This window comes from Antennarius striatus, chromosome 18, assembly GCF_040054535.1.
Source record: "Antennarius striatus isolate MH-2024 chromosome 18, ASM4005453v1, whole genome shotgun sequence".
Taxonomy (NCBI): Eukaryota; Metazoa; Chordata; class Actinopteri; order Lophiiformes; family Antennariidae; genus Antennarius; species Antennarius striatus.
In genome coordinates this window covers 18809228-19089578 of record NC_090793.1, presented here as the reverse complement: position 1 = coordinate 19089578, position 280351 = coordinate 18809228, and the positions used below count along the sequence as shown (strand labels likewise).

General features: G+C 40.6%; 26 protein-coding genes, 2 long non-coding RNA genes and 5 other non-coding genes across 51 annotated transcripts in view; 12 read left to right on the top strand and 21 right to left on the bottom strand.

Moving 5' to 3' along the window:
• st6galnac3 (ST6 (alpha-N-acetyl-neuraminyl-2,3-beta-galactosyl-1,3)-N-acetylgalactosaminide alpha-2,6-sialyltransferase 3) overlaps positions 1 to 9919 on the bottom strand; it is a 46372-nt gene extending 36453 nt beyond the window's left edge. For both annotated transcript variants that reach the window (XR_011038838.1, XM_068340815.1), the window contains exon 1: positions 9613 to 9919. Coding sequence is in view for 1 of the 2 variants with exons in the window: in XM_068340815.1 (XP_068196916.1) it covers positions 9613 to 9756 (144 nt within the window). In the remaining variant the exon portion in view is untranslated. The remainder of the gene's footprint in view (positions 1 to 9612) is intronic.
• A 5221-nt stretch (positions 9920 to 15140) lies between these two features.
• On the bottom strand, positions 15141 to 20022 carry rabggtb (Rab geranylgeranyltransferase subunit beta). Its single transcript, XM_068340704.1, has 9 exons — positions 19963 to 20022; positions 19531 to 19638; positions 18654 to 18851; positions 18012 to 18117; positions 17791 to 17843; positions 17571 to 17681; positions 17364 to 17489; positions 16963 to 17112; positions 15141 to 16743 (listed from the first exon to the last, which is right to left on the bottom strand). The coding sequence occupies exons 1-9, from the start codon at positions 19963 to 19965 to the stop codon at positions 16603 to 16605; spliced, it is 996 nt and encodes a 331-aa protein (XP_068196805.1). The 5' UTR covers positions 19966 to 20022; the 3' UTR covers positions 15141 to 16602.
• A 391-nt stretch (positions 20023 to 20413) lies between these two features.
• On the bottom strand, positions 20414 to 27249 carry acadm (acyl-CoA dehydrogenase medium chain). The gene is made up of 12 exons (XM_068340396.1): positions 27125 to 27249; positions 25679 to 25787; positions 25231 to 25328; positions 24820 to 24889; positions 23937 to 24037; positions 23622 to 23702; positions 23390 to 23520; positions 23107 to 23215; positions 22737 to 22877; positions 21862 to 21957; positions 21461 to 21709; positions 20414 to 21385 (listed from the first exon to the last, which is right to left on the bottom strand). Exons 1-12 carry the CDS (start codon positions 27137 to 27139, stop codon positions 21314 to 21316), a joined length of 1272 nt encoding a protein of 423 aa, XP_068196497.1. The 5' UTR covers positions 27140 to 27249; the 3' UTR covers positions 20414 to 21313.
• Positions 27250 to 28716: 1467 nt separating this feature from the next.
• On the bottom strand, positions 28717 to 32067 carry rps8a (ribosomal protein S8a). The gene is made up of 6 exons (XM_068340563.1): positions 32020 to 32067; positions 31078 to 31184; positions 30716 to 30815; positions 30332 to 30507; positions 29473 to 29602; positions 28717 to 28871 (listed from the first exon to the last, which is right to left on the bottom strand). Exons 1-6 carry the CDS (start codon positions 32021 to 32023, stop codon positions 28762 to 28764), a joined length of 627 nt encoding a protein of 208 aa, XP_068196664.1. The 5' UTR covers positions 32024 to 32067; the 3' UTR covers positions 28717 to 28761.
• Positions 29686 to 29754, bottom strand: LOC137612912 (small nucleolar RNA SNORD38). Its single transcript, XR_011038893.1, has one exon. It is a non-coding gene; the product is annotated as a small nucleolar RNA SNORD38 (small nucleolar RNA).
• On the bottom strand, positions 30929 to 31036 carry LOC137612903 (small nucleolar RNA SNORD46). Its single transcript, XR_011038885.1, has one exon. It is a non-coding gene; the product is annotated as a small nucleolar RNA SNORD46 (small nucleolar RNA).
• Positions 32068 to 32714: 647 nt separating the features above from the next.
• hectd3 (HECT domain containing 3) lies at positions 32715 to 40087 on the bottom strand. Its single transcript, XM_068340373.1, has 20 exons — positions 40012 to 40087; positions 39223 to 39656; positions 38208 to 38461; positions 37961 to 38096; positions 37701 to 37822; positions 37322 to 37435; positions 37036 to 37118; positions 36755 to 36920; positions 36530 to 36611; positions 35699 to 35881; positions 35311 to 35363; positions 35021 to 35189; positions 34823 to 34936; positions 34647 to 34736; positions 34272 to 34478; positions 33574 to 33703; positions 33397 to 33471; positions 33233 to 33314; positions 33061 to 33132; positions 32715 to 32900 (listed from the first exon to the last, which is right to left on the bottom strand). Exons 2-20 carry the CDS (start codon positions 39571 to 39573, stop codon positions 32816 to 32818), a joined length of 2568 nt encoding a protein of 855 aa, XP_068196474.1. The 5' UTR covers positions 39574 to 39656; positions 40012 to 40087; the 3' UTR covers positions 32715 to 32815.
• A 750-nt stretch (positions 40088 to 40837) lies between these two features.
• best4 (bestrophin 4) lies at positions 40838 to 43504 on the bottom strand. The gene is made up of 9 exons (XM_068339875.1): positions 43037 to 43504; positions 42863 to 42963; positions 42559 to 42792; positions 42119 to 42273; positions 41884 to 41961; positions 41628 to 41780; positions 41460 to 41540; positions 41209 to 41363; positions 40838 to 41117 (listed from the first exon to the last, which is right to left on the bottom strand). The coding sequence occupies exons 1-9, from the start codon at positions 43186 to 43188 to the stop codon at positions 40838 to 40840; spliced, it is 1389 nt and encodes a 462-aa protein (XP_068195976.1). The 5' UTR covers positions 43189 to 43504.
• Positions 43505 to 46939: 3435 nt separating this feature from the next.
• si:ch211-106k21.5 (leucine-rich repeat-containing protein 26) lies at positions 46940 to 52223 on the bottom strand. Of its 4 annotated transcripts, XM_068341376.1 has the most exons (4): positions 51986 to 52222; positions 51339 to 51575; positions 48514 to 48686; positions 46940 to 48445 (listed from the first exon to the last, which is right to left on the bottom strand). In XM_068341376.1, exon 4 carries the CDS (start codon positions 48441 to 48443, stop codon positions 47217 to 47219), a length of 1227 nt encoding a protein of 408 aa, XP_068197477.1. In that variant the 5' UTR covers positions 48444 to 48445; positions 48514 to 48686; positions 51339 to 51575; positions 51986 to 52222; the 3' UTR covers positions 46940 to 47216. The 4 variants fall into 4 exon arrangements, with proteins under 4 accessions (XP_068197477.1, XP_068197476.1, XP_068197478.1 ...); XM_068341375.1 differs by lacking the exon at positions 51339 to 51575; XM_068341377.1 differs by lacking the exon at positions 51339 to 51575 and having other exon boundaries at positions 48514 to 48683.
• On the bottom strand, positions 50571 to 50642 carry trnae-uuc (transfer RNA glutamic acid (anticodon UUC)). The gene has a single exon. It is a non-coding gene; the product is annotated as a tRNA-Glu (tRNA).
• A 1067-nt stretch (positions 52224 to 53290) lies between the features above and the next one.
• LOC137612825 (zinc finger protein GLIS1) lies at positions 53291 to 84624 on the bottom strand. Of its 2 annotated transcripts, none has more exons than XM_068341550.1 (9): positions 84490 to 84624; positions 72652 to 73720; positions 70570 to 70731; positions 64745 to 64858; positions 62917 to 63043; positions 61824 to 61980; positions 55402 to 55508; positions 55219 to 55314; positions 53291 to 54961 (listed from the first exon to the last, which is right to left on the bottom strand). In XM_068341550.1, exons 2-9 carry the CDS (start codon positions 73519 to 73521, stop codon positions 54828 to 54830), a joined length of 1767 nt encoding a protein of 588 aa, XP_068197651.1. In that variant the 5' UTR covers positions 73522 to 73720; positions 84490 to 84624; the 3' UTR covers positions 53291 to 54827. The 2 variants fall into 2 exon arrangements, with proteins under 2 accessions (XP_068197651.1, XP_068197652.1); XM_068341551.1 differs by having other exon boundaries at positions 53291 to 54944.
• Positions 84625 to 88662: 4038 nt separating this feature from the next.
• On the top strand, positions 88663 to 94781 carry hnrnpc (heterogeneous nuclear ribonucleoprotein C). Of its 5 annotated transcripts, none has more exons than XM_068340364.1 (9): positions 88663 to 88791; positions 90023 to 90120; positions 90985 to 91244; positions 92140 to 92212; positions 92362 to 92412; positions 92661 to 92830; positions 93672 to 93785; positions 93938 to 94101; positions 94239 to 94781. In XM_068340364.1, the coding sequence occupies exons 2-9, from the start codon at positions 90116 to 90118 to the stop codon at positions 94338 to 94340; spliced, it is 939 nt and encodes a 312-aa protein (XP_068196465.1). In that variant the 5' UTR covers positions 88663 to 88791; positions 90023 to 90115; the 3' UTR covers positions 94341 to 94781. The 5 variants fall into 5 exon arrangements, with proteins under 5 accessions (XP_068196465.1, XP_068196464.1, XP_068196463.1 ...); XM_068340363.1 differs by having other exon boundaries at positions 93935 to 94101; XM_068340362.1 differs by having other exon boundaries at positions 92359 to 92412.
• Positions 94782 to 99468: 4687 nt separating this feature from the next.
• LOC137611743 (uncharacterized) lies at positions 99469 to 105214 on the bottom strand. The gene is made up of 8 exons (XM_068339821.1): positions 105149 to 105214; positions 104993 to 105069; positions 104368 to 104459; positions 103819 to 104028; positions 102461 to 102562; positions 101264 to 101405; positions 100612 to 100809; positions 99469 to 99976 (listed from the first exon to the last, which is right to left on the bottom strand). The coding sequence occupies exons 3-8, from the start codon at positions 104455 to 104457 to the stop codon at positions 99924 to 99926; spliced, it is 795 nt and encodes a 264-aa protein (XP_068195922.1). The 5' UTR covers positions 104458 to 104459; positions 104993 to 105069; positions 105149 to 105214; the 3' UTR covers positions 99469 to 99923.
• A 4539-nt stretch (positions 105215 to 109753) lies between these two features.
• LOC137611780 (myb-like protein X) lies at positions 109754 to 129172 on the bottom strand. The gene is made up of 44 exons (XM_068339874.1): positions 129112 to 129172; positions 127721 to 127773; positions 127546 to 127572; positions 127184 to 127408; positions 126764 to 126817; positions 125453 to 125512; positions 125279 to 125308; positions 125127 to 125192; positions 124608 to 124682; positions 123795 to 123899; positions 123400 to 123453; positions 123252 to 123317; positions 123051 to 123113; positions 122887 to 122952; positions 122674 to 122745; positions 122532 to 122585; positions 122369 to 122440; positions 121821 to 121877; positions 121428 to 121499; positions 121277 to 121336; positions 121059 to 121115; positions 120696 to 120764; positions 120076 to 120126; positions 119915 to 119986; positions 119375 to 119434; positions 119212 to 119286; positions 119070 to 119135; positions 118934 to 119002; positions 118763 to 118828; positions 118075 to 118143; positions 117844 to 117906; positions 117696 to 117755; positions 117321 to 117392; positions 117137 to 117199; positions 116743 to 116805; positions 116611 to 116667; positions 116100 to 116171; positions 115937 to 115990; positions 115542 to 115607; positions 115010 to 115087; positions 114458 to 114497; positions 114064 to 114115; positions 113559 to 113973; positions 109754 to 112904 (listed from the first exon to the last, which is right to left on the bottom strand). Exons 1-44 carry the CDS (start codon positions 129170 to 129172, stop codon positions 111297 to 111299), a joined length of 4809 nt encoding a protein of 1602 aa, XP_068195975.1. The 3' UTR covers positions 109754 to 111296.
• A 1890-nt stretch (positions 129173 to 131062) lies between these two features.
• apol1 (apolipoprotein L, 1) lies at positions 131063 to 141931 on the bottom strand. 4 transcript variants are annotated; one of them, XM_068340033.1, is made up of 31 exons: positions 141638 to 141931; positions 141463 to 141513; positions 140140 to 140211; positions 139946 to 140008; positions 139738 to 139806; positions 139487 to 139558; positions 139319 to 139390; positions 139171 to 139233; positions 138955 to 139014; positions 138791 to 138859; positions 138638 to 138709; positions 138466 to 138534; positions 138329 to 138388; positions 137925 to 137990; positions 137734 to 137808; positions 137546 to 137590; positions 137146 to 137211; positions 136982 to 137035; positions 136835 to 136900; positions 136589 to 136654; positions 136289 to 136366; positions 136154 to 136213; positions 135652 to 135717; positions 134589 to 134645; positions 134367 to 134456; positions 134189 to 134239; positions 133798 to 133845; positions 133186 to 133263; positions 133024 to 133063; positions 132631 to 132682; positions 131063 to 132420 (listed from the first exon to the last, which is right to left on the bottom strand). In XM_068340033.1, the coding sequence occupies exons 1-31, from the start codon at positions 141638 to 141640 to the stop codon at positions 131460 to 131462; spliced, it is 2814 nt and encodes a 937-aa protein (XP_068196134.1). In that variant the 5' UTR covers positions 141641 to 141931; the 3' UTR covers positions 131063 to 131459. The 4 variants fall into 4 exon arrangements, with proteins under 4 accessions (XP_068196134.1, XP_068196136.1, XP_068196135.1 ...); XM_068340035.1 differs by lacking the exon at positions 136982 to 137035; XM_068340034.1 differs by lacking the exon at positions 141463 to 141513.
• Positions 141837 to 146023, top strand: LOC137611890 (uncharacterized). Its single transcript, XR_011038799.1, has 3 exons — positions 141837 to 141972; positions 145319 to 145388; positions 145724 to 146023. It is a non-coding gene; the product is annotated as an uncharacterized lncRNA (long non-coding RNA).
• On the bottom strand, positions 142945 to 166958 carry tep1 (telomerase-associated protein 1). 2 transcript variants are annotated; one of them, XM_068340032.1, is made up of 56 exons: positions 166794 to 166953; positions 165218 to 165709; positions 164861 to 165064; positions 164536 to 164685; positions 164061 to 164225; positions 163830 to 163967; positions 163416 to 163487; positions 163079 to 163203; positions 162577 to 162734; positions 162226 to 162335; positions 162026 to 162104; positions 161399 to 161591; positions 160861 to 161125; positions 160601 to 160753; positions 160434 to 160502; positions 159544 to 159665; positions 159385 to 159450; positions 158817 to 158960; positions 158407 to 158698; positions 157877 to 157998; positions 157202 to 157315; positions 156412 to 156529; positions 155761 to 155949; positions 155452 to 155639; positions 155189 to 155327; positions 154795 to 154974; positions 154257 to 154349; positions 153514 to 153649; positions 153210 to 153369; positions 152782 to 152915; positions 152606 to 152694; positions 152183 to 152297; positions 151942 to 151968; positions 151656 to 151866; positions 151393 to 151513; positions 150740 to 150864; positions 150565 to 150664; positions 149954 to 150109; positions 149305 to 149517; positions 149035 to 149091; positions 148764 to 148899; positions 148132 to 148383; positions 147908 to 148059; positions 147651 to 147758; positions 147458 to 147562; positions 147192 to 147321; positions 147004 to 147089; positions 146698 to 146824; positions 146274 to 146404; positions 146046 to 146167; positions 145193 to 145336; positions 144706 to 144805; positions 144322 to 144433; positions 144158 to 144240; positions 143963 to 144067; positions 142945 to 143496 (listed from the first exon to the last, which is right to left on the bottom strand). In XM_068340032.1, exons 1-56 carry the CDS (start codon positions 166815 to 166817, stop codon positions 143377 to 143379), a joined length of 7821 nt encoding a protein of 2606 aa, XP_068196133.1. In that variant the 5' UTR covers positions 166818 to 166953; the 3' UTR covers positions 142945 to 143376. The 2 variants fall into 2 exon arrangements, 1 of the variants encoding a protein (XP_068196133.1); XR_011038798.1 differs by lacking the exons at positions 142945 to 143496; positions 144706 to 144805 and having other exon boundaries at positions 144013 to 144067; positions 166794 to 166958.
• A 284-nt stretch (positions 166959 to 167242) lies between these two features.
• zgc:66427 (uncharacterized protein LOC406256 homolog) lies at positions 167243 to 173693 on the top strand. The gene is made up of 5 exons (XM_068341525.1): positions 167243 to 168023; positions 168933 to 169028; positions 169131 to 169236; positions 170094 to 170195; positions 171302 to 173693. Exons 1-4 carry the CDS (start codon positions 167498 to 167500, stop codon positions 170149 to 170151), a joined length of 786 nt encoding a protein of 261 aa, XP_068197626.1. The 5' UTR covers positions 167243 to 167497; the 3' UTR covers positions 170152 to 170195; positions 171302 to 173693.
• A 610-nt stretch (positions 173694 to 174303) lies between these two features.
• On the top strand, positions 174304 to 179199 carry si:ch211-284o19.8 (protein lifeguard 1). Of its 2 annotated transcripts, none has more exons than XM_068341245.1 (6): positions 174304 to 174457; positions 175792 to 176089; positions 176883 to 177083; positions 177701 to 177829; positions 178167 to 178310; positions 178898 to 179199. In XM_068341245.1, exons 2-6 carry the CDS (start codon positions 175793 to 175795, stop codon positions 179030 to 179032), a joined length of 906 nt encoding a protein of 301 aa, XP_068197346.1. In that variant the 5' UTR covers positions 174304 to 174457; position 175792; the 3' UTR covers positions 179033 to 179199. The 2 variants fall into 2 exon arrangements, with proteins under 2 accessions (XP_068197346.1, XP_068197347.1); XM_068341246.1 differs by lacking the exon at positions 174304 to 174457 and adding an exon at positions 176212 to 176306 and having other exon boundaries at positions 175950 to 176089.
• A 20-nt stretch (positions 179200 to 179219) lies between these two features.
• parp2 (poly (ADP-ribose) polymerase 2) lies at positions 179220 to 185862 on the bottom strand. The gene is made up of 17 exons (XM_068341238.1): positions 185632 to 185862; positions 184642 to 184851; positions 184257 to 184412; positions 184057 to 184127; positions 183496 to 183546; positions 183300 to 183396; positions 183115 to 183190; positions 182926 to 183028; positions 182676 to 182829; positions 182356 to 182494; positions 182218 to 182281; positions 181981 to 182115; positions 181587 to 181714; positions 181301 to 181400; positions 181045 to 181143; positions 180588 to 180712; positions 179220 to 180059 (listed from the first exon to the last, which is right to left on the bottom strand). The coding sequence occupies exons 1-17, from the start codon at positions 185705 to 185707 to the stop codon at positions 179900 to 179902; spliced, it is 1944 nt and encodes a 647-aa protein (XP_068197339.1). The 5' UTR covers positions 185708 to 185862; the 3' UTR covers positions 179220 to 179899.
• A 163-nt stretch (positions 185863 to 186025) lies between these two features.
• Positions 186026 to 190104, top strand: mettl17 (methyltransferase like 17). Of its 3 annotated transcripts, none has more exons than XM_068341240.1 (14): positions 186026 to 186236; positions 186807 to 186948; positions 187052 to 187201; positions 187283 to 187370; positions 187521 to 187602; positions 187757 to 187830; positions 187906 to 188000; positions 188095 to 188165; positions 188419 to 188526; positions 188641 to 188709; positions 188789 to 188839; positions 188935 to 189027; positions 189312 to 189508; positions 189884 to 190104. In XM_068341240.1, the coding sequence occupies exons 1-14, from the start codon at positions 186168 to 186170 to the stop codon at positions 189972 to 189974; spliced, it is 1380 nt and encodes a 459-aa protein (XP_068197341.1). In that variant the 5' UTR covers positions 186026 to 186167; the 3' UTR covers positions 189975 to 190104. The 3 variants fall into 3 exon arrangements, with proteins under 3 accessions (XP_068197341.1, XP_068197340.1, XP_068197343.1); XM_068341239.1 differs by having other exon boundaries at positions 189312 to 189504; positions 189884 to 190018; XM_068341242.1 differs by having other exon boundaries at positions 186132 to 186262; positions 189312 to 189504; positions 189884 to 190018.
• A 619-nt stretch (positions 190105 to 190723) lies between these two features.
• On the bottom strand, positions 190724 to 193022 carry sdr39u1 (short chain dehydrogenase/reductase family 39U, member 1). Its single transcript, XM_068341244.1, has 6 exons — positions 192888 to 193022; positions 192506 to 192612; positions 192236 to 192318; positions 191789 to 191910; positions 191530 to 191682; positions 190724 to 191151 (listed from the first exon to the last, which is right to left on the bottom strand). The coding sequence occupies exons 1-6, from the start codon at positions 192901 to 192903 to the stop codon at positions 190724 to 190726; spliced, it is 909 nt and encodes a 302-aa protein (XP_068197345.1). The 5' UTR covers positions 192904 to 193022.
• A 1297-nt stretch (positions 193023 to 194319) lies between these two features.
• On the top strand, positions 194320 to 195543 carry LOC137612626 (uncharacterized). Its single transcript, XR_011038856.1, has 3 exons — positions 194320 to 194421; positions 195197 to 195231; positions 195375 to 195543. It is a non-coding gene; the product is annotated as an uncharacterized lncRNA (long non-coding RNA).
• A 456-nt stretch (positions 195544 to 195999) lies between these two features.
• Positions 196000 to 200895, bottom strand: ltb4r2b (leukotriene B4 receptor 2b). The gene is made up of 5 exons (XM_068341243.1): positions 200779 to 200895; positions 198412 to 199003; positions 197735 to 197935; positions 197594 to 197637; positions 196000 to 197215 (listed from the first exon to the last, which is right to left on the bottom strand). The coding sequence occupies exons 2-5, from the start codon at positions 198982 to 198984 to the stop codon at positions 196933 to 196935; spliced, it is 1101 nt and encodes a 366-aa protein (XP_068197344.1). The 5' UTR covers positions 198985 to 199003; positions 200779 to 200895; the 3' UTR covers positions 196000 to 196932.
• Positions 200896 to 204556: 3661 nt separating this feature from the next.
• On the bottom strand, positions 204557 to 204628 carry trnae-uuc (transfer RNA glutamic acid (anticodon UUC)). Its single transcript has one exon. It is a non-coding gene; the product is annotated as a tRNA-Glu (tRNA).
• Positions 204629 to 205654: 1026 nt separating this feature from the next.
• Positions 205655 to 205728, bottom strand: trnat-agu (transfer RNA threonine (anticodon AGU)). The gene has a single exon. It is a non-coding gene; the product is annotated as a tRNA-Thr (tRNA).
• A 1673-nt stretch (positions 205729 to 207401) lies between these two features.
• On the top strand, positions 207402 to 220775 carry nfatc4 (nuclear factor of activated T cells 4). 2 transcript variants are annotated; one of them, XM_068341237.1, is made up of 13 exons: positions 207402 to 208146; positions 212584 to 212735; positions 213783 to 214310; positions 215039 to 215214; positions 215947 to 216109; positions 216262 to 216362; positions 217126 to 217227; positions 217443 to 217630; positions 217735 to 217875; positions 218145 to 218200; positions 218301 to 218427; positions 218983 to 219687; positions 220492 to 220775. In XM_068341237.1, the coding sequence occupies exons 1-13, from the start codon at positions 207948 to 207950 to the stop codon at positions 220560 to 220562; spliced, it is 2709 nt and encodes a 902-aa protein (XP_068197338.1). In that variant the 5' UTR covers positions 207402 to 207947; the 3' UTR covers positions 220563 to 220775. The 2 variants fall into 2 exon arrangements, with proteins under 2 accessions (XP_068197338.1, XP_068197337.1); XM_068341236.1 differs by having other exon boundaries at positions 207404 to 208146; positions 212578 to 212735.
• Positions 220776 to 226876: 6101 nt separating this feature from the next.
• Positions 226877 to 233545, bottom strand: myadmb (myeloid associated differentiation marker b). Its single transcript, XM_068341399.1, has 2 exons — positions 233387 to 233545; positions 226877 to 229449 (listed from the first exon to the last, which is right to left on the bottom strand). Exon 2 carries the CDS (start codon positions 229357 to 229359, stop codon positions 228478 to 228480), a length of 882 nt encoding a protein of 293 aa, XP_068197500.1. The 5' UTR covers positions 229360 to 229449; positions 233387 to 233545; the 3' UTR covers positions 226877 to 228477.
• Positions 233546 to 234911: 1366 nt separating this feature from the next.
• pex19 (peroxisomal biogenesis factor 19) lies at positions 234912 to 240042 on the top strand. Its single transcript, XM_068340527.1, has 8 exons — positions 234912 to 235060; positions 236561 to 236649; positions 236889 to 237051; positions 237136 to 237221; positions 237730 to 237903; positions 237978 to 238148; positions 238465 to 238509; positions 238636 to 240042. The coding sequence occupies exons 1-8, from the start codon at positions 235000 to 235002 to the stop codon at positions 238720 to 238722; spliced, it is 876 nt and encodes a 291-aa protein (XP_068196628.1). The 5' UTR covers positions 234912 to 234999; the 3' UTR covers positions 238723 to 240042.
• A 485-nt stretch (positions 240043 to 240527) lies between these two features.
• copa (COPI coat complex subunit alpha) lies at positions 240528 to 252770 on the top strand. Its single transcript, XM_068340584.1, has 30 exons — positions 240528 to 240716; positions 241070 to 241183; positions 241275 to 241348; positions 241930 to 242010; positions 242145 to 242221; positions 242495 to 242604; positions 244093 to 244202; positions 244292 to 244391; positions 244553 to 244771; positions 244932 to 245082; positions 245202 to 245268; positions 245366 to 245441; positions 245647 to 245729; positions 246238 to 246463; positions 246778 to 246916; positions 247073 to 247235; positions 247366 to 247512; positions 247612 to 247801; positions 247882 to 247977; positions 248261 to 248349; positions 248546 to 248669; positions 248770 to 248859; positions 248959 to 249062; positions 249198 to 249344; positions 249493 to 249633; positions 249725 to 249907; positions 250926 to 251036; positions 251148 to 251309; positions 252029 to 252223; positions 252388 to 252770. The coding sequence occupies exons 1-30, from the start codon at positions 240677 to 240679 to the stop codon at positions 252445 to 252447; spliced, it is 3669 nt and encodes a 1222-aa protein (XP_068196685.1). The 5' UTR covers positions 240528 to 240676; the 3' UTR covers positions 252448 to 252770.
• Positions 252771 to 253121: 351 nt separating this feature from the next.
• Positions 253122 to 262572, top strand: ncstn (nicastrin). Its single transcript, XM_068340520.1, has 17 exons — positions 253122 to 253224; positions 254587 to 254688; positions 255108 to 255231; positions 255624 to 255745; positions 256636 to 256781; positions 257558 to 257702; positions 257901 to 258013; positions 258330 to 258482; positions 258601 to 258705; positions 259177 to 259254; positions 259471 to 259640; positions 259717 to 259819; positions 259980 to 260078; positions 260230 to 260317; positions 260477 to 260640; positions 260797 to 261009; positions 261358 to 262572. The coding sequence occupies exons 1-17, from the start codon at positions 253167 to 253169 to the stop codon at positions 261478 to 261480; spliced, it is 2106 nt and encodes a 701-aa protein (XP_068196621.1). The 5' UTR covers positions 253122 to 253166; the 3' UTR covers positions 261481 to 262572.
• Positions 262573 to 271040: 8468 nt separating this feature from the next.
• On the top strand, positions 271041 to 276598 carry LOC137612167 (vang-like protein 2). Its single transcript, XM_068340556.1, has 7 exons — positions 271041 to 271370; positions 271508 to 271631; positions 272106 to 272713; positions 273210 to 273343; positions 273491 to 273626; positions 273734 to 273977; positions 274450 to 276598. Exons 1-7 carry the CDS (start codon positions 271300 to 271302, stop codon positions 274708 to 274710), a joined length of 1578 nt encoding a protein of 525 aa, XP_068196657.1. The 5' UTR covers positions 271041 to 271299; the 3' UTR covers positions 274711 to 276598.
• Positions 276599 to 278725: 2127 nt separating this feature from the next.
• Positions 278726 to 280351, top strand: part of nectin4b (nectin cell adhesion molecule 4b) — a 12973-nt gene continuing 11347 nt past the window's right edge. For both annotated transcript variants that reach the window (XM_068339910.1, XM_068339911.1), the window contains exon 1: positions 278726 to 279068. In XM_068339910.1, the coding sequence (XP_068196011.1) occupies positions 279017 to 279068 (52 nt within the window). In that variant the 5' untranslated portion in view covers positions 278726 to 279016. The remainder of the gene's footprint in view (positions 279069 to 280351) is intronic.

Here is a 280351-nt window from a genome sequence, read left to right as displayed (position 1 = left end):
AAAATCATCTGCATGTGCATGAGGGTCACCGGGGGGCAAGAAGAAGAAAAAGCTTCATTAAAACCTCAGATGGAGATAATATTTATCTCTCTCTTATTCCTACATCCACCAGTCCACATTCCATACTGGAAAATGGAATATCCATCATCCATTCATCTATGATCCATCCATCCATATAGACTTTTTTTCCTTGCACTGGGGGAGTTAAAAACTTTTGTTCTGACGACAGTGTTGAGTAAAAGGCATTTTCTAGAGAATATTTAATGTTCGTTCGGGCTTTTATTTTCTAAAGTAGGACGTTTGCGCTGACTGTGCAGAATGACGCACAAAGTGCAGCGTCTGACGCTGGCAGACTGTTTCCACATTCAGCTGCTGAAGTAAAGCAACGGAGCGTTTTAAGTATTGATGAAATTCCAACAGTTCACTCTCACTTCCATGGAAACTCGTAAAACATGAAATCGCTGAAGCTGTTTTACCAGCAAAGCAGCGGCGGAAATAGTGGAAAATGCTCTTAAAATACATTCACTTGCTCTCGTAACAATATTTTAGATATGCCTGCCTGCATTGATTTCTAAGGAATTCATGTGTACATATGAACTCGCTCCATGTACAATGATGTAACATCCTGATGCTGATACACACTCCCTCCTTTGTGTCATCCTCATCAGCTGTGATAAATGAAAAGAAAATCCTTCAAACCAGGTCAAATGAACGCTAATCTGTTCTGCTGGCATGATACTGCTTCATTATGTTAGAAAACATTATAATCTTCATCCTGTCACCCCCCCCCCCCCCCCCAAAATAAATTTAAAAAAATTATTGTTTTAGTGTGGAGGAGATGACAATAGAAAGAAAGTTTTCCATCCTGGTCTCAATCAGCAGAATTAAACACAAGTTTATTTGTGTTAAATTGAACATAATCCACATAATTCAGGATTAATGATTCTAGAATAATTTATCTCTCTCTGCATTCTGCAAACTTTGGGATTCAGGAAAGTCAATGGCAAATGTTTATTGGAACTGTACCTGTCACTAATAAATCACCGTTTATTCATATTCCGCTGTAAGGATTGTGTGGATTAAATACACATTAATGTGTTTTTAATCCTAATAGCACTCAACAATGCTCTCTAGCTGGTCAGTGCTCTTTATTTAATGCGATGACATGTTGGCCTTTTTGTTCCACAGATTTCATACAAAGGATTTCCCTCATCTGAAATTATCTCAGTATGACGCCTTAAATATTTATAATCCTCTAATAATGTTATTTTCATGCTAAGACGCTGCTCACAAGCAGCTCGGCACACAATGAGACACACAGAACATCACATCGCCTCATTTCAACACGGAACCAGTGGTTATTGTCTGTGGTACAGAGGTGCATTGTGGGTAATTTCCATTAAAACCTCCAAAAAGGAAGTCCTGACTTTAGGACATGATCACACTTCTGCATAACTTTTGCCTGTTATTGACACGACAGTTTAGCAGGTTGTGCTACTGCTAGTAAAAATACGTCAACCTTTAAACTTTTATTTTTATGTGATAAACATCTTGATAAGTTGAGTTCTGTGTGTCCATTGTAATTAGAACAAACATCATTTCCTAAGGACCTAATTGGAGCAGCTTATCCAAAGTTTGTCCCTGATTTTACAAGTGATTTTATTCCTTATTTCACATTTTGGCTGTTTTAGTTGTCATTTAACTGGATTATCATGACTCTGTAATGTTTTAGTTTAGCATCTTCTGTCTCAATCTATTCAATACAACCTGGTTTGTGAAGAAGTCACTGTATTTTGAAGAGGCTTTATTAAAGTTAATATTAGCGGTGACGCTAATTTTCTTTCATCAAACTGAGGATATCTTCACATTTTGAATTATGGAAAAAACACAAAGTTTGAAGAAGTTAGCTCGGAATCAAAATCCTTCTGTTCTTTTTCAATATTCTCATTTTTTAATGGTAAAAACAAACAACCATGATTGATTACTAAATATAGGAAGTATTATTGATTAGGCCCTCATCACACACACACACACACACTGAAATGTCCCACCAGAGTTGTATGGTTGTGTTTCATTCAAATAATTTGCTATATTTTTGTTCAACAGCTTACATGAGGATTTTGAAATTTGTTAAATCTAATTAACAATTAATCAAACAATTTTTTTTTTAAAAACAAACCAGGATAACCTGAGCCCAGAGACAAGGACAGCCAGGCCATAAAGATCTACGAGCGCCATGTTTTAGAACACCTGCTCCGCTCACTTGACTTTTACGGGCAAACAGAGGCTAACATACCAACTGGACGTTCTATTGTTCTATTTCCAGTGGCATTCAGCCCACAGAAAATGACTTCTCCCACTCACTTTTGGTATTGGAGAATTATCCTACTGTTAGGTCTGAGTTTTAACGCGTCGGCTCTGCCGGTCACAGATGGCCGGGAGCAGAGGAAGCCAACCTGCCTGCCAAAGACGGAGCTCACGAATGGTGGTGAACCCGCTGCGAGCCATTCTCCACAGATGGCCCAGCTTTCTGTCAGCGTGGCAGACACTCAATTTGCAAGACAAACTTAAGTGCAAATGCAGTTAAACGCATCGGAAAAATGAATGATGCTGCAGAGCACAAAGGATTCTCCGTGTGTCTTTGTGTTTGAAGGGCAAAGTCAGAGGGGAACCTGACTGTCGAGGAAACAAGAAGAAAAAAAACATCGGATGAAATCCATTTCGCTTTGCGGGATTACTGACATTTAGCAGCGTGAAAACTCCGTATTATTCCTGCACAACACCATAATAGAACCTGATCACACACAGCCTGACTGCTCACACACAGACATTTGAATGCATGTATATTTAAGACTAATGCAAAAAGGGATGACGCCGCGTCGTCCACAGGAAGAGAGGAAACTGCCCCCCGTTTTCCTCCTCCAGTTGTCCAAACACACCCGGCCTCTGCACACATTCTGCTGAAGGTGTCGTTTGTGAAGGAAACGTTCCCTCAAGATCACCGAAGACAGAAAGACGAAGCACACACTCCATTACAAAGTGGATTATCAGTGAGCAAAAAGGTCTTCTCAGGCCTCAGAAGGACGACGACTGATTTGTTGAGGTCACAAACGGAACGGCCGTCAAGGTTTGAGACATCCTTTAGAAATCTGCCCTAATTCCCCCCCCCCCCCCCTGCGTTAAAAAAGTAATTTAAGAAAATGTATTTGCTCTGTTGGGAAAAAAAGATATTTTACTTTATTTTTTGTACTGTGTTGTACTGCCTGTTGTACTGCCTGTGTTGTACTGCCTGCGTTGTACTGCCTGTGTTGTACTGCCTGATGTACTGCCTGTTGTCCTAGCTGAGGGGAGAGAAAATGTGCAACAATAAAGTGTGCAACAACAACAACAACAACAACAACAACAACAACAAGGAAAGTATTCCTGCTGTTGCCCTTAAGGTCGATAAGAACACAGAATCAGAGTGTGGGAGGACGAACAATCACAAAGCCCCCAGGAGCTCAAACAAACGTGTCAGGTTGTCCACCGGTAGGACAGCAGGCGGTGGAGCAGCACTGTTTCAAACACGAGAGCCAACGGGCGATTATGTTTCATAAAAATAAAAAATCAAGGGCACTTTATTTACTGCCCACACAGACAACCTCTTCAGGGAGCCAATCAGTCCCACTGCCTGACACCCGTATCTGGGGCCGGGGCCCCCACTGGGGTTAATAACAGGGCCACTGAAACCTCTGATTAGCTGGATTGGTCAAGAGCCCTCAAGCTCCTACTAAACACATCAGCAGATTCACGGCAGAACCTGGAACCCAACGCTACAAGAAACAAGAGGGAAAATAAACTCAAATAAACCCGAACAAATCGAGGCAGTAAGTCAGGCTATAAGAAGCTGGAGTGGGAGGGATGGGTGTGGCGAGCAGCACGCGGGATGACCACGCTAATGCAATTACAGGGACTTTCTACTCGCTCAGAGGCTCAAGGGCGAGCAACGCCGACTCAGCCGTTACTCAGGGAAACAACCTGATTCTGCCACCTCACCGTTTGAGAAAAAAAAAAAAGAAACCACGTGTAGGATTACAGAGGAGCAGATCTAGGATGAGGACGGCCTGCATCACGCTAAGCTGAGACCTGTTCAGTATGTAGGACAACAACTCATGTGTCGTTTCTGACCGAAGACTGATTGAAATTAATTCTCCGATACAGGATTACACTCGCCCCTTCCCACGGATAGAAGGTCAGGTACAAACAAACAGCGAAATGGGATTCAGCGTGTTACATTAGGGCTGCATCCCAATCCGCGGAGAGTACAACTCCAAGTCCAACATGGTCCGTGTGGACTTGACTCTTCTGGAGCTCTAGATCAACTCGGCGCCAACAGAAGGTTTGGCTTGGCCAATAAAACAACACACAAGATGGGTTTTACTAAATGTAACCCAGAAAATGGTACGAGACGCTCAGATTAATCCGACCGGACAGGATTCCTGTTATTCTGTTGACTAGTTCATGGTAGGATGTTAAGAGAGATGTCTAAATACCCCAAAAAAAGCATCTTCAGATATTTAATTTTCTATAAGTTAAAGAAAAATGTTGAAATTTGAAAGATTCTGTTTATTATAAATAAGATAATGATCTCATAACTGTTTAACTTGATGGGATAAATCATGTAATTTTCTAAATAGCAATACCAAATAGCATATGGATGTGAGGATTAGCTGATTGGGATTATTACAAACTGATAACCTGAGTTTGGATGTTTTGATCGCCAGAAGTTTAAAGCTTCTATGATCGATTATAGTAGTGAAAACTATCAGTTTAACACCACGCATTTGATTTGTTTCAGTGTAAAATATGTATTAAAAGTTTGACAATTTCTACGGTTTTTTAAATATATTTATTAGCTCATCGCACATACCTGTTTATATTGTATATTTCTGTTTATTGTGTATTTTACTGCTTTATGTGCGTTCAATTGCCCCTTGGGGAAAAATTAAGTTTTCTGAATTGAATTGAATTGAATTGAAATGAAATTAATTGAATTGAACTGAATTGAATTAAATCGCTTCACGCTGGAACTCGACACCACCTGACCAACAACGATCGTTTGTCTCCGACTCAGTTTCTCCTGAAGGCCTTCAGTCAAGTCCAAGGACGCCTCCGACTGAGAGGAGTGACAGGACTCCAGTGTTAATCCTGAGGTGGAGGGTGACCCTCTAATCCCTGAACGACTCCTGGATGCTGTGGTGAAGGTGGATTAGACAGGTGTTAAACACAAACACTGCGCTCAACTGATTATCTGAAAATCAGCCTCCCTGAGACCAAAGCAGATAAACACTGGAGAGGAACCAGAGACGAACGCTGCTGAGGGGGAAGTCTAAAGCAGCACAAGATGTTCTGAGTCCATGAAGAGGCTCGGGATTATTCAAGTCTAGAAATGATTTATGAAATATTCGGTCTAAGAGGAGACGGACGGTACGAGGACAGATTTAAATCCTTTATCAAACATGCAGGGCCTTAAGTTCAGTATCCACACATGGAGACAAGTGGATTTTCTTACCCACAAGCAGGTTTTCAGTGTTAAATTACATAAAAGATAAAGCAGTCTGGGTTGATCAAATTTGGTAAAACACAACTTAAAAGATATATAATTTGTCTGATTTGTGATTTTAAATGTTTGTTTGTTTTCCCTGGAAAGAGTACTGGAGACTCTAACAACCAATCAATGATGGAAAAAGGGAAAAACAAGCATCAATATTTGGTCCCAAACTTTATCCGATAGTTGAATTTTAAAAAACTTTTCCTGCATTACATTTAAAATACGTTATCGATCGTGTTTGTGGATCTTCTGTCAGGGAGGAAAACTGCAGTGGAATAAATTCTTCTTCTCTGAATGTTTTAGTTTTCTCCATGTTCTGGTCTCACAGGGCTGCTTTGTGAATGCCTGTCCCGTAATGTAATGATTGGGGGGGGGGGGTCATGGTCCACTGATTCTTTGTGAGTCCAAGTTGGAGTTAAAACGGAACAAGACACACACAAAACAGAGCTGCAGCACCTGAACAACCCAAAAGAGATGCAGTCAAGTCAGCGTCAGATGTAGAGACGACGCCTCGTGTGAGGGAGGATCAGGCCGATGTCGCCGTGGCAACCGCTGCTGCATCCTGGATCTGGATGGAGGGCGTCGCCCTGGGTTACCACGGTGAATAGGCTAACCGTCGCACTAGCCGCTTTCAAAAGTGTGAATGCTGCGTGTCCATGTGTGTGTGTGTGTGTGTGTGTGTGTGTGTGTGTGTGTGTGTGTGTGTGTGTGTGTGTGTGTGTGTGTGTGTGTGTTAAAAATGTGTTTGAACAACAGATGTAGGTTACATTACCATCATAAAGACGCCTCACGCTAAAATACCATCCAGTTGGCTGAAAGGGATTTTAGAGAAACAAACTTTCATGAAAAGAGTTCAGCTCAAGTCGAACTTTTTGTTCTAATAGAAATAACTAATATAATAATATTAATGATGCCACAGTAACCTCCATACCCTTCACAAGTTAAATCAAAATCAAACTGAAGCCCCTTTGAAATCCAACCATATTTTGGTGATCAATTTTAAAAGTTTGCAGCAATTATAATTCCACAGTTCTTTCCATGAAATGTGAGACAAATCAGGGATATTTCTGAATCTCTTTGAATATAAGACTAACTACATATTTAAACCCACAGATTACTATGAACAACATTTTTCTAACTTGGTGCAGGACGTCCACCAGCTTAAACACAGACTAACGTAATCCCTGTCGGCGAACACACACCATCAAACTTCTTATTCGACATTGAACACGCCGACATGTTGACGATGAAACGACACGAGAGTCTCTAATCTGTGATGAGCACAGACTATCACCACAGTCATATAAGGAGAGGGTTTAAATTAGGTTTAGCATTAAAAACAGACATGGACACACGTTCAAAAACAGACAGTGTGATGACCTCAATGCTGGGAAACTCAATTTATACTCATTTTATTAAATAGAGAGATTATTTAGCATAAGAAATGTCTCAATCTACTTCTAATGTAATGTAAATCTCTTGTAATGGCGTTGTGCCTGCTCATCCTGAGGCGTTAGGATGATGAACGTCTGCACGCCTTCAACTCCAACAAAGTTCTTCATGGATGAATTCCCTCCCTCTAAGTCACACACACACACACACACACACACACACACACACACACACGGGAAGCCGTGAACGTCACAGCTTCTTCTGCAGGCCACTCTAAACAATGAGAAACACGAACTAGCAGAAGACGGCGGATCACATGACTCCCGGGGGCACGAACCATGAACCAGGGGATAGCAGGTTAAAACTGTACGTCCTCTGGTGCACTTGAACACAATTTACCAAACACACAACGCGCATCCTGTCTAAACACGTAGCTTCATGCAGTGAGAAAAACCAAATATCATCAGGATGTCCTCATAAATAAAGTTTAAATAAAAGAGAGTCTTTATTCAGAGCACATTTAGAAAACAGAGCGGTCGTTTCACTCCTTAAAGAGTAAGTGGTGTCACATGAGATACACAAAACCTCTGCCAAGTTATTTTGGACTTGACTGTTTGGATGAGTAGAAGAACACACTGCTGCCCTAACTCACATGCTAAAAAAAAATCATTTAAACACGGCCAGATCCAGATCCTGATCCAGATCAACCAAATGTAATCATGTCTGGGTCAGGATTGGGGTCATTTTGTGGTAAAATTTTTATCATCACAGACCATCAAATCAAACATGACCTCCTCAGTTGGGGTAATAATCCCAATCTGACAAAGTTGAAGGACAAACTTGGAAGCGTTGAGAATTTTAATCATTTCTAAGCAAGAAAAAAAACATTTTTGATGAGGATCAACTGATTCAATCCAACCGGAGAATTCTGACCACAGACTAAAGTGAGACGAACTTCTTTAAAGAGAAAGACAAAACAGAATCCGATGTTTGATTCTCTTCTGTTATTCAAGTAAAATTTTTATCATTATTAATTATTGACTCATAGAATATTTGCTATTCATCAGTGGGCTCCAGTTCACTCATCTGTGTGTTTACTTATTAAACTAAATTCAGTTTGAAAAGCATTAATGAGGAGTGAATGAATAAAGGAACCCCTGTGAGGCGCTTTGAGCGTCGAGAATACAGTGATCCATAAATCACATTCATTTTTATTATTTTCATCCTCATCCTCCAAACATCTGATGTTTCATCCGCTGCTATTAAAGCAGAATATTTGTGACGCTTCGCTCAAACGGACAAAATGATTTATTCCGCTGTCAAGTTTTCACATTTTATTTCTGACACCAACTAGATCAGCATTTTCAGTTTTCAGACAGTACTTATTTAACCACATTTTTAAAAAAAATAAATATATTTATAAGAAACAAATGTATTAACTTAACGAACTAGAGCCTCCTAATAAATTGCAAATATTCCAAGTTAATGAAAAAAAATCTATCATTCGACATGTTCATCATCTTATTTTCAAATTTTCTGAGAAATTATTATTTTAAGGCCATCCTGATGGTAAGTGAGACGAGCTACACCCTGGACGAGTCGCCAGTTCATCACAGGGTCAAATATGAAGATACACAACCACATACAAACAACAACAATATAAACAACAACACCAACAATGTAAACACAGCGATCAATCATCCAATCCTTTAAATCTTTTCATTTCGTGCCGACAGGGTTGGTTTTCACTTTTTAATTCACTGTATTGACAAAACAATTTGTCGATCAATTGGGAAACTAACCGATGAATCCGTCATGATTTAGCTGCAGCCTCTTTATAAAGAGCAAACACACCTCGGCTGCTCCTCACATCGAAGAAAACATTCAGGTTGGTTTTATTTCATGATGTTTTTCACAGAGGAGCAGCTGAAGAAAGTCAACCGGACAAACACAACCTGAACTTAAACTTAAAAAAGCTTCATTTACTTCTCAAATATAAGATTTTACTTATTTGCAGACTGAAAACTGAACATTACTGAACGTTTCACTCACAGCGGGGGATGAACTGATGGCAAAGCACACAGAGAGAACCCACACAGACACAGAGAAGGGTAAAAAGAAGAAGAAGAAGAATCACTTTCATCTCTCAGGGGCCACAGGTCCAACTGTAGACTATGCTGAGGGCCCCACTGGTTTCACTTTCAACAGATGGCACCCTGGGGTGTCACTGTCACACCCCCTCACCTGGAAACACCTGAACCTGCCCTGAGTGACGTGGACGCAGCTGGACGACCTGCGTGTCCCCAGCTGTTTGTCCACAAACACACACACACACACACACACACACACACACACACACACACACACACACACACACACACGACCAGGGCCCGGATCTCCCTTCACGTCCATCCCCAAAAACAACAGATGAACAGAACCAGAACCAGAACCGGAGGAGGCTGCTCTCCCCCTCCCCGCGCAGCATCATCGACCCCACGCCCCCCCCCCCCCCCGTGTTTATTATCCCACGTCCTTTTCTAAGACGCACACAGACGGAAGAACACCCACGTCATCCGGCTCCTCGGCGTGTTTTCTCCCCCCCGTGTGTGAGTGAGAACACCGCCACTTACCTTCCACATCCAGGCCATCCTTATTCCCACGCAGACAATGGTGGGGCCCCGCTTGTGTGTGTGTGTGCGTGTGTGTGTGTGTGTGTTTTCGATCACCCGTGGAAAAGCGTTCACGCCGCGCGTTTTGCGGACACTTTGATTCATGTGCGCGTTAAACGCGGAGACGCGGATGCGGGAGGATCACGCACGGGAGTCGGCTCCATTATTGCCGGACTGTACCGCTATTCGCCTCCTCTCCTTCTTTCCCATGGAGCTGCTGGGACCAGGAGCGACGCTGCGACGCTATTGGCCAGCGCAGACGCAGAGCCCCGCCCCCCGCCTGCGTCACGTGACCGCTGGTTTCCTGACTGGTTTTCTAAATGAGCAGGACTGGAAGGGCACAATGTGAAGTCATTATTCAAAGGTTTTATTATTAAAGGAGCTGAAAAATAAATTATTAACATGAATCCAGCAGCAGAAACTTTTTTTATATGTGAAATTGCAAAAATAAATAAATAAATAATCCATGCATTTTCTATAATCTGGCACACTGTGCTCACACTGAACATGGAGTATTTACACACAAAAAAATGATGTAAAGGTGCAAGAAAACATAAATGGCATCACAAAAATTAAAGAATATTCACTCAGACTGAAATATTTCAACTCAGGTGTGATGTTGTGAAGCAAAACCTGTCAATATTGAGATTCCCTACAAATATGGACGTTATTAGGATGATCATAGTCTGTGACACACAGTTTCTCAAATATGACATGTTACTTATTTGCAGACTGAAATAAGTAACATCCCATTTTCAGTTTTTTTTTTATCTTCTGGCACAACACGGAATCAAGAATCACTTAAATTGTCATTGTCAAATCCAACAATAAAATTGGGTGATGTCCTTCAGTGCAGATACAGTTAAAAAAAAAAAAAGAATAGATATGAGACCGATAAGAAAAAAAATAGATTAAAAAAAGTCTCAGTTCTGCATCTGAAGGAGAGTAAATATTCATTTGAACATTTGAAGCTCACATCTTATTTACAACACAGAGATGTACCCATATAATGTGGATTGGGTGACCAGCACAGGCACCGCTGTGAAAGTACACATGGAGCTGGTCGGACTTGGTAACATGAATGACTGGGCTTTTGTCATTTTCCTCCATGCAAATAAAATGGAAATATTCTCACCAGAAAAGACCATTCCTGGTGATTGTTTTTGTTTTGTATATATATTCAAATGTGTTTTGGAATCCAGGGAATGGGGTGAAACTCTGGAGTGAAGTCTTACTCTACTATCATTTTAAATTTGCAAAGTTTCTCCTGTATTTATGGGGTTTAAAGTTTATTAATTTCACTTCCAAATGTAAAACTGTCATGTCAAACAGTCTGTGGAGGATCAACAACTCAGAGGACTGAATGGTTTCTGCTGTGGAGAGTTAAGCACCAACTTTAGGTTCAAAGATGGAACAGGATGAGCTCTAACATGAGCAAACTGTACAACTGCACCGCCCCACATGGGGGGGTGTCAATGCAGCAGCCATGCTTCTGAGGGTTCGTCTTTAAATAAGCCTGCAGGAACAGCAGGATCTCCTGGGCTCCACAGGTGAACTGGTGGGTCTGGAATGTGTCTGTTTCTGTCACGTTAACCATCTGAAGCTGTCATGTGGAATCATGACGGATCTTTATAACCGATTTCTGATATTTTATCGAGACAAATTGAAAAGAATTATTAGTTGTGATGCAAAATAACATAAATGGAATGTTTCTGTCACCTTAACAGCTATACCACAGCCCTCAGTGAACTGATCAATTGCCTCCATCTATGAAAAAAACAAAACCAAACTAGAAAGGTGTTCACTGCTGTGTAATTCTGAGCTCAAAACACTGAATTTATTTGCGGTTATCTTCCACCAAAGCAGATAGAACAAATATTCTGAGATAGCAGCTGCTCATCATGACTGCTGACATCCTCCAAGCAGAGGAGCAAAATTGAAAATGTGTTGTCTTATTTTTATTAACCTTACTAAAAAAAAAAGAGAGAGAGAGAAAAATGACTCAAATTTGCATGAAAGAGGTTTTATATACTGTAGGTGTAGTGGGAAGGATTTATGTTGGGATTAGATTATACGTTCCTCTGTTCAAAGAGTGATTAGATTACATGTTCTTTTATTTAACGATTGCTTTAATAATTAACATATTTGCCCACATGTTCACCCTTCTGATCTCCACCTCCTTACACCCATGGCTGATGGTTAACATGGTTACTTGACACCCCCTTCTTGAAACTTTAGGAGCTTGGTGGGTCAGAATCCATCATCGGACTCCCCCACCACCACACGACAGTAATGACTTTCTGCACACACACACACACACACACACAAGCCCCCGTGCTGAGAACCACAGGACACCGGTCCGCCTCACTACGTTTGATTAGCTGTCAGAACATTGATTAAACCTCTCACCAGGTGTGAAGCAGGTCTTCTCGGCTGATCAATACGTCCTTTGGGGTTATCTCCAACTTTCTTTGACACTCCTCTATAAAAATATACTTTTTTAAAAAGAGCATAAAAAAAATCTGCCTCAAACTTTTCATCACAGATTAAATTCTTGGGTTTTATTTTCAGAATTCTGGAATTAAAGTGGGCATAATGTGGAATAATTTTTTCCACTTCCAGTAATGGAAGTGGAACATTTAAATGAATACATTTCTGTATTGTGTCAAGTTTCTTTGATTGGATGTTTAACAGCTGCCGAAATAAAACCAATAACATTATTACCGGTAATTATTAGTCAGAAATTGTGGTGGGATAGAACAGACTTAGTTGTGATAAAGCGGCAGATCAATATATTTTTATAATATGGATCAGAGTTAAATTGAAAACAAAGGGGATGTTGTGCCCTGGGATCATCTTCTGGTTAGTTTCATCATCCATAAACTAACACAGAAACTACTGGTAGTTCATGAAACCCGGTAGAAATAAAGAATCTGTTAACTTTAGGATCTCCAGAAAGCATCTAGGCTACTTTTCCATATCGCTAATTTCTTCTTCTCTATAATCCAGAAAGTCTACTGGATGAAATATGAGAAATCTGCAGTTTTCTCTTCTGTGTGTCCACAAGCTGCAGGATGGAATGTGTTGTTTGTCTTTAATAGTGCAAGATGGAGCCAACAAAAACATTTTAGCATGCCTTGAAAAGCAAGAATAAACTGAAATAAATGTGCAGTATTTTCCACACTATAATATGCACTTACAAGCCTTTCATTTTCTGTAACTAAATATATAGCGGCATGGAGAACTGATGCTGTTCAATATGCATTTCCAGGTCCAGGTCCTAATCTGGGTCTGTGAGATTAAATCTGTTTTTAGGATGGTAATAAACGGTATATAAGGTCACAGTATGATGATGATGACAATGATGAAGGAGAGACGCGACACAGCGTCGATATGAAGATGATGTCATACATATATTTTAATGGATTTCATGTGTGCCAAAAGTGTGTGTTCACGTTTATTTGCATAAATGTCTGATAATGAACACAGTAGGTGTCCCAGGTGGGGGGCTGGGGGGAGGTTATTGGCTGCTTAATGACCTACTGGATCAGAGTACAGCCGCGTCATCACCCTGACATGACCTCCACTGATGTGGCCCCTGAGACCCCTGCAGCTCTCACTCATCGCTTTACCTTTGGAGGCGTTTCTCTGACAACAAGCAGCTGGGCGAGGAAGTTGAGCGCCAATTTACGGTGCGGACCTTTTAATAACATTTCCATTTTTCAGGATCTCATAAATCATCTTTTACATTTACATACAACCGCGGCGGTTTAATTAAAGTTTTATCGAGTGATTGTCTGCTGCGCCGCATTTGGCTTCAGCAGCATTTGGCCGAAGCCCCGTGGGGCCGGTCTAATCCCTGCGATTTGGTGCAGACAGATAATGAGAAGGTGACAGGACTGAGAAGAAAAAAAGAGAGAGGGAGGGAAAGTTGACTCTCTTCTTTTCTAACAACCAGACTGAGAGGTGAGATCTGTGATCCGTCCGTCTGTCCCTCGGCTTCCTCTCCTCGCCGTCTGCATCAACACTTTCTTTTTCTTTCTCTCTCACCGTCTGTCCTTCTCATCGTCTCTCTCTTCCTCACTAATGAGAGCTGGTGGGGGTTTCTCAGTCACCTAACAAGCAGTAGAATTTGTCTCGGGCCCGTGTACCGAAGGCCCCACTGCTCTCTGGCCCCCACCCCCACCCCCACCCCACCGATGACATGAACAGACAAACAAATAGAAAGAAGCCACAGGGCGTCCGTTGTGATTTTTGCAGGTCCAAAATGCAAAATGTATGAAACAGGAAGAGGAGCAGAGGACCGACCAGGAGGGACAGAGGCTCATTTCCCCGGAATCGGATTTGCCTTTTGTTTTGCTTGTTAGCGTGGAATAGTGAACGGGTTCAGGCCCCGCGGCCGATGGATCACAACCATTTTGTAAAAGATAGGAAAACCTGACTTAAAGAGAAGAATTACTACAAGTAAACAACGTTAAAAAAAGGCAGCAAAAGAAAACAAAAGCAAAAAAATGGGGAATTACAAAAACAGAAAGAGTATAAAGAGATGATCACAAACAGATAATCCGACAAATGTAGTAAAACAACAAGAAAATTGAAGAGAAAAGGATATAAAATGTTCAAATTGAATAGAAAGGGACATAAAATGGTCATAAATGGGTAAATAAGATGCAAAGACGTGACTAAATGATATAAAACTGCTATAAATAGATGCAAACAGCGATAAGAACACCTGGACAAAGGGGCCACAAAGGGGCCACAAAGGGGCCCCGAACCTGTGCCACATGCACCATCACTATTTATTGTATATCAAACTGTGTTGATCCATAAATGCATATTAAAATGAAGCATCTTCATCGGGATGAAGTAATTAATGATCCACATCCTGCTGAGTCGTGATCATTAATCTGACACGTTCTGAAAGCAGGAGTCACAGATGGATCCGGGTGGAGCTTCTCCACAGGTCGTTTGCTGTGGGGGGGGCGGGGGTTACATTTATTACATGAAGGATTGCCTGTCTGTAATTACCCAGGTGGAGGATCCAGCTTCACATTGGTACAACCTGCCTCCACCATGACACAACAGATGTGACGCTGGATCAGTGCTGGAGCCTCTGGGATGGATCGGTGTGAAGGTTTTTCCAGTGACTCACTGACGTTCACATGAATTCCATCTCGCTGCATCGACTTTATGAGACAGTGACTCCAGAGACTTAAACCTGCTATTAAATGTTTACCCCCGTCACATCAGTGACAGCCCATAATCTGCATAATAACACATCAGTACCTTTTGAGTTCTGAACGGTCAGGCTGCCATCTAGTGCCGTCGACTCACACCACAGATCTCTCTACAGGAGAAATAATGCATGGATGTCAATGTTTTATTTGTAAAATAAAATCAGCTACAAAAATGTTAAAAATGAACTTTAGTGACATCACTGGACTGCATAAAAAAAAAACTAGGAAAACTTTTTATTTTAAAGGTTTTTTCTTTACAAATGAAGCCATAATCCATAATTTAGACACATTTTATAGGTAATACAGGTATGTCAACAACAATCACCAAGTCATTAAGTGTGAATAATGTGACTGTATTTCTATTTGGCTGAAGCCAATCTTCAAATATTAACATTATTGCTAAAGATAAAATGTAATATTTATCTTCTACAAAACATCTATGTGACTTTTTGCTGTAGTTAGCATTTTTATTTTATTTGTTGGTTCGGGTTAAAAACGTGTCTAATCACCACATCATCCCCGGGTCCATGTGAACGTTTGACCCAAACCCCTTCAGGTCGTCCTCAGACGTCGTGTTGATTTGATGAACGTACAGATGAGCGGAAATTTAAAAGAAAAGCTTCAGTTTAAATTCAGCTATAAGGAAGGATTTATTATAAGCACAGAGATAATTATATAATATATACTGTACACACATAAATACGCAACATGTGCATTAGACCAGCCCACACAAAACAAAGATGGCCGGTTTAAGGGTTAGTTAGCATCTCGAGTTGTTTTTAAGATTTAAATAGTAAGGATCATAATCCAAAGAGAGAACTGTGACTTAATCCCAGTAGAGGCTTTAGTTTGAGATCAATTCCTTTATCAGAACCAGGAGATTCGACGTGGAATTAATTTGTGACAAAGCTGGAGAGTTCAGCTAAACAGCAGAGAAAATTTGAATCACTAAGGGAGAGTGAAATGTGATCACGATGGGCTCCACTTGACAGAAAACCAAATTTATTATGAAAAAAAAAAATTGAGAACCATAAAAATATAAGACTAGATATTTTTCAAGACGTCACAGTGATTCAGTCCAAAGCTGAAGAACGAAGCTGGACTGAGTCAGAGGGATTTAAATAAATGGTGGAGCAGAGACGGTGGATCAGACCTTAAAGACATCACAGACGACGCTGGAATTCTTAACATCCTCCTGTCTCCTGTCTCACGCAGAACACTTAAAAGTCTGACTGAATTAACTTTTACTTTATGTCAGCCGGAGGTGTGAAAAGTGCAGAACACACAAAAATAAAATGGTCGTGTCGACAGAACAAATGACTGAATGCAAACAGACCAAACTGGATCGTGACTGTTTCGCTTTTAATTCTTCTGCTGCGCGCTTAAATGTGCAAATCTTTTCAGAGCACCTCTACAGAGCACCTTTCAGAGTTCCCTTACTTACAGTGACATGTGTTGACGGAATGTTGATGACTTCTAGGTTTAAATATTAACGCTTCCACTTCAAACCTCTTTGCCGAGATGTTCTGTAGCACCGACACAAACAGAAGTGAGTTAAATTGAAAGATCGGCTCAGAGGAGCGAAGCCTGAACTCTCGTTGACTCTTGTGAGCGGAAACCAAAGCCTGCGCTTGAAATGTGCGTGTGATCCTCCTGGTGCTCCCATAATCCAGCTGTGGAGGCCGAGGGTGTGGCTGAGCGTCGGGGGGGAGGGCTAGCTGAGAAGTTCTGGGCGCAGGTGGATCCTCTGCAGGACGTCCTCCGGCATGCACAGGACGGGGTTCACCGGTTTGACCTGCTCGTCTCCCAGCAGAGAGAGGCCCGCCACCCCGAACAGAGTGTGGAAAGGATCCACCTGCAGAGAAGAGAGGGAGTGGGAGGATCGATGAGATCCACAGAGATATTCCACCGACATCTGAGGTTCTATTCTATTCTTGACCACACATTTCAAGAACTTCAGAATTCCTGTGTTCCTACTGTAAGAACACCTCCATGCATGCATCTACATAGAGCCAGATAAAGTGACAATGGAGATGAGGAGCACGCAGGGAGCTGCTTTAGTTCGTTGGCTCACCATGTCTCCCGGTCTGTCAGCAAATCCTCCGGTCTCCTCATCTTGACAGGCCAGGATGAACGCTCGTAGTTTGGCTTTGTCGATCCAGTGGATCTTACCGATGATTTTCAACGACGCCAAAACCCACCACGAGTAGCAAACATCTGGAAGCTACGTGAGACAAAAGAGGCAAGTAAATGTCACAAATACATCTACATCAACCAGTTTAGCACGACCTTATCAAAAAAACCTCACAGCCGATGGATTCTGTAGCTCTTAATTATTAAAGCTAAAACTAAAGGTGGTACTATCCCATAATGGCAGAAAACTAACCCACATCAAGGACAGTCCTAGTCGATTCATGTCTAAACTACGTAGTGGAAATGTGGCTCGTTTTGGAACCAGTCTGGAAAGAAACCGACCTTCTCCGGCCGTCCGTTGAGGCCCCCAGAGGGCAGCTGTCGCTCACAGAGCCACCAGCCCAGCAGGTCAGCGTTCACCTGGTGCAGCTGGCCGGTCAGAGACAGGAAGCCCGTGCAGCAGTAAATCTGGGGCAACAAAAAAAAGCTGGCTTCACAGACCTGTCTTAAACCTTGTCTGAAATGATTTTGTCTCATTAACGGACTCACCTGACCAGCGTGAGACTCTGAACCGGGTCTGCAGCCAAAACCTCCGTCAAAGTTCATGCAGGACAAGACGAATTCTACAGCTTTGTCGACATTTATTGCGTCCATCTTGCCCTTGATAGGAGACGACAGATGTTCATCTTCAAATTTTACATCATTAATCATGAAGAGTTACAAAACAGAGTGGAGGAAGGTACTGAAGAAGAAGAGTACATGTACATACCAGTAATGCAAGTGTAGCAACCGCACAAAATGAAAATCTAGTGTCTATTTCTCCTGTAATGACAAAGAACTGTAAAATTAGTATGTTTCATTAAAGAAATACAGATAACTTTAATATTTGAACAAAATCTAGTTCAAACAGATTGTAAAATTTTAGCTACCTTCCTTGAATGACAGTTACTCATGTATTTGTTCAAATGTGTCAGCACTCGTCCTGCTCACCCCATTTGTCCCCTGCAAACGATCCATCCTCCTGCTGCAGGCCTTTAATGTAGGAAACAACTCTGTCCACATCGATGGCGTCCACATCGTCATACAAGCACAGGATCTGAGGAACACGTGAGAAAACACAGGAATACAGCCATTAATGATAGGAATGATAGAACACAACTGAAAAAAACAAAACATTTGGAAACAAGGAAACATTTTGCAGCATAAAATGAATAAATATGACAAGGTGAGAGCAATAAATCTTGTTCTACTATCAAAGTTACGTGGATTCGTTAGAGCTTAATTCATAATTGTGTTCATCAAAAATTGAAGCCATTAAATCAACAATGTCTGGTAAGCGTATTTCTTAACAATTAGCCAACAGGCCAATATTACAATGTAGCTCAATAGAGGCACAAACACAAAATCGAATGACATTAGCCAGTGTTTTTGCTTCTGTCTGACATTACAGAAGAATTTCCTATCATACCATCAGAACACACAGACATCAAATCCTCCTCAGGACTCTAAAAGCAAATTCAAATCTATACTCTGACCCACAGGCAGGCATTACAAATGATCAACACAGGAATAACCCGTCTGTTACTGATGACTTCACACATGTGGGTCTGTTTCAATCTACGCTACTGTCACCTGGACGGCGCTGAGGGTGTAGAGCAGGTGTGGGTCGTGTCCGATGCTGGCGCTGATGCCTCCACACTCGTGCTGGCAGGCTTTGATGAACTCTATGACCTCCTGCTGGTTCATCCGTGACAGCTGCTCCATCAGGTCCATCACCGTGAGCCCCCAGTAGATGCCGCTCATCCTCAGGTATTCAGACAGCGTGTACTCCTAAAAGACAACAGCAGAACAGAACTGATAAACCAACAGAGAAGGATTCATTTTTGTTGATTCATTAAGAGAATACATGTTGATGGACAAGATTTATGGATGTTATTTTTAGAATTAGTTTATAAAATATTGTTTAAAAAAATTCCTGAACTTTATAAAATGAGCAAAGATCAGTTTGTGAAATATGGTACAATCACTGTTATTAAAAATAAAAACCTTTTCTGTTTACATAAAATGTAGACTTCTTTTCTCCATAATGTGAAATACAATTGGATGAATGTGGGAACCTCCACCAAATAGTGCGAAATGTGAACTAAAAATGAAATACAGGAACTTTCAAATGCTCAGACTTTAACACAAATAAAACAATGTTATTGTATTCAATTCAGTTTTTTTGGTTTTTCTATGACATAAACTTTTTTTCTATGAAGAGGAGAACAAAATAAGGGATAGATGAATTGTTTTGAGTGTTTTGTCCTCTGCTGTACTCTGGATGAAAAGAGATTTCACTCGTCTCCACTCCAGAGAGCTCCAACTCTGACAGCTCTGACAGTTAACTTTATCCACAAATTGGGGAAATCTACATGTTTTATTAAATCTAGCCCATAATGTAGCATAACCCAGACATGTGCAGCTCAGCACTACAAACATTAGAGTCCATGGCAGCGGCTCCACTCACATAGTCGTCCTTCCTGGAGCCGTAGGCAGCGATATAATCCGCATGTTTGTCCAGCAGCAGCGTGTCGGGCGCGTCAGGCTTGATGATCACATCCTTCACTTGGGTCCCCTGGGGGTCAACACAAGGATAATGAAGGGCCACACATTTCACTGCACTTGTTCCAACAGCGTGACCCTAATAAGTATCACTGAGCAACACGTTTGTCTCAATAAACATTTATAACAGGAGACAAGTTTACACTTCATTCCATCCGACCCGACTGCTAACACTGATGCTAGCTACACTGAGTCCCGTTTGTCTGGATGTTTTCACGGATTACCGGAGAAAAAGGACTAGATTTACACGCAGTAGAGCTACGTGGACATGTCCAATCATTTTTTGTCAGAAAAAAATACTGATTAAATGGAATAATCAAAAAGTTTCATGGATTACCATTCTGCTAGTTATAGCATCATCAGAGTTCTTCTTCGTTGTATATTTTTTCGTCCACTTCCGCCGTTTCTTCTTTGGTACCTTTAAGCGGCTTGTGTGTTTTTTTTCTGTGATAGCGCCATCTGTAGTCTCGGATGGTGTACTGCATCCTGTCGTGTCTGGACGCTCCACGTCTGTTCGCGTTGTCACGTCTAAAGATGGATGTGCATGAAAATGCCAATAGTTCAACAGTGGTGATATTTAAAAAAATAAAAATTATTTGATAATGAAAAATAGGGTTGGCACAGAAAAAATTAAATGTTTCATGTGTTTTTAACGTTGTGTTAGTGATATTAAACCGATTGAAATGCAGGCTCATTGGGTCTAGCACGAAGCTAAAAGCTATTTTTTTAAATTACTCAACCCCCCCACTCCTCCATCTCTGAACACACACACACACACATACACACACTAATCTTCCCAACCTTTTAAAGGTTGCATTTATTAAATTTCAAGGCAAAACAGACAATATTTCTATGAAATTCCACAAACAAACAAAAAAAACCCACCAGTTCTGGACTGAACAGAATAATTTATTATGTAGTAATTTGCAAATGAGCTTCAGAAAAGAAAGCCTTCTCCCATAGACGAATAAATCACACGTTTTTCTGTTGCAACCAAATCACAGACTGCCTATTAACTTTATTTTCTGTTGACAATATAGTTGCTCCTTGTTGGATGTTTTGGTAGTATTGCACAGATAAAATTACAAAAAAATAAACCCAAGCCTGGTTAATGCTGAATAAACGGTTACTTCCTAACGTCCCGTCTTTAACATCATATCTAAATTACTGAAAAGCAGTGGACTTTGTTTCAAGCTACTCTAATACCCATCCTGTAGAGCCTCAATCCTGGCTCAGCTCATCCAATTACGAAATAATGCTTGGTTCTGGAAAACCATTCAAAAATCCGGAAAGGGGCTGGCTGTGGGTTTTAACATCGTCTGAAGTATCAACGCCTTTAACGTTGTGTATTCATATCAACATTGATAGAACTTAAAAACAGGCTGCAGATGTGAACACTAAAATAAACTTCAAAACATTCAACTGTAATTATTAACAGCAAAATATGTGAGATTTTAATTCACAAACAGTGAATGTAAATTACTCCATTTTATCTGTCTGGACTTGTGGTCTTGAAAGAAGAACTGAGAGTTTACATTCAAATAATGGAGTCTGAGGTCTTGAACCATGACCACCTGTTTGCCAACTATGAAAGAGCAAAGCAGGATGAAACAACTGATTATGAAGGAGAAACATTTACGGCTAGAGCCTTTTAAAACACCACGTAAGTGAAGTCTCAAGCCAGGCACTCATTTCTTGAATCTTTGCAGATGTTCTCTGGCAATAATGAGTCTCTGGATCTGAGCCGTGCCCTCGTAGATCTGCAAAAAGAGTCACAAAATTAGGTTTTGTCAAGCAGCGCCGCTAACGGTGAGTAGGTGTGCGTTGTCACTCACCTGGTAGATCTTGGCATCCCTCATCAGCTTCTCTACTGGGTAGTCACTGTTGAAGCCATTGCCTCCAAAGACCTGCACCGCATCAGAAGCCACCTGATTCGCGATGTCGCCGGCGAAGGCCTTGGCGATGGAGGCATAGAAGGTGTTTCTGCGTCCCTGATCCACCTCCCAGGCAGAGCGCTGGTATGCCATCCGGGCCAGCTCCACCTTCATTGTCATCTCAGCCAGAAGGAAGGCTATAGCCTGGTGCTGAGAAGCGGGAGGAGAGAGAAAGGAGGTCGATTTAGCTGTTTGACATTTCATGTAAGTACCTGATTATTTGCATTTAATAACATTCTAAAATAAATGACTACAATCTACAGGCGTCCCTGTTGCTGAAGATAAAAAAAGTAGGCACCAACCTCAGCAATCACTTTGCCAAAAGTCTTCCTCTCCAGTGCATAATTGGTAGCTTCATCCAGTGCCCTCTGAGCCAGGCCTGTTGCTCCTGCTGCCACCTGCATTACATTAAGTAGATCTTTGAAAGTCTTTTTCAAACACAAATCTTCAGTCCTCTTAAATATGAATCCATTGGAATCTTGTTAGCATGTGGAACAGTGACTTTCATGTCTTTACAAATCCATACAAGCATTCTTGACTCTTGCTGAGGTGGTTAAGTGTTTTGTCATGAAAAAAACAACAACTAAAAACTAAAAACATGTCAACCTTCTACCTGGCCACCAGAGGACGCTGCATGTTCGAAATTACCGGCAATTGAGCTGTTATTTCTAGTTCAGATAGTCTTCATTAATCCCTTGAGAAAACTGCCTCAGGGAAATGAAGATATTTTTTATTTCTTTTAACAATTCTGAATGTGTACTTTGTTAATAGTAGTATTTGGTGTTCTGTATTTAGTTTTCTGTTATAATCAGGTTTTTTATGAAAGTGTAATCTGTTTGGAATGTGTATGGACAAAAGAGTATTTATGACAGAAATGCCAGCTTTTCTCAAAATCTCATGATCTAATATTGACACACACTTTAAAATGTATGATCTGTCTGTAATAAAAATAAATTCAAATTGAATAAAAAATCGTTTTGTTTCTAAATGAGAAAAGGAGTTTTTGAGGCTTGGAGATGTAAGAAAATATTGATCCACTTGAATATCACAATATTATTTGTTCTACATTACACATTAAAATAAAATGTTTAAACCGTCACCTGTGCCCCATTAGTGGATCATCTCTATGGTTACCAGAAACATTCACTGTTGGTATTCTAGACATTCAGCTGCTTACAGGTGGCCTTGTGTTGTCGAAGGCACCCATGGCGATCTTGAACCCGGCTCCCTCTGCGATCAACACGTTCTCCTTCGGGATCCTCACATCTTCAAAGGTGATGCCTCTGGTGTCAGAGCACCTCTGGCCCATGTTCAGCTCCTGCACGCATCAAACAAACACCAGGACACGTCACACAATCTGATTGTTGTCATGCAAACAAAAATTACAATCATCAAATAATAAATGTGAACACACATTTTTTTTCCATGTAGTTGTATGCGCTTATATTCAGGTGCGCTCGGTAACTGTGTGTGGAGCAGCTTCTTTGAAAGCAACATTTCTTTCTCTCTACTGAAATACAGAAAACAGAAATTCAGCCTTCTTTTACCTTCCTCCCTGGTTGAACCCCTGGAGTGTCAGCGTCCACAATGAAGCCTGTAAACGCTTTGCCGGCTGGACATTTAGGATCGGGGTTTGTACGCGCTAGAAGGAAGTACCTGGAAACAGGAAAGGTAGATCAACATGCTGCAGCCTTCAGGGCACACAAGCGTTTGTGGTCCCCTATTCGAAAAACTACATTTAAGAGCCCTAAAGTACATACACACATACTGTACATGTCCCAGGTATGCCATAAAACACCTGTGAAACTACAAATGGAGCATATATCTCACCAGTTAGCTTTCCCACCATTGGTGATCCACATCTTCTGCCCATTAACGACATACTCATCGCCCATCTTCACAGCGCGGGTCTTGATTCCAGCGACGTCAGAGCCGGCGCCTGGCTCGGTGACGCAGTAAGCCTGAAGGAGACAGCAGGAGGGTCAGACTCAATCTGAACCGATGGACGAGAATCACTGTCACTGTTACCAGCACTGTCTCAGTCCACTGCGTTAATACTCACACACATGAGAGGCTCCTCGGTCATCCTCCCCAGGTATTTCCTCTTCTGTTCATCGCTGCCAGCCAAAATAACAGGCATTTGCTGTGTGGGAAAACACAATGACAATTGATTCTACCTGAGCTACAACCACTGCTGAAAATCAATGTCTTGAAGCCAAAAAAGAGAAACTTTCTCATAATGTTGATGGTAGAAACTTCTGTGTTCCCGTATCAGCAGTGCTCTTAAGCACCATGTTGCAAAGTGGCCGAAAGCTCACTGGCCCCCGATGATACGACAAGAGGAAAGGGTTAATGTGGTTGAGAGGTAAGCACTTACTCCCAGAGAGTTCGCCTCGATGGCCGTCTGTACCCCCGTGCAGCCGTAAGCCAACTCCTCCGTGATGAGACAGTTGTCAAAAATGGTCAAACCCATTCCACCTTAATAGAAGAAAACACATTCACATGACAGCGGCTCTCATTGGGCTTTCAAATGAAAGATAGCAGAGCTGCCCGACAACAACACAAAAATAATCAAACAACACACATTATATTTACATATATTGCAGTGTATAAAAGCACACGTTACAAATTATACATAATTTGTAATGTTTGTAATTAGTGTTTCATTGTGTCAGTGATTCATTACTTGCCCATAATAAACTTTGCCTCTAAATTAATTAATGAAAAATGTTGCAGGAAATGACCAAAAATGGTGAAATCAAAAAAACGCAAGACGGAAAGTGAGTGCACAAAATATCAGACATTGTAGAAAAATTAATATTTCTTTATTGACGAAATATTCATTGCTGGCTATACAACCATAGCCAGCTACTTCATTAAACAATTCCTCCATAAAGCCACAAAAATAATGTAAAAGGAAAAGACAGAAGAGATCATAAACGTGAGTGTGTCCAGCAACACAGTTGTGTGTGTTAAATCACCAAGTGTTAAATCTCCAAGTGTCATGTATAGTTCGTGCTTTTGATTTTTCCTCGATTGCGTGTGACAGGAGCGAAGACACCACAGACACTGCACCGCTGTTCAGGTGACGAAAACATTTGCATAACGGAGGAGCTCAATGATCTCATGGGGTCCAAAGGACACAACAGCGGCATGAAAAAGACGTGGAGGACGGTATAAAAAGGGTAAGTTTCCTCTGATATGATGCAGCATGTGCGTGTATGTGTAAGTGTGTGTGATCAAAGAAGAAAATGACGTACCATAATCTTGTGGGATGTGACTGTTCATCAGACCAAGCTCCCATGCTTTCTTGATGATGGGAAGAGGATACTGAAAAATGACAGACATTTAAGTGTTAGAAATAATTAAATAGAATGAATAGAAATAATGTCCTTTCAACTACAGTCAGACAAAAATGTACATGTCAAAGTCTGTCTCCTTGCTTGTTTCTTTGTCATTGTTTTAATACCAGTGATATTATCAGAACTTAATTTTAATTTTGCTTTGACAGGTAACATCTTTTGTTGCTCAACCTGAAAAGTCAGAAATATCAGTGCTGGGAAAATGGCAGACAGGAAATACTGTCAGACAGAAATAGCAAAAAATAATAATAAATTTTGTTATGCAGCGTATACTGTATATGTATATCGAAAATTTTGAGTTATACTTACTTCCCCACTCTTGTCGAATGCGGGGGCAGCAGGAACGATCTCTTCTCTTGAAAACTTCCTTGCCAGCTGTTGGAACTCCTTTTGTTGTTCAGTCAGCTCTGCGAGTCAAAGAAACAAGGACAAATGTGAGGTGAACTCAGGTCCTGTTCTGTGTACAGCTGAATCCTAAAGGTTCTCAAAATCCAATCCAGAATCGTGTTGGTCCTTCCCAAATCTTTCTAAAAAATCTTCTCAAGGAAAAGAATGTTAAGTAAAGATAAATGGAGGACTTTACCCTTGCCAGACTTTAGAAGATACTCAGGTAAATTAGTCTGACTTCACATTTGGAATATTTTTATACAGAATTAAATCTATAAACTATTGACTCCCATAATTTACAGTGATTTGCACACATGTAGCCACAGGACTGGTGTTTCAACACATTCATCATCACAGATATGCTATTTACCAAACGAGTAGCCGAAGGATGGCGACTGGCTGCTGTGTGATGCTGCGCTGGCTGCAGCGGTACTAGAACTCTGCAAACGGATCCCAGAGCGCACACTGGCTTTGAGCACCTGTGTGTGGAGAGAAGAGATAAGAACAACACAAGTGATTAGTTTATAAATACACACCGTCAGTCACTCCAAAGAAAGGCATTCTCTTTCGATCCTGAAAAAGATATTCTTCTGCTATTGTTACCTATCATGAGCATCACAAAACACAGCTTAAATAGTCACACCTGTCTGGAGTGTAACAGTACGTCTGATCAAAGTTTGCCAGGGTTATGTACGTTCATAGTCATTTGTATAGTAATAACTTTCTTGATTATTGCTTCATAATGTATGTATTGATTCTAGAATTTTTTTTTTACCTACACACCTATAATAAGGGCACAACATCTCTGTTTCTAGGAAAGACATTTAACAAAGCTGAAGTTAACCTTCAACAGGGTGTCTGCAGACAGTTTCTATGACAGTTTGAATGATAATGCATTACAATTTAATCTTTCAGCCATTACTGCCTCCCACAGTATAAATTGCACACTTAAAGGCTCCTCGTGTGTGTGTGTGTGTGTGTGTGTGTGTGTGTGTGTGTGTGTGTGTGTGTGTGTGTGTGTGTGTGTGTGTGTGTGTGTGTTGTTTCAGGGGCCTGTACACATATAAATATGCATGTTTAATAGATAGCAAGAGTGAAAAAGATCCTTTCCCCAAGGGGATTATTAAAGTGCATTTCTTCTTCTACAGTATAGCTTATTTCTGATCCAGGTTGCCCTTGTATCAAGAACAAGTTCCTCAAGGACATGTGCCCCTTGTTATAATACTATAATACTGTCCTGATTGTGGACAGAGAGGACAAATGGTCTGAGGGACAACTTAAATGTCAAATTGGAACTGCAAATCCGAAATAAACAGAGGTAGAGTCCACGAAACCACTTCTCAGGGAAACTGAGCACAATGCTAACGCCTCACATTCCTTATACAGAAGCCCAGTCACAAATGTGACACTAATAATTATTCGCAATATAATTATGGTCAAGTCAAGTAACGTTTAGAAGTACTCGCTTCTATTATTATTATTCGGCAAAATAATTTTTTTTTAAAAAGGGGTTAAAAAAGAAATGGTTAGAAAATAATCTCTTTTTTTTTTTGTAAACGAATTAACAGTATTTGTATTCAGATGACGTCATTCTTCCCTAACTAAAATTTATATTTTTGGTGCTATTTTGTGTCAAACCCATTACGAAACGCTCAGTCGAGAGCTAAACAGGAACGTCAAGCTTTTGTTGGACTAGCCAGTGATGCTAGCAATGTTTTACCTTACGTTACCTGAACATTGGCTAATTTAGCGTAATGGACTTTAATGAAATCTAACATTTTTTCACTAAATGTAATGTAAATTTAAAGGCACTCACCCTACTGAACAGCATTGTTGTGACCTGTCTACTGAACACTGTATATCAGCGACACATTAACAAGTTACCAACACCGCACTCTCTCTTACGTAAAGGCCCACACTGGCAGCCAATCACAAAACAGATATCCATCACGTGTTCAAGCGCGGCGCGCTGGAGACGACTTTTGCCCCACTTCCTTGTTGACACGAGCTTTGGGTCGCTTGACCTGCTCTAGTATATGCCAGGCAAAATAATAATAATAATAATAATAATAATAATAATAATAGTAATAATAATAGATTAGAAATAAAATAAAATCAAAAGTGGTCTTGATGGCATTACTTAAAGTGGATTTTTTAAAAATTCAGATTTTTATTCATACACAGTAGTCTTGCTTGGAACAATACTGTTTTCTCTAAAGTTGAAAATTCAAGTGTTTATAGACATCAAATGCTGTTACTGACTTATCAATACAGTTGGGTTTTGATATGTGGGTTTCCGTGGGTAAATTTAATATTTGTTTCACGAATTGATTTAGTCTACCAATCCATATGATGGTGCCAGGGACTCTTGTGTGGGGTTTGTGTGTAGTCCACCTCAACCAGTCAGATCAGCATGAAATATTTTTTGGAACATTTAAAGACATGCTAAGTCAAGGACTTGAGTTTCTTGTTCTTGAGCATTGTTACCAACACCAAGGGACAGGCTCCAGGGTTAGAAACAAGTTTTTGAGTATCTATTTAACCAAACAGGAAATCTTTTGGTACAGTCCTTCATGGATGTACGTGTTTTTTCTGCTTAACATTTATTTCAGATAAAAAAATTCTTCAAAAAACAATTTAACGGACTGGAGTTTCTCTGGTATGGAGTACTATTCACATACGAAACAAATTATTAGTATCCTCAGAAAAACAAAAACTCATCACATTCGAAAAAATATTGAAACTACGAATAGCTAATTTTTCACTGAAAATGATGTAATAAAACCAGGCATTGGTTTTGTAATTTGGTTCAAAAGAATCCTAAAATCAAATGCGTTGGCGATTCATCCGGGGTGTTCCCTGCCCATAGCCAGCGGGGAAGGGCAACACAGGTTACCCACAAAGTGGGGGAAAAAACAATGGAGAAAATGGAGATGGACGTTTGCAAGACTTTAGGCTGGAATAGGGTATTGAAGGTAGGCCATTAGACATGACTACATCCTTCTGACTGCAAACGTGACCAAAAACAGCTCCACTTTGAACATTTAGATGTGAAGGAATTCCACTCGGACCTTTTAGGTAAAGCACATGAAAAGCTACATGTGATGGTCGTCACTGTCAGGAAGTGTAGCCAACAAGCTAGTATTTTTTTTGCCAAGTTGTTTAAAATACGAGTTAATATTTGAAGCAATTTTTTGAAAATCAATTAACTTTGACATAATTGATTCCTACTGATAGATTGTCACATATATTCTATAATTTGTCTATTGTTATAGAATGAAAAACCCAATATAGCAATCTACAATAGTCAAGAGTGAAATGTCCCTACATTCTGGCAGCAGTAAGCGTATTTTGTCATAGCGCATTGTATGTCAGGATGCTGAAAAATGTTCACATCACGAAACACAGTTGTGGGGTGTTTGGATTTTATTGACGTATCAAACAGCTGTACATCTATTTGCCTTTCTTGGCCTTGATTTTCCTCATGTAGAACTCAAGCTCTTTTCCCTCCAGGATGTAGCCATCTGCTCTGCCACACTGTCCAGGTTTGGAGGCAATGCAAGCTGCAGGAACAATGGCAAAACAAAACAAGGTCAGTCAAGAAGCTAAATAAACCATATGAAAACAGGCAGAAGTTAAACATGTACAAGAAACTTGGCAGATTAACAAAGGTATGTTGTATTAGAAGGCTGAAAGAAGTGACCAACATCGCACAGGATCTTTGATCACTTACAGCTAGTTTTTAAATCTGATAATATTCTAAATCTCACTCAAATTGACACATTTGAACACCCCAGCTGCTTCATGTTAGTGCTGCATATTAAGGAAACACAGAAGTGTGTGTGAAGCTTCAAATTAAAAACTTTCTTGAATTCTTGGTTTACATTGTGTTTTATTCTGTTTGTATTTGTAAGTTTAAATTTTGTCAAAATGCCTTAATGCTGTAAGAACCAAACTGAAGACCTATTCCATCTTTTCATCACACCCCTACAGATCTCTGTCCAGAACAGTCTACTGTTCATAGTGACGTGTAGCCACAATAGTGAAAGGATAACATTAATGTGCTTGTAAGTGGACATGTTCACCGATAAAGTAGTTCAGAAGTCAGTTCTGGTCCAATATGAATTCTATGTCCGACCACAGATCAGCTGTTGGTCGACTCACCAAGCAGTTTCCCCTGCAGGAACTGGTCCTCCAGCAGAGTGCTGATCTTGGCCATCTTTTTACGCTCATCATACTTCTTCTGGGTCCTCTTTGACCTCTTCTTGTTCAGAACCTCCTCCTCCTCTGGTGTCTATAAAGAGGACACGGTTCTGTTTATATGGGACACTGAGTGAAAAGCGACATGCAAGTGACAAACTCTCTAGACAACAGGTCTTTCTCAGAGTCGTTCGTATCACCACTTTCATTCAGTAGCAGAACTGGACAAAGTTCTCATCCCAGAAAGACACGCAGCAGGTTCCTTCATCATACATCCGTCATTATCAAAGCGTTCAGTACCAATTGTCACTGTCTATCAAGACTAATACTACATAATTAAGATTACTCCTACATGCGGCATCAATTTATGAATCTGCTCATCACTCAGCCCTGAGACAAGAACAGCAATTTAATGAAACATTATAAGAATTTAACAACAAATGAATTTCATTGAAGTTTTGAAGGTGCTCTTTACAATATCTGAAATATTCAAAATTCAAGTTATAAAATTCTTAAAATCCCAAAAAACGAGGCTCATCTCTAGTCTGTGGGAGGGTCATATATCAAGTTTCATATAGAACAAAATAAAAAATCAAATAGACTGGTAAAGGTACAGCCGATTTTTATCAAGACCAGGAACATGAGTGTCTGGTATTGAGCGGAAATGTTTTTGAGCAAAGGCAGTAAATAACATTATTGCGATTCTTCTCCTAAAGGGAGCCTTATAACTTAATATTTTACATGTCATCTGATCAACTTAGTGGTGGCCTGTATCATCGATGCTAACACTGCTAAAACATACAGAATCCTTCTGCACACATACCAGCTTGGCTCCCTTCTTGCGTCCCAGAGGAGTGGCGTAGTGAGCCTCATACCACTGCCTGTACGGAAGGCTGTCGATAAGGACGATGCAGTTCTTGACCAGAGTCTTGGTTCGGACCAGCTCGTTGTTGGAGGCGTTGTAGACCACATCAATGATCCTGGTCTTCCTTGTGCAGCCTGTTTATTCAAAAATAGTGTCGTCTGAAAAAAAATAATTCTTTTTGGACAAGCCTTTGCAAAATACAACACAAGAATCCCGTCTTTCTCAGAGTCTTCACTGTCACCATTAACATTCAGTAGCAGAACTGGACATGGTTATCCTCATGGAAAGAAGTAATCAACATCAAAGATAACCCAAAACTCAGTCCGGTTAAAATTAGCTTACACTCAGAACCCCATGAGAAGTTACCGACGTCCAACCTCAGAGCACGGTACTTCTTGTTGCCACCGCGGACCCGAACCGTGTGAATACGACGAGGTCCGATCTGGAAATAGAAGAATAGACGCTTCATATTAGTATCACAACATACGTACACTCACTATCAGCACATAGAATCTAAAGACTGACAGGGAAAAAGACATTTAACAGCAGTTTTAAAGCGTGTCAGTGTAACTATGACGAGCCATATCATTGGCAAGTCCTAAGCTTTGAACCAAAACAGCCCAAATAAGACCTACCTCCGGTCAAGTTTTCATCACCCACGCTTAGGCAGCACTTTTATATGTAAATAATAACATTTTTTTTACCTTTGTATTTGCAGGAGGGCGGCCAAGCTCATACTTTCTTTTCTTGTGGTACGGCTTGCGTTTGCCACCGGTCTTGCGGCGTTTATGCCAGTTGTCCCGTGAGATACCTGAAGAAAAATAAGCAGTGGAACCAGAAGTCAGTCAGGCAAAGCAGTTTACAGGATATTTAGTGGAAAATGATTCGCTGAGCTTGAGGTGATCAGTTCTCCAAGGTAGAGGTTGTCCGCAAAATTAATTCGGATTCCGCTATTTGGTTCATCATGTCACTCAAGCAGTTTCAAGTTCACCTCATAAAGGGTGCACTTTAATAGTGCCAGTACTCTAGTGTAATGTTCACACTATCACATTAACGCGTGTTGGTCTTGGCCCTACCAGCTGAAAATTACCCAAGTATGAAAAATTGCTTCGAGGAAACCATAGTGCCCATAACCACATCAATTCATATCTCAATTAACATGTTAATGACTTAATATTTGAAAAGATCAAGTCCAAATATTAACCTGCGCTGAACGAACGAAAGCTTTAGTCGCAACGTCTCGTGGGTTTCTGCGCAGACGCATGACACGATCATGCCCATTCTGCTAGCCAAAACAGAGCTTTGCCCTAAAATATACAAAACACTAAGCAGTAGTCGAGAATAACTTAAATGAACTTACTACACAACAATGAACCAGCTACACTCCTGCAAAACTTCACTCGTAGATGAGGTTTTAGCATCAGCAGCTAGCTACATAGCCAGAGTGAGCCGCCATCTTGGCAAACCCGACATCCTTCTCAAACGTCATTAAAATCAACATCAGTAGCTGAACACAAAACATTTAACGCTAAATATATTTTTATGATATTAAACTTCATTTTGGCGAAGCACTATCAGGAAATCCCTTCGTTAAAACAACGGATGCACATAGATTCGCTCTTGAACCCAAGCATGAAAACACGTACCCATTCTCAGGCGCCGGCTAGAAAGAGGAACCGAAAAGGATCATGGGAAGGTTTGAAGCGACAACTTCTCGCGAGATTTCGTGCATCCGGACGCGCACAGATGTTTTCTAGTAAGGTTTGTATGGGTATCCATCATAAAGTCATCTCTTTGGACGGGAGACGCACAATTTATCTTTGTTGAGGGGTTGGTCCACATAATGCAACAAATATTTTCCCCCAAAAGTTTTATTTCACCAAACTTTTATTGCGACTTCCTAACTTCACATCACATGGTTGAGTAAACATTTTAATCTAGTATATCTACCAGGTGAATGGATGATTGTACACTCATTCATTCATTTTCTATCCTGCTTCTTCCGTTTCGCGGGTCACGGGGGTTGCTGGAGCCAATCAAAGCAGATTTATGGGCGAGTGGCGGGGAAACGCTCCAGGTTGCACTGCCAGTGCATCACAGAGCCTAGTTATTGTTATTATGATATTATGGGCTTTTAACGGTTTACTAGTAATTTGAGGCGGACAGATGGAAGGTAGTAAAACTGATGTAAAATTGAGAGCAACCTAACTCAAAATGATGTAAGCTGAGGTCTACCTGTATTTATAAAGAAAAGGTTTACACATTTAAGCCAATAGGATCTGTAAATAACTGCATTCTGTTATAATTGTCGACTCTAACCATGAAGACATAGATTTTCATGTTTCTGTATAGACTTTATTATATACATCTTGGATGGTGATTATGGCGGGAAGATTTCTTCAGTGATTTGTCATGTTTGTTCACCGAAGCAGCAGCGATCAATCACTCCTCCCAGGGGCTCATGTCTGTGTCTATGGCCACACAGTTATATGCAGCATATCGTAGCTTCTCCTCACAAACCTTTGCACTGTGGTGAGAATGAACAAGAGAGGACATAAACAACTGACAATTTCCACAAAAAACAAATGTGAAAATAAACTGACTTTTAACTGAAGTGTTAAAGAAAACTGTCCCCTTAATGTATAAGTAAGAGACTTTCTAAATAAAAACACAGAGCATGTGTTTACCTTGGGTAGTTGGGTAAATAAAGAGTGCTGGAACACGTGGAGGATTGAGGAAGTGCATCCGTTGTTTCAGAGCTAAACCAAGAAACATAAAACATGTCAAAAATGAAATCAAAATGATTTGTTATCAACAGGTGGCAGTAATGGATCCGCTAATGGATACACTTCCACTAACCCTTGTTTGTCGGGGAATATGTAGATGGGAGCAGGAAGACGACTTCTGCCAGTAACAAACCTCAGAAACCGACTGCGATCCTCTGAAAACCAAAGGAACATCATTGATGTTGGTTCACGCAGGTTTAATACAGGCTGGAAAAAAAGTTGATAGAGTGAACTGACCATTGGTGAAGTTTGTCAGTGCTTCCCATAAGTACTGCACTCTGACGTCACTTTGTTCCAGGTCTTCATAGTGTGCTTGGAAAGAGACAGAAACAAGTCTTAACTTAATACTGTTTGATTAAAAAAAATCAAATAAAATAGCAATTCAAATGTACACACTCGAGTGTGGACACTCACTGAGTCGTTTCAGGGCGTCCACTGAGATTTCTGGGTCTCCACACACTTTCTTTTCAACTTCTTGCCAGGTGAGCAGGTCCAGTACTGCCTGAGGAACTACCTTCAGCAGCCCCGCCTGCATGGCTGATATCTGTACAGAGGAGATCATCAGTCACATCGTTCAGCTGCCTCTGACACAACAGAACTAGTGGATGACTTTAAACAGAAGAATGGAAGCACCTGCATGCAGTCATGTGAAAAAGTTAGGACACCCCATTAAATAATCATCTCTTTATGAAGACATATTCAAATATCAATGTTCAATCTTGTCTTTACTTATGTCTGGAAAAGAAATGATTGCAATTAAACAACAAAATTAACTTTGTTATTCTTATCAAACACACAAGTGTATCACACCATATGAACATGGTCAGATCATCATTACCCAGCATTCCGCACGGGCAACACTACTTATTTTGGGGGTAGGGTGTCCTAATTTTTTCCTCAATTAAAATACGTTTTATTGTTTGATGAGTAAAACAATGTTAGTTTTTATTGTTTGTTGTTGCAATTAAATCACTTTCTTCACAGGATTGGACATCAATATGCCAACGAATCTTAATAAAGAGCTGATTATTTAATGGGGAGTCCTAATGTTTTCACAGGTTTGTATAGACAACAGCAACATACAGGAAGGAAATGTAAGAACACAATCGCACCTGCTGTCTGCTCTCCTCTAACCGGGTCTTCTGCACCAGGCGGACAAAATCGCAGCGATCCTCATAGCTAACAGCCACATTATTGCCCCCAGGGATAAGCTCCACCATCTGACCGTCGCTTAGCAGAGTGGTGTACACCAGCTCCTCACCGAACCGGAACTCAAACGTCTCCCGGTCCATGTTCTCCATGGCCTCCAGCAGGTTCACCTACACACACATCCAAAGATATCCATCATTTAAGTCAAATTCAATTTGTGTGACAGCAGGAATTTGTAGTGTGTGTGTGTGTGTGTGTGTGTGTGTGTGTGTGTGTGTATAAATCCTAGTCTGCAGTCTCTTCTTTAGGATCATCTGGAATCATCTGAATGTCCTCACCAGCACGGAGTCCACGGCAGGAAAATCTTTATTCCAGCTGACAGCTTCCCCTGTCAGCTGCTTCCACACTAACCCAGGAAGAGCCAGGACCTGCAAGACGCCAGAAGATGAACTTTCTACCCCCATGATGTCTTCATTTAGAGCAATGCTGCTGGTGGAGAATGAGAATCAATCACCAGGAAGTCTTTTCCTCTGAGAGCGGCGCCCATGAGCTGACCGATCCACTCGTACTTTTGGAAGTCTTTACACGATGGGTTGGGGACGTAGTAATCTCTGGCCTCTAAGGAGCCCTGACAGGTTTGCAAACGTTAGGTTAAAAAAAAAATGCAAACACTTAAAACACCGACACGCAGTCCGACGTCCACGACGACTACCTGGTTGGATGTACGGCTGAAGAACGGCAGAGGCATGGGACACTCGGCTGAACTGGGGCAAAGCTCCTCAGACATGTCTGCCAGGCTGTCCCGAAACCCCCCTCCCTGGTCGATGATTCCCTCTGCAATGAACTTACACTCCCACCACTGGTCATAGCGAGCAGGCCATCTGAATGCAAAGGAAAGGACAGTGGAATTACAGTAGGTTCTTTTGCATGACAATCACATTCACGCAACAAAAAAGAAATGGGACACATGAGTTTGAGAAGAAAGTCTTAAAACACACAGACCTGTAATCCAAAGTCTTCTCAAATTTGTCAGACGGCTTGAGGCCTTCATACACCTTCAATGAGGGAAATAACAAAAATTAAAAACAGAAGCAACGTTGAGGGTAAAAAGTGTGATGAGATGAACTAAGCAACTAGGTTTTTGAACTAACCAGTTTTTGAACTAACAAATAAAGTTTTTTGAATTTCAAAGCTTCATGGTGCTTCATTTGCTCTAAAGCGCCATCAAGTGGACAAATTAATGATTCTGCTAATAAACAGAAATGTGCTTAAACTACTCATGTTTGGGGGACGTTTACTCATTTTTATTCAAGAACAGCTAATTCTCTTGGCTTCAGGGGGTTTCTTTCTAAATTATTTCACCCACTTTTGAGAAAACCCTCCCAAATACCTGACTGAACACAGCGTTCTTGCAGCTGGGGTCCAGAGACGGGTTGTCTCTGTGCTCCATGGCCAGACGGCGGTTGATGTAGAGTCGGGGCATGAAGTTTGGCTTACTGGTCTCCGAGTCCTTCAAGCACTGCGTGATCAGGGCCGAGCGGCGTTTGGACAGCAGCAGGAACTGTTTAATGTTCTAGTGGCACCAGAGAGAAAAATACAAGGTTATGTCTCATCAGAGTCAGTAGAGAGGAACCGATTCAGCAGTGCATTACTAGTTTATAAAGACTGTTCAAGTATCAAACATTAGCATTCACTATAAACTCTGTGGGTTTTGTATATAAAGTACTGCTTTCATTGTAATATGAGTATAACAGTTCTTCTATTCAAGAAGATAATAGATTTGATCAGATAATTTGTTCAGTTCAATTTTTTTACATTATGTAAACGGTGCCCCTTAATTCAAAATGTCCAAAAAAAGATAACTTGACAAATAACAACAATAATCGTGAACAACATCTGTTCTGTTTCTTGTCCTCAGTGGTATTGAAGGAAAACAATTGTTCAGTGTTTTACTGAGTGCCGGTAACATCGTTTAACTTCACTGTAGCTTTAAATGTTTCTTAAAAATGTAATGAAATGTCTGTTTAAAAGAGAAAAAAAAACTGTTGAAATTTAAAGGTCGCTCCTCAACTTGTTTCACATTTAAAATAAAAGCGATAGCCGTGATAGAATGAGAGCTAAATGGAAGCTTACTGGCTTAAAGCTTGTCACTATTTAATTTTTAATTATGGACGTTATCCTATGGCAGTCTTGTACATTAAAAAGCCTCATAATGCCTCACTTTAATCTGGTTGAAGGTACCCAGACTATAATCCCAAGCTGGCACCAAGTGTGGGAGAACGCTGTCCAGCAGGCTGATGAACCTGTGGGGGCAGAGACAAGAACATGAACAGCTTGAAGAACACGGACTTCACAATGTTGACCCCAACCCTAGACGACATTTAACCTGCTCTATTTCCCATTACCATGACAACCGTGTTTGTAGGTGACTGTCGTGTTGACCTACCGCTGGATGACCAGCGCTCTGCGGTACAGGGTGTCAGGAGTGTTGCCCTGCAGACGGGGGTAGCGCACCAGGTTACAGGACTGGAAAACATCAGCGTTCAGACCCAAGTCTCTCTCACACGAGGATTTGATCTTCAAGCCTCGGATGCGAACATCTATCCCCTCATCTTTAAAGGTAAAAGAGAAAAAAATGATATTTAGGGTTCGGGATACAGAAGTATCTCCAACTGAATGCACTGAAACCACAGGAGAAATCCAGGTAAATACAGAAACAAGTCTTACCTCGACATTCCTCAATTCGAATCTCAATTACAGGCAGGTGAGACGTCATGTCCTCCAATACACACACCTCTCCTATCAGATTACTAGAAAGAAAGAGTACATTTACTAAATAATATCAAAAATATCAAATGTCTGGGTCATTCTGCCTTAAACTATTAGATATGGACATAAAGGTTTGTGTCTTAATATGAAACCAGTGGAATTCTTCTTCTTCCCGATGCTCATATCCTCTCGTCTGAAGTATTCTTTGTGAAATATGTGACAAACTCTGATTTTAAAGGCTCACTCGTCTATCGTGACGTCGCTCAGCTTCTTCAGATTGTCGCCCTCTCCTCCATACACGGTAACTCGTTTCGGCATGTAGTTGTCATCTGTTGAGTCCACCGTCAGGATCAGTTTACTGGGAAGAAAAAAGCATACGATTAATGAGATGAATTGATTATTAATAAGATTAATTATAAGATTCATGTGTGTATACACACAGAGATTGGTACTTTCAAAATCTAATTTGCCATACTCAAATTTCTCCGTTGTCACTAAACTCCAGTGTTTATTTTTAATTGATGAGACCTGAATGACCTAAACGTTGACATATTTTCTGGTATAAAAATTATTCATAAACATAATACTGTATTGTTAATAGCACTTGTTGATCAGCGTCTTACTTGACCACAGTGCCTCTCTTCATATGGAGGCGGATCCAGTGTTGTCCCTGCATGCCATCACTCTCCCAGTAAGTTTCATTGTCACCGTCTGTCAGACAGCTCACACCTCCGCTGGGATCATCCTATCAGAACACGTGAAGGCAAAGTAATCAATAACAAACATATTCATGTAGAATTAGAGCAAATCAATCTGAAGCTTAAGTCTCCACCTTTTTTGTAGAAGATGAAAAACGGCGACATAAGTTGAATTAGTGACTCACTGAATATGAAGAAACGTCTATGCTGGTCACACACTGCTTCACACTCCCCAGGTTCTCGTCCTCCTTCCCTATGTGCTCATAGAAATAGTGCACCAGGTCCTCATCACATTCATACGTCCAGGTGGGGGGGACGTACCTGAACATGTGAGGGAACAATAGCTTAAAATCAAAAATCAGAATGAAGCTATGTTAAACACAATAACTCTGATTCTTTAGGGAGGTGTGCTCCTTCAACAGAGATGCTCACCTTAACTTCTGGACCGCTGCGTCGTCCCTCTCTGCCACTTTGGGCTTGGATCCTATGTAGAGCGCGTTCTCCACGTTCACCACCTGTTCCCACCTGTTGCAGGGCTTGTGGTCGTAGCCAAAGAGCTGCTGCTGCCTGCTGATGGTCTCTGGCGACTCCACTGGAACCAGCCTGTCGCCTCCCTCCGTGTGTTTACACACCAGGATCCAGCCTTCCTCCAGCTCCATGTCTGGACGGTGCTCCTCCATCTGCTCCTGCAGGCAGATATCACACATTTTTATTAGCATGAACGACGCGGAGCCTTGTTTAAAATCCTAAAACCTTCCTACCGTAGATTAGATTAGATATACTGTAATGATCCCAAACTGGGAAATTCACAAGTGGGGGGACAAGTACGGCTGTGCAAGATGGGAAAAACAACCGCCAGCGATTTGCAATACCATGATTCTGACATATCCATGGACTATCGCCGTGGTTACTAATTTGACACTAGTTTTATGTGAAGCATTGGCCAGATATTGTATGTATGAGCAACTTTTTAGAGAGCTTTCCTGTGAATTTGTGGACTGTGGGATGCAGGAGAATGTGGAATCTCTGTTAAGATCTGCTTTAGAACCCAGCATCTCACTGCTGTGAGGTAAGGGGTATTATTTCAAATTAAAATAGATGAAGTCTATGACTTTTATTACAATCTAGAATTTATTTATTTTTACCAAAAGTTGTTAATTCTTTATGAAATTTCAATTGAGACAGGAACCCTTGACAACATGACAAACATGTTGAGTTTACAATGTTAGTCTACTACATTTTACACACACTCATTGCTGTTTAATGATGAATGGATCATGACTAGGGTTGCAATGCAAATGCTGGACTAATCTGGATTTATCTTTGATTTATCTATGTGCAGTGCTATAATCACCACCAATACTGGGGATTATGTAGAACCCTGATTTCTCACACAGTTACAGGAGGAGTTGGAGATGAACACGCTGAATGAGAAGTGTGTTCCCACCTTGGTGATTTTGACCCACAGGCCCTGGCTGTTGCGGTACTCATCCCCTGTCGTCCGGATACACGTCCCTTTCTTTGGCTCAATGTTGTATTTGCAGAATTTCTTGATGTGTGGAGTTTGGTGAGGAGTTTCAAAGACGGAGACCAGCGTCTTTCCAACGACGGATCCTCCTGCTGATGCCCCGGAGGAGGCGGAGGTGGACGAGGAGTCCTTGCACACTTTATAGCAGACTTCTTTGGGAACGTAGCAGACGGACTCCGGAAGCGGATCGCTGCTCTTGAAGCTCTCGATACACCTGTTCAAAAAGCGGATCCTGCCGAGCAGGACGTGAGGGCTATACCCCTCTGACATGCTGGGGATGGATGGAGGTGACGATCAGCAGCACAGCAGGGGGGGAGGGTCAGCTGACATTACCGACGGGCTCCCCGGGGCGCCTGTCAAGAAATGACAAAAAACGAATAATCAAGAGAAATCCAGCATCCGGCGCATAAACGAAACTTAACAGAATACATTAATTTTTATTTTCAATTCCATTTCATTAGGTGAATATAATGTGGAAAAAAAACATTATAAGCGATAAAAGCTTGTAAATTAAATGAGAAAAGTACCGGCTTCTTCTGATTCATAGCAGTCAGTAAGTTTTCTGACTTTAGCATGCTAGCTGGCGGTTAAGTAGTGGCCTTTACGATGACTGTTATTATTATTAATGTCAGGTTAAAGTTATAGATATACTAAGAAAAAAATTTTGCTTAATTATCTAAAATCACAACATAAACACGAACACCATACCCTTAGTGTCGCGATTTGACACTCGACTCCAGGGTTATCGTCAGGTATCTGACAACGCGGAAGTGCGGGGAATAACTTTTGACCCTCTCGAACTTCCGTCGTTTGTCCTTCAAAATTAAAGCATCCGACGGCTGATTTAATTTCGCTTTAATTTAGTTTAGTGAACAATACTTTACTGTTGCTATAAATAATTAAATTTGCATTTTGGATCTTTACCAGGGATGTAATCTATAAATAGAAGTACCAAATAAAATACATCTTTGATTGAAGATCTGCTTTAATACCACCTAGTCTGCTAGATTTGTAAGTATTTAAAATAAATACACACTTCTTACCAAATTAATGAATACATACCAAATTAAAAGTAGTCTTTATATACAGTGTTTTTAGAGATATGGTTTAAATAAGTGGGGCAAGGTCAGGTGGGGAAAAAGGCATCAGCTTTGTCATGAGAAAGTCACAAGTATTGAAAAATATTGTGACAGTGGTAATAAAAACACACTATTAGCTATTTAACCTATTAGGCACATAATGTAGTCACCAACAAATGAGAATGACTTCAGAAAAAGAATCATTGTTTTCAAGTGTTGACACATTTAAAAATATAATGACGACCATACATACTGTATGTTTATATGATTATACATTACTGTATTCTCATGATTAAGAAGTAAGAGCACTGATCAGCACATTTATTTGTCAAGTATACAAAATAACATATCTTCTTAGTTTATTTTGACAACGGTGTTGTAATAATGTATAACACAATGAAAACTGGTTTCCCATAATGTTTTAATCACAATGTAATTAATAACAAGCATTTATTTCACAAATTTTGTTCCACTATAACTTCTATAAATGCCTTTTCTTGTTCTTTGTGGTTCATGGCGTTAATGTTATTTTTAAGAGGAGCACCGTTGTCATCTTCCTCATTCAGATGTGAAGAAATATCCACCAGGGAGGGGAGGCTCCTACCCTGCAGGATACCTTTCCCCCTCTGCAGAAGCCTGTCGAGACCATCACTCAGGGAGCTCTTAAAATGTAAACACTGCTTATTTCCAGAGGCGTCTATAGGTGGGTGATACTCAAGATCCTCTGCACTCATCCTGCAAACACACCAGAGACTTGTTTTTTTTACAAATGTTGTGGATTCACTGCAGAAAATTCACAGAAACATGGAAGGTAAAAGTAGTTTACCTCATGTCAAAAGTGGAACCTTTAAAAGGTGGCTTAAGAGTTTCTGTGGCTGTTGACAGAGTGTAAGGGATGGAGAAATATCTCTGTGCCCACAGCTTATCCTTCACTATTGGAGCCAGATTCTGATACATGTCATCAACAGCCAGCATTGAAACCTTCAGTAGAAACACAGTTAGATGTCAAGAGCGTTCTCTCATTTAAAGTGTGACAGTGATTCAATTCTATTCTTGAAAAAATTTCCAAAGAACAACCTGAATGTTTCGGTCAATCAGCTGGTTGGTTTCAAAGTCGTCATCATCCTCACCAAAGGGATTGATGATCAGCTCCCCCACCTGCAGGGTTGGAAAGGATATTTCTCTTTCATGGTAAACTCACAAAAAAAAAAAAAGTGTTTAATGCAAGTGAAACATTATTCTCACCTTGAGCCAGCCAGCATAGAAGAAGAACTGCAGCAAGGTGAAAACTGGGACGTACATGTCCAGTTTATGGTCCTTGTACCCCTTCAGAGGGTTCAGAAACTGTCGTCCGATGACGCAGAAGGCAAAATAAGAGTAAACCGCTATAGTGACAACCTGCACAGACGATAAAACAAGGCATTGGTCAGGTTGGTTTTGATATATTTTGTGTGTAAGGTTTGATTGTAGGATTATCAGTTTTATTTGGTTGTGAGCCTACCTGAGTGTAAACCAGAGGAATGCTTATCCAGTCATAGTGGAACAAGAGGCTACACTTGGCTCTGTAATTATTGAGCTCCTGCACATATAAATACAAGTTTTACGCTGATTAACATTAATTTAGATAATGCATAATGGACATACTGAGGCTCCCGATTGGAAATCCAGGATTTAACAAAATAAAAGTGCTTTTTTCACACCCCTCTTTCTAAGATTATTTAGAAAACACGTCTCACATCCATCAGTAGTCTCAGAGCGATGTCATCCCTCACCCGACCCTCTTCTCTCGCCCGAGACGCCAGATTTGAAAACCAAGTCAGCGGCATCCAGTATTTATTGAAATCAGAGTGAAGAGACTCAAACAGTTTCAGCTCGGTTGTCGTCATAAATCCTGCACAAAGATTAGACACAGATTAGACACAGATTAGAGCACAACAGGGATGGATGAATGAGTTTTGATCCATGTCATAAAACATACGTTTCTAAACTGCAATCAGAGTCTAGTCTCTAATACGACTGTTATCTTGTCAATTGCTTCTAAACTTCTAATCTCATTTTTAAAAATTCTACAACTATTTAAACTTTTTTTTTGCAGTGATGAAACATTTTAAATCATCTCCAATCATGTAAAGAACAAAAAGATAAATATTCAATCTGGATTTGCTTTGTCTCTTACCCGCCTCCACCACGTGTTCCAGGGTGGGGAATCGCTTGAGAACTCGTGTGCTGATGGAGCGTAGAATAAGAACCGAGGATAAGTTGGCGTATCTCATGAGAGTCCGTCTCAGCAAACGACCCCTCTCATCTGCCCCGTGGACGTTCCCTGATACCACCATCATCAGGTTATCAGGCAGAGGGAAGCTGGTGTACTGACCCCACCACCGGTTGAAGGCCATGGTCACATAGAAACCTGTAGAAGAACTACATTTATTCTGGTCACTCGTCCTCAGATTGGACTGGAATGGCTCCGTCAGACTCACCCAGTACAAACAGAACTGGGATGAAGCTGGTGTTGGTGAACTGATCACAGTAAAGGGCGATCCGCTCGAACACATCCTGCTGCTTTGGGGTCAGCATGAACCTGTGAGGCAGATAAACACTCCACTTAACCTGCCTCCTCGAGGGTAATAAAGAGATAAGATTGCTTATCTTACCTGTACAAAACACTGAAAAATAGATAAACCCCACAAAACACCAGCAGCTCCTTGTACAGCAGCCTGTAAATGCTTCCCTTCCACCTGAACAGGAGCTTGGAGAAGCCTCCAAATCTGGCATTGGCCACTTCAAGAGTGTAAGAAACCGTCATATCTGGGTTTGTTCTGTATCAGAACAAGAGTGGGGTGTGTGAAATATCTCAAGTAATCCGTGGAATCTCTGTTCATGCATGAAATAAACATTTAATATGGATGATCCTACCTATGGGGTTCTCCTCGACCAGATCCTCCTCTCCTGAGATGATCGTCTCTTCCTGTGTGTCTCCATTTAAATCTCTGCTATGTCGTCGTAAATTAACATCTTTAAGTTTATTACCTGGGAACCCGAAGCTCCGGCGATACACACCTACAGATAATGAGCGACAAACTGTCAATGAAGTGTTTTATTCTTTCACTGTGAATGAAGTATTTTATTTGTATGCCGCCTGAACTAATGCGACTCTGTAAAATATATAAAATCTCTCATTTAAGCCAGCTGTGGTCAGGTTGAATATTATTTTCCTACTACTTAATTTTTATTCAGTAACTTATTAATAATTTTAGCTACATATTGTCCCCAAATAAAAATTCAAATAACATTTTTACTAGTTTTTTATTGCTACCATCATTGAAGACATTCCACGATGTTTCCAAAGATGCATTTCTGACCTCTCATCTGAATCTAATGACCCTCCTGTGGCAAATCAAATACAACACACTCGGATCATGAGTCTACAGTTTTACGATGATGTGATAACAGAAGAATTAGCACCTTTTTTTTTTTTTTTTTTTACAGCATTATGCAGAGGGACCGTCACATGTGTTCATTCATTCCACACGTCTCAGTCGTTGGCTCCTGCCTGATGCTCATGTGTTTGTTTTTCACATCGTAACAGCGGTTCCTTGTAAATCAGGCTCTCTTTTTCCAGCCAGGATTTATCCTCAGACTCTGTTTGCTTTCCCCTGATAGAATTTATGAAGCCATCCACCCCCACCGCTCCAACAAACACACACACACACACACACACACACACACACACACACACACACACACACACACACACACACACACACACACAGAACTGACCAGTCTGGACTTCCCTTTTCTTTCTCAGAATTTATTTCACATATTCAGTTGCAGCAGCCTTTAATTAAATTATTGCCTTTGTTAATAATAGATTCATCACAATATAATACTCCCAATGTATTTATCTGTGGAGATCCTCAGTCATCCAAGTCACAGTAGATCTCTCTGTGTTTGAAAAGCTTGAATATGTTTGTCTTTCTGTTACCCCTTCATAAATTCTTCAGAAATGGAAAACTCTGATCTCCCAATCAGTTTGATTGGGGCAAAGGGGTAGTTCCAATTCCTGTCAAGGGATGGCGCTCTGTTGCCACACAGGAGACTGTCAGTACCTCATCAGCAAAGATCTGTGTCAGATGGACTCTTCTTATTTCTAATAAAGATTCAATATTAATGTGCTTTACTTTCCACTTGGTCATGTTTTGATTGAAGTCTCTGTGAATCTTATTTCATTTCTTTGTTTTCTTTGTTTTGTTTTTTTTAACTATACAGTAATATGAAATAAAAACCATTTTTATCATTTTTTTCTTCAGCAATCTCAGCTGTTTTGTTCCTATCTCCATCCTTTGTTTCCCCGGAGCGACCCGGTCTGTGATCAGTACCACCGGACCCTCAGATGAGCATCCATGAGTCCTCCTGCAGCTGCTTCAACCCTTTCCTCTTCCTGGGCTCAGCGAGTGGATCTACTGGTTGGAGCACATACCTGCAGGGCAGAGTGAACAATTCAGCACTGATCATTTAGGTAACCCAATGCTATAGTAATTACAACTTCCCACGGTGAGTGAAATTAGAGCTCACAGGAAAAGGAGTCCAGACTGTGGGTGACCCGGGTCATTGTTGGAGCCATGGACAAAAAAAAAAGGCTTGAATGGAAAAATCAGGAGCGTCAAAACACCGTGAGCAAATACAAAAACTTGTTTTTTTTAAGTCACTGTGGGGAAAGCTTGAATTTATAACTTTATTTTCACCAATATTCAATTTTTTTTTACAATTGCTTTTACTAAACTTTCTTTATGCTGTTAATGTTATAATAATTGACCACGTTCATGAGCACAAAGGCAGGTGTTATTGCAATAATTTCCTATGATGTTCCATTAAAATGGGGCCGTTTCAGTCTAGAACAGCTACTACCAACACATGTTTTCACATGTTAGAGAAACATTTTGTCGACCCCTTGTTTGAGAAATTGCCAAAAATGTTCACCAATCACATTTATTATTTTAAACTTTAAAAAATTTGCCTAACATAATGAAAGAAGACCCCCCCCCCACAGAGAACAACATCCATATTTGCCTTTCAGAGCGTGTTCGTAACAAAAGGCAGCGTTCATTCATTGCCTCGTGGCCCAAAGGCTGCAGGCAGTTTTATGTGTTCACAATAAATATGTATAATCTAGTCTGGAAAATACACTTCAGTTATTTACATTCCAGGAGTCTCTAATGTATGGGATGCATTTTACCACCAAGAGAAAGAAAGAAGGAACTCTGCCGAGCAGACGTGGAAAATAATGAGTGATGCATTTGTATGGGATGCACTAAGAAATAGATAAAAATGTCTTTGTGACTTTAAAAAAAAGCTATTTTATTCCAGGGAGCGACACGCGGGCCTTCCTCTCAAACCGTCGCTGCATTCCTCAGGTCCCAGAGGAACGCCACCGGATTAGGTCACTTCCTGTTACATTGTGATGCCGCCGCATCCGGGACATTCTCTCTCTATGTTAACAGACAGATCACTTTTTTTTCTTTAGCAAACACAGATAAACTGTGTTCCAAACCACTTTTTTTTTGTGTGTGATTCTTTTGTGGTCAAAACTCAGTGAATCTGCCGAATTAATTGTGATACAATTCATTAATGAAAACAGGAGAATTGCAGTTAAAACAATTTGAATCACACTTCAATCTGAGTTCAGCTTCTTGGTCCCTCCTTCTCTCTCTTATCCAAAGCCCCCACCTTCTGCCTTGTGGATCTGTCCAAATAGCATCAGAAAGATTAGATGGATTGTGAGACAGAGCGTTGTGTCCAAAATGAATCAGATTCTATGGAGCTGAAGCCCCAACATGTAAAATTATGGAGGGACTGGGTCAACTTCTGATATTCTAGAAGGGGTGTTTAAAGGCATTTGATTTGGTAATGATAATAAGGATAATAAGATTACATTTTACACTCAAAGTCAGTTTTTCCACACTATATCAGCACTACTGTGAGGACATAATGACTGATTTAGTAAGATAACATGTAATACAGGTCACATACTGCACCTTTGGATTCGATGGAATTGCTGCAAATAAAAATAAACTTGCCCGTTGTTCATTTTAATGACAGGCAGCGTCATGCTGGTGCTGAAACAAGCAGGAAATCTAGTTTAGAAGACGCCTCATCCACCTCTATTTAATCTGGTCTACTACACAGATTTGTTCATGAACAGGAACTGATGATACAGACATTTTTCACATATTACCTGAACGTAACGACACCTCGCGTGTCATTTTTACATAAATTATTATAATAATAACAACATTTCTGGGACGAGACCCTCCCCATTGGTTTGTCGTCTCTGGGTTACATCAGTGCAACATAGTGAACTCAGTCAAAGAAATATAAAAGATATCTACTAAAATAATTCAGACATGATTCTTATTTGTACATCAGTGAGGACATAGTTGTGAATATTTTTTTTTAAATGAATCAATTTTTTAAATTTTTTTCCATCAGATCCCTGGTAGCTCTCACACACTGAATATTTAACATACTGTATATCTAATCTGTTTTATTACACACACACACACACACACACTGGGAGTTTAACTTTCCAAAAATTGTCATGTGAACATTAATATTGAACATTAATATTTGAGAATCAACTAAACAAAAGGGAAAAAATGTCTGGCAGTAGATTATAATTTAGAAATATGCTTGTTTTCTGCGGCTCTCTCTCTCTTTGTGTTTCTGTGGTTCAAGTACTACTATTGTACATTTTTAAATAATCAAAAATCAAATAAAAAAAGAAAACATAACTGAACAGATTCAAACGGATGAGTGGTTCCGATCTTCTCCGTGTCAGGGAAGCTTGACGTCCTCGTACTCGCCGTGGTCCGAATCGTCCAGTTCCATCCCCGGCACCAGGCTGTAGTATTCTGTGGACTGGGTCAGGTACGCCTTCTCCCTGTCGGACGAGTCCTTCATCACTTCGGTCACGCTGACCGTGTCCAGGTCGGCCCTGCTGGCCCCGTCGGGCTCCTGGGAGCCCAGCCTGCCCTCTGTGGAGCTGGAATAACGCGAAGAGACCGGAGGAGTGGACTCCACCGAGCCCAGCTTGATCACCACCTCCTCATAGACGTCCCTGTCGCTCCCCATGAGGCTGGACGCCGGGCAGAGCAGCAGCTGGTTCTTGAAGCTTCCTTCGCTCGCACAGCTCTCAGTTTTCTTCTCCCCGGGGGCCCCAGGGGGCTGCTTTTGCCCCTGCTTCTGCCCGTTCCTGACGTTGGTGCGAGTTCTTTTCTTTGAGGCGCACACGGGACCCTCTCTCCTCTTTCCCGTCCTCCCGCAGCACCAACAGAGCAATAAGGCAGAGAGGATGACGAGGGGAAGCACGATGAAGAGCACCGTCAGCCCGACGGGGCGGCACACGTCGCCCAGCTTCACCGACAAAATCCCCCGGCCGAATAAATGCCTGGGGGAGACGCAGATGAAGTTTCCCAGCAGGTCCTGCAGCGTCGTGGTCCGGTTGACCTTCTTGGCCTCCTCCACGCGTTCCAGGAGCAAACAGGTGCATTCCCAGGGGTTTCCATCCAGCTCCAGCCTTTGAATATTAGGCTTCAGCAGGACGGAGCTGGGCAGTAAGCGCAGATGGTTTTCTTGTAGATTCAACCAGTGGATCTGATCCGAATCCTGAAGAAAACCCACAGGAAGCTCCTGAATCTGGTTCCTGCTCAGATCCAGCTCCGTCAGTCTGGGCTGATTGGACAGGAACGCCTTCGGTAACGTTTTCAGCTGATTGGAACCTAAATAAACTCGCTGCAAAGAAGTGGGCAGGTCGCTTTTGGTTTCAACAGAACTGATGTTACAGGAGGAGAGGTCCAGCGTCTCTACGTGGGTCACGTTGGCGAACACAAACCAGTCCACATGGCCGAAGGTGGAGCCAGAGTAGTTCAAGCAACACCCGCTAGGAGGAACCTCTGGGGGAAACTGGGGCAAAACAGAGGCTGGTGGACACACGCATCCACCCACAGGCCTCATCTTCATCAGCAGCAAGGAAATCAACACGGCGCCCGGCTGGTGAAGCATCGCTGAAACAGAAAGCAAAGTCAAACACAGGAAACGTGACGTTTATTGCCCCCCTCCTCATCAGCCCTACCTGTGTCCTCTCCTCTCACTCAGCTCTGCAGGGCATCTGCTTCACGTAGGCTCACACATAGAAGTGGGCTGGTGAACATAGCAACTTCTCCGAGGACTCCTGGTTGCCGTGAGGATTTGTGAGAGTTGGCATGGCGACAGCTCGCTAGGGATCAGGAGTCCAGCGTGTGGCTGCTGGAGAGGAAACAGATGTTACTGGGACTTAAATGTGAAATCTGTACCCGCAATCGGCAAAAGGAAGTCAGAAAAAACGTGATTGAAAAGTCAAACTTTAGCCAAGACGACTTTTTATCGTTACATCTAGTAGAGGAAAGGGAAGTGCATCGACTACACCCCCATCAGAGGGGAATTATAACAGAGAAGTTGTGCCTATAAATGTTCAAATGAGCAAAATGAAGAAAACGATTATGAGATGCGCACATATTATATTATATTATATTATATTATATTATATTATATTATATTATATTATATTATATTATATTATATTATATTAGATTAGATTAGATTAGATACACTTTATTGATCCTAAACTGGGAAATTCACACGTCGCTGGGGCATTCACACAAACAAGGATGATAAACATTGAAGAAAATTAAGACATGAGGGGAAAGGTTCATGTTAAATACAAGATTATCATTTTTGTTATTATTATTATCATTATTATTATTGTTGTTGATGTAATAATAATTACCCGGTAATTAAAATAATAATAATAATAATAATAATGATAAAACCCCAGTATAACATATATACATTTTTACTGGGGTTTTAAATTTGGAACTTGAAATCACAGGACTTTATGATAAACCATATGTAATATACACACATATACTCTATAAACAGTGTAAAACATAAACGACTCGTCCGTTGTTGAGACAGATATCATGATATCTTCATTATCAGTAAATCTTGTGGTTGTGATAATTGTGCTCCAGCTAACAGGTGTGCTATAGGTGAATCCAGCCAGCCAATCACCTGCCTTCTTGTGGGTTACCAAGGAATGCATGCGTGTCGCCTGTTTGTCTTTCTATGAGCGGCAGATTGAACCACAGAGCTCATGTTCAATAAGTAAATTAAAAGGAACAAACATTCAAGAGAAACCACAACATACAACACGTGTGCACATTAAAAAACAGCAAAAATCACCAGGTTGGAGAGGGGCTCTAAAAATAAAGTCAGAGCGTTTAATTTCACTATAATTTCATGTACAAAACAGCCTTTAATCTGAACTTTGCCTCCCAGTGTGTGTGTAGCTGGTACAACGTGACGTAACGACATTTTGGAAACTGCTGTTGGAGAAATCAACAGTAATTGTTGGTCACTTCCTGAAAACTACTTAATAGCACTGAGTGAACCTAAAAACATGTGTGGTCGACGTAAACAAGGCCTGTTGTTGTTTCCACAGTCCTGATGTGTGACGTAGGACAGAAGAGACCGTTAGGCAGCAGGAACGCACCGACAAACACACCAACAGGGTCGATCCGTCAAACCGTCACCACCAACATTCACAAGTTTCAAACACTATTAACTCGTCTATTATAGAACAAGAGATGAACAGAAAATTAACTTTGGGTTTTGAAGTAATATTCAAACACTAAACTTTACACATCATAGTTGGACTATGAGAAATTTTACATGAACTGAGATAAGCTGGGACTGTTTCTGACAAAATATATCATCCCATGATTGATCAATGGATGGAGAAAAGATATTTTTGCTGGAAAAACCAATGAATCTTTATATAAAAGTAATATTAATAATAGTAACAATAACAGTTGCAAACTCAAACTTCACAGAATTTCATTTATTTATCTATTTATTTTACCAAACTTCACATAAACTACAACAGATTAGACCCTGGTTTGTATCTTATGCTCTAAGACACATTTTCTAATGCTAGCTGCATTTCCAGGCTGTACTTCAGCAAATTACCTTCAGAAAAAACCACCACTCTGACAACATTAATGCTAACATGCTAGGCTTATGTTTGCCCACTCAGCCTTTTAAATAGATGAATAAATCAATTAATCCTGATGGGAAATTATTTAAAGAACGTTCCCATACCGGGAGTCGAACCCGGGCCGCCTGGGTGAAAACCAGGAATCCTAACCACTAGACCATATGGGAATAAAAGTAATATCATGTTGGCATTATAATATTTGCTGCCCAGTGATGGTAAAAAAATAATACTAGTTGATAGCTACTTTTTTTTAAACATTTTTGTAATTAGTAATAGTTACCTGAACAGGTGACCTCAAGCACACAGAAAACTAGAACTAGAAAATTAGCTTCAGTTATGATGTCAAAGGAATAGTTTGACTTCAAATATCCATCTAAGGCCCCCAGAATGTATAGCTCCTCAGTTACACATTGTTCCACGTGTCTACAAGAAGAAAGAAAGTAAGAAAGAATAAAGACAGAAAGGCCACGTTGGCTCTGCTTTAAGGTCATGTTGTTTTAGCATTTCTTTGAACTGTAAGTGGAAACTTAAACTAATATTAGTACTATAAGTGTACCTTAAAATAATATTTGAATGCTAAACTGCACTGTGATATTGAGTTCTGTGGAGTGTTATAATTATATATGAACATATATATAGTAAATAGAGTTTATATGTATTCAAACTGAATGACTGTGAAGAGGAAGATGAAAATAGACAGATTAGTGCAGTTGTAACATTTGGCTTGAGTGTTGCTCATGTCATGTGTTGTGAAGATAACTTGATGCATCCATACGATGACAGAGAGTCTAAAGGTTCCTCTCAGTTCGCCACTGAACTGCAGATTAATGTCGACTAAGCACAGACTCCAAATATTGACTTACTACTTGATCTATGGATTTTCAAACTGCACATGACGTAAGAGACGTTGTTTGAGAGCTGACGAGGCTCCGAGCCAGAAATCTAATCATGAAGGAACATCTAAACTATGGAACATCTCCTCTGTGGATGTGAGCGCCCAATGAAAGGAGCAATCCTTGGAACATGGATGATCTCACGCTGAAATAATGTGAGCTGCTGCATCCTCTCTGGCTGTGAAACAGCAGTCTCCATCCATTCTCCTGTCACAAAACATAAAACCATAAAATATTCCAACATCACGTTAAACCAGGCCTGCAGCTGCACCTCCACCAAGAATGCAGCGGTGAATATGATGGGAAGTTTTGACTATTTTATTAAAAATTTAAAAACTGTTGTCATTTAAGGTAGATTCTGTCATTCCATCAACGTATTCTTTTCTGCTTCTTATTATTAACTCATCCAAAAGAATGAACATAGAACATATATAATGCTCAGTTTCTAGAGTTCAGTATAATTGAGTCATTTTTTCTGCACATCCAGCATGAAAGTGTGTAAAAGTATAGGCCAAAGATAAAAAATAAAAAAAAGTTTCAGAAAAGCATTTCAAATAAAAAAAACCCCACACACACAAAAAAAAACCCCAAGAAGAAGACCCAAACAGATTTCTTACCTGCGGCTGTCATGACAGCTGGAGACCTGGTGAACTCTGTCAGGAGTTATTCCCTCCAGTCCGCATCTCCGAGCTGAACCTTTCCTCTCTGGGTGTGTTGGCGGAATGCAGAAATACAGCTTCTAATCGGTGTGTGTGTGTTTGTGTGTGTGTTTGTGTGTGTGTGTGTGACTGTGTGTGATTCCCGGTGCTCACTTCTAACCAGCTGAGCTGCAAATGAAGCGGACAGACCGCAGCTCAACTCAGGACGACGTTGAACAACGTGTTGCAGCGCTGTGAACGGAGCGCGCCGTGCGCGCACAGCGCTCTGGGCGCACGGCGCGCACGGCGCGCACAGCGCCCCCCTGTGGTTGGATCGAATCTCTCCAACCTCTCGGGATCGAGCTGTGTGTTTTTGTGCTCAAGATTACAATCAAAACCAACAGCTTTTTAGCTTCCACAGTTTAACATTCACAGTTTCATACAAACTAAAAAAAAAAGACGTGAAACATTTAACTTTCTTTGCCGGAAGATGACGTTTGATGGAGTTAACTGAGAAACTTAATGAAATCAAACAGAGTAATCAAACATAAAGGGGCGGGTCTGACTTTTGATGACCAGGAAGTGACATCATGCGCGTCATTCACGTCAGTGTGGTGGAAAACCTCAGTGGGGTAAAGCTGGGTTTAACCTTTGAACCCCTGAGGCAGAGATGTTTAAAAAAAAAAAAACATGCATATATTTAAATGTGTTAATTCAGATAAAATAAAAACTCAAAAGGTTTTAGAAACCCTTTGAAAGGAAATGACAAATGTACAGAATTCTCTCCAGGTTGAGCTTCTTCTTTGCCTCACCCTGGATGGGTTGATCAATGGTGTGGATGGTTTGATAGCTGGAGATGTGAATCAACAAAGGAAGGTTTATGAACTTATGATGACTGATGGCATCAAATCTCACCTGTTTGTGACACAGAACATCTCTTGGTAGGGACTGGCCAAGTTATTGTGTAGTACTGTTTGTGCTAATCTAAAGGTGTGACCGAATAGATGGCAGCCGACCAACAAACACACATACCTGCCTCATAGTTGTTTGACACAGGCATTATTATTTATCTGATGAGATGATTCTTTTAATCACGCGACTTAGTCATGCATTATAACTTCTCAAATGATTTTCTTCCAACATGCATGACGTAAATACAAACGTTTTTGTTTTGGAGATTTTACTTTACAATCATAAATTGCACTGATTTTTCTTTAGAATAATGTAATAAATAATGAGAGTGAGCGTCAGTTAAAGTCCTAAAACTAACACAAGACAAACACACTCAAACAGGTTTCTTTTTATTAAGATATAAAAAACAGGTGCATTTATACCGTTTATATACACTGTTGAATGACAATAAGAAATCTCTGAATTGGTACAAAATGAGTATAAACATTTTCTGATTGGTCTTAAATGATAAAAAAAAGGTTTTACAGAAGTTGTTGTAAACAATGCAGCCTCCCTCTGACCAACACTGATAAGAAAAGGCTGTGCGCGCACACACAGACACACACACACACACACACACACACACACACACACACACACACACACAAGTAAAAATGAGACATTTTAGTGCACATTTTTGTGATGGGTATCAGGTTATTAATTCCAGTCACCCACACTGATTCACTCGTGTGTATTATATTTACATGCAGCTGTTCAAACACTAGGTGGCAGCACTGCCACTGTTTACTGTACACTCCATCCTCCAGCATTCCTGGGAAAGATTTCCATTTAGTTCACAGGTTTTGGGCTGAAACTTTATAGGAAGGAAATATCCTAATCAATAATTTGTATGTTGATTTTTGTGTGAAAATGTCACATTATTGTTTTCAGCATCAGATTATTCTCTTATCTCCTTATTGGAGTCACAATAAATGGACCTCACTTACATATGTGCAGCTTTCCAGGGGTATTAAACCACTGAACACCCATCCATCCATCCATCCATCCATCCATTCAGCCGGTGAAGAAACAGTCCCACACAAAACACTTTGTGTGTTTCACATTGATTTGTGCTCATAAAAAAGATATTCAATGCTAATCAATCTTCAGTTACTCTTCGATAGATATTATCAGTCAGACTGATTCAGGCTGGCTGTTTCCAATCTTTCTGCTAATCCCATTTTTGCAGCACCCTTCTAGTATTCAGACACGATAAGGATCTCACTCATCTCACATAACTCTTGTGAAAACAGGAACACAAACAAATATGTTTATTATCTGCTAATCGTTCTATCGTTTGGACGTCTCATCACATAAACTCAAAGGTTCCCAACTTTTTTGACCTTAATAAACTATGATATTTGTCCAAAAGAAGAAAAGATCTAGTATTTCATATAAAACAACAACTACTGGAGAGAAAAATGCACCAAAAATAATATATATGAAGCAGAACTGTGTTTTTTTTTTATCTCCTTAATTATCTTTTTCATTGTGACATCAGCTGTTCTTTGTAGATTGGACACCAGCATATGACAAAATCTCACTCAAATAACCTTTTTTATCAGCCAGCAAATGCAAGTGCTCTGGTCTGAATCACAATTTATATTTATGTCGGTTATGTTCACTTATGTTCGAAGGCTCTGCCTTTAATTAAATGTTTGTATCATGTAAACTTCCATTCCATTTCTTTCTTCTTTTTTTTAACATCTGTTAAGGATAATAAAATCGAACTCCAGCCTTGAACATACAAACGTTGCCGTTGTGTTTGTCTGCACACACGTCATACATGCATCTTCTACTTATTTCAAAAACAAAGTGATTTTACTCAGCCTTTTATGTTTTGTTTTGGGGGTTTTTTTGGAGGGGGGTATCATGAGTCCAGGTATATGGAGTAGATCTGGTTGAGGCAGCGGTCCACACCCCCCGTCTGGAACAGGAAGCTGTCATCTGAACAGGGGTAACCCCCTCCCGCCTGGCCCTGCAGGTCCTGCAACAAGTCAAACCCTGAGAGCAAAAAAATCAAACAGGAGAATCTTGTGTTGTTTTATCACGTCTTTCATGTGGACGAATGCGGGTCTGAATCACAAACAATTAAAATCAGCTAACAAGCCATTAAATAAGTGCTTATGTATTATCATCACTCAGTGACATCATAGATGTCAGGAGGTGACGTGAGTGTGAAAGGTCCTAAACCCAAATATTAAAAGGTCTGTTTTCAGCATCAATATCACGTTGACTGGTTCCTGTTTGCTCTTCCTCACCTGCAGAGTGAGAGGATGTCGGGTTGGTGAAATAACCGGCTGCTTCAAAGCCTCCATAGCTGACCGGCTGACCCTTCGCTTCCCGATACGCACACCCTTAGAGAACCACAGAAGAAGTGATCAGAACCAGAACAGCTTACGTCAGGCTGAACCGATCAGGCCGACGGCTGGAACTGCCTCTACCTTGCTGCTGTGAGAAAACTTGTTGGCTGTAGGTTCTGTGGAAATCCTGCAGCTGCACCTCGGCTGTGTCTGAGGATGAGCTCACTGGAATGAACAACGATCTGTTCCTGTTGGCAACGCGACAGCAGATAGGGTAATTATCAATGCCCCAGTGGGCAAATCCACTCACGGACGACCCCGAAAAGCCCCAAGAGAAATTAAAAAATACATCTTTTGTTCATTCATTCATCTCCTGTAGATGAGAGGATCCTGATTGTCTTGTTTTTTGGCCACTGTAGCTGGGTTCCCAGCTGGCCTAGAGCGGGAGGTGGGATACACCCCGAATGAGACGCCAGAGTTCATTGCAATTAAAAAAAAAAAAAAAATTAAACTCAGTCGTTTTAAACATTAAAAGAAAAGATTGACGTGAAGAAAATTTTTTTTCTACAACTGTGTGTACATCCGCTGTAGCATAAACTGCAACTGTTAGCATGCTAAGCTAACTAGCTCAACTAATTACAGTATTCCATCTCCTGACGGCTGCTGCTTTAATAATAAAGCCTCGTCTGTTTCTAACTTTCTTCCAGTTGGCTCGGACGTCACTCCTGCTGAACAGTTTAAGGTTTTCTGTCACATAGAAATGACTTCAGCATTTCTTAAGCCTTATTAACTTCACCACAGATGTCTGCGCTGCATCCCAGAGCCAAGAACACTTATGGCAAAATTATGTCAGACTCACAAGTAAATTCTAAGTAATATGACAGCTATGACAGCAGACGATCATACAAATTTAAGATTAATCAAACAAATTCAAATTGAAATGTGACAGTATGAGTAACCAAGGATTAATCTGGACTTTTTCTTTTAGCAACTATCCATTATCTACCTTATAATACTGACAAAAGTGGAGGAATAGCTCCCAGTGTGGCGGCAGCTGTGTTGTCAGACACAAACATGTAAATACTGGTGGACAAACGGGACAGTTTATTTAAATGGACCCAGGGGGGGGGGTGTTGGTGTATGGGCTGTTATATGCTGCTTTTGTCTGAAGCTGTATCCATTGCTCCGCTGCAAGAATGTGCTGACACAAACACTCTGACTCAACATGGAAACGAATGAGTCAGAGGAGCCAAACTCGAAAAGAAGAAAAGGAAGGCAGCCAAATATCTCTCCGAGGAGATATCCAGCTGAAACCACCCCCCACCGCCACCCCCAATATGGTATTTGAATCCAGTCCCCTCCTCCTTTCACGGAGCACTCGCTCTCAGCATTTCATGTGGCCTGAGAACCCTCCAGGATGATGTACTGTAGCGTATTGGTCCCCCGAGAGCCGAAGGGCCCTGGTTTGTGCTGGAAAGCTTTTCGTGGGCTGCATAAACAAGTCAGGCCTTGTCAGAGATACTGATGGCTGCTGGACCCGCTGCCGTCTATATTTGTATCTGACCAGCAATAAAAAGGAAATGGAATAGATTTTTTTTTTTCTCGACTTATCGTTTATCATCCCCAGGTCTCTTTATGACCTATTTCCCATGTCAGATGCTATTACATTAAATATACAGGTCTCTGCTTTCAGTGGAGAAACACAATAAAAGCCAAAATTAATCACGAGGACTTTTGACTCCTGAACTGATATAAGTTACAGATGGCTGTTGCTTTTCAAGATAATAAAGACCAGGCTTTGTGTAAGATAAAGTAAAGAAAGGGGGCTTTGATATAGTCTGACTGCTGAAGTGAATGTGCTGCGATGACTGCAAGCCCCAAGAATTCCACACGTTTGTGAATTCCCCTCGGCGGCCCCTAAACCATCAGCGCTGACCTTAACTATAAACACTGCTCCGTGACTTACACTCGTGTGACGCTGCAACAACATACCGTAGACGTGTGAGCGTGGCCCCGCTACGCCGATCTGTCGCTGAGTGTGCCTAAATGTACGAGATGCACGACCCTAAAAGAGCACCCCCCCCCCCCTCCGGACAGATCAGCTGTCAGCACGACTTCTCTGATCATCCGTTAAAGCTAAAAGTCTCATTTTTTCCATTTCTCAGTCTAACTACTGCCAGCTGCCCTCCTTATATATGGAATGAGAAGAATCCTGCTTGTAGCTTTGGAGCTCTCATACTGTATTTATGTGTCCATTATCATGTTTGAAACCCCGATTTCATCCATGGCTGCTTCTTAATAGCAGCACACGCTGACGGGATCAGATTAGTGGATGAAGAGGTTAACAAAGGTACCAGGATGCAGACGCCAATCTGATCTTTCATCAGATTTTACAGAGGAAATATTTGCATGGGATCATAATGAAGATGTGTACGACAAAAGGATATTTAATATGATCCAAGCACTTCCAAACAAATAGTTATAAAAACTACAGCAGACCTATTTCATAATCAAGATACAGTAAATACAAAATGTGTTGGCATGCCAGACATTAAACAAGTTCTTTGGGTCCAATGCTTCTCAAAGTTTCTGTAAAGTAAACTTCTTTAGTGTCTGATTATTCAGATTGTACAGTGTAATAGTGTTTCTGTTTGCCTGGAATTCTGGGTAGTGATCTTGTGTATCGTATCTCGTATTAGCATTAGTGAGACTCGAATGTTAAGCAGCTAAAAGTCTTCTCAGAATTCAGAGTTAATTTGCTTTCAAATGTTTATCATATCGCTAATTTAGCAGCCTGCTGTGGGATTCTATAGCACTGAAGTGATGCTAATGGTTGAGCTAACTAGCAGCGTGCAGGCTTTGGCTGCACAACTCGTAGGGAGTGTTACTCAGTGCATTGAGGGATCAAATGAGAAGCTGTCGTTGGTTCTGATCCTGGTTTCTCCAGGGACCACCTACTCTTTAGGAGCGGGACGAATCCATTCACACACCAGCGGAACAGCCAATCGGAGCAATCTGGTGTTCAGTATCTCGCCCTAGGATACTTCCAACATGTGGGCCTCAGGGCCGGGGATCGAACCAACGATCATCAGTTAAATAGACCAATCCAAAGATCAACCAACAGGTGAATATTGATGAAACCTGGTCTGACGGTTGTGTACTTATTTAGTTGCGGGTTGGTTCATCATCTTCAACAAGATCACATAAAAAATACGCTACACATCTATATCAAACTTGGTGGAAGGATGGGTATCTCAAAAAAAAATAATTGGTGCACATGTGAATAAAGAACAGATCTAGAATCAGGTTTTTATTTCCTTAAACACTTTAAACTGTGTGCGTGACAAGACTATACTCCACTAAAATACAGAGATGGTTGTATGAAACCTGTCAATCATGGAAATGGAAAACAATGCAAACGTATTTCTGTGTTTCAACACTGCTATCAATCATTATAATCATAAAACCTGGCAGGTTTTTTATGAAACGTGTCTTTTTTTGATTGAGGGTTGGGCAAACGTTTTGTTCTTTCAGTTAAACTCCTTAAATTTCATAGACTTTAATGGAAACGTTTGTGTGCCAAAGTTGGAGCAGTGACTCGTTGGAAGGGTTGTAGATATTCTACTGACAGCCCTCCAGATTTAAAAAAAAAAAAGGATTCGCTTTGTGAATTTAAATCAGTTGTTTTTATACCAAAACAGAATTCTATCAAGTTGAGAATCCAGATGTTATCATGCTGTAACTGACAGAAGTTGTGTGTCTGAATGAAGCTGGAGGAAGTTGGGTGTTTCCACTACTTATGATTGAATTGTGTATTTTTAAAGTTATTCATTGGGACATTTTACTATAATCCAACTGTTGGATCTTTTCAGGGCCTGCTTGAAGTCTGCACACACACCTTTAACAACAATAAAAAAGACAGTTAAATTAAACCATTAAGATCTCACAACCAAAATAATGATGATTAAAAAAAAACTGGTAACAATACTGATGTGTAATCTAAATCCAGCATTGACTTCAACATGATCATTTTTACTGAAAAATCTGAACTGACTGAACATTTTTAACTATATGAATATATTGAAGGTGACATGATGATGCAAAAGGATTCAAATAGTTTGTGCTGGATGTTTGAAAAAAAAAGAAGATTTTTCCAGTGTTTTCAAAGCTTTCAGTCAAACTTGCTTGTATCAGAGCAAACAAGGGACAGAGGATGCTGGAGGCCCGGTTCCCTACGACTGAAATGGGGACCACCCTGGACCCGGTCTAGTTGGTTACTTTATTTATTTATTTTTGTTGTTTAGTTTAGTTTTGTTCTTGTTGAATGTTTTGAATAAAGTTTATGTGACTATTTTGTGGGAAATAGATCACATGTGTGTCTTCTGAGGGGTAGTGATGAGGGCCACCACCATTGCCAGGGGTTCTTATAGTGTGGAGCAAACAGCACCAGAGGATCCACATTGTTATTGACTCCATTCCCCCACTGCCTCCAGAAGAACCTCCTGCTATTCCTCTTCCCCTCACACAGATATGAAATAGTTCTGATCAGAGCTTTTCTGAAACCCCCCAAGCTTCTGGAGAATTAATAAGACATATTTATTGTCATGTTATGCTGGACTGGATAAAAACTGACAGTTCATGGTTGAAAACATGCTTGAAGTTTTTCAGGACACGAAACAGTCTGAACATCACCTTTTTTCTGCTTTTATCTCCTCGTCTACAGCTGCTTCTCCGCTTTAGAGGACACGGGTCTGCTGAAGCCTATTCCAGCTGGCTATAGGTGAGAGGTGGGGTACACCCCCAGATGAGACACCAGCTCATCGAAAGCACAATGAGTGCAATGAGTTCCAGTGACTTCCACAGCACCGCAAGCACAAACTTATATCATCTTGACTCAACTCTTACAACATCTGCCAGGACTTCAAGCCCATTTGACAACAATAATAGACAATTTCATGAAACGATGTGCGTTATATGTGCAGATTTGGTATCATTTATTAAACCACTGACATGTTATTTTAGGCCTTATTAATCCTCTTCTATTTGGCAGGCCGTTGTCACTGCGGTGCCAGTGGAAGAGTTGAGACTAGACACTATTGCTCTGCAGACTGTCAGCTTTATCTCTGTAGTTTCTGGACGAGACAAAATTTGTCTCCGTTTACACACATAAAATCTGCAGACTAAAACATCCAACCACAACGTCAAAACTCCTTCTCTGGTCATAACGACTCTGATTTATTCAAGAATGCGTGAATTCACATCTCTCTCCCTGTTTATGTTCTTTTCAGCTATGATGTGCGCTTTATGAGAGGGGAAGCAAAGTGACTGTGAAATTTTTCAGCGTGTGCCCGTGCATATTTCGGTTGAAACACAATCTCTGAGGGAAATCTTGCACAGAGAATAGAAAAATTTGACACACAGACAAGAGATTTTTAGTTAAATATCTGAAAATGAACATCTTAAGGGACTGATTTTCCTGAACTGATGCTGAAGAAGCAAAAAAAAATGTGGTCAACTTTCACTATTTTTATCTTTAGTATAAAATAGCTCTGCAGGAAAGCTGCCAGATGCAAATGAAAAGCTATTTTGCTCCATTGTGTTGGAATGGTAGCGGTGGTCCCTGTAGATAACACCGCCTCGCCAGACGCCACCAGGGTTAAGTGGAAAAACATGTTGTTCTTGATTTGGATGAACCAAATATTTAAATTTGCCTCTGGGTACATGGATGAGTAAAAACCATGTTTTCCAAGAAGTGGAGTAAAAACAGAGGTAAACAGCTGTATTTAAAGTAGTATTTCTTAATTGTGACTTCACAAGGAAGCAATAACAGTCAAAGGACAGAGAGGTCAAGCTGGGAAAAACAAACAAGACATCAGAAATACTAATGAGGAGCCCGTGGTTGACTAAACATCTCATAACCAGTGGTAAAAGCTGAATGTGTGTAACTGCAGAGCTGATGAAGACGGCCGTGTGTTTACAGTCCTTACCTCCGCCAAAGGGGGGTGAGTGATCGGCTTGTCTGTTTTTCCTCTAAGCTGGATTACACAATAAGCATTTGGCAAGTTTTTGGAGAAGCTGGTGGGTGGGTTGGACGCGTGACAGTTAGCAACAATTAAATGTTGGCGCGGATCAACACAACAAGGCAAAGTTGGTCCCTTTTTCTCCAGATAAAGACAAGTTGTTCGTGCTTTTTTTTTAATCTAGTCCTTCAAACTGAGATGTCACTGTTAAATTGTGCACAGATTTGTATTAAATTAATATCAGAGATAAACATCTGGGATGGAACCAGGAGATAGAATCTGCCCAGATGAACAGATAATGTGTCTTTCAGATCGACTTTTACAAAAACTGTGGGCGAAAAGTTCATGTGTTCATGAACTTCCTGTCAGTAATATGTGAGTACCCACAATGCATTGGCGACACATCCAGGGTGTACCCTTCCTCCTGCTATAGTCTGCTGGGATAGGCTCCAGCAACCCACGTGACCCAAACAGCTGAAGAAGCAGAAGATAACGGACGAATGAATGAATGAAGTGGGAGTACTGGACTTGAGGAACACTCACCCGTCTGTCAGCCCCCCCGGGCTCGTCTGTGACGATAAGGAGCTGCTGCTGTCAAACATTCCCTCTAAGTCTTGATACCTGGAGCAGGTGTCTGCTGGCGGAGGGACGAACTCTGAATGCCCCATGTTTTGGACCCTGCTGCCGTTTGAGTACATACCTGAAAGACACACATGTACATCCTGAGTGTCCATCATGTGCATCACCGTGTTGTTCATATTGTTTATATTATTTCATTCTCAAATGATCCTTCATTATTTTTTGAATAATACATTTAGCCTCTTTAATCTCAAAAGATAAATCTTTAAATGCGTCTGCAAATTAAAGAATCTAATCTATTTACCGATCCCCTACAGTTTCTTTTCACTGTGAAGGAACTTTTCAGACACATTTCAAGCCTTCATCGACGGTGTTAAATGCTACAAATAGTTTTTGGTGATGTTCAGTTGAAACTGAAACTCAGCAAGGTTTTCAACACTGGATTATATGGCAGTACCCAACGATTTTAGCAATTCTCTGCATACGTGAGAGTCAAAAAGTTGCATTTCGACTTAAACATTTGGTTATCTCTGATAGGTAGAAGGTTCTCCTGGGACGTCTGCTAAAAGAAACACTGACATGCTTGTTGCGCTGTGAATAAACATAGCTGGTAGTGTGCCGTTTGAGGCTTCCCCCTCAAAGTCTTGCGGCTATAGCTGCTAGTAGATTGAAGTAATAGACATAGACATCCATCCTGGACACTCTCCCCACGCTGTTGCCAGCTCAGCCTCAGCGTACATGACAGCTTCTTGGTCCCAGTTCAGCCATTGAAAGGGAACGAAAATGAGATTGGCTGGAAAGCCATTTTGGAGGAGTTGAGGGACGAATGAGGAAAGAGCCAACCAGCAGTCAATGCCCAGTAACCGGACAAGGTAAACACTGACATGATGAGCTATCAATGAATCAATGGGGGGAGGAGGGAGAGGAAAAGGAGCAAATGAGGCCATGGGAGAGAATGAAAGAGACTGCTGAATAGCCCAGGTGCTCCAGCGATTATCTGTTTCTGGTCTTTCTTTCGTTTCCAGAGAGGTTCTTTATCCGTCTCATCTGTGCGTACCTGTGAAGTCATCTAAGCCCGGCGAGGGCGGTCCGTTTCCACGGTGTGAACAAGCGGAGCTGTGGAGATGCTGCCTTGCCAGACAATCGCTCAAAATGTCAGATTCCAGCATTGGGTGCCCTTGAACCTGTCAGAAAAACAAAACAAAAGACAGACGTTCTTATGGATAAATCGTGATAAAAATACGGTACGCTACATTTGCTGTGATGTTTTCACGTTGGTTACGCGGTTGCCTGTCTGCATGTGGAGATGAGAATAATTGTGTTAAAGCTGCAGCTTGGTCATATCCAATCGTATTACGCAGTTGGGCAATATAATTCCCACAAAGCTGAACTTTGGGATTCACTTCACTTTTTATTACATACAGTAGATCAATTGAAAACACAGTTTTCCACAGGCAGTTTTCTGCTTTTCATTTTTCTGTGAAACCAAGTGTCTGGTTCTTGTTTTATCCCTCAAATCTATCTGCTCAATGATTTAAAATCTAGAAATCTTGTTAGGCAATTTTATCCTAAAACATTCTAACAAAGTTAAGGGAAGACAATTTTCTTTAATATTCTGTGTCAACAGACCATCCCTGAGGACTTTCCAAAGCAATTTAGCAACTAAGAAGCAGCTTTAAATGTACATCACGAATCCTAAAAGACATATGAATAAAAAAAAACAGGACATTTTTACAACTTAAACCAATTTCTTTTTAATTTACAGACATCAATTAATGTGAAAAAAAGCTTAAAGAAAAATGCCTATCTGCTAGGAGATTGTGAAATGATTTCGAAGTTTAGCCCCTCAGGGTTTTTCTGCTATTGAAGTGTTAGTCATGTCACAACTTCCAAACACACGTGGTTCTGTTTAAAGCAAACAAGGCATGAGAATTCACTCAAAGCCCTCATGTCACTCAGAGTCCGTAGAGAACAAACAAGGTCCAGATAACACTGAACAATAGGCTCCCTATTCCAGCATCCAGCCAGTGGTGTCATTTCTCTGCTGTATTTCATCTGAACAACCATAAACATTCCTGCTCTGCTTTTACCCTTCCTCTGGTTGTTCTCTCGCTCTTCCTCCCAGTAGGGTTCTTCAACCCTTCAACAAGGAGCTACGTAGAACTCAGACCTGTGACTGAACCTTCTTTATGGTTCTCTGAGACAAGAGGCTTTGTTCTCGTTTTTAAAAGAGCAGATATTCTTTCTTTTACTGATTTGTGTCAAATTATCTGTCAAACAGGTTCTGGTTCCTCCAGTGGTTGATTTGGTTGATTGTCTGAGTAGTTGATTGGTGGACTAACTGAATGGTTGATTGATTGGTTGTTGGTTTGGTTGATTGGTTGGATTATGAACGAAATAATTTTATATTTACAGTAATGTAAACGTTCATGAACCCTTCCCATACTGATATTAAACCACCTTGTATCCGTATTACCTTTAAAACACTCTGACAGACTGTTTAAAGCACTTTTGTATTAAAAGAAAGGTGTTTCTTTAATACAAGGACGTGCGCTGGGTTTTGCGAGTCTCGGGAACGCAGCACCCACACGGATGCTGTCAGCCAATAGCTTGTGCGTACGGGATCACGTGACTACCTTTAAAATCAGCAATGTAATGAGTGCGAACAAGCGAGGGATTACTGTATGTAAAAATTACTGAATTGATTTCCACCAAAAACTGTTGAGATGTTGATTGAGTCATAATCCCACCCGCATAATCTGACATTGTTTGGTCTTGATCTAGAGCTAGCTCAGCATAATTTTTTTTTTCTGCTCAAATTTCATATAATAATGACATTTATAATATATTGCCAATAAAAGGTAATAAACCTAAAGATGTGTTACCTTGACTTCCCTCTCCTGGATGACTTTTGCTGAGTGAGCTTTGACATGCTTTCGTAGGGAGCTGGGGTCGGTGTATCGCTTGGTGCATCCTGGGATCTGACACGCGTATGGCTTCTGGGAATGGAAAGACGAAAAACAAAAGAAAACTATGACGGAATACAGAAAGAAATAGTACAGTTGTGTTTATTTAGAAGAGAGTTTCTAGAAATAAAACATCTGTGCATCAACACTGTTACACAGAATCGACTATCTGGACATTTCCTTCCCCTGCCCGAAATACACAAAACATCGAATGTGTTTAGTTTATTATTTAAGTTTGTTTATTTCCATAGAAGCAAATTCAAAACTGTGGTCATGTCAGAATTGTTTAACCATTATCATTACTTTTGTGCTGTTAAGCAACGTAGATATTCCACGTTTCCTGAAGCTGGGCTATTTTCTATGGTATTTTAGGTTCCTTGGTTAACAAAATGAACTTTCAATAATATACTCTGTATAATATACTCTATACTTAAAAGACTGGCAAAACAAAACACATTATGGTCAGACACTTTTCTTTTTTTTTTACAAAAACTAGCATAGGCTCAGTGAGCGACCTCCAGATGGGTCACAGATTTGGAACTGTATGCAGTAGTTCTGTGTTTTAACAAACATTTAGAATTAAATGCTCTCCGGCTGTTACTCTGTGTAGCAGTGAAGCTAACAGGGAGAAGAAGGACATGCAGATTATGTCAACAGTTCACGTAATGTGCTTCTAAGATAAATTACCTTCAGTCAGCAGCCTTATGGGGAGGAAGAGAGAGAAGAGTTAGGAGAAAATAGTGAGTGCACAGACGCCTCCTATTCAGGCATAAATCAAATTATTCATAAAGTGAACATAACCTACCTGAAAGCATAGAACCAATTGAGCATTGATTTCGGTAGCAGTGCAAGAAACAAATTGAGAATGAATCTGGCAAAATCATTTGAAATACAATAAACTTGATGTAACATAACTGAAATGGATTTAAAACAGAAATATTCTGGGGGGAAAAGCCTTAAATTCCCAACTAAAACATTTCTGTGTTTTAGGAGCTGCTGTCACCTGTAGTTCAAAAGATTTGTTGAAGCTGTGAGTTGAAAAGAGTCAACGACCCCATTTACACAAAACTAATTTATTCCATGCTTTTCCTGATTCATTATTGAGTGTTAAACCATGAGGAATGCATTAGGATTTCATGAGAAACACATGTACAGTATTTGGTAGAACCTTGAAAGTTTATGGACCACAAAGTGAACATTACTAGAAAAAAATAATCACGTACAAGTTGGAACGGGCACTGAGGAAGTTTAAAACATATTCTACTAATGTAAATGTTAAAAATCAAATTAATTCACAAATTAAAATCTGAAAATGTTTAAATGTTCAGAGTTGCATTGCATGATCAGAGTTGCAAGCTCAACAAAGTGTCTAGAAAACAACACAATGCTGTTTCAAGAGCGCCGTCACTCAACTGGACACGTCACACACGTCACACACTTCACACAACGCCGCTGATCGTCGGTCTTGTTGTGACTGACGCAAAAACAAATGAAGTGTTGGTACAAAAACAAGTATTTGAACCTTTTCAGTCAACCTTATGCTTCGGCTCCGCTTCAGTTAGTCTCCACAAAAACAAGAGGCTTAATAATGAAATTCTTAATAAAATGAACACCCAAAAACAACCAAACACAGAAACAACCAGTCCTATCACCATCTATATTAATTTTTGAGTATTTTGCACATTATAGATCTGTCACCTTAGATAATTGTGACGGCACATCTCAGGAGGACTAGAGGAAGACCAAAGAGGAGGTTTATGGATGTAGTGAAAGAGGACATGAAGGTAGTTGGTGTGAGAGAAGAGGATGCAGAAGACAGGGTTAGATGGAGGCAATCGATTCGCTGTGGCGACCCCTGAAGGGAAAAGGCGAAAGGAAAAGAAGAAGAAGAAGTGAAGTAATAATAAAAAAAATCACATCAATCATTCATTCATTTTTTTATTCATTCATTCATTCTCTTAACCGCTTACCATGTTTAGGTAGAGCCTATCCAACCTGACATTGGACAGGACGTGGCACAAGTTGTGAGTTTACAGCAGGGCCACATGAAATTCACCCAATCAAACTCACATTCATACCTATGAGCAACCTGGAGTCACTGTTACACCTCTGTTCTATGTGTTATTTGGTGGGAGAAGGTTGGAGAACCTGGGGGGAACCCACTCAGACACGGTGACAACATGAAAACTCCACACAGAAACGGTGGATTTGAAGCCAGGACCTTGACATCCACCCAAAACGTCATTTAATGGAGCACTTGTACGAGAGATTTATTTATAAGATGTCAATTCTTCTTTCCATTTCCTCAAGATAACAAGTCAAGCAGAAAAGAGGTAACATGAAATACAAGGTCAAGTTGAGACACTTTTTGAGAAATTAACCTTGGAAAAAAATCTTTTATGACCGTTGGCTGTTATTTATAATACTAGGAACACAATCAAAAGTTTTTTCGTCAAAATGAGATAACTTACGTTGACACCAGCTTTTTCCTGGCAAATTGTTCAACTATTTTCAGGAATTATTTACATTCAGACGGTTTTCCACTGGGCCTCACTTCTGGCGCCAGATGCGTGTAATTTCTGATTTCTGATACAACTGCCAAGCCGCTATTAGCAAGCATGAAACCACAAAAATGGGAAATAATGTTCTCCTCTTGTTATAATAACACGGGAGTGCAATCTGCAGCTCCGTCTCACTAGTGCAACAGGAGATCTGAGTCCCTGGATTACCGCTAAGTCCTCATAGCTTGTCAGCAGGAGTAAAAATAACTGTGGGATACAGAATAAATCCACAACAGGTATGCAGTTTCACAATCCTAAAGAAAGTCCAGGCTATTCAGAATAAAGATGAAGGAAAGAGAGAGCAGATGCATTTTAAACAAATGCATTTTTATGTGCATTAAGTTCACAATAGAGTATAGATAGCCCTTATTACTTTACAAATGTTCTATATCATGAACAATTGAGGACATTTGAGGACATAAGTTACTCAATGAAATCGTAAATGATGTCATGCAGACATGAATAATGATGGAACAACTATTCCGATCCTTTTACACTGCAGTCCAGTTACATTGTGGGATGTCGGAGTCTCCAAACCAACCCAACAAGAATAGAGACACCCTCCTCCAGTGTAATCTCTGTTCCTAAGATCTCGACCACCGATGGTTCAGACAAAGGCTCAGGTGTCCGATGCGAGCGGGGGGGCTCATACAGGCTCATAATCACTCATCCTGTATGACCCAGCCATTTATAGATCCCTTTCTAATGCCCTTCACATGCCTGTGACAAAATCCACTGAGACAGGCTGATGAAGACACAGCTGGATGCATTTTGTTGATGTCTTCTGTCCATGGAAACACAAATAAGGAATTCTATACAGAAAATAAAAGATTTTTAGGCAATTTAAGCCTGTTGCCTCACAGGAAATCCACCTGAGGACCTGGGAGTACCACAATCAATAAAGGTGACAGGTATTTTGTCCAGGGTGCATCACTTTTCTCACCAACATCCAAAAATCCAACCCTGCACAGAACAAGACGTGACAGGAAGTGGACGGATCTTATCAACAATTTCAGACGGAAGCACAATCTTTGTAGTTACCTTTGAAAAAACAAACCAAACAGCTCAGATTCATTTGTTCGTTGACATGTCTCTCCCAACAAAATTCAGTGTGTAAAAACCCTGCTGCTCTCACAATGCTGCATTTGTTGGTAGATCAATAAAAACCATCTGTAGAGACCCAGTATCTGCCCACTGGTAGATCTCTTAGCCTCCTGTGAAAATGTGATGACATTTTTCTACCACAAAGTGATCCTGAATGAAAATAACGAGCTGTTCTGGAAGATTCACGTTGTCAAAATGAATGCAGACGTTTCCAATCAGGAGGGGAACATCTTTTATTCCGAGTTTGTTTCAGCTGATGGAAAATAGCTTCTGTCCTCTGGTGGATCCGCTCTGAAAATGTCCAAATCCTTCAAGAAAGACAGACCAGACAGCTGCAACTAAATCACAGACAGTGTTTTTGCCAGGTCATTTTAAGATCAGCACACTTCTGTTGTAATTGTAGAGGAATGAGTGAGAACCTGTGTAGATCCCTCCTACTAGGACTCATAAAGGAAGAATAAAGGTCTAGATCTATGTCATCGAAGTCATCGAACAAGTCATAAGTCATCAAACAAGACTTTTTAATTCTTTGAAGCCTCTTGCCGTCCATACTTCGGTGCCAGTTGGTGACCCATGCTCTGGAGGCTCATGTCTCATGGAGATATACCAGAAGAAGAATTAGAGATCCCTGAATTCTGATAGGAGGCATCCCTGAGACACGTGGTGAATGTAGAAGATCAATATAGTCACGTGTTGCACAAGAGACAATAATGATGCTGCCGTTTGAAAACCTACTATTTTCTCTGAGGCTGAATCAACGGTGACTTTCATAAACCAAACCTTTTGATGATTGAAATGTTTATTTATGACTCTTTGCCTCTACTTCCCTGAATCTTCTGATTTCCATTAGTTTAGTTAAGATTTTTGAGTATTTGGGAAATGTTTGTTGCATGTTTTATTCGGTTAAAAGCACTTCAATGACAAGACATTCAGATGAGATGCTTAACTTCTTTATTTCTCATCTGTTGCATTAAATCCACCTCATGATTTATTTAACTACCAAGGTTTTTTTTAGTTTGAAGGAGAGGAGCTGTCCTTGGAATACCTAAACACACTGAAAAACTTCTCCCATAATGAGGAATGAAGAACTGACAAAGCAAACGCTAACATTTACACAGATTTCGATGATATCTGAATAAAACACTACAGTTACTGACAGGCCCATATATCTTGTTCACTCACAATGAGGAGGAATGAAGCTTCAGTTCGAGCAGAACATCGTTTATTTTGCCTGCTGGTATTAATGCTGACAGCTGCTGTTTGTGAGAGGCACAAACTGTTCTGGTCAGCATGTGTTCTACTATTAATTCTTAGTATGGCGGTTGAAATCGTACAAAGTGAACCCCTGAGTCTCACCATTTTCACAATGGCTAAGGAGACGCCAGAGAATTCTGCTGAAACAGATGATGAAACTTACAGAAACAGACACACAATATGAAGCTGTTTTTACACACAATGTGTGTACTGTTGTAAAATCCCCCTGTATTCTAGTTAACCTTATTCCAAGAGTCTATTTATTTGTATTACAGCCCCAAAAAGGAAACTTTATGGTGGAATTTGTGGCTGGACTCGCATTAACCTCATGTTTATGATGAAGCCGCTGATCTAACTTCGGATTACAGAGAGAAAACATTCAAAAGCCTCACTCACAGCTTTTTAATTCTAACAATTACACATTCAAACCCAGGTTTGAATGTCACTTTTAACTTTTAGTTAGTTCATTTTTGCTACTTTACAGTTTGATCAATGGTTTTCTGCATTTTTGATTTTTTTGGGGGGGTTTCAATACAAGTCTTAGAGGATTACATGTATTTATGTGGTGTTCAAAGTGACACCAAGGCTTTTTCTTATGAAACTTCCAACTTTTTGTAGCTTGAAAGTGTCCCTTGAAAGATTATTCTGGTAAGAGACCGAAATGTAATTTAACCAACAAAATGATTTAGCCAACAGCAAATCTGATGAGGGCTAAAAGGAGCTACGACAATGATGACTGGTTTCACAGTATGTTGTAAGCATATCTACAAGTTTGTGTTTTTGAAATGTCAAATTGTTGATGACGGTAGATGTTTGTGTACTGACCGTGTCCAGATGCGTGCGCTGGTGTTTGGCCCGGTCGCTGGAGTTGCTGAAGGCCTTGAGGCATCCAGAATGCTGGCAGATGTAGGGCTTCTCCCCCGTGTGGCTCCTCAGGTGGATCTTCAGGTTCTCCAGACGGGAGAAGGCCTTGGTGCAGCCCTCAAACTGGGAAGGGTCACATAAAGGTGAAACAGGAATATTTATCTCAGTCTGATTTGAACTTCCTGTAGAATTAATGGAGAGTTAAGAAATACTTAGACAATCGCAGACGACAGTTAAGAACATCATTAAAACTGTCTGATTCCACCTTGTGAGGTAAATCCTTGAGGAATAAACCAAAAAGTCCATCAATAACTGACCTGAAAATGAAGTGTCATCTACTGATAATGATCCAAACGCAAATTAGATTTAAATGCATGTATTAAATAGTAACATGTGGTTTACATAAAATTGATGCTCCATATATTTTAGAGTTATTAAAAACTTTAAATCACATATGGACTTGTTTTTGAAAAGGATATGTTCTAAATCTTCAAATGAGATCATGGTTTGATTCTGATGCTAGTGGTGCTCTAGAGGGAAATATGGAAACAGTTTTTCTTCCTATTATTCTTTCCAGGGGTTTTATTAGTCGCTCTAATGAGTCCGTAAATGTCAGTCACCTCGTTTAGTCTGTACATAAAAACACACTCCATCGTGGTCATAAATTAATCCAAGGTTTTCAATCACGTGGAAAAAAAACACAACAACAAAGAGCTAAAAGCAACACACAAGCGTAATCAAACCCACAACCACACACATCTACAGTAATTAGCACATGAAGAACGGATTAGGACCATTCATGTCACGAGGAAACATGTGGCAGATGGGTTTTTAAAGTTCTGACGATTGTGAACTGAGCTGTGAGGACAAGAATCAGTTTGAACTGTTTGACGGGAACAAAGACTGTAGTTTGTTTCAGCGCATCATGGCTACTGTAGTGAACCATACTGTAAAGAATATAGAAAACCCTGATAAATGTACGAGATTATTAAACCAACAAGTAACGGCAGCACTGGGAATATGGAACCAGAACAGCCCCCACACCTGGAGCCAGGTGCCAACAGGACAGGAAAGAGTCCAGCGTCTGTTAACGTCTGTCAGCACTGGGTCCGCCAGTCAAATATCATTCATGGATTCTGCTTTTATCAATAATTTATATATAAATATAATATCAGCTGAGATTCCGCTTAATCGTTCATGGAGGATAAGGGAGAAAATCTGTCAATTCATTCTTTAAATAAAGTGATTTTTATGTCCTGAAACTCGTGGACCATGCTATATTTTCTCTAAACTTGTAGGTTTAGAGAAAATATGAAGGTTTAGGTTCTAATGCACACTGTGTTAACATCACGAGAGTTTACTTATGATTGTGACAATGTACAGCTCCTCATGAAAACCTCATGAAAACATGAAAACCTCCCCCTACATTTCTATCTTTATTAGGCAGAGAGTTTTTCTATAAAATATATTGAACAAATTGTGTCTATCTTCAGGATTCACTTCCATATTTAATGATTTTTTTTCATGGCAGATGTCCAGGCGTCATGGTAATCCATCAAGCATTTAATGTGTAATCTAAATAGAAAATAAATAATATGCATTATACGTAAATTAATCTATAAACAAATATCCATAAATGTTCAGATGCCTTAAAATCCAAAGGCTGAGTCATGAATTATTATTATTATGTACAGTATAAACACCCAAAAGGCTGAATAATCAGTACGACTGGTGACTTTTTGTAGAAGAACCTTAAAACTGGACTTTATCAGAGGAGAAACCACCAAGAGAAAGTTGGATTTTAAAACAACACTCCCACCCATTTACACACAACCCCACCCAATACATCCTTACACTCATCCATAACACATATAATGCTGATGTGTTCCTTAAATATACACAAGGTGTGACTTGTTTCTATATGTAAAGTGCTGACTTACAAATAAAAAATAGAATATTGTGTGTTCTTCTTCTCAGGTTCTGGAATAGTTAGTGTAATAATGTGTTTAGTGGGATCAGCTAGGTCAAAAGAAAAAGACTTACGATGCATTTGTTGGGTTTTTCTCCAGAATGGACCCTCATGTGGATGAGCAGCTTGTAGCGAGCGTTGAAGGGTTTGTGGTGTCGCACACATCCGGACCAGAAGCAGGAGAACTCTTCCCCTTTGCGCTGGTCGATGTGAACCTTCTCAATGTGCCTCACCAGTTCTTCCTGACTACTGTAGGTGGCGCTGCAGTCAATCCAATGACACAGCTGGTCCCCTGTGGGGTCCTGACCTGTGGGTCCATTAAGCCCCTGGACTTTATCTGTAGTGCTGTCCTGAATGTCCTGGCCTTGACGCAATAGGCCCACCTGGAACAGCGCCTCCTGCTGGTGGCTCCTTTCATACAGTTCCCTCTTACAAGCTGAGAGATCGTCTGCAGGCTCTTGTTTGATGGAATGATACTTGTCCTTTAGTGTCTGCTGTTGAAGAGAACTGTTGCTGCCCCCAGGTGCATCGGAAAGAGGCAAGGAAGAGACAAAAGATAAAGATGAGGAGGAGGAGGAAGAGGAAAGAGAGGATGGAGGAGAGCCAAAAGGATGAGCTGTAGGGCAACTGCTGAGCATACAGGGCAAAGAGAGGCAGGGCTGGGGGTAACAACTGAACCTCTGGTTGTTGTCGTTACAATCTGTGCGCGCTGTGGTGGTAAAATCCTCCACGACTGCGTCTGCGTGGGATCCGGCTGTCTTACAGCTGAGCAGAGAGGAGAGGTCGCGTCCCAGAGACGACAGGGACAGAGACGTCCTTATCGATGGCTGACAAAAACCTTCAGAGGAAAGCGTGGACTGAAGGTCCTCAGCATCCCCAAACAAACTTCCAAAACCTGGAAGAGTCAGCTGGGCATCTGGAGGGCCGAGGTCCGGGGGCCACATGCTGGCCCCTCCACTGACTTCCACTAAGAGATCTGCGGTGATTCTCTTCAAGCGGCTTCAGGAACCCATTGGAGGTACGGCCATCTTTCAGTTCTTGAATCAAATGAAAAGTTTTCGGTTGTCATCTCATCTCATCCGGAGCGTGTGGATTCTTCTCTCAGTCGTTCCAAACTGCTACCCGGTCAGTCGTCTAAAGGCACTGGGGGAGACAGAGGCCAAACCCACATGAGTCATCTTAAAGGACGCAAAATACAAACACAAAACACTCTGTGAAGCATTAAATATAAACCCTTTCTTGGCCAACAGTGGTCAAAGCACCCACACAAGATTATATGGTAACAATACATTCAGTTCAAAAGGTTCTCCTGCTGAATTAAAAATAGAGAATCAGACACGTGGTGATGAAGTAGAATCGAACTCAAAGCATTAAGCATCATTTTAAAGCATTAAGTAGCTTAATTCTATGGTGCGAGGCCCTATTACAGCTCATGAGTTGATTAAAGAAAGAAAGAAAGAAAGAATAACCCTAACCCTAATTGTAGTTATTGTTAGGGTTATTCTAAATCTGCAATGAGGTCGCAGGTATTAATGTGCGAATGCATGAGGGCGCACTGTACATAATGTCCGCTGGTTTGACAACTTGTTGCAGCAAAAGAGCTGAAACACAAAACCAAAAATGAGTCATTTTCTGTCGTTTCCTCATTTCCAGGTGTTTCCAACTCTTTGAGTTCAATCATTAACAACAGAGAAGCTCCCAGATGAAGGAACTAAAACCAACACCCCGTCCGAACCCCTGGTCAGCAGGTCTCCATCCAACACGTGTGACGCCGCAGCTAGCGTCTGTTTGGTTTCCTTCGAGCTGCCGTAGCAGTCAGAGCTGATTCATTACCGTGGGCATTAAGGCCACCCTCGCAGCAAATAGCCAGGCATTGTGTGGCAGCCGATTGCCTGGAACCTGGTCCAGATGCTTGTTAACAGAAGAGTAATGGACCACATCACACTGCTAGCTTCTGATGCCATAGACGGGCTGGAAAAGAGTGGATCCAACTGAGGTTCCACTTCCCTGTCATGCAGACAGTAGTTCTACTGTGCTCTGGCTCTTCAGCGTTCATTGGAGCTGACACTCCCGTCCTCCGCCATTCGCCAGATATCGATGATCTAATTTCCAACAGGATCCCTGTCGTGTGCTATTAGTCATCGATTGATTCAAAGGGAATTCATGCAGATGGTGATTTCACGAGCCAGAATCCGACACAGCTGAGATGATGAGTAAGTCCTCCTCTGCAGTTATATTAGCTGATGATGGAGTTACTAAGTGTAGGTTCATGCCCATAGTTTCCTGGTACAGTCGGGGTTTACAGTTTTATGGTTCTTCCTGTAAATGGCAGGAGTTCCCACCATGGAGTCACACAGCAGACCAGTCATGGGAACTGTGGTTAGGTTTTAATTAGAGGGGTCGTGATCTGGTTGTGTGTCAACAAGTTGGACGGGATTAATGATGCTGGCGTAGCAAATGTGTTTGAAATATTACTGTAGCCCAGTACCTGTTATTTGAAGTTAAAATAAAAAGATTTTTAAAAGATTCAAACATAAGAGAAAAGAAAATCAGTGGATTCTACTGATAAATAATCTTTATCAGTCATTAAATCCAGCGTCAGATCAGGACACTTACTGTACCTACGAACAAATAATGTTTAGAAACCGTTTTGGCCCAGATCCACAAAGAAGAGTCACATGAAAACCAAGACAAAGTGTCCCGCGTAGCCTCAAACTGAGCACTGAGCACTGTAAAATCGCAGGCATATCTCATGTGGCTTTTAAAGCCTGACTTGTTAAGCTTAGCTAAACACAGCTGTGGCGTTTCATGGCGAACAAACAGGAAGTCATCTCACGATACACACTTTTCCCCTTGAACTGCAAACGGTTTGGGGCTTTTAAGTTCCACCGAAACATGATGAAAAGATTCAAATGAGAAACATGGACACATTGAGTAAAAGCACTGTCACATATTGATTACAGTTAATATTGATAACTAAACTGAATCACAAGCAGATATTACATTTGGTCAGTATGTGTCACGATACACTTTTTATCTCAAGGAATCAACCACTTTGTTTGTGGACACAATAAAATCAGTAATTGCAGGTGCTCACTCTCTTGTGGCGTATTCCGTATAGAACCATATGGACTCAGCATTATGTGTAACCAAGGACATCTGAGATTATTGCCTTTATTTTTCTGTATAAATCATATCAGATTTTATGGCTTAGAGAAGAATAAGAGCAGCAGATCTTAGTTTTTGAATTTGAAGAAATACATCAGAATATTTGTTTTGTGGGATGAAATACCCACAGGTGTAGTATATTTTAATGGAATATGTTTGCAGGAGAACAGAGTTTCATAAATGTGTTTGGCTGACTGCTTTCACAAATGTTGCCTGTGTTGTTTTGAAAGACATGAGAGACCAATATGGCCATAAAGCAGAATTCTGACTGGGGGTGGAAAGTTTTTCTTGAATTTACACCTCAGGTCTCCATTTTCAAAATGCACTAATCGTACCAAACTAGATCTGTGGAGTATGAGTGCCTATAAATCATCGTGTACTCGTTTGTTCATCCAAAAGAAATTGAGTGAGCACTTAAATTTTTCTGATATCTTCAGTTTTACAATCATATATTTAACATACTTCACACTCACCCTATAATAATGAACTTTTCACCGAGCACAGGGCAGGCCATTATAAGAACAATGGTGGATAATGACAACTAATTTTTCTGTTAGCTTTAATTAAAGGCTGAGATTTTCTGAGCAAAGCTCATCTTTTACTTCCCCGCTGAGGACAAGCAAATAATATTTTTACTTTTGCTGCTGTTGCTCAATAAATGTATGTAGCCTAAATTAAAGGCATATTAGCTATTCAAATATTGTTATATCTAACTTTTAAAAGCCGTACATGTAGAGCCCAGAGACACCCAGATTTAAAAACTGCTGAAGCATTTGCCCCTGCCTATCTGCCCCTGTCATGTGATACTGTTGCATCCAAACTTGGCACCGGGCTGTGGTTGAGTCTTTCGTTGTTGAAATGATTAACGATGAACGCTATAACCAATGGGACGCCTCATGAATAAATATGTCCACATATGCTTCTTAACAATCTACAGCTTGTAAGATTTGCATCGCGTTGATCGATAATTAGCTCCAGCAGACGGGGAAACCTCTGCTATTTCTTTTTGATTTTGTCCGTGTCACAAAATGTGGCTCTTGGATCGCTTTGAGCTCGTCTTAATGAAAAGATATTTCCCGGCATTGGAATGCACTTCATTATGCAATCACATGAAATTATCTTAGCTAGCTAGCTGGTTAACAACCGTTAATAATGTCTGTACACAACCATAACATACAACATCTCTATTCATCAGGACACAGACCACATTAGACCTGAAGCTGTGTCCCAGGATGAAAAGTTTTATTTTACACCCCACTACTTAAATATGATACTGCACATATACATACATCTCCCTTATATAACACATGGAGCTAGAAGTAATGATAATCACTTAAAGAGGAATATGCATCAAAGCTGTGCAAAATATTCGGCTTTGGTTCCAATTTCTAAAGCCTATGAAAACTTTCACAGCGGAACGGAGAAACCTAAACAAGAGGGTGCTGAGGGGGAGTTTTCTGAAACATTTGTTTTTACTGAGGGAAGAGGCTGAAACTGAAGCTGCTGATCCAACACTAAAGCTTAAGAGCTGCACAAAGACACACAAGTGATCGAAGGTGAACAACACATTTTTCCCAAACCTGAAATGAGCAGAAAATGAGCTGCTGTTAAAATTGTAAGTTAAAATACACATTTATATGTTATAATAAATATGATTCATTCTATGCTAAAGCAATAAAGTGTATTCTGAGGCACTAGAGGGGAGAATCATACTGATGTGGTTTTTGTTTTATCGCTCTGCTCCTGGGTCCTGAATCTTTTCAACCTCACCAGCCTTGATACAAATCTTTAATCTGAGAGACTTCTTGTAATATAATTTTGGTACAATTCATATACTGTTTCACATTTCAAATATGAATCATCGAAGTCTGAACAAACTTCACGTTGACCTTTAGTGCAACCTGGACGTCCAAGAGGACAATGAGGGCGCTGAAACATCTGTAGACAGTCAGGCAGAATGGTCAAAGCCTCCGAGTTGAGAATGAGCATGAAAAATGTGCCGATGGCATTATTTCCGAATACAAATCACGCACCATCCGAGTGGGCGATCTGCTCCTGAAGCTGATCTAATACTGTGACAAATTGCCAACAGCATGAGCTCACGTCTAAATCTTGAGTCAAACGTGAATCCAGGTGACAAAACCACGGACTGGCTGTGAGAGCTGCTTGGAAAGGCAAGAGGAATGCAAACCGCCACAGGACCCCCAACCGAGGAGGCCATCACTCCTCCGTCTCTGGTATAGCAATGCTCCAGCTGGAAGAGGTGATGCAGAAGAAGAAGTGTTTGAATGTGGTTGACTGTGCTAGAAAGAATTCCATCCACACAGAAAGTACCCACAATAAAAGGCACACTCTTGATAAATCTCCCTCAGGAATGATTCACTCACTGTGTCTGTGCTGGTGAAACGTCCTCACTTATTCTGATGGATGTGATCTTTTGTATCCATAACACTGCAGACTTCTTTGTTGTAGCCAGAAAAAAAATTCTTTGGCTCTTTCCAGATTTTTAAAGGCAGTTTGGGTCAGAGTAAACTCAGTGGGAAACTCTGTGAATAACACAGTCTCATGTTGCACAAAATAACAATGCCTCATTGGATCAGAAAGAGGTTTGCATTGCTATTAACTTTACACGGTTAACTTTGGACACTCCCACAGCTCTGGATGCGGGACATCCAATAAATCATCTAGAAATGTCAAATTTACTAAATCTCCAAACTAAATACGGCTTTTGTTTCTCATCAGTTTTTATAGGCCGCAGATTTTTTTTGTGTGTGTGTGTTTATGTCCATTCCAGAATCGGAAGACTCCACAGGGTAAGTGCACATAAGTACACACACACACACACACACGCACACACAAACACACACACACACACACACACACAGGCACACACACACACAGATATACAAAATGCTTATGAGCATGCAAAGTAAGTTGAGAGCTAGAGCGGCCGGCAGCTACGTCATGATGCGCCCAATGAGCAGCTTGTAAGTGATGTTGCCTTGCTCAAGGGTACCTCGGCAGTTCTCAGACGGTGAACCAGCAACTACCTATGGATTTTTATGCTCCACGTGGGTCTCAAACCTGCCACCCTCTGGTGTCCAGCCAAATATCTAGAGGACTGAGCTACTGCCACTCACAGATGAAGATCTGATCTGAATCTTGGTCGCTGGTGTTACTGGAGCTCATCCAGCTGTGGGTGAGAGGCAGGGGACACCTGGACACAGCGCCGGCGCATGACATCATAGCTGATCAAAATATATGATGAACCAGTAGATGGACTGAAGTGACTTCTGAAATGTTTCCCTCTGATCTTTAGGATACAATAGTTTATTGGTCCCATTCAGTTATTAGTCAGTTTGCAGATGATGACACTTTACATTATTTATGCTCCTGTCAGCAACAACAGAACCACAGAAGCATCATTATCATTATCAAACATTACACAGGAGTCCAGGAAAACAGCTCAACTCACAAAACTGTGGCGATTCACTGCATGCATGCAGTAATTAATGTCTAATGTGTTCCAGTTATAATAAAATCAAACAACCGGGTTATTTCAAGCAACGCTCATAGTTGAATCAGGAAGACAACGTATATCATATATATTACAGACGTGCAGCGTAGAGCTTAGAAAAAGGAGGAAACTGCTAACATCTTTAAAAACCAAACAGATATTTCTGTATTTTGTGAACCTGATAGACGACCTACAACGTGACAACATCATTTCTTCCCGTTTCTACTTATTATGCTCGGTTTATGTTAAGCAGCTGTTGCCTGGCCTCATATTTACTTTAGAGACATTAGTGTAGGTAGCAACGCTCTCAACTTCAGCAAAATAAAACTGACTCTATTCTTACGACAATGTAATTTTGCGTGAAGAATGATCCAAACCCTTCGTCCACCATATGTATATGTCAGTAAACAGATTGACGGATGCAAAATGGAATTAACATTTTAATTTCACATATTTACCAGCTTGCTGTTAGAAATGAATGCGATCACTCTGCATTTCATCCACCTAAGCTGCATTTCTTTTTACAGAGTGGTTTTCCTCTGGTGCCATCAGCGCTCACCTATCCCTCCATCCTCCTCTCCTGGCAAACCAAAACATTTACAAGCAGGTGTGGATCTGTGAGAAACTCTGACTGAGCGCAGATGGCAGGAAATTCCAGTGAAATGACAGTAGCTTCAGAGCAAACCACAAGACAGCGTAAGCAGAGCCGGTGAGCGGATTCATCCGGGCCGGCAGCAGCGCCTATGGACTCCACTTAGACCCGCCGGCCCTCCAGCGCCTTGAAATACGAGCAGCTTCTGAGGACGTCTGCTAAAACTCTTCTATGATGGAGGGAGACTGGTATGGTGGGTACAGACCGACTCCAATGTGTCTTTCCAAACAGATTTTTGGGTGCTATTTCATCTCAGAACTTTGTGAGAACAGATACAGGCTACGTCTGGTTAAACATGAGTAATTCTGCCAAAATATCAAGCAGATCTACATCGGCTAAGTCTTTCCAGCAGTTTGATTTCATGGGAAAATGAGGAAGAGTGAAATGAAATACTGAAAGTATCAAACTGTAGAAATGCTTGGTATTAAACAATTTAAGACAGTTTAGAGCAAATATTGATTTCATGCCAAAAGCAATATCAGAGCCAGTCCAGAACATTCTTACAGTTCAGTCTAACAACTTGCACGGATGTCGGGGTCTTCCGGTGAACCTTGAGTCTGTCGTGTCAATGAAAATTATTCAAATCAAAAAAGAAACAAATGACAGGTGAGAGACATTAGAACCAGAGATAAAGCAAGCTAGCAGTATTAGCATAAAGGTCACACACTGTCTCCCATCTCACCTTTACACATTAGTGTGAGTGTGTGTGACTCAATGTCATTTGAAAATTGTCAAAAAACGGCCCCTCTGTACTTTGACATCACAAAGATGGGATGGGACGAGCAGCTCTGATGAAGCACGTTGTGTAAATAACATGCCGAGGCAATCTCTTCCACTCTCTGTTGATTAATCTGCATACATTATAAATTACTACATGCATTAAGATATAGATGCACATTTGTGTTTAGAGGTAAACGCAAGTGACAAAAAAAACAATGGCTGAATTAAAGGGGGGAAAGGTGAGACTGCATTCAAAGGCCAGATTTTTGTTGCAGATAAAAATAACTTTCTGGCTGGAGGGGAGTGGAAGTTTTGGAGTCGGATTGCAAAAGTATTTAGGAATGAAACCAGATAAGAGAGACAAGCACGATAAGGAAAAAAAGAAACACTCAAAAATTATTTAATACTGTAAATACACACTTTTTCCAGTTTCAGACGGTAACTATTACCCCCTGAATGACCGTTAATGAAAATTCACATTTTAGCTCTTTGTAAACATTTCTCCCTCCGTTAGCAGCTGAAACCTCTGAATCCTTAGAAACACCTCTTTTCTTTACTTTTCTTTTGTGTAATTTCATTTAATTGCTTGTATGTAAATTTTTTGGTGGACCTAATAAAAACATTTCCTCCACATCGCCTGTGGATCTCTTCAACATGCGTCTGAACACTAACTAGTAAAAAAACAGTAACAAAGCAATGTCTTTGATGCTACTGGCTCTGTTAGACATACATTTTTAATATAAGACAACATTTCTCCTCCTGTTGCAAATTTATTCACCAATTACTGCGTATGGAAGCCTTGAGTCCTCATGTCAAAAAACAACATGGCTGTCAAACAGTTAAAGCCTTATAGAGACGCATCCCTGCTGCGTTAATATACACAATGACCAATTAAAAGTCAATGGAATGAGAATATGTTGAATGAATTGTCCTATTAGTAACTCTGCAGCACCTGTCTGAGAGTATTTTCTACGATTATGAAGTATCCCTTTAATTTGCATATGTTATATGCATATAATATGTTTATTTGTTCTTCTAATAAATGCCTGTTCAGGATTGACTTGACAAAAATTCAATGGAACAGGAAAACAATATGACCGCATCTGTAAAATAAGCACCAAGTACAGCTAAAACCAAAAAGATGCAAATAATTTTTGTTAAAATGCTTTCTTTTGAAGTTTTGCAAGAATCTGACATTTAGAATTATCCTGTAAAAATCCTCTCAGCATTAACTGGCTTCAAGGTCCTGATCATATTACCCGGCTGTGTAACCCCTAGGTGTTGCAAAAGAACCCCCCTTTAGCCAGAAATAATTTTTCCAAACCAAACCAGATTGAGTTTTGCTAAATTACACTGGATTGTTAATGTCAGTAAAATGCATTCAGGGACTGAGTTACTAAGAAAAACAAGTCACAAATGACTTCATCAGCCAGGGACATAAGAAACACTGTCATAAAGCAGCCGATCAAATAATACCAGATGGGATGTGACAAATTCAGAGACCAGGAGGAGATGTGCTTAAAAAAATCTATATAAGAGCCTTGATTCATCCCATATGACCAATGAACACTAAATGCATTAAGTCATCCTAAATACCTAATACAAATATTAACATTACAATGCTATTAGTGGTTAAGCTATAACTTCTAGTAGCCAGCATAACAGAAATATTTAATTGTGTTCATCCAATTGTTACTCAAATTGCAGTCATGTTTGGAATGATTTAAAAAAAAAACATTTTGGTATTTCAAATAGTATGCAGAGGGTGTGGAAATGTTGCATAATCAAATGGATTAAGTTGCTCTTCATCTTCCAGCTTCTCCCTGTCGTTAGGAGCTTCATTTGTTTCTGCTACATGTGGTGCTCATTAGTCACGTCCATTTTTATTTTGTCTCTGTTTCTTCTCCATGGCTAAAGGTCTGGTGTGTTGGATTCGGTACCAGCTAGCTGTACGGCTGCTGATTCCATCCAATCCAAACTACAGTCAGGTGATTGACTTTACCATAGCTTTGGCTAAAAGTGGAAACAGGGTGAAAATATGAGGTAGCCCGGCCCTGTCAGTGGTACAGAATTATAACCAATATAAATCAGAAACCCCATAAGCGGGCGTGTCATCCGGGTTGTACCCCGCCTCTCGCCCGTGGCCAGCTGGGATATCCAGCAGACCCGTGCACCTCAAGACAGATAAGCCACTGTAGATGGAGAATTGTCTCATCTACAAGAAGATGGAAGGATGTTCAGGCTCATTTTTTAACTCAATGTCTTACCAGGAACTTCTGTGCTCTTTATCCTCACTGGTTTTCCAGGTTCACCCCTCATCTATCCACCAGCTGGGGTCCTGCTTCCTTCTTTCATCATCATCATCATGCCTTTTATACAATCAATATGCCAACAGATGACTTCTGTTGTGATTTGGCGCTATATAAATAAAATCTGATTTGACTTGATTTAGTTTTCATGTGCTGACAAGCAGTTTTGTAAATCTTGAAAAAGCAGCGCTCAGCAAACCTTCTGCTGGTTCTGGTACTGGATTGATTTTCACTGCTCAGCATTGATTTTCCAAAATGTTGAATGTTATTTTATGTGAACTAATGCTACAGGCAAAAAAAAGTTAAAACATAATGTTTGCATTTCTGTCAACTTTTTTATTTACTTCTTAATAACAGCAAAATCTTGTCTCATCTCCAAAATGTATTTGGTGCAGAGAAAAGTGCATGAAACGGATGACTGCTAATCAATTGAACAAAAACACTTAGTGTAAGAGGTTTTACACTAAAATGTTAAGTACAACCACTTCTTGACAATTTTAAATTAAGGTTTAATTTCATAGGAACAGTTGTGATGTTATGATAAAAGTCACAGGGTGAAAAGCCTCCAAAAAAGCCATTGCGATCGGTCTTGTTTTGACATTATCTTTTTCAAACTAATATTTCCAAGGTCAGGAACATCCATAAAATATCGAGCCAACCCAAAGCCCACTTGAGTTTTTTCTTTCAGAACATTTGAACTTGCAATGTCTTGAGCAGATTCAACAATCGTGTCAAACTGAATAAACGTGTGCAAGATTTCAAATCATTATGTAAGATCCATGAGCTAAAACACTCAAACCTCATTGTTTTTAATTATGCATCATTTCTGTCATTCCGCATAATTGGATTAAATGCTGTAAATGATCAAATGAACTGTGATTCAGCGCTTGCTGCACACACGTTTTTACAATGAGGACACCAGCTGAGACCTCCGAGGACAAACTCCATCTCAGCACGACCATGACAGTAATGATTAAAACAAGCTCCACAACGACGCACAAAGCCAGATTTCCACCCCCAGCGCAGCTCTTCTCATTCCAGCCGCATGACATAAATCAGGGGAAAGCTGCAGTGGGAATGGAAGAGTCCCTGAAGCGTCACAGGAATCACGTGACCACGCGTTCGCTAACGAGCATCTGTTAATTACCTCCATCAACTTCAAACCGCGTTGTGTAATCAACACAGATGTTGTGTAATCACGACACCAGATTAAGATTAGAGCTAATCCTAACATGTCGGAACAGGAAAGTGGATGTATGTCATCTTTACTTTCTTCTGACTATAGAAAGTTAGTGCATCCACCAACCCGAGGATCATGACTCAGCACTAAATCTGCTGACAGACAGCTGCTCATATTTACAGTGACGAACTTTTACCACCTATCGTTGCGTAGTTATCCTCGTTTTTTTTTTTTAAAGAAAAGTCTTAAAAACGTTTTTACTGTTGTAAAAGGTTCGAACAGGCGCGTTTATCACGTCATAACTATTCAAAACGACACCAAATATCTCCCTAAACGTTTACGTCAGAAGAGCTGCGGAGCGCTTACCGTGTGGCGTCCGGTCATCACTGCGCTGCGTCTCGCGCTCGCAGCACGCGGGCTCCGCTTCCCACGGTCAGAGCGCAGCTCCGCGCGTCGCGAGCCCCATTTCTGCGTCCGCCTCCGTGCGCGCGCACACGCCCGCGCACGGAACTGTTTTGTTTTTTTGTTTTTTTTTAAAATCTATTTTACTGGACAGACAATTGGCTGCAGATGAATCAATGAACTGAATGGAAGTGTTTGCCTTCATTTATTCCTCCTATGTATAAATAAAGAAACTACTTCACCACTGATGCATGTTATTTTAATTTGCTTTAACTTGATGTTTTAACGTTTTTTTGGTTTATTCCAGTAGTTCACCTTCAAACAAAAACTTCAGCTGTCAAGTTATAACTATAGCCTACTTTAACTGTTGATTTTAATAACTTTCCAGCCATTCAAAAGAGCTAGATTAAGATATACAATGTGCTATGGCCCACACAACACCCTAAAATCATTGGATGATAAATAAACCACAGATTAGGATTATTACATTTTTTATAATTTATTTATTAATATTCAGCATATTGGATAGCAAACTATCATTTACTGTTGGCATGATCACACCCAATGTAAAAGGTTTAAGACATACAAATACTGTAGTGACTTTCCAGAATTTTTTTTTACATTTCTTGAAACTAAAATAGATCTCCATTTTTTTTTTTCATTTCAAAAGTTTAACAGCTGGACGCAATCTGTTTTCTACATCACAACCATTGGGTTTATCGAAGGTTTCAGGTTTCCACATCAACTTGTGTAATTTTCACACTGGATTTCGATTGGCCCACAAATGTAATGTTCTAAAACCATGTCTGTATGTTTGTGGAACTTACACTGAAGATGAGAGCACAGAAAGTCTCCTCCAGCAGCACGCATGTTAGGCAACAAGACATAAGATGTTTGTGGTCCGATAGATCCTTCTGATGCATCTATTTTGATAACACAATAGGAGCTTTTGCATTTTAGTAATACCTGTGCAATGCCATTGAGATATCTTAAATAAAATAGTACAATAATGATTTGATTTCAACAGCAGCACAAGCCAAACATAAGAGTGAACACCACTGCTCTTACTATACTTAATTTAGAAGAAAGCGGTGAATGTGGAAAACTGGTGAAAGCTTCTGTCTGTTATGAAGCAAATGCTTAGAGGTTGAACATCCATAAGAGGGAAAATTTATCACAAAATTGCTCCAAATATATCCAGAATGATTACATTCATCAAACCAACATAGTAGCCCAATACACTGCAGCATCTGTGCAGTGGTTTACTAGTATTTCCTTATAATAGTGACATCTTAATAGTGAGTCCGATTCCATTTCATGCTGTTTTTTTTAGTGGTGACCCTGTGTTGCAGCACAGTATATAGATTACATATGTTTTTATGTTGTTTAACTCTTCACTAACATGAACTGTATAAAGAATGCCAGGGTAAAGACTATACTAAAAAAAAAAGCCTTTCTCTGTCTCCCACATTTGTATAAGTCCCACTAAATTTGGGCATATTTTTTGACTGCCTGTCAAACATCTGGACCCTTCTTTACACTGATAAGACCTACATAAATACACAAAGGAGGCAAACAAGCAGAGAAACCTTTTATCTGTCTATCTGATTACACAATGAAACTGCAAGTCGGAGTTGTATTTCTGATTCCCGCAATGATGCACAGAGCTGTAAACAAATCCTCTGGGACGGCACTCCAAACCGAACCAGATGGATGAAAACAATTCACAAAAGGACTTATTCTCCAAGAAAACTTGGGACATTGTTCGAGTTTGATCCGTTAACGAAATACAGAAAACAGCTGCTGTTGGTTTGTTCTGTTTGCCCTCCTCTCTGTTTGCCCTCCACCTGCAGGAGAGTCATTCACAAATAATAACGTTTTATATGTTTCATAGCAGTGTTGTTGTCAATAAAATTAAATCAAGAGTTATTAATATACTAAATGCTAAATAATAAAAATAAAACACCAAACACTGGGAAAAGAAACACTTAATTCCTTTCAAATTCCTTTACAAATGTTTGATAATGAGATTAATGCACATCACTAAGATACGAAAACAGCAAGAGATGGATAATTAACATAAGAAAGATGAAGAACTACTACTACTTATAATAATAATAATACTGTAATTTTTTAATTATTCTACAGTATTATATTATTTTTATAACCATATATACTCGTTTTCTCCTTTTCCTCATCCTCCTTACTGCACTGTGGCTTTGCTCCTGTTTCACTAAATTTGCACACCTATATTGCCAAACATGACGTCTGGCTGAGCTGGAACAGTGTGGCTCAGGGCTCCGTTAGTGCCAACGTTCTCTGGAAAAGTTGTAGCTTCATCCCAAAGGCCTTGATGTGTGCAGATAGTTGGATCACCAGTGCGTCTTTTCCTTGAAGGTTGGCATTCAATGCATTCAAATGTTCTGTCAACCAAAAAACCCAAGTCTGCCATCCATTCAGTGTTTGACAGTTTTTGCATCGGTTGTAACTTTTTAGATAAAAACTGTCCAATTTCCCCATTAGAAGAAAAAAAAATCACCCCAGTGTGGCTCTCCTGTGGAGCCCCCTCACACTGCTGTGATAGATTATATCTCCATATCCAGCCTGTATCTGACTTCCTTCATTGTGCAACAAGGTCGATCTGGGATTGTTTTTAATATGTATTAACATGTACAGGGATTAACAGTATTAGTACTGACAAGGAAACACTCTCACGGTCAATCTGACAGACAATTTTTCTGCATTTAATGAATAAAGATTGTGCTTGGTTTGTGCACCATAGTGTGTGTCAAATATAACACATATTCAGGCAGAACACACATGGCCACAAGCTTGTTTTCAGAAGACATAAGGATCATTCTGAAGGATGCCACAGTTGCCAAAATTATATTTGATATAGAATAAAATAAAGCCTCTGGGCTCAATCCGAACATCACTGGGTGCTTTGTCCACATAGCATGTGAACGGGGAACAAATCATGTACGTTTCATTCTCAATACTTTTAAAGTCTTGTAAATTCAGTGTTGGGCAAGTGTGTGAAAAGGTTGTAATTTAATTGGTTTAAGAGACGCTACAACATTCTCATAAACGCCTTTACCAAGCACCAATGATCCACTCTATATGGACCACATGTGTCATGTTGCTGGGAATTACTTCCACCTTTTCTAATATTGAAAGCTTTAGCGATTTATTTAACAATTAAACAAAGGGTATTTTGTTTTTAAAAAAAATTATATTTAAATTATGCATTTGAGCACAAAACAAGACTTCGATCTTCAGAAGTGTCAAACATGAAAAAAATTCAAGAGCCGATAATGAAAATTGAAATCTCCACGGTGACCATTAACAGATATCAAGATATATCAAATATAGTTACATAAAACCATCAATCCCAAAATCCATTTTACTTTGATAAACACGGCATCTACCTGCTGACAGCATCCATCCTGCACTACAGGACGCTCGAATATCTACTGCAGTCCACCCTCAGGTTGTCTTTGTGGCAATGAGAGCACTGCCCCCCCCTGGCTGATTGTGGTAGCACAACAGTCATCTGCACCTTTCCAAATGAATGCAGTAATTGATAGCGTTGGAAAAAAGATCAACAATGTGGTTTACAATTGTATTGACATGAATGAAAATGTCACAAGTTGAAGATTAATAGTTACCCTGTTGTTGCGTTAATATTTCAAGTGAAACCTAATTCTAACCACATAAAGTCATAATCAATAATCTGAAGATGACTGACAATAAAATATGAACGTATGACTCATAGACAATAAAGAACTAACCATACGTTCATTTTTGTAAGGAATGATTGTCATTGTCAATGTTGATCATTCAAATGTCTGGAGTTTTTAAGGGTGACGTAACTGTAAATTGTCTCTATTTACATCTCATTTCACCGTTAGCTTGTCTAAATTTAAATTCAGGACTCATCAAAATCAAAATACTGTGTCTAAAACGTGAACAAGTCGCGTTTAAAGGCAGAATTACTTTTCCAAGACAACAGCTGCGTACAGTTTAAATTGCAGGTCACACCGGAGTCTGTAGTATTCTACTCGCTATATATTTGCGATTAACTCCTCTCCCTTTGACTACTCTGCGATACAAATCGAGCGCCCCTCTCCGTCAATGCGCCAACTCAATACGTTATCTCGGTGGCTACAGTAGAGCTAGCTTGTTGCTCAGGGGCTCGAATCACTTGTGCACAAACAGTGCGCCACATTTGACCTAAATCAGGTCATTTTACTCGCAAACATCGCGGTGAGTATTTTGGTCCCAAACAAATTTTCGTTTTTCCTTCCTTTTTCTTTTGGAGTTTTTCCCGACGATGCTTCTTTTTTCATTTTACCAGCGGACAGAACATAATACGCTAGCCAACAACATAGCTAGCTGGGCTAATTTGGGACGCGCACTCGGAGAAAACAAAACGCTGGATATGGTTTTGCAAATAACTATTTGGATCATTTTAAGCCAGAGTTTAATATATTTTTGCAAGACTAAGGTGATTTTGTTTTTGTAGCATTTATGACCGCCTTGATGGCACTGATATGTCTGCACGCTCTCATCCAACCTCTAGCTAAGTTAGCGCTAGCTAACAATATCAGAGTGTCTCCTGGTTTCATAATTGTGGCACAATCCTTGCCCTCATCGATTTCCCAATATCTATCCAAAAGTCAAGACAATCCTGCAGTGTTTTTTTTCAAGCAGATGAGCTGGCTTGGCGGCGTTGTATTTTTGTGCTTTTAATTTGGTGGTTGGCTAACGTCATCCAGGGCCTGTGTCTCTCACGACAGCCTGTTGGGGGCGCTGTCGACTTTCCACGCTGGTGTGTTGTCCATGGTTTAGGTAATTTTAAATAATCCCCAGATTCTACTTTTCTGCACCATACGGCCAAGTCTGTATTTATTTTTGTTTTTTTTGCTATGTAGATTTTTCACGTGTTTTTCTCATGATGATTTTTTTCCTGATTTTTGGAAGCCCTGACTTGTCATTGCCGTCATTTTTTATTGCATAATATTGTATATTATTAATCAAGCATTTATCAAAGAATATGACTATTTGCCTGCATCTATTTCTACTGCCTTTTTTTACACAAATGCTTGAGGCATCTTAACCCTTCCAAGATTACAGTCGCATCAGGCAATACAAAGATTTTTTAAAGGGAAAACATTAAGAAAGTCATGTGAAACACTAAAGAGGGCACTCATACACTCATGTACAAAATACACACGTATCCCAGTCTTTATTACCAGGTGCTATTGTTGCAATCGTCATCAAAAAGCCTGTCTGCATATTTTAGGAAAAATCTTGAGTCCCTCCATGATTTTAGTGCAAAAAGGGTCAAAAGTATAACAGTTAATAAAGGAAATTAATTTTTTCTTCATAATTACACAACAAGTCAACAAGGATTAATACATTGATTGTCCTCAAGATCATATAATTTGATCTATAATTTGTTTCAATAATTTGGTATATTTTCTTGTCACCACAGTGTACATCGTGAGGGGCGACGGTGAAGGTCGGGACACCAGCCCAAACTGTTCCTAGACCACATTGTCAGACGACATCCCATCACACAGACGCGATGGAGTGAGTGATGAATTTTTGACCCGCTGTCTTACCGGGGAGCGTTCCCCTTGAGGCTGTTTTTCTGTTTGTTAAATGGAACTCTCTTCCCATCCAAATTTGCACAAACCTCTTAAGTTTCATGGGATGCTCACGAAACCCTTCGTGTCATTTCCAGTTATAGTTGTCCATCCTGTTCTCTGGACGTTGAAAGTAGGTCGTACACAAGTCTGATATTTCTATGGAAAGGATTGAGGAAAATGGATTTTGACGGACAAAGTAGCACCACATGAAAAGTAACGTCCGTAATAAGAAGTGAAAATGCAGCTACGCTTAGTGCTTCTGAATTTGGTGTAAACACCGAAACTTTGCCCGAGAGATTTCTGACGGTTATTCATTTTTTGAAGTGATGCCAGAGCATCAAATTTAAGATTTAACAGTGAGTTACAAGCTTGATGATGATAGTTTTTCAGTCATTTTCAGACTGAAATGTCAAATATTATTCGGTTCCAATTGATTAAATACAAAATAAGGTAAATGTTGACTTGGGCATTTGGGTTCTTTGTTGGTCTAAAGAAGTAATGACTTTTTTTTTTTCACTTTTTGACACATATTAGCTCAAATTTATCTAATTAAGCTGCTTTATCATGATAGATTAATCATGAAAATAATCATTACTTGCAATCAAATATTAATCTGTTGAATTGTGCTTTATCCACCTATAACGCCTCTAACCTCCTCCTTCAACAGTACTTTTCCATATTTTATTTTAATATTTTTTCCAGGAAAACCTGCTGGTTCTGTCCAATCTGCTCCTGATTTGCTGGGAAAACTGACTTGGACTCGTTCTTCTATTAAATGTTGCACTCCTTTTTGTCTCCCTGTCAGTCGTTCCGCCAGCCTGATGGCCAGCAGCAACGTCACCAACAAGACGGACCCACGCTCCCTCAACTCGCGGGTCTTCATCGGCAACCTGAACACCCTGCTGGTCACCAAGGCAGATGTCGAGGCCATCTTCTCCAAATACGGAAAGATTGTAGGTTGTTCCATCCACAAAGGCTACGCCTTTGTTCAGTACGCCAACGAGAGGAACGCCCGGGCCGCCGTCGGGGGGGAGGACGGGAGGATGATCGTCGGACAAGTGCTTGGTAAGCTGTTCTTTGTTGTACTATCTATACAAAGGATCAGTTCTCAATGGGACATGTGCAGTACATATTTTGTTTAATCTTATTTAAATTGATTTCACTAATAAGCAAATATAGACTATTGCAAACTGAAACTTCCACTAAGAAACTTGTTGACACAAATTTCTGACCGGTGGTTTGATCATCTTACTTAAAGTCACTAAATTCAAACAAGGAAATTAATCTACTTAAACCTAAAATTAAAGTTCTGGTGCACCTTTAATACAGTTGTCGTGCAGACAAATTCCTTAGCGCAATTAGAGAAACTGCAGAGAGTCATCCGCTTCCTGCTCATGAAAGCCAACATTGAGTCACCGGGGATTTTAAACCCTTATTATTGTTTTTCTAAGCTGCATATTTGGTTTTTGTTAATTGGAGCATCTTAAATTCCAGTGCGTACAGTCATGTTAAACCTGCGTTCTTTAGATGAGGGTATGAGTTCATGGACCTCAAGGCTCCACTTATAAATTACGTGTTCTGGAAATGAAGCCCAAACTTCAAGACAAGGAAGCAATTTTGAATAAATGCTATTGCTACAAAAATCCCTAATGCATCTGGACCCAGTATTCCATTGTACCTAAAATAGTCACATGATGGTTTGACGCTATTAATGCAACTTCTGGATCAAAACCTGCTGCTACAGGTTTTTTTTTAGTTTGATATTTGTTTAAGATGATATTTTTCTCCAGTATGTACTTCAGTAACTTTTGCAGATTGGTCAACTTTTTACACGTGACTGATTCAGTGCAGCTTCAGCTACAATTTGATCTTAAAGGGTGTTTACTCATCAGTTTAAAGGTTTTTCCTGCGTTAGAAGGTTGGATCTGAAACCCTCTCGTTCGTGTGTTTTTTTTGTCAGACATCAACCTGGCTGGTGAACCCAAACCCCACCGGTCAAAACCAACTAAACGTTCAGCTGGAGACATGTTCAGGTCAGTCACAACAGTTTGCTGCTAACATGAAGCATGAGAACCATCAATCAAGACGTTAAACCGGAGAAATAAATGTATGTTATTTAGTTAATGACTGGTTTTCTCACCTCCGTATTTCCTGGTTTGGCCTCATTCTCCCTCTTTAGCAGCAGTTCGTCCTTTGACCTGGACTACGACTTTCAGAGAGATTATTATGACAGGTGAGTGTCAGAATGTCATTCGCTTTGAAAGAAACAGACAGGTCACCTGTCACCTGTGGGTCACTCTATGCTCTATTTGTTGGATTTCTGCTCGTGACGATCAAAGTGTTGATGTGAGTCATTTCAGTGTTCACGAGTCGCTGACCTTCAGTCGTCGCCTCCATTCAGTAAAAACTAGAGCAGCGACACAGGTTAGAATCCAGGGCAGAGTTTCACCTTCTCTCTCGTTCTCCTGTCCTTGAAACTAGAATGTACTCGTACCCATCCCGGGTTCCCGCTCCCCCTCCCGCCTTGTCTCGGGCCGTGATCCCACCCAAGCGCCCGCGGATGAGCATGAGCGGAGGAAGCAGCCGGCGCACCAAGAGCAGCTTCTCATCTTCCTCTAAGAGCAGTCCGAGGATCTCCTCGTCCAAACAGAGTAAATGTTCCGACTGCATGTAAAAATCAACAGAAGCTTTTCCCCAAACGCGTCTGGGACCTTAGGGTCGGGTAGCGGCAAAGGAAACTGGTTTGAAACTGGCGTGCTTGTAGTTGAAAAACAAAAAGATCTATGATACTGGATATGATAAATTAGTAAGTTTTAATGTTACACTGGGACTAAAAAGTACTTGAAAGCAGGATCTGCAAAACGATAAATGTTTTCATCATCCATATTTAAATGTTAAGTCCTTTTATTTTTTAATGATGTCATTTAGACAAACCACCTGTCTATACCACTTACAGTCTTAATGTCGTCGAGAGTAATTTAAACTGGTCATGTGACCTGTTCTCGTCAACCACTTTGTTGGGGAGTAAACTCAGAACCTGGTATGTAGTTTGACATGTTTTCTCCTGTTGTGACACTTTGTGCCCACATGACTTCCAAACTACTTCCACCCTTGATGAAGAGTCCACTGTGTTTTTTTTGGGGGGGGGGTGGTTGATGGTAATTGTCTCACCTCTGCCAACCATGCATGTGTGACGGTAACGCCCACTGTACTGTCTGGCAGGCAGCAGGGATGTCTTTAGTGTTGTTCTTTAAATTCCTGCGGCTCCATTTGCCAATCCAACAATTATTTGAATTATTCACACAAACGTGAATTTAGTTTATCAGCTGATCTTTGTGGAGAAACAATTTGAGAGTTGATCTACTGCATTTCTCTCTTTGTCAGTAAACAAGCAAAACGGTCCGGTGTTTTGTTTTGTTTGTTGTTGTGTTTCTGCCGTACCTGACTCGAGGTGTGTTGCTACCATTGACACTCTCACTCTTTTCTCTGTAGTAAAATCGGACGAGTTGCAGACAATCAAGCGGGAGTTGACCCAAATCAAAAGCAAGGTGGACGACCTGCTAGATTGCCTGGAGCGCATGGAGAAAGACCACAGCAAGAAGTCTGGTAGGGGGGAACGGTGTTGAATGAGTAGCCGTCTACTGCATGGGTTATAAACTAAACCTACAGAACCGATAGAACTGTCGTGTTTCACAAATAAAAGGAGAATGAAATGTTTGAAACAACCAACCAAAGTTCACTTTCATGTTTGGCAGAAGTTAAGAGCATAAAAACTGAGCCGGGAGAAGTGACCTCACCTCCACACCCCAGCAACAAGAAAGACGACGGGCTGAAGAGAGACAGAGAGAGCCAGGTGCTGAACGACTCGGATGACGATGAAGACGATGACGAGGAGGAGGGAGACCTGCTGGAAGAGGAGGAGGTGAAGTGGAATGACAAAACGGATTTAATTTGTTGTTGTTTTTTTATATGCAGGTGATGCGAGGGTATATTTGTGTCATTTTGAAATTGATCTTTTCACAAGTACTTTATAAACCATCTAACATCTTCCACCTGCAGGTAAAGAGTCAAGATCGAGAGGATGAAGATGAAGAGGAGGAAGGAGAGCACGTGGAAGGTGACAACGACGGCGACAGCATCAACGGTGAGGACGACTCGTAGAGCGCGCCGCCGCCTCCTGCAGCGAAACACACCACTTCCAAAAGGATCATGGACTCCAGTTTTAACACTTGTAGATATAAAAAGCAGCGAAGCGGTGCGCACACGCACACACACTCTCCAACTGTCCCGAAGCGCTTTCGTTTTGATTGTCCGATGTTACTGTAGCGGCGATGACTAGCTGTAGGTTTGGGTTTGTGTTCTCACTGCGTCGTTACCGGACCGCGAGAGACGGCAGAAATGACGGACTGTTATTGGCTCTCGAGAACGCGGCTCCATGGACACGAGGATGAACGAAAAATCAGCTCCGAAACGGCCGTTTTTACTTTCAACGTGTTTTCAACAGTCAGTTTGAACTTGTGTGTCTGTATGTTGTCAGTTTTTTATACTGTTCGGTTTCAATTTAACTATAAAGGAATGAATTGCAATAAAATATTAAAAGAGTTTTTTTCATTCATTTATTTTGCCACATACAATATTTATAAATCATTGTGTGACAAATGTGGATTGTAGTAAAATGAAACTGAATTGATGTACATTATCTACATCGGAATCTTCTTCAGAAGGAATCCACTCAGTCTTCGATTCATTGTCAGACGCTGGAGTGATTGTTCATGCGTCTACAGCCCGGGTTCCAACCCCTGACCCCGTCATGTCTCGGATCCCACCAGCATCACGTTGGTTTCCTCTGGTTGATCTTGTGCTTTTTTTTCTTCTCGGTTCCAGTTTCATCCTGATTCACAGTTCTACTTCAAGAAATACAGAAATCTATAGAAATAGGGCGGCAGCTGGAACACCACCTATTAGTAAAAGTTACTTCACGTTCATGATGGCAGTAAAATATCAGGAGCTTCTGATCTGAGGATTCATAACCCCGTCTTTCTATATCAGACACCAGGAGGGGATACGACCAGCAGAACTAACCCACCACGCTACCGATTCCTTCACACTCGGATCTTTTCTCTGCGTGAATTTGTCTTCAACATTCAGGAAACAGCCTGAAAAATGATGGAATGAGGGAGATTTGAACCTATAATGTCTGAACACCTGTTCAGCATCTTAACAGGCTGAGCTACCTGAAGGAAATGGTTGGATGTTGTGTTTATCATTCACAACACTCTAGAGAAATTCTAAAACCCAGTGGAGGGATTTGATCCTATAACCTCAACCTGAGTCCCTCCTCTCATCTCTGAGCTAAACCTTCAGCTGCTATGATTTGGTTTGGAACTTGTGTTTCAGGGGTTCAGAGCCCTGAGGAGGAACCAGAACATCATGACCTCAAGACTTCTTCATCCTCACCGTCTAGGAAGAAATGGAAAGTTCCCACAGGTGGAGGAAACATGAACAAAATGTTTCTGTAACCAGTTTAAGAACCAATTCCCCACAAGAATGACAAGCTGGGTGTGTCCTCTCACCCTCCTCCACACCTATGATCAGTTTAGTTCACCTGTAGTGCATGTTTTTGGAGACGCCAGACAAATGGAGAACATGCAAACTCCTCACAGAGAGGACCTCAGTGGGATTTGAACCCCAGACCTCCTGAATGAGTCGACAGCGTTACCTTTTGGGTTTTTTTAATAGTTGCACTATTTTGCTGGACTAACTTCTACTTTATTTGAAAATGTTTGAACCTTTTTGGTTTTGACCAGATTTAACACACAACTTTCTGGAAGACAATAAACCCCTGAGATTTCTGTTGCAATCTGAGTGCCCCCCCCCCATTAGAGAAGGGACAAGTTATGTGACCCTTACAGGCAAAAGTTTGGAGGCCCCTGGTTTAAAGTGGTCCTGGTGAGAAGGCTGTGCTTACCTCCAGGATGTGGATGATCTTCTCATGGCTGCCCCTACAAACAAACAGTGTGAATGTGACACCATCAGCTTCCCTGTTCAAGTCCACTTTGTTCCTCAATGGGACGCCTTCCTGGGACACGTTGTGACCCCAGAGGGCAAACATTTGCCACCATCAATGGTCCCAAACAGCTTCTGTCCTTTTTGGGTGTGTTCTCATTGTTTCTAATCTACAAAACCTGACGTAACCTCACGTCTGGTCTTCTACTCCTCAGGAATACCTCTGCGTTGGTCTGTTGCAGGGGTCGGCAACCTTAAAGGTTCAAAGAGCCAAATTGAACCAAAAAAACTAAAATCAAACCTGTCGGGAGCTGCAAAAAATTATACGCTTATATGAAGGCAACACAAGGTCTAAGTGTCTATATTAGCTACATTAGCCTATTATCAAATTGATTAACTAGTCATAGTTAATGCATAATGAGATTCATTATTTTCCATGTTTACATACCTGCTGAACAGCCTGTCTGTTCACTATCGATCACATCACATGACTCCTCACGTTTAATTGATAATGCAGGAGTTGAATTAATGTCCTATATTGTCTGATTGATGTTGCATCCTTTCCTTCACTGTCTTTGCAGAGAGAAGCAGGTCTAACTTTCTGTATTGTTTTGTTTTCATTATTTTAATGAGTCCTCCGTGTAATCACCACCTATGGGAGATATAATCGGGGGGACTGTGTGTGTTGGAACCCCCTTATCCACAGCGGTAACTCCGGTCAGAGAGCAGACACCACACAGGGAACAGCTGATTTCTGGCATTTAATCAGTAACTTGCAGCATGACAGACCATAATTTCATGAACAACTGTTTTGTAGTTCACCGGCACTTCTCTGGTCCCGATTTCACCCCCTACCAGAAAAACCTGCCCCGCAGACAGGCCATACATACATAATATTACACATAATAAGGCTGAACAAACCCAAACAGGAACACACTTTTCTGGATTAATGATAATAACTACAGGATCCACATCTCTATTATTAACAGTCGATTAGCAGCCGGCATGGCTGGAGCCATCCACGTGACCAGACCAGACCAGCCTCACTAGCACGGCTAGCCCGATTAGCGCGACTTTCAATTCCCGTCTAATCTGTATGAATAAATGTATCCTGAATGGCCGCAGCGCTGCTTCCTTTATTAAATAGAATGTGGAATCCTTGTGACTCTCTCTCCCAACCTGACGCAGTCCAACAGTCCTCCAGGACAGAGTGGTAGAGCCGCGGCTGAGGGCAAGGAGTAGACCCGGGTAGACCTGCCCTCAGGTGGCCAGAGATACCGGGAGTCTCACCCGATTGGTCAGGATTCATGTAACATCACTCACCACCCGCCCACTGTACTGCCAACCAAACAGCACTGCTTTCTAAAGCCAGGGAAAAAACTGCCTAGGACCACACAGTGTATCTGAGCTGTACTAAAAGGAGCCTGACTAAATTTTTAAATAACACGATAACTATGATAATGTAATAAAGTGTAGGAAATTTACAACAATAAAGTTTATTTTTTTCAAAGATTTTTAGCTATAAGTAGAATATCTATTTTTTTCTGTTAAGTATTATTTTTTATTTTGTGATTAATGTCCAGGGAGCTGCAAGGGAGGCACTAAAGAGCCGCATGCGGCTCCGGAGCCGCAGGTTGCAGACCCCTAATCTGTTGAATCAATATAAACCAGTTTGATTCTTGCTGTTTTTAAGGAATTACTATAAACTTCTGCACTCTGAACCCAAACCAGTGGTGGGCGGTCAGGGCCAGCAAGGCCGTCTCTGCTGTTCTAACATAACCAGAGATCATGATAACATTTATGATGAAAGTTAATTATATTTTATTGCCTTTTCCTTAAATATATTAAAATATATGTATTCCCAAAGAAGTTCAGCTCAGCATTCAACACAATCGTCCCCCAGCAGCTCATCTATAAACTGGACCAGCTTGGACTCAAAACCTCCATACGCAACTGGCTGCTGGACCTCCTGACAGGGAGGCCACAGGCAGTTCGAGGTGGTAACAACACCTCCAGCACCATCACGCTGAACACGGGAGTCCCCCAAGGATGTGTACTGAGCCCCCTCCTCTTCACTCTGTTGACCCACGACTGCACACCAACTTTCAGCTCCAACCTCTTCATAAAGTTTGCAGACGACACGACTGTGGTGGTGTCTCACCAACAACAACGACAGGAATGAGGTGGTTCTCCTGGCTATGTGGTGCAAGGACAACAATCTCCATCTGAATGTGGAGAAGATGAAGGAGATACTTGTGGACTTTAGGAGAACACGCACCCAGCATGCTCCACTAACCACCAACGGTGCTGCAGTGGACAGGGTCAGCAGCACCAAGGTGTGGGTGTGAACATCTCCGAGGACCTGTCCTGGGGCCGCAACACCTCATCGCTGGCCAAAAAAGCCCATCAACGCCTCTACTACCTCCGCAAAACTGAGGAGAGCAAGAGCCCCACCCCCCATCATGCTGACTTTCTACAGAAGCACCATCGAGAGCATCCTGACCAGCTGCATCACCGTGTGGTACGGCGCCTGAACCGTTTCCTGCTGCAAGACCATGCAGCGCATCGTGGGAGCAGCTGAAAAGATCACTGGTGTCTCTCTCCCTTCCCTCACAGACATTTATAAACACCCGCCTCACCCGCAAAGCCATCAGCGGGTGAAGCAAAGTCACCCACCCCTCTCACAGCCTTTTCAGCCTGCTGCCATCAGGTAGGAGACCTGTTCTAGCTGACCTGTTCTAGCTAGTGGAGTGTTCTTGAGGAATGAAAGGAGAATGGATTTTGTGTTTAAATAAGCCATTTGAAGAGTTGTTTCGGTGAGTACAAACATTTCATTTGTCTAATTTTTCATATTTAATGTTTTTGTACTCAATGGTGGGGGAGTCTGAGTACCCAAATGATCCCAGGAGCTATGTTGCCAGGGGCTTTACGCTCCTGCTAGTATCTCCCTTGGCAAACAGGTCCTGGGTGATGGGCCAGAAGAAGAGCAGGACAAAAACCTCTATGATGAGTACAAAATCAAGGAAAATGAAGTTGCCAAGATATTTGACTCGAAATGAATTGGAAGTCAACAAGTCTTCCTCTTGATAGATATCTGGCAGTAATTTTGAGCCTCTGCCAACTTCTAATCTTCAAGAAGGTAGGGAAACTCCCTTCAATATCAGTCATAGTTATGATCATCATCAGAGAATGAGCCGGAGTGGTCAGACAGGTTTTACTGTGTTCAGGATACTAATAATGTAGTCAAACCTTACGACTAAAACACGACAAGTTGACGCAAGTGAATTATTTGTAGATTTTATTAACAGTAAGTACGAATTAAGCATTTCAACCATCCCATAAAAATATTTTCACTCGCTAAATGTACATGTAAATATTCAAATATACCCATCCTGGTTGGGGTTTAATGGATCCAGGATGAAAGTAGACTTGTTCCATTGAAGTTCATATTTGCAAAAACTGCTTGTGGCATCAGATGGGAATGTTTAGGCTACATTTCAACAAGTTCAAGAGCAGAAGATCTGCTTTCTATCATCCTCGGTAGAAACCTAAGAATTGCTCTCTAATCCCCAGAAGTGTTTGCAAATGGGATTTTTTTTTTTTTTATCACAGAGTGTCAAAATATAAAAGTGCAAAACCATGTCAATAGATCCATTAAAATATACAGTTTGACACTCATGCGTAAAATCCAGCGCATAAGGCATCTTCATCGTATCAAACTGGCTAGATCAGAAGAACTCAGACTCCAAGCAGGGGGGACAGTGAGAAGACGGCCAGCAGGATCAGGAAAGCTAGATGAGAAAGAGACACAAAAAAGGTGCAAAATTCAAATACCATGAGTGATTCACACATTTCTGCAGCGACACGGCTCATTAGAGCCGATACATGCAACAGCTCACAGGAAGTGTTTACTCAGTAGAAGGTCAGGCCAGTCAAACCCGTCTTTCAGGACAGACGTGTTGCCTCTGAGTTCTTTTCTCTTTGTCAATCTTCTGACAACCACATGAGATATTTTATGTTGAGTCGGAGAAATGATCAATTATCTCAAATGTGGATAAATAAAACTAAAGTCATACACCTTTTAAATAAAAACGCGTTTGCCTGATTCCTATTTGTTTACAGGTCACAGGTGGCATGGATCACAGAATAAACTAGCATATAGATGTTGTTTTTGAATTGTTCTACAGTTAATCACATCAGAAGTCCCATAACATCTCAAATTCAACTGTTTCCAAATGTATATGGTCAATAAAAAATATGTATAATAAATTCAATTCTTTCTCAGTTCTGTTGCGTTGTGTTCTCAAAGGCTGCACCGCGTCCCTCTAGGCCACCATGTAAAAATGAAAGGCCAGCTCTTGAATCTTGTGAATTAACGCTTCCAAGGCCTTAAAATAAAAACCAATCTGACATGTTAGTTACTCACCGTTGCAGAGAAGCCCATTGGCAGCTGATGATGCGGTGGTGTTGGTGGGAGCGGCTGTGGTGCTGTTGGTGGTGCTGTTGGTGCTGGTGGTGCTGTTGGTGCTGGTGGTGCTGTTAGTGTTGGTGGTGTTGCTGCCCAAGGTTGGATCAGCCAGGTTCAGAGAACCGGCGGCCAGCTGGACCATGGGGGAGCCAAGATCTGTACATTTACACAGATGGGGGGGTAGATAAAGCAGTGAAAGGTTACATTCAATTCTGTGAGACAGACTCACAATCAAATTCATTCGATTCACCTCATTTCCAGGTGAAAGCGAAGGTTTTAAAAACAACAGTAAATCTGTCATCTGTGTATTTAATATGGGCGGGGTTCAAGGAATTCATTTATCGGTTTATTATCTGTGTTTATTAACTTAAATTCAAAACATTTCACTCTGAGAGTAAGTTTTTTAAAATGTCTAATCGCTCTATAAACTTCTCTATAAACTCTCCCCACTCTTGATGATGAGGAAACAGAATAAATGACTACTACTCATGAACTGAATGGTTGGAGTGTGTGTGTGTGTGTGTGTGTGTGTGTGTGTGTGTGTGTGTGTGTGTGTGTGTGTGTGTGTGTGTGTGTGTGTGTGTGTGTGTGTGTGTGTGTGTCTGCTTACTGGTTCCATCAAACGTTCCACTGGTGAGGGTGACCCCGAAGGTGGTGTCGGCTGCTCTGGCTGTGGTGGCGTTTACATTTGGGATGGCGTACTGACACTGGACCAGCATTCCACTCCACTTGTATCGAATATTTGTGACACGCTAATAAATAAAAGTGATACAAAATATTACATTACAAAATTATTATTATTATTAATCTCATTATTATTATTATTATTATTAGTAGTAGTAGTGGTAGTAGTGGTAGTGGCAGTAGTAGTGGTAGTGGTAGCAGTAGTAGTAGTAGTAGTAATAGTAGTAGTAGTAGTTGGAGAAGTAGTAATAGTAGTAGTAGTAATAGTAGTAGTAGTACTAGTACTACTAGTAGTAGTATTAATAGTAGTAGTAGTAGTTGGAGTAGTAGTAGTGGTAATAGTAGTAGTAGTAGTAATAGTAGTAGTAGTACTAGTAATAGTAGTAGTAGTAGTAACAGCAGTAGTAGTAGTAGTTGGAGTAGTAGTAGGAGTTGTAGTGGTAATAGTAGTAGTAGTAGTAATAGCAGTAGTAGTAGTAGTAGTAATAGTAGTTGGAGTAGTATTAGTAGTGGTAGCAGTAGTAGTAGTAATAGTAGTAGTGGTAGTAGTAATAGTAGTAGTAATAATAGTAGTAGTAGTAGTTGGAGTAGAAGTAGTAATAATACTAGTTGTAGTAGTAACAGTAGTTGTAGTAATGGTAGTAGTAGTAGTAGTAGTAGTAGTTGCTGTTGTAGTTGTAGTAGTAATAGGGGGACAACAGTAAAACAAACTGCGGTAACCATACTATCTGTGAAGTGAATGAAGTCGTTTCTTTAAGTTGACCTTTCTTTAACCTGGTCAGTCAGCTGAGAGCCCGACCTCCGTCTCACCCTCATTCAGTCCTGGGGTCAATCTTACAATCTCCAATTCACATGTTTTGCCTCCTGTTTTTGGAGGAACCCGGAGAGAACCTCAGAAAGGCCCTCCGTTGGATTTGAACTTGAGACCTTCTTCCAATGGGATGCGACCCCATAAAGGATTTGTGTGCATCAAACTCAGAATAAGACAATATGTTTCAAAGATTCCATCCTGAGATGTTTAATGTTGGGTTTTGAATTTATTAGTCTGTTTCTCGGACGGATTTCGGATTTAAAAATATGAACGCTAAACTTTGTCGACTGTGGGCGGAATGTGAGATCTCACCCTCTCCACATTATTGGTCATGTTGCTCGTGGCGTTCCGCTCCGCGGTCACAAACATGAACGTGTCGTTGATCCGAGCGCAGGCGAAGATCTGGGTGATGTTCTGGAGAGAGAATCAGAGGTGAAGGAATGAGGACATAAAACTCCTACGAGAACGGATTTCACAACAGTTCCCCGTCCGGTCTTTCTCGTTTCTGGGAGTTCACCTGTGAATACTTTGGCAACCATTATCCTGTTTTTTGTTTTTTTTTGTTTTTTACTTGCGCTACCTGGTTGTGCGGTGATTGATTCTCTTTTGTGCTCGTGTCGACCTCTCAGACAAAAGGCTGAGTCATTCACGCCGCATAGGATGACAAAGTCAACATGTCTCCAGAGGATAAACCCAGCTTTGACAAACGGGTTCATTTTCGCGAGCGGCATAGCAACGATGACTCAGCGTCTGCATGTCGCCTCCGTCCCTTATGCTAGCTGCTAGCATGACGGTTAGCATCAATTCCTGCAGGCGTTTCTGTGTCTCTGTGCAGTAATCCATTGCGCATCAACGCTCGCGACTTCACCAAAAAAATCGCAGATTTTTTTGGTAGGCAGTCACGTGATTCCGTAGTCGCATTCTATTGGCCGACGACATCCGGAAGTGCGTTACGTTCTGTGAGTCTCGCACTTCCGTGAGACACAAATGTGTTTTAAACAGTCTATCAGAGTGTGGGGAAAGGTCATGCAGATAGCAGGTGGTTTAATATCAGTGTGGGGGGGGGTTCATAAACGTTTAAATTACCGTAAATAATATAATAAAGGTTGTCGCTCTATCACGGAATTCGTTAATCACGAGGAACTGTATATACATACTGTACATCTCGGGTCACAGCGTTGCTAGAGCCTACACTAGCAGACTTGGGGCGTGAAGCAGGGTACACTCCGGGCATGACGCCAGTGCACCGTGGTCCATATCTCTAGTTCAACAGTTTTATTTAGAACCAATTTTGCCAGTTTTACGGAAAAAAAAAGCAATAACATCACTTGAGATCTTGTAATTCGTGTCATGTGGCTGAAGTGAACATGATGTAAATGAGAGCTCTTTGCTCCTGAGGTGAGGTGGAACGTATTTGTATTATCGCATAATTCAATATTTACCAAGTGTCTGTCATTATGATAATCATCATTAATCTTATTAACCTGCGTTGGTGGAAATGTTTTACTTGGTAAGACAGCGGCCGTCTGAAACAACAACAGATCTGACGCGTTTCCGTCCGGACTAGCGTCATGTTGGTTTCTCATGTTGGTCACATGGCCGGGGGGGTGGGGGTGGGGACCTGTCCTTGATTTGAAACAATAGAATGTTTGCTTTTGGAGGTGCATTACCGGGTTGGCAGCTGATACAAGTTCCAACGCAACGTATCCCTCGGTGGGTCCTGAGCGTTCGAGGTTGAGCGTGGAACCATTGGGAGGCATCGCCATGTCAGATCGAAAAGACGCAAACTGACAGGTGTTGTTGGCAGGCGCCGGGTCGCATTGAGTTGGGGATTCGGTACACAGTTTGGTCGTTCCACAGCCATCCCGAGTCACGTTTGCCTGGAAGACACACCAAAACAACTTCATTTCCGTTTTCTCTCGCTGGATTGGATGCAGTTGTCCAATTCCAGGTTTTGGACAGTATGTTTAGATAAATTTACAACTAATTTACTTCTCAAGAAATTTCTGTGAAGATTCCTGATCTGAAATATAGATTGAAACATACTAAATCAAGTCAAACATATAAAAAGTATGATGATGATTCATGATGATTTATTTCAGATTCAGGAGGATTTATTTTTGTTTCGTCATTTCAAAAGCAATCATTAGTTTTCTGTCAGAAATACGAAGATCAGGGTGATATTTACACTGATAGGATAAAACTGAAATAAAGCCAACCTGTGTAGTGTTGTCAAAAGATAAATGAGAACTTCCATGGACGGCCGGGGCCACCACGATCATCATCAGCAGTACCAAAGTGTATTCCATTCCTGACAGGAAGGAATAGGAAATGGTAAAAAAAAAAAACGGTTCCTGTTACAAATATTCCAGTTTTTTTTTTGTGTTTCAAAAAATATTATTGGAAATAAGACGACCAACTCCGGCAATGTTAACAGTCACCGCTTCAGATTATTTTCCACAACAATATTAAAAAAAATACTATATCTACTCTATGTATGTAATATACACTAAACAGATGTTGAGGAACAGGAATAAATTCTAATGAGTTTTTATCTTTTTCCAACCTTGTGAAAAAAAAAATTAACCAATAAACTATAACTTCTCCAAACCAGATCATATCAAAGGTTTTTTTTAAGCTATTTCATGTAATATATTTATAAATCATCCTATTATATGTAGAACAAAATACAAAAAAATTAACCTCTTTAAATGAATCCGATTAAAAGTAGTCCGATTATGGATTACTGAATTAAAATTAATATTAACACAATTAGAATGTAATGACTTATTAATAATAAAGGAGCTATTTGTTCAGGTGTTATTCCATAGCGGCATCACTCACCTGGGCTTTGAGTATCACACGTTGAGCTATTAGAATATTCTGCGCCGGTCGTTTCTGCTTCTCTGAGCTCCTGACTCCTGCGGGGGGTTGATTTAAGTCAGCGAATGTCAGCAGTGATGCTGAGAGGGATGAGCATTAGCGAGGAGAGGGCGTTACCTTTTGAGAATGAGTGCCTGGAAGGTGTCTGCGTCAGGATGTGCTTTGTAGACAAGGTGTTGTCTTGTTTCTTGAACTTTAGATTACTGTGCTCTGGACTGACCATGTTCCATAGCCTGGAACACACTAGAATCAGATTAGAAATATGGCCTCTGTTCTCTGTCTACACAACAAAAAAATTATTATTTATACATGTAGTAAAAAAAAAAGACTAAAAATGTTGTACCATTACTAATGTCAGATGGAAATTCACCATAAGATTAACAATTATATGTAATCTAAGAGAGGTTTTTATGTGTTTTAACATTTTCTTACACAACTCATCGAACATCTGCACATTAAATACAACAGCAATGACTTTTCTTTGGACATCTTTCTTTGTGTTGTGCAACTGATGAGATGACAGAATGATGCCACCAGTATCACAGGTTTAGGAGGTGCGTAATATGAGATCTAACATGTCCTGTGTGTGTGTGTGTGTGTGTGTAAGCAGGAAACATTGTCGCCAGTCCAGTCTGTTGAGTTTCACCGTGTAACTAATGATTGCAATTATCACTTCATCCATTGTATGGAGTATAAGCTAAGTGAAACATTGTTGTTGTTGTTTTTACTCTGGAGTGAAACTTTGATGATGTGAGCTGTGATTATAACAAGGTCGTCATCTGATCCATTAGTGCCCGATTCATCCACTTGATAACTCTTAACAATAACTCCAAAGAAAACGTGTTGCTAAAAAAGCAACGTTCACTTCCTGTGAAACTGAATCCCCAGGAGGAACCTGTCCTTACCTGAGTCACACCTGCTGCGCTATCAATGCAGGGGATGACACAATCCATACCTATAGAACACAGCGTACATAGATGGCGCTATAAGAAGATACAACACCGATTCTAAAAAGTTGAATGGATCAAAAATGCATCAAATGTGACGTGAAGACTTCAAAATATTTGTTGACTTACAGGTAAATTGAAGTCAGTACACAGTCAATCAATCTGAAGTTGAGACAGGGTACATCCTGGATGAGACGCCAGCTCATCGTGAGCCCAATGTCACAATAAAAGCATAATTCATAAGGGACACGACATTGGCTCAGCCTTGAGTACACCCTCCAGGCCGTGTCGCCCACGTTTGGACTTCCTGGTTGTAATTTAAACCAATCCATTTTCAGACAAGAGCCAGGATGCAGGTCAGACCTTCATCTCTGGAGACTCTCTGGTGATATCCTACTGGTGTCATCTTTATCGTTACTTCTGTGATATTGACTTTAAGACAGGTCCTCTGATCAAACAGACCGCGGGGCAACGCAGCGTCCCAGCTTCCCAGCCGGGCAATTCTGTTTGCTTTGTGGGTTTTAACTGTTTGATGAAAATACACACCTTAAACATACTTTAACATTACTTCGTTTCTCTGAGTGGTTCGTAAGGAAAAGACAAAACTAGAGAATCTTTATTCACGAACGATGTTCGTAACGCCGTGTCGCTGATCGGCACGATTTTTGGATGAGTTTGTAAAAATTCCCTAACCTCAGATTTAAGAGAGGGACGTGGGGATAGATAGATAGATAGATAGATAGATAGATAGATAGATAGATAGATAGATAGATAGATAGATAGATAGATAGATAGATAGATAGATAGATAGATAGATAGATAGATAGATAGATAGATAGATAGATAGATAGATAGATAGATAGATAGATAGATAGATATAATGTTGTATACCACAATTCCTTTTGGACAATCAATTTAATTAAAAACAGCACAAAGACATATTTTAAGTTGTACTTCATTTATTTTCAGAACTATATGCTTATTCTAGTTCGAATCCCCTATGTTCTCTGCGTGTCTGCGTGGGTCTGCAGTGCACTGGCGTTGCACACAGAGTACACCCTGCTTCACACCCTTAGTTTTTCTGATGGATTTCAATCCCCTGAGTCGTGCAGTTGGATCATTGTGCAGGTTAAGACGTTCTTGCATAACAGATGATAGAAGCGTGACTCAGGGGAAAACCGCAAAGCGATCAGGAATTCACCAACAAAGAAAGTTTCACCCCTTAAACGGGAGTTCAAGTTCTTCCAGCTGCAGGTTGACATCTACTCTGGAAGGCCAAAAAAAATCTGAAAACCGGGAAATGTCTGCACTGAGGGTGTAAGTATGAGGTGTAAGTACTGTGTTGCTCGGCCCCTCAGGCATCACTACTAAAAACCAACGCTAGCCTATTGGGGCAGGAAGGCGCACAAAGGCGCCATTTAGAATAACATCGTCGGTAAACAGTTCAATGCGTCTAAAACTAAAAGTCAAGACACAACCACGTTATGTCGAGTGTCAACGACATTCTCAAGTGGACGTGGTTGACACGCGTTCACGTTTTTAAAGAGTTTTCGGAAATCATGAGCTTGGATCGCTTTCAATGGTGTTGGTGTTGGGATGGTGTGAAGGTCTTACAACTAAAACTAATGGCAGCCAAGTTCTATAACTTCACATATCTACGGTTTATCAGTGTTGTGACTTCAGGAGAGCTATGTGAGTGACAAATTGAACTGTCAAGTCATTGACGTCACGCAGTTAATCTCCAGATTATTTTTTTGCACAGAAATTCTGTGGCTCAAGTCCCATTTCCCTTCATCTAAATGCTGATGTAACTATGAGCAAGGTACTTTACACTTAGTTACTCCGCTGGTGCCTGAAGGTCTGTCAGTTGGCAAATGCAAGAAAGGCATTGACAACATTGTTCTATGACAGGATGGGTGCAGAATTCAAAGGCATTCAACACATTTCTTAAGTCCATTTTGTGGTCCCCACTTGGAATCAAAAGTACGCTGCCAGTCACACAGCTTGCTGGTGATTTCCACAAGCAGAACAGGTTTTACCAAGCGTGTTCTCCAGATATGATAAGAACATATTAAGAGAAGAGTCATCTTGGAGCACATTATATGGGTCAAGGTTTCATTATTGACATCTTCACATCTAAAGGCTGAGTTTTGAAACAGTCATACACGGTAAAACCGATAAAGAACATAAAATGGTAACACAAATGACGAACAATAAAAATGCTAAATTCAGAAATTCACATTTAATATTTATAGCAGTGAGACTGTTAGCCTGTTACAGTACATGATCAGTGTCAGACTGTTCTGTTCATTCTAAACTGAAATGTTTCAGTACCGACTGGATCGTACCGAACCCGACATTCCAACAGGAACAAAAACACGGCGGCGTTTTGCAACAGACAGAAACCTTGAGTAGGTCCAAGACTTAATTGGGAGATATCTATCTATCTATATATCTATCTATTGATTGATCTTCCTCTAGTTGCTGTCGTCAGAGAACAACTTTAATGTTCAGGTTTATCTGCTTTTCTGGTTTGTCTGCGGCAAAACATCTTTTGCTTCATTATATGCTGTAGCATATTATATTGCATATATTATATTAAGGAAAGTCTCACAGGTTTGTAATTAAGTAAAATATTTGAGTAAATATTTCGAATTATTTTACACAACTGGACGCTTAAAAAAATATGAACAGCAAAAGCAAGAAACACAATTGATGGTTGCAAACCAGAGAAAGACATTAGATTTATAAAATATACACTCATACTTACAATTCTTGATCTAAATATGTCAATTGATTTTATATATATATATATATATATATATATATATATATATATATATATATATATATATAATATAAATAAGGCTCTTTTTGTTCCTACTTTTTAAGAGTTGAAATAAACGAACTAAGATCTTTTTATATGCATAAAATGTGTATTTTTCTCTGATTATCTGAAAAACACGAAAATAAAATCAAGCACAAATGAATCGGTATTTCACTTTGTCAGATCATCAATCTGCCTGTCAGGCGTGGCGTATTAAGGTGTGGTTGTTAGGGCTGTCACACAGAGATTATAATAAAATGTAAAGTCTATCACACACACAATGCCATCGCTGTCATGAGTTTCGAGGGAGTGTGTGACTGACACATCAGAAGCAGCAAAATCAACAGGGCTGCTGAACTTGAGCTAAAAGGTTCATTGAATTCATTCTTTCCCCTGAGATGACACCATTAAAAAAAAATAAAAAATTAATCAAATAATTAAAACACAAATGTAATCCTAGTCTAATTCTGGTTCCAATGTTTCCGGATTTTTTCACATCAGGTGAGGAGTTTCCAGCTCTGCACCTTTTTGTTTGTTCGGCTGTGCGCTTTACGCTCGGTTTGAATAAGGTTGCAGATTTCCACAACATTTTGTCAGACAATGGGGCGTGGGGCTAGAAAGCATCAGTAGAATTTCATGTTAATCTGGATTAAGATCTTTCGGGTGGTGTCTGCATTCTTCATCATTTTTTAGAAACTTATTTTTTAATCGCTGTTTCTGCAAACGCAGATCACAAGTGAGTTGCTGGAGTAGATTCCAGCGGACGCACGGAAGAAAGGCAGGGGACACTCTAGGGGAACGCCAGTTTATGACCAGATTTCCAGTTAGAGGAGTGAAAATTCCATTTCGTGATTTCACCCTTGTTCACAAATTAGATCGGTAGATATAAAGATATAATTGTGAACTTAAAATGTTTTCTTGTTTAGAAGAAAAGAGAACATTCACGTATCTAATAATTTATTTATTCAAAAGTTAACCAGCACCATAGAAAATATTTTTCCACTTAAAATCACATAGTAAACATACAACAAACAACATATGACAGAGAACTGCGTGTACCTTGTATAGTATTTCAGACACTTGGAAGCCGTTACATAAAACCCGAGACACAAAACATGAGGAAGCAAACACCTGATTCAAGTTCACCAAGAGAAAACTGTGACAGATTACATTACAGAACTAAAATCTGATTTAATCTCAAGGATGTTCCTCCGTTTCCCAGCATTTAAAAAAACCCCACCATGTTCACATGCGTTAAATTAACACATCAATCACATGTTATTACCACTAGTCACTGTCATAAAGTGTTCACACACTACTAGCAGCCTCTCTATGTGACATTAATTAGCAGGATTTATTTAGAAATAGTAAAATTCTACTTATAAAAGCAAATGGAGATTCAGCCCCGAACTACAAAAAATGAGTCTGAGTCAGTTACCTACTTCCTGTAATATTCAAAGCATTTTCCAGCAACCAAAAACATAATTAATCTAGGAAATAAAAAGTTTCCCATGATGGTGAAAAATTTCCACACATATTTACTGAACATACACACACTGACAACCTTTAATAACAAACTAGAGTGCACTTAAATGCTGCTGGCAGCTGTAATCCAGGTCATGCCAGCTGGGAGGGAATAACTTTAGTCAAATAAAAAGAAAATGAACACGTGTTCCAACCTGAGGCGTTAGAATCAAAAAATTAGTCCTTGAACCTTTTAAAAATAGGAATCAAATTTAAAAAATTAAAATCTAATAAAAAGTATTTTCCTTTATGTTAGAAACACTTTGATTAATAAAAACTACCTGAAGATCTTGTTGAATGTCGGTCGATGGGAATAATCTGAGAATGGACTAAAGGAGAAGATGGACTTTCATGACCCGTGGTGGAACATTCGGACATGAACCATCACATTTTGCTATATTACTATACTTTTTATGTTCTTTAACCATCATGTAAACAGCTTTTTTTGGAGGACTAGAATTTGGATCAGGGTTGAATCTGACGAAACGGATGTGAGTCTGTGGTGGAGGTGTGCCCTCTCCTTGTTTGTGGAAAAACTGTCTCGACTCGGCAAAAGTTGCTTCAACTTTTGAGCACAAACGACAAGACTGTCCTGCTTTACACACAGAGTGAGGGTCAGCTTCATTGTCTGCTTCATCATCATCATCATCATCATCATCATCACGTGTCCTACTGGTTCAGACGTCCCTCCACATTCCTGAGCAAATTTTGCAACACCTTTTATTCATAGTCGGGTATTTTTCCTTACCTAATCTTTTGTTTCCATCTGTGCAGGTCATTGAGGAAACAGAAAAATAATTCCGCTGAAGCAGAAACTTTTCCGACACACACGCGCGCACACACACACGCACACACACACACACACACATGTTGTGTTAACTGAGAATATAAAAATCCCTTTAGTCGTCACTATGATGTTATTGTTAGTCTGTAAAGGGATAATAGCGGTAAGGTAACACCTTCCGAACTAAATATTTAATCCCTCTTCCAGCAGCTTCCTGGATTGCCTTCTAGACCCGCGACTGTGATGATGATGATGATGATGATGATAATCCAGGTCTCCATCGTTTGCCCTCACGTCTCTGTCGCTCTTCCCCCTCTCCTCCGGCGGGCTCCTGGTGCTCTCCCTCCTGGGCCCTCCTCTCTCGTCCCTCATCTGCGTCGGGTCGTCCTGGGGGGCCGCCCCCCTCCCGTGGTGACTCCTCTTCCTCTCGGATTCGTCCGTCCTGCCTCCCGTCTCCCTCTCCGAACGCTCCCTCACCCACGACGCCTCGTGCCGCTCCATCCCCGTGGTTTGCCTCCCGTGATCCTCCCTGCTCGTCTTCCTCGTGGATTCTCTCCGTTCGTCGCCGCCCTCCTCGGTTCTCCTCCAGCTCGCCGTCCGGTGTCGGTGGCTCTCTCTCTCCTCATCTACTCCTCTGCTTCCGTGCTTGCTCTCTCTTTCGCTCCTGGGGGGCTTTTCTTTGTCACTACTGCTGCTGCTGTGCCTCCAAATAGGACCACTCCCCACCTTTTCCTCCTTATTCGTCACTCCTTCACCCTCTCTCCTGCTTTCCTTCTCAGTCTTCTCAGAGTGAAGGTTTCCCCTCCACTCCTCCAGCTTTGATTTACTTGATCTGGTCTTTATTTCCTCGGGTTCCTTCCCGCTTTTATTCCACTCTCTTTCCTTCTCATCCGTCTTGGTTTTTGCTCCACTTTCTTTTGGAATGTCTTTCTTGCTCTGATTCTCTTCTTTTCCAGCAGTAGCGCGATTCTCAGATTCTTTTTCCTTCTTCCTGTTTTTGTCAGATTGTTCTTTTAAATCCTCTTCTTTGGCCGCTTTGATTGGATTATCTTTCTGCTCCTTATCCTTCTCTAATTTTGAATCATGCTTGCTTTTGCCTTCTCCCTTCTTCTCTGATTTCTTGTCATCCCCTTTTTTCTCCTCATTCTTCTTATCTTTCGGCTCTTTGGTTTCTTCCAAGCTCTTCCCTTCGTTTTCCTCTTTATTCTTTAGATTTTGCTTCTCCGTCTCTTCTTTGTTCTTCTTCTGCTCCTCCTCAACCTTCTTGTCTAGTTTCTCCTCCATGAGGTCCAGCTCCTGTTCCAGCTCCGCCAGCTTCTCCGGATCAGACTCAAAGTCATGGTCGACTTCCACCTCCACCTCCTCGATCTCCTCGTACTCCTCCACCTCGATGCCGTCCATGGTCTTCTGCAGCTGCGTCTTCACCTTGTTTAACTCCAGGAGGCCGTCCTGGAGCTCCTTACATACATCCCTGATCTTGGTGGCAAACTTAGTTTTGGCACCTTTGCGAAGCTCGTGGGAATCTTTGGCGAGAAAGAAAACATCGAGGGCCAGGAAGAGGGCCGACATGACCCCCGTGGTGACGCTGATGGCCTGGGCGGCTTTGGCGGCCCCTCCGGCGGCCCCTAGAATCTGCACTGTGCTGATGAGCTTATCGGTGTTGATCATCAGGGCTTTTCCAGCGCGGCCTCCTTCCTTCATCACATGCTTGAGGTTGTGGTTAAGAGCCTTTTTGGTAGCGCTTTGGGAGTATTTCTCAAAGTCCCACTCCTCTAGGGTGTCCATACCCGCCTAGAGACACACAGAGACGACACAGGTGGGTGAAAATGATTCAATAGGTGTCTGTTTGGCTAGAAAACAGCACTTGGTCAGTCACGTAGTCTACTGAGACAAGCCTAGATACCAAGCGTTTGGCATCTAGGCTCCAACCTCATCACTACCCATTCAAGTTGTTATATATAGATTATTGGGAGTGATGTGGGGATTGATAAAAGTAGATGCTGGTTTGGGTGGTGACAGCAGAAGGATTGATATGCAGAGAGAGGGATGGTAGATTAATAGCATCTCTTTCCTAATGAGTTACGTCTACATTTGGACAAAAGCTCAACTTTTATTCATTAGAAATCCTTTTGCCAGTGACATTTCTAAACCTGACGTCAGTCACTTTTGTCACTGATGACTTTTATGAACAGCTATTTGTCCATCAAAGAAAACAACATGGTGTTTTCTACATAAGAAATGAAACACCTTGGGGTGGGCATTCATTAGCCATTTTCTTGCATTTCATAATCAAAGCTAAAAAATAAACTGAATAAATATGAAAGATAATTCACAGATTTTTTAAAATCTTCATTTATATCTAGTTTATGATCTTGTAACTGTGATGTATTTCTATAATACAACGTTTCCACCGTAGCTATTTCATGATTTGGGACGTTTCCTCACCTGCACAAACTCCATACACTCTCTGATGACTTTGATTTCATCCTGGTAGCCCTGGATCATCTTCTCCAGCTTCTTGCGGTCCATGTTGGAGTGAACCGTGTCTGTGATATTGGCTGTGGCTGAGGTGATGCTGCCCGCCGTGGCCACGCCGATACCCACGGCCGTCACGATGATGGACGCACCGAAGGTGAACGGCGCCAGGATGAGACCGGTGATTGTCGCCAAGCTGCCCGCCACGCTGGCCACCCCTCCGCCCACAGCCGCTGACACCGTTTTCTTGTGGAACTGATCTGAAGCGTCCGCCAGAGCTAAAAGCTCCAGGATACGATGCTGCAAGGACGCCCCCCGCTGGTTGAACAGACGCACAAACAGCCGTGCTGCCATGTACACTCTGTCGGCAGCCTGCTCCATCGCCCTGCAAAAATATGAAATAATAATAACATATTACAAAAACAACTATTTTAATTTCTCTTTGGCTGCCTAAAAGAAAAGAATCTATTCTCACATTTCTTCTTCATCCTCGTGGAAATTGGACGTCTCGTTCCATTCTGCCCAACCTGGACGACAAAATTATAAAATATTATATGTTGAGTGGAAAGAGGACCCCCAGATCAATAAACCAATACTGCAGACTGATTGATAGATTTTTCTCTACATTGTAAATTGATACTGAAGACATCCAAACTAAGGGAGCACATGTGGAATTATATATTACCTAAAAAAAAACCCCAGACGTTAGATTTTACATTTTGAAAAGTATACATTCATTACTACTTTGCACACACTTGGTATCGTCTGGATGAGCTTCAAAACCTCAGATTTATTTCCTTTCATTTGATATAAAAAAGAGTTTTAAAAAGAGAAAAGTCTATTTGGTTCAGACAAACAATAATACAAACCTTTGACTGTATTCCACCATTCCATCAGCTCATCGGTTTCCTGTAACATAAAAACACAATCTGTGTTATTTGTTTGGTATGTAGAGAAAAACAGTTTCCACACCTGACTAACCAGAGACAGCATAACGGTGTTCGTCGTTCTCATGGTGTGTGGTGTGAAGGAAAGCAAATCAACCTCACATGATCTGTAAGATGATTTTAGGAGGTTTTAAACTGAATTAATCCACCTGTGAAGGATTTAATCTGATACATCCCACAGATGCTCCTGTTGCATCCTGACCCTTCCGTTTCTTCAGACACACACCAGGCAGCTGATCTGCACTCCAACATGCAGGTCGACGTAAATCAAAACCCAGAAGGTGTCTTAGATTTTACATTTTGCAAAGAATGTTTTGCAAAATTTTAAAAGCAGTAAAAATGCTGTAAGTGAAGGAAATAGGATTCTCCTCATGATCCTGCTGACACTAAAAGAGCCTCATCAGCATCTGTCCACATCACTTCATTTTGGTTCGTTTCTAAACAGAGAAATGGAGCAGAACGGGTCACACACACCTCAGGTTCAGCGGGGTCGTGTTCCGTCGGGTACGCTGCCATCTCAACAGGTTGGACCAGCAGCTCCTCTGAACTCTCCTGGAAATCAAACAGAAGCATCAAGTTCAAGCCTCCACGTCTGTCAGAGCATCAAAATCAGTCCTGATGTTCAGCTGATGGGCAGAAAAAGGTTCCGTCTCTTGTATTTACTGATAAACCGAAATCCACAATGGATGACGCTCAATTTGTTTCGTGATCTTTACAAACAATCGGATCAAACAAACATTTAAATGATTCTGGAATCTTATTCCTCTCCTATGTATGCATGACAAACGCATCTTCATCTTCCTTTGTTCCATCACACGTATTTATTTACACAGATTAGATTCCGTCTTGTCGTTGTGAACTGGATCGATCCTATCACAAATGGAACACATCAAACCAACTGTTCATTTAGATTCACATCCAGTTGGAGTTTTGATGAGACCAGATTTGTAAATCTCTCTATCTCACTACTTTTGTCTGTTTGTATTAAGAACATCGTGATGTTGACCTGTGATTTGTTCAGATCCCGCATCTCAACAGCCTCCTCCTCAATAGCCGGCATCTTGTCTGAACCCTGTGGAGGTCAGAAATAAAGAAATATAAAGTAAAAGGAACAGAATGTAATAAAAGAGGTTCAATCATTCTTACAGTTTGAGTTAGGGCTCAGAGAGCACCGCTGTGTCCGGTGTCAGTGAACACATTTCAGTTTAATATATGTTGTTTTGCAATAATTAGAGGCCAGGCATGCTATTTATTTAACATTAAGCCACATTTAAACAATCAAATTTATTATTTTTTAAAAAGGCACATATTAAGCATGCTGATGTCTGTAACAAGTTTAAGACCCACAAAAATGAACTGTCAGAATTAATGAATGAAGCTCAGTGACACATCAGTACGTACCAGGGTCACATCAAACTTGGGTGTTGGGGTTTTCTTGACTCGGAAAGACACGACCTAAGAAACCAAGCAAGAAGAAAATGTAGGAAGAAGGTTGAGTTATCTTAACATCATAGTTTGTGTCCTGTGTGTCATGTCTCTCTGTTTCTGTAGAGAAACAACCCACTCGTGTTTTCTTCTTGATGGTTCTTTTACGTTTCAGACCGCCTCCTTCTGAGCCCTCAGTGTCTTTACTTTCCTGTAGCAGCAAACAGAGAACAGCAGACTTTCAGGTAGAGATGGTTCAACTGAACAGAGAACTTATTATGTGACATCACTAATCATTAACGGATCACACAACAATAACGCTTGATTAATGACTTTTTACGAACACTATCTTTATGCCACCACAGAGATAATTCACTTCAATCTTTACGTCTCAGTGCCTTTTGAACAAACATTTTGAGAATAAATTGTGACTTCTGATGCACAATCCTTATTATTTTATCAATGAATGATTTAAAATAATTTAAATGTATATTTATTTCTTTGTTACAATTTTTAAAAAAACTCAGGAGATCAACATGCTGTCTATGCCGTTTCCATACACATCAGAATTGTATTAAAGTTACTGCTACTTCCTCTAATTAATAATGATCAATAGTCTTGATGCTTTTCAGTCCTGATGGTGTCCACACCTGTTGATCAGTTGATTTAGGAGTCCTCCTGAAAAGTCCAAATCCTCCTTTTTTCTCCTGCAAAACAAAAAAGCATGATATAAAGGATGGAGACAAACTGCACACGACTCTACCAGACTGTAGACGACTCACCTTTGTGTTGGCTGCTCCTTCAGAAAGATTCTCATTACTGGCTGATAGTTCACCGACACCACCCTATAAGTTAAAAAAAAATTTAAATCATCACATGTGAAGCCTGTGGGGAAGCTGAAACATACAAAAGAGCTCAACGCAGGGTCAAAAACCTGCTCATTCATTGAAAAGATAATAAAAATGTAAATTACAGTACAAACCTGCACTCAAAAATCTACTTTTATAGAACTGTTGATGGAGATTCAAGAGGAACAAAACTTGGTTTGATTTATTTAAGTACCGCTGTGTGTTTTGTGTGTGTATCCTGTCTTTCTGTATTGTTCGTTATTCTGGCCGTCAACACCAGTACTGAGGTCACACACTAACACTCCTGACTGCTTCCAGCGCCCCTCACCTGTCCAGGTTCTACGAGGCTGTCCCAGCTGGAGGACAGTTCCATCGTGTCCTGGAGAGGATCCTGGAGAACAACACACACGCTTTGGTTGGATGTGATGAAGGCCAAAGTGAGCTTTTACAACAACCACAGTGCAGCTAACCAAACCACAGACAACACAAAAAAAATGAGTTAATGTAGTCACCGTGGTAGCGACTGAACGTGGAGCCGGTTTGGGAGACTTTTTGAAGATCCCCGTCAGACCTCCTTTCTTCTCCTGAAACAGACCAAAGTCTAATCAATACTTGATAATCATAGGAGCACCTTGCTCAGTTTTCTTGTTCTTTTTGTCTTGTGTTTTAGTAGAAACTAGAATCCTTATATGACTCCTTGCTTTCACTGTTGAAGCCTTCTTTGCTGATTTATTCTTAATCATGCCATTAAAAATAGTTTTCCTGGCCTTTAAGAAAGTAAAACCTCCAGCAGACGTTTCTGATACAACAATGAAACGACAGCGTCGGCGTGTTCAGCCTTGTTTTTAAGTAAACGCTGCTACGTGTTCCTAACAGGCTCTTCACACCTTTGTGCTCTCTGGCAAACTGTCCACACTTCCTGTCAGCTCCTTCCAGTCGTCTTTGTCCTGAGAAAACAACAAGTACAGTAAACAACAAGTACAGTAAACAACAAGTACAGTAAACAACACACACGACAACAGCTCACACACTCACATCAGCCTCAGGATCAGACGTTTTAGTTTTCTTCTTCAACCCGCTGAACAACCCACCTTTCTGCTGATGAATAGGAGGTCAAAGACGATTATTCACGGTTTAATTTAGGCCGTTGTGTTCACATAATAATAATAATAATAATATGATCTCTATCTGTTCATGCTGAGTGTAAAAGAAGTCAGAACAATTGTGATTGTCACGTGTGATCTCCAGCGGTGTGACCACACTGACCTCCTCAAACATGTTTTCGATGCTGGCTGATCTTTTGAAGATTCCACCCAGACCTCCTCCCTTCTTCTCCTAAAAGGACAGTTGTGTGTTACAATGTGACAGGAACTAGAACGACAGTCGATCAGCTGACAGTCGAGCTGAATCGATCTTCATCTTTTGCACACACAGCCTAAATTCATTGGTTTTTAAGAAACACAACAACTTAATGTTTAAAATCCGTACTTTGTGGTTTGGAATTCCTCTGCTTCTTCTCCAGTCTGGTGGGAACTGATTCTGATTTTGTTCCTAAAACTCTACACAAACTAACTGCCTAATAAATAAGGGGTTAAAAACTTAACCTTGTTGTCCAAAAAAATGTCAGATGAGCTTCGCTTACTCCCAAAGTTCAGAAGTTACACCAAGTTCTTTGATGAAATCGTAACATTTGTTAAGAAAATTTCTAAAACAGAATGTTATGATGGAGACAAACAGGAAATTATGCATTTTTATCTGGTTGAGTTTAACGTCTTTCTTGACATTTTCAACAGTCAAATTGATCCAGGCATGGACCCGACCTACAATTATCACTGGCTTGTGGCCCCGTAGGGCTGCAGATGGCGGGGTTTGGACCCCTCAGCTACAACAATCACAAATGCTTCACTCCAGAAGCCACGAGGCAGAAAATCGAGATCAAGTATTCTTTAAGTACCTTCAAAGGTGCGTTTGACAGATTCTCACAGCTACGAGACAGATTCTCACTGGGCATCAACTGCTCCTGAATTCAAACAGGAAAAAAAAACAAATATTATCTCCATCAAGCAATACAGATGATTTAAAACCCGATTTAATCAAATAAATTAAATAGAAGTAAAAGCAGTACCTTGTCTGCTGCAGCGCTCTCTGCTGGTTTCTGTGGTTTCTTAAACATATTGCTAAAAATGTTTTTCTCCTGAAAAATAAAGTTTTCATTGAATAACAGTAAAGAAACTAGTCTGTTTGTGCTGCATTCTGCTCACCTTAGTGGTGTTATTCTCAGACAGGTCGTCAGCGCTGCTCGCCAACTCTTTCTGAGCCTCGTTGTCCTGAAAAAAGAACAAATTAATCAAATTAAACCACCTGCAAACCAACTCAGTTCACACCCAGGAAACGTTCACCCACCTGTATCTCTGTCTTCTCTCCAGATGCTTTAGGAGTCTTCTTCAGGAGTCCGCTGAAGAACCCTCCACCTTTCTCCTGATGGGATGAACAAGAAACATGCACTCTAGTGTTTCTGAATGAGTGTTTTTTATTTTAAAACTCATTGTGAAGGAAACTCACTGACCTCTTTGTTCTCGGATATGTTTTCGTTGCTCCTTGAGAGACCGTCATCGGGTGATTCTTCCTGTTGATGGAAGTGGTGGTCAGAGGAAAATGATAAACTGGAAAACTGAGGAAATAGTTTCCGTCCTCTCACTAATCAAAGGTTGTGATTAATTTCATTGACACTATCCTTTTACTGAATAATCCTGATTAAAATTAAAATCAAAAATTCCAAATAATAACAGCTTGTAGAAAATATTTCACTGACTTCTACGCATTATTGTGGCGGAAATACAGAAACAACCACCAGATCCATGAGTCAAATCTTTAGTAAAGTGTGTTTTACAAGAGCAAAAATGTTTAAAATGCACAATATAGAGAAACCTTTACAAATAAATACAGATTATGCAAAACAGCTGTTAAAAAAAGCTGATATTCCTTCTTTTCCCACTCAATCTGAAAACTAATTGGTTTCTCAGAAATTAAATATTATTGCCAAAGACATCTGAGAGTGACTTAAAAGTAAAATCAGATGTGATTTTGCTGGAAACAGCAGTTGTACCTCTTCAGATCCAGAAGGTTCTTCAAGTTTGGGAGTCTTCTTGAATAATCCACTAAATATTCCTCCTTTCTCCTGAACATAAAGATTCAAACAATGAATTCCCTTTCTTAAGGTTACGTAATTTTTCAGATTTATTCTTAAAGCAAGTTAAAACAACTCACTTTGGTGTCCAGAGCTTCAGTGCTGCCTGAGAGCTCAGTGCCTGGTTTCTCCTGAGAACAGACGACAACACAGACTCTTGGATCACAGACATGACACAAAACTCCACCAATCTGAATAAGTAATATCTGTCTAGAAAGTTTTACATTTGTGTGAAGTGATATTGACTTCTGGGATTAAAACCAGCAACCTAGAAGGCCTGTGTCTACTTTGCTAGACATTCTGGCAACATGGTTTTGATTCTATGAACGGTCCCAAAAAAATAGCCTGCATTAAGTTCATTGTTGTTTCAGTGTGATGTAGTCAGAGACTGAAATGAATTATATGTAACTCTAAAGCTGGATGTTTTCATCTGGAAAGTGAAAAGAAGAAAAGACAATAATCTTCTATCTATCGTGAGCAAACAGGAGGATCCTGCTCTCTTTTTTTTTTTTTTGCCTGGGGTGAGACTTCAGGAAATGAACTGGTCAGCAGAAAAGCAATCCAGTCTCACTGGTTTATGGAAAATTGATCAAGGTAATGAGTAATAATTCAAAAATATTTGTTCTTCTAAAAACCCTCCATCGATTTTAAATAAAGGTACAGTATTTGCAAAAACTCGAGTGACGTGTAAGAAACTGACCTTGGTGTTGGAAGCTTTAGAGAGATTTTCATTGCTGTCTGACGGATCCTTCAGCGCTGACGGATTCTCCTGAAACACATTCCAGCATGTTCACAAGACAAAAATTTCTGTCTGACGTTTCCTAGATTACTGACTTCCATGTATCATGTTGGGTCTATTTTATTTTGTCATGCTCACATGCTCATGCTTTTTTTTCTACACGAGATTCACACTGAAGCAGGTAGCCTGTCTGAATAATGAGTCAGCTGGATGTTCCCTAAGTAGCTCCTTCAGCTATTGTGTGTTATCACAGTGTTTTAGCATTGTGTGTCATCATTGTGTGTTATCATAGTGTGTTAGCATTGTGAAAAGCAGCCGTTGTACCTCTCCAGGCGCTTTGGGAGTCTTCCTGAGGAGTCCACCAAACAAGCTGCCTTTCTCCTAAAGCGCAGAGAACACATTCAAGGGATCTGAATACTTTTTTTTTTTTAATTATAAAATAAAAAATATGACGATCTGTTTTTTTGTTTTTTTTGCACTGTTTTATCAAGCCAGAAGCGATGAGTCATGTGTCGCTGCCACAGGGCGGGAGGTGGACTCACCTTGTTCTCCGTCAGGCTGTCGGTGCTGGCAGACAGCTCTTTCTGCAGCGACGCGGCGCCCTCCACATGACAAACACGTTACTCATCATGTCAAAACGTGAATATTCAATGTGACTGCAGGTGAGTGGCAGTTTGTTCAGAAATGCTTTACCTCCTCCAGTCTGGGGGCCTCGGACAGTTTGGGAGATTTCTTAAACATACCGCTGAAAATGCCTCCTTTCTCCTGTTGATTAAAGGAAAACCAAACTTTATAAAAGAAAAAAATCATTTGTTTGCTTTAGTTACTGTTTGCATTTGGATAAAATTGCTTCCGTGTTTTGACTGTGCTAAAACAGCAACGGAAGTCATTTTATTGCTCCAGATTTACCGTTCTTCATGTCAGACTGACTGAAAAGATGCAAATAATAAATAATGTGCACCTGTGACCAAAAGGCTGCAAAAAAACCATGCTTTTATAATCATTCACAATGACCGAATTAAAACAGGAAGTAGAAACAAAATAGACTTAAGATGGGTTATTATTGGAGGTGTAGATGATCCATACTTTACTGGGGGCGTTCTCAGGAGGCTCAGCTCCGTCTGGTGGGTCTGTTTGCAGCAGCTGTTTACCAGTAAACAAAGATCAACAGTTACAACATGGTTTGATAAAATGACAGAAATCCATCAAATAAAGCCTGAGTGGTTTGATTTTCTGCTCCCTTTCTTTACACACACAACTTTTATACACTTTCTACTTTTTATTCAATTCGGTTCATTTAAAAAAAACTGCAAAAGACGGGATTGGTGCACAAAAATGAAATGCAGAGTGCAAAGAGCAAAAATCAGATTCAACACACAGAAAACCAACACTAACACTAAAATACAAAATAAAGAGATATGTACAATATAAACAAGTATGTGGAATGAGATAGTTAATACATAAAAGACTGTGGAAATTCAAAAACTACAACGTTATCCGGCAGACCCTTCATTTCGTGGCAGAGTTATGTGTGTTGGTATGAACAGTGTAATCAGTGTAAACATAAACACTGTTTAACACTGATACACCACACTGATAACTGGATGTATGAAATGTGAGGAACACATTTTTACCTTGTCAGATTCTTCCTCTTTTTGTATCTTGGGAGACTTTCGCATGATCCCACCAAAAAATCCTCCTTTCTCCTGGCAACACAAAGACGATTAAATCACACAGTCAGTCCCACGACCACTCAGTGAATCCACTCAGTTCACAGACGAACATTTCTGAACTCACCTTTGAGTTCTCAGACAGATTATCGTTACTGCCTGATAGATTTTCCCGTGCAGACTGTTGGTTGTAAAACACAAACAAACTGGTTCAATGGGATCACCTGACTGCTGGACTGAAGTTCTCACACTGGAAGGTTTTTCCTCACCTTGTCACTCTGAGCCGCTTCTGCTGGTTTGGGAGATTTCCTGAACATCCCACCAAATATTCCACCTTTCTCCTGAAGCAGAAGCGCGTCCACACATCAGCTAAGGTGGATTTATTTTGACCAGGAACAGGAAAATGTGCTTTTTTTTTGGATGGGTGATCTATAAGTCTGTGTGATTGGACTCATCTGTTCTCAAACACAAAGGATTCTCACCTTACTGCTGTTTTCAGACAGACTGTCGTTGCTGGCAGACAGTTCAGTGTTTATAGTCAGATTCTCCTGAAACACCAACATGAAAAAAGGGGAATTTCAAATACAACAAATTCCATAATTATTATTTTTATGAGATGAAAAATGAAGCCATCTTTGACACAGACCTTTGCCTCATCTGTTGACTTATGGGAATGTTTAGACTTGCTAGAGTATAAGCCTCTCGCTTCCTGTAGTAAAAAGGACAGTGTCGGACATAACGATGAAGCTCGAATCAAAAGGTATGTTTGTGATCATAAAATTAAATAAGACAGACCATAAATCTATTGCATGCTACAGATGCCACACAAAACCACAAAATGACCTACATGGGACTTTTCAGAGCTTTTCTCTTCAGCTTCTTCTGCCTCTTCAGGATCGCTGCTTGCTTTGCCCTAAAAATTCACAATAAATAATGAATATGAGGCACTGAGGGACAAAGTGTGATGAATGAATCATCAGAAGCATTGACGTTACTGGTTTTTCTTTGGGAGTCCTCCGGAAAATTCCAGCAATTAGATCTCCTATGTCCTGAGAAAAAACAGTGAGAGAAAACCCAAATTATATGAGTTCATGTTAAAGGATGTTCCTAAATGTGAGAATTAGGTTCAGTCATCAATAGAATATCTTGAAGATTACACTTCCTGCCTCGTGCGTCTACAGGTCTCGCAGAAAAATAATGTTGAACAATCTGTTTTCCATTTCTGCCTGCAGAAGTGTGCATTGTTATACATTTAAATATTAAAATATCGGATTTCCCAGTGTCTTTTAAAAGGAAGTGCATTTCAATCGTAAACTGATTTTGAAAAGGACGTATCTACATGGTTGTTCCTTTTCACGGACGAAGTGTTAATGTTAGTTTTGTGTCTTACCTGTTTAGGTTCTGCATATTTTTCCTGCTTGTTCTCCTCTGTGGATGGTTCCTTTTCTGTGCTCGGTTTCTCTGTGCTGGGGTCAGGACCCAGTTCCCCCTTAGCCTTTGAGGAAATCAGATTGACAATCTTCAATCCATGAAAGTTTCAATTAATAATAATAAAAAACTTAAGATATAAAATCATAGATGCTTCGCTGCTAAATAAAAAAATCACAAATGTGAATCAATTACATAAATACATTCAAAACAAATGGATGTGTACGAAATTGGGAAACTGAAGGTTTTAAAAGCTGACATGGACATAAACCCCTCAGTAAAGTTTATCGCTAACGGCGCTTCTCTAGTACGAGATATATTAACCTACTTTCAAGTTTCACAAAATCACTTTTTAATGAACCCACCACTATGTAAAACACACAACCACTAGTAATTCCATGTAAAAAGTAAACATTGTAAAATACTGCAGCCACTACACAGAAAATACCAGAACACTAAATGTTCTACCTTTGCAACTCTTTCATTACTTTGGTCAAAGCACTCTGTCAACATCAAGGTCACATGTCGTCGCCATCAGCATTAAAACACACACAGGAACCCTGAGTGTTGTAGCGTTTTTTATTGCCCCTTACTTCAACACAACAACCACAGTCCCACCCTGACCTCATCTTAAACTCACCGATCAAACAAAGTCTGAACCCTCAAGCTGCCTTTTAATGTGATGACCATTCAAAATGTCTTTAAAACAGATTTTAAAGAGAGTAAATACCAGAATGTACTCGTAACCCACAAATACACAAAATCCCACACACACCAGTTTGCTGCCAGGAGCCTGTTTGTTCAGGGCATCAGATTTTCCTTCTTCATCACCATCGTCCATCACATAACTCTGAGATGGGAAAAAAAATGGAAATTCAAGACCCGCAGCAAAACAGATTCCAGGCAGAAAGACAACCCAACAAGTGTTGTAACGGATCTGGAAAAGAGGAACGATTAGAGGAACTTTCGTCCAGTTCCTCTGAAATAGGAAGATCAAAATGTTGTACCCAAAAACTATTCAAGAAAGTTCCTGAAGCCCCTGTTGACAGATCGAGCCTCTGGTGAGCTCACAGACAAGCAGAACTGGTCTGGGTGTGTAAATTCACACCTATACAAATTTAAGAGTCTTAATCAACACAATCTTTACAGAAGTCGTGAAAAGTCAACAAGGTTTCAGGATTTGAAAGAGTGTCATCCCCTTCAGTTGGTGTGTGACAGCATCCAGTGAGGGTAGAAACACACACACATCAGAGTTACACGTCTAGACACCAATTCAGAGAGGCTGTGGGCTTACAGTGAACGACGGAGAGTTCTCTTTTTTGCTCCGCTGAAATAATCCAGTAAAAAATGTCTGACTATTCTACGAACAGAGCACAAGTAAATGAGGATGATGTCACTTTTTGTACAGAATTACTTCAGAGCTGCTTGGAGGTTAACGTCAAATACCTGCTTCAAGTCTGCTTCTTCCCTGGAGCTCTGATGTGAGAGGAAAAGTTTCTGTCATCAAGTACGCAAATAAGAACAGCATATCTCATTGTGTGTGTGTGTGTGTGTGTGTGTGTGTGTGTGTGTGTGTGTGTGTGTGTGTGTGTGTGTGTGTGTGTGTGTGTGTGTGTGTACCTGTGTGTTCTCAGCTGGCGCGCTACGGTGTTGGCTGGATCGAGTCGGGGCTTTCGGCTCCTAAATGCACACAAGCACAAAACAAAGACACAAAAAGACACACAGGAAAAATCTTTAGTATCGTGTCAGGATATGGAATCTAAAAATAAATAAATAAATAAATGATGTTTTGAAACCCCATAATAATAATATGGAAATAACTAAATTAATAGAACCTGTCAAAGAAAATGAAATCAAAGAAATTACTGCTAAACTTAAAAATAACAAATAACCAGTAGTAGATGGAATTATATTACATTTCTGGGTTAGGGTTAGGGTGCTGGGGCAATGAGGTGCTGCAGCTGTTCTGTGTGGAACCAGAGCAGTCAGACTTTTTCTCCTCTGTCAAAGGAAAAAGCTGATAAGATCCTTGAGAACTGGTATCACAGAGTTTGGGCAGGGCTGCACAATCTGCACTTTCAGCACTGACATTGTTGTTTGTCCATGTGCACTAGTCACGTTTCACAGGGACATGCAACGTCAAGTAAGGAAATTTTTTTTTTTTTAACCACACAACAGTTCATTTTGCAGCTGGATTAAAGATCATTTTCCTGAATGATCTACAGGGAAGTCTGTATCTCCAACACGTACATTAAGTATACGTTTGAATATAACTGTAGAGTTGGATCATCCAGGATTCATTTATTATAGGAATCCTTAGTAGAACAGGCAGGAGTTGCCTTGATGGGAGGTAATGTGCTGAAAAGAAAATTATATCACCCCTAAAACACAAGAATGATGTCCTGCATACTTTGTACAATGAAAAGAGATCTTCTCTGCTCTATAAATACTTTAGCTCAGTAAACATCTCATTTACAGCCTCCAGTGTCATTGTTCGTGTGTCTGTGTCAGTGTGTCAGTGTGGGTGGAGCGCTTTGTTTCTACCGTCTCTACAACTCACTGCTGAACACAGCAGCTCTCAGAAGACGTCCCCAAACCGGACAGAGAACCACATCCGACACGACACGGGAAACTGGAGACGTTAGCCACGCGACCGCTGGTTGCTGCATGACATCAGCTGGCGAGCGGCGCTACGTTCAACACTGGCTGGAAACTCACTCTTCAACCACTCCTGACCTTTGACCTCCAAACATCTCTCTATTCTGTCCAGAACTCGACCTCGATGTTTCTAAAAGCCTTCATGTGGCCACACCTGGAGCAGATGCTAATACGACATTAGCGCCCTCAAACCCTTTGCAAAGAGTTTGTGAATGCAGGATGAACTTCCATCTAGCCTATAAATGTAATATGTGCCTTTTCTTGAACAGTTACCTCTTTGTTGGTGGCTGCTGTGTTTTTAATCCGGTACTGTGTGTGGCTCAGCTCCTAAACAGGAAACAAAATTCTGTTTAAAATCACTGGCTGTCTTTGCAAATCTTTAAAGTGTTGTTTTTTTTTTTTTTGCTCTCCTTTTGTCTTCAGTAACTATATCCTGATTTTAAAAAAGAGAAACTTCTTCTTTCCTTTTCTTTCTTCTCTTTTTACAGCGGGTTCGTATTAGTTTTGATTTTACAGTGCTGTCAGAGGATATATTAGAGGTTTGCAGATATAAACATTTTAATACTAATATTAAATAGGTAGTTAAAATCAGGCAAAAGAAAAATCTGCATCCTAATTTACTTGCATCAACAAGATCATTAAGAACAGCATCAGCTAAAGAGAAATGTTGCTGCTCCATGAAGGATCACTTACAGCATCTGAGGGTCGTGAAGGCACCAGAGGAGTCGGCTTCTCTGATCGTGAAGGCATCAGAGGAGTCGGTTTCTCTTGTCGTGAAGGCACCAGAGCAGCTGGTTTCTCTGATCGTGAAGGCATCAGAGCAGTCGGTTTCTGTTGTCGTGAAGGCACCAGAGGAGCTGGTTTGTCTGATCGTGAAGGCACCAGAGGACTCGGTTTCTCTGGATCATTTCTTTTCATCTATAATGATGTATAATCAAGCCTGCAGCCTTTACAGCAGTAATAAGTCATAAAAACCTCCAGATGACTTTATACTTCAGTCAACAATCAAACATCTAATAATGTCATGTCAGAGCTCATTGTGGGGTTTACGGTACCTCTGGAGGCTTCGGAGGAGGTTTAGGCTGTAAACAGAGAAGAACATATGAGACCTGAGGTGGTTCTCTACACATGATTCAGTAGGAAACTGTTTCTTTACTTTCTCTACGGATTGCAATCTTCAGACTGTTGTGTATTAGTTCTGTTGTGTGTTTTTGATGTAAATGTGCTCACCGGCCTTTGTCTCTTTTTGGCTTCTGGTCTCATCATACTTGCCTCCATCTTGCCTGTATGAGAGACAGAAAGCGAGATATTAGTTAAACAGGATCAGACGCAGGTTTGCTCCGCTTAGCGGGTGAAGGTCTCCTCAAATAACTGGCCCAGATTAATTCATTATTATAAGTATATTATAAAATCATTTTTGTGCTTGAATCATTTAGTCGTTTTAAAAAAATTCAGAAATAAACACACAAAAAGAGAAAATCCTTAAAACAAGCAGTTTTAACTGAATTTATTAATTAATTATAAAAATAAAGGTACGAAAAAGCAACTGTATTTTCTTTCCCATTCAGTCAGAATGCTGCACCAGGTTTTACTTCAGGTACGTTTTTGATAATAAGAGAAATTATCTTCTGTATTAAAGAAAGACAAAAAAAAAAAACCGATGGAAATACACATTTCTAAATATATTTTAAACATGTAATGTATGATATTCACGTCATTGTTCCATTTCTTCATTTGTCACACAAAAACATCAGCAGGTCCAGTTCACTTAACATAGATCAGCTGCTTTGACCTCTGACCCTAACCCTTTTCTTGAACTCCGACATTAACTACTTGGTTTCAGTGTGTCAACTAAATTCAATAAAACTCCATTATTTTAGTGACTTTTTTACTTGACTTAAATAAGAAAAAACCTCCAGATTCCAGCTCCTTAGTGTTTGATTATTACGTCCATCAGGAGATTCCATTTCAAGTTCTTTGTCGGTGGGATGTCAAGATGTTAATTAAACCGGTTGGAGGTCTAGTTTCAGTTTGCTTTCATAAAGCCAAACACCAACTTCTTAGATCACAACTATAAACATGCAATACAACCATTTAACAAAATGTTATTGTCTTCCATAACAGTAGAAATAAACTTGAGTGGCTCTTAGTCTAACAAGGCCAATTCAATCAGGATTATCAAAAGCCAGACTACAGCTGTAAACATCATTTAATGGATGCAGGTCTTTAGATTAGAGCCAACCCCCTAAAACACACCTGATTTTTTAATTATACCTGAGAACTGAACGAAAGTGATCTGGTGTGAAAGAAAGTGGCACAAAAATATTTAAATCTTTGGTGGAAATAAAGTTGTTTGTTCGACAGTGCGAGAAAAGTGAGTGAGTTTTGTTTAATTATCATAAATTGATAATTTTTTAATAAATATTTATTTATTTGTTTATTTTTAATATTTAGCGAGCTAACGCTAGCTAAAAGATAACAATGCACTTTCGTGTTTAATGAGCGGTGAATGAAAAGTTGTCAATAACTAAAAGTTTCTCCGTCTAGCTCGGCCTGATGTCGGTCGGTAACCTACCGGACTGTCGGTCGGTAACCTACCGGACTACCAGGGTGTCACCTACCGAACTTCTGACGGCCGTTCACGGACTCTTGACGTGACGTCTGGACCGACGAACAACACATCAGCTGTGAAACGTCACGCGCCACGCCCGCACGAACAGCTGCATACACGAGGCATTCAGGGAGCCCCCTCGCAGCTCGGAAATCCCAAATATAAATGGAGCGTTTTCGTTTGTTTTAGTTGTCAGCGGCAGACTTTAACGTTTCATGTTCACCTTATCTATTCTTTGTTTTTGCTTTGTACTAATCGTATGATACTGCATACATCGCGTTTTACATGAATTAAGTCATATCTTATCTTATTTTATCTAATCATACCACATTACATGTGAGATAGATCTGGAAAATCAGGTCTTTCGATCGTTAAAGGAAATTTAATAAAACGTTCGTATTATTAATTTTTTTTTAAAATTTAGAAATCGTTGATTCGGCGTCCAGTCTCCATCAACACGTCTCATTACTAATCAAAACTCACAAATACTCTGTCCATTTGTGGTGTTTTCAAGTTTCTCATTTGATGTTATTTACCTTTACCGGAGGTAATGTTAACATTTCCGACATCACCCAAAGGCAGCATTACTTCCAGGTCGAACAAAGCATCTTGAACAAACGCACCTGTCACAGACCCTCTGTTGTACAACCAGGTGAGTTAACGTCACCAAAAAGACCCCAGTCATCAAACACTATCCCATAATGATTTCAAAAAGGACGCACAGAGCTGAAAGACAAATATCTCACCTGGTTTCGTGCCGTGGGCGCGGATGCGAGGCCCCTGAGCTTTGAGGTGTTCGTGGACTCACCTGGGAATGGGGCGGGGCCGCTGAAGTCTACCTGAGACTGTGGGAGTGACAGAAACGCGTTTCCTAGTATGAAACTGACTCAACAGATTCTCAAACATCAGCAAAAGCTAATTAAAGGACATAAGGTGGGAGTTGTTTCAACAATATAAAGGTAAACATAAATATAAAAATAAATAAAAATATAAAAATATATGTAAATATAAATATATAGACGTAAATGCAGAGTGATCATCTGGCTTCTGATTCATTGTGAAATAAGAGATGAGGAATCAATTCGCTTGATTGGGCTCAAATTATAATTTTTTTCATTTAATCTAGCAAGTCGGTTATATTTTCTGACCTTTTCTCTCTCTCTAAATAATCATCATAGATACGCTAAATGCACTTTTGGGAGTAACAGCACACTAAACCATACAGACAACAACTAATGACCAACTTCCCATGGATAATTCCGGATATTCCATTACAGAATAGTTTGGAATTATACTAAGGGAAGAAAAATATCAGTACACTGTGTGTTGAAGAATCCTGAGATGAAACTATAGCAAAAAAATTTCTAGTAGATGAGGTTGTAAGGTTTTTATAAGTAAAATGTGGGGAAAATGGCACAATTTTGACAATTTTTTGTAGTCTTAATACGAATTTAACCATTATCATTCATACTGGTTATATGAAATCAAACTAAACCTTAAAACTTCTCAGGTAGCAGACTTCAATCTCAATTTGTCTCAGAAAAGTTCGACTACAATTTATTCGATAGAAGGAAAGAAATTTTCCAAAACCATGAGACCATGGTTCTATCGCTTGTCATTCTAGCTCTGGTGTAGACCACATATCACATTATGAATGAGAATAAACTGTGTTGTGGACAAGCTGGTGCAGTCCCTGATGTGTGCCGTGCTGGTGACTCAGTAAAGGACCATTTCACACCTGTACCTGAACTTACTGGACTTCTGAAAGAAAACAAATCCTTCATTTATACCTCCATTAATGAAGTTCTGTCTCCATGTCAGTCTGGATGTCTGTAAACATGATTCCTCACAAAGTAATCATTGTTTTCCTTCATTATGAAGGCACATGAGTAAGAGAACAAAATCTTTCATGCAAAGCATGTGAAAGGTGAAATAACAAAGTCCAGAATTACTTAGCACATGTTCCTTTAATAACGTTAAAATGCATAAAATCATAAATATGAATAAGATAAATCACTGAATCATATTTTCTTGATCGACATTAGGGCAGTTTTACACAATGAAATAACTGAGAAGCATAAATGATACTCTATAAATCTAAGAACACAGATTCTCACTGTAGTGTAAATGCTGTTTCAAATCAACAAGTCCATCCCGGAACAAAAGCCCGTCAAGTTGGAGAAAAACAACATATTAAAATAGATCTAACTGTAGTTTGACATTTTTAAGAAACTGGAAAAGCAGTTTTGAGCTGGCACTGAGAAAAACACTAAAAATGTTCTGTGATGGAGCGACTAATGACTGAATCTTCCCAGGACTAAAGCCCAGTTCAAGGCCTTCACCGTTTCTGAGTCTCTGTTAAACAAAGTCTCGACTCTCAATGTCTTTTTTGATGGCTTTCTTAATGCGGTCGATTTCATCTTCATCTGAACTGTCATATTTGTGATCTTTCTCTTTCTTCTCCCCGTCCAGAGCAGCCGTCTCGTTGGCGCCGTCGTTGCCTTCTGGCGTGGTGGACTGCAGCTCCTCTCGGATGGTGTTGAGCTCCACCAGACCATCATGCAGCTGCGTCGCCACCTCCCTGATTTTGGCTGCGAACTCAGACTTGGCCCCTTTTTTAAGTTCTTTGGAGTCTTTGGCCACGAAGTAGATATCCATTCCCACAAAAAGCCCAGTAAGCACCCCAGTAGCCATACTGGCAATCTGGACGGCTCTGGCTGCTGTGCTTCCCGCCACATTGGCGATCTGCACCACACGCATGATCTCATTGGCGTTGATGAGGATGGCCTTTCCTGCCATGGCGCCGTCCTCGTAGAAACTACTACTGAGCACAGGAAAGTCACGATTGTAGGCGTGTTTCTTCATCTTGATCAGGTCAAACTTCTTCAGGTTCTCGATACCCTGCTTGATGAATTTCAGGCACTTGTTGAGGTCGACCATTTTCTCTTGATAGTCTTGCACAATCTTCTCCACCTTCTTACGGTCCATGGAATTGTTCACCTGATTGGAGATGCCGGCGCCGGCTGAAGTCAGACCACCCGCTGTGGCGACGCCTAAACCCACCGCCGTCACGATCAAGGACGTGCCGAAGGTGACCGGAGCCAGAGCGAGACCGGCGATGGTGGCGACGCCCCCAATGGCGCTCGTGGACCCGCCAGTGATCTGAGCAATCTTAGTGTTTTTGCTGAACTTGTCCAGTCCGTCTGCGATGCTGTTGAGGTCGATGACGTGCTGCCAGAGGCTCTCGGCCCGTTCTGAAAACAGTTTGTTGAAGACGCGGATGCCCTTTTGGACTCTTTCTGCCGTCACTGCAAACGCTCTGAGAAGAGCAAAAGAGTCAGATGAGCCAATTTTAAACTGTCCATCTCATCAAATATTCATGGTGACATTAAATAACATAAATGGAATATATCTTATTTTCAACAACTCTGGATTTCTTAAAATTGAAGCAGTTTGATAAATATCCACAGAAATATAAGAAAAAGCGACCGGATGAGGGACTGATAAACTTATTGGACCCTTCACTTACTTGGCCTCTTCTTTCTCTGTCATGTCATCATCTTGAGGCGTGTCTTCCCATGCTGAGGAAGTAGTAAGGAATGATATTTAACATTATTTATTTATTTAGCTTTCTTATAATATTAAAAATATGATGAACACCTTAAAATCGATAATTTCCAAAAGCGATACTAAGCTCCTCCTGGCTTGTAGGTCGTTGCTCTGCTTAGCTTGAAATTTTGGAAACACTGTTCTCTAAAATGTGTGTAAAATATGCAAAAAAAATTTATTGTGACCTAGGAACACTCGGGTCGGGTCAGGGATGTTGAGAAACTAAGCAAAGGATTTCCAGCTGCTAAAAGATGATATAAATCCTTAGAAGATAAGAAAAACAGAATGAAAAAACTGTTGATTTGTCACTTACACTCCACTGAGTTCCACCAATCCATAAGATTTTCCACAGCCTAAAAAAAGACACCATTAGATGAACACGTTTGAATGTGTTTGGTTAGTGTTTGGTTAATAATATGGGATCAGATTATCCTGGAATGTGACGACGGTGACACATCTTATTTCAGACACCAACCTCTCCATCTTCAGACTCTGCCGGGCCGATACGGAAATCCTCCAGCTGGTCAAACAAGGACCTGTTTGCCCCTTCATTCTAAAGAAACATAAATCATATGGTTTGAAACCAAATATTGATCCAGATAATTGTCTAAGATAAAACCCACATCCTTATTTTGGACATGTACATGCTGCAGACAGAGAGGAGGAAGTAGCTGTTAGAGGATATGGTTTTGTTTTCAGAAGTAAAAAGGACCAACATTTTATAGAAACTCTGAAAAAGGAAGCAGAAAGACGAGTCTGGCCACATTCTAATCTAAACTAAACTGGCTATGGGCATGTCCCAGCACGGTGTGGTGGAGTGCAGGTGAGGGGGGTGGGTGTGTGGAGGAAAAAACAGGTCACATGGTGACTATTATAGCCTCTGCTTGGAAGTGAACAGAGGCCCTGGAGACAGAAGACAGAGGCCATTTAAGGGTGGGTCAGGAGACTGAAACAAACATTTTGCAATCATAAACCACAGTATGAAAGACTGCAGCCTTTCCTTCAGAAGCACAAACACTCTGACACCCAGTTAGACGCCGCTGGAACAGTAAGACAGAGTGGCCAATGAGGGTTTTAGTTTCTCTACCTCTTCTGCGTTGCTTTCATCCTCTTCTTTTTTCTGGACAATTTTGGCCTGAAGGTCAAACAAAGCACACAAAAAAAGACAAGAATGACAATGTGGTTTTTGTGTTGTCTTCAATGATGTATAATGACTGAAAGGCTGAGGGAAAAGTGGAGTAAGGAAGTGTGGAAAAGACAACAAATGTTACGGCAAACGTCAGACACAACTACCGTAAACTCCGGACTATAAGCCGCTACTTTTTTCACACGCTTTGAACCCTGCGGATTCAACAACAATGTGGCTAATCCATTGATTTTTACAAAGTTTTTGTCTTTTAAAATGTAGTTGGTGCGGCTTATATTCAGATGTCCTCTGGGTTTTACGGTAGTTTTCACACATCATGGCTGAACGTTACCTTGACCCGAGGCATGAATGGGTTGAACCGCTTGGGTTTCTTGACCTTTGTCTACAAATATAAAAGATATAATTATGAAAGGAGGAATTAGACTGAAATTAGCTCTTTGTGGTTTTCGCATTAACAGTCAAATTTACAAGGAAGCGAAAAGCAAGACGTAAAAAATGAACAAAAGGACCTCCTCTGTTGTGTCTTTGGATTCATCTTTCTTTTCCTCCTGGGCTGCAGAATCATCTTCGTCTTTCAGGCCTTCATCATCAGACGGAGCCTGAAGTGAAGAACAATTATGTGGCTGTCATAACGGAATGAATTAATAATGTAATTCTAACCTATGAAGTACATAGAAGAGGAAAATAACTATGTTTCTGCACTGATTTCACAAAAAGCACACGTCACATACCTTGGCCAGAGTACGCTGTAAAAATGGATTTGGGCCTTTAGATTTCTTCAACCGGGTCTGTTACAGAGATTGCAGAGAATGTTAGCAGACATTAAAAAACGCTGAGGCGATCACGATTAGAGAACAATTTGTGCTCAGGAATATTGGAATCTTCACTGCTCAGAATTTGAAGGACTTTTTATGACGGCCATCATGTCGCTCTGACAAGATTTTGTTGTTATTTCTCAACTATTTCTAAGTTTTTTTTTCCCCCACTGTGATTTATAACATTGAACTCATGCAATCTGCTTAGAAAACTGCTCTTTTCCTCGCGTTCAGACCGATCCAAAATGGTTGTGCAGTGACTTTGGAGTTTAGGAAATTTTTGTCTGTTCTCAGAGTTGGACCAGCGCTTTACATTTCATCAGACATCAGCAGACGTTCAGTCATTGTTCAGCTGTAGGTAAATAAAGGAAGCATATCTCGCTCCACCGTCTACTCAGACAGACATAAAGCTGTGTAAACACACACATTTTAACTTCTATGTACTCTGTATTATCATTAGCTGTTGTGTAAAGTCATCATCTAGTCCTTTCACGGATATATTTGCTAATCTGACACCTTAACCAGACGACACCATCAGATGCTGTGGTCAGCAAGGATAGCCCTATCATTCATAACTGGTGATAACTGGATGTTTGTTAACGATATATGAAGAGTCTCTATGTTCTGCTGCAGACACAGATCACAAGAGATGACAACAAAAAGGTTCCATCATGCACACATGTAGCGTGATTGATAAAAATATTGAGGATAATTCTTTGATCATGCATTTGAACGCCTCATAAATGTCACTGTTCAGATCCAGCAGTAATTAAAACATCTCTGGAATGAAGGAACTTTATAAGAAGGAAGCAGCAACCACAACATTTAGATCCTGGCAGAGCGACTCCGACAAATAACGTGGAGTCATGTTTGATTTCATCTACATGAAGCAGGTGAAAACAGAATAGTCACATTTAGACTCACGCTGAGGAACAGGAACGTCTACAGGATGACATCAGTGATGAAGGCTGAAACTCACCGTGGTGCTTTCTGGACGCTTTGCCTCTGAATCCTCATTTTTGATGCCTTCATCATCTGATTGGTTCTGCAGCAGATTGGATTCATTACATTTTCATGACAATAATTTAGGTTTCCCTCACACCATCATTAGTCCATTAATGTGTACATGTTAGTACCTGCAGGTTGCTCTTCTGCTGTTTCCAACCAAAAACTACACAAACAGATATGATTCTCTCGACCGCAAAACATAGTAGAGGTTAAAGATATCATTTTTTCCTAAAATGTCTGGAAAGGATTATTATTGGATTTGTTTTTTCCTTATAATCATACGACAAAATAGTGCTTTTTATAACCTTTGTGAAAGCATGAAATTCAAATGTAAGGTGGATAACTTCAAAACTTTCTTCTCGTTCACTGAAAAATAATTGTTAACTGATTCACTGACTGATATCATCTCATATGTTCAAATTCTCACCACCAGACGCGTTCAGACAACACACAGATGATTTCAGAAATATTACCGGTTTATCTTCAGTTCCTCTTGGCTGTGCTTTGCTGTAAGTGGACGTCTGTTTCATTTCCTGTGGACAGATCACAGCTCTAACAACGACAGAAGGGACACAGAATCAGGAGTACGGACGCGTGTGGCTTCAAACCTCGTCCGCTGGTCTGGGGGGGATCTGTGGAGTTTCACTTCTTTCCTTCTTCTCTCGCTGGTTCATCTTGCTTTTGACCTGACAAAAACACCAAAAACACACACACAGAGTCACACACTGAGGTGAAGCAGGAGGACCAGAGGCCTCGGCAAATAACAACTGGATCTAAAGACAGAAGATAAAGAGGAGGAGCGTAAGCATTGACAGAAATGTTTAACAGAGTGGATCAGCCGTGTGTGTGTGTGTGTGTGTGTGTATGAGTTCATTGATGACTCATGAGTGATGTGAAAACACACTGACCACATTCGGCTTCTCCCCCGCTGGCGTTTCATCGTTCTTGACACTCTCAGGGTCTTTATTGTCTTTCTGGACAAAGAGTTTTAAATGTGAACAATTAAACAAGATCAACCAAAAACAGATTCATGATTTAATTTCAGGACCACGCTACTTTGTGATGGATTTGTGATGGAAATAATTAGAAATTAATTATGATGTCAGTTCTAATGTATGCAGGACACAAACAGGAAGGAGTAAAGGTCTCCACACCTTCTTCTTGGCTGATGTGTCGCTGCTCACCAGCAGCTCGTCCTCTGAGGCCGCCGGCTTCTCGTTCTGCAGGGAGAGAACACAAATCATCCTTCAATGAGAACAAAAGACGCTTATTCAGTCCAGATCCAATCTAAACTTCCTCACTTTGTTTCCATATCGAAACGGATTCAGCTTCGTCATTGCCTCGGCAAATTTACTCTGAATTTAGAATTTTTAAAAAAAGAAAAAGAAGGAAAGATCAATAAAACCAATTTAAATGTAAAGATAAAAGATTTGCATTTAAAACCATGAAGCAAAACGTTACCGACCGGTTTGTGAGACGGATGATTCTCTCCGTTTTCTGACGTCTCCTCAGAGTCTGACCCAGAGTCCTTCTGCAGATGAAACCCAATTTACCATTAAATACAACCATTAGCACGTAGTGGTGAAAAATAGCCCCAGTTTTATGATGTTAATGATGGATGGGAAAGTCTTTTGTAAAATTAATGATGGAATTAAGCACAACTCACTTCACCTTTTGGGTATAAAACATTTCTTCATCATTTGAGTGAAACTTTGTTATAATTAGTGTATTACTTCTTGACTTATTGCCCAAGGTGTTTTTTGGTGGGGTCACATGAACTTTGGTATTCAGGCTATTTGAATAAATTCCATCAAGGTGAGCTGATGACACTCAGCACTGCTCTGTCTCTAGAACACGTGTCCTACCTGTTTGTCGGTGTAGAATGTGCTCCTTGTTGCGCTGAAACTCTCCTAAATCGAATTAGTGAGAGAAAAGTGCAGATTTTAACTAATCTAGTCAACTTGAAAAATGTTAATGAATACATTTTTCTGTCTTAACAATAGTAATTAGCGATGGCGCGGCCTCTCTGTCGTACATCAGACTCTGAACACACCTGCTTGACTTCAAGCTTCTTTGTCGTGGAGCTGCTGTCCTTTGAGCCTCCTGACTGCTCAGACTTCACTTTTTCCTGTAAAATCAGATTAAATCATGTCACTTATTCCAGAGCCCAACACTGTTATACACTGGATGAAGGGAAGTTGACCAGCAGAAGACGTCACACACACACAAAAAATCTGTTCTCACCTTTGAAGACCATTCTATGAGATTGTTGCTGCTTGCAGAACGTTTGCCTTCCACAGACAGATCATCCTGCACAGAATGATGAAGACAAAAAGCTAAAAAGTCAGATAAATAAAGACATTCAAGATATTTTCTGAAGTGAATTCCCAGTATGTGACTGTAAAGGCTTTTTATGTGATCATCTCGATTTATTAGTTCTAGTCTCATATTTCTAACGTCTCCCGGCTGGAGTCAGGAGAGGTTCCCCAAGTCAGGAACTGTTTATGAATTCTAGATAGGAATGTCCCTCGACAACCAACTCAACAAATGCAATGACAAATGAATAATGAATCATAGTTTCAGGACTTGACAGAAAACATCTGCATCTTATTTTGAAAACCTGCACCTGAGAGATCTGTGCGTCTTACCTGAGATGGAGATTTAGACACTTTCTTTCTGAACACACCACTAAAGAATCCTCCTTTTTCCTGACAAAACAATCGGAAAACAAAACTGAAGTTACTGCAGTTTGTTTTCATTATGGGATGGTTTTATCAAAATGTACCTTGGTGCCGCCGCTCTCAGACAGATAGTCGCTGCTGTCTGAGAGTTCGCCGTGTGCAGATAAATCATCCTGATGTTGAGGCGACGGTGGAAAAATTATGTTAAACATGTTTTTATATTTTATTGTAATACAGCTTCATGGTATGATCACAGAAATATGACATGAGTCTTACCTGGGATTGTGTCCTCAGTCCATTGGACTTCGGGGATTTTCTGAACACCCCACTGAAAATCCCTCCTGTCTCCTGAATTCAAGATTATATGATGCTGATTTTATCAATAACAGAAAAATTCAGTGAAATATTCCTCTGCTTTGACAACTCCACCTTAGTACCGCTGTTCACAGACAGATTGTCAGTGCTGCCCGACAGCTCTCTGGGTGCAGACAGGTCATCCTAGAAGTGATAAAACATCAGTTTTATTATTATATTATTATAATTATCACCTCTTAATAGTTTAATACAGGTGTAAACAATTCAGATGATCTCACCTGAGATTGCGTTCTCCCTCCAAAAGTCTTTTTAATCCCGCTGATCAATCCTCCACTCTCCTGAGAGAAAATGCATAATCAAATATAATAATGACTGATAATTTAAATACTAAAAAAAACCTCAAATAAGTTATGCATTTTTTTAAATTGAAGCAGTCGTTTGCTTGTGTTTGATGTCACCAGACATTTGATTTGTGTTTGATTGATGAGACTCACTTTTGTGGTATTTTTTTCAGGCAGAGCGTTGATTCCTGGTGGGAACTCAATCTCCAGAAAATCCTAAACACATAATAATCAGTCAGACTTCATGACCTTTAGCAGCTCATTGTGTTCTCCTGACATGCAGCAGAGGACAGAGCTTTACCTGTGAAGCCCTCCGGACGTGTCCTGGTTTAGGAGATCGCTTCAGTATTCCACCAAAAACACCAGATTTTTCCTTCAGAGAAAAAAGCAGAATCTGATTTATTGTCTCTGAGAAAAGCAAAAAGATGTCTGCAGGAGGAAACCAAACCATCAATTACAGTAAACTGACCTTGGATGATTTATTGTCTGTTATGTTTTCACTACTGGCAGATAGTCCAGGATTGGCAGAGGTGAGGCTGTCCTATAAAAAACAGTATATTTCAATAAAACTATAGAAACAACTTTTTAAACAACATAAAAAGTTGTTTAAAGACATAAAAACACACAATTATAATAGTAATAACCATATACAAACATATCTACACTCAAGTTAAGGTAATGTTAGGTATTAATGAAATTAATGCACAAAAAAATACTAACCTGGACCGGAGCCTCTTTGGAAGATTTGGTCGTCTTCTTGAACATTCCTTTAAACACACCTCCTTTCTCCTGAAATAAGAACGAAGTCTGACTAAAGGCTGAAGAGACATCACACAGATTCACATCAGCTAGCGATGATAACAAATCTGACGAGACTGGAAATCAAAGAAAAAACATAATAATGTGGAGGACATTTGGTGAGCGTCACCGTGGTGCTGCTGTCGGTCAGGCTGTCGCTGCTCTTGGAGAATTCCGTCTTGGATAAACTGTTCTGTTTCAAAACACAAATGGAAAATATCTATTTTATAAAACAACACTTACTGCAATTACACCGATATGGGTTATATCTGAGTATTTTGGTTAAGTAGTTTTAAATTTCTCAGATTAATAATACTACATTACCTGTGTGTGGATGGACGGCTCTGCCGACTTGTGGGATTTTTTGAAAATCCCACTGAATAATGATGGTTTTTGCTAAATCAGGAGTGGAAAACATTGAAAATTAAACTACGACAACCTAATTCAGTAAATTAAAAAACTGTTGTGAAACATATTTAGGATTAAAAGACTAATCTCTTCTGTGGCTTTAACTCTACAGAAAGTAAGCACGAGTCAGCAGCATAAATGTGCCTTTATATAGAAGCAAAACAATAAATTACTAATTATTATATATTATCATATAAATAAAAAAAGACAGTCGGAAATGCTGTTGACGCTCGACTGAACTGAGAAGTAAAACAAGTAAATTCGGTCTAAAGTTTAGTTTTTATAAGTTGTCATCTTATGCAAACTCATGTGTTTCAGAAAATTCTGAGCCAATCGTGACAAAATTTGAAATCATCAGTAGCAACATGCTCGTATTAACCTTTATCTTCAATAAAACGTGAATCTGAAATGTCTAAAATAACTATGTCAGAGGTCATCTGCTGACGGTGGGTTCTGTTCTCGGTGTTCTCTACAGTCAGCTCTTCATTTGATCATTGTTGGACGTGGACTCCATTGTTCTGGAGGATAAAGCAGGACAACAGGACCCACAGCAGGAAGTGGACCGAGCTAAGCCACGCCCACTGAGGTCAGGACGGTCAGAACCCAAAAACAACAGTCAGACAACAACAGTCAGACATTAGCAGTCAGACAGCAACAGTCAAACAACAGTCAAACAACAACTGTCAACACTGTCAGACAACAGTCAGACAACAGTCCACACCATCACACAACAACAGTCAGACAACAACAGTCCACACCGTCAGACAACAACAGTCAGACAAAAACAGTCCACACCGTCAGACAACAACAGTCAGACAAAAACAGTCCACACCGTCAGACAACAACAGTCAGACAAATGTCCACACCATCACATAACAACAGTCAGACAACAAAAGTCTGACAACAGTCCACACTGTCAGACAACAACAGTCAAACAACAGTCCACACGTCACAAAACAACAGTCCACACCTGTGTACAATAAGTCAGACAACAGTCAAACAACAGTCCACACCATCAGACAACAACAGTCAGACAACAACAGTAAACACGTTAGAAAACAACAGTCCACACCTGTGTACAATAAGTCAGACAACAGTCAGATAACAACAGTCTATACTGCCATACAGCAACAGTCAGACAACAACAGTAAACACAGTCAGACAACAACAGTCAGACTACCCCCACCTGTACAACACCTTCAGTTAAAGCTGTACTTCATCAAACACAGGAACACTTACGTCATCTCCGGCCTCACAGTCCAGGTCCAGGTCCAGGTTTTCGTACCGATCCTGTCAGACGTGTTTCTTTATTCTCACAAACATTCATCTCCTTGACATGAAACCCTGACCCGGTTTGTCCCGGGCAGGAACGACAGACAGGAATCAAACCGAACGCTAACGAGCATCAACTCACCATGACCACGTCTAGGTCAGCTGTGTGTTCGTGTTTACTTGTTGTTTGTTGTTTTGTTGTTGTCTCCTCTCAGCACTTCTTTTCTGTCTCCGTCGTTTCTCTCACTTCTTCGTGTTGAAGTCAAAAGTCCTCCCCCCGGAAAGAAGACAGCCTCCCCAGCTCAGATGTCTGACCTCCGTGGGCTGTCATGATCCTCCACGGAACCGGATCATCCAGTTTTCTTCTCTTACCTGCGTGGAGTCGCCCAGGAGGGGCGTGTCCGTCCCACACACCTGGGAGTCTGACGACAGGCCCGTGCTGCGTTCAAGTGCTGCTGAGGAACGTCGTAAACTCAGGCATTCACATCCCCAGTGCTAAACGTTGACTAGTGGTGCGTTCAAGTGACGCACTGCTACAGTTTTTCCCTTATTCAGTTTGTGAGACAGAGCTTTGTGATAAATACCAACATCTAGAACAATCTAAAACATCCAAAGACAAACTTTAAAATATGTTCAAGATCTGGTAGGAAAATGTGCTACTGTAAGATCTGTGACTAGAAGAGATGAATTTGTAATTTGTTTCTGAAATAGTTCACATTAAATGTGTAATTTCTCTTGACTATCAAGCAAATAATGATCGAAATGTCATTCCATCTTCTGGAGGCAGATCTGCGAGGTTCAGGGTCATGAAACTCAAACTGTGGTGGTTGTCAGACATTTTTTAATCCACTTAGTTACACCATTTAATAATATTTTTTTCACAACAGAGTATGTTGATGTGCCAAAGCCTGAATCTAAAACCCCACAGCCGTCTCATGCTGAAAACTGAAATATGTTTGTAAAAGCACAACGCTTCTGTTTCTGCTTAGGTTATAAAGATATTAAAACACAAAATATCATTGCAGTCACGAGAACATTAATATCCTTCAGCTATGTTATGTGATCCTAGCCCCATGGAGCGTCATGTTTCTGTTAGATTACACTGCAAATCACTTCACGTTATATGGACTTAAATGGAGTTATATGTGGCTTGTGTCAACACAACAGAAGCACCACGGTGCAGATAAGAGCCGTAAAAGGTGTTGCTGATAAGCTGTATTTACCTTTGTCTGCCATTCATGTTTCTGAGCTGCCTTTACACAACTTAAAAGAAAACCTGGATGAAATTGTAATTCCAACTAACTTTCAGATGGGTTGATGCATTTAAATTGAGAACCATTCACAAACACCTGCCAAAATAAAGGTTATCCTCATTATACTCATTAGATCCAAAATCCTGTTTCATCGAGACATCAAACAGAAAATCTGTTGGGAAATCCACATTCTCTCGATTCATTCTTGAGAAAAACAAGAACAAAGTTCTGTTTTGAAGACGACTTTAATGTCAAACAAAAGATCATTCACGGTTCCTGTAAAACATTTCCATATCCCTCATTACTCATTACATTCATAAACCTCATCACTTATGATTCAAACAAAAGAAATAAACACAAACCGATTATATTTTTTTTGAGCTGAAACAAAATTTTTCATGCGCATTTCCTCTGCATGTTTTTAATTCTAATGTCGAGACACACTACAATCATTAACATAGATGTGTATTACCGCTTATATCGTATACCTCTTCTTCTTTTTTCTTTTTTCTTGCACATTATCAAGCAGCGAAGCAAAAAGGAAGCAAAACATTTGCCTTCATTTTTGGTTTATACAGTGTTAAGTGTTTCTATTACATGCTGACTTCACTGTGTATAATCTGTCAGATTATTCCTTCCATGACAGGAAGTAGAGGTTTCCCTGTCCGTCACCACAAACCAGCTCGGTGGGTTTTTTCGGGTTCACTTCCAGATGCACAACAGGTGCTCCACACACAAACATACCCACCTGGACAAAGAGAAGATGAGCAGAGAGGAGCGGTTATAAAAGGAAGCGTCAGAAATCAAAGAGAAGTTCGCTGCATGAGAGGAGAGACGGGTTTCCAGTGGGCTAACTTGTTTTCTTACTGACAGCTACATAAGATTGATGTCTTATCATTCAGTTAAATATGAAGCCAGTTAGCTTGACAGAACACATAAATAACTCAGATAGTAATAAACAGCAGTTATTAAAAAAGATTTTTTTTTTAAATTTGCACAAAAACACAAGAATAAACTATTTCAACAGAGCATTTACAGTGAAATAAATGCTATTAGTTTCCTCTGACCTTTGCTAACTTCACGCAGAGCCAGGTTATTTTGACAAAGGTTCACATTCGACACGCAGATACAAAGTGGTTTTAATTTTCTCATCCAACAAGCAGCCAAAGAAGGAAAAAGCTGCCATTGTCAAACATCAAATTGTTCTGAAGTACCTGTTTTTTGGTGTTCCTGTCCCAGAGCTTCACCGTCCGGTCGTAGGAGCCTGAGATGATGGTGCGCTCAGTGAGCCTCAGTACGCTGATCCGATCACTGTGGGCCTGTGGATCACACACGGTCATTAAAACACCAGCCTTATCCCCATCCCACCAGCCTTATCCTCCTTCAGCAATGCTTCCTGTTGCTCTTACAGGTTTTCTGCTGCTCCATGTGGAAGGCTCAGGCGGCTGGATAAACCACATGTTGCCCGTCGTGTCACCGCACACAACCAAATCTGAAAGAACGGAAAACACACCGGGTCATCACAATGAACTAAAACTGGATTGTGTTTTTAGCTGATGTTTTTTTTTTTAACCTCTGTTCACAGTGACAGCTGATATCAGGCTGCCCTTCTTCTCTTCCTCATCAGTCTCCAGGGTGATGGAGCTGAAAGCTGAATTGACTCCATTTTTGGGGCCCATAGCAAACTGAGGAACAAGACATCAGTGTTTTACTAAAACCTGTGTGATATAACACACCTGAACGAGTTCATTACTGTAGAAATACACACGCTGCTCGGATAGTTAGGAGTGTTGTCTATTTAACAAATAAAACTCTCTAAACAAGAAAAAAATTATTTATTTTTACAAAAAGTCAAGCAGTATTATGAAATTAGCAAATGTTTAATTTTATCTAAACATACGATAAGTACTCATATTTATTGTTCTTAGGTCTTGAATGATGCTATTTAGAAACTAACCATGAAGCCGATTTGAACTTCACCCTGTGTTTCGCCGACCAGCCACATGCTTTTCTCATCGTTAGGGATCAACCCCAAAACTCTGACTCTTTCCTCCAAACTGCAAAAAGAGAGATCAAAGAAACCCCTCTCACTGCATAAGAAAAATCTGGGACTGTTATATCTTGAGCTTAGCTAAACTTTAAATAAATGTAATAAACATTAATTTTAATATTATTGGGGCTGTGAAAAATATCCACAATCAGGATGGATTTATAATGCCAACAAAACCATTAACAGCAATATTCTGGAAAGTTTCATAAACTGGTCATTGAATGAATTCATAATTTTAACAAGTTATTCCTCTGAAAAGGTTGAACACTTCAGCCAGATGATGAAAATTCTCTGGAAATCTTCTGTTATTCACGAATAATATCTAATAATCTGCTCCAATCTACAAGGACTGATTAACATAACCCTGAATATAAAGCACAGAATGGAACTTTACCAAGTCATGCTCATTTTCCAGATGACTTTCTCCTTGCAGTTGACGTCATATAATTTGCCACTGTGAGTCAAACCCATCAGGACGGAGCAGTAGTAGAGGCCAACCACTGGTTGCTTCACTTTGCAGGTATTGACCTTCACCAGGCTGGACACGGGGACACAGGAAAGAACAGGACAGCTAGATGTGACCACTTCAGGTATATAAGAATCAAGGTGGCTGATTTAAAGTGTGTATCACTCTTAACACAGGTTGTGTTGCCATTCTGCAGCATCACGTTGGCCCTTCAACATTTGCCTCACAATGATTGGATAAAACAAAAGGCTTGTTTATTATCAGCTTAGAAATACCTCCTGGTGACGTCTGGTCGATAAACTGAGCTTTGATGAGATGATTTAGTCTCTTTGAGACATACATCTTAAATATTAGGTCATGTTTGCATACAAGAACTAGTTCTCAAACGCTTTGCTTGGTAAAATAAAATTCTTTTTCTTCTTCTTCTATTCTATCATCCATCCACTCATTTTCTTGTAGATGAGACGATCAGGATCCGCTTCTTCCACCTTAGTGGTCACAATTTTCTAAAGGACAATTCAGAGGGATGGTCCATCTAAGCTGAGTGAGGTGGGAGGAAGCTGGAGTACCCACAGAGATGCTGTGTATTACTGCTTTAAAATAAATAAACATTTAAGGTGCAAAAACAAAGAAAAAAGTAAAATCACCATGTTGCATCATTAACATATCCTGTGTTTAAATCTTTTGATTGTTTTTTTCCCCAGGTGTTTATTTTACTTGACAGTTTGACTGTTTTTCATTCGTCTTGATCGAATTTAAGTTGGGTTTTCTTGTTGTTTACCTCGCGCTGCTACCCTGTTGATTCCACACCAGTTTCCACACGTTGAGGGAAGGTTTCATGCAGCTGACAGCAAACTGGTTCCCGGGCATGGAGCAGATGGATGCGATGCTGCTGTCTGACGCCTGACACATGGACATACACACACACACACACACACACACACACACAATGTAATGACACAAACATGAGCTGCTCAGGAAACAGCACTCTTCTGGTGTGTGTCTTCACCTGCTTGTGGCCGATCACGGCATTGTTCTTCCACAACTCCAGCAAACCGGATTCATAAGCAGCGAGAAGCAGATCGTGTTCCGGGGAGAAGCAGAGGGCTGTGACGGAGCCTCTCTGAGTGGGGGATCTCTCTGGAAACACACGACACGTGTGAGCGGGGATGTGAACACATGAAAAAAAAAGATCCACAGTCTGAAAAAAACATTTTTTCGCTAGAAAATCCTTGATACTTTTTATTATAAAGTGTTGAATATTTATGACAAAAAAAACAAAACAAGCAGCCCCAAAACAAGTTAAAATTTCATGTTTGAAAAAAAGAGAAATATATCTTCTTCAAGACACAGTGAGAGGGATGAAGGTCTGGTCCAGATCCACCGTCTGGAAGAACAACCAGAAGACGAAACCTGGAGCTATCATGTCTTACCTGTTGTCCAAGTCCAGCATCGTAAAGAACAATCCTCTGACACTGAAAGGAATTCTGGGAGACCTTCTTTGCGAACGACTCCACATATGGCACCGCTGTGACCCTGGAAGGTGCTGAAGTGCTCCACCTTTACGTAGGAAAACAGAAACGAGACAGATGGGACGAAATGGATAAATATGCGTGTGTATTCGTGTATAACAGCTAACAATCAGTAAATGATACGACGGAAAAAAAACATTAGTAAGTCAAAACACTTGACTAGAAATGCTTAAAACCCCCTTTCTTGTTTCACTGTGACTGACTGACCTGTAATGGTTTCAGGAACTGAACGGTGCCGTCATCGGAAGCAGTGACAACAGTCATTTCTTCTGGGTTCACTTCTTTCATCTCGCCTTAAAAACGATGGAAAGAATTTAAAAATATTTAAACATCTATACACTTTTTTTATATATGTCTGTGTGTGAAAATAAATGTGTGTTTTCCACAAAGTGAACCTTTCATTGGCAGGACTGAGCAGTAGTGGATGGACTGTTTGTGTGCAGCGATGTGGCAAATCTCAGAGTTGGTATCCCAGGTCCAGACATGCAGCGACCCCTCTGAACAGCTGGCAACCACATAGGGCCCCTACACACACAAACACACACACACACACACACCAAAAACACCCCAATTAAACATTTCTAGAAAAATTACCACATTAACTTAGGGTTTCATGAGAGAAAGAAGCAACACACAGTGTGTGTGATGTGTGTTTGCTCACCAGAGAGCTGACGGATGTCAGAGGATTCCTCCAGTAGATTTCTTTGAGGCATTCTCCGTCCTCCAGGTCCCAGACGCGAACCTTTCCATCATTTGAAGAACTAATCTGGAATGGAGTTGAAAGGCTGCTAAAGACTAGGAATCAGAATAGAAATACGACATCCCCTCACAAAACGAACGGGTTGAGGATTTACCACCAAGTCTGGAGTCCAAATACAGTCGGTGACCCAGTCTCTGTGGGCGTGAGGGATGGACTTTGATTGATCAGCAGGAGAGATGCTCACATCCCACACCATCAGGGCCTGGAAGGAGCACAAAGCCAGTGCTGCAGTCATTACTGACAAAGTCATGAGCATCTCCTCTAAAATTCTGGTACTAGAATGTGTTTCCTGTATATTAAAACAAAAAATCCTGACTTTGTCCCAACACACAAAGAACAAACCGATCATACATGATCTTTCCCACCAGACAGCAGCTTTTCACCGTCAGGGCTGAAAGCCAGACAGGTGACCCCTCCAGTGTGGCCCCTCAGGAACACCTGGGGCTCCATACAGGGAACCTGGGCTAAATCACTCAGCAGCCACAGAGTGATGGTGCAGTCGTCTGTGTCAGCAGAACAAAACAGTGATTAGCAGTGATTAGTCACCTTTTCACTTTACTATCAACGACACCAACCTGAAGCTGTGGCCAGGTAAGTGTCATTTCGCGCCATCGCCAGGATGACACCTGATTGTGCACCGAAGTGGCCCCACATTTTCAGGCCTCCCAGCATTCCCACTTCTCCTTCATTTTTCTTCCAGACCTTCACGCGGTTGTAACTTTCTCCAGACAACAGCAGGTTTGGTTCGTTGTGGTCGCCATCCAGGGAGACCCACAGCAGGCACTGCACCGACACAGAGCGATCCTTCGAGGCCCAAATCTGCTTGGCTACAGTTGAAAAAAATAGAGCTGATCTGATTCATCATTTTTTTTGAGCCAGTAACTTTATTTTATGCAGAATTAAAATAAAAGGGAGCAGACAAATGTATTTGCGTTTCAGTGGATGTGAGTTACGTATTTGACCTACGTAGCTCCAGAACAAATCTGAAAACCAAGAGAAGAAACAAAACCTCCAAGACATGACGGTCTAAATCAATGGCCATTTTTTCTGACGTTTTCATACTGATAAAACTGCTGGAGAACAAATATAAATAAACTGTACAATTATAAGTTAAGATGTGATTCCACTTCTTGTTATTTTTCTCCATGTGTTCTTCCAGTGGTTCAATCAAGCTCTGGAGATATTTTATTTGACTCCATAAACACACCTGATTCAATACTGAAGAGTTTCAGACCGTCACCATGGTAACCCACTGCAGCATAGTCTCCATTAACGGCCACGCACAGAGCAGGTGGCTTAGAGCTTGCAGACTTCTGTTTCTTCAGAGGAGGCTCTCGCTCGCACTGAAAGATCAAAATAGAGAAAATGAGAAAACACACTTTTCAGTTAAGCTGGAAATGTTCTTTTACACGCAGAACTAAAAGAGAAATAGCAGGAAGTGATGAATAATATCCAAGAAACGTAAATAAGGAGCTTACGTTGTCACTTTCCAAAGCAGCTACTGAACGTCCAAGTCCTACTGACCAGAGCTGGAGCTGTGTAACAAAAAAGTCAGGTAGAGATCCATCAGGACACTCACAAAGCATGTATGAAATTTCATAAAATTGTGTTTTGTAGTTGTTTAGATGTCCAAATAAAACAAAATAAATCTCCTAAGGTCATGTTTTAATCTGTCAGCTGACATGTGTGATCCAAGCCTCAAATGGAGGATCTTTTCAGTGTTCTAGGGAAACACAGTGATGTCTCACCATGTGATCAGATCCAGCACTGAGCAGCATCTTGCCTTCGTCGAGGAGGGTTAGGGCCTCCGTGGCTCCAGAGTGGGCCTGAAAACAGCCCACACAGGTGGAGGTGGGCACCGACCACACCCTGATCTCTCCACCCATGGAGCCGGAGCAGAGCATGGAGGAGGAGGAAGAGAAGGCGAGAGAGTGCACCGAGCGCCGGTGACCCACCAGCTCCTGACAGAACAAATAAAGAAGAGGACTGTGTTTTAAATAAAAAACCTAATTTACATTAAATCTATCAACTGATGTCTGAATGTCTCTACAGTGGCCTTTAAAGAACACATACGTGTGATCCATGCACATAACACCTTTATGCTGGATTGATATTATCAGCAGAATAAATAATCTGTCGGGTATAAATGTAGCGGTAATTTTGAAATACTCCTGGTTCAGATCACGTCTTCATAAATCTACATCCTCAACCAGCTGACTTCACCTGCAGCAACGTTCAGACTGTTTTCAAATGTGAAGTAATTCTCCCAAACACCTGAAACATGCATGTGTGAAATCAGTGGATTTCTGTTTTAAAATACCGATCCTATAATCTCATTTAGCTCTCATCATTATTAGTTGGATTTTTTTTCATTTAAGTTGGTAGGCAATGACTCACAGCTTGGGTTTTATTATTGAGCCAGTTCCACACAACCACTCTTCCATCCCAGCAGCCAGTTGCCAGCAGGCGATCTTCTGGGTCGAAGGTCACACAGTTCAAAGGACTGGTGGTCTGCATGGTTATTTCCACATGACCTTTAGTGGAGGACCATACCTGGCAGAAGACAATTAAAGTCAGTCAGGGGTCATCGGTCTACGTATACAGTAAAATTCACACATAAAAAAGTACAACCCCATTTCTGAAACAGCTGGAATGCTGTGTGAAATATAAATGGGACATTTTGCTAATATCTTTGAACATGCAGTAAAAAAAACCAGGTAAGACATAAGTAAATACTAATTTTATATGAAATTAACACCTTTGTTTGAAAAGGTTGTACTGATATCACTAGTTTCCCTGGGAAATTTTGTTTCTTTCATAAATAAAATAAAACAAAATTGGATATCAAACATTTCTTGATACAGAGCTGATTATTTAATGGGGTGTCATATACTGTATGTATGACTGTATTTAAAATACTACAGAAGAAAAGGAGCAAAACTGTGAATTAAAAAAAAGACAATTCAGTTTTCAAATGTTACTCGTTTCAGAAAGTGATTTAGACTAACTTTCAACATGCAGTCCAAAGACACAGTAGCAATGAACTTCCTGTCTGTTGTGGTGTCGCTTGCTGTTATCGCATTGGTGTGGGCCTCAATAAGAGCAGTCCTGCAAGAACACAAAAAAACTTTTTTATGTCCTGTGATCTCTTTGTATGACTATTCCCGCTGAGCCCTCTCGCACCTGCAGCCATTCTCAAAGTCCCAGATCTCAATTCTTCCGTTGAAGGAGGTGGTAGCGAGATATTCATCCTTCAGGAAGAGACAGCTGGTGATGCCGTCGCCGCTGCTCACCAGCGACTTCACTTCCTGCATCCATCCAAGACACAGTTCATTTCAAAATCTCTCTAAGCACGCATGAACTTTCATTTTTACATAACATTTATAATCAGAATCTTTACATAATCTACAGTACAATTCCGCAAGAGTTTGATATATTGAAATCTTTTTTTATGTGATCGGTACAGCTTCTACTCATTTTTGTGTAGGTTAAAAAAATAAGTTGGTGTGAGAGAAGAGGATGCAGATGGAGGCAACTGATTCGCTGTGGTGACCACTGAAGGGAAAAGCCGAAAGGAAAAGGAGAAGAAGAAGATAAGGGTGAGCAGAAGAAATCTGGTTTCTAACATTTACAGGGACTTATTACAGTTCATGTGTAGTAAAGTCGTGTTGGAAAGTTTTATTTGTGCATGAAAATGTAATGACAATAAATCAACATGTAAATGTCTATAATCGGACAGACTCGCTCCATATTTACCAAATAGGACCAAAGACAAATCCCAAATCTACAACATGACAAAAGAAAAAGGACATCTGTCCATGAAAACATGTTCATACCTGTCCAGTGTGGGTGCTGATGAAATGCAGAATTCCCTTTTCAGTTCCAACCACCATCAGTTCTCCATCCGAGCTCAAATCCACACAGGTCGGTCCAGAGGAGAACGTTGACACCAGTTTACTGTGATTCAGCACACAAACCCATTAATGTTACCTCACAGCAACGTTCATTTAAAATAAACGCACAAGGATAAAGAAGACAGAAAACATCTTCAAAATGTAATGAGAAAATTGTGAATTTTGGGAACAGACAAGTCGTTTACCTGGTCTCGTGTTGAAGATGATGATTATTGTTTAGCCATTCAACGACACGCACGCTTCCTTTTCCCGTCAGACCTTTTGCCCATGTGTGAGCAGCAGTCTCAGGAGGTTCATTCAGAGCTTGCTGAATGCAAAGAGCTGGCCAGGACGACAGCAGAAGGGCGTGGCGCTCCAAGAAACCCCGGCATTCCTCTAGACGACCCTGGGAACCAACTAAGAGCACAAAGACCACATTTTAAAGGGAATAAAGCGCACCTGGAAGGAATTTTCATATATTTAAACACTTACATGAAGGAGCAGATTCACGCTTGTTATCTACAGAAAATGTACAGGATGCACATGTTAAGTATTATTGGGTTGGTTACCTTTTATCAAATGGGAATTTGAAGAGTAACAAATCAACAGTAAAATATCAAATACTTATTCATGTGCATATAAGAAAACATCAAAAATTAAAGGGACGAATCAAAACGTGTCAAACCATCAGACGGTAATGACATTCATCATCAACTTCATCAAGCATTCTCACCATACGAGCTGTAGGTTTCCAGGAGGTGGTGCAGGAGACCGTGGCGAACATTAGCACACAGGAAATAGTAGTTGGAAAGAAGGGACTGGAGGGCGTCCAACTGGCCGCTCTGAATCTGGACAAGAAGAGTGAAAAATATCACAAGTTACTGCAGTTCACAGGATGTCAGAGGTGAAATAAGAACAGATAAATATTATAAGTCCTATTGGAACTTTTGATGATGACGCAGAAGTTTTATCAACACACCATCAGGTGGACCATCATTACATTTAATGCTTCTCAAAGAGAGTTTATTTATTGGTGAATAGAAATGCAGAAATGCTGTTTTCCATATTGCAAAATATATGTGTATAGTTTGTATATTTGTACATTTCTGATGCTGCATTACTTTTATTTGATGTGTGGTGACAGAAGCTGACTAACCAAGGAGGAAGGCAGGTGTAAGACAGTATCGGCCTCACAGTGAAGGAAGGTATCCATGCCATGTTGGTCAGCTAGTGCCCACAAATGACCTGTGATAATATAGTAATACCAGTGTAATTAAAATATACAGGATCACATATATATACTTGAAACATAGCAGCCTGTGAGTACTTCACCTGCCAAAACAAGGTGAGCTCTACTTCTGTCACTTTCTGCCGGGAGGAAAAAGTCCTCAAAGGTGCTCCTTATGTCTGGATTGGTCAGAGTCAGCTCATTGTCAGTTGTGTGGTAATGAGACGGTCCAATCAGACTGCAGGAAAGACCAGTTACATTTTATTATCTAGCTTAAAAAGATGTACATTCCTTGGAAACTGCAAAATGTTAAAAAAAAAAAAAGAAAAAAGAAAAAGAAAATTTATGAACTGTTTTGGCTGTCAAAATGTTTTTCAAATATTATATTTGTGTTTCAGTGACAAAAGACCTGAAAAATAAGCATTTATACAAACAGTAAGCTACATGTTGTAGAACAGGATTGTAAGATACAACAGACTGTTTCCACACCGCAGCTGTGAGGTGGAAGAACTCTTGCTTACGGTATTAATACCTTTTTAATCTTTGCATTATACAAGAGAATGCTGTCATTGGAATGCGTCCTTGGGGACTCCTGGACAGATGCAGTACTTCCTGCCATGTTAAGTGTCCGTCCAATGAGGATAGGTCACTACAAGTGTTCATTATGGAATACAGGTCGCTCTCCCTCAGGGCTGTTGAGCAAGACGAGAAAATGCCAACAGCATTAAGAAAACTTTAGCATTAACATGTTTTTAATATTATCGTCTCCTCTATTTCTGTACTAGCTGTCAATCTAGCTCTCCAACTAGTTCAAAAATACTGCATCAACTTCTCACCAGCGGTGCTGACGGTGAACGCTGCCAGCGCCCAGCGGAGTCCCAGAATGCCTCTGTACTGCAAGCAGAGTCTGTCGAGGCTGTAGTTCACCAGTTGGCTCAGAGACTGGGGCAAGTCATGGAGGCTCTCCTTCAGCTAAGGCAGAAGCAAATGCCATCATCAATGGTTTAAACACTGTCAAAGTGTTGATTTTACTGCTTTATAATTTATAATATTTAAGTATTTAGAATAGTTAAGTTATGAATGAACAGTTTGAGACACCACCTGCCGGAAACAAATTCCTCGTCTGCTTTTTACAAAGGATGGCCAATAAAGCTGATTCTGATTCTGATTCTGATTCATTTGCAGCTTTCTTTCATACATTAATATATAAATGCCAATTACTGAGATTTAAATTGAACCGACAGTATTAAGGTAAAATATTTCACTGAAAAATAGAGGATATACATGTAAAGCAGTGAGATGTATGCAACTTTGAGCTATGTGATGACTTTTATAGTGCTATTATTGTACTCATGATGTCAAACTGCATCCTAGAGAGACAAATATGTCATTGTTGGTGTTAAAAATCTCCACATTAGTTTGTCTTATACCCTTGGCTCCATGAACAACAAATTAGGAACTTGTCTTCAAATGTTGAAAAGAGGAAAACTACTGATTATCTAATCCTAATCAGATATTAAAAGTAGGTAATTGTTAGTGTCAATTTAAATTCTTAAAGTGTTTAAGAAAGTTGTAAAACCTTGTCAAAGGAGGCAAAGTTCCTCAGGTCTTCACAGGCCAGGTGCAGGTAGAGAGGACTCACAGCTCCTTTCTTCATGATCAGAGTCTGCAGCTGGACGAACAAACACACAGGAACATGTTGGAAAATAAACCCAGGACTAATGAAAGAAGCCTCAAAGGACCAGAATGCAGGATTGCATGCAGCGTTCTATTCTTCACTTCTCTTTCACACCCTCTGCCTGCATACTTTTAATCCCATTCACTTTCATTCCTCTCCGTCTACAAACCTCCACCTCAGCCTACTCCCTACTCTCACCACAGACTACTATGTAATAGTGCATGGAGACTCTTGTATCCTGACTTCCTTCCTTAAGTAACGTCATCATTAATATATAATCACCTGAACTACGAATCATTTTCTTATTGCATCAAATTCTTATATTGGCTCATTTATTGTGGTTCTGATTTTATGACACAGAAATGAAGCCTACGTAGTTCCAGATGTTACTACATATGACCAAGCATTACGGCGCCTTCAGTAACAAATACATCAGAACCTGATTGTTGAAGGCAGAGTCACTGAGCTTCTTCCCGAATGTTTGTAGTGCTTTCTGAACGATGTTCTTCCGTTCAGACATGGTCAGCTGTCCCAGAGTGAACAGGATGGAGTTTCTTCTCTTGGTCAGGGTTGGTAATAGTGCAACTTGGGATGTGATGCTCACAATCAGACAAACACCCTACAACAAGAAGATTGTCTCAGTTTTATTGGTGCAGAGAGGACAGCCACAACAAAAGCAATCAGAATGTGTAAATGTAGGTGAGCTGTTCAGGACACAATCTGAATTTTTTTTAAAAATATGTTTGGTCTTGCTTGTATGTGTATGAATGCACTGTGACTAAATAAGAATAGGTGTGTGTGTTTTCCAAGAGTTTTCCATCTTTGAAACTGACCTGTGGAATCTGTTGCGGTATCCAATCAGAGCTCTGCTGACCTCGGCCGTCTCGTACGAGATCCACCCCATCGACAAGCAACACCAGAGGTTTCTTCTTCACGTCATTCAAAACGGAGTGGAATTCTGACAGCAAATCTCTTTGATTTAAAAAAAAAACAACAACGAAAGAAAAGGCAATAGCCGTGCATGTTTAGATAATACGAGATGAAAATTTTAGCCTCTATGCGTAATGTTTTTCAAGACAACTCAAATTGCAGCTACTTGTAAGAACGGGGAAGAGGTGATTCCTCCTCAGTTTCTTTCATTTTCCGCAACTGCTGAACAAGAAACTGAAGCAACATTTCCACAGAGCTGGCCGACTGGCTGGCAGTGGTCGAGTAGGAGATGACGTTACAGATGAGATTTGACCTCGACTTGACTCCAGTCCTGAGGGCATCTGCTAGAGCAGCCTGTGTGGAGAATTTACATAGTGATTTTACACTCAGTGTAAAATCAGAATCCACCTGCTATCAACAGGCTCCGAGTTGTGACAGCCAATGCAAAGCAACACAATTCATTTGAGGACTTTACCATGAAAACCGTCTTGCCGTGTCCGGGTTCTCCCTCCAGCAGCATCATCCCTCCTTTGATGAGGATCAGCTCCACCATCTCCACGGCGCTGTGCAGCAGCTTCGCCCGGCCAAAGAACTGCCTCTGCAGGGCCTCCTGGTGCACGTCCTGCTCGGTAGCGTTGGACGAAGCGTCTGCCTCGTCGCTCTTCTGCACATGAAGACAAATGTTTGTTTCCATTGTATGTTAGCTATGTAAACACATGTTGTCCTATTGGTGATATTACATGGAGGTGCAAAGAAAACATAAGCACAGGTACCAAAATCCAGTTCTGACATTTCTATCTTAGGTTAATAATATCATAAAACATTATCAGGAAATAATTATTAAATAAAACTTATTCAGCTTCATTTTAACGTGCAAAGTTAATGTATTCATCTTTTTTAAAATCAATGAACAGATTTATTTATTTATTATAGTTTTATTTTCTTTACTTACAGACGTTTCAAATCTAGGAATCTTTCTTGTAAATGTGTTTTTGCAGTGTAGTAAACACTCTATACTATATTTACTTCAGTCATTTCAGCCCTGTTAGTATTTATACTCCATATCTAGCATAACCTGGTTGATGGGTACCTTGAAAATAAAAACTGAATTATCGGAGTGACTAACTTCCACAAATAACTTCACAACAGCCGTCCACAGGTCTTCAAGAACAGCCTTGCCAAAGTCCTCCAGTTTTTCCAGATACGGTTTCCCATCCACGAGACCTCCCCACTCACACGAGTAGCTGAGGAAGAAAAACAGAAGGAAAACATTTTCTGATGCTCTTACAATTGTGTTGTTCTTTCAGAATGCTTTGAGGTAAAGCATCTACAAGATTATGTGAAGAGAATGAGGAATTTTTCTAAAGGAGAAAAACCAGTTGGGTGCTGGTTTTGATCTATGGGGTAGGCCCATAACAGAAGAGAAGCAATGTGTTCCACAGTGAGACATTTCACTGACACTATTCTATGAACTTTATTTAGAATATTAACAAAGTTTTCTCAGAAAAGTATCGCGCTTCTCTGATTAACACTGACAAACCAGAGATAAGGTTGATTTTTTTTCTATTTTTTAAACTACTTTCTCAGAATTAACCTAACTCATCTAACAGTTCGCACTATTGATGCAATTCCAACAGATTCAGCAGTACTGTAAAGTGCTGTATATCTTTACAGATACTTTATTGTAGAGGCAGCACCTTATTTCAGCCCAAAGTTGAATTTCTTAGCTTTCAGGGTCTGTTGGATTTACATTAATAGTGTGAACGGTCACACAGTCAGAGTATTCCTAAGAATGCCATCATTTTCTTTTACTGGTGACAGAATTTGTCTTTGTTGTGTTAAATAACATCTTAAAAACATAGTTGATATATATTAATACCAAAGATTCAGCATTGTAAAGATCACACATGACTCACTTTTCAGTAACCTTGGCTTTGCTGGTCAAGATGTTTCTCTTCAGAGAAGCCATTTTTGATTCAGCCTCTTTTGATTCTGGAACAAAGTCAGATCTCCAAGCCACTGGAATTGATCTGACAAACAATGAAGGGATGTTAAAACTCTTAAGTCAGTTAAATGGAACCACAAATACCTTGAACATACAGCCTATATTCCTCTGTGTTGAAAAATGTCAACTTTGACTTGTAGGAAAACAATGAAGACTTTTTGCCTCTCATTCTAGAAGCTTCCTTTCTGAACAGCTGGTGGGGAGTTTCAGATATTCATTATATCACGCTTCAAAGCGGTGATGTATTGTAACACTATATACCTGTATATGAGGTATTTCCATGACATTCAATATAACTTAACCTTGAACACTCCATAGGACTCCCCACCAGTCGTTCAGAAGAGAAGAAGGAAGAGAAGAAGGCTCTTGGATGAGAAGCAAAACGTCCTCAAGCTTTTCTTACAAGCCATGTTGGCTTCATTCAACACAGACATCTACCAAGACCTGGATGACTGAGAATTTTCAGACATCCTATAAACCTTTTGGAATAAATCTCAAGGAGTTTACACACATCAATGGTTTATTCAGTCAAATATAATGAGTATAAGGAGGGAGGTAGAGTCCAGACACATTGTGACGTACGTACTTTATGATGTTTGGGTCTCTGAAGTAACAGAACATCCGCTGGTCTATGGTGTCTGGGTAAAGAGCCTGGAACTGACGGATCTCCAGCTCAGTGATTGACAGGCCTGCTGGGGCTGACGCCAGCTGAACAGAAGGAATATTATTTTTTATAGATTTTTTATTTTATTTTTATTTCTGTATTTTATTATTCATTGCAAATACATAAGTGTTAATTAGTTTAATTTTTTATTTAGTATATTTTTATATTTCTAATGAAATTTAAAAACTCTCACGTTATTACAATCTCTACAGAAGTCTTGTTAGCATGATCAAGTTTTTATTTCAGGATTGGACCATTTCTACAACTTTATTTGTGGATGGATAATTCGACAACAACATACATTTTAAATCCAATGAGGTAGGACAATATCAGATTATTTCTGGTTTTCTTTCAAGATTGTAATCCCTCATCTTTTTCTTATACTTCAATACTTTTCTGTCGTAAAATGGGAAAACATCAAGTGTGCAAATACATTCCCAGTAACGTCTTACCCATCTGTGCTGTTGCAGGTCAGGTAGGACGGGTTTAGGGGGTGTCAGCCCATACTTCTCTCCCAGCATTCCCACCATCATCTGGCATCGACACACCTCTGACAGGCACAGCTCAGTGGCCCGCCCCGACTCCTCCTCTGTCACCCCCCAACGCAGTTCCACCTCTTGCAAGTAGAGGCAGTGGAAGGCAGCCCGACGCCGGAGCTCCGGGAACACGCTCCTCACTAAGACGTCACGCTCCGCATACATGTCTCTGAAGGTGGAGGAAACAAACACACGCACAGCGCGCCACCTGAGGGCAGAGAAAAGAGTTGGTGTTAAAAGTCAGGGGGAAAATTCAAGATCAAATTCATCATCTTCAATACTAGATGTCAAGTGTGAAAACTGGATAGAAGTGTCAATAAAATTACCTCAACTTAGGGCTTGGTGGTATGGCAACAACGCTGTCGGTGGCCTCAGGGCCTTTAGCTCCCTCGGGTGGGGGGATACTGAACAGTTTGTCTATATGTTCCACATGCTCCAACAGCCTGGATGATCCTCTTTCTGCCACGAACCTGATCAGATGAATGAATGGTTAAATGGTTGCCGAAAACGCACCTGCAAAGTTCAGATATCACTCAGTAGGGAAACTAAAAGCCACAGCTAGAAATCGGTTGACTTGAGTCGGCAAAAAGACCTGTGACAGCTTCCCCGCTGTGTTCAAAAGAAAACAAAGTGCTTGGTCTTTATTTTTACTGAAGTGAGATTGACTTGTAACCTTTAAGGCGAGCTGTGTCTCTGATTCCTGTTGGTTTACAAAGAAATACACTGACTGCAATCTGAATGTTAACATACAGATATAATAATCATCCTTTTATAAATTTTGGCAACCAATTAAAAGACAGATTATTACTGTACTGTAATCAGAAATATGTGTCTTGTTTTTAAGTATAATCAGGAATATGTTTGGGTATTAAAACGAACAACCAGACAGTTTACCTGAGTATCTGTTCGCTGAAACCCATCAGATTGACACAGTTTCTGTCTGAGGGGTACCCTGCTTCTCTGCAAAGCATCAATACAGCGATAAATACATTTCAATTCATCCAAAAAAAAAAAGGGAGTAATAGCAACTACAGCAGAAAAACTGAGTCTTACCGTCCTGACAGGTAGACGTTCACCAAGAGAGCCTTATCGTTTACGTCCTTCCTGTAGTTGTTGATGGCCCATTGAAAACTGTGACGGACCCAGGAATCGGTGACCACAATAATGTTGTCTATCTGAGGTACAAATGGACATAAGGGAAAGCATCTCAAGCCGGGTTCTACAGCAGAGGTTCTCACCTACCTCCTGAGGAATTGTTGGTTATGGTAATTCAGTGTTTTCTTCATAGTTTACATTTTTGATCATGAAGGTAAAAGGTCAAAATCTCAGATTCCGCGCATGAAATGTTCTTGAACTATTGGATTTTTTACTTACGCAGATGTTGCTGCCCATTCTTTATATTTTAATTTTTATTTCTTATACTGATTATAATCCCCGGAGGGAAATTACTAGCACAATCTAGTAGGCAATCGCATGCATATATATTTGTGTACACAGGCCCTGAACAAACACACACACACACACACACACACACACACACACACACACACACACACAAAGGGGCCTGTAGGCATGCAGTGGAAGGTAGAGTGGCTGGAAGCTCCGTCATGGTGCGCCCTAATGGATGGCAGGATTCCATAACTTTTTTAACAGCATTCTTTGTTGCTCCTACCTCAACCCATTCTTCAACTTCAGAAAAACTATTTTTAAAAATTTAAATTGCAATGACATGGCATAATATTGGATAAAAATGTCTTTATACTGTCTTCAAATTTATTGAATGTCGAAAGGATTAGGAAACGGACCTTGGGAGACCAGAATAACGATTTAATAATCAACTTCTTTTCAAAACTTGTTGGAACTCACCTGACAAAATCATAGAAAACAATACCCAAACAAACATAAAAAAATAAGCTGCATACAGTACGCACAAATAAACTGACCTTGATTTTCTTGGTTAACAGTGGGATCTGGAAGTCGCAGTCATTTTCATCTGAAAATATGTCACCCGCCTGTGAACAAGTACATTTCTTATTTGTACAAAAGCTTCCATTTAATCACGCCACATAAACTCATAAGAGTTTCGTTATGGACTAAAAATGGTGCTGACCTTTATTTGTTTCATGACACTCTTGACATTTTCCAAAACACCCCCTGACTCCAGGTGGATTTCCTTGTACCTGTACCAATCAGAGAGGTAGAGCTGAAACTCCTCTGCTCTGTTGCCAATCATCAAGGAGAGCAAAACTGCCACCTCCATCATCTGAACACAAATAAAATGGGGCAATTATTTTTAAAAAACAACATATTTTTCTCGTACACACACATAAAATGCTCAGAATTGTGCTAATAATGAAAACGGTCCCTTACAGTTGGAGTGAGTTTGTCTTTATTTTTCTTCCTTCCTCTCCTCCCATATTCGTTTTCTTCCTCTTCCTCCTCACTGCTCTCCTCCTCTGAGTCTTGTGGTAGACAGAAGTCTTCTTTCAGGTTTATATCATTCCCCATGTTATGGGAGATGAAGATAAGAGTCCGTCCAGGAAGCGGGGGCACATTGTGACAACAGGAGGCCTGAATGGCATCCTCCAGAGCGCTGCGGTACTCGTTCAGCAGAGGAATGGTGAACTTCCTCTCACTGCAACACAGGTAATTACATTACAGTGAGTTTACTGTGTCTTCATTTAAATCCACACTGATGTCAGGCTCTATTTCTTGTCTTCATACTCCTTTTTACTTTCCCCAGTAATACTAAATAGTTTTGTCAACCGAAACAATATAATGAACGAGAAATATATTTTAGTTGTGTTGCAATGACTTCAAACAACAAAACCTGTTAGTTTAGCTTTAAAATGTAAAGAATCTGAAGAATATCGACTAAAAACTTCTAAACTTCATCACATTCCCATACTTGGCCTTTAAGAACTCCGCCTTTTTGAGCCGGTATTGTCGATAGATAAATGGCACTCCAAGTGTTGCCCTGATCCGGCTCCTTGGACTTGTGTCCCAGGTCTGACGACGGAAGCGCCTGCTCTTGGGAATCTTCTTCAGGATGTCCTTCAGGATGTCTTTGACAGGCGGCAGCGCTTCCTGTGATTTTGAGGCTAAAGGATTGAGAAAGAAGAGAAAGTATGTGTTCTCAATTTCCTGCTTGGTTACATCTTAGTTGATGACAATAAACTTAACATTTGAGAGTTGTAGATTAAGACTTGCTATGTGAAGTTGGGGGTGGATTGTTTATACCTATGCTTTATAGACAAAATAATTGACTAATTAAAAAGAAAAATAGCTGGTGGGTTTATTCAGAATGAAAATAATAATCAATATCTTTGTCTTTACATGACATTTGTTGGGGAGTTATGGTAAAAAAATAAATGGTCACCAGCTGTGTCCCTTAAGACAAAGCGACACGTAAAGAGACACGGTTTTAATGTATATTTAACTTTTCCGTTCTATTTTTGAATGGTTTGTAGTCTTTACAGGGATGCTAAATAGGAGGGTTGTGCAAATCCGTCATCCACCACTCGATATGTCTCACCCAGAGCGTGAAGCTGCATGATGACTTTGTAGGCAGTGAGGAATCTGAAGGGAAACAGTCGGCTCTGAATGACTGCTCTCTGGAAACACGTCAAAGAAAGCGTTAGGTAACGCGTCTCACATACAGATTGATATCCCAACTGGGAAATTCACACGTTCATACGGGTTACATTACAACAGAAACCAAAGCAGGCAACTCACATCGTCTCTCAGTCTTTTGAGGATGTAGTCGTGATGAGATTTACCGACGCCTGCAGATATGATGTTCCTCAGATTCCTCAGCATGGCCATGATGGGAAGAGACCTATTATCTGCACACCAGAGACTCATCAATGTATATGATCACAGACATGTATGCGTTAAAGTATTTAGAGCTTGGTTATATGCATATATTTTGTGTGCTTTTGTTAAATCTCTACAAGAAAAATCTAAAAACATATATTTCATTTTTAAAAACAAATACAAGAAACACCTGGAGAATTACAGATTCACTTTGTTACCTATGTATCAAAGGAACATTAAAAAAAATGCGTGTCCAAGTTTTTCACGGACCAATGAGCGTCTCCCAGGTGGCAGCTTTGTTGCCGTCCCGACTCAGCAGCCATTCCCACGTCTGCGGCACTCTGAGCTTCATTCGCTGGCCAGCTCTTTTCCTGTTCCACACACCCTTCAATCCGCTGTAGGTGAATGCCTTCGCGTCAGCAGGATACCTAGAACCATCGTCGGGGAATTTTAGGAAAGAATCCGGACCAGGCCAGTGAAAGCCCACTGCTAAATGTCAACTGTCTCTCGTCTACAATTAATCTTCATTCCCTCATTGACTACTTTTCTATCTTCAGACTGTCTAAACATTAAATAAATAAAATACCAATGATTGCTAGAAATAGAGCTTCCAATAAAAATCTTGATTTCTGATCATTTCATGTAAATCACTCCAGTCTAGGATTTAAAATTTAACTAATTCCATAATGATTTAGTATGAATATCTAAATTATAAATATTCTAGTATATTAAGTCAGTTGATGAAGTGATGAAGAGTGTCCGTGTGGCGTACTTTTTTCCCAGGATGGCCATGACATGTTCAACTGGTTCTTTAATGTGAAGCTTTGCGATCATCTTCTTTATACTGAACTCACTCTGTTTTTTATCCACCACCACTTTGCTGTCTTTTACCTGCAGCTGTCAGCACAGACAGACAGAAAATCCAGAGTCAAACAAGTTCAAGAGGTTCAATCAATAAAATGTCTGCAGCGTTGCACCATCTGCAGTGGAGATGGATGAGAACTAAAAGCCAGCCAACAAATTTTAATCCAACTTCTAAAATGACTTAAGAAAAATAACTCTGAATGTAAAAACACAAAAAAACAAAAGCAATGACACAATGAACTTACAAACTTCGACAGAATAGATGCATCTGATCTAAGCAAGTTCGCCCACTGCTTGAGCTGCTGACCAGTTGGCTTCTGAAAATCAAGGAAAGAGTAAAACAGAAAAAAATTGAGTTTCCAAAGTTGGAACGTTCACTTTAACCAAACAATAAACCAGATGTAACACAGAGCTAAACATAAACCTGTCCCAAGTTCTTTGAACCACGAGGCATTCATAATCGGAATGGGAGCGTATTTATAAAAAACAACCAAGGTCTTCTCTGTGGACTGTACTCAATTGTATTGACGTTAAAGATTTGCATATCACAACATTCTGTTTATCTACATTTTACATGAGGTCCAAACTTATAATAATAATCCTTTCAAACTGAACAGTATTAACTGATTTAACATTGAATTTAATGAACATTTCTGTACCTTGGCTTTGCGCCTGTTGCGGTTGTGTTTACAGCGGTGTTTGCGTGTGTTGTATTTTGCCAGCTGATACTCGCTGAACTGCTTGAATTTGTCAACCATCGCCTTCTTCAGGCACATCGGCAGGGAGCGGCTGAAGCACTGGAAACAGACACACACTGTTAAGACTGGATATTTCCAACAGAGCTGATGCATCCAGTTTACAGCAGTCAATAGGAGCTCAGTAAAACTCACCAAACTATAGATCCGAACCACTTCCAGCCAATCTGAAGGCAGCTGTACTGCTGCACAGAAATACCTGCGGAGATGTGACTTGGTAGACGGTTGATTGGCAGCCAGGGCCAATAAAAAGTTTGCCGTGATGCGGATATTCAACTTCTGTCGGGTGTAAACTGAAACCTGAATGGTAAAGGGGAAGAAAACTGATTATATCTATAATAACTTATCCCATCTATAAGCTTTAATTCCATTCAGGCAGCCCAGGAAACCAACAACCACGTTTTTGTTTCATCTTTCTATCTGCAACGGTTGCGAAGATATTTGGTGGACTGACGGACAAAAAACGAACACACGAACATTGACAATTACAATACATCACCACTTTGAAGCTGGACGTAATAAAATTTAAATGTCACAACCAAGTTTGTGATGCGACTAAAAAATGCTTTCAGGTTGACATGCCTGCTCACACACAGACACACACACTTACCTTGAGAAGAAACTGGGGATCATGAACTGAAATGTCCTTTGCCAGGTTCATGATTTTGATCCAAACACTTTTTTCTGAGTCCCAATCCTTCTGGCCCGGAGCTGTGTTCTTATTGACCAGGGAGCAACACACTTCATTCAGGAGGAGATACTGAGGAGCACAAAGAAAGATAAAGAAGAGTGTGTAACAGCTGAAAGGAGTTATATTCCCTTTAATCAACGCATTACATGAAAGTACCGCTTCAGGGAAATCCAGGACTTGCAAAGACAGCACACAAGAGATTACTTCTACGACAACACGCCCAATGTAAAACGTTTTCTGTTACCTTTTTGTCTTTTAGTTCCTCTTTCATCTTAATATCTCCTCTATCGATCTCAGGGAATTCATCCTGTCTGGTGACCAAAGCTTGTGTAAAGTCCTGGTTGCCAAACTCTGTCTCCTGTACAGATACTTCCATCATCATACTGGCACCATCATGTTCATCGTCCCTCTCCTCCTCGGACCAAGAATCATCGTCCTCGGAATCGGTCTATTGCAGAAAAGGTTACATTAAAGTATTTATAATAAAATATATCTGCAAAATAGGACACAAAACTGGTGTTGGTCAAGTATTTTAAATGTAGATTTTTAATTTGTGCAAACATCAAATGGTAGAAATAGTCAAATGGAATATTTCATGTACCACACTTGTGTCATCAAAGCTGGATAGCATCTCCTCAGACATTTTATCTCCACGTTCATCTCCTCTGTCAATCCTCTTCTGCTCTCCACCCAACCCATGATGTGGGAATGTGAGAGGAGGCTGACGACTGGCTAGTGATGTGCTGATCGTAGAAACATTAGGGACAGTGGCCACGGAGAAAGTGAGAGGTAAATGACTGGTTAAGAGCTTGTTCTCTATGCTGAGAAGAGGAGTGGTGACGGGAGGTGGGACGGAAGAAGTGGAGAGGAGGGAGGATGATGTGGAAGACAGGCGGGAAGGCTGCAGAGAGGGGCATGTGGAAGGTTGTGCTGTAAATCTATGGAGGCTGGATGGCATCAGCGTTGAGGTGTGAGATAAGAGCTTATTCTCCAATCTCGGAGGATTGTAGTTTGAGAGCAAACTTCTCCCACATGAAGCCTGCTGCTGCCCCCCTTGGGCCGCATCGACCTGCTGCAACGCCAGGGATCTCATCTATGGAGAAATACATCAATTAGGATGTCAGAAGAGTAAACCTCTGCAGTCAAAAGGTGTCACACGATACTATTCAGCACCGAGGCAAGCAACCCAGCAGCATATTTGTGCTGTTTGTACAAGCAATGCACTATTATAATGAAGGGTGTGTGGCTCATTGAGAAGCATCCATAAAGGGGGTAAAGTCCAAAGGGCACAAGATAGTTTTTAGAGTTTAATCACACAAAAGGAGAACGTCATGCAAGAGACTTCTTAAGTTCTGAGTGGATGGGGGGGGGGGTTCCAACCCCTGGGAGGTTGGAGTCACCCGGCAGTCGGGATGATGTTGTGTCTTTAGTTTCCCAGAGTCATGCAAATGAAATTTCAGCTTCCTGGGGAGGGAAACACAAACTGCATTGTGTATGGAGGACAGCTGGGGGGGAAATACTTTCTCCTCTGTTGAAGGATGGCTATTTGCATAAATGGCTATCTATGCATTGCTTCTATGTACAATGGAGTAAATGGTTACTGCCCTCGGAAGCTCAAATTCATTTGCATGACTGTTGGAAGCAAACAAACACAACCATCATCCAACCGACTGCATGGTGACCATCAGGGGTCTTCATTGTAAATCCACTTCATGTCATTCAACACAAAAGAAAATCATAATGCTTACATAAAATGCAAAAAAACCCAACAACAAACTATTGATATTGACATCTTGAACAAATATTATGATTAAAACATGCAAGACTAAAGTTATGTTGTGAGAAACGGCAAGGAAGATATAAAATATGATATTACAGAAAATCAGATTTAGAGAAGATGAACATTTTAAGTTGCTCTCCTAAGAATTGTTTTGTGCTTCAAGGCCTTCAAGGTAGCAGTTATTATTCGCGTCTTTTTTAGCGCATTTATGTGTTATAAAAGTAAGTAATTTACGCGTTAAAAGGGGAATAGCAGAAGTACAACGTGATAACCAGGTAATATTTATGTGCTGAAAGCTGCCACACATCCACCCTCAGTCAGTCGCTCCACTTCCGGGTGTCCTGATGGGACAACTTTGTAGGCGTGGTTCGCTGTGAGACAGCCACGGAAAACTCACCGCAGACTCCCCACTTTCACTCATGAGTGGAACGCTGCCTCGAAACAAGATGTTTCCCGTGGGATTTATTGTTTCTGCAAGATGTTTTAAAGTGTTGTCATCTATTTCTGGGGTCTATCGAGCTAGCTTACCGCGGCTACTGCTTACTGTAAATGTCGTCATAGGCGCAGCTGCTTTCCACCTCGGCCCCTGTGCGTTCATTGGTCCGTATTGTTGTGTGCTTTACTTTTACCGTAATAACGGGTACATCAATCCCGACTCCGCAATAATGGAATTTAAATTCAAGAGAAGGCAGCAGAAATAGAATTTCTCATAGAAAAACAATCTTTATTAAGGAGATTAACATGTAAATGAATAGTATTGATTGATACCGGAATTTCTTGGACCCTTTGAGGTTGGGTGGTATTACCGTAACTGTTCGTGTATAGCTCAGACGAGGAAGCGAAACGCCTCATTTCCGCTGCAGCAGTCAGAACAGAAACATCTCCAGCGAAGGGAAAATGTGGACCGCAGATTGAGGCCAGAGTAACCCGCTCTACTTGTTCCATCCACACCGAGCTTTTTGTTCCTTAGGCTCCTTGAAGTTGAAAGAGCAACAGATTAAAGGTCGTTTCGGAGTACAAAAGCGTCCCGTTATTCTTTGTTGTTTCGCCTTGAGGAAGCAGCTCGCTAGCCTGCTGAATCAGTTAGCTAGCTCGCTAGAGATGGGGACGAGAGCAAGTCGCCTCCAGGAAGACCCGCTTCCCCCTGCCTTCGGAAAAGATGACACAAAGCGGGATTCCTACAGGAGACCCCGCTTCACCAGGCCCACCAGCCTAATGGTGGATTTCTCTGGGAGCTTCGAGGACACAGAGACCAGTCGGAGCCGGTCGGAGGAGGGAAGCGACTCGGACCTGGGGCTGCACGGGGCTAGCGCCGACGGCAGCCCCGCTGACCACCACAGCATCCCCGCCAGCATGAGCCAAGCCTCCCCGGCGGACGATAACACCAGCGAGGGGAAGCCCGAAGAAGACGGTAACGTATGCCCAGATCCCCCCGCCGTAGCGGAACATCAGCCTGGAGAAGAGCCAGGCCGCACGCCCCAACGCACTTTCTCCGAGCGGCTGCCCGGGAATCGACACTCGTCCTCGCGCGGCGTCGGTGCCAGGTCTGCCCGGGTACGGGGCTCACACCAGCGGCCAGTGTCGGAGGCTTGGATCGGCCTTTACCGTGTCAACAACCGTCATGGCAGTAAGCGGACGCTGACATACAACGCGGCAGTGTTTCCTTTGTATTTTAAATTTTATTTCACCCACACAGTAGCGGATTTAACATAATAAGCACGAATCTTACATTTTTTTCCACTGAAAACAAGGATGTGTTTCGACTACATTACATTAGACAACAGCTCTGTCAAGATGTCCAGTCTGAAATTACAATGGATTATTAGTGGAATTTACATTCCTGGACAGATAATCTTTCCTCCCGTGATTTCACGGTGAGTAGAGTCATCAGAGAGCCCATTGTGTGAAGCAAAACTGAAAGCGGTCAAACACAAGCTTCCACAAGTCATAAGTGACTGTCACTGGAGAAGTATACAAGAGGTAACCAACCAAGTTTTTGTAAATAAGCATCAAAGTAGGAACACAACTTCATTATGGAAGTGAAAATGCTTTTTTTTTTTTTTTTTTTTGGTATATGGTATAGTCAGACACACAGAAATTGTGTCAGTGATGTGAAGGCAGTCATATGATGATGAATCAAAAGACAACAATGTGGTGGGATTTTCCCAGACAAGTCTTCTGGCATGTGGAGGGAACTGGGTCACGACTCCATCTGCCCTCTCACCCCTGGCAACAAATTCTAAACTAAAGAAAGGGGATATAGGACAACGTCTGTCCCATTCTCTCACTATTTTCTGTCGTTCAAGTTTTAGTAACATCATCCACGCGACCTCTGGAATCAGAATACAGTACAACCTTTACACGACCTGATTGTGTTTCCGTCTGCTCTTTTTGGTTTCGCTGAGTCTGCCTGTGTAATCTAGATGTCCAAACTCAGCGTGTGTGCTCGCTGCGATACGCACATCATCTATCATTTATACGTCAGCTGTGTCACAGTATGTTAATCTCAGCTCTGTTGTGTCTTTGCGCCGCACAGATATCCGCTGTCCTTTCTGCTCCAAGCCCTTCCCAGGGGGGCGGATTGAGGATCACCTGTTGAGCTGCCTCACATCGCCGCCCCTACCTTATAACAGTGTGTATCATGTGATAGAAATCATGCAGATGACTGTTGTGTTGTACGGCTGGAAACTAATGCTTCCTGTGTGTGCGTGTGTGTATGTGTGTGTGTGTACAGCGGATGTTCTCAGTAAAGACAGCGGAGAGTGTTCCATCTGTTTGGAGGATCTGACACAGGGAGAGACCATCGCCAGGCTGGCTTGCCTTTGTGTCTACCACAAGAGGTAACAAAGTTCAGTTGGTGTATTTGCATTACAACAGAGTACAGATGAGTACAAATAGAAAGAGAAGGGCGAAAATTCGATTGATTGCAATCGAGATTGAAACTGTTTTTCTGCACGGGGTAGAAAAAATTAATTTGGCTATATTTAGGGTTACAAATATGATAATGGGGCTAAGCGGTTTGGTGCATAAGGAAATAAAGATTGTTCTGTACAGGATTATATATCATGTTAAATATGATCTGAAAATTAGTGTTAAGGAACTTCCATATAGAAAAAAGATATATTGGATGAGAAAGAGAGGGGAAATTTGTTCTGTTTTTGGTCTGAATATTTCCAACTAGAGCTTCAGAAGTTACATCATCACATTTTACAAGCTTTATGTGACCGACCAAGGACTTCTATAAGCGGGTTAAAGGTCTGGGAAAAAAATAGTCATGACTTAAAAAGGATCTCGAGTAGTTCTGCATGTTTCAGCCTGTTGATGACTGATATTCCGGTCTGAAACACACTGGACCAGAACTTTTGATCTTTGTGTAACGCAACAGTAATTTTATAATCATTTTAATTTAGCATGAGACCCCAGACGCACCATTGCATAAAAATCAATTGTAGACTACAAGTACTGACTTGTCACATTGGTCACATAACTGATCACATCTTGTTTTTTGTCCTGTTTCACTTATTGAGCACATGAACTTTCAGATGTACTAAAAAAAAACTGTAGCAACTATATTTAGTTTGTTTTCACATTGTCAGTTATTGGATTAAAGCATAAAACCCACCATAAAGGTTCTAGTGTATTAAAATAAGCGAATCAAATGTGATGTCATGTCTTTTCCCTGTTCTTTCTCCTGTAGCTGCATTGATTCCTGGTCCAAGGTGAAACCCTGCTGCCCTGAACATCCTTTTGATTGATTCATCAGTCGCATGTTTTCTGCACAGCGACCGACCTGACTCAGGTATGTAGACGGAGACCCCCCCCCCCTTAAATGTCAGGACATTCATTTGGCTTTCATGTCTTCAGACCTGCTTCAAATCCATCCTTTAAGGGACTTTTAAGTGGAACCTGAAGTCCAGCGTTCACCGCTGCCGTGTTCCCTGTTGACATGAGATAAAATGGGACACAGGAGTGTTTCTGGTGATGATGAACAATGAGTCGGTTCATTTGCAGTCATATCAGTTTATTATTTTTATTCAATAAAATATCAGAAATTTTTTTTTCTAAAGTCCAAGAATTATCATGTTATGCCTACATTCCTACAGTTTAAATTTTACTGGAGCGAATGACACTGAAAACAAAAATACACCCAGAGCATTCTCACTAAAATTTAAGCAATCAGGAAATCTTTTCCAGATCGTTACTGCAAAAAACTTTTTTTAAAAGTTAATCAGAAACAAACTGTAATAAAATGAATCGACATAAAGCAATAATTTACATGAAAAAAAGGATCCAATAATTAGAATGTAGTCTGATAAAACAGACCGAATAAATACTTACTTTTTTTTCTTTCCTCCTCCTGGCTCCTGTGATAACGTTTTTGAGAATTCTGGATACGTGATTTCTGATTCACCTCAAAGTGTAATAAACTCTTTGTTGACCTCAAAGTGTAATAAACTCTTTGTTGACCTGTCGCTTCAAAAGAATCCAATCAAAATTCCTTATCGACATTTTGAGAAGTTGGAACCTGTGAATAGTTGGAATTATTTGCCTTCAAAAAGTGAATATTCATTTGGTTATGAAAACATCCAAGTTTTTCTGTGACCTTTTATTAACTTTTTCCTTAAATTATTTTGCTGCTCTTTTTCAGCCTTTGTGATAAAAATTAAAGACGAGATGAGAACAGTGCTGCTGATTGATCTCTGTAGATTAGGACTGAGTGGTTGATGAATAGTTGAAGTCTGACATGTAATCAAATACAATGGAATGTGTTGTGATATAACCATATTGAGTCATTTAATTTGTCAAATTATATTGTTGAACTGTAAATTAACTAGTATTTGGATTTCAAGCACAGCTTGAAGCACAGCTCTGACTGAGGGCCTCTGTGTCTTTCTACTCTTCCAGGAGACTACACTGAATCCAAGAACACCCGAACAAAATAAACGTGATTAAGCTAAAGGCCCACTTGAGGGGGGAACAGGTGATCCGGTTGGGGAAGATCCTGGAAGTTTCACCGCCGAACGACTCTATTTGGATCAGTTCACCTGGACTTTATCTTGGCCATTTCAAGGAGAGGACGTTCCCTTTCTATGTTACAGACTTGGCTTCAAACAGTGGAACTTAAAAAAAAGAAAGAAAGAAAACAAAGATTATTATCCCAGAATGATGGAATTTTGCCCCAGAAAGATCTTGAACTTCGGGATTAATTAAAAAAACAACCCCAAAAGATTTCTTAACTGTGACGGATCCTCTCCAGTGTATTTTTCTCCTTCTGAATGGATTTGATCCTTCTCTCCAGTATTTTTGCAGAAAGCGTTTTGTTCATCGTCATACATTAAACGACTGTTTTCCGTTTCCTCGGGTAAAACCTCGAATGAACCGACCTCTCACCGGGGGGGTATGACCCGTTCCACCTCTTGATTCTGAACCAGCTGGAGGTCGACGGCGTGTTGGTGAACGGGGTTTCCCCATTACCGGGTGTTTTCTTTTTTTTTTCTTTCTTTGCAATTACCTGTAAACATTTCAGGGGGGAGTTGTTGTTTTTTTTGGGGGGGGGGCACTTGTTTTTCTGAGTAGGTCAGCTGAGTGGTTAACATGCTGCTACCTGCTAGAGGCTGGGAAGGGTCGTAGCAGCGTTGGTGTCGGCTTCAATTTGAGCGCTTTTGTCCTTTTTTTTAAGGCGGATTCAAGTGTTTGCTGAGACGACCAAGGACAAGAAATGTCCTGAACTTGACTGAAAGTGTGTTTTTGCGTGGCTTTATGTGTGTTTACTGTAAAATCGCCCAGAGGTCTGCTTGGGTCAAGCGGGTTCATTTTCCTTTTAGTAATGCTAGGTTTTAAGTAGAATCTCTCTGGAGTTGATCCTGTATTCAACCCTCCTCAATCCCAAACACCTCTGGAGTCAATTCTTGAACCACACGCCCCCCCAGGAGACGATTTTTGCCATCTGGCTATATGAATACCAAATTGAGAAGGGGAGGGGGGGTGTATTTCTGGGTCCATGTGGCGTTTGCCTCCCTTTCCAACGCTGGAGGCTACGAACAGCTGATGGTTAATTAATTAATACACAACCAGCTACACACACCCCCCTCTCCATTTTTTTTTTTGGTTAGGATTTTAGATATACGATGACATTGTGAACATTTCTATTCCTAAATGGCTTTCCTTTACCTTGTGTGTGTGTGTGTGTGTTGGTTGCCTTTGCCTGGTGAAGGGATTCTTGTGTAAGCAGGTATTTATAGTGGTTTGTTGTTTTTTTTAGTGACTGACGTAGAACCACAGTAACACGGCTGCTGAGCAGAGGCTGCTTGGTGCCGATCGAACAAGATCCAGGCAAACCGGGGTAAAGAACAAAAAACAGGAATTCAGAAAAACAGAAGCTGATTTCTACGCGTTTGAATCTGTGTTTGAGAGCAGCATAGATCAATGTGGAGGTCTAGTTCGTACACAAACCCCCCCCAAACCCAATCCCTTGTCTGTTCTGGCTCTGGTGTTCTGCAGTCTAAGGTGTAATGACGCGTCCCACCACTAGAGGTCAATCCTGTGCACGTTTCTTTTTTTGTGTGTGTATTGTTGAATAGAAACATATTGCCAAAAGTCTGTTTGTGCTTTTGGGGTGGGGGTGGGGGCATTTTGTTGGAGCGTGGACGACGAGCTGCATTGATTATTAGATGTTCATTTGTTGTGGTGATAAGTTATGATATTGTCTGATTTTGACTGGGAGGGGCTGTGTGTGTGAGCGTGGGAGTGTTTGGGAGTGTTTGGGGGTGGCGGTTGGGTTGTTGATGAAAATGACAGACAATCTAAAAACCCCTATCATACCTTCATTTAATTGCCCCACTCTAAGCTGTGTGGTGCAATACCTCAGTTTTTACCAACGCTAACTAAACGCTCTGTGTGTGTGTGTGTTAAACTCGCTCCTCTGCAACCATGGATGGTATTTTTTTGTATACATTTCCCGAAATCCTTGGTTTTGAATCAGAGGGCATCGACCCCCCCCACCCCTGTGCTTTGTAGCCGAAAGTATTTGATGAGAATGTTTTGTTTTTTTCAAAGAGTCACCACAACTGTACCTGCATCAAGATATGGACAATCTGCCTTTTACTCTGGTATATATAAAAAAAAAAGAAACAAATCGAATTTATTTATTAAATTGTAAATATGTACTGCAATTCAAGAAAAAAAAATGGCTTGGTCTTTGTCTCTTCAATATACTGTTTCTAAGCTCCGATCTTTTGTATGTCTCAGAAATTGTTTTTATATGTATTTTTTACAATAAATATGTGTGAGAAATGTTTTGTGAACGTTTGTGTTTTGAAGTGTCGCTGTTTGGTTTGTGGTTGTTTGTGCTGTTCAGTCAGACCCAAAGCAGTAGAAACACTAAAGTTTTATTTAGCGCTTAACACATCAACATTACCAAGAAATTGCACAAATATTTCTTTATCTGTTCAACTTTTTCTTTGTAGGGTCTATTGTTCACAACAGAAACTGAGTGGACTCTTTTTTTTTTTTTATATATATATAACCTCTGCTCCAAAACTGAAGAATAAATTTGGAATTTTCATATCAAAACACAAGATAGATGTAAAACCTGATTTATTAAAGGTACATATGTGTGTTATTGAATAGTCTGATATCACAAATAGACTGGCTTTGCATTTATTTTTATCTTAAGTTTGAATTTATGAAAAGTCAGACCAGCAAACATTAAAAATGTCTGCTTAGCAACAGCTGACACCGACGTTTCCCATTCCAAATCAGATTATGAGTAATTTCATTTTATGCTGCTTTGACTTTCTACTGCCAAGTCAAAAAGTGACGGTGTGTTTTGGGAGCGGTTCACATGAGGATCCTGACAGCCTCACACAAAGTGAAGAAATAACGGAGTTTCCTATTTCCAAAGTTTTGAGTTCCCTCACATAAGACTTTTTTTGTGCCTTCACGTCAAGCTGACAGGAAGTTAGACTCTATCACATCAGGTTGGCAGAATAAATCACTTCGGTTGTGATCTTCTCTCGGCATCGGACCCTCGCCAGGCTCCACTAGACGACAGCAGAACAAGTAAGTGTGAACCCTTCATTCTCTGTTGAAGAACTTCAGTTATTGTGTGTTAAAGTCGCAAAGATATTATCCTACTGCTTACTTCACTGTGCTTTCTATACTCATGGTAATAACTGCAATAGGATATTAAAGGGTCATTTTCACCCATATCAATATAAATAATATACTAGTATCTACAAAATTCTCTTCATATGAAAAAAAGCTTTTAGTTTCAGGGATATTTTACAGACCTAACTGGGATTATTTGAAGAAACAACTGTTGTTAATGTAATTTAAGGAATATCTACAACATTTAGAGACTCCCTTTCACACTGACAACAACGGAAAGTAATGATGGCTGGATTACTTTTAGTTTTCTTGCTTCTCTCTACGTAACAACTACTGTATATGTGTCTTCAGGGAAAAAGGCCTCATCGTAACTCAGAACATGGATTAAAATGAATGGTTTATTATGGGGCATCCTGACTTTCAGAGGATAAATGAATCTAAAACTTCTTTTTTAGAAATGAAATTGACATGAAACAGGAACGGTTATGCACTTTTTGTGCTGGTGTAAGAGAAGAAGCCCCGCTGTTCGAGTTTTACTTCCTGAAGTTCTTGAGAAACAAGCCAGCAGAGCGGCTGTTGGTGCTGAAACAACAACCGGTGTTTCATAAAATTTAAAAACCCAATAGACAGAGACAGGATGTTCTTTACTCACCAGAGATTGACCAATGGATATACAACACTGTCAGGTGGATTGCATATTCCTCTGACCCCCCCCCCCTGCAAAAGTCTTTGATTTCAGGAGTCAGTTCTGAAACGTGAAATAAAAATGTAGATTTATTTCATTTCGTATAAATAAATCATCCTTTTAAAGAATAGGTGTACCTTAAAGCAGCACTTCAGCACAAGCTTGATGTGTTTGTATGTAATAAAATAATAATAAAACATAATAACAATAGATATTTTCCCTTAAAACCAGAGGATAAAATGTTAAGCATCCTCAAAACACCAATAGGTACCAACAGGTTATATAAATTTGTAATAAATCAATTTGTTTAATCAAATCAATCCAGATTTAATTCAGTTTTTGATTTATGCCCAAATGAACAGATGAGTAGGTGACAGATCAATGAATATATCCCCTTATATTACATTTTTGTGTATATTCAAGTGAAAAAAGCTTTGATGGCACCAACTCCAGCATCATTCCATCTGCATTCATGGACTCTAACCGCTGACGTTGTTCTGATGGGCTCAAACACCAACGTTAACCAGGCTTTCATAAAGTACATCAAATCTGGTGAAACAGGAAGTATCTCATCAGATCTGTCTTTTGCACATTTCTCCAGAATGTCAGAAACAGGTGAAATCTTCACAATCAAAGAGACGCAGGACGCTCCTCCTCCTCCTGGTTTTGACTCATCCTCAGCTCCTCCGCCGTACTCCTACCAGGGGCAGGAACCCCCACCCTATCCAGCAGACCCAGCAACATACCCTCCACCTAAAGTGGACCCCAGTGACTCTCAGCCTGCCACCAGCTATGAGTCTTTTGGCAACGTAAATCCAGAGGCTCCACCAGACTCCACTCCTCTCGGGGCTTCTTCAGCTTTTGATGACAAAACCGTGAGGAGAGGGTTTGTCAGAAAGGTTTGTGAAGCACTGATCACAAACGTCTGTATGTTTCCTAAAAGACAAAATAAAATGTTTGATAGAAATATTTAGCCTGAAGTTTAAATACAATCGTCTTTTTTTCTTGCAATCTGGATTAGAAAAATCATCAAAGGAATACCAGGAATCGCAAAATACTAAGATGAAAAGGAAGCATTAATGAAGACTGGCTATTTTATAGAATCAATTCATGATGGTGAGAAATAAAGAATATAGGTATGTTTTACACAAATTGTGAAAATGATACAAATTCTAGGAAACCGTAAATTACAATAAATTTAAATAACCTCAAATCAACAACCATCATTTGAGCTGGAGGTTTATCACATGACATTGAGGTGAGTTCAAGAACAGTTGAAAACAATAAAAATTTAAAAAAAAGTCTCATCTCATCTTAAGACTAAATAAAAACACATGGATGAACATTTGTTAAAATCATTTTGGTCATCCTGCTGTTACCTATATTTTATAACTATGTTGATTGATACATTCACTGGTTAAATGCTTTTTACACACTCCTGTTATTTGCTGTGTGTTGGTAAACCTGCTATCGATGGGAGTCACAATAAATGTCACCCAATTCTCAGATCATGTTCAGACATGGCAAAGCACATGAAAACACACGGTTTTCTGATGTTAAATCAGTTGGGAAGGGTAATAATCTAATGATTTATTAAATATATACTGAAGGTTTTAGGGAAAAAGTCACAAATAAAATAAATGATAATAAAGCAGGAGTTGCTGATGCAGGTGTTTGTGTGTTTTTACACAGGTGTTCAGCATTCTGACTCTTCAGCTGCTCTTTACCTTCAGCGTGGTGTGTGTGTTCACCTTCTCCAGCGTGGTCAAAGCTGCGGTGTACGACAACCTGTGGGCCTACATCAGCTCCTTCATCATCTTCCTCGTCGTCGTCACCGCACTCAGCTGCTTCAAGTCCTTCAGTCGGCGTCACCCCTGGAACATTGTGGGGCTGGTGGGTCCCAAACACGCGAGCATGGAAGCCCGACATCCAGTGGGCTGGGTCATTAGAATAAGTAGATACTGATGTAGACAGCCAGAATAAAAATACACTAGAAGGCCTGACTGAAGGGGCTTTGAGTACAGAGGAGTCATAGCTCAGCAGTCCAGAAGGTAAAAGGAAATGGGCAGAAAGAGATTTAACATTTGAGTCAAGCAGGTGGACTGTAGTTTTATGAAAAATAGTTTTCTGAAAACAAAATGAAACCAAAGTTCTTTAGAATTTAGTTTTTAATCTAAATGAATTGTGTTAAAGGCAATGATGGCCTTGGTTAAAAGCAGTTTTGTTCATTCATTATTGTTTCTAAGTTTGCTTTAACATCATGTTCACATACAGACTTTAACCTTCTGAGATGTTGATGATCTTAAATCTTCTACGGGGTCTTTCTGCATCGACTGTTAGTTACAGCAGAATTCTTATTTATAGACAATTCCGATACATTTTAATTTTGAATCAAAGCAGCAAAACGTTTGAAAATGAGTTGTTCCTCCATAATATTAAAAATTATTTTTAAAAATTACATTAAAAATTAATATTGCAGATGTTTAACAGGCTGAATGTTTTGTGTGCAGGTTGTGGTCACTCTGAGTTTGTCCTACATGGTGGGAACCGTCGCCTCCTTCCATGACACCACTGCTGTGGTCATCTCCATGGGAACGACGCTGGCCATCACAATCACAATCATTTTATTCTCAGTACAGGTCAGAGCACCAGTCTGAAGAGCTACAATTTAAAATGCTTCCACTGTAAATCCCAAATATTCTGTTTCATACTATAAAATAAAGATTAATAACTAATACAAGAATAAAAATATGTAAAAGCAAAGTAAAAATATGTAAATTTAAAATAAAAGAGATTCTTTTAGCTCTAGTGACTGTATCCAATCTTTCATTGTATTACAAAATATATTTTAATGATTTTATAAATATATTTTTATGTGAATTAGATATAATTATATATTAAAATTACAATAATGAAATGTATTTTAAAGCAGCTGCATCCAGAAACAGTCATGCTGATTTTCTGTTCTGTCCACAGACTCGTTTTGACTTCACTATTCTGAGTGGAGTTGTGATGATTCTGGTCGTGGACCTGCTCATGTTCGGGATCTTCTGCACCTTCTATTACTCCTACATTGCTCAAGTCGCCTATGGAAGTCTGGGTGCCCTTCTGTTTTCACTGGTAAGGAAAAGCAGGATAGAAAGAATAAAAGATCCCAATTTAAGAGTTATAGATTTAAAGGTCCCGTATTACACTCTTTTTAATCAATGTCACACAGCTGTTAGATGTCCAACTACACTGTGTTTGAAATATTTTGCCCCAAACTGATATGTCAACCTGCATTTCATTAAGCTTTACTGAGAACAGGCTGTTTCTGGTGCTGCTTTTAAACTCAAAATGCACACTCACACACACTCATCCATTAGCAGTGTCGACAAGAGTGTGATGAGGGGACGACAGTGTGAACACACTGAACCCATCTGGGAGGAGATCACATCAGTCAAAAGAAAACATCTGTGAACAAAACGTGTTGAAAGCTGTTTGCATCTCATTTTCCCCACATCCTGCTAATCTTGAATCAGTAATCAGACGTCTGAAGATCTGTGTGAGGGCTGCAGGTTCTCTCTGTAGTCTGATATAGTTGTTATCATGCAGTTCCCTCATTGAAAAAGAACAAACTGTTTGTATCAATAATCTAATTGTATTTTTATTACGTAATAACCCAGATTAGGGAATCATCTGAGTGATTATTTATTATCTTACACCAGTTCCTGATGGTCGACGTCCAGCTGCTGATGGGTTTGATTGAACACCGTCTGGATCCAGAGGAATACGTCAACGCTGCGCTCATGATCTACATGGACATCATCATCATCTTCCTCTGTTTGCTGGGAAGGAGATGAAACCGTGCAAACAACAAATACAGACACAAAAACACAGCACACACACTCCAAACCCACAGCGAAACATCCTTTATTATTATTATTATTATTATCATGTGTGTTGAAACATTACCTTTGTTCAAATATCAGCGAATGAATATTCGTGTTCCGACAGAATTCTTCTTATACATTAAAAAATCACCATGGAAACAGCTTCATTTTGTTTATTTCCTGTGTTAACCCATTCCAGAGCAACATTTGGATTGAAACACTTCAAGGCATTTGACTTTCTTGACATTTTGGTAGCTGTTCAGGTCAAGTCAGTGAATGATGGTCTATTCTGTTCTTTTGTTTATACAGAAACTGAACATAAAATAAATAGACATTAAATTCCATATGGAACATGCAATACTACACAGATTACATGGAGAGTGAGGATATGCTATGTTCAATATGAAGATGTACTCTTCCTGTATCTTCATCCAACATCACCGTCTGACAGCGCCAAAACAAAATGCTGCTACAATCATCTCAACAGGCTTGTTTGTCCACATTCTATTTACATAACCGGCGAGACGTTCACTGTCAGGACGTCTATTTGAGTTACACACTCATTTCCCACAGTAAAAGGCCATTTAAAATAACATAAAAAGCATATTTTATTCCAACAACAGTTTAAAACCCCGGATATTAAACAGCAGCAGCGAGTCCTTACCTTTCTACACACAGATATTTAGCCTTTTTGGCTTAACCATGAATAAACGTTTAACATATTATCCCAAGAGGCGAAAGCTGAACAGTGTTAACGGTGAATGAACGATTGAGCTCCTTGAGGAGGGATGAACAGGCCTCTCTGGAACACCCCCAGTTCCTTCACGTCCACGGCCCTCACCACAGTGAGGAGTAGTTGAACTTGATGCGGAGCAGGTACCTCATGCGAGTCTGAGCAGGGTTGTAGACGATGAACTCGTTGTACAACAGGGAGTAGCTGTTGTGTTTACCGACACCCGTCTTCACCCCCGGCCCGATTGGCACGGTCACTCCGTCTCTGAGGAAGACAGAAAAACTATTTGGAGACCCTTGTGTTGATTTTAACACAGAGACACAGAATATTTCTGGTTGACTTTAGATGGTTTTGAGTTGAACTGAAGCCAGCTGCTTCCAAAAAGTGGAGAATTAATCCAAAAATAACAAAGTGGTGCTTTGGGAAAGAATTTGACAGCAATGTCAAATATGTTCCAACTCCGATCCCAGCAGTCCAGATCAAGATGCTTCCTTCAAACGATCAAACATTAAATTTACTATCAGAGGAGCAGATAATCCAAGAAATATAAACTGGGATCAGAGAATTTAGCATAATAACTCTAAAAATGACCAAAAATGATTAATTGATCAAAGTAGTTGCTGAATAAATTCCTTTCATTAAAATATTGACTAACTGATTCCACCATAGAGCTGTATTCTAAATAATGGGCGAAAATTAGTGCTGTGCATAATCGATCAAATGTAAAAATTGTCATGATGTGATCAATATTCAGCCTGTATCGAAAGCATCTGTTTGAGAGGCTGGACTAACAGTGTGACTGAGTTTTTGGGGTCGGGGCCCGTCCGTCCCAGGCCTTTGGTGCTGTGTTTCCCAGCAGGCAGCTTGTTGGCTTCATAGTCGGCGTCCAGCAGCTCATTACTGTCTCCCAGAGCAACCTGCAAACACACACAAGGAACACACACTGAACAATTCTGAATCACATCCAGACCCAACATGAGGAGGTTGTGGGTTCAAATCCTGATGGTTCAACAGCTACTAAGAATTATGGACTGATGGAATTATGAGAAAAAGGGTAAATCTTCATCATAAATCTCACCATTTCTTCATTACAGTGATTCCAGTAAGGTGTCTCATTGAAATGTTAAATCCAGTATGCAAACACTTTGTTTCATGCTTATTATTGGATGTGATCTTTAAACATTTACCTAAAACTGATCATAATATAATCCATTTATTCCTTCCACAGAATACAATGAAATCAACTCACCTCACACAGCAGCAACAAACCAACGTGGTTGTTCTGATTGGCAAAGCAGTAGTTTGCACTTTTTGATGACATGTCAGCAAAATAAATACCTTTTCCAAACTAAAATGACAGAGAAGAAGGAAAATGAATACTGCTGTTACAGAAAATACATTTAGAGCAAAAGAAGTTCAAATTTAGTTCCAAAACGCAGATCATATTTAAGCAGTTTGATCACACAGGGTTTTCTCTTCTAACAGTGTCATCAGAAGCTTCCTACCATGTAGCCCGTCACGGGGGCTTCTGGGGGGGCCACTCGGAGCCCCTGACTGAGGATGCCGACCCAGTTAGACAGGCGGGAGCCGTGCCACAGTAGAGTCCTGGCAGACAGACAACAACTTTACATTCATGTTCAAATTGATATGCATGATTACTTTCAAAGCAGAAGCTCTTATAGCAGGATATGATATGAACCAGGAGGGGGGGGGGGGGGTCTGAAATCCTAAAAATGCAGCGACAATCTACACCAACAACGACCAGATTGCACATCATTTATTATTAACTACCTGTTGTGTAACTGTGAGAGGAAACTGTCTCTCTCGCCGTCTCTGTCCACTGAGAAGATGTCGAGGACGGTCATGGTGTAGTCAGAGTGGGTGGGGGCGTGAGTGGTCTGCAGGTACTTCTCTATTACCTTCACACAAAGAGGAAGATTAGGACGTTCAGGTGAAGTTTCACTGGGTTTTACAGGTTGGTATTTGCTGTTCTCTGAACTGGTTTCAGTCAGATAAAAGCTGAAAAAGGAATTAGAAAAACAAACAAACCACTTCCTTGTTATATTTCACAGCCAGATTGTTCAATTCCTCTCATGCCGTGTGGCTGCAGTGTGATCTATCTACTGAGGGCTGCTCTAGGAGAATTTACATTTCATTTGTAGCTCACAGAACTCGAAAAACAGACCTTATACTCATCACAACCAGACTCCAAAGGCTGCAGCTGACACTTCAAGGAGGAGTACTGTCTGTCCAGAGGATGTTCGTCACCATCTTCACTGGACTTCACCATTTTTACCGCAATTTCAATGTCACTCAGAGCCTTGCACAAGAAAGAATTATATGAAAACATTACAGAATGGTGTGCATCACAGATTTATGTGAAGTAGGAAAGTAAGATGAAGACTGTATGTCACCGTTTTACCTCCAAGAGTGCAATCTTTTCCTTCAGCTCATCTTCCGTGCGGATGATTGGAGGAGTTTTCAACCTGAAAAATGACACCTGTTATGTGACGTTCTGGAGCAACATCACAGCGTTTCTGCACAGCCGTACCCTCCCTACCCGAAGTCGTGAGGGATGCGGGTGTAGAACTGGTTGCAGGCTTCAAGCAACTCACGACTGCTGCCCTTCTTTTTCAAACAGTCCTCGATCTTCTTCAGTGCCGTGTAGCCGGCGCGGATCTGCTCTGAGGTCAGCTTGCCTGAAAGTAGAAAGAAAAGCACTGGATTGAATCATTTTGGATTGAACTGTGTATAAAATATTTAGATTTCACTAAAAATCCAAAGATATATTTGACTTCTGAGGGTATTCTTGAAATTAAAAAAATATAAAGGACAAATTCTGGTAGGGTTCTGATGTGATTCTGATTCTGTCAAACCAACCAAGAGGAGCTTTCCTGGTGTCGAACTTCATCTCCAGGACACACTCCTCCATGGCTCTGAGGTCACAGATGAGCTCCAGCAGAGACTGGATCTTCATGTCCAGCTTGGATGTCTTCTTTTTGGGAGCAGCATCGACTGTGGTCTGGTTCTCCTCCTGGAGTAAAACCATAAATCCATCTATTGTTTCCTAGATTCATGTATTAATACAAAGATATTGAACAGGAACACAAATGTTTGATTTGTTCCTGACCTTCTCATTTGTGCTGTAGTCCATGAACACCATGTCGTATTTTCCTGCTACTTTCTCAAATGTCGCTCGGTGCTCCCACTCATTTTTGGTCTTATCAAAGAATCTGGAACCAAACAAACACATTTCAGGACTTTAGTGAAGTCACTTCAATGTGAGACATCAGGAAACACAAACTAACAGCAGCGTCACTTTTTCTTGAAGATGTCTTTGGCCTTCTGCAGGTCTCCACCACAGGCAGTCAGACTGTTTTGACCCACTTTTCCCACTGGAAGATAGAGAAACCAAAATTTTTAAAAAATTACTTTATTATTCAGTGTTCTAAAAATACCTCTGAACATCAGCGTTGTGTTACATTTTAATTTAAACAAGCTGACCTCTGCCCCATCTAAGCCACACACTGAACACCTTGGAGCTGTCGTCCTCCAGCAGCTGCATCAGGTAGTATTTATTGTTGTTGAACTGAAGATTCGTCTGCAAAACAGATCCGCAGCATTAAAGTGTGTTCACTTTCACTGCAAAAAATCAAGGTATAAAGTAAAATGTCATATAATAACTTCCAAATAGTTTTACCTGATTTAACATCATGTCGTAAACGTCATTTCCTTCACTGTAAACATGTGCCTGAATGGGAAATAGAAGAGTTACTGATTATTAAAATTACTGATCATTTGAAATATCAGCATCTACACCACCCTACGGGGGTATCCATATATACATTATACATGTGTGTGTTTACATTAATAATGACAAACGCTATGAAACAATAAGGCAGACTACATAAATCTGACATTACTGCGTTCAAACTGGCTGAAATAATTATTGGATATGAAGAGAGAGTCTTTATCACACACAGTTTTTCAGGCACAGAATTTTTTCTCTACTAATAATCAGATGAGACAAGGAAAATGTCCATTTAAAAAAATGAAAGAAACAGTTAAAAACTAAAGTGACATATTTTTCATAGCTATTGTTTCCTTGACCAGAAGTTACACTAAATACAAAAATAAGGTAAAAGTTTTTGAGCTGGGTGTCATGAGCCCTGAACTACGTCACGCTCACAGGGGGGAAATAGAACAAACCAGGCGTGGAACCACAACACAACTTTATCTCCTCTGTCCATAAAGAATGTACCTTTCCAAGTTTGGCTTTGCATTCAGGGTCCACTGGTGCTTTTCCCTTCATGACCACAGTCTTCACGACCTCTGTTCAACATCCCAGAAGCACAGACAAAACATTAAGGAGGTAATCTGGCGTCAGCATAAATGACTGGTGAAGTCACGTGTTTTAATGAACATGTAAATACTATACAAACAGGACCAGACTCACGTTACCTTCACTCTTTGTTTCCTCACTGGGTTTTTCTTCTGTTTTTAATTGACTCTTGTTTTGTCCTCTCCTCCTCTTAGCCGGGGGATGCTCGTTTGTTTCTTCCTCTTCTTCTTTAACTTGTCCTCCAGCTTGAACAGTTGAGTTACTATTTAAAGTTTCTGAATAAAGGAAGACAAGAGGACCCATTTGAAATATTCTGAGAAAGTTGTTTCATTCTAATGAAAATAGAAATGAAGTCAAAAAAGTCAAAAACCAAATCGTTGCCAAAGAAAAGCCAGAAATGAGCAAAATTATAATATCATGTACAGTTTGCTAAAGAATAAAACGTCCTATTCATTGGTTAAGGGGGCAGCAGCAAAAACATTCCATAAGACAAAAGAGACACACCTGGTTTTACTGTGTGACAGCGGATCTTCCTCTTATATTTGGTGACAGGGTTAATCTGTAACATCTTCTTCAGGTCCACGTCATAAGATTTCCCAGCTCCCAGAGTCAGATGGACGGTGGTTTGTCCTGCAGAGACAGCTGAGTCCAACACGGTGCAGGCAGACGGTGTGAACGGCTCCCACTGTCCTGCGTCGCCCTGCCACTGCCACACTGAACGACAAGGAAAACAGAACCTCTGTTATCACCACTGTAAGAATTTAACAAAAATAATAACAACAATTCAGCACAGAAATAAAATAAATACTGTTTAATTTTTATTTCTAGTAATTTTTATACTTATCTTGACTTTATACAGTTATCATTAAATTAAGGAAAGGTTTTGGATGCACTGCAATTGAGCCTGATATCTCAAATTAATTCTTCTTGATGGCTCTTCAGAAAATGTGAGAAAGGATGACAATTCAAAACAACATGTTTTATTTGAGTGTGTTATACACACACAAATAAAATAAAATAATATAAAATAAAATGAATAATAGTATGAAATGCAACTCAAAGCTGACGGCTTCTCTAAGATAACTTTATAATTTAAAAAAAATGTGCCAAATTATTGTGAAACTACTGATTGATATCAATGTAGATATTTTCTCCAATAGTTTTCTAAAACAAATGAATAACTGTAATTATTAGAAACATAATATTTATCTTCAATTATATCTGTCCTTAAAAGACACATCTATACAAATCCATCAGTTCATTCCTCTTTTCAGGATTTAATGCTGTTTTTATTGCTAACATGTTAAAATTGTAGGTGATGTTTCAGCACAGGGGGATTATTTTTTTATCAATAAAACGCGGAAGGACATTAAACACGTGATTTTGTAGACGCTACTTTGCTTTGTCCGGACATGAACCGACACCGGTGACGTATTACGGTAGCGCGCTAGCTAGCCTGTCGAGCTAACCTCCAAGAGGAAGCTAAGCACCAACCTGTTTCTGACGGGACAGCTTCATTCTGTTGCGCAGTCTGACCTTTATTTATCGAACGTTTAGAAGACCTCACCATGGTTTATAAAAAAAATAATAAGTTATGGAGAAACGACACAGTCAACACAGGCAGCTTGGGAAACTTTCCCCGCCAGTTTCCTAGATGGTAAAGATCGTTTAACCGGATTGGATGTATCACTCAATTCTCTCACAAAAAACTACAGCGCATGCGTCCTGAATCTTCGTCAAAAGCATTTAATATTTATCTTTAAAATTATAATATTTTAACCATAAAATTGAAATTGAAAAGCTATGTTTAAAAATGTCAACTTGAACTAAACCCAGAGGTTGAGTGACACCCTCAGAACAAATCTCAAGAACAAACGTTCCGGATTGAAGGGTGGTCGGAATTATTTTGGGGAAGGAACACTTAAAGGAGTCTAACATGCTTCTCAGTTCGTCAATCCGTGGAAGTTCCCGGTTCCAGTTCCAGTTCCAGCCGTAGAAACTCAAGAAACCAGCCGTCAGGAATTGAAGCAATGGCGTTGCGGAGCCTTGGGTCTTGTGTCGTCTGTCAGAAGGCGACTGTCTTGGGGATGATGTGCAGGGTGAGAGCATCATCATCGCTTTGGAGGTCAGACAGACAAAACCTGACGTAACTACACAGATGTCAGTCCACAACTTCTTATACACAGCAGCAAACACAAAATGAGTCACATTTCTTTTCATAATATTTCGTGTAGCTAGTTTTGACCTAGGAAATAGGTTTTCCATGACTCAGAAGTTTCACAGGTATTGTTGATTTCCTCTTCATACTTAATGTATAGTAACGGGAGGCACATCCACAAATAATTTAATCACACACGGCACTAAGAATACAAAGGTTCTGATTTTACTTGAAATACAACGAAAAAACATAAAAACTTTGGGATGTGTAAGTCTTAAATCCTTTTTTTGTGTTAAGTCTTAGTTAATCAGTGAAGAAACCAGAAATAAAATGAGCTTTAATAGACCATAGAATAAAATCAACTTCAAAAATCTCTACATTAAAACTGCCTATGATATTATCTCCTTGTTATTTCGTTTTCTACTAAAATCAGAAGTATGTTAATGAAAACTAGTTCTGCAGAGCTTAGAGTGGTTGTAAAAAAACATCCGTTTTTATCTTTCATCCTCAGAGAATGAGTGCAGCTGCCGACCTTCAACCACAGGTAAATTTTCTTAAAGGACAACCACACAAGAAGCACCCAGGTGTCACCAAGCTGAAGAACCTGCACCTTCCTGACAGACTCCAGACGGCTGCCCTGTCAATTATTCAAGGCAAGTTTAAGCACCAGTACTGCCAAAAATGGGTGGATGAATGCAGTGGCTCCACTTCACTGCCTTCAGACGAGTGTGAACCCTTGAGTGTTGCTGTTTGCAGGAGCTCAGGTGTCTCAGCTTCCTGAGCTCACCCGCAGCCTCACAAACTTCCTGTGGAGCAGAAAACGAGCAGTTGAAGATTTTACACTAAAGAAGAAAGCTCAGGGCCTGGAGAAGGAGCTTTGGGAGAAGGCGAAGGAGAGTGGAGTCGGTGGGTGACGTAACCGTGGCCGTGTGATAATTGTATGTTATGCAGCGTCTTTTAAGAAGCTACATGTGGTTCATTTTGCAGACATTGATGGAGAGCTGCTGGAGGAACGGATCAGGAAGAAAGTACTTTCAGAGCTCAGAAGAACCACATATCACTGGACTATGATGAAGTAGCAGCTCTTTCTATCTAATGAGATCTAACGATTCAACCATGACTTGATTTTAAAGCGATGATTGAGTGTTGAAACAGTCTTAAAATTCGTAATTTAATGTAGAAAGTGCAGTAATATTTTGGTACTTATAACTGGTTTTTTTCTCAGATACGATGAAGAGTTGGGCGTGGTGTATATGGCGGCTCGGCTGGCTGGTGGTTATGCAGCCGTGAAGAGAGCTTTGAATGAGGTAATAAGATGATGACAAGCTCAAACTAACTCATGTGGTCATACCAGGTTATGTTTTCTTGCTGGTAAATGAATGTCATCCAAACCCTGATGCGATGGAGGGTCTTGCTTCTACCTTCTTCTGTCCTTAGTGTCTTTTTCCTCATTTATGTTAGATAAAGAAGAAGGATCCCTCCTTTGCTCCTCAGACTCTCCTGGATTTTGGTTCAGGGTTGGGAACAGTTACCTGGTTAGTGTGAAACACTGGTGTCGCTTACGGAGTGTTTTTCTTGTTAATTATAAGACTAAGGCTTCCCTCCTACAGGGCATCACACTCGTACTGGGGTGACACCTTGAAGGAGATGGTGTGTGTGGACAGCTCCGGGCAGATGAACATCCTTGCTGAACGACTTCTCAAAGGTGTCTTGATTTGTAAACAGATTTTGAGGGACTTTTGTCTAACATTTAAAATACTTAAAGTGTGGTTGTTGTTTTTGTTGTTGTTGCTGAGCAGGCGATGATGAAAACGCCGAACCTCACATCAAACATGTGTATTTCAGACAGTTCCTCCCCGTCTCTCCTAAGGTAAATCAAAATCCGAAACGTTATCTCAGAAAAACACATTCTGTGTTCATTGTTAGAAAGATCAGGATTGAAACTTTGAGTTTTCCTCATGTGTGACAATAAAACCACACGTAAGAACAGTTACATTTTTCTTGAAAAGAGTGCTGTGTGATTAGTTTAAGTACAGAAAATATAATATTAATATCAATAGTAATTGGAATATTAAGCAACGTCTTGTAAAAGTGTGTTTGATTTCCTCTGTTTCCCCTATAAGGTGCAGTTCGACTTGGTGACAGCAGCCTTCACGCTGTCGGAGCTCCCCAGCAGGAAGCAGAGAGAAGAGACTGTGTTGACTCTGTGGAGGAAGACAAACTCCTACCTGGTTGGTTGGAATATTCATAAAACTCTCCCGTTAGTCAGAATTGGATGACGGGTAAAATTTCTTCAGCCAACCTAAAGCTGGTCCAGTTGACTTCCTTTTAATTTCTTTTTATAGGTTCTGGTGGAAAATGGAACCAAAGAGGGTCACCAAATACTTATGGAGGCCAGAGAAACTTTATTAATGGTAATGAAAGTCAATAATTGAACACATAAGGGGGGTTTATAAACATATAGATAAATTAACTGCAGCAGTTCTCCTCCAGACACAAGACAAAGTCATCCACGATCCCAGGCCAACGTCGGTGTTTGCTCCGGTGAGTTTAAAACTTTTTTAAGGTGTTTCTTTTACCACAAGTGTGCTCTTTTATCCTCTCTTTGTGTCTATTTATTCTTTTAATCTCTTCTCCAGTGTCCTCATGAACTGCAGTGTCCTAAACTGGCCATGAAGACCATCTTTCCCTGTAATTTCCAGCAGCTGTACCATCCGCTGCATCTGTCGAAGGTGGGGTCAGAGTCTGGCTTCATCAAACATCTAGTTTGGCACGAAGGTTCATTTCTGACCAGAAATAGGAGTTTAGCACAAAAACTTGACAAATAAGTCATTTCTGAGGCTCCACAGAACCAAAATGCATTAGAAAAAAAGCTACTGAATTGAGCCTGAACTAATAAATTTCTGTTTCCTCTTTAAAACTAATTAACAGGCCAAACTCTTATGTTTCATCAGTCAGTGACAGGAGATTTGAAGACTTGATCAGATCATTCACTCATCTATTGATCCATTTTCAGCACAAGGAGCAGCAGACGGAGGAGTTCAGTTACTTGATTCTGACCCGGGGGGAACCGCTGAAGGCTAAAGCGGAGGGGGTCGACTGGGCCCGGCTGATCGCGCCTGTGCTGCGCCGCTCCAAACACGTCCACTGTCGACTGTGCTGCGCCGACGGACAGCTTCAACACCTGGTGGTGACGGCCAACAAACACAGCAAGTAAAGGCTCCCTCTCACACACACCGTACACCAATCAACATCTTACACAGGAAATTATTACACTATGATCCACACATGTGGACTTTAAAATAATTGATAGGACTAATACCTGAAATTACTGACACAGAAGTACAAATTTGGCTTTAAATTATTTAATATTATTTAAAAAATGTTTCCTAAGGTGAAAATTTGGCAATATTATCATTTCCATTAGAAATTAAAAGTCATCTCTTATTGGTATTTTAATGTCTCCTGTAGTTTTAGCCTTTTTCAAACCATCCAGACCTTAAGGATCCCAGTTTGATTGACGTCTTCTGAATAAACACTGCTGGATTTGAACTGACTTTGATTAAAAATAGTTCCGTTTCTTTCCAGAGATATGTACCGCTGCGCTCGGAGCAGCAATTGGGGAGATGAGATTCCCGTCATTCAGAAAGATCAAGATGACGACCACCAGACTGATTGACAGAGACTGACGTCAGATGGATGGACTCATCAGGGTTTACTGGAATTTACAAAAACTGAGTTATTTCACAACAGATTGTCTCCAATAAAGTCATAACCAAGTCTTATTTACTTAACTCTGCTTTATTGTTCACCACATAGAACAAAGTCCATTACTCAAAAAGCATGTTGTCATTCGGATTCTACTGTAATATTCAGAGGAGGAGACATTTCCTCTTTCACGATTTAGATCTTCACTCCAAAATTCAATCTGGATTAAAATCCTCATGATTATTTTCTTGAGATTGATTCTTATGTCGTTTGTTGCTCTTGATTTGTGATAGGGTTTTTTTATTACAGAAAAAACAAAATTATCAATAGGTGCAACCCTACAGTTCAGACTTAGTTCAGATGTCAGATTTTTTGTTCCGCCGATAAACAAGAAAAAGGAAGCCTCATTGCTGGTTCAACACAAAAGCATGAAAGGGAAAGTATCATCTGTTCACCTCTGTCCTGTGATTCAGTTTCTCAATAGTTACCATTAAGACACCATCACCCCTGTGTATATATGTATATCTGTAATATCTCAGTTGCAAAATTCATCATACTGTTTTCTGTGATGGAAAATACGAGTCCTAAATCATCCTCTAATCTGAGGACAGATTTGCAGAACATATTGTCCCATTAATCTTCCTGATTTCTTCAAACGTCAACCTGAACATTCCCTGTGTGTAATCCAGTGAACGTGAGCACACATTATTTCAGCTTCTGTTAACTTCCAACTATTTCTTTCAGTGCTGAGGTCAGGTCAGGGTACTTGTATTCAAATCCAGCCTCTTTAGTCTTCTTCGGTATGACCTTTTGGCCCTGTGTGAGGACCACCGCCCTCTCTGAACCCAGTAGAGCATTCATAACGAATCCAGGTACGGGAATGATGGTGGGCCTCCTGAGCACCTGGCCCAGTGCTTTGGTGAACTCATAGTTGGTGTTGAGCGCAGGCGCGACCCCGTTGAACACTTGTGGCGAAGGAGACGTCTCGTCTCCGGGAGTCTCCAGAGCATGGACGATCATTTCTGCCAGGTCGGTGACGTGGATCCAAGGAAACGGCTGACTTCCTGACCCCAAGGTGCCCCCGAGGCCGAGCCAGAAGGGCAGCAGCATCTGCTTAATCGCACCCCCATCTCGGCCCAATACTGCCCCTGGTGGAGGGAGGAACGGCTGTTACAGCTCAAAGTTAAAATACTTCTTATGAATTAAAGGTTTTCAGTTTATATGCATGAAAATTCAACTCCTACCTATCACAAAAAAAAACCTTAAGGCATTTATGTACCCAAAATACATTTCTAGTGTTGGAGAAACACTGACATTTAAAAGGATTGTGTCAACATCTCTCAAAGGAGTAGTGAGAAGTTATTTAGACTTCTATGCTCTCCCTTTATGCAAACTGCGAAGGGACGTTTTGTCATATTTGAGCAATCTGTGCTCAAGTTACTGAATCTGCAACACAACTAGCAGCTGAACATAAAACCACCAGGAATTTCTGGTGTGACTTGAAACCAAACATCCTCTTTACAAACCAGGTCTGATGATGAATTGTTTGGTCGTCTTTGCAACATTTTCAGGAAGAAGTGCAGAGGCCTCCCATTCTTTCACAAGCTTGGAGAGGAGGTCAAATGGTGTCCATTCACTGTCTTCTGTGTACTCAACAGTCAGACTGGGCTTGTAACAAGCTGAGAGAAAGAGAGAAGAAAAAGTATAATTTGCTGTCTTTCAAGTCATGGGTTCTGTATTGCAATCTGCAACGATGTCAAGATTTATTCTTGGGCAAGGACTCACCAACACCTGACACCAAAACCCAGGATTGAGGAGGACTAGATGAAGCTGCGATGGATTGAGCCAAAGTTCTAGTTGTGTCGATACGACTGGAGAACAAATCCTTTTTGTAGCTTTCATTCCACCTGAGAACAAGTGAAGACACATGGGGTGAACTGATTTAAAACAACTGGAAAAGTACATTTACTCTCTACAGAACTATAAGTATCTGGTACATTAATTTTTAATTGTTTTAGACAAGCATCAACTGTAACTTCATGAAGATAACCAGACAGAAGATCATAGGAATTCAATCAGTTAGATGCTCTGAAGCAAAGAAAACCATGTTTGAATATGTTGGGTGATGTGAAAAACACAAAAAAACCTCATTTAAGGACCAAACGTCCACAAACTTTTGACCATTTGGCATATTGGCTCTGTCACTTGTGCTGATGTGCGTTCACTGCTCACCATCGTAGTGGGTTCATCAGGTTCTCTCCAGCCAAGTTGACAGCACCCTCACATGGTGGGAGTCCGCTCGACTCCAACTCAACCTGCAGACACACAAAACGAAAGAAGATCAAGAGTTTATCAATGATTCTGGATTTGGAGTCAAGTGCATTCGCTTCAAACGCAGCAGCAATTCAAAATATCCACCGGAGACTTGAGATTAAAACAAAGCTGCGATGAATCAGGATCTCCAATGATGAAAAAAAAGCCTGAATTACGCTGAATTCGTACCCATGTTATCCTTCCCGGCCCAGGCTGTCTTGAGATCACTGTGACCTCATGACCTTTAGCTCTGAGCAGGCGGATCACCTCACGGCCCACAAAGCCAGATCCCCCTCCTAAAAACAAGGCACACACAGGGGAAACAGACAGATTATATTTAACGTGTATGAAACAAAATACAGTTTGCATTACCCCATTTTACCTAAGGATAATATTCAATGTGAAGGATCAAACTGCATGCAGATATTTTTTTATTTTAATTTAAAATAAACTGACTTTTAATCACTACGTGCCCGTAAATGTCCTTTAGGTAACAGTTCGGCTGTGGGTTATATCACGCTGACATTTCCGAGCGACGCATCAAACTATAATAGAAATATAACATACATACCTATTAAAACTCTCATCTTCAGCAAACCCACTCCACTCGTGAATTATTTCCTAGAATGAGACATCAGGTCACGACGTCCCGAACAAAAACAGACTTCTGTCATATAAATAGTGACTCTCGCGTTTGGTTACCAATGAGGCTTCCGTCGTTTTCTTCTTCGGGTATTTCTTGGAGATTGGCAATGATTTATAGCTGCGCCACCTGCTGGACTGGAGTGTAGTTTAGAAACCTGAATTATTTCAGTAGGTTTTGTTTGTTTGTTTGTTTTGTTGTTTCTTTGTTATCTACAGGGTCACTACATGAGTTCTTAACCGTCACAAAATTCCTTTGATTCATTCATTACCAGTATGAAACATGGTAGTCCTGTGTTGTTTTAATGGAGCAGGTGACATTAAAATACACTCTAAATAATGTGTGATAATGCAGTGAATCAGGATTTTTACATGGTTTCATGTCACAGACATGCAGCGAAAAACTATTTTAAGTTCAACTAATTATCTCATTCATTTACTCCAGTAGTCAAGTTCCCCATCAACTAAGAGACAGATATAGTGTATAGGTAATACATGTTAAGAGGAGCTACATTTTGCTTTTAATTCAATTGCCCCTTGGGGACTAATAACATTTTTTGAATTTTAGTTTGAAATAATTTACTTGAAAGGAAAGAAATTGTGACTACATTTTAATGTCAAAGGAAGTTGTAGTATTTGTGTGTTGTATATGTTTAGTTAATCTAAGTATATGTATCATCTTTATGGACATTTAAATCGAGTTTTGTCTACTTTTTCCATTATTTTATTTATAGACAATAATTAATAAAAGTTAAAACAACGAAGGAATCTTGCTTATTCTTTTGAGCTACTTTTTGAATTGTACAGGGGTGCAACATCAGGACAGACAAGCCAAGCATATACAGTATGTAAGGCCCTATTTTGGAACTAGAGACCAAAATGGCCACTTATGTTGACATTTTTTAGACTGACAACCATAAACACTACATAAAGGCCCTATACAGTTCAACAACCCACACTTCAAGACCCAGTGAAACGGGGGAAATTCTTGTCACTGGTGCAGCAGCTTAATATTGTTTAATTAATTCCATTTTTAAATGAAATGTCATACAGATTTAGAAATTTATAATGAGTTTCATGTGTATAAAAATTGTTTATTGAAGGTATTACTTTATAAATAATGATAACACAATAAAATACAAGAATATATTAACGATTCAACATGAAATGCGCAAGATGAGATGGTTGAATTATTGCTTGTTCTATTGTGGATACATTTGACTCCCATTGTTAATTTGCTCTACATATTCACTGAAAATCCTGATTAGATAACTGCATAAAGACGACCGTTGTGCTCCAGACCCGGAAGCAGCGTGTTTTGTGACGAACACACAAACACGTGGTTTGATGAAGACATAAATAGAACCGCAGCCTCACCGGCGGGTCTCTCTGTCGGTGCCGTGCGGTGATGGACGGCGGATGTTCCCGGTGGAGGCAGGAACCATCATTCAGATGCTTTTACGGTACTTACTCACATATTACACCCCATCACTTCACTTTAATCAGTTTGATCTGAATATATGATCCTATTTGTCGTCTTATTGTGTTTAGATAATGAGCGTCAGTTCGATACAGACGCGCCAAAACGACCGCATGTTCTGTGCCAATTGGGCCTCTGTTGAACAATTACAATCGAATCAAACGGAGTAGAAGTGTATGGTGACAATTAAAAGCATTACACGGTGTACAACGAAATTTAAAAGACAACACTTGGTGCAGAACCCGGGTACAAAATTAAAACTAGTATAAAAAACAACACAGGTACAAGAAACAAGTAAATTATTTAAATAAGTCTTAAATGTGCTATCTGAATCCCAGTGATTATTATATATTAAATCGAATATGAAGACAATATGTTGTAATCAGATAAATTGGACCGGAGGTTCCGTGACGCACCGGCGTGCGTTGGGGTGACGTCATCCGAGCCACAAACTAATGTAATGAAAATCCATAGGTCGTTCATATTATACGGTTTAAGGTGTTAATACCAGACCTACCATTCATCCAGGTATGTGTACTTCCAGAATGTAATCTATTAAAGATGTAATATTAAACTAAAGATGCAAACTTCCTACTGAAATGTCTCCAGTCAAACCTGAGTGATGAATTGCATGTGAGTCCGTGTTTCACCTGAACATCATGATTATTCCTTCACTGCACTGATGGGTTTGACAGGCCGGGTTCTGTGGAGAATGTTTCCTCTTTGCAGTTCAATCTAAAAGTCCGTTTCTGTTTCAGGATCCAGGAGTTCTGGTTGGGTCGGTCTTAGTGAGGTAAGCGTTTTTGTATAAGTTTTGGTTCATGTTGCCTCTTTGGTTTTGAATAAAACACTAGGTCCACTGCCAGCTTTAAGTCTAGTTGACTGCATCACTGAAACACAATAGTTAATTTGCTTATGCTTTTTCTGTATTTGCAGGTATTGGGAAAGCTGCATGACTGAGTCACTCATTTGAGACGTTTCTACATCTGTAGTACGCCATTTAAACCACTATCCTTATAATGTACAGAATGACATGCAGGAGTCCTAAAAGTCATTTCACATGATTTGCTGTGTTTGTTGTACTGATAAATAAAATTGTATTGAAGTGTGTAATTCTGTTGTCTTAATTTGCTAAAACTATGAGTTAAATCTAGTGTAATGTGAAATATTTGTTCTACAGCTGGGTGTTGGATATTAATCTAAAATTAGATTTACTGTATTGATCCCTGAGGGGGAAATTGGTTCTGGTTAAAGTTGCACTGCTCCAGAAGGACTCAGAAAATATCAGAATAAGAAGAAAAATTAAGAATAAAGAGCTAAAAAAGTTAAAATATAAAGGTGTATAGGTAGGTACACTTCTTAGTGTCTCGGTGACAAGTACAGGCTGTTTTTCAGTGTTTTTATGAAGGGTCATCCGGCTATTGAACAGACTCCAGTCCCACCGATGTCCTGTACAGCGGGTAGAACTCATTGTCCATAATTACCCTTAAAATGGACGCAGTGTGAGAGTCCAGGAAGAAATGCATGAAATGCCGATAACGTTCAGATTTTATTTCGCTTGCAAAGGCAAATGTACAAGTCTGCGACGTACATAAAGCTGCATAGCTAATATAAAACTTTTTTAAATCTGGAGGCTGATATACTGTCATTGCTGCGAAAACAAAATTCCTATCTGTACCAAAATAACTGGTTCAACTCAAAATGTGACAAGTTTTTCTCTCCATCCTAACTCCATAGGTTTTGGTGCTGTTATAAAATGGAGTGAAATAAACATACAAATGAAGATGTACGACTTATACAAAGGTTAAATATGAATGTTTAAGTCTCTGGTGCCTGCACCACATTTATTCAGTCCAGCTTTTTATTTTTTATCTGTTAACTCCAGTGGTGGCGGGTCAGAAGCACCAGAGTGCCGCCCCCTGAGTCACAGCAACACATTATTACAAATGATAATAAATTATGCAAATGGTGTATTCTTGTTTTTAAATATGTAATGCACGGCATCTCTAAAATATGTGCAAAATATCTGCTTTCCCGTAATTCTCTTACCTGTCTGAAGGTGGGATTATGCTGCTGTTAGGCAGTGACTGACTCAAAATATAGATGACTTTAAAATCAGCCAATCAGCATCCTCAAATGAACCCCCCACCACCACCACCAAGCCATCTAACTCAGATTGGGATTGTTCCCTTCTTGAACCACAATGTGTGAAAGAAAAGTGAGGAGTGCACGAACATCACTGCAATCTGGTGTTGGGAACAGGAACTAGAAATAAAAATTTAATGAATTTTTGTGAATGAATGAACGAATTAATGCAATTTTGGTGAAATGGATTGAGTGTGGCACACCCCCAACGACAAAAGCTTCCACCAGCTGCAGCGAGTCATCTGTATGGTGTTTTGATCTTGTCTGCACTTTTTTAGCATAGCAAAATCGATATATATGCAGATACTTAACAAAATGTACACACACTTAATGAAGATTCAGACATTTGTTATTTATGTACACAGTTTCCTGCTGATCTCCCGTCCTGTAAAGTTCCCGTGCTGGTAGAGGAGTCAGGAGTCTGCATTCCCATGTCTTTTCCAAGCATTCGACTCTTTTTGTTTCCTGTCTGTTCCAGAGACGTTCCCTCCAGCAGTCGAGCCATGAATGAGATGCCGTTCTGCTTGATGTAAGACTTCCCAGCAAAGGCGTAGAGGACAGGATTAGCACAGCTGCTGATGAAGGCCAGAGCAGAGGTCACTGCCCGACTGGACTTTGCGATGTGGTCCAGTCTGCAAATAACAGGATTTATTAGGCAATGTGTGCTCAAAGTCATGAAGGAGTGCAAATAATGGAATTTTTGTTAACATTAAGGTATTAGCTCTGAAAATGTCCAGAGCTGTAACACAACTGGAAAGTGAAACAGAATGTCTGCAAAGACGTCAGCTTCAACAAAAAGAAATAAAAAGATTTCAAACACAAAAAGACAGCAGATGAATATAAAAGCTAGAAGAAAGAGAAAGAGAAACTAAATTATATAAAATAAACTCAAAGTCTAAATGATTGAATCCAGATTTATAAATGATTTCTGAATTTACAGCTACATATTTCAATCTGAATTAGTTTTATTCATTGAAGAGAGAGTGAAAATGAGATATTTTGTGACTCACAGTTCTCTTGTGGGTGAATCCTCAGGGTAACACTCAGCCACCACCTTATCCGAAGCATAATAAAAAGATCAAGTCATTAATATAAAGGTGTAAACTGGTATTTCAAGTTATATATGATGCTGTGAACGTGCGTTAACTCGCCTGTATCAAGTTGATAACATGGTACGGCAGCCAGAACACACCAAACATCCCAACAATTGCCAGGATGAGCTTCTCGCTACGGACTTTCCTACGGAATCTGGTCTGTCTGAGGCGCTTCAGGATGAGGACGTAGCTGACGATGATGACTGCATAAGGAAGAATAAATCCCATCACCGTCTCCAGAGAATAGTGAAGCCTCACCTGCATACAAAGGATGTGGGTTTTCAAGACAGTAATGGACATTATTTAGCATAATATCAGAAAATCACAATCAGAATTTAAATGATTCATACATTTTTGAAATATTTGTGTTCATATCTATGACCAGCAGGCATCCCTTGTTTTTATCCATTCTGAAAACATACATTCATTAGATGGACTGAAACACTTTTTAAAATCAAAATGATTGATAATTTTATTGTTACTAACAAATGTGTAATTATGACTCATAAATTTGCACGTTACTCCTCCCTAGTGGCAAAAATCAGGCATTGCATTTTGAGAAAACTAAATCCAGTCTCTTTCCTCATCTTTGTGGGGTTGTTAATCAGATTTAATGATCTCCACCAGCAGATAGAATTATGGAATTTTAGGAGTTGATGTGATTAGTTAATTAATTCCGACTTATGTTCCATTAAACCTTTTGGTGGTGGTGGTGAGGAGGGGGGTTTACTTACATGTCGAGCTAGGGTGTGATTGGGAGCACACACCAGTCTGGTTTTATTATGCTCATCTTTGTCCTCTCGTACATCTCGAAACACGACTGAAGGGATTGACAGAATCAGAACCAAAGCCCACATGCCAGCAATCACCCTCCTCACAATCTTCCTGTTGATCTGAGAAGAGAGTCTCCTGGGCATGACCACGACCACCAGCCTGTGCATGCTCATCAGCGTGATCAGGAATATGGAGGCGTACATGTTGATGTTGCACAGGTAGAATACACCTTTACACATGAAGTTGCCAAAGACCCACGTCTGCTTGGCCAGGTAGACGATGAAGAAGATGGTGAGGGCCATGAGGAAGCCGTCTGCACATGCCAGGTTGAGGATGAGGAGGATGGTGACCGAGCTTTGTCGGATGCGGGCCAGAATACTCCAGACGATGAAGAGGTTACCAGGGACACCCAGAAGGAAGACCAAGCCGAGGATGAGGGCGCCCAGAGTCGTGGAGAAGTCGTTGCTCACTACGCTGTCGTGCTCCGGGTTCGATTCGTTGAGGATGAGGTAGGAAACACTCAAGTTGTTCATGGTGGAAGAAGTTGTGATCCTGATGACAAGAGACAGATTTAGTTTAGTGATTTTTTAAAAAAAATCTTATTTATTAATTTTTAATTTTAATTTTTTTTCTTTTATTTATTTATTTATTTATTTATCTATTTATTATTTTTAAATGGCTTGACATATTCAAACTTAACAATTTGAATGTGGCTTTGTATTTTGTTAATGACACCCAGTCCTCCTGCAACAAGTACACCCATATTAACCCAGACCAAGCAATGATAAGGTGCATATATGCAGAAGAATATTTGTAGTATTTCCTAGTATATTAACTTTTTTTCTGATGGTTCTGCTACCCAAAAAATCAGCGATACGTTGATCCACAGCTGACTGGCAAAGCAAAGCAGGAACCAGACTCTATAGTCAGGATCAGACGAGATGACTAGTCACAAAAATACTGTTCCAAACAGCTTCTTCATTCAAAACCAGTTGATTCCAACAGTCAGAGCCAGTCAGAATATTCAATAAATGTTATTATCTATAACGCACACGTTCAGAGTTGTTAAAAGAAAACTCAAACTCAGATCAGATCTGACGCCTTATCGGATCATAAACTAAAAATAGCTGCACGTTTAATGTTAACATACAAGCACTCGGTGAAGCGTCCTCTTGCTGGATTATCTTACAATAGCACATGCTGGTGGCCCTTATAACATTACTTTGGCAACACAACAGCAGCACAAATGGACTGATTGATTGATTACAATTAAGAAAGGCTAATTCCAACCCATTGAATTATTTTTGTGTGGTTTATTTACAGAAAATACTGCAACAGTTTTCAAAGATAAATGCTGTAAACGTTATTCACTACTGGTTTAGAAGCTGTTTCTAGAACTGACGCACCTTAAATATTCACTTCAGACCTGGAAATCAACAATGTGGTTTAAACTCAGGGGCAACAAGCTAAAACATGTTGAACATTAGCAGAACTTTCACCAGAATAACTCTAACCCCTAATCCCTAAATCTAACCCTAATGCTTTACTTTTTTTAATTTATTTTTTTACTAGCCCTCATTTATCTCTGCTTTGGACTGTATCTCATTAAGGGCACAGAAACCAGTATCCACAAATGTGAGCTATAGAAAATATAATCAACTGCAATCAGAGATTATATAATTTCAAACCCACAGATCCCCTCAAGAGATCAAGATATCAAAACCGTGTTTCCTGATTAAGTCCTAATGTCCTGGCTCTGGTTCAGTGACAGCAGAATTTAATTTCCCCTGATTATCTGAGAGCAAAAGAACAAAAACAAAAAAAAGTGTTCAATAAAACCACACTTTGTAAAGGAAAATCGACTATCTTCAAAGACTGATCTCATGCGGTAAAGAATGCTCAACAGATTTGGCAGTTCACTATTTCACAAAGTGAACTAAGGAGAACAAGTCTTAAATTGTGTTTAAAGAACAAACGAAGGAAAAGACAACAAGACTGACAGTAAATCCTGCAAAAATCAGATTTTGTTCATAAATCCAGAATAATATGGTGCAAAAACAACTATGACATCTCAAGAACTCAAAATCCCAGTAACACCGCATGAGATTCATTCCCGCCTGAAACTCTTTGCACCAATAGAGGTGGTGATGGATGAAGTTTGATGTTCAACAGTTGTCAAATCATCTTTCTAATCATGTCAAGAAAAGTAAGTAATCATTGTTAGGATTGAAGAAAGAACAGGAAAGATTTTAAAAAAAATTGGAGAGGATTCGAGAAAATGTCAAGAAATAAGAGAAAGTAATAAAGAGTGTTGAGGAGTGACAGACCTTACTGGGATGTGACAGTCTCAGGTTCGGTTGTGTCTTTATTGCGCTCCACGCTGATCCTACACTCCCTTGTGCAACTTCCTCTGGTGGATCAGCCTATAATGAACTGAATCACATCCTGTCCCACAGGCTCCAACATGCTGTGGTGAGAGACGGAGTAACGGAGGTGTGTCCTCGCTTTCAAGTCTCACTCTCCCTTCTTCTGAGGTGAGACATGAACCTCCGTACGTGATCAGTCTGGATGCATGACAGGTACGTGTGCAGTAAGACAGCAATCATGATGACAGTCCAACAAACAAGCATACATTAATCCAACAGAACTCGACCCACCCTGGTGTAAATGTGCAAATAATGAAAGTGTGAAATTTCATTGTCCTCAGGCGACCATTAAATTCTTTGAATCGACTGTTGCATAATCTGACGAATTAGTGATTGAAATTCTTGCACAAGCTATCTGTTTCACTGATGCTGAGACACGTGCAGACATGCATACTGAGAGCAAACATACACACATGCACACACACACACACACACACGCACGCGCGCACACACACACACACACACACACAGAGGAATGCTGAGAAGGGAAAATGAGTATAAATTAAAGGAACTGTGAGTGAAGTTTTTTGCAGAGAGCATGAACATGCAGGAATCTGTTAAACGATGTCAGTGCTGCTACTCAGTCGGTGTCCAACGCCACCTGGTAGTTATTATTTTAATGCATGACCTACTGTCTCTGAAAGCTCTTTTTAAATGTCTGTAGGAATATTTGAAACATCAAAGACGGCAGCACATCCAACCCTGTGCATGTAAACAGCAGAGGACAAAAATCATCATATAAAAAAGACAAATCCTTTTGGAACCGGACAGAGCTGTGTATTGCCTTAAATAGTGTGATTTTGCTCATTGTAAATGTGAGAAGGAAAATCTGACAGGATAAAACTGCAAATTTCAAGCTGAACCTGAAATATCAGGATGCTTTGGTTCTCTTTGGTTTGGAGATCAGTCATTGTTTTAGTCGCAGGAGGCGGTAGTGGAGGTATTGTTAAATATAACAGACTGAATTGATTAAAGATAATGACTGGTTTGAATGAAGTGCAGCTGCACATTCTCACTATGGCAATTTTAAGAGTGAATAATATTAAAAATATGAATGTGTTGACTTCAGAACAAATTGCAAGTTTTTAAATGAGGTTGGAAGAGCTTTTAGTTTTACAGAACGGCTCCATTGTTAACATTGTTGGAGACAGCCTGTAAATAAAGCTTCCAATGAAGGGCGCGGTTCGCCTTTTGGCACTTAATGCAACCAGGATGGAGTGTGTTTGCTCTGCAGATGCAACTGAACAAAAAGTACCAGCGTCCAGGACTCAACCTGGAAGGTCAAGGACTCAACCTGGAGCATCCAGGACTAAATGCTGGATCATCCAGGACAGATCAGCTTATGTCAAAAAGATGAAACAGAGTAATAGAAAATAATCCACTTTGTTTTCCCCCCAAACTCTGAGAACTATGAATTATTAATTCCCGTTAAAAAGAAAAAAAAAATCAGGAAATCGATTGGGAGGATTCATCTGACTATAATTTAAAAGTCTGCATGTCTAACAGCTGCTGCTCATTCAACTTTATGGTTCTAAAAACTTCACCTAATAATTTAGTGCACTGATAAGAACAGTGTGATATATTACTGTACACTGACAATATAACATGACTAAACATATTCAGTTCCACTTTAGCACACTATTTCTTTTTCATGCCAGTTTCTACTTCTACAATATGTTATGGAACATACGTATTGTAAAACCAGAATCTACACCTGAGCGAAGACGCCCATCAAAGAATAAGAATTAACTGCACTTCTCTTTAATAATACTCAAAATGAGCTTGAAGCAACAACAACAACAATAAAATCCTGCTTTTCTATTAATATGTGAATAAAAATAAATTGAAGATATGATATATATTATAATGACAAACATATAAAATATAAGAGTATCAAATAGAGTTGTTTTTTTATTGTAATACTAATACATTTACATAAGTTTAGGATCTTAATACTCCCACCATATAAATTGACAAATTGATCAAAACACTAAAAACATAATGGTTGTCACAGGGTGACTTTATCTAAATACTGTATAATTCTGTAAATTAATATATAAAATAAGTCTAAAATAAGTTTTTTATTCAGAGTAAAACTCAGTAAAATAAACAATAATTTTCCAGCAACAAAAGCAATTGTACAAAAATGTTGGGTTATAAATTCCTAATGTTTTATTTTGTCATTTAAATGTCACCATCTTCACTTTTGTGTCCATCTATCTGAATGGTGTCAATTTATGTTTTATTTATTTCAATGGTGTTCATTGTTTTAATCCTTATGTGAATGTGAGTTCTTTAACTTCTGAATTTAGAGGAGAGAAAATCTGATACCAGCTTGTGTCAACATGTCTGAATATTAAGCATCAAGAAGAATTTTCATTGCAGGTTGCTAAATACATTTTTTTAATCACAGATCATTATAATGAGACAGGTTTTCCCCCCACTGGATCGTATTCCGTCTGTTTCTGTGACTCATAGATCATCGGTCTGTCAGGAGGGGAGTTGCAAAATACTTTTCAGAGAGAGAAATCTGTCCTCAGGAAAACAGAACCAACTTCAAGAGGATGAGGCGTTTAATCTACAAACAACTCTCCTTTAAGTTTGCTGGGAAACAAGCATCCTCTAAAGGGGTAGAACTTGGTTCGCCCCCAATGATTTTTGGGGGCGAACCAAGCTGTGTTGAGTGAGCCTTCATCTTTTTTTTGCGTTTGCTTTCAGGATTTTCTTCTTTGAAGCCGGTTTGCTGTTAATGTGTTTGTTTCGGTTTGTTTTATGTGCATGAGGTTTTTGCTAAGATGTCTGTTTTCAGTTCTTGTACGGATTTTTCAAATGGTATCACCAAGACATTATATGATTCAAAATATGAGAGTAGGGTTAATTTTGAAGCTCAAGTCTTATGCCACTTTGAACATTGAAGTCTGCCATGATGGAATGTGTGCAGTATTATTTAATCATTAGTTTTGGTTAAACATTGATCAGTGGAATGACTACTTTCGACTTCCGCCTTTGTACCTGCAAAATGTAGTGTGTATTTTATTATTTCTATTTTACTTTTTATTGAGCCATTGCCTTGGATTATCTCTGAAAATCTGACAGAATAATTTATTAATAGAGCTTAATCCAGTTAAGGCATCTGAAATGTTACTAATGCAAATATTGGATTTTTTTATGCATTTATACAAAAACATTTAAAAAAAATCTGATTGTCGTCCAATCACTTGAGTCAGAGGGACAGAACAGACCGTGATCATCCGTTGTTCTCCATTCGACCAGCAGAGGGCGATGCGCAACGGGAAATCACCGGTGAGCCTCCGAATGAGGGGCGAACGCCCCACGCAACACGGGCATCAGGTGTGGACAAGGAACAAACAACAGAGGGATAGACCCTCCAGGGCACAGCAGTTCTCTTTAAAACAACCAACCTTTAGCTAAAATGCAAAGCAGCTCAATGTTCAACAGCCAATTATTTATACCGGGTAGATTGCTCTTTTTTTATTTTAGATTTTATTCATAGGTGGATAAAGATTTCTATTCGCAGGCACAAAAAGCTACGAGCGTTTGCATTATTTATATAATTTTCATTATGAGCCATTCATTATCCTCTGAGAAACTGAAGTGTTGAAATATTTGGTGTAGAAATACTTCAAATTGTTTCACGGGCGAAATTGTTTAAAAGTACTTCCCATACCGGGAGTCGAACCCGGGCCGCCTGGGTGAAAACCAGGAATCCTAACCGCTAGACCATATGGGAACTATATGAAGACAACACGATTCAAATATTTTCATTCATTCATTCATTCATTCAATTCATTCATTCATTCATTCATTCATTCATATTAAAATATATTCTCTAACTGTGATATTAAAAAACATGATAATTACTAAATCTCACCCCATGGGCTCAAGGCCAATTTGTAGACCCATCAAAGAAATTTTGCATTCTTTTGGCATTACATTTATTTTTTATACTTTTCACTATAAACATAAAATTTTCAAAATAAGCCAACATTTTTTATAGTTAAATAATACTGTTCATAACATGTTTTTATAGTTGTTTTTTTCCACATCCATTTATCGAAGGACATACTGTTGTATTTATTTCTATTCTATCCTCTCTTAGACACTTCATTGCTTTGGTTTTACAACTTTAAAAGACAAAGATTGTGTGAAAACATAACCAGTAAATCTTTTCACCACAGGATGGCAGCAAGGCTGCAGGAATGATTTCTTCTGTCCTGTCACTCAGCAGCTCCTCCTGTGTTCCACAAACTTTCCATTTCTTGATGAACACATTTTCCACATTATACTTTCAAATTTATGCTTTATTAATCAGCTACCTCAATAATTACACTCAAAATAAAAACTGTGTTTTTGGTATCATTCTGTTCTTCTTGCTCTAAAATGCAAAAACTCAAACAGGAAAAAATACAGTAGATGGTGTTTAAAATATATAAAGTGTAAAAAGAGGTGTGAGCTCATCATCCATACATTATGAATAAATTACTTTCAGTCCACACAAACACAACGTGTTCATTCACATGCATCGTCCCATAACACACGTAACACACACAAGGGGCCTCTGGGCATGTAGGTGAGGGGGCGTAGAGGGAGGGCAGAGGGGGTGTCGCCTTGCTCAAGGGCACCTCAGCAGTGCCTGGGAGGTGAACGGACACCTCCCACTGCCAGCTGACACTCCAAAAATTTTAGCACGCACAGAGCTTGAACCAACAACAGATCCCCAGCCAAAGACTTAGCAGTCAGAATTACTCCCTCCACAAGGCACCGCTGGGATTTGAACCCAGGATCTCCTGTTTACTAGACAGGCACTTTAACCAACTAAGCCACAGCGCCTCCTTTGGTGAAGGACCTCCTCTGGGAGGTCGCAGAACAAATCGAAGAAGAGCACAGGACACCTCAAATCACATCTCCCCTTAAAGTGAACTTGGTACCAGTAAGTACTGTCACTGACCAACTAAACCCATTCCTAATTTTAAAAACATAGGGCTGCTCTGTGCAACATGACTCCAACAGAATGCAATAGTTTACCAGTCACGTTTGGAAAGCCCAAATAAAACATGTTTAATATTGTTAATAATATTGATAACCAGGTTATCATCATGACGGTATCAGGGGTATCATCCTCCAAATGCTAAGTCGTTCATCGGGAGGAAAAGATTGTGAAACATTAGATCGATAAACACCTTATTTACGGACGGCTTTATTCTGCTTTTACTGATGTTGGATTAACTGGGATTAGGAACATGAAACCTGGAGTTCTGTTGACCTTCTTTGGTGAAAAGTCACCCTAACTTTCCAATGTTGCCTTCCCTTATTTCAGGATTCAAACGATGTCACCCGTATTTTTATTAGATACCAAGAAATGTCACTGTTTCACGTTCAGGATATGCCAGAAGACTAATGTGGAATATAAATAATAAAAAGGGAAGAAGCAAACATAAGAGATAAATTGAGGACATACAGTATTTTACAGCAGTACCAGATTTAATCATCACTGATGGGAATTCATTCATTCGTAGCTCTAAAAATGAATTAAACACATTGAAATGAGTTGAGCATCATTATATCGAAAGAATACGTCCTCTTCAATCCTGTTATGGTGTCCAATGGCATCATGGTGTGACATGTTTGGGCTATGACTTACAGTACAAACCCATTGTTAGGGCTCTGCTGGCTCGGCATCATGATATCAGTCCAGGATCCAAAGCCTGCCCACACAACCGCAAGAGGATGACATAGAGATGGAAAGAAGGCCCATAATGTACGCTGTGATTGTGAGAATACAAGGAGGGGGAACTAAAGGGAGAGACGGCGAGAAGGTGGCGTGGGGATCAGAACTGGACTGAGGCGGAGGGAGCAAGATGGTGTGTTTATTTAAGTTCTTGGTCTCCTGACTCAGACAGAGAGCAGACTACAGAGGATAATGAGAAACAGATCCTTGGAAGAGAGGAAGGGGAGGGAGGGATATCCGAGAGAAGTGGGACGAGGAGGAGTTGGGGAGAAGAGAGGAAGGAGTGGATTAAAAAAAAAAAAGAAGAAGAAGAAAGACGAAGGGGAAAAAGGGGGAGGAGAGGGAAAAGTGACTGCCTAAAAAGGGGGGGCTGTCGTGCTTGTTGCCACAGGAAATAGGCCCTCCTACGTTCACAAGCTGACATCTCCACCACCGTGGTGGCCATGCAGCCGGCCTGCATGGGGGGAACTTCTGGAGGCCGAGCTGTTGGCCATGAGTCCTGCTCATGATCCGAATAATAATCATATTGTTTTTTGACTTAAGTGAATAAAAACAGTTACTGATCCAGAGAATTTTGAGGTGGAGAAACGTCAGGAAAGAGAAGTTTGGTTGATGCTGAAAGAAGTTTAAAGAAATCCTCCATGTGTGCGTTTTAGAGCTCCGGATGTGTTGGAATATGACGTCATTCTGAAGTGTGTGGAAGAGTGAGTGAGGAGAGGAGAGGAGAGGAGAGGAGAGGAGAGGAGAGGAGAGGAGAGGAGAGGAGAGGAGAGGAGAGGAGAGAGGAGAAGAGCGAGGCTGGAGGTTGGGCAGGGGGGATTCATGACTGACAGGCCCGGGGTCCTATGGGGAAGGAGCACCGGATCAACCGGAGCTGGGAAACCCACCCAAAGGCAATTAAGGGTAAAGGACGACAGAAAATACTTGATAAACTTGTTTTGCTCTCCCCGTTCGTAACCGAGGATGAAGGAATGGGACATGGCGGTGGAGCAAAAATGAAAGAAACCACTTTATCAGAGAGGTACTCCTCAGAAAAGACTGAAAGACGTTCCGAACGAAGATTGAATTTGGACCGGAGGGCATGAAAGCTCCAGAAGTCGCTCATCGTGTTAAAACGGCGTGGAAAAGTTGCTGAAGTTACAACTAAACCCTTCAGGAGGATGGATCGATCGCGTCATGGCGCACGCGTAAAACGCGGACCAAAGTGATCGCGGCTGAAGTTTCCAGCTCATCCAAGGCGTTCGCGTCGCTGAATTGGAGTCTAGGGGGGGGGGGGGGGGGATAAGTCATTAACACTCTATCTATATCCTGTTCTTCTGCGATGGGGGCCGCGCCTGGCCCGGGCTGGGAGGAGGGTGAGTTCGAGTTTAAGTTGGTGTTTGATGAAGAGGACCCGCCGCCGCGACAGAGCCAAGGGCCATCCCCGGTGCGCACCGCCGAGCCGGAGAGCTGTGTTCCCGCGGAGGAGAGTGAGGGTCCCCTGCTGCACCCGGACCCCCCCAACGACAGCAGTAGCTTGGGTTAGAGCCACTCATTTCAATGTGTCGGAAGAATGAACGAGGGGCGGCCTGTCAGTGTCGCTCCTAATGCATGGGAACTTCTGTGCGCGTGCACGTGTGTTTGCGTGTGACTGCAGCTGCGTGTGCACATGCGTGGAGGAGGACGAGCGCATGCTGTGCGCAACGCCTGCGTCTGATTTGCGTGCGTCTGTGTGTGTGTGTGTGTGTGTGTGTGTGCGTCTGTGTGTGTGTGTGTGTGTGTGTGTGTGTGTGTGCGCGTGCCTCCATCGATACGCATGTGAACATGTGTATATTATTTTTGCGCGCACGACGCGCATGTTTAACCGTATTCCTGTTTTGCGTGCGCGCAATCCAGACGCAATGTGTTTCTAATCAGCTGTGCGTGTGAGTGGAGTTAACGGCTGCCATCTGGGGTAGGAACCTCAACCTCTGTGTGCTGAACACGGCACGCACATACACACACACACACACACACACACACACACACACACACACACACACACACACACACACACACACACATCATATCCACACATCCACTTATTTGTTTCCCACCCACACTGGCATACAGTTGTCTCACCACACCCAAGACATGAAAGTGAACTCAGCAGATCGTTGTAGGTGACACTGTTTGACTTCATAGAGTTTTTCCAAATGGTTTTATTCTTCATATTCCTGCCATCACCTTTCCAACCTACAGATACAACATGCAGCACAGCATTCTGGGCCTAAGTAGTAAAATTGTGTACACGTCTGGTGACTGGTGAGACGGGTTTACCAGTTTTGACCCTTGCAGTCAGAAATTTTTTTTTTTTTTTTGCAATAACCTCTCAGATGTACGAAAAAATTATTTATCCCTCACAATATTTACCTCCACCAAAGAGGTGATGTTTTCACCCATGTCTGTTTGTTGGTTGGTTGGATTTCTGGAAGAATTACAAAATAAATGCAGAGCAGATTTCCATGAAATGTAATAACGGGATAAATCTGGAGCCAGAATGCTCCATCGCATCTGCTGTAGATCTCGATAAAGGGACTCAACTGTTTGGTATAAGTTCTACTAAGGGCGTGTCAGTCAAATATCAGTGCTCTTTTTTTCATAATGTTACACTTCATGGTCTTCATCTCCATTGGTAATTACAGATTTTCACTTGGTTTGTTCGTTAGTTGTTATTTCAGCAAGATGATGCAAAAACTACTGAACGGTTTCCATAAATCTTGGTGGGAGGATGGTTCTTGAGCCAAAATAGACCCCATTAAATTTTGTTGGAGATCATTAAAAGGGGGTGGATCCAGGATTTTTTTTTTAATCATGTTTTTTAACATCGCAGGGTCTCAATGTTTTATTTATTTTCAGGGGTTTGGTATCCTTGAGGTGCAATTTGGTGCCCCTCCAAAATAAAAATCCAGATCCACCAAAGGTAAATTGTTGGCTGTTACAAATCCAGTAACTTTAAATGATGGTTACAGGCTGTGAGTTTGATTTTGGATGAAGCTTGATGGAATTAAAAGGAATTGTTTGGCCTTGGTGGAGGTATGCGTCCTACTGAGTACCATTCTGGTTATATGAGGTAACATGAGGCCAGGGATTGTATTCTGCCAAAAATCTCTGCCTGTAATGCAGAAACATTTGATTTTATATGAAATAAGTATTTAATGTGGTTAAGTCTCTGCGTTGATCGACTCGTATGCAAGGTCAGTATTGGCCCAGAGAAACGTGACTCTGTTTTTCTAACATTAATTATTTGACAAAAGTTAAAGCAAAAAATTATTTCCCATTCTCCTCCCACCACCATAACTTTGGATAACTGGCTGAAGACAAGACAATTATAATCTTATCGTTGAAGAAGATGATTGAATGAATGAAGTCTTGTGATAATGATCAGAACATTTATTATTCCTTCGTCACAGGAACCCTCTGATTTATCGGGTGGTTGCATGTTGCGTTCCAGACCCCTGATTGGGAATAATTCTTGATTCTTATGAGAAAATCAACACAACACGCTACAGTGTTGTAGATTATAGATTCTCAAATAAATGACAAATCTTGCCTTACATTAATAATAATAAGCCCAAAAGTGCCAAATCCTGTCGATGTGATATTTACCATCCACTCTTAAAGGCACATTTCTACATAAGTGCACCATAAATGACACAAAAGTCATTCTTGTGTTTACAAAAAAACAACAACCAAGTAAGATTGATCCTTTTTCCTCACAGGATTCTAGTCATTCTAGTAACATGTTTTGATATTATTTTATGCATAGAGCCAAAATCTTTGCTAGAATATTCCCAAATGTCAGTAAACCACAAGTTTGAAACTAGCTTTTTTTTTAAAAAAGGAATGCACACAAAAAAAGAATTGGATTATTAGAATTTTCCATCCTATTGACTTTAAATCAGTCAGTCTGGTTATCAATTTAAAGTCAAAGGTAACTTTTGGTTTGACATGATTCCTTTCTATATAGAAAGGTAAAGAGAAACAAACGGTAAACTGTTGGTTGCAGGCTGTGAGAAATCTGAAGAACTGAATTCCATTTGGATTCAGAATCTTGTGATCGCGTGGAAACCACCGATAGATAATCAATGTGCAAAGATTGATTTTTGAGAGAGGTTCATATCGTGTAGTAATTTGCAGAGTAAAATACTACACGATATGACTTTTGCTGTGTTAAACATGTTAGGTATGTTTTCATGGCCCCTAAACTCCTGCTGGTCAGAACACAAACATCCATCTAAGTCATTGTTTCATGTGAAAAATCCATCAGTGCTTCCTCAGCACGGCAGATTTAATCACTTGGAAATATTTTTCTTGCCAGGAAACATTTGAAGGAACTTTTCACCATTACTCTTCATTTTTTGGCAGTTGCTCTTCAGCATCCACGTTGACCAAAAAAATTGCATGAATGGACCAATGATCATTGAAGCCTCGCTCATTACAGAGTAACTACTGTTTGGCTCCAAGTGGATGCCGACCACACCACGTTGCTGAAATGTTGTGGTGAGGACTGTGGCCTTGATGGGGTTGTATCCTTAATGGTTTGTGACATTCAAACATGTTTTTTTGGATACGTAGAAAAGCCCAAAATCATCTTCAAAAGTCAAAATTTACAGCAGAGTTTCTTAACATCTCAGTTAGACTAGGACGACTGAGCCAACAGTAAAGTTTTTAATTTGGTTTATATTCCTTCTTCCCTCTTTATTGCACCACTGATTCTAATATTTGGTTCAAAACAAAAGGATTGATGTTTTTTTCCACTCTAAGCAGAGTTCAGAATGGATGCTTAGTAAATTGTTGCCATATGGCTTATGGGGATTACACAATATGAAACCAAATTTCACATTGTCATGTAGCCTTAAACCAACAAATGCCAATTCTTTTATTCCAGTACAATAAAATGTAAAAAAAACAAAAAAAACAATGTTGCCATCAAGATAAAGTAAAAGATGTTTGACATTTTGGTAAATATTTATTCATTTTCTTGATGAGGTTCGATATTGAGATTAAAAATGAGTCAAGCCAGTTTAATTTGCATAGAAAATTGAATTTTAGTGAGAAAACACTAAAGAATAGCAGAAAAGTCTGGAACGTGTGGAAATGGCTTGCATTGAGCACAACCATGTTTTAAACTCATTTTTGCATGTATGTTTTGTGTGTTTTTTAACAAACAAGTAATGCCGTGTATTAATGAATAAACTTTTAAACGTTTTTAAAAAAATTTTCCCTATGTTTGCATCATTACCACAGATGTTAAACCAAATCGGTTCTGTTCAGATGTGGGAGTATTATCCATCATTTAATCTAAGAAAGTGTAAAAAGTGCACTTTAAAAAATTGTTAAATGTATTTTTAAATAAAGTAAAAACACTGCGCATACTTTAAAGGCATTGGCCCTGTTGTCTGCCTTTTCCGTGCTGGCAATGACAATCAGTAACTGATGTGTGATGAATTATGCGTGCAAGTTAATAGAGAAAGTTGATTCTTTACAGTCCATAGTTGTATGATTGACATTTACTGAGTGTTTCTCACGCCACATGTAAAAGAACAGAACGCTTTGAGGGCTAACTGTCAGTTTGTGGTTGTGAGAAAAGATTAATGTGAAGTCGCATGTTCCAGAAATCCACGACATGTGATATAAAAGAAAATATGTTTACACAATAATGGGTTTTTTTTTGTTTTTTTTAATTCATTTTTTTGAGAGAAAGCAGCCAGAAAATAAATGGTTGTCATGTGGAAGGAAGGCTTTATATTAGGAAAATGAGCCCACTGAAAAACTCTGCATTTAATTATCAGGTTTTTGTAAGACCGACTTTTGTCACGAGTGCTGTGGTTCTTTTAATCTGATGCTTGCTACTTTATTTTCTAAATTGCACGTTGCTGCCAGTGTTTGTTGTCTGTCGACACATAGGGTCTCATAATTCTTTCCATCAGTTACAGATAACCACATGGCTGCAAGACACTCAATCAACATCCCCAGCTCGCCACCCTCAGCCAATCGGCGGGCTGGGATGCATTCCCCTCCGCCGCGACGAGCCCCCACCCGAGAGTTCAGCGGGACTTATGAGAGCCTGCCGGCACGTTCTGTACAGGTGAGCAACCCTGTCTGCTAAGTTTAGGGATTATTCTGCATCTTGTCCTAATTCAATCCATATATTGGAAAAAAATATTGGTAATTTATGTGAGGGGGGTGGCAAATGGATAATTTATGTTTGATTGAAATGTTTCTTCATGGTCCAGAAATTAAATTAATGTTGTGGCATCACTATGTTTAAAGTCTGGTTTGGGTTAGCCACTAAAACCACTTGGTTAGAATCATATTTTGGTTTAGTTTGTTTTCTTGTCATCAGACTCATCTCTAAACAAAAATTAACTTCATTCATGTGGAGTCAGAACAAAACATGATATACATTGTAAAAAAATTAGATTTTATATGTAGAAAAACATGTTTTGTCCTTTTTTTTTTGCTCCTTTTTTTTTTTAGTTCCTCAGTAATAGTAAGGGAAAATAATACCTCGACATACGAGTTTAATGCATTCCGTGACTGAGCTTGTCAAATAACTCGTAAAGTTTTCCCAATTTAAAATAAATAAAATCATTTTAATCCATTCCAGCCTTGTAAAAAAAAGCCCCAAACTCCCTCCATTATGAAAAAAACCCAACATATTCCTTATCAAACAATAGACGTTCAGACTTTACTTGTGCATAATCAATTATATATCAGTTACATACACATTGATAAAGTATGAAAAGAAACGCAAAACTCACAGGCACACGACGAGAACGAGATCCGGTCTCAGCTGACGTTAATTTCGTTTCCAAAAAGCATGGCTCGAAAGTCAAATTTTCTTTCATTTGTCAAACAAAAATATTGACAGAGCAATTGCTCGTATCTCAAAAAACTAGTATGTCAAGATATTACTGTAGTAGCAATCAGCTGACAGCTTCAAATACACTTCAGGACAACAGTCCCAAAACAAAACAAAAAAAAATTTAAATCCCAATAACAATATTAGGAAATATTTGGTATTTTACTTAATAAATTGTTTATAATTTTAAATATTGGTCATATTCTCTGTGTGGACCTACAGCCAGTCCAGATATAACTGAAGATGTCTTTTTGATTTTGGGCCCTCCAGGTTTCAGAGTCTCGTGTGGTCGAGTGTCCCAGCATCCAGATAACCACCATCTCCCCTGAAGACGACCCCACGCCCACTGTTTCCAGCTACTGGGACATGGGTGGTGGTGGGGGTGGTGGTGGTGGTGGCGGGTGGGACAGAGAGCGTCTCTACCTCCCCCTCTTGGACCCTTTTACCTACCGCGACAGATGCCCCGGCTCCCTCAGCCCTAGTCCCGCCTCCAGTCCCTCCTCCCGCGGCTGGCTCAGCCCCGCCTCCAGTTGTGACTCCCTGCTGGTGGAGGAGGACGACCTGAATGAGACCACAATCAACTTTGGCCTTTCACCATCTTCTCGCCCCACGTCCCCTGGAGGCAAAAAGCGTAGAAATTCCCCCCTCGCCTCCCCCTGTACTTCACGAAGGGGAAGTTACTCAGAAGACTTGCTGGGTAATTCTGAGGGCGGAGAAACACTCCCGCTGTCACAAGCTTCGCCCAACAGTTGTGACCTCAGCATCCCACAAAAATCCAGGAAGACGTCACTGGAACAGGTAGAGACGTCCGATCCATTGACCTATAAAGGCAAATGTATCATGTTTCATCCACTTGCATTTTCAGGATTTTGATATTCTACATCATAAATTTATCATTTTATTTCCAAAAAAACCCTGATGTACATAATCAGACACATGCATCTGTGTTTTCCATGTGAGAAAAGTCAGGATTTAGCCATAATTAAGCAAATTAAAGCTTTTTCAAGGCATCAGATCTTTTCAACTACTTCAGACCTATCCATAAATATAAAGTGTTTTTTTTAAATTATTATTAATATTTATGTCTATATAGGCTTTGCCATTAGAACCCTGATTTTTTTCCAATGGGAAAAACACAAAATATGCAACATTTCTAAAAAATTGTTAAATACTTCTTGACCATGTCAATAATTGGTAACATTATTTTATTTTATTTTATTTTATTTTATTTTATTTTATTTTATTTTATTTTATTTTATTTTATTTTATTTTATTTTATTTTATTTTATTTTTTAAAATACATTATTAGTTTTTGTTACAAGGAGAATTTTAGCTTTTACTCACACAGTATTCACAAGTATCACGAACATGACGTCTCAGAAAAGTGTAATAGTGAAGCTCATATATGTACAAATGTTTGTCCCATATTTTCTGAAAATTAGATTTTTCTGGCAATTATTTCATGGTTCGGGCTTTAAAGTGTTAAAGTTTATTCAAATGTCAAGCCATACTTTTTGGTCTTGCAGTTGTCTTCCAGGGAGGTGGACCAGGAGCCGGCTCCAGGCCACAGCTCCCCCTGCCTGCTGCCGGAGACCCAACAGCCCAGGAGGGAGCCTCCTGCGCTGGGCATGGACTACCTCTCTGTGCCCCCTGCCCTCGGCTGGGGTCGGACACGAACCAACACCCACAGCCCTCTCTTCAGGTGAGGATACACAGCTCTGACAATCACCAGTAGAATCTGAACACTGTTTAATGATATTTTACCCACATTTAATATAAATACAGCGATATGTCTTTACTGAACAGTTTGGTTTAACGCTAACCTCTAGTGTGTTTTACTGGCGGAGGTTCACAGAAAAGCTCGCATGATTTAAAGATGTTATATTAGCTGTGTCACACCTGTCACTGTTACATAACCCTGCTTGGCAGAATGAGGAGTAACAGCAATAGAGACTTTTCCCTTCATGTCCTTTTGCTAAGACTAAAATAATCAAAGGACCAGTAGTGTTTACCTCACCTGCAAGTGGTTGCTCAATCTCCAAACTCAGATCACTGTCCACTTCACAAAGACGAGTTTCTAGTCCGATAGGACAAAAACTGGTTTCTGGTTTCACTAACTATTGTTTGTAGTATTGAACAGTACTAAGAAGAGGAATGTGCTCTTGCATAATTACACTATATATCCATCAGACTGGGTTTAAGAATTGTGTTTGATGGTTTAAGTATCATTCTTTATACAACAGCTCATTTTTGCAATAAAAATATCATCATAGCTGCACCGTGAACTGATTTAAAACACGTTTAAATGAGTGGTTTTAGTTGTGTAAATATTCATCCACCCAGATGACTTAAGTCCTGGATCTATTACCCATCACTATCTGCATGAATTTGTGTAAATTATAAGAAGATGTCAGTATCTTATTCTTCCAATAAGGTCCAACGCTCTACCACCACTCGATTGGCCGCTGCCTTCCCAGTACGACCAGTACGAACTCCGTATCGAGGTGCAGCCCCGTCCGCACCACAGAGCCCACTATGAGACTGAGGGGAGCAGGGGGGCAGTGAAGGCAGCACTGGCAGGGCATCCCGTCGTCAAGGTGTGTTCATGATCAGACGCTTCTAGCTTTTATATCTCTACTGAAGCTGTCGTACAAACTGGAGCGATCGAGGTCTCAGGACGTGAGTTGTTCTCGCCGGTCTTGGCCTCGTCACAGTTTGAGTCCGTCCCTCTGGCTTTGTCTCCGTACAGCTGTGTGGATACACAGACAGGAAGCCGCTGTCCCTGCAGGTTTTCGTGGGAACGGCTGACGACAGATCGATCAGGCCACATCCTTTCTACCAGATACACAGGTACTGACCCGGATTCAAAAACCAAAAACCCATGGAGTGCTCTTTCTGTCATGCATTATGTTGACTCAGCAGAATGCATATTGAACATCCGTCTGCTGTGGCTTCAACTATTGTGTAACTCGCCAGCAGCTGCTGCTAGCGCCGGTCCTGGATGGGAAAACATCAGCTAAATGTGGAACATGTGAGATGGTTGAACATGACTGAACAATAGAGCAACAGAGGTCCATCCCTGCAAATGATGACATGTCTTTGTTTGTTATTCTGCCCTGTGTGGGGGCATCAGTGGGGTCATGTGGGACATGAACTGCTTTTGATTTGTCTGTGCTCCAGTCACAATTATTATTATCGGTTGTTTTCATTTATAGATACAGTATATGAATAATCTGAGTGGATATGATGCATTCATTTCTTTTATTGCATGTGTTAAAGTCTAGATATGATTCCTATCATATAATTCACGTTGAATGGTTTTATTTATTTATTTATTTTAATTTCTAATAACATATGTCTTCATCTGGTGTCAAGTTATAGGGATAAAATTTTGTTTTGGTCATTAAAAATGTCCAGTAAATATCTAATTTCTTTAACAGGGTAACATTCAGAATTACTGTTTGACAAATGACTGCAAGAATTAATCCAAAATCTGTTTAATCTCTCTGTGTACTATCCTGTTCAGGATGAGGGTACACAGCGGAGCAGTGGTGTCATTCAGCTTAAATAAAACTGTAGATGGGGGCTGTTTAAAGCTGCATCTCCCTCTCAGGGTGACAGGAAAGATGGTGGGTACAGCGAGCCATGAGAGCGTCCAGGCTGGGACCAAAATTCTGGACATCCCCCTCAACCCTGAGAGCAACATGACCGCACTGTGAGTAGGGGCCATTTTTATTCTGAAACATGTTTTAATTGTGCATGCCTTTATTTTGTAGGATCATTTTCAGCATTTTTAGTGAGAGGCCTTATTTTTTAAATTCATTTCAGTGAGATAGTAGTTGAAAAACTACTAGAAAACTGCTACTGATCCACATTTTCCTCCGTTAATGTACTTCTTTTTTTCTTTTTTTTTTAAATGTTTGGTTGTAGCATTGACTGTGCCGGGATTCTGAAGCTGAGAAACTCAGACATCGAGCTGAGGAAAGGGGAAACAGATGTCGGAAGGAAGAACACTCGCGTCCGCTTGGTTTTCCGAGCCCATCTCCCTCTGGCGCCCCCTATGGCCGCTTCCGGTAGAGTCCTGGCCCTGCAGGTTGCCTCCCTACCAATTGAATGCTGTGAGTAGCTGGTTAAAAAATTAAAATCAGACTGTTTTTTTTAGCACAAACTTATCACATTTAGTATTAGGAATGTTTAAATTGCTTGACTGTCACTGCCACAGCCCAGCGTTCAGCTCAGGAGCTGCCCGTCATCGAGTCCGTCAGCATCACTTCCTGTTCCGTGGAGGGAGGGGAGGAGCTTCTGCTGAGCGGATCCAACTTCCTGCCCATCTCCAGAGTCCTGTTCATGGAGAGGGGGACAGGTAAAGACCCCCAGAGGACACAGGAGACATCGTGACGCTGTCTCATATTATGTGTCTGTGGATCCCGACAATAATGTTATAAATAAATAAATGATAAATATAGAAGTAAGATTCTTTTAAAGATGTGTTAAAGTTCTATTTGAGTGTGGGATTGTTTTTAGATATGTAATAGTTCAGAGCATGACTTCCATCATTTATGGTGACTGTATGTGAGTGTCTTTATTGTTAGCTGTGATGCTAACATTACCGTCATCTGCTGTTTCATGTAGATGGTAAACTGCAGTGGGAGGAGGAGGCTCACGTCGACCGGGACAACAGCAGCGAGGTAAACTTTACATCACTGATCAGGTTCATGAAGGAGACACAACCACAACACTGGGACGTGTCTCCCGTCACCACTTGTCTCCACACCTCCTGTCTCACAGTGCCTGTTGTGCGTGAGGGTCCCCGCCTACAGCGACCTCTCCGTCAGTCGGCCCATGTCCGTTAATCTTTACGTCTCCAACGGGAAGAGGAAGAGGAGCAGCACTCACTCGTTCAAGTATCTCCCCAGTGAGTGTCCAGTCTCACGTCGTTCTCTCCTCTCTGTTTGCTCCGTTTTTCCAACTGTGTTTCATTGCGATTCTACCCCCCCCAATATTTAAAAGCAATTTTCTTCCCAAACTCCAAACTTTCATTGATAAATACATTTATTTTCCATTAAAAAATTGTGCAAACATGGAAAAAACTGTAACATTCAACAGATGAAATTTGTTATTTATCTTTTTTTAATTTTATTTCTCCAGTAAGTATATTCTCTGAATAATAATGTACCAATAAATAGATCTCAAAGTGTCAGGTTTTCTGACTTTTTAAAAAAATTTAGAACAAAAATAAAGAAAATTAAGTGAGTAAATAATAACCATCCTTGAAAGAAGCTCATGTTTTGCCAGCCTTTGTTTTTTCGGTGGTGATCTGTATCATCATCTGGATCCAGAATCTTATGTCAGAAGAACAATATGCCTCTAGTTTAACGGCTAAAATCACATCCCATAATGACCAAACATTATGCAGCAGTACACCCCTGATCACGCCCCTGATAAATAATGATGACTGTTTTCTCTGTAGTTATGTTCAAAGAAGAGGACCCGCTGCTGTCCCGACCGTCCCTGCTGTCTCTGGATGGGGCCCCCGTGTGTCCTGTGGGGGGCCAAACCAGGATGGACAGGGGCTTCCATGTGACGGATGAAACCATGGCCGACGATCGAAGCCTGGGGTTCCACCTACACCCCTACTCCTCCACCTTCTCCTCTCCCTGCCCCCCCATGGGGTACCATGAGGAGTACTGCACTAAAGCCGATGCTGCTGTGGAGGACCCCAGTGGCTCCAGGGCCGCCATGCCTGAGGGCCACACAGGCTTTGAAAATCTGGAGTTGGGCTTCACCGAGCTCCTGCCACCCCTGTACCCTCGTGGCCCCCAGCCTCCGTCCCCCTCCCCGTCCCCGTGGCTGGACTCACCCTACCTGTCCTCCTCACCTTCCCCATCCCACTCCTCCTCTCTCAGCCCGTTTCCCGCCGGCAGCCCCATCTCCACTTCCCCTCTGCCTCCCATCACCACCTCCCCTTACCCCCCGTACTCCGCTTACCCCCAGGAGGTGTGCTCCTCCCCCCCAGGCACCTCCAGCCCATTTCAGGACTTATGCCCAGCTCCGTACTCCCACTACGATGGCTGGGAGCCTCACGGAAAGGCGCTGGGGGCCGAACATGGAGGAGCGAGAGACTCTCTGGAGTTCACCAGCTCCGCCTCGATGCATCACATCACGTTTGAAGAAGGTGAGCTGAACGGAATCGTCTTCATCTTGTTTAATGCTGGTGGCAAAAACAGGTTTTATCCTACGGCGTGGAATGAGGCATATGAGGTTTCCTCATTACAGTCAGTTGTTTTTAATTTTAGCCATATAATAAGAAAATAGATGTTTGCTTTGTTACCAAAACCACCATTAACTTAACATTTAAAATTTAACACTGCAAAAACTAGAATGGCATTGAGCGGAGCATACACTCCTTGGACATTAAGGGACATTTTAAAGCGTATTGTCTCACATTATTAATAAGAGACTTGGGGAAAAAAAGTTCCTTGACACAGATGTGCAGCTCATATCTGTCTTGTCAATGATTTTTGTACGAATTCATGCAGTACGTTTTATTTAATCCTGTGAAAGACAAACGATTCAAGATTATTGAGAATAAAGTTAATTCTGGTATGGCGTTAACTTTATAAACTCCAAAGTAGAGTTAATAAAGTTGTTGCTCTTTGATGGGAAAACTCCCTAACAGAATCATTTTTTAAATTTTTTAAGTTCCCTAAAATGTATGTTTGGATTAATTCGCTGCATCTTCATGACATACACACTGATGATGTCATCATGCTGTTTTGTACAACGTGCCAAAGTGTGTTTTTTTATTACAGCTTTTTTTAATTCAAGCGCTTTGAAATGTCATCAGATGTGATTAAGCGCTATGTGAATAAAAGTTGATTGATTGATTATAGTTAGTTGAATTAATAGCCCAGATAATACAGAGCAGAGGTTGATGAAAGCACAAACAGCATTGTGATTTTGTCTTCTTCCTCCACAGTGACAGAGTTCATTGGGGAGGACATCCAGTCGTACCAGTCAGGATCACAGATGGACAGCCAGCAAAACTGAACCCGGAGCAGCTCCTCACCACATTCAGCATAATGTTAAATTCCTTGTGCACTTGGAATTAGGACACGTCCCTCCAGTTACATCCAATACTGAGTAGGGACAACCTTGACAACCAGGACACCGTTGTAATTATGACCACAGGTACTTGTTTTATAAAGGGAAACTAATATTTTAACATGTTTTTGAAATAAATTATACAATAAACTGCTTGGATTTGGTGTAATTTATTTTTTTGCAAAAAACATGACTAATTGTGGAGGGTCCTATTTTATCTAACAGCAGCAGTTGCTTCAACTTTTTCCTGCGATGACAGTCTTAACAGCATCATGACATAAGTTAAAAGCAGAAAAATATGACTGCTAATGAAGTGTTATTGGAAAGGGAAGAAGTTATGAATTCTATCTGCTTTCACCTTGAGTCTGTCTGATGTTAAGTGGAAAAGTTTGTCTGACCTCATGAAGGAATGGTGTGATTCAGCTGAGCCTGTTAAGGTGTTTGAAAGGTTTGGATGAGAAATAGTTTTAAAGGTCCCCTGGACGCAGATCAGCTCAGACTGAATAAACAGCGCCACCTGCAGGGGATAGAAAACACGTCAACAGCCTGAAATCGTTTCTTGAAGGTACTGTTCAATCTGCTGCACAGCTGTATGTTTTAAACTTATTGTGCACAATCTCCATTAAAAGGAAGAAAAGATATAAAATTATTGGAATGCAACATAAGCAGTAAAACCTGCACTATTCTCAGCAAAATGCACTAAAGCACTCGGTCTTTTCTTGACAGTTTTATGAGTCTAGATGGATCAGAGCAACCATAAATGGGTATGTTGCAAACTTGAGAACAAAAGCCTTAATGGCAAGAGTTGTACATCACTGGTGAAGAGCTTTGAACATTTCATGAGTTACTGGTGAAATGTGAAGCCATAGATCTTGTATAACACTAACTATCGTAGTTCCTGTTCTTGATTTCTTTCTGGCTGCCATTACGAAGGTAAATTGACTCATATATGCAGTGATGATGTGAATCTGGGGAAGGTAAACCTCAAGCACAATCAAATGGAAGAGATGGTTAATATTATTTACCTTACTATTCTTTTTCTGCTTTACTACTGGGTTAAAACGTTCAAAAATTATTTTATTTAGTGCTATGCAGGATGATTTGTAGAACTACTCTTGCTTATCCCACTATTACTGTCACATCCATATAAAAATGCTGCTGCTCATTAAAATGAAATGATTATTATTGAAAGGAAAACTACAGATTTGATCCTTTATAAAAAAAAATATGGATTTCACGCTATAATAATTATATTGCATAAGATTTTCAATATGGTTTTAATGTGTTTTAAGAACAGCAAAACCTGAATCAATTTATTAACAGAAACTATTTTTTGCTTTTGTTTCACATAATAATGGAGAAAATTTATTTCAACGTATGTCAAGTAAACTATCATTTATATTTTGTTTCTTACGTTCTGAAGTCAAGGTTCTCCTTCTCAACCTGTGACAGTGTCTCTACCTAGTGACGACATTTGGAAGCACATCTTTTATGAAGGAATGTTTTGACAGTAAGAACAAATCTTAAGGATGAATTATGTAATGCATTTTAATGTGTAAACTTGTTATGAAAATTAATGTCTTAGTTTATGTGGATTTTGATATTTACAAAAACAGGTAAGTCGTAACACTATGAGTGACATGAGAACATTGTATAGTCTCTGCTAATAAAAAAAACATAATAACATAAAAATTTATTTTAACACAGGGACCTCCAAATCCAAAAGTCTTTTCACTTGTGATTTGATCTAATGTATTTTTCTCTCTTCCACCTTTTTGCAGCACATTAATAAAATAATATGAAGAAGAACCCTGTGAGGTTGAGAAAAATGCAGTCCTTTGGCATCTTGCTGACATGGTCATATAGTTATTTTATTTTATTTAAAGTGGGTACAAAAGCAATTCTTCTCATTGGAAAGAACTGCTATATATTTCAGTGATGTAGAAGCATGAAGGATGTGAAGGTTTCATGTTTTGAAACCTTCCTTCAACAGAAAGCTTCACATTTCTCAGCCGCTGGATGGTTAAAATATAACAGTTCATTGAAATGGAAAATATCCCAGTGAAAAGGTGTGTAACCCACAATCCTGCTGCTCTCTTTCCTCTGCCAACAGATAGAGAGACTCAGAACTGTGCTGCAAAAAAACAGCTTAAGTTTGTTTTCATCAACCATGTCTCCAAAAAGTTCACCTTCAAAATGTAGAACCTAAGCTATTTTTGCATAAATCAGCATCACACAACCCTGAAACAAGCAAGACATAAAACGAAGCAGGTTTTTTTTAGTCAAACTTGTTGATATGCTGATATCAAACTCACTTCCTTCTAATCTCTCTGCACATCTTGCATTCAACAACCCCAACAAGATCACACACCATAGGTTGAAGCACGTAAATGTAAACCTCACACTGACAACTCTGAGCCCATTTGTCCAGGACACAACCAAACAGATGCTGCTGCAGAGACAGCAGCTCCACTACGCTGCACTGGGATAGGATTTTTACACGTTTCACAACCTCTCACTCCGACGAAGTCTAACTGGACCAATGAGAAGTCAGTTTAGACAAAATATTTAGTTTCTCTCCATACTAACTTGACTCATGGGTTTGACCATTTGTTGGAAGGAGGGGTTAGGATGATTAAGATTCAGAGACATTCTGTCAAGCATGTGTAATGTGTAATGTTCAGTGTTTCTAGATGTGGGTGAAAGTGGCGACACTGGTAAGGTCCATTTCAAATCCTCCTCACCTCATCCTGTCCTGAAACCAGGAGAGCCCCAGGATGAACCACAGGGCAGAGACAGGATCCAAGCAAAACAGAGGGCTTAATCCATAATCAGTTTGCTTTGTTTGTTACAGTTCAATACCAAGTGATCAGATGTAGGCAGAGGTACAGAGATATAAAGAGGCAAAATCAGAAAGCAAGCACAGATCAGTGTTCAGGGAGGATTATAAGCAGGGGGGAGCTCAAACAACGATCTTGCAGAGGCAAAGTTCAATCAGGGTGGTATAAACATTCAATTTAGGTGAATTGGTCATTATAAAATTGTCTGTAGGTATGAGTTTGAGTTTGTCCGTCTTTCTGTGTGGCGATGCCATGACCTGGCAACTTGTCTAGGGTGTACCCCGCCTCTGCCTGTAGTCAGCCAGGATATGCTTCAGCATAACCCGTGACTTGGATTTGAGACAAGGCAATTTCATTGTGGCTCACCAGGTTGAAGCAACAAAACACAGAGAATGTCAGCAGATGGATGACTCAGAGCTAAGGTCATAACCTTTGAAAAAAATATCTTTCATTGATATCAAAGCCTTGATTTTCTAAACCTGTATTGTTTATTTTTTACAAGTACTGGTGGTAGAGTGTGGGAGAGAGGGAAGAGTAAAAATATGACAGGGCTATTAGTAGTAATACCTCCATTAGATCATAAGATCTATGATTAAAGAATGACCATTAAGTCTAAATGTAGCCTCCATCACTGGAAGGCTGGAGTCCCTAAAGACGCGCTAACTATAGCATCACTCAGGTATTTCATAGAGATACTGGCTGCTGCTGTCGAGGGAAGGCACGTCACCGTGGAGCTGATGCCAAACCTTTAGCTCAGGGGTGTCACACTGAGGGCCACATCAGCAAAACATCTGTCCTCAAAGGGCCAGATGTAACTAATAAATGTAACTAAATGTAACGCAACGTAATGTCAAATAAATGTAATAGAAATGTAACTACTCCTTAATGTTAAATAACTCTGAATTCATTTCTTATTCAAGCTGCAAACATTATGGTTGCACAGCAAAAAAAACCATATCTGTTTGTTTCTCTGTTCTAACATGAATCCTTTTAATTTGTCAGGTTATTAAACCCACAGAACTCCATCAATCAAGGATCAAACTATCAATCAATAAAGAAAAATAACATCAAACACAAGTTAGGAAATTGACTTTGTTCACAACATTTATGTCAAAGTTAAAATGGGCTGAATTACTGCATTGTGGGAAATGAAGTTTTTGGTCAAAGCACACTTTTGAGTTATTTATTTTTAGACACTGACCTTTTATGCTCTCGTGGGCCACATAAAATGATGTGGCGGGCCACTTTTGGCCCCCGGGCCTTGAGTATGACACATGTGATCTAGCTGTATATGTTCACAGGTGTGAGGGCGTGTGTTTGTGTGTGTATTTGTTTGTCTTTCAGCCCAGTCTAGTGATGTGCTAGCATCTTATTTGGGGTGAACCCCACCTTTCACCCTTAGACAGCTGAGACATTCTACTGCTGACATGAAAATAATTATGACAGCATAACACATAGACACTGCAACAATTTCTTACAGCAAAATAAACACACTGAATACAGTCCATATACAGTAATGATGTTTTATTTCCCTGCTTGACAATTTAACAAGAAACGAGTAATAAATGATAACTTATTTGTGTATTATTTGTCAGTATTTGCATTACTCAAACCAGCTTGGCACTCGATAGCCAACGCAACAATTTAACAAGAAAATACAAGAATTGTGACTTATTTTGAAAGTCTTTGTCCTCCAGGCATAAACAAGCGCTGTCACATGTTGTCAGGAGAGACACACTGCCATCACATTGAATCAGGATTGGATCGTATGACATTTACTGACCAATCACACTGGATTGTGAGGCAGCTATTGGACGAGCAGAAATTTAATATCCTGAGACAGAACAGCCAGAGAGTTTAGGTCAGCTAGAGACTGGAATCTGATGTAGTAAACTATCCGGGCCATGTTTTGCTTTAAACAAATTACAACACAGCCAAAGGTCAATGTTGAGTCAGTGGAAAAATATGTGTAAAAATAAAATTAGCAAATTGAGGAACAATCCAACCAAATTACTTCACATGTTTCCCACAAAGATCTTGCCCAGCTGTTCGCTCATGAGACTCTGGTTTGGAAAGACAAGAAGCGAAACAAATCCCATGACTTGGAGGAAAATGTCAAGCTTTTCCATACCCTCAACGTATTTATTTATTTTATTAGGCTGTATTTGGATGTGCTTGTTATAGGTACTTAAGCCTCCACTGTGTGGAGAACAACACATCCACTTAAGAGTGGAAACGCGCTGCAGCACGTTAGGCATGGAGGTGGTTTTATGACCACTTGTGATTGTGATTGCATCGAGCTGTTGTAGTGCAGATGACTTAGATTCTTTGTTCTTTGTTGGATCCGAGTGGGAAGGCCAAGCATGAATTTGGTTACTTGAGCAGAATAGGAAACCACTTCCCACGTGACCTTCCCCTGTATGGCTCAGTGGGACGTTCCAGACAAAAGACATGCAGCTTAACCTGCAGCAAATGGAAACGGCACACTAACTGGGCGTTTTGGAGGAGGGGGGGTGTAGGGTATAGACATGATTGCTGACTTTCAAGTGGTAGATAAAACTTCTGATAAATCTTAAATTTGCAATATAAATATAAAAATACATTTTGCATTATTAATTGTTAATGCTTTTACTTCTGAGAAAGTTCACTTACTGTGCAACGCATTACAGTAAAACCTAAGCTGCCACCTTCTGGGTTCGTCATTATACTACAGTAACTGTGTTTAATGTTTCATTGTGTTTCACTCTCCAGTAGCTAATGCATCTTCCAAGATGTAGTGCCTTGATTATCACAAGTGAGACCTCAGATGAAGGCTCCCATGTCAAAAGAATAATGTCTTGATGAGTTACCGCTGCCTTAAAGTCATGTTACCCAAAATATCACCAACAATAAATCAAACCACAATAACTAGCATGACAACATGTTTCGATTTTGATAAAATTTTGCAAATTAATACATTTTTTGAGTGTTTTTAGGTTTAAAATGTTGAATTTTTCATCGATGTAATTCAAAAGTTTTTAGTTGTAATAGTTTTGTCAGACTGGTTTTGAATTTTCCTGTTATTTAATCCAAGACCATTTTAAAAGGACCCAATATCACGAGGACCATTAAGACAATGTGATAAAAACCAAATACCATTTAAACTCAGCAACTCACGTGACCGAATGGTCAAATTTAATACATTAACATGTTAGCATGCAATCACTTATGATGGGACTGTCTATTATTGTACTATTTATTCGATCATAAAATATTTGACTTTGATCTGCTAAACTAGACTGAAAGATGTAACAACAATGTCTGTGAGGTGGACAAGCCTGTCTGGAAAAAATATCGGATGATTGAATTGAATGGCAAACTATTTACTGGATGGAACTGAGACATTTAATAAAATTACAAAATGAAATAACACAACACACATTTGTTTATCATGTAGTTTTATTGAAAGACTGGGTTACATTCCACTGATGTGGTTTGCACAAATGAAACATGAAGAGTGGAATATGAAAAGGTATATAACACAAACAACAAACACTATATATTTATAAAGAAGCATCTTTGTGTTGTCTTAGTATTTATTACAGCAGTATAAAACCAATAGGCCCAATCAACAATGGACATTAATTTAGTGGTGTTTAGATGTGCATTTATATTTGGAGACACTAGAAAGTTAACCACATATAAAAAATACTAAGTGCACTTTTAACATACTTTTCTTGTTTTTTTTAAATCCACAATCTTGGATATGTTTTTTCCACATATATATATTCTTGCCATTGATTGTAGCTTGCATATACAGATACACAGGAGCATAACATTAGCAAAAAGCTAGCTTCGCATTCATCTTAACATGTAAGCTCTGTTGCACTACTTCAAGTCTTCAAACATTGGAGCTGTGTAAAAATGACCCTATCAGCTGCTCTGCATACTTTGGAAAAAAAAAAAGAAAAATATAATTTAAAGGAATTCCCAAAAACACGAACATAAATGTATCGTTCGATATAATCTTGGATTCCCAATTGCATGACATTCAAATATTTTCTTCAAGATATATCACTATTTTCTACTGACAGATATTCATTTTATCCTTAAGCAGATAAAAAAAGAAAAGAAATACTGTTTGGTATTCTTTATTTAAAACAACCTAAAGGCAGAGGACTGACACACATTTAACAAATTAATGCAACAGTTAGCCACCATTTTCTTTACTTGTTCTTCACTTGACTTTGCAAACTATGTTTACATGCTCATAGTATTTTGGGTGTTAACCTGTATCCTTATTTACTCATTTCAGTCTGTATACATGTAATATATATGTTTATAGTATTACAATAGATGATAAAACGACATTAAAAGGTTTTTAAATGTCTCACAAATTCTCTCATCATCAAACTGAACCTTTCCAGGTTGATTGAAGAAAAATTTGATGTTTATGTGCTCAAACACGTGAAATTGAAGGGAATACGCGTTGCATGTACAAACACATCCAATAACCACCTCTTCCTCTTCTCTGTCTCACTCTATAGTCCCCAGCCTGGCAGAATACTTTACACAAAATTAGATTTGGCAGGTTTGCGGAATCAAAACTGTGAATTGGGGGGCAAAAAACCATGAGGTTTTGGTTTGAGTACCTATTTAGTCAGCCGATCATCGGCTGCTTTCCAAGACCATGAGATCGTTCCCAATAGATTACCAGGTGAGCCATTAAACCTGCTCGTCCACTACTATTACTTTGTTCTAACAGAGCTATGTTGAAATTAAAAAAAACCTTCTATTTTCATCAGTGGAGTCACTATATTTCATTAGTACAGTAACATATACCAGTTGTGTTACAACTCTAGGGTGTGTTTCCTTCATGACACACAAGCTCCTCTTGGTTGTATGGAGGTCATTGAACAAACAGTCCAGAGCCACACCTGCTGGCAGCACCATATATGACAGCAAATTAAAAAGCCATTGAAAACGTGCCAAATACAATTTTATTTGGAGCATACTGCTGGAGTACCGTGGTTTCTCTTCCCTCAAGCGCTGACAAAGACCAGGCGGGTGGAATAGATCAGGTCGGCTAAGTAGAGGATGAAGTTGACGGCGGTGAGTACGGCCACCGCCATGAGCTTATCCCAAATACACAACCCCAGAGCGCTGCCGCAGGAGTAGGGCCTCTGTTTCGTTCCACCGTGCTTGGGGTCAAAGTTGAAGATGGGCCAGATGATGGTCGCCGACAGGTAGAGGACGACAGCCAGAAGGGCGTAGGCAGACAAGAATCGGGCAAACGGGAAGGGAAGGCAACCGGTGCACTCGCCGATGCAGAGCATGATGATGGCGGCGGACAGGATGAAGCAGATGCAGTAGACGGACATGCAGTACTTGAGCGCATCGTGACGGTTGTACAGCACAGGGTCGCTGATGAAGACGAAGATGATGCAGGCCACGAAGGTCTCACAGACTTTCAGCAGGCCGGGAGCCGTCGCCATGTAGCCGGCCACCTCGCCCGGACGCGCCTTGGTGATGCTGACCTCGGTGATGTAGGCGATGGTGGCCAGGCAGGAGAAGACGGTCGACACGATGTGGTAGTCGCGGGTTTGGCTTTGGCCCATGGAGCCCTTGAGGAAGTAGAGAGGGAAAATGATGGAAGCAGACAGGCAGAGCAGGGCAGCGTAGCAGGCAAAGGTGATGGGGAAGTTCTTCCAGGAAACGGGGGCTCTGGTCTGAAGGCCGAACAGCTCCACCAGCAGGATGAGCAGGGTACCGGCGAAGCTGAAGGCCCAGCAGAAGATGCACCAGTCGCCAGTTCCATGGTGGAGTCTGCCACCGTGCACAGCCACGGAGAAGGCCACGCAGGAGAAGACCAGCGCCGCCAGTCTTGTCCATAAGAGGGGGGTGGACTGAAGTACAATAGCCATGATGCAAGATGTGGTGAAAATGGGTCTGTTTGTGTCGGGAGTCGCGTCCTTTGACCGTTACTACCAGCTGATCAGCACAAGCAGAGAAAACTGTAAGAAGAAAAGATAATGGAATAAAATTACTGAGTAATATTTTACAGAATCGGGATATTTCAGTACAATTACAAGACACAACCACAGGAGGGCAACAGTCAGCAGGATGTGTTCCGAATATGATATCCAGTCCTGAAACAATGTCACTATTGTATTTTATGAATGGTTGAAACAAGCTAAACCATGTAAACACAATGTGATGCGCGGCGGTTGCACAGCATTTACATCTGGTGGAGTCGTCACGTAAACCGGTGTAGTTTCGGAAACGTGTTGAACTCTGAGTTGCTTTCCTTAAATCATTCCTACACTGACTGCACACTTTCGCCCTGACATTCCTCCATGCTCATGTTCTCAGGGACGGGCGTGGCGCCACAGCCTCCACTGAGCCTACAATATGTCTGTCATCATGTTCTAAACATGGCCCACCCCACTCATTCCACTCCCACTCCCAGAGACCCCATCTGCACTTCAGCCCAATCGGAAATCTTAATCTAGTTCGACAATGACCTCCATTATAACGTCCAAAAATCTTATTCTATGTGGGAGAGAGTCGCATAAAATCACAAAATTTCTACCAAAATGATTATCTAACATCTTTTTGACATGTTGCTCGATCAGTCAGGATGTAACACCGATGCATCTGTTGCTTTGCGGTTACTTTACCTTTAACCTTTCATAAGAATTCAACAGTGGCTCCAAAAACAAACACCAACCACAACTTCCATTCTGAAAACGAAGTCAAGTTTCCTGCAGGCTATAAAAACAAGAGGTGTGAAAAAGTTGCATTCAGCCATAACTGCTGTAAAGGCAGTGAGGCTTTTTCTTTTTCTTTTTTTTTTCAGTTACAGCAAAACTACTCAAACAGAAACTTTGTGCAAAGCTACATCGCGCTGGGATCATATGAGGCGAATATCTCCCTCTTTGTCCTTAATGATATTGAACAGTATCATCTGTACAGGAGATTCTTTTATATCTGGAGGACCGACAGCTCACTTCTACTCTTTGTGCATAAGAAAATAAATATTGCATGTTCTTTTAAAACAACAGCATTGATAGAAAAATGAGGTTGTGGTTCTATTTTTCTTATATTTCTTGAAGGGGCCACACTGCCCCAATGATTTCCGGTGGTTCTACTCTTGTTTTATCAATTTTACGTGTATTGCTAAGCTTTCAAGAAAACACACTAAATACAGCCAAATAATGCAGCCTGGATTTACTGATGTATTTGAACACATCTTATAGCCTTGAAATGAGTAAGTGTAAGCACTGATAAAAGAAGTTAAGTTGAGGTATTTAACAGGACATGGGGGCCGTTTCCTTAGAGCTGAAACCCGTTCACCACTCTGTCTGTCCTCCCACCCATCCATCCTGACGCCCACCCCCCCACCACCACCACCATCCTCCACCCCCCGGCCACACAGGCGCTGCAAAACCCCTGTTCATCATTTACACAGAGAGACAGCTATAAACAGGAGAAAGGGCCTGTTTACATTAGTCCTATTAAAAAGCTATAAAGCAGTGAAGGGTGGGGACCTCGAGATGAGGTAAGAAAGGCAGACAAGAAGAGACAGAAATGGAAAAAAGGGAACTTCAAACTTCTGCAGGATGACTCATTCGAAACGACGAGAGAATGTGGGGAGGGAAGGGAGTAAAAAACAGGGAGGAGCACGGGGGAAGCCCTGCGCCTCCACCGCACAACGACACACACTTTTAAACACACTGATGGAGTAGAATAGCAGGGAAGTGAGTCACCGTTGGGCCCCTCTCTTTCACCACACCTCCTCTTCTCTTCTCCACCCCCTCCTCCCTTATTCCCTGTAAGATTTTCCAACTTACTGATGTGTTCCAGATGTGCTGCGTCTGGCTGCTGCTGAATAACTGCTAACTTTGTCATATTTGCCAAGTTCTTTCATTCCTCTCTTTTTTCTTACCCTCCTTCCCTCCTCATGGTCTCATTTGGTGGCTACTCCCTCTCTTTTCCATCAGTCACCCTCTCCCGCCCTCCCTCCCCGTCCAACATTCCCACTCTGCCTTTAAAGTCAGGGTACCAATTATGCTTCATGTAAACCACTCAAAATAAACGTATATGGGAGGTTGTAATGGAAAAATCAATCCCACCACTACTGCCATCATTACTTTGCTGCTTATGGAATCAAATCAGGAAAGAAATAGGAGAGGAAAATGGAAGAAGAATGAGAAAAAAAATAGAGCAAAAAAGAAAAAAAATGAGTGAGGGGAAAAGGTCTTTTTTCACAGTACAGTGTGGAAAACATGACAGGATCACACAAAAGGGAGGACCTTCCCACTGTGACACTCATTTATATATATATATATATATATATATATATATATATATATATATATATATATATATATATATATATATATATATATATATATATATATATAACAGTATCATCTGTATAGAAGATTCTTTTAGATTCTGGAGGACCATGTGCGCTTCCGTAAAAAAAAATAAAATATATATATATATATATATATATATATATATATATATATATATGTGTGTGTGTGTGTGTGTGTGTGTGTGTGTGTGTGTGTGTGTAGACAGTGTATATATATATATATATATATATATATATATATATATATATATATATATATATATATATATATATATATATAAATGTACAATATATATATATATGTGGGGGTTTTTTGTAAGAAAAATATATTTATTTATATGATATAGCTGAGATGTTCAGGAAGCAAGTGTTTGTCTGAGGCAGAGAGGTCATATGCGCAGCTTGTTTGGTTGTCATGACACAACATCTCTAACTTGATTTCACCCATAATCCACTTAGGGACGATCCATGGGTCGGAGCACAAGACGGACACTGTTGGCAAACCCTGCCAGTGTGTGTGTGTGTATGTGTGTGTGTAGGTGTGTGTGTGTGTGTGTGTGTGTGTGTGTGTGTGTGTGTGTGTGTGTGTGTGTGTGTGTGTGTGTGTGTGTGTGTGTGTGTGTGTGTGTGTGTGTGCGAGAGAGAGAGAGAGCGAGCCTTGTTTAGCTAAGTGTACAATTTACTTAGCTGAAGAGAAAATCTACATTTTCACCATTTTTATCCACAAATTCTTGGCATTGCCACCAGAATGCAATCTTGTTACACTAGGGAACAAATCTTGAGCAGCATGTCAGCCATCATGAGGTACTAGTGAAACATTCTAGCTATTTTTCCAGGCTCATCACTTTTCTTTTTTTCATGACCCACCACACCTACTGAGGGAAACTTGGACACAGTTCTGCATTTTAATAAAGAACAGCGAGGAACCTGTTCATCGTGACCTAAATCAGTGTCATCAGTTCAAGTCAAATTTGTTTACTACAATGACTAAAAAGACTTGTGTCGTTGTTACATGTGCATGTCGGCTCCTGCACAGGGTCATTCATTGGAAGTGAAGGTGGGTGTGCGACCTGCCGCACCCTACTCCCACCAAACACTACTACCACTAAAGCCACTAAAACCTACCAGATGACACCAACAAAATACAGAGACAAAAATGTAAACTGAGCATTTTTCTGAACATATTTACTCACTTATCACAAAAAACACTAAGCAGAAATTACTATTGAATCCCCAAAGGAGCAATTTAACAAAATAATTCTGAGGCTTTTCCTCTGTCTGCTATTTTTCCACTTGGAGACAATGGCAAATTGCAGATAATTTCAAATATAATTAATTTTATCAAAATAAAAGCTTGATTGCTTTTTAAAGCGGTGAAAAATTTCCATTTATGTGCAAAAAACTTTTTTTTTAAACAACACTCAAGCTTCTCACATATTATTGCCATGAGGCATGCAGTAAAGCAAGATGCAACAAGTTGCAGCAAAGAACTGCAGGAAGTGGACTTCCCCAGCTGCTAAAACACTTTTTTCTACCCAGGGGAAACTGTAAATGTTAAAGTCGGTTACCTTTTCTGGGACTGGGTGTGGACAGGATCGGTTCTCCAGGACATCCAGACGGACAATCAGAGGTTGTTGCTCCGCAGCTCACAGCCTTCACCGAGCAAAGCAGCAGCTCCCCGCCCAGCAAACCAAATTAGGCATCGAATGTCTGCACCGTTATACACATCTGTCTGTCTCCTCCTCCTCCTCCACTTCCTCCTCCTCTTCATCCTCCTCCTCCTCCTGCTCCAGTCCAGGACACTGGTGACCAACACACCCAGTTCAGTGCAGCAAAAGTTCATTCTCACTCCAAATAACAGTTTTTTAAAATCACTTTTCTACACTTCATTTCCTGGTAGCACAAAGAATAAGTAGGAAAATGCTAGAGCTACAGCTAAATTGATGTTTTCTGTCGTATAAATAGTTTTATTGATCGCTGTTAATGGATATAAAAGCGCAAAATAATTCAAGGATATCGATTTTTTTTTTCTCCCTCTAATGATCGCGGAGATTTCTAATTTTTCATCATCCCCTGTTCTAATTCAGACAGCTGGTGGAAAAATTCGCTTCCAATGAATAAATATAGTAATCTATATTTAATACTATCATCACAAAGTAAAACAGGAGGAGAGTTTTATTCACTGGATTTACTGTGACGTCATCGAAGTCGTACGAGGTGAACATAAAGTGATGTAATCGTGAAAACCCCCACCCAGTTTTAGACTGGAGATGTCGTCATCTTTGATTGAATGCCTCGAGATACAGTAATACAAAGTGTTAATCACGGAACTCCGACATTATTTGTGTGCGTTGTTCAGTAAACAGGGCGGTTACCCTGACAACCAGTTGTTGTTTCCTAAGATACGAAATCGACGAGTTTCCTGTTAAAAAGTTCTGCCATCATTATGACATGAGAATATGTCACAGACCGACAGATTCTATTCTAAATTATAAGGATCTTGAAATTGCAGATTACTTCAATACTGTCGTAAATGTAGATTATACTACTATATACTACTATACTACTATATGTTGGACAATATCTAGATCCAATACATCCTGATTAAAATCCAAAGTCCAGTGGATTGATTTAAACAGCATTGGATAACCATGACCTGGATAACTGAGAACCGACAGACATCCTGATTTCAAGATTCTATGGATGTATTCAGCATTTTACTGGGACTAAACCAAATTATAATTAAAAGTCCTCAATATAATCTCCTGCTAAAATGATTGAAGGTAATATATTATAATACTTTAATGAAATGTTTTAGCTGTCAAATAAATATATTACAGTTAAAAGACAAAATGTTGTTTGGTTTCCATTAGTTTATTCTTTGATTTTTATTAGAACCACCAGGAACCGCCAAATCCAAAATTCATACCGCAAATTCTGAAACATACTATAGCGATGCCAACACCCGCCCTACTCGATCTATGAGTGGCTAATTCTGGTGATGTTACTCCAGATAACCAATCAATATCCTTTATGGCTAAAGGGGTGTGGCTTATCCCTTTGCTATAGTATTACCCGAACGAAAGCGTCCATAGGCGGCGGACATGACGCAACAGTATCTGCGACATCTTCGCACTAGCTACGTCATTTTTCGTTGACCCAGTTTGGAGAGGGGAACGTCATGGCGTCGGGACCTGGACAAGCCGCCGGACACGATGCAGAATTGGATGAATTACTGGACAGTAAGGGTTCACCTTGAGTGTTTCCATTAAACACGGGGTTTTCCTCGTTCTCAGTGTCCGGGGCCCGGTTCTCGGTGTCCGGGGTCAGCCTTTGGGCTTGTTCGGTTGTGTCCTCTGTCTGTGAAGGCTAAAATATCAACAAGTAGCTTAAGCTATCGCCGACAATAGCACCAAGTTATTTTTGCGTTCAATTAAACACTCAAATAGTTGTTGCTTCAATGTTAGCTAATGCTATGTGATTAAAGAATTGATCTTTAATGTCCACCAGCTCAGCGATCAATACCAGCCGAGCGGTGTTCTTGTATTTTATATTTGCCCTTGAATTTTGTCATTCGACTTTTGGCTTTTCGTATTATAAAGACCTGATTTTACATGGCTGCAGAACTGTCAGTGAAAATACTTCACAGTCTGTAGACTCTCTTCCCTCGATCACGTTGGTGTTATCGTACATTGTATTTGTACTTAATATAATTGTAATTCAGATAATGCTGTTAAACTTTACCTGTTGTCAGCATGTTAGAGTAAATGCCATAATGTTCTACCAGGAAAACCTTAGCTGCCAGTTCATTTGGTACACTTGGCTAAAAGTACTTAAGGCTCATGCTAGTGCAAATTAATCCTACATTTACGAAGGTGCAAACGTTCAGTTAGTTATATTTTATATTTGGTTATATTTGGAGAAGTGTTGATTCAGTTAAAATGAAAGAACAAACTGACTTAAGTTCATCTAAACCAAGTTGTAGTGTAGAGCAAAATACTGATTTAAAAAAAAAATCAAAACCACTGCTAACTGTAGGGAAGATGAAGGTGGTGGTTTGATTTCGATTTAGCTAGAAAACACAAATAAATAGATCTAGAACAAGCAAGTGGAGGAATATAGTTTGACGTACTGAATGCTTCAAATGCATACTGAATACACACTAATGTTGTAAACACTGAAAGACAACAGACGTGTTTCCAGAGGGTTCCAGTGCTGAGCACGCTTACCTGCTGTTTGTGATTCATGAAGTTGCTGGTGTTTAGTTTGCATTATCATTTAACAAACTGCTAAATTGGAAGAGAACTGTATATCAGTTTTTGCATATAATATTCAGTTTGTAATTGAGTATAGATATTTTATTCACATATTCGAATGACATAAACAATGCCCGTGTTTTGTTTTCGTTGTGAATTTGCAGAAGCTTTAATAAATGCTCTGCATGTGTTGTCATGTTGGTGAAGCTGTATTGTCTCTTTGTACTTTATCTATTTGCACAGTTGTACCTCTTTTGGCCACTGTATTTTACAGGGAAGAAAATTTTTGAGACTCAAAGGTTCTTGCATATAGTTCACTCATTTTCTCTATGCTGCACTATCTGTTTTGGGGTGTTTAACTCGTCTTTAAAGACAATATAAATAGTGTGATTATTTGTCTACATTCTAACATGTCTGTGTTTAAATTACTCTTAAAAAAAGCTTTATAAAGTCGGCAGAAATGGTGCTAACACGTGTGTCTTACAGGTGCATTGGATGACTTTGACAAGACGTCGGCTCCTCCAGCACCTCAACCTGCAGCCGCTTCCTCCTCAGCCAACAGTGGAGCAGACAAGGTCTGTTTCATATTTGTCCATTTTACAGACAAAATGAAGAGGGTAATGTTTGAATGTTCGATCTCTTTCTATCTGTCACTCGGTCACAGCAACTGAAATTGGAAGAACTGGCTCGTAGAAAATATTCCTTAAAACCAGTGAAATTATTTAATAAAAAAGAGCCTGTGGGCTGTCCCCTCCTGCACCGACCTCGCCTGAAGTGACATGGCTTTTTATATGGTTTCCTTTTACCTGTGTAGCCACCCATGCTTGAAGATGGCAAACTCTTCGAGACTCTCTTTGAAGGGGACATGGCTGTCCAAGCCAAGGAGGAATGGGAGAAAGCCATGACTGAACTGGCCCAGGAAGAGCCAGAACTACTGCAGCACTTCCAGAAACTGTCTGAGGCTGCAGGCAAAGTTGGTAAGGTCTATAATTTGTATTATTTTTGGTTTTGATATGTTCTGAGTTCCTCTTGCCTAACTGTGAATTGTGTAAAATATATAGGCACTGACACCGCCTCCCAACAAGAATTCACTTCCTGCCTTAAAGAAACCCTTCGTGGCCTGGCCAAAAATACAGACAATCTGCAGGTGGGTAAAATGAAACTCATCTGTTATGACACAGGAACTGGTACAAGTATACCTGAGCTTAGGCTGTTTCGAGTTAAGTTGTTCTCAATTATATGTTGATCTTCAAAAAAAAAAATGTGGAAAGATAAAAATCAAGTTCATGTTGTTTTACTTGACTTTACGTCTGTCTGTCACAAAAAAAACAACAACAACTAAAAAAGGCTCTGATATATGGGAAACATGCCAAATTGTATTCATGAATTTAGATTTTTTTCTGTAATGTTAAAAAATAAAATTTGTTGGTTTGTAAGATTAAAGTAGATTTGTATACCATATATTGTTGAAACTGCATTCATAAATACAGTACAGGACTGGGAATAATTTTTTGGTTAAGCCTGGAGACAAGTCAATTAGGCTTATTGTAAGTCCTTTTTTGACTTGCGTCGCATCTCCTGGTACTAATTAAAGACATTTGGTGAGGTGTACCTGTGTAACAGGACAGTTTATCAACAGCATTGTTACTTGACAGTCCTCAGGACTAGCTGGAGACGACCTTGTCAAGGCTCTTGAAGGCCTTGGATTGGAAGAGGGAGGTGAAGGAGGCGGTGATGACGGAAACATCCTGCCCATCATGCAGTCCATCATGCAGAACCTTCTCTCAAAGGATGTCCTTTATCCATCTCTCAAAGAGATCACGGCTAAGGTTTGTTCCTTTTTACTGTCATACACATTGTTCCACTGCAAAGTGAGACTCATGGCTGTCTCTCACCATCACAGTACCCGGAATGGTTGGATGCCAACAAGCCAAGCCTGAGTCCTGAGGACTACCAACGCTTTGAGCAGCAGTCCAAAATCATGGGAGAAATCTGTGGGCTTTTTGAGAGGGAGGAAGAGGGGAAAGGAAATAAAGAAAGCACTTTTGAGAGCATCATGGATTTGATGCAAAAGGTACATGCACTCTAAATTTGATCCCTGGGTTGTTGAATTGAACTGTTAATGATACTATGAAAAAGTGTAGGGAACTAATCTGTGTGTGTGTCGTTACAATATTTTTAGTCTTGACTGTTCGGACTGTGATACAACATTCAACTACTACTGAGACTGACTAACTGCTTAGATTAGTGATGCAGGTGTCACCACAACTCCCATACACAAACATTAGCAGTGGCTGGTGTATCCTGGCTACAGATTATTCTGTAAAGTCACTAATAAATTTGATTTATTTTCATTGTAATATATGTATAAAAATGCTCTAATTTTACAGCTGCAGGACCTTGGCCAACCACCCCGAGAACTTGCAGGTGATGCGGTAAGTTTGAAACTGCTGAAACAGAAAAGAAAATTTTTGTCTGTGATCTATAAATGATCACTACTTTGTGTAGCCTGTGACAACACACATCATCACAGACATTTTTCTCTTCTTCATTCTCTCCAGCCTCCAGGATTCAACTTAGACATGGACTCCTTGAATCTCCCAGGACAGCCTGGGGCTGGGGCAGCAGAGCAGTGCTCCATCATGTGATGAGATGAGGCTGCATCCCGTCAGACGCACTGGAGCCATGGGGGTCACTCTGTGTGCATCAGCAACACGCACTCCTGGAAGTGTGAGCCACCAGTGACCGGACATTATCCTCCATCACACAGGAAGTGTGTGGAGGAAGAGAGAGAACAGGAGGAGGCACGGAAACCAAATGGAACCACACATAAACACACTTTCCTCTGTTCAAAATTACTCAATGCACAACGGAGAACAATTAAACATCTGTGCAGTGCATTCTTCTGTCAACGGTTGCCATAGTGTTCCAATGGTTTACTTTAAAAAGACGATGCCACTGCCATTCTCCATGTTGTTTTTACAGCGCTGTTTATTCTCATGGTAAATTCAAACAAACCACTACGTGGGTATAAATGGTGCCTTTGCAAAATTCATTTTAAATTATTTTAACTCATCATATGATAAAGATGTTGTAATCGAGTGTGTAATATTGCCCAAGATTTACATCATGATAGTTTCAATGTAAGCGGCACACGGTTTAGCATAAAGAGTTATTGATCTATTAACATGAGGAAATTAAAAAATTAATTGTACATTTGTTAATAAATTTAAGTACTAAAAAATACTTCATGAGATGTTGCAGCACAGGCTGTAATTGAGACAACTAATATATTTCTCCCAGTGCTGTCCTCCATTCCCAGACGTTGAATTGAAGTGACTGACATGTTGATTCCCAGATGCCTTTGCTGTGGTTATAGTGGCCATCATAGTGCATAGTGAGTTACTGTGCAAAGTGATCCCAGTGTGTGAACAAATAGTTGATTTATTTGGTACAAGAAGGAGAACCTTTTCCAAATGTGATAACATATATTCTTTACCCTCCTTTAAATGTATAGCATGTACCAACCAGAGTGGTTGAATGGCAGAATTTTAGACATGAGAGAAATGACAAGCTGTTGATGCCTGGTAACGCATCAACAGCTTAATTTTAATGCATTTTGCTGTAGTGGGTGGCTTTTTTTAACTCCAGTGCTACTATTCACCGCTGCTGTTTGCCAGTGGACTCTTTTTATGGCTGTGGTCAGACAGAGAGGTCTAGAATACTCATAACCATCAGCTCATCAGGAACTATCATAAAGGGTTACTGTGAAAGGATTTAGCCGGCCATGAGCTGCAATGATCAGAATTACGTCAAACAACTTAGGTTAGGCCGGTGTGGGGGGCCACTAAAGGCTGGGGATGGAATCTATTCCACTCAGGGCTGAAGAAAATATGGCCAGATTACTAAAATGTTATTTGACACTACTTTTTAAAAAAATACATCAAATAAAGCAATTACTTCATGCAGTTTTGTTATTTTGTTGTTGTTGATTATTATTCACAATTGCTTTTGCATCAGCAATTTTAGATATTTTATGTGTATTACTGATACATGGTGCATGATATATTAATTACAAAACTGGCTAGGTTTAAAAAAAATTTCATATTCAAATATGATGATCATCTGAGAACATTTACTGCCTTGATATATACTGTTGAGTTTTATTTTTAAGCTCTAAAATGCAATATCCATTTCAGCTCTAAGATGCAGAACTGAAACAAAACTTTTATAAGACAAAAACTGACATAAAACATTAAAGCATAAAACAGCGTGTGCTCATCATGCTGAGGTAATAACACTATAAAACAGTCATAATTAAATTCGATTGATTTTTTTATGGCAATAAAAAAATATTTTTTACACACGCACACACTAGCTTCCGCTTCCGTGGAGCTTTCTGCGTCAAATTTTGTCTGCACAACTTTATTGTCAAAAACCGGAAGACAAAACGAGCTACGTGTCAGGAAAAGAAGAGCAGCTAAATGGGCGACGGTGGTCAATCGATATAAGTTTACCTATTTAGAGTTCGAGGACTTTCTACTGTGCTTGTGGACTTTTACTTTAACACACCGTTATTACTTCTATTACTAGGAAGCAACGATGTTAACAAAATTTGAAACGAAGTCGGCCCGTGTGAAAGGTGAGAATAAATCTGCCGCAGTTAGCAAAGCGGCAAATTTTAGCTAACCTTAGCTTATGTGCTATGGTTCGACGAATTTATCATTAAGTCTGCGAATTAATCAGTTGTCTCTTTTAACATGGTCATTCATTAAACACATAAATTTGAGTTTAATGTTTCGTTTCGTACTGTAGTGGCGTTGATTTGACACCTGCCTTTACGTTTCAATCCAGCTAGAGCTGTTAGCAGCACGTATAGATTTGACGTCTAGTTTGGAGTTCCTGGTTGACGTAATAAATGCTGATCACATTTCGTCAATTCTATCGGATTATGTTGATCGGTTGTGAAATAATCGATTAACTGTCATATTTCAGGTCTCAGTTTCCATCCCAAGAGGCCATGGGTTCTTGCAAGTTTGCACAACGGTGTCATCCAGTTGTGGGACTACCGGATGTGCACTCTGATTGACAAATTTGACGAGCATGATGGTAAGGCATTGTGGTGGTGTGTTATCACTATACTGTACACCAGTGTGCTCCTGACGATCATGTGCTAAATCGGTTGTACATTCATCCACAGGCCCCGTTAGAGGAATCGATTTCCACAAACAGCAGCCTCTCTTCGTATCTGGAGGAGATGATTACAAGATCAAGGTGCTTACGTAGTTTTAGCTGATAGGATGCATTTTTGCATAGTTGTTCAGAACCAAAGTTTATGTACATCTTTCAGTTGTTTTTGTTTAAATATATACGTTAAATGCCAGATGTGACGCCATGGTGACAATCATGTGTTTTTATGACTTAAATCAAAAGCATAGCACAAAGCACGAATGTGTGCCAACATAGCTGAGTTTCCCCATTATGTAATTGATTCTAAAATCAATAATCCCATTGTCATTTCACCTTCATAATATCATGTCTGGAACATGAAAATCTCCTTTGGATGCAAAGTATTTGTTTTGATAGTCATAAAAGAAAAGAAAAAAAATCCATAACACCAAAATGTAATGGAGTGTTGTTACTTGTGTCACGCATGTACATGTCTCAGAAATCAAATTGTAATCTGATTTTTATGAACAATTGTGTCAATTGTTTTGATGTATAATTACAGTTGCCCATTGATCTTGAATATTTATTGGTTTGTTACATTTTGCTGTTGTGTTTCAAAATATTTGATTCCAGTTATTACAAAACAGTGTGTGGATATGAATCTGCTAAGTCTTCTTTTTAATCAGGTTTGGAACTATAAGCTGAGGCGCTGCCTCTTCACCCTTCTTGGACACCTCGACTACATTAGAACCACCTTCTTCCACCATGTAAGCTGTTGTACCATTTTAAAATAAATCTTATTCCTATTTCATTGCAGATTTTAAGAACTCGGGTTGGTTTGCTATCTTCTGTACAGAAAAGTTTAATCTTGAATGAGTGCATTATTTTTTTTATTTTGTAGGAGTACCCCTGGATTCTCAGTGCTTCGGATGATCAGACTATTCGTATCTGGAACTGGCAATCCAGGACCTGCGTCTGGTGTGGCTCACTAAAATTTGTGAAATATATACACACAATTTCGAAACTTTTAAAATTTGAACAAAGATGGAAGACCATGGCTTTTACTTACACTTTATATCTAGCTAGATTGATATTAAATGATGTAACATGACCTCAACGAATACTTTGAGAATTATCTTTGATTTTTAAAATTAAATTTTTTCTTTCCATTCTTTATCAGCCTGAAGAAAGATTGTATGACAGCCTCTGAACTACATATTCTAAAAATGTGCCTTTCGTCTTCATCTACAGTGTGCTGACTGGCCATAACCATTATGTGATGTGTGCCCAGTTCCACCCATCGGAGGACTTGGTGGTATCTGCCAGTCTTGACCAGACTGTGCGAGTGTGGGATATTTCCGGTGAGGGCCTGGGGAATGGTGGACAAGAGGACGGTGGACTGGTGTTGAGGAGGGGGTGGGAGAGCAGAGGGGTACGATGGGTGAGGCAGAAGCAGGAGCAGGATCAATATGAAGTCCTGCAGCACCTCTTCTACCTCTCCTGGATGTACAGGACAAATCTCTGTGGGCTTTATGCAGAAACACTGCTCCTATTGGGGAAGGCAGATGCTGTGTGGATGGAAATATCAAGAAAACAAATTGATATTTTGGTATTTTTTAATCAAAAAACTGCATTAAGTTTTCTGAATGCAGATCAGAGTGAAGGAATTAAATGACACATATGAAATAGGAGAAGGGTTTCTGCATTTCTGCATGAACTTGTTTTTTCTTTGTATTTCTTACTGACTTAAAGGGCTCACATCTACTGTCATGTTCTAACAAGTGGGTATGCTCTCTGTAACTGTCTTTCCTGTCCTTGGGATCATTTCTTCTTTCACATTTGATAGCAAGCCTTCATAGCAGGACGTAGACATTTCAATGCTTGAATTTAAATTTTATTCTCAAAATGTGATGTTATCCGTAAGTCCATGCTACTTTTACATTGTACTGTATTTATGAATGGAGCCATCACTACTAACCAGTTTGAAAGTGTACCATTTACAAATGTAAACTCAATTGTAACTAATTTCTGAATGTGTTTGAACTCCCCCTGGCATGACGTGCACGACTGACTGAAACTGTCACAAGAAATACAGGACAGAGTTCATATTTCTTGTTGCTGAAGTCACCATGTTCTCACTGCATTCCTAACCCAAACTGCCAGGCATCAGATTCCATTAACTGCATGTGTGAAGAAACACGCATGAGCCCCTAAACCACTCCCATAGAACTTCTCATCTACCTGACATCCAACGCCAACCACCACCCACCCCATCAACCATGTCCACACACTCCCTATGTCCTCCTTATTCCATGCTCCCCCTGGAAACATCCACACCTGCACATGGGTTCCTAGTGCCATTTCTTTGCCCCATCTATTCACAGTGTTGAACTGTCTGTTTACCGCAGTTTTTAATGGGAACAAATCACAAATACAAACTTTGTTTTCTCAAATCTTTTTACATTTTATTTGAGTCTGGGTGGTAGTCTTGGTGTTTTTTACTTCTGTCTCATCAAATCATGAATACCTGTGATTTTCTTCTGAGTGATTCATTAACCATTAATCATCAGTATCCTTATCGGCCACAATTGCCTCCAGACTCAAGTAGAATTGGGACGAGAGAGCAGAATTTGTGTTGGTGTGTTTTGAACCTGCGTGGGTGATCAGGAGTCCAACATTTCTCCCTCCTTATTATGATTTCCTTCTGCTATATATCTGCGTCTATGATATTTAGATCATCTGTGTCGGGTTTTACATGCTTTTCTCCCTCCCTTGTACTGTTGTTGTGCCCTGTGTAACATGATTGTGGCTCCTTCCTTGCATGCGATGTCCTGGATTTTGGTTCCCAGGTCTGAGGAAGAAGAACCTTTCACCAGGCGCCGTGGAAACGGAGGTGCGAGGCATTTCTGGTGTTGATCTGTTTGGTGCCTCGGATGCTGTTGTGAAGCATGTCCTCGAGGTGAGAAAAGAGCTTCAAATGTATGATTTATTTTTTTTCCCTATTCAGAGTGGGATTGTGTTAACATGCCTTTGTGAACTTTTGTCCAGGGTCATGACCGGGGGGTCAACTGGGCTGCTTTCCACCCCAGTATGCCTCTCATTGTGTCTGGAGCTGACGACAGGCAGGTCAAAATCTGGAGAATGAACGGTAAATGACTCACAGGTCACTGCTTTATATTTACCTGCATTAGAAAAGTAAATGTCAAGGTCAAATATAAAAATAATCTGAAGTGATGTTTTACACAAAGTTTGTTTTTCACACTTTTCCACCCATTGTGTCATAATGTCTGGTCTCCTCCCGGTATTCAGAGTCCAAGGCGTGGGAGCTCGATACGTGCCGCGGTCACTACAACAACGTGTCCTGTGCCGTCTTCCACCCACGCCAGGAGCTCATTCTGTCCAACTCTGAGGACAAGAGCATCCGAGTGTGGGACATGTCCAAAAGGACGGGGGTGCAGACTTTCCGTCGGGACCACGATCGCTTCTGGGTGCTGGGAGCTCACCCCAACCTCAACCTGTTTGCTGCTGGTAGGTGGCGCGCTCCAGTCTGCATCCGTAGACATTCAAAAAGTGGAAGAGAATCAATTTTAATTGTGAAAAATATTCAGTTAATAAGTTTAGAGGGAACTCAGCTTTAATTTACGTGGCGATGTACTGTATATGTAATGTTGGCTTTCATTTGCTTCAGGCCATGACAGCGGCATGATCGTGTTCAAACTGGAGCGCGAGCGTCCAGCGTACGCCGTGCATGGAAACATGCTGTATTACGTCAAAGACCGCTTCCTCCGTCAGCTGGACTTCAACAGCAGCAAGGACACTGCTGTCATGCAGCTACGCAGGTGTGTCAGCTGGACTGGTTTTAGCAGACGGTGCAATGAAACCTCACTGTCTTAAAATATTTGGACACCAATGAGTACAACATGTTAATGTAATAGGTTTTTTGGGTTTTTTTTTGTAGTGGGTCAAAGTTCCCAGTATTCAGTATGTCGTACAATCCTGCTGAGAATGCTGTGCTTCTCTGCACTGTAAGTACCTCAAATGAAGCCAGTTAGGACTTCACTGTTGAGTTCACCTTTTTTTGATAAGCAATATGTTTTATGTAATGCTCTTGATCTCCGGCAGAGAGCAACCAACCTGGAAAACAGCACCTATGACCTGTACTCGATTCCCAAAGAGAGTGACTCTCAGAACCCTGATGGTAAACAAACACCCCACCAGAATTCTCTCAAAAACTCACTTTTCTTGGCTATTACTTGCTTTTCATGTCGTATCATTTAAGAGTGATTGTGTAGTTAAATATCACGTCGTTCTATCATATCATTGCTTTTAATGTTACACTAGAAAACTTATCAATGTAGATATGTAAATTAACTTTGACTACATGGCATCTCTCTCTTTCTCAGCTCCAGAAGGGAAGAGGTCTTCTGGTCTAACGGCCGTCTGGGTGGCCAGAAACAGATTTGCTGTCCTGGACCGGATGCACTCTGTAAGTTTGAAAATTGTAGGAATTGAAAATTTTCAGTGATTCCATCTTGAAAAGCTGGGAATAAACTTTGGAAACGTGGAGTTACAACACAGTTTGATATTACTCATTGTGGTGAACACAATAGTTTAGGTCTATTTGACTGTTTATAAGTGAATTATACTTGAAATGCAGACTTCGAGGTCTGATCAGTGTAACTGTCTGAAAGTAGAAAATTAGAAAGGTGATTACTGAGTAATTTCATTTATTTACTAGACTATATTTTCAAATACTGTAATCTTAATTTGTAATTAAAATGTCATGAGAAATTTGAATTTGCAAGAAAAACCTTCTTTTTTTTTATATTAATATAATATTTTGAAGGCTGGCACATTATTAGTACAGATGTTTGTTTCTTTTAAGTTTAAAGTTGACATTTAGTTGTTAAGTTTTTTTCTGAAATAAATCTTTCAAGATTCAGATGAGGCAATTTTTCCAGGTTCTCTACTAACATGTTGGTCCCTATTTCTAGCTCCTGATTAAAAACCTGAAGAATGAAATTGTGAAGAAAGTTCAGGTGCCGAGCTGCGAGGAAATCTTCTACGCCGGGACTGGTTCGCTGCTGCTACGTGACGCCGACGGCGTCACGCTGTTCGATGTGCAGCAGAAGCGCTCTCTGGCTACCGTCAAGATCGCCAAGGTCAAGTACGTGGTGTGGAGTGCCGACACCAGTCACGTGGCTCTGCTGGCAAAACATGGTGAGTGAATAAGAACATCAGCTGCACTATCACTGAGTCCTTTTCTCTTTATCATCTTCTGTCCTCTAAACTGGTTTGCACTGAGACACGAGCCCTGTAGTATCCAGGAGACAGACGTAAGTGACAGATTGATTTGTGAATGCAGGTTACAGCTCTGTTAAGCACTTTATGACAGACTGTAGTGCAGCTAAGTGAATTTGAATTCAGCAGCGAGGCTGCTGTATTTTTTCAAACGAGATTACAAATCCCACTTTTCTCAGTTGGCCTGACTTTGATGTCTTGTGATGTGTTTTGTGTTTATTTTAATTCTTCAGCCATCATGATCTGCAACCGTAAGCTGGAGAGCCTGTGTAACATCCACGAGAACATCAGGGTGAAGAGCGGAGCCTGGGATGAGAGCGGAGTCTTCATCTACACCACTTCCAATCACATTAAATACGCCCTCACCTCTGGGTATGTGCTGCGTTCAAAGATGGTGTTATTACACACGGCTGTCTGACATCAGGCAGGTGATGTAAGGTTTAATGGCTAAGAACAGCACACCTCTCACCTGGAGATGGAATATTTTTCAAAAATTTCTAACATTCTACTGTCACTGTTTCTCTCTAGTGACCATGGCATCATCAGGACCTTGGATCTGCCCATCTATGTGACGCGTGTCAGAGGAAACAGTGTTTACTGCCTGGACAGGGACTGCAGACCACGTGTCCTTACTATTGACCCCACAGAGTACCGCTTTAAACTGGCCTTGGTCAACCGCAAATATGATGAGGTCTGTATATGGTTATAACAGTGTAGGATATAAAAATGAAGCTAAACTATTCCCAAACTTAACTTCTAACTACGTATTCTAGTAGTCAGTTCTTGGACCCTGGTTTTGACATTTCCCTTCTTCTCTCCAGGTCCTCCACATGGTGCGAAATGCCAAACTGGTGGGCCAGTCCATTATTGCTTATTTACAGAAAAAGGGCTACCCTGAGGTCGCTCTGCACTTTGTCAAAGATGAGAAGACCCGCTTTAGTCTGGCCCTGGAGTGCGGGAACATTGAGGTGAGTTGTTGATGCATGCTGATGATACTGACATCATCATTGTTGATTTTCTCCCTGCTGTCTGGCGCTTAAAACATTTCTTTTCCTCCACACTTCCAGGTAGCTCTGGAGGCGGCCAAGGCCCTGGATGAGCGCAGTTGCTGGGAGCGTCTGGGTGAAGCAGCCCTGCTGCAGGGTCACCACCAAGTGGTAGAAATGTGCTACCAGAGAACAAAGAACTTTGACAAGCTCACCTTCCTCTACCTCATCACTGGCAACCTCGCAAAGCTGCACAAGATGATGAAGATCGGTGAGAATCTGAAGAGTTGACCATGAGATTATTTGATGGAAGGTTTGCTTGCATGTCAACAATGTCATGTTTGTGCGTAGCTGAATACAGGAAGGACATGAGTGGACACTACCAGGCCGCTCTCTACCTGGGGGATGTCAGTGAGAGGGTCCGCATCCTGAAGAGCTGTGGGCAGAGTGAGTACAAGTGTTTTTTAGTCTTCTTTTGTTGTTAAATTTGTTCCTCAGTTAATTTGTTAACATAAATAATCAGTTTAACAGTTACTCGCTTGCTCAGAGTAATCCTGTTAAAATTTGACTACTTTTATTTGCAGCCATAATGTATAAATCCTGCTTAAAATTATTCCAATTCATCTTTTTGATTTCCAACATATAATTTTCATACTAAATATCACCGTATTAATGGGTTTAATGTTAACAAGAATCCAACTTATGTCATGTGTTGTTTGCTTGTTCCCAGAGTCTCTTGCTTACCTGACTGCAGCCACTCATGGGCTGGACGAGGAAGCCGAGGCACTCAAAGAAACGTTTGACCCAGAAAAGGAGACGGTGTGTGGAGAAAAATATTTCCTGTCTTGTCATACATTGTTTACTGTCACACACAGCCTCACATTCACTCAAAAAAGAATTCCACTGTGGCACATTTAAAGAGTTTTGCATTCCTGGTTCACCACATGTTTGAGATTTGAAACGACTGACATCAGCGTTTAAATGCCTAATTTATCTAAACTGTTTGTCTTTTCAGGTGCCAGAAGTCGATCCCAACGCACAGCTGCTGCAGCCTCCCCCACCCATCAACCCTCTGGACACCAACTGGCCTCTGCTCACCGTCTCAAAGGGTTTCTTCGAGGGAGCCATCGCAGCGAAGGGTAAGACATCAGTCTTGACACATGACAGATTCACATTACATATGAATGAAATGTCCACAAATGAAACAACATGAGGGAAAACTGTATTTTTGTGCTGTAGGGAAAGCAGGTCAGATGGCTGCCGAACTGGACATGGATGCTTCAGGAGGCGAGGGCTGGGGAGACGATGCCGAGCTCCAGCTGGATGAAGGTGAATGAGCTCCACTTCTCAATAATCTGTCTGGGGCAAATCATCAATACTGCAGTATGGGAATAATCCATGTCAACTTGTCATCTTCCTGTCTTTCAGATGGATTCATGGATGCACAAGAAGGATTAGGAGATGATGGAGTGGGCAAAGAAGAGGGAGGAGGCTGGGATGTGGAGGAAGACCTCGATCTTCCACCTGAACTGGTGAGAAGCGATTTGCCATTATTACAGCAGAGTTTTTAAAATTTCCATCACTGCAAAGCCCTTTGTGTTCATAAGTTTTCTTCCAAGTCTTCTTTTGGTCTTACATTTTTGGCATCGTTGCCCTTCCACCTCCAGGACCTACCAGCTGGAGGAGGTGGAGGAGCAGAAGACGGATTCTTCGTCCCACCAACCAAGGGCATAAGTCCCACACAGATGTGGTGCAACAACTCCCAGCTTCCAGTCGATCACATCCTGGCTGGCTCATTCGAAACTGCTATGAGAGTGAGTGAAAAATGGGATTTTAATCCCCTGCTGTTGCATGTGTTTGTGGTTGTTTGTCATGTTATTCATTCTTTATTTTTAATTTTCAAAATTTTCCTGAGAAATGTCCATTTCACATCTTGAACTTCTCTTTTTTTTTTAATCACAGTTGCTCCACGACCAGGTCGGAGTCGTGAACTTTGGCCCTTACAAGTCGCTGTTTATGCAGACGCTCTCCAGGGGCCGCACCTGTTACCTCGGGCTGCCCTCTCTGCCCTGCCTGCGTGGAAATCCCCAGAGAAACTGGAAGGTACAGCTGATGGAGATGCTTAAATAAAAATGAACACTGAACTTTTATCTGTATCTCCTACATGGAAACGTACAATTATTTTTGTTTTTAGGATTGTGGGGCGAAGCAAGGACTGCCTGCTGTGGGCCTGCGTCTTTCCGACCTCATCTCCCGCCTGCAGCAGTGCTACCAGCTGACCACAGCGGGACGGTTTGAGGATGCTGTCGAGCGTTTCAGATCCATCCTCCTGTCTGTGCCTCTGCTTGTGGTTGATAACAAACAGGAGATTGCAGAGGTTAGTTCCAAACCAGCTGTGCTTTGCAGTCATGTTAAACTTTGAACATAGCGGATATTTTTTCAAACCACCCCACAAACCCATGTGTGGCTACAGGTTGCTTCTGTCATAGATGGTAATTTTCTGCTGATCAGCAGATTTCCACTGATCTTAATGGATTCATCTTTTTGAAGATGAAACGATTGTAATCGTCTCATCTAAAGTCCGTCTTGCGGGTCTTACTGGAGCTTATCTCCGTTGACTACAGGTGAAGCGCCAACAACAACCAGGCGCTCTCACACTCACAATTTTTAGAGGGGTATTAGGCAACTTATTATTAATCTTGTCTTAAAAAACTACTTTGTGCCAACTCAATTTTGCAATGCATTTTTTGCTAACAACAGAAAATAAAATAACTTAATCGTTAATGGATTGGCGATTGGATGAATATAAAACAATTTAGACCAGTGACAATGCTCACAGCATTTGCAAATTCACAGCAAGCACACCTGAAAGAATCAAAAAAGGAAGGTTGTGCAGAGATAGGTAGAAGTTGCTGCAAAGAAGAGGAAGATGTCAAACTAGAAGAACCAAGTGTGAACTGTAAATCCTGTGTCAACATGCATAGAACCTACAGCTAGAAAACAGTTCTGGACCTGAAGAGAGATGTTGTCTTCTCAGAAGATTTCTGACGAGAATAAGTGAAGCATCAAAGAAAAACTGACTGAAAATATTTTTTAATTTTTTTTTTAATTTTCTAGATAATTTTAAGTCTATGTATTTTGTTTATTATCAGTAATTTCACTCTAAATCAGTTGTAAATTGCTGGAAAGCTCTCAGCTTCAAGTAGGCATGCCCCCCCCCTGAACTCCCCACATTTGGTTCAATATTAATAGTTCAGCTGAAAAACTATTTTCCTGTTGACATTCCTGTTACGTGCATCTGACTGACGGATAAATCATCAGGCAGATGGACATCTCAAAATATTTGAAAATGCATAACAGTGTTCGACGTAAACTCTTCATTGTGTGTGTTTCAGGCCCAGCAGCTGATCACAATTTGCAGAGAGTACATAGTGGGTTTAACCATGGAAACAGAAAGGAAGAAGTTGCCCAAAGAAACATTGGAAGAGCAGAAGAGGCTGTGTGAGGTAAACCTCTGTGGTTTGTTGATAACTGATGTTACTGCCAAAAATGTGTGTACTATGCGGTTGTTCTTCAGATTTCACTTTCATTCTAAACCAAATGTTTTTTCTTTACAGATGGCTGCTTATTTCACCCACTGTAATCTCCAGCCAGTCCACATGGTGTTGGTGTTGCGCACAGCTCTAAACCTCTTCTTTAAACTGCGTAACTTCAAAACTGCAGCTGGTTTTGCGCGACGTTTGCTTGAGCTGGGGCCCAATCCAAACGTGGCACAGCAGGTTGGTTGTGCAACTTGTATTGCTTCATGTCATGAAATTTTTGTTAAAGCAGTTTTTGGTCTAAAACGGACACTTACAAGGTCTGATTTCTGTCTTTTCCATTCCTATTCACGAGCTCAAACCTGTTTAATTTTATGCATATTTGACCGTACCATGCAACTAATAGTTGCATATAGAGGGAGCGAACAGCATACAACTGGTAACTGGAGCTCTGAGCTAACAAATTAGCTCACTTCCACAACTTGTTGCTTCTCTGTTTACGTAATAAATGTTGTCAACCTTGGAGTTTCCCATCCTTGTGTTGCTGTACTACGAGAGTCAACATCTGCAAGAGATTACAGTCATTAGCAGCAAATTGTTAGTTGCAACAATACTTCAGTACAGAGCCCTTTTGATCTGCTCTATAGTGCTTCTTTTATCCATTTGAAATGGAAAAACTCCTTGAGCCTTTCAGTAGATTTCAAAAAAATTCCTTGGGGAAAACACAATCACTTATAAGTTTACAATAATCACTTGAAATGTAACCACTGTTACCTAAGAAGGATTTATTAGGATCAAATCATTTTTTATGAATTAGATGTTGGCATTAAATGAGAAAAAAATAACCGGAATGGTTGTTAACAAAAAACATGATGCACAGTTGTCCTGATGATGATGCCATGCAAGAGCTGTCTGAGTCAGTTGAGACCTACTGATTAAAATTCTTTATATCTTTTCAGACCCGCAAGATTTTGGCCGCCTGTGAGAAGACCCCGACAGACGCCCACCAGTTGAACTACGATCCTCACAATCCATTTGACCTGTGTGCTGCTTCCTACGTCCCTCTCTACCGTGGGCGTCCTGTTGAGAAGTGCCCTCTGTCTGGGGCCTGCTACTGCCCCACTTACAAAGGCCAAACCTGCAGGGTCACACAGGTGGGTCAGGACTCAGGATGGTGATACAGAATTCCGTTTAAGACTGTCAGTCAATTTTAACGACCGTATTCTAAATAAAATGGAGAAAAAGATTACCTATTCTTCACTGTACTCATTGTTTCTGCCTTGTAACCTTTTACATTAAATGTCACCTTATTTTCCAGGTGACTGAGATTGGGAAGGATGTGATCGGTCTGCGTGTGAGCCCACTTCAGTTCCGTTAGGATGAAGGGTCGAAGAGAAAGAGAAGAGCAATCTGCAATATGTTCAGACGCCTTTATTCATGAGATATAATACAATTATTCACATCAGAAGTTCAGTGATGTAGAACCTTCTTGACTGCTTTTAATTGATCTTTTTGAATGCTTTACCTTTCCAGCAAAATGTACTGTTCTTGTTAGTTCTTTTGCCTCTTGTCTGCTCTGTGACATAACTAGAGATGTAAACATAACTGTCTGATTTCCGACTTGTGTGAAGTGAAACACTGAAAGTGAGCGTTGGTTCTCTGTGGATCTGAAAGCATAATAAAAGTCTGTTTATCAGCTGAGCTGCAGTGTGTTTGTGTGTTATTTGATGTGGTATGTGGACATGGCTTTGTGGACAATAATATTGACAGATGGCGTCAAGAAAATGTGATTTTAGGGATGCTACATATCTGAGTTATGTCAGTTCAAGTGGGTATAAAGTTGACAGTGACTGGATTTGCAATTAAAACCAGGAAGACTTTGAGGAAAACGGCATTTACTATGTCTTCGTGTATTGAGCTGACTTGGAGATTTTTTTGTTTAGTTGTGCTGAAAAAAAAGTCTTTATTCCCTTTGCGTTTATTGTGAACTGCCGTTTTTGACCGCTCACTCCCTTTCAAGCAGACCGGAACCAAATAATCGAACCCGGACGTTTTGTCAGTGAACACTCACTGTTTCCTGCATTCCAAACCAGGAAGATGGATTTACTGTCGAACAAGTGGTTTGCTAATTTAATAGTTTGTTGGTTTTTCATCGGTAAGTGTAGTTTAAATGTGTTAAATTCGTATATATGTGAAATTGTTAATAAGCAGAGTGTGTTTCTGTTTTAGGGGATTAGCAGGGTGGGCTTCTTTGTGCCCGCAGTTAGCGGAAACATTACGTCGGCTAGCTAGCATTAGCAAAAGCTGCCCTGATATACGTTACATTTACATGGCCGGCTGTTTATTTAAAATCTTAAAGCGAAGTCCACAGTGACAGCTTTAATAGAGACCAATTCCATAAACCATAAATTAAGAATTCTTCCTGTATGATCTTAATGAAGTATTTCGGACAACTTCGAATCTCAGTGGGTCAGGCTTCGTGACGGAAACGTGTGGGGATCAGCGTGACTGCTCGTGATCCCCCCCCGCTGCTGAGCTCCAGGCTTTGGGGGAAAGAACACCTCGTTAACTTTGATTCAAGCGTTTTGTTGTCCCGGTGTGGGGCAGTGGTAACACGGCACACAAACCAGTGTGTCTGCCACCGTCAAAGTGTTGTGCTTCTTCTAACCGCTTACATGTCTGGGAACTGCCATTAATGTTGACATACGTGACAGATTATCCATCAAAACAACACTTTGTAGAACTGTTTTTCCATTTTTCTATTAACCGGTTATACGTTATGATAAGGAATGGATGAGCAACACCTGCGAAAGTTGGGTTTTTATTGAAGAAATTCACTCATTATCAGTTACACGAACGTTATAACGGAATAAAAAATTACAACAGACTAGCATCAGGGTGTACAAAACAACTATAGTTCCATTTTGAAATAGTGTCCTGATATTTCTTCTTCAGAAAAGATAGAATATCATCTGATCATGTGCAAGTGTCAGTGTATGGGGAAGTTAGTCAAGGTACAGCTTTGCAAGATCCCATCACTTGTGACAGGCACTGTCAATGGAACAAATGTATCTTTGTTAACTAAAGCTATTCATATAAAGTTGTCCAAATAAATGTGTTTGTGTATGTGTGACTGTTTATGTATGACTGTGGTTTTGCACTGTACACTTAGTAAAATATACTACAGTATACAAAATTTGAACAAAAGAAAATTAGGGACGTATTACAAGAAAGACTCACGGATCACCAAGTAGGATTGGTGTATTACCACCATCATTAACATAATGTACAATAACATTATATATATATTGACATTTTGAATAATAAAGATATTCATTTTAGTTTTTTTTCCTCATGAATTCACTTTCAAATCATTACAACTACGGTCGAGTTGTCGAGTCACAGATCACCTGACAATCCATGAAATGTAAATCTCTCCCTAGCGGAATAACTCATGTGGACACAATGTAATGTCCCCCAGTTGTCCTTGTGCATTCAAGTGTTTTTCCTCTTGCAGGTGTCAGCTGTAATTCAGTGGAAAAGAAGATTTATGTGCATCTCAATTACACTGTCCCATGTGTGCGACTGCTCAATGCAACACATCAGATTGGCTGCCAGTGTGAGTAAACCAATAAAGTAATTCAGTTAGCACATCTAAAATTCTGGCTGTGTCTCTTAATGGCCTCTGAGTGTCTTTTACTTGCTTCTTCTGGTAAATTGTGTCTCTGAAATTATACTTGGTAGTTCTGTTTTGGAAACCAACAAGTTAGTCATGTGACTTTGAAGGTTAGAGGTGAATTTTCCTCAAAGGTAAAAGTTTAAAAGTTCCAATAAACCATTTTCTGTGATGAATATCAGATTTTTCAGAAGTTGCCAGAATGTTCTATAAACTGCGAAAGGCCCAGCAGGAATAATGTTGTCTTTGTTGCATTAAAATGTCGCAGTATAACCTCCCAATGCACACACATTGGTAGAGAAACTTGAAGGACTGCTTATGTCACAGGCACTGATAAATAATTTCCCTTTTTTGGATTTCAGCCACTCTGTCAGGGAATGTGGGTGTGCTCCATGTCCTTGAGTCTGAGGAAAACCTTGACTGGGTGCTGAGCTCTGGTCCCAATCCTCCATATCTGGTTATCCTGGAGTTCCCGCTCTTTACCAGGTATACCTAACGGGAGGGAGGATCGCATGGAAGCTGTGTCATGTGATCACACATTAGGGGTTTTTTCCTCTTCCCTATCCCAAAATATTTTTCTTTTACCTTTTAAGTCAAATGCACATATAGTGAGCATACTGTAATGTAATATGAGTCCTTAGCATGTGGTTATTTATACTAAATGATAAAGCAGTGCTTTTCTGGAAGCAGGGAGGGGAAGGTCACATCAGGACATGGTGGCAACATGTACTGTAATCAGTAATAAAAAATCATTAACAGAAATATACAGAACAGTAAGCTGTGTGCCAAATATATACTGTAAGGAAATGAGAGTACAATCACACTTCAACCTGTATTTATATCATCACCTCTGACCCGTACCGTCTGTCTGCTGCCAGATCCGTCATGCTGAAGTTGAAGAACGGCTCCAGCAGGGTGGCTGGTGTTGCCGTTGTGGCGCCAAACTCAAACCCACCCGAGGGCTTCTCTCCACACACAACCTGCCCCAACGAGAACACAGGTAGGCGGGGGCTCTCCTGCCACGACCTGTTCCTGTGTATTACACTGGTTACAGTAATTAATTGCTGTTTTATGATGAGCAGAGGGCATTGCTCCTCAGGTTTCACATGTTGTGAAGTGTTTCTGCGTTGTTCATGTCAGTTGTATCAGTTGTCATGTTTACTGAATAAGTTCTCACGTATAAGCACAATGTAAAAGTTCACAATGCAAGTTTTTAAAAAAACCGACAAATTCATCATGTTTTATTAGCTTAAATCTTGATGGATGTAATTAAATTTGTAAAGACTAAAGCCATTCTAGGTTTTATTTTACTGATTGAATGGGTCAAGGTTTATATTTATGTAGTTTCTGAGATGTCCTGTTTTTCCCCAATAGATTTAGTCTAAATTTTTTAGTTTCTTACACAGTTATTAAAGAAAGGAATCCACCCGGGGGCGTGAGACGGAACTCCCTATCAAAATGTATTAATGTAGAGTTTTTAAACTGTAAATTAAGTTTTAAAACTCTATGTTAATTTAGAGTTTTAAACTGAAGCCAAAGCCATCAGAACTGACACGAACACAAAAGAGCGTTGACGTAAGATTCATAAGACTTTCCTGTAATCATCGTATTTTTGAGGTCTGTGATTTGGGTGTCGTTTGGACAGGCTTGTTTCTGACTTCTTATCTTAGAACCGAATGTTTCCTAAAGCTTTTATTTCTCTTGTCTTCTTTCCATTCAGCCCAGACACGTTCGTATCTGTTGCTAGAGAACAATCTCCTGACTTCTCATTTAACGTAGAAGTTGTGTCGACAGTTGCACTGCATATGAAAATGTTCTCTGGCTTCTTCAGATGTCTGTTCATATTCTTATTATGACTGTGTTTCATCGGTATTGATCTGTTACTCTCAGGTGTGTACACAGAGGAATACGGTCCAGCCTTTGCCCATTGTCAAGCGACTGTGTGGAACCCTTTGGGAAACGGTCTGTCCTATGAAGCGTTTGATTTCCCCATCTTCTCTCTGAAAGATGACAACGACACCCAAGTCATACGGCAGGTAATTTGACAGAAAGTCCTAGACGTTTGCAGCAATAGCCGATATTTTAAGTGATCCACACACTGTAGTTGTCTGATTGGCTCCAGTTGTCTCTGGGGAATGGATTACTATTTAAATTATTACTCCACTTTTAATGTAATCTGATCTCAGTTTGTCTCGGTCGTGCTTGAGATGAGGAATGGCACCATTAAGTTCTTTATCAGCACTTCAGATCATTTTCTTTCTCAAACCAGCGTGTTGTGGCACATAATGTTAAGACCGTTTAATAGACCCAGCATTGTGTGTGACAGAAACAGAGATCGTATCACATAAGTTTTAAATCATTGTCTTATGATGTTGTGCAAGACTCCGTGCAGTTCCATATGTTTACTGAAACATCTTCATGACTCAGTCCAGAGGTTACATTCCTGCTAAAGGAAATCTGACTTTTAGAAGTCAAGATTAGGAGGCTTGGATGAAGAAGGAAACGACTTTTTCACTGAACTGTTTCCATTTTGATCCCCAATGCTTTAAAGTGATGTATTTTGTCCCAGATGTATGTGGGTAGAACATTACTGTGCCCACAGCTGCCAGCATGCCCCCCCCCCGAGCCAGAGTTCCAGACCCTGACACCAGCTGTACGAGTTCTAACGTGTTTGAGGGGTTGAACCAATCTAAGATTTCTTAAAATGCTTGAATGTCTCTGTCCCTGTGAAGAAAACCCCAAATGATATTTAATGTATACACGTGTGTGTGTGTGTGTGTGTGTGTGTGTGTGTGTGTGTGTGTGTTTGCAGTGTTACTTGGACCATAACCGTGGCGTGAATGGCAGCGCCCCTCAGTACCCGCTCTGTGCCATGCAGCTGTACTCCCACATGTCCGCCGTCACCGACACGGCCACCTGCATGAGGAGGAACGGCATCAACTTCAGCCTCAACCCAGGTGTTCATACAACATGAGGAACCTTTCATTTTTACTTGTGATTTTTTTTGGTGCTTCGATATGAGCAAAAGTGGATATGGTGATTTTCTTTCTCCAATTTCCTCCCTTATTTTCTAAATATAGGAGAGAAAATCTATTGTTGTAGAAAGTTAAATTTTATCTGTATGGCTAAAGTCTTTTTTTCGTGTCTCCCTTTAGAAATTGTTTGTGACCCACTGGAGGACTATAATGTTTGGGCCTCCACCAGGACCCTCAACAACACAGCCAAGGGCCACAAGGATGGGGAGAGTGTGGTCATAGCAGCAGCCAGGGTGAGTCGCAGAAAAGGGTTTCTTTCTACTTATTAGAAGTCATTAAAATAGTCCTGTGGTCATATTTCACTACATTACATTTGTTTGTTGTCAGCCTGCCCACACGAGTTTGTGAACACGGTTTTTCAAAAGGATCCTGCAGTGATTTCTCCAAGTCCAAATTAGTTTTGTGATATAGGAATGTAGGCCATGACATCACATATAAGGCACAGATAAAAGCAAAAGATGTTTTTCCAGCTCCGGTAATACAACAGTTTTCCATTTGAAATTATTCTAAATGTGATAACGAACTGCACACCTTTTTTTGTTTTTTCAGTTGGACAGCCGGTCTTTTTTCTTTGACATCGCTCCAGGAGCGGAGAGCGGCGTCTCGGGGTTCATCACATTACTGGCAGCCGCTCACGCTCTGCGAAACGCGACGCAGGAGGCTCATCCCAACCGCACCATCCTCTACACCTTCTTTCAGGGGGTCGGTAGCTTCCATGCCGTCGCACTCATCATCGCACTCATCAACTTGCCAGATTTCCTATTGCATCATCAGCCCTAGTCCTAATTTTTTTCTGTGTGTGTTTTGATTTTGACTCAAGGAAACCTTTGACTACATCGGCAGTTCCAGGATGGTGTACGACATGCAGAACAAACAGTTTGCTGTGGATCTGGACAACATCCACTCGGTGCTGGAGATCGGACAGGTGAGCTGTGGAGCCTCACGTAGGAGCTGGTTTACCGGATGTTCAGCACGGCTCGATTCTAAGGGGACACGGCGAGGTTTTCAATCAAAGTAGTAATGCTATAACTGAATTTCAGTGAGATTTATTTTAAAATAGAAAAACAAAAATGTTTTTATAATAAAGAGTACTTAAGGAACTCATACAGCCAGCATTTGGTTCCAGAATGACATAGTTTCAATGTTTTGCTCAGGAATACAGAATATGTGTTTGTGTGTGTAATGTAATTATAACATTACTACTATTACAAACAACTTTACTGGACGTGTCCACTAATAAGTAGTAATAGAAAACCCAGTAGTGACAAAACATGTCGGTACAACCTCTTCCAAGGTCATAAAATGTTAAAAAATCTGACTTTTTAAATTAATATCTGACCTGAAAATCGACATTTCTGTGTGTGTAGTGGATTAACTTTGATTCTGTTCACCACAGGTGGGACTTCGCTCTGAATCCAAGGTGTGGCTTCACTCTGACCCTGTGTCTCGGAGGAACAGCAGTATCAATGATGAGGTCGGTGTCCTGAAGAGCTTCCTGTCTCACACCACATGGTTACACAAACACAATAACAAGGACAGTGATCCCTGCAGGAGTGCGTAAAAATAGATTTTAAACAGGCATCACTAGAGACCGTCTACTCTCGTCATACTCTGGTTTATTAGTACTGTCTAAAACCTTTTAATGTTTGGAATTGAGAGACCAAGTGTGTGTGCGTGTGTGTGTTTTCAGGTGAGGAAGCTCGTTGAAAACCTGCAGCTGGCTGCAGGAGGTCTGAGCATCTCGGTGGAGGAGCCCAACGTCTCTCAGCCACTTCCTCCCTCGTCTTTCCAGCGTTTCTTGCGAGCTCAACAAATCCCCGGCGTCGTCCTTCAGGACCATCAGTCCGTGTTCACCAACAGGTGATTCAGGGTTTCTCCACTGCGATTTCCTTTATGTCCTTTATTTGTTTCAACTCATCCTTCTGTTCTGCGTCAGGTTCTATGAGAGTATGTATGATAATGCAGAATACCTGAATATATCCTACCCCCCCAACATGACATCAGATGAGCAGATGGAGTTTACCACAGAGACTGCAAAGGTAATGATTCTTATCTAATATTCAACTCCATGTTGTTGTTTCTTCAGTCTTTGTTGAGTTTGAACTCGACTTAAACTTGCTTTTCATTTCTTTTAAATGTCTTACACCGTTAGTTCTAAACACATCATGAAGCTTTTTTCCCCCCTCACGCGTCTTTCAGGCTCTGACGGAAGTGGCCACCATGGTGGCTCGGGCTCTGTACGTACAGGCAGGAGGAGCGGAAACCCAGCTGAGCAGCATCAACGCAGACAGTCAGATGGTGAGTGTTAAAGAACGACTCATCTCATGTACACGTTCATTGTTCCCACATCCAGGAGTAACTCAAGATACCAGTGGAATCTGTTCTGTTGTCGTTTCTGCTGAATGTTTTTTTTTTGACAGTCTGTGTTGTAATGTTTTCATCCACTCAGGTGACCAAAATGCTCTATGGATTCCTTGTTCGGTCGAATAACTCCTGGTTCCAACAGTTAATCCCCTCCGACCTCGCAAGCCACCTCGGTAAAATGAGCTTAAGATTCGTTCTACTTGAATTCATTCTTTCCTGATCTGAGTAGAAGAGTAGTTGGTATCTCTGCTCTGTTGATCCCCAAACCAGCAGGAGGTCTACGGGTGACCGGACGTGACCTTTAACCCTTTGTTCTGTCGTCTGTCTGGCAGCTAATAGGCCCACAAACTTCTACATCGGTGTGTCTCAGCAGTCCAGCGAGCCGACTCTTCTGGTCCAGTACCTGCTGGCTAACCTGACCGGAAGCGCCACCAACATCACGCAGGAGAACTGCCAGAACCAGAGAGAAGACGAGGACGACAAAGACAAAAAACATGTAAGACTTTCAGAGGTTGACTATAAATTAACTTTATGAAAATCACCTCTAAAACTCAAATGTGACCCGCTTTAAAGGACGGTAACATCAGCAGGAGTCTTGATTCATGTTCTAAGGATGTAAGGATAAAATAAAGGAAACGTTCTCCTCCCACAGATGTACTATTACATGTGGGTTCAAGGAGCAGCGCCTCCCAACAGCACAGAGCGGGAAGGTTTCTGCGTCCGCTCCACGGTCCGCCTCTCCAAAGCGCTGTCGCCAGCCTTCGAGCAGCAAGACTACACCTCCAGAGACTTCTCCACATGGACCGAGTCCCGGTGGAAGGACATTAAAGGACGGATATTCCTGGTGGCCAGTCATGACCTGGAGGTACAAACCCCCCACTCCTCAGATTGGATAGAAATTCTACATTCAAAGCCACATCTTTCTCATATCTTCTTAATATTAGTATATTATCCTCTAATAAATGTTATTTCTTGGACATGGAGTCAATCTTCGCAACAGATTCGGTGAACTTTCCAGCTTTTTTATTATTCTAATTTTACTTATAAAGTTGATTCGCACACTCGCACTTTACTGCTTACAAACCACATCTATTCAGTGGCTGTGGAACCAAAAATAAGCAAACACGATCACATAAATCCATCAGATGCAAACAGACACAACTGTTAAGAGCAGTGGATAAAAATTTAAAGCGTTGCTGTTATTTTTCTCCAGATGCTGACTCTGGGTGTCGGTGTCGGCGTTCTCTTAACGTCGCTGGCGCTGATATACATCATCAGCTCCAAGGCCGACATGCTCTTCAGCTCAGGTAGGGAGCCGGCCAACGCCACCTACTGATGATCTGGGCGGAGACAACGCAGGCCCACGACCACTACTACTGCTAAAACTACTACGACGACTACTTCTATCCCAACCCCATCCGGACAGGCTGTTGCAGGTACACGCAAGACAGCGGCAAAGGTTTTTTTTTGTTGTTGTTTTTTTCCCAGACGACGACGAAGACGATGACGACTCCATGTAAATGGACTCACTCAGGTGAGGTGCTACATGAGGACTGCACCAGACCGGAACTGGCCTGGATGGATCTGGACTCATGGGGGGGTCACAAGAAACTCTGGTCAGGCACCAGCAGACCCTGGCAGTGACAAAAAGATGTTTATATTTGTTTTATTTGAGCTTTTTTTTTTTTTTTTCATTTTTAATGTAAAAAAAAAAAAAGAATGTTTTGTTTACTGTGTCATGGGATAGGCACTAAACAACATCTTCATTTGGGGTGTGTGTGTGTGTGTGTGTGCACGTGTGTGTGAGAGAGAGAGAATAAGAAAATGTCTTTGAGCAATTGAATGTGTGATTCAGTACCTGATGAGCTGTGTATGTTTGAGTGTGTGTGTGTGTGTGTGTGTGTGCCTGTTGCCATGTTATGTGCAATACTGTAGCTGTTCTGTCATTGTAGTTAACTTATCGATTAGTTCTGATTATAAACCACTTTTGGAGTCAATGAACAAATAACATTTAAATTCATGATTGGAAGTGTGTGGAGAAGTACGATGAGTTTCCGGTCCTGGGGCGTCGACAGTTCTAATCGTTATCGTTTGGTCCCGGTCGACGTGTTTCACGCATTCGTTGTTGTACAGCAGACCCACGTCGATCTCACGACACGTCGCGACGTTTGTGTGGAGACGAAGGTTTGTTCCCGACGAGTCCGACATGAAGACAGATCCTTCGTGTGGACCAGCTGACGCCGATGACCTGCTGGTACTCCGGCTCTGCACTTTTCTTTTTTTCCCCATTTTTAATGATAACTTTTTGAAAAGTGGGACGATACACTTTTAGTGGTTTTATTTTCGCTGATGGATGTTCGCGTGTCGGCTGGAATCAAATGACCAAGTGTGATGCCTTGATGAAGAAATAAACATCGCTTCTTTTCCAGTTTTTTCTTTGCGTTTTTGTTTTTTTTAGTTGAATGATTGAGATGTTGGCGTAAAGGACACTGGATCCCATCTACTGTGGGGTTTTACAAATATATCAGTATAAAAAAGATGCCCTGGAGTAGCAATATAGTTAATTTAAAACATGTTAATATGATCATGTTTTCATCGGTGTTTAGTTCTTTTTTAGGTTTTCAGCAGCATTACTTTAGAAAATTCTGAGTGGATATCCATGAAACACAGTGGGATGATGGGTCCTGGGTGGGAATGGATGTCATTGAGTTTTGGTTCATCTCTGTTAAACAGGTGGGTTTTGGTGGAGGTACAGTTTCTGCTGAGTTCCATTGTGATGTTTTTCAGGACATTTCAATTTTTCATTCATCGTCAGACACCCGCTTCATCCACTTTTGTGGGTTGTGGGCTGTTGGAGCCTATCCCAGCTGGCTGGGGGCATGAGGCAGGGTTTACTCCGGTGGCAACACCAGTGTCCTGGGGAGCCACACGTAAACAGACAACTATGCACGCTCTCGCTCACATGGATGGGAAACTTGGTATAGTTTCAGGACGGTTATCACTTTGACAATCATGAAACTAAATCAGTTTTCAGTGAGTTTTTCTCTGATTGAAGACTTAAAACCCAGAATGATGATTAAAAGTCTCAAACATTAAACATTTAAATTTTTTAGTCTTAGAACAGGGGTGTCAAACTCATTTTCACCGAGGGCCACACTGTCATAATAGCTGTCCTCAAAGGGCCAAATGTAACTAATAAATGTAACTAAATGTAATGTAACATAAATGTAACTACTCCTTAATGCGAAATAACTGAATTTATTACTCATTCGAGTTCCAAACATTACAGTTACACAGAAAACATGTTTGCTTGTTGCTGTGTTATATAACATCAATCCTTTTAACTTGTCAGGTTATTAAACCCACAGAACTACGTCAATCAAGGATCAAACTATCCAATAAATAAAAGAAAAATAACATGAAGTTACGGCATTAACTTTGTTCAAAACATTTTAATCAAAGTTAAAATGGGCTGAAGTACTGCATTGTGGGAATGTAGTTGTTTTTTTTTTTTCAAAGCACACTTATAACCTATTTTTGGACACTGACGTTTTATGGGGCCACATAAAATGATATGGCGGGCCACATTTGGCCCCTGGGCCTAGAGTTTGAAACGTGTATTAGAAGTTGTTAGGCGACAATTTCTAACGTGTGGTGATGATGATGATGATGATGATGATGGCGGTTGTTCTGGAAGGTTTTCCCACGATCGTCTCCATAGAAGATCAATTTGTTTTGCGTGAGAGCGCTCTGTGCGCTCTCACGCAAACAGAGCGCCGGTCTGCGCGCTGCGGCCGAACGCCGCGCCGCTCCACAGGCCCGGTCCCCCCCGGGAGGGAGGAGGAGGGGCCAAAGCGCAGCGGAGGCGGGGCCCACGATTCCACGGCTGAGTGGGAAAGAAAAGTGGAAAGTGAGAAAATACCTGAATGGACGATCTGGATTCAGTAAGTGACTTTTTTTTTCCTGCGTAAAGTCTATTGAAGCGCTGCGCGTCGTGACGCGTGGGGTTGCGCGGCCGTGACGCGCAGGAGAGCGCGGAGGGTTGTTGCGCCGGAGATCTCCGCGTTCGACCAAACAATAGTGGAAAGGACGCGATGGTCGCCTTTTTTTGAAATCGCAGGGAAGTTTCGGACCCTCGTCGGTCCTGTTGTTGCCCCCCACGGCGGCCACGTAGCTCCGGGGCGAGATTTTAACCGTGTGGAACGACGAGCGGTTGCCTTTCATGGGTGTTTCTGGAGGACTGGAATGATCCAGAGAAAGATGCGCGTGGAGCGGATCGTCGCGTCCGGACTGAATGCAGGCCGAAGGGTTTGAGTTGTCGTCCCTGGCGGAGGGTCTGATGGGAAACGGAACGCGTCCATTCATTTAAGACGAGCGCGGACGCGTGGAGAAACGGAGCGACTCTTCTTTTTTTTTTTTGGTGTGGATTCGGATGCGATCCGTGGGGCCTGGGAGTCTCCCATTGTCCTCCCACAACACCCTCCTTTCATTTTCCAGGTCAGACAACTCTTTCTGCCCCCACCCCCCAGCACCCCACCCTCACCGTGACCGGCTCTGAAGTGAGTTAGCCTCTCGGTAGCCTCTTTGTGCGTGACGAATATCCACGCGTGTCGACCCCCCCCCCCCACCCCCCACCCCCGGGTCCTCCAAACGCGCTCTGCGGTGTTTTACGCAGTTGAACGTTAGAATTCAAAACGCACCGGTGTGATGTTGGTGCTAGGCCCGGATCCGGTGTGTGGGGAGGGGGCTCGCAACCCACGGGCCGTTCAGACGCTTTATTATAGAGGGAAGAGGAGCCTTAGAAATAGTGGGAAATAACTGTAAACTGATTCGGAGGGATGATCCAGTGATCTTATAGATGGATCCAGTGGATGGGAGTGAACGACATTAATATCACAGTGATAACATCAAATATGAACAGAAACACCTTTTAAAACGTTTATTCAACATCCACGCAGACAGATTATCAGTACCATCCCTGTGGAGTGTTTAACAGGACAGCTTTACACATTTACATTCAAGGTTTTTTTTTTAAATTTACACGTGTAAAGTTGTCTTTTTATGCTTCCATAATCTCTTATTTATGGAGTCATTAAATTCATTAAATGAGAAACTATTAGAAAACAAGTTATTTCACATTTTCCCTCTTAATATTCCCACAAATATTTTAGATTTCTTTGACAAATTTTTTTTTGCCGTCCTCAATTCAACAGGCTGGAAGAGGGAAATCATTTATTTGTGGTAAATAACTAAAATCATGGAATTGGTTTTTGTAAATTTCCATGAAACTTTCCATTGTCCTGCTGACTTGTGTGTTCATGGCCTGTTTGTTTGTTGTGATGCCCCCCTAGCCCCCCCAAAGCACCACCAATATTTGTGACTTTAGATGTACTTCAGGTTAAAAGCTTAAAACAACTTTTCAACTGAGACTGGTTGATGCTAGAAATAGAAAACAGAAATGTAAAATGACATTTTAATTTCTTGGAAACAATGCATAAGAATCATCAAAGAAAATATGAAAAACAGTTTTAAAACTAATTTTTTCATCTCCAGTGCGAACTTTAACATCTCCATTGTCTTCAGTGGAGCGATGCCGTCGGTGTTTGGATTGTTTTCATTACACAGAAATAAATGTCGTGTTTCCTGTTGTCATTTTTAAACTTTGATACTCGATAATTAAATTGTGGAACGTTATGATGGACCTGCTTTTAGTCCAGGGCATCAGATCCGCACTATTTGTGCCTGGAGGCGGCAATAATGGGGTAATTTACTACTACTAATATTTAACTGAGTCTTTAAAGAGTTTCTCTTCCTGGTTTCATGACTAAATGTCGTGCCCCCCCCCCACCACCACCACCCCCCCTGAACCACATCTATGTGATCTCAGCTCAATGAGCCACATCCTGCCTCTTTAATTCCTTGTTTGGATACGAGGGCCGCCAGAATGCAGGAACCCCTTTGAAAGGGAGCCCTGAGTGTAGCCCAGTCCCAGTCACACACTCACACACACACACACTCACACACACACACACACACACACACACACACACCTGCTCAGGTCTGTTGGACGTGGCCTTCGTTGCAGACGTCTTGTTTCTTGCTCCTGTTTGGATGTTGTCATGTGTGGTGGTCAGTCTGTGTGTGTGTGTGTGGGGGGGGGTCCCCACTACAGTCAGGAGCCTCTCCCCCCACCGGACCCTTGCCGTGCACACTTATTTTCACAGTTGCTACATCAGGCCTCAAACGTCCGTTGATTGGCGCTTCAGAGGCGGCTCGGCCCGGACAGCTGAACCCGCCTCCTTCACGTGATTCAACACAACCTGATTTCCTTTTTCCTTTGGGATTGGTGTCTCTTAAAAGAAGCCCCCACTCTGCTGTGTGAAGCTCGGTGCTGCTCTTTACAACTACATTCCTGCGTTGCTTTTATTAGACTTCCAGTAATTGGTGGTTTGAAGGAGCTTGAAGCGTCTTCAATATCATCGTCTTGTTGGCGAACAGCTGTTCAGAGTTCTGCACATCATGTAGAGCTAAAGTTAAAACTGAAACCTACCTGATAAAGACTTTGATTCATTAGAATGTATTCTTTAATGAATATATTCATTGCTTATGAACAGGTTAACTCTTGCGGAGACGTGACTATAAGAACAACTAATGTTTATTTAATGATCCGGATCTGCAAAGTAACCAAGAAAAAGTTTGTCTCTTAGATATAAAGCGTTAGAACTGTAAAAGAGCTGAAGATAAATTGATAGAACTGCTGTTAGTCAGGGCAATCTTCATTATGATCTCAATTTTTCTAATACAATTTTAAATTTTAGCACAAGCATTCCAAATATTGGTTATCAGTCTCCATGGTTCCGTTTTGGTCCTGTTGTATCATCTGTTTGTCCTACACCTAGAAAACGTAAAGCCTCCGTTTGGCAGGTAGCTTAGCTTTTCTTTGTTTTTACAGTCAGTTGATGGTATGAAACCCTTTATACTCCCTTTAGTTCAGCATCATAACTTTAATCCTGGACCTCTCCTCCACAGATCATCAGCCGACCTGTTGGTGGCTTTAGATTCAGGTCGGGATGGGGTGAAAACCGGGTTCCTTTCTCTTTTCCAGATTCTCTCTTGCAGTCAGGACTGTGAGAAGTGAAGCAGCTGTACATTTATCTTAAACCCCTGAAGAATGAAACCACTGTTGGGTTAACAATGGCTGTGTGAGTGTGAGTAGGGGTGAAGAGGAGTGAGGCGGTGTGCTCGCTTGGAGATGCCAGAGAAACGCCCTGAACGCCGACCGGTGATGCTTTTACACCCAACTGTGTTCTGGTGGATCTTTTGTACTTTTATATGTTAGTTGAACTTTAATGCTGCTGATGTGAAGAGTCATGGTGAAGTTCACCAAACCGGCTACAGGACACCAGGATGAATAGGAAACTGGATCCGTTGGCAGGCTGGACCACACCTCTGGAGATCAAGTGTTGGGTCTTATTTCCACCAACTGTCAGACAGACTTGAGTCGATTAGCAGACAGGGTCTGTTTTAAATCGCTATTGAAGTAAAAGTTTACCCAGAAGGAAGGAAGGACATGTCAAAGTCCCATAATGCACCAGGTAAAGGCGATAAACCAACCACATGTACTGGTTTGATGCTAATCCTGCATCGGCAAAAAAAATTCTTTGAAAAAAGTCTTTGAAAGGTCTTTGACTTCCTTTGGCAAAAAAATGGAGCTACAAAACTCCAAAAGTGTCAGCCTTTGACCTCTGACCTGTTGTTCAGACTATTCTAGTGACTAAAGCTCTCTTTTAGAGGTCCTAAGTGGTAGATTTTGTGATGCATTTTTCCCAAATCTCCAAAAGTTTTTTTATATAAAATCCTCTAAGAGCTCAAAGGCTTCTCTCTGAACGTGTGTGAACTCCGCTTCTTCCGTTTGTAATGAGATCTTTGCTTCACTGATGTTCTTTTCACTGTGATGTTTGGATCAATTTCATCAGACTTGACAAAGCTTTTAATCGACCAAGTAGTAACGATCATTATTAATTAATCGATGTTCATGTTAAGTTGATATAAAACAATTTAAAAGGTCTGAAATTAAATGTAGAAGAACTGCATCTACAATAAATAAAACCTCCAGGATCCTGTTGTCGTTTGTCTCTTCAGGACTAAACCGAATCGTGAACTTGAGTACAGAATTTGTCTCATCGTCTCTGAGGTAAATACAACAGCGCTAAAGATTTGAGGTCACTCCATCCCTTCTTGATATTTGACGCTGCACTAGAACTGGCAAACCAGTTTCTTTGCTGTATTCAAGCTTTTGTTTTCTTTTGACATTCACGAGAGCCACCTCGTCTCATCCACGCTTCCACGCCAAACGCCTGTCACTATGTGGGAGTGGGGTCAGGTGTGGGTTTGTGGTGTCCGGTTGACTTCATGACTTCAACACGTTTCCGCTGAGACTGATGCATCAATGTCAAGTTGTCTGTTGATCGATGACCAGTCTAATCAATAATCACGTGTTATCACTACAGTATTGACTCTCGCAAACACGTTTGCATGTTCATCGGTCGCTGGTGAGGATGTCGTCTGCTGTGGTTTGCTGGATTCGGTCTCTAAGGACACGTAAAGGTTGAGCTGATGCAGCTGCAGCTATTGGAACAGACGTCACACACACACACACACACACACACACACACACACACACACACACACACACACACGTGTGTGTGTCTGGGAAACTTTGACAGTGTTTTAACGCTGCTTTTCCTTTAGGTACAGATCATCTTTCACGGTGTTGCTGTAATTGTTATTTTCACGAGGTTTTAGCTTCACCGTGACGCCGGTGTTCAGCTCTGATTGTTATTTTGACCATCTCTCAGTCTGGAAGGACACGTTTTTTTCCAAACCTGCATCATTAGATAAAAACACTTCAGGTTGCATTTGTCTCAAGATGATTTTGTTCCTCCTCTTGAATCTACAATTTAATATTTTTGATCTATTGACACATCCCATCTGAGGAAGATGTACTTTTATGTCTGACTGTAGTTTTTTAATGTCTCTAATGTTGTGTTTAGGCCAGATTCTCCTCTATCCTGTGATCAATCTTAGGATAAACTAGACATAAGGTTCTCGTTGCTTTATCGTTACTGACGTTAAAAGCTTCTGATGATTCAGCAGGAAGTGCTGCAGGTTGTTTGGGTTTTGTGGTTCTGTGTTGTTGAGGTTATTTCTCAGGGATCCCTCATCCTTAACGTCTGATTTATTATTAGTGGTCGAGGAGGAGCTCTCATATTTATTGTTGCTCTAAGTGAAACAGGCGCTGTGAGACAGCGATGCCAGCTGAGGGCCCGTCCATGACCCGCCAGGGGCCAATCAGAAGCAGGCGAGCGTCACTCCAGACTACGACGGTCCGTCATGCCAATACTTTATTTTTGAAAATTTCTGCACAGCGTGGGGGAACAGACTGGCAGAGGGCGGCGTGAGGTCAGGTCAGGTTACTATGGTTACTGTCAACCTCCAGCCCCCCCCCCCCCCCTTCAGCTGAACACCCTCTTTCATCGTCATGGCAGCAGCGAGGCCCTGTTTCCCCGGGGACGGGGGAACGCGGTAGGGAATGTGAGACGCCAACTGGGGGGTGGGAGGGCAAACAAGTTTTGTGAAAACACTGTAATCCAATATGGCCGCCATTGTGTCCGGGCTGGCGGCGGCCAGAGCGGGATTCTGGGTAAGAGCAGAAACGGTCGTGTGATGATTAACCGAGACGCGGAAGACGTGATGTGAGGATAGAGACCGTTTGAGGAGGGGAGTGTGTGCTCACGGATCGCCAGGGGTCAGAGGTCACACACACACCGCTCATTGACTCTTATTATAAAGGGTCGTTTTACGTTATGTTGGTAAAATAAACTGCTTGATTCTTCGTCTGAAACCAGATCCAATTTCTCTCTTTTTTATCAGTATGTTTTCTAAATTGTGCAATTTTCTCACAGCAAAGTTTTATTCTAGGAATTTTGGAAACAATTTTTTTATTTAGACAACAAGCAGTTTTTAATTTTGTCAGCATTTCATTCTAAAAGAAAACCATTCACAAATGTTCTGTTACAAGGTGTTGATTTTCTGTTTTTCTCTGTTTTATATATTTATGAAAAGCTTTTTTAAAAGATTATGTCTTGGCAGTTTTTAGCGGATCATTTGTAGTCTTTTGGTTATTCAAAATGTCTAGAAAATGATTGTGAAAGCACTCAAGAATAAAATAAAAAAATAGTTGCAACACAAATTTTATCTCAAGATGAAGATATTTAATTTAAATTTAGAGCAAACTGATCACTCAAGACGATTCGGAGGAACTTCCAGCGGATCAATAATGAATGAATACATTGAGCTCATTATGTGGACAAACTAATATTAGCTTGGCTGTAAAATAATATTCAGTTTGCTGTTGTTCTTATTGTAAGGTCATGATTTGTCATGCGTTTATAAATTGGTAATTATTTAATTATCCTTATTTCTTTGATTTTATTTAAATTTCCAAAAATGTCCATTTCTGGTTTACATGTTTTTTACTTTCTTGTATTTTTTTATCTGATCATGAACCATGAAGCCTCCAGTCAGACACTGGATTGGTTTCGTTTCCCCCTGCTAGCAGAATTTATTTTTACCATCTTTAATGATGAACGGATGTAAATGTCGGTGTTGCAGGAGAGTCATGTGACAGTGGGATGAACCCCGTGGAAGGCTGGTTTGTTACCGGGGCAACAGAAAAACGAGAGGGTTTCCATTAAACATGATGAAAGTAAATTTCCAGAGATCTTTGGTTCTGTTGGAACCCTGAAGACGTTCAGACGAGTCTGACCGTCTCCGTCTCTTGTCCCGCCTCTTTCAGATCCCAGGTCTCCCTCCTCGCCACACGCCCACCCGCCATCCCCTCCCACCCGTCATCCCTCCTTCTCCGTAGCGTCCCACCCCCACCCCCCCCCTCAAGTTTTCTCCTCCTTCCTCATCGGCCTCCAAGATAGATTCCCTCAGGAGTAAAGTTGACCTGCTCAAACTGCCCCTGACTCTCTCCACCAAGTCCATCTCCGAGCGCAAGATCCAGCTGGGAGGGGTCGGCGAGCGGCGCGGCGCGGGGGGAGGAGGAGGAGGCGGGGCTCGTACAGCCCGCTCACCGCCAACCCGAGACATGGACAACGAGTCGCAGTACTCGGGATACTCCTACAAGTCGTCCCACTCCAGGAGCTCCCGCAAGCACAGGTGGGAACGACCCCGCCCACATGACCTCTGACATCTGGTCCGCTTGAGGTTTAACTGGGAGCTGCTGTGTGTTGAAGCGATAGCGGTACCCTGACGTGTGTGTGTGTGTGTGTGTGTGTGTGCTGATCTCCATCCAGGGATCGGAGGGATCGCCATCGCTCCAAGAGCCGGGACAGCAGCAGCCGTGGGGACAAATCGGTGACGATCCAGACGCCAGGAGAGCCGCTGCTGGACGCCGAGTCGACCCGGGGAGACGAGCGGGTCAGTCGCTGTTCTGTCGGCCCCCGCCTGAGGCTTCTGGGCACTGGGGTGTCAGTCCTGTTCTGGTGTTCCATAGTTTATATGTTATCACAAGGTCTGAAAAAGTCTTGCATATGAATTGATCTTAAATGTAATTTGTACTATCGATAACAAGTTTTAAAAAGTGAAAGACGTCGGGGTTTTTAAAAAAATTGTTTTTAAGGATTCAAAAGGGTTAAAGAGGTCTCTAGAGAAATTTTTCTGTAACTTCTCGGACCCACACCTCCTCAAAAGTTTCCGGAAATAATTCCAATTTTTATTTTGATGTTGTAGAAATCCTTAAACATCCTTATTTTGTCACTTCCTGCTGGAAAATGAACCGACAGACGTCAGAAACACGTCTCGACTCCTCCGGTTCATTAGTTACTGCTCTTTAGTTTGTTTTATATTTGGTGGAATGAATCCTTAAGATGAATCTTTTTCTCTCCGCGACAGGATGACAACTGGGGCGAGACCACCACGGTGGTCACCGGCACCTCCGAACACAGCATCTCCAACGAGGACCTGACCCGCGTCACCAAAGATCTGGAGGACTCCACTCCGCTGGAATGCAAGCGCTTCGTGGGCCCCGCGCTGGGGGGCTGCCTGAGCTTCTTCGCCCTGGTCACGCCGTTAGCCTTCCTCATCCTGCCTCAGGTCCTGTGGCGGGACGCCCTGGAGCCTTGTGGGACGCCGTGCGAGGGCCTCTACGTGTCTCTGGCCTTCAAGCTGCTGGTCCTGCTCATCTCCTCCTGGGCGCTGTTCCTGCGACCCCCCCGCGCCACGCTGCCGCGCTTCTTCGTCTTCCGCTGCCTGCTGATGGTGCTGGTCTTCCTGTTCGTGGCGTCCTATTGGTTGTTCTACGGCGTGCGCGTGCTGGAGCCCCGGGAGCGGGACTACCGGGGGATCGTGGAGTACGCCGCCTCGCTGGTGGACGCCCTGCTCTTCATCCAGTACCTGGCGCTGGTGCTGCTGGAGGTGCGACACCTGCAGCCGGCATTCTGCCTCAAAGTGGTGCGGAGCACCGACGGAGCCAGTAGGTTCTACAACGTGGGTCACCTCAGGTGAGCGACGGACGACCGACGGGATCGGTCTCCGACTCGATGAAAGCTGAGTTTATTTAAACCTGGTAGAATTTAGAATTTGTAGAATTTAAACGTGATCACAGCTTAGAAAAGACTGCTGGTATCAGATTTTACTGTTGTACATTACATCCAATGAAAATAATTTTTTATATTCTTATATGCTTATATTAATTTTTTAAAATTTATTTTATTTTACATTATATTTAAATGTAATTTTAGATTTTTCAAAATGCAGTTTACCCTTTTTAATGAATTAAAACAGTTTTTTTGGTCACATATCTCTCGTTTACATGTAAATTTGCATGTAAATTTGGTCATACAAACATTTTTTAAGTTAATAAAGACTACATGACATTAATCCGACCTGGTTGAGGCCCCATAAGCAGCACCTTGGTGTCTCTGACTGTGTGTCGGGTGTACCTCTGTCCCGCTGGTGTTCCACCTGTACTGACTGACGACTGATGCTATGTTTTAGCATCCAGAGGGCGGCCGTCTGGTTGTTGGACCGTTATTACAGCGACTTCCCCGTCTACAACCCCGCACTGCTCAACCTGCCCAAGTCCATCCTGTCCAAGAAGATGACCGGCTTCAAGGTTTACTCCCTGGATGGTAGGTGTAGCCTCACACGCCTGAGTCTTCATCCTCGTTTAATGTTAATACTCTTTCCTGATGCTGCACTAATTATTCTGTCTTTTCTCATAATAAGAACATGTTTTAAATATTTTAACGCTTCCTTCTGTGTGTGTCACCTTGTAGAAAACACCACTAACAACTCCACAGGCCAGTCCCGGGCCATGATAGCAGCCGCTGCCCGCAGGAGAGACAACTCCCACAATGAGTTCTACTACGAGGAGGCCGAGATGGACCGCAGGATCCGCAAACGCAAAGCCAGGTCGGAGGAAAACACCTTTCACAAATAACACGTCTCATAGGAAAAATGGAATAAGTGATTTATGGGAAGGAAAATCCACAAAATAATGCTTACGACCTTTCCTGCAGGTTGGTTGTAGCAGTGGAAGAGGCGTTCACACACATCAAGCGTCTCCACGAAGACGAGGTCGCCTCGTCCCCGAAACACCCGAGGGAGGTGATGGACCCCCGGGAGGCAGCTCAGGCCATCTTCGCCCCGATGGCGCGAGCCATGCAGAAGTACCTGAGAACCACGCGGCAGCAGGCGTTCCACAGCATGGAGAGCATCCTCACACACCTGCAGTTCTGCATCACACACAACATGACACCAAAGGTAAATTCACCCCCTTCTAATTCAACTCTGTGGCTCCTCAGCCAGATGGGTTTCTAAGCTGGTGTTTTAATACCGATTAATATATTCTTTTATTATTTAAAAGTTTAAATCTTAATAAAAAGCAATAGCAGTCCAAAAATGCATTGTTACCAATGCACAATTAAATAAATTGGAACATCTGGAAAAAGATTACAAATATTCATAAATTTGCTAGTAAATATAAATATAAAAAATATTTTAAAAAATGCTTTAATGCGATTTAATTTTTTTGTAGCTGCAGGTTCCTCTAAATGATCTTGGACTCATTTCTATAGTCTTAATTTAAGATCTAACATACCAAGCAGGATTACACTGTATGATATCTATAGTTTCTAAGACCTGCTGTGCGTTAACCATATACATATATATGTATGACTGACTTTTTAATAGTCCTTATTTAAGCAGGACTAACCTCCTTTTTTCTTCCTGGTAGGCTTTTCTGGAGCGCTACCTCTCTCCAGGCCCCACCATGCAGTACCAGCAGCAGAGCGGCAGGGGGCGCCAGTGGACTCTGGTGAGCGAGGAGCCAGTGACCTCGGCCCTGCGTCAGGGTCTGGTGTTCTCCCTGCGGCGCCTGGACTTCTCCCTGGTCGTCATGGTGACGCCACTGCCCTTCCTGCGGCTCGGCGAGGAGTTCATCGACCCGAAGAGCCACAAGTTTGTCATGAGGCTGCAGTCAGAGACGTCCGTGTGAAACCGCCACCACGCTGGATTACTGTTTCAGCGGGACGCATCGTGGTCATGTGATCCAATCTCATCCAATCATAACCTCTGTCTGTGACAAATACTCAAGGAGAGGAGGCTGTGAATCCCTCCTTCCTGTTTTATGATATCAAATTGTAATTGGTTCATCGATGATCTGAACCTGGGATCTAACAGCGGCCTTTTTTGTGTTGATTCTCTACAAAAATGCTGTAGAAACACGTCGAGGGGACCGTTTCTTGTTGCTGTAACCACTGGACTAATTTTTTCTGTGCACGAGCATCAGATGAGGAAGATGACATCACACCCGTCACTTCCCGGCGTCTTAAAGCAGAGCAAATGGAGCTCGGCTCCGGCTACCACTGCCTTCTGGTTCCCTGTCAGTGTGCAGACGTGTTTCAGACGAGGAGAACTGTTTTTATACTGAAGAGTGTGACCTTTTTTATTTTATTTTTTTTTCACTTACAGAATGTAGCATCATGTACGTTGAGTTTAACACACGGTTTCATCGTAGCCTTAAGGCCAAAAATGTCTTTTTTACGTGACTGGAGAGGAAAATGGATGTGCATTCTGAAGTTGTTGCTTCCCCACAATCTGTTGGTTCATGACGTCCAAATGTGCAGCTTTAGTTTTATTGTGCACTGACCTCTTTTAATATTCATTTCATACATTTTTCACCTGCTATTAATATCCAAATTGTAGCCAGCTGATCTTATTGTCATCAAATCCCATAAAGCTTCAGTCTAAACTAGTGAGTTGTGTTACTAGTTAATTCATGGTAATGAAGGAGCAGCAATATGATCACACTTTGAATACAAAGATAATACTTTTTTTAATTATGGTCAAGCAAATTGCTTTTGTTTTTATTTATGGGATTTCTTGAGAATGAGAAAAATCTTTTGAAATTTAAAGCCATGCAAAAGAAAAACGGAACATGTCATTCTGGCGTATTTGTTGATTCATGTGATATCCACATGCAGAGTTTGTCTCATCACACTTTTATAATAATGCATCATCGCGGGATTGTCAAGGATTAAGTCATACACATATTTCTGTTTTTCCTCTCGCTGTTCAAACACTTTCAACCTTTATCGATGCCGACATCGAGCGTAACGACTGTAGAGAACGGAGGCGGTCAGAAGACGACTGACAAAAAAAAAATCTGGTTTGGAACGAATCATTAGAACTATGGGAGGGTGGGAATGTAACTGCAATTTTTTTTATTTTCTCACCCTTGACATGCCATTGGCTTGGGAATCCGATACGGATCAGATGTCCGTACTGAGTGTGAACAGAACGGCGGTTTGCTCTTTCAGTCTGGAACAGGCAGCTGTAATAAAACTAGTTTTTATGCATCTTAGCAAAAATCCCTGACAGACCTGTGATTGTAAGTCGTCTCTGCAGCAGTAGCAAATCACCGCCTCGCCTTCTGCCACGAGCTGAAACAACCCCAGCCTTACTCCAGATGTGGACGAGCAGCAGGTCCTCATCTGTCCCCACGCTGACTCCTGCTGCTTCGAGTCCAGGTCGTGACTCGAAACTGCGACACGAATGACTGGTCGATCCAAATCCCAGACCCCGACAGGTGCAGCGTTTCATCTGAGTGACCAGAATGCAGAGCTTTTTCTTTCTTTTTTTTTTAAATGCATGCTTGAGTCATTTCAGGCTCCAAAACCTTTTTTATAATAGCTTTTTTCTTCTGTCATTTTGAAGGTGCCTAAGTTATGATGAAGCAATTTTTCCGAATGTTTTTACTTCTGAGAAACGAATGACTTGTAAAAAAATTTTGTAGACTTGACTAGTATTTTCCTTTCTTTTGGTTACCGTAGCTTGTATAGTGTGTTAAGACTTTTTTCCATTATTAAACCATTTATTCCTAACATGTCTTCTCTTGACTCTTATTTTGGCGGGTGTGAATCTGATGGTTCGTTTAACCATACAGACCATCTGCTTTTGGCCGTCTGTGACGCTTTTAGATAGATTCTTCAATCTTTTTTAATTCTTTTCAAAGTTGCATCAGAACTATGGAGCAGAGCATTGTTTTTTTAAGAGATATTGTTTATAGCTTATTGTAAATAATTAATACTTTTATTTAGTTATACTTAGTTTTAGATATAATTCTTGGATTTCAAGAGCATAAGAAATGTTTAACGTCTTTATAAAACAGAATTTCATCATAAATAACACCTAGTTTAATTTAGATTTTTGCGGTCAATTAATTTTACTTTCATGTTCATTTTAGAAAGTCTACTTTTTAAGTTTCTTCACTTTTCTGGTTGATTTGAAACACAAGTTCATCCAACAAAACTGACAAACAACGTGAGGTAAAAATCTAACTTGTCCATATTCTATCCCTTATTATTGTGTAAAAACCAGAAGCAGTAAAGCTTTTGCATTGCATTGTGTCAGATGACACTTCATGGAAAAAAAATAATACGTATAATAATAGAGTAGAATCAATCCTAAAAGCTCAAAATGGATAAAAAAAACTTTTCAAGAATATAACAAATGATAGGCTGCCTATTCTTGATTACTGCAAATGATCTATCTGTTTTGAAAAAAATAAAATAAAATAATGGAAACACTCAACAGGTATTTTAATTGCTTGAGGCAGAAGACAGTCAGGCTTTAAACGTAATTATTCAGGTTGAGCAGTCAGACAGTCAGTTGAACAACATTCTTTCATGTCTGAAGAAATCATGTCATTTCCTGCAGATAACAGTCAGATGTTTTTGGGGGTAGAAACATATTTTCTAGATCTGTGATCTCAAACATAACTGGAAATACAACAGATTCAGATCAACCTGTGTTATGGTGACTGCCTTCTGCAGGCTTTTCACAACGACTCCAGGAACCTACTTGACCTACTTGTCTGTTGACATATCTTAACTTCTCAAGCAAACAGAGGAAAAGCTGCATGAAGGAGAAAATAGTAGTTTTAGAATAAAAATAAGATACACCTTGTCTGGGTTACCGTTCATGTTGTGGGTTTTTATTGATTTCAATTGCAAACAATACAATGAAAGAATTTTATTGAATAAAACCTTTTTGGCCTTGAGCATTTGTTTTACTGCTGCAGTTTTATTGGAACTTTTGAATACTCTGAATGATACTGTCTGTTGTTTGCTTCAGCCAACAGGGAAACAGCGGAACAGTCAGAAGCTTCTGTCTTATACAACACTGAAGACAGTCAGAATATTGAAATTTAAGAAAGCTGCAAAAATTTGACAAAAGCTAAAACAAGCATCCCAAGAAGAACCTCGAACAATGCTGAACATTCTCTCCAAATGTTAGATTTCTTTTTTTTTTTTTATGCCATATTTGTGTTTAGATTCTTTCACTGTGAGGATATAAATCTAGAATTTCATATCATACCAACATTTTTAATTGACAAAAAAATGTAATAAAAGAATTCCAACAACGTATCTTGCAGTCTTCAACGACTTGAAAAATGTCCTCCTCTCCCAGGAGTCCCTCCAAAATGTAATGGTTTAATTGTGCAGCTTGTCCAACCCTCCCGTCAGGTGTAATAATACCTGTCAGGTATTGTTTGCAGGAAAACCGGAATCACCACCAAACCTTCTTGGCAGATGTGCAATGCAAATATTTCTTTAATGATCTTACACATTTATATTATTGCTGACCGAGAGTGAACCTTGAATCTATTTCTTACACATCAGCCTTTATTTGGTCAAGAAAACTTCTTGTTTAAGTCTCTGTGGAAATTTGTAGTTTAAAAAAACATGTGCTTTAAAGATGAATTGAGTTGCCTCATTGGAGGTTATCTAAGCTGGCTACGGGGTGAACCCCGGAGAAGTCGCCAGCGCGTCATGGGGACGCAAATAATCTAACAACCACTCGTGAATCACATGAAGCCCAAAAATTCTACTTTCCCTGAACGTACCGTAAGACGGGGGCGTTTCCAGCTGGCGCGGTGGGCGGAGCTTTGTCGGACAGGTGCTGGCGCTCCAACCTGTTCGTCTGAAGGCGCGTCGGGGACGGAACGGGCGTTGTTTTGGTGGAAACACCTGGTGGTTCTCCTGTGGTCCGTCTCCACGCGGGACAGCCGACCTCTCCCACGACAAATGACGTTTGAAACTCGCCCCGTACTAAACTCAAGGGTCACCAGGAGGATTTTGAAGCATCATTTATAAGATCTGAAGGGCGATCACCTGTTGCACCTGCCTGCAGGTACTTCTGGACTTATTTGAAAATACAGATCAGTCATGAAAGTTTAAGAAGAGCATTTTAACCGCAAAGAAAGTTGATTCACGCCAGCTTTCAATTTCGGACTGGAGATGGAGGCGACCGGTCAAAGGGGAAAATATCTGGCGCTGCTTTTACTCTTAGGTGAGTTCTATATTTCTCATAATTTATTACACGAAAAGATTTTTGGAACCCTGACTGTTATTTTTTTTAGCTCTACAGACTTAAAGGGTGGAATGGAAAATATAATTTATGTTTTCATGTCCTTCAAACTGCTTTGGATTTTGAATTACCACACCGAGTTAATAGTAACCTGGTTGTTACTCTTTTTTTTTTTACCACTAGAATTAAGACTATAGAATCCAGGAAGAAATAATAACCTCTTGGTGCGTCATTCTGACTTAAATTGCTGGTTCTGCTATAATTAGCACATACATTAATGCTACTGGGACATATTTCTAAATGACCTATTCTAATTTATGTAAATGTAGCCTGTATGATCACTTTGTTTTCTCTCTGAAATTCTTGTCATTTATCATCTGGATCCCGCCTGGGTTCGGGTTCTGGTTCAGGTGCGCCGTCTCTTTATATTAAAGTCCATTAAAGTGGGTTTTCTGTGAGTTGCATGGACGAATGAGCCTCCAGTGATCACAGACACCGTTCCTGTATCCAAACCAAAGTGGACTTTAATTCAGTCAGTTTGAGCTTAATTATTTTTGATGATAAACCTGCACAGGATGCAGTCGAGACTCTGCTGAAACCAGATGTTGTCCTGATTTATAAACCAAAACAACTATACAGAACACAATTTTTACACAATACAGTAGCCCATATTTGCTCCATCTACTGGTTGAATGATGTGTCTGAGACTGTGACTCCTTTATTCCAGGAGACTCCAGTGTTGTCTGTGGTTTCTGTGGTGACACTATTTGGTCAAAGGTGTGTCTAAAACCTCCTGTTTTTATAACATCGTTGATTTGTGGTGGTTTATACTTCCTGTCTCTGCAGATAAATGATTCAACATTAAATATAACAAGGACGTGTCTGTATTGACCCCTGGTTTGACACAAACCATCCTTTCATTCTTCCTGACCCTGGATTAATAAATTTAGATTTATTTTTCCGGCGGCGGATTAAAAACAACGACTTTAGAATGATCATTTTTCAGGAAGTGGGTTTCTTTATAGGATTTCCACATAACTGGATCCTGCAGTGTCTGTTTGTCTCTGCAGGAGTGGAGAAAGAAACGGCATAACAGAATGTGGCTCTGTCACATTCTTACATTTGGTTGACATGAATCAGAAACTATTGCTCAACTTGCATTCTGTTGTCTTCTGACTGTTTTCCAGTGTTGTTTCTTTTTTCATTTAAGACTAAACTCTTATGTTTCTCTAATTTTAAAAGAAAATGCACAATTGAGATGATCC

Coding starts and splice junctions, on each gene's coding strand:
- hnrnpc (XM_068340359.1), top strand. Junction 92,413..92,660: donor CAGAGAGATTATTATGACAG/GTGAGTGTCAGA, acceptor CCTTGAAACTAG/AATGTACTCGTACCCATCCC. Junction 94,102..94,238: donor ACCTGCTGGAAGAGGAGGAG/GTGAAGTGGAAT, acceptor TTCCACCTGCAG/GTAAAGAGTCAAGATCGAGA.
- LOC137611780 (XM_068339874.1), bottom strand. CDS start 129,172: ATGTGTTGTTCGTCGGTCCAGACGTCACGTCAAGAGTCCGTGAACGGC. Junction 121,878..122,368: donor AAGAGGAAGAATCTGACAAG/GTAAAAATGTGT, acceptor ACTGGTAAACAG/CTGCTGCAAACAGACCCACC. Junction 114,116..114,457: donor ATGGTGGAATACAGTCAAAG/GTTTGTATTATT, acceptor TTTGTCGTCCAG/GTTGGGCAGAATGGAACGAG.
- si:ch211-284o19.8 (XM_068341245.1), top strand. CDS start 175,793: ATGTCAGAAACAGGTGAAATCTTCACAATCAAAGAGACGCAGGACGCT. Junction 176,090..176,882: donor GGAGAGGGTTTGTCAGAAAG/GTTTGTGAAGCA, acceptor GTTTTTACACAG/GTGTTCAGCATTCTGACTCT. Junction 177,830..178,166: donor TCATTTTATTCTCAGTACAG/GTCAGAGCACCA, acceptor TTCTGTCCACAG/ACTCGTTTTGACTTCACTAT.
- nfatc4 (XM_068341236.1), top strand. CDS start 207,948: ATGGGGGCCGCGCCTGGCCCGGGCTGGGAGGAGGGTGAGTTCGAGTTT. Junction 214,311..215,038: donor GGAAGACGTCACTGGAACAG/GTAGAGACGTCC, acceptor TTGGTCTTGCAG/TTGTCTTCCAGGGAGGTGGA. Junction 218,428..218,982: donor CTCGTTCAAGTATCTCCCCA/GTGAGTGTCCAG, acceptor TTTTCTCTGTAG/TTATGTTCAAAGAAGAGGAC.
- tep1 (XM_068340032.1), bottom strand. CDS start 166,817: ATGAGTGAAAGTGGGGAGTCTGCG. Junction 164,686..164,860: donor AGGAACTAAAAGACAAAAAG/GTAACAGAAAAC, acceptor TGTGCTCCTCAG/TATCTCCTCCTGAATGAAGT. Junction 158,961..159,384: donor TTCAGCGAACAGATACTCAG/GTAAACTGTCTG, acceptor TCATCTGATCAG/GTTCGTGGCAGAAAGAGGAT.
- ltb4r2b (XM_068341243.1), bottom strand. CDS start 198,984: ATGAACAACTTGAGTGTTTCCTACCTCATCCTCAACGAATCGAACCCG. Junction 197,936..198,411: donor ATCACACCCTAGCTCGACAT/GTAAGTAAACCC, acceptor CTTTGTATGCAG/GTGAGGCTTCACTATTCTCT. Junction 197,638..197,734: donor ATGTTATCAACTTGATACAG/GCGAGTTAACGC, acceptor GCTTCGGATAAG/GTGGTGGCTGAGTGTTACCC.
- rabggtb (XM_068340704.1), bottom strand. Junction 18,852..19,530: donor GCTCCAGGAAGGACGACTAT/GTGAGTGGAGCC, acceptor GTTGTCTTTTAG/GAGTACACGCTGTCTGAATA. Junction 17,490..17,570: donor CAGAGTCTCACGCTGGTCAG/GTGAGTCCGTTA, acceptor TTGTTGCCCCAG/ATTTACTGCTGCACGGGCTT.
- mettl17 (XM_068341239.1), top strand. CDS start 186,168: ATGGCGTTGCGGAGCCTTGGGTCTTGTGTCGTCTGTCAGAAGGCGACT. Junction 187,831..187,905: donor GGGTTGGGAACAGTTACCTG/GTTAGTGTGAAA, acceptor TCCCTCCTACAG/GGCATCACACTCGTACTGGG. Junction 188,710..188,788: donor CCAGAGAAACTTTATTAATG/GTAATGAAAGTC, acceptor GTTCTCCTCCAG/ACACAAGACAAAGTCATCCA.
- best4 (XM_068339875.1), bottom strand. CDS start 43,188: ATGACGGTTTCTTACACTCTTGAAGTGGCCAATGCCAGATTTGGAGGC. Junction 42,793..42,862: donor CCCAGTTCTGTTTGTACTGG/GTGAGTCTGACG, acceptor GTTCTTCTACAG/GTTTCTATGTGACCATGGCC. Junction 42,274..42,558: donor GGAACACGTGGTGGAGGCGG/GTAAGAGACAAA, acceptor ATCTTTGTGCAG/GATTTATGACGACAACCGAG.
- parp2 (XM_068341238.1), bottom strand. CDS start 185,707: ATGGTGAGGTCTTCTAAACGTTCGATAAATAAAGGTCAGACTGCGCAA. Junction 182,495..182,675: donor CACCAGGAAAGCTCCTCTTG/GTTGGTTTGACA, acceptor TTCTACTTTCAG/GCAAGCTGACCTCAGAGCAG. Junction 180,060..180,587: donor CCCAAAAACTCAGTCACACT/GTTAGTCCAGCC, acceptor TGTCTTCCTCAG/AGACGGAGTGACCGTGCCAA.
- ncstn (XM_068340520.1), top strand. CDS start 253,167: ATGGATTTACTGTCGAACAAGTGGTTTGCTAATTTAATAGTTTGTTGG. Junction 259,641..259,716: donor CAGTCCGTGTTCACCAACAG/GTGATTCAGGGT, acceptor GTTCTGCGTCAG/GTTCTATGAGAGTATGTATG. Junction 260,641..260,796: donor ACGACAAAGACAAAAAACAT/GTAAGACTTTCA, acceptor CTCCTCCCACAG/ATGTACTATTACATGTGGGT.
- apol1 (XM_068340033.1), bottom strand. Junction 139,559..139,737: donor CCAAAGAGGCTCCGGTCCAG/GTTAGTATTTTT, acceptor TGTTTTTTATAG/GACAGCCTCACCTCTGCCAA. Junction 134,457..134,588: donor TACAGCGTACTCTGGCCAAG/GTATGTGACGTG, acceptor TCTTCACTTCAG/GCTCCGTCTGATGATGAAGG.
- LOC137612167 (XM_068340556.1), top strand. CDS start 271,300: ATGGACAACGAGTCGCAGTACTCGGGATACTCCTACAAGTCGTCCCAC. Junction 271,632..272,105: donor CGACCCGGGGAGACGAGCGG/GTCAGTCGCTGT, acceptor TCTCCGCGACAG/GATGACAACTGGGGCGAGAC. Junction 273,978..274,449: donor CACACAACATGACACCAAAG/GTAAATTCACCC, acceptor TCTTCCTGGTAG/GCTTTTCTGGAGCGCTACCT.
- zgc:66427 (XM_068341525.1), top strand. CDS start 167,498: ATGGGGACGAGAGCAAGTCGCCTCCAGGAAGACCCGCTTCCCCCTGCC. Junction 168,024..168,932: donor TGTCAACAACCGTCATGGCA/GTAAGCGGACGC, acceptor TGCGCCGCACAG/ATATCCGCTGTCCTTTCTGC. Junction 169,237..170,093: donor CTTTGTGTCTACCACAAGAG/GTAACAAAGTTC, acceptor TTTCTCCTGTAG/CTGCATTGATTCCTGGTCCA.
- hectd3 (XM_068340373.1), bottom strand. CDS start 39,573: ATGTCAGAGGGGTATAGCCCTCACGTCCTGCTCGGCAGGATCCGCTTT. Junction 35,882..36,529: donor GTACCTTCAACCAGATTAAA/GTGAGGCATTAT, acceptor TGGTGCCACTAG/AACATTAAACAGTTCCTGCT. Junction 33,704..34,271: donor TAGAGGAGAGCAGACAGCAG/GTGCGATTGTGT, acceptor TCCTCTGTACAG/ATATCAGCCATGCAGGCGGG.
- pex19 (XM_068340527.1), top strand. CDS start 235,000: ATGGCGTCGGGACCTGGACAAGCCGCCGGACACGATGCAGAATTGGAT. Junction 237,222..237,729: donor AAAATACAGACAATCTGCAG/GTGGGTAAAATG, acceptor GTTACTTGACAG/TCCTCAGGACTAGCTGGAGA. Junction 237,904..237,977: donor TCAAAGAGATCACGGCTAAG/GTTTGTTCCTTT, acceptor TCACCATCACAG/TACCCGGAATGGTTGGATGC.
- rps8a (XM_068340563.1), bottom strand. Junction 30,816..31,077: donor GCCCTCCTGCAAATACAAAG/GTAAAAAAAATG, acceptor TTCTATTTCCAG/ATCGGACCTCGTCGTATTCA. Junction 29,603..30,331: donor GCAAGAAGGGAGCCAAGCTG/GTATGTGTGCAG, acceptor TCCTCTTTATAG/ACACCAGAGGAGGAGGAGGT.
- LOC137611743 (XM_068339821.1), bottom strand. CDS start 104,457: ATGGAATACACTTTGGTACTGCTGATGATGATCGTGGTGGCCCCGGCC. Junction 104,029..104,367: donor CTTTTGACAACACTACACAG/GTTGGCTTTATT, acceptor TGTGTCTTCCAG/GCAAACGTGACTCGGGATGG. Junction 99,977..100,611: donor CAATGGGCTTCTCTGCAACG/GTGAGTAACTAA, acceptor TTTCTCATCTAG/CTTTCCTGATCCTGCTGGCC.
- copa (XM_068340584.1), top strand. CDS start 240,677: ATGTTAACAAAATTTGAAACGAAGTCGGCCCGTGTGAAAG. Junction 241,184..241,274: donor CAAATTTGACGAGCATGATG/GTAAGGCATTGT, acceptor ATTCATCCACAG/GCCCCGTTAGAGGAATCGAT. Junction 247,802..247,881: donor GCACAAGATGATGAAGATCG/GTGAGAATCTGA, acceptor GTTTGTGCGTAG/CTGAATACAGGAAGGACATG.
- sdr39u1 (XM_068341244.1), bottom strand. Junction 192,319..192,505: donor GGCCGGGAAGGATAACATGG/GTACGAATTCAG, acceptor GTGTGTCTGCAG/GTTGAGTTGGAGTCGAGCGG. Junction 191,911..192,235: donor CTGATGAACCCACTACGATG/GTGAGCAGTGAA, acceptor ACTTGTTCTCAG/GTGGAATGAAAGCTACAAAA.
- myadmb (XM_068341399.1), bottom strand. CDS start 229,359: ATGGCTATTGTACTTCAGTCCACCCCCCTCTTATGGACAAGACTGGCG.
- si:ch211-106k21.5 (XM_068341378.1), bottom strand. CDS start 48,443: ATGCTTCACCAGCCGGGCGCCGTGTTGATTTCCTTGCTGCTGATGAAG.
- acadm (XM_068340396.1), bottom strand. Junction 24,038..24,819: donor TCACATCCCACAAGATTATG/GTACGTCATTTT, acceptor TCTTCTATTAAG/GTGGAATGGGTTTGACCATT. Junction 21,386..21,460: donor GGGATGCCAAGATCTACCAG/GTGAGTGACAAC, acceptor CTCTTTTTGCAG/ATCTACGAGGGCACGGCTCA.
- LOC137612825 (XM_068341550.1), bottom strand. CDS start 73,521: ATGTGGCCCCCGGACCTCGGCCCTCCAGATGCCCAGCTGACTCTTCCA. Junction 70,732..72,651: donor AAAAACCCAACAAATGCATC/GTAAGTCTTTTT, acceptor GACCCTTCCCAG/TTTGAGGGCTGCACCAAGGC. Junction 55,315..55,401: donor AGTTTTCTCACAGCAGCAAG/GTAGAGGCAGTT, acceptor TGGTTCTCTAAG/GGTGTGCGTATCGGGAAGCG.